This window comes from Somniosus microcephalus, chromosome 7 (assembly GCF_052327205.1).
Source record: "Somniosus microcephalus isolate GS21.2 chromosome 7, FLI_Smic_1.0, whole genome shotgun sequence".
Taxonomy (NCBI): Eukaryota; Metazoa; Chordata; class Chondrichthyes; order Squaliformes; family Somniosidae; genus Somniosus; species Somniosus microcephalus.
The window spans coordinates 74,025,345-74,270,451 of NC_140993.1; the positions used below are offsets into that span (position 1 = coordinate 74,025,345).

The following is a 245,107-nucleotide window of genomic DNA, read 5'->3' on the forward strand; positions in this document are numbered from 1 at the left end:
TTTTCCTAGGGGCACACCAATATGACATAGAGTACAAAGGAACAAAACAGCATGGGAATGCTGATGGGTTATCGCGCCTACCATTGCCAACGGTGGAAGAGGCGCCTACAGTGGACCCAGTGGAGATATTCCACTCGATCATAGTGGAATGTCTACCGGTGACAAATTCTACCATTGAAAAGGAAACGCGAAATGACCCGACTCTCTCACGAGTCTACGATTTAACGGTGAAGGGATGGCCAGCACATGGCGAACCACTGTTGCCAGCATTCTCACAAAGAAGAGAACAGCTGTCAGTGTGCCGAGGAACCTTGATGTGTGGATCCAGAGTGGTGATTCCACCCAAACTCAAGGATAGAGTGCTAAAGGAGCTTCATGAGGGGCATCTGGGTGGAGTGAAAATGAAGAACTTAGCCAGAGCGTTTGTGTGGTGGCCAGGTATCGATGGAGACATCGAAGAAATGACCAAGAGCTGTCTAGGATGCCAGAAGGTCCAAAACGCCCCACCACAAGCCCCTCTACATCCATGGGAGTGGCCCTCATCTCCATGGCAAAGGGTACATATCAACTTTGCTGGTCCATTTATGGACTCAATGTCCTTAATCGTGGTGGATGCACACTCCAAGTGGCCGGAGGTAATAAAGATGTCCTCCACCACCACGGAAAAAACCATCACAGTATTAAGGACCATATTCACCAGGAATGGGCTGCCTGAACAGATCTGTTCTGATAATGGACCGCAATTTGTATCCGAAGAATTCAGGAAGTTCTTACAAAACAATGGGGTTAAGCACTACACGTCCGCCCCATACCATCCCGCCACCAATGGATTGGCTGAAAGGTTTGTCCAGACCTTCAAGAAGGCCATAAAGGCCATGGGTAATGAAGACATAAATCTACAACATAAGGTAGATAACTTCTTGTTTGCGTACAGGAATGCAACACATGTGGTTACAAACCAAACCCCCGCCATGATGTTTTTCAATAGAAGACTAAGATGCCGGCTGGATTTGGTCAAGCCAAACGTCAGAAGGGACGTAGAGAACCGGCAATTTCAAAGCATGAATGAAAGGCCAACTAGAACCTTCCAGATAGGTCAACCAGTTTTGGCCCAGGACTACCGTACCGAGAAATGGCAGCCTGGAACTATTTGCACACGACTAGGACCGCTGATGTATACCGTGGACATTAGAGAAAGCATAATAAGGCGCCATGCTGACCAGATCATAGAGTCATCCGAAAAGGGACAACGGACACCACAACTCTATACGCCTAATGATGAAGCAGAAATGCCCATAGTATCTACCTCCGATCCGGTGATACTGGAATCAGATGAACCCGACACTAGCATTGAAGCTGAATCAACCTTGCCAAAAGAACCTACTACACCACCGAGGCGTTATCCGGACCGAGTCAGGAAGCCTCCAGAGAGACTGAATTTGTAATTGATTAACTTCAGCAAATGTGTATATTATTGTTCTTGTAAAAATGTTATTTAATGATTACTTAAAATGTTATGTACTATTTATCTTAAAGGGGAGGAATTGTAGTGTATGTACCTTTAAGAGGAACTATGTTTTTGAAGCCCCTGTATACTGTAGTACCAGTAGTGACCACTCGGGTATATAAGCCTGTGTAGCGTCTTGTGTTGTTAGTTCACCTCCAGACTTTGTTCAGTAAACACTTGTTAAATCAACTCCTGCATTCCGTGTCTCCCTTAACACACGGATCTAACAGTCTGTCCAGGGCTTGTCCGAGGCAGTGGAGCGGTCGGCACCTGCCTTGTCCGAAGCAATGGGAAGAACTGTCCAGGGCTTCTCCGAAGCACTGGCAGCTGGCACACAGGTCCTCACTGTGGCCACGCAGTCATTGCTGGGCTCCTCCACACCCAGATTGAGGCAACGCGATCTCTCACTGCAGCCACCCTCTCTGCATCAGTTAGGATCACCCCGGGCCCTTCCAGTCCCATACAAGGCCAGGAATCAGTGGAGCATGCGATTGTGGCGGATGAGCCGAGCCGCTCCCCTCAGATAGCCAGTGTGTCATCCGACCATGGTGCAGGTGTCCTCTCTCGGCAGGAGACCATTGCACATGCCAGCGCTGGTACATCGGCAGTGCAGCTGCCACCACCTGCAGGGCACAATGCTTCCAGCCATGGTCACATCAAGCATCCTGCGTCCGCACCCTCCAAGCCCAGAGGTCGGCCAGGCCGTCCCTCAGGGGCTTCTGCGCTTCCAGACAGTCAGCAGGCGTCCCCCAGCCTTGAGCCCGCCACTGGGGTCCAATTACGTAGGAGCAGGAGGGAGGGAAGGGGCCGGGCGCGAAAGAGAAGTCGTTCTCCCTCAAGGGGCCAGTTGTAGAGGGAGGTGCTGAGATGTTTCTTTGTCCAAATTCAAGGACACCCTCACCTGTTGTTATATTTGCAGAAGGTTTGTTGAGTTTTGCGGCTTTGCCGAAGAGTTCACAGTTATTTTGTTACTTATGGTTTCTGTTGACATTACGTTGTTTTGCTGTAATGAAAGACTTTTGTGACAATAAACAGAAGTTTCAATGTGGCATGGTGCACGTAACTACTTTCAGTGATGCTGGCATTCAGAGGCCGTCAAACATCCAAAGTGCGCAGGAGTTAAGACTCTCATCATTCCGCCAGAGGGGTCTCAAAAGTAGTCGTGATGAGCCTCTGACGTATGGCCCTTCCACTTTCAGGATCCCTTCCATCTTCCTCCTCCTCCTCCTCCTCCTCCGCCTGCTCTTCCTCCTCCTCCTCCTCCTCATCCTCCTCCTCCTCCGCCTGCTCTGATGGTCGTTGAGGGACAGGTGCAATTGGCTGGGTGCGTCGAATCACCAAGTTGTGGAGCATGCAGCAGACGACGACGATGTGTCCCACTTGCTGCGGCGAGTACTGCAGGGATCCCCCCGAATGTTCCAGACATAGGAAACGCTTTTTGAGAACACCAATAGTGTGCTGTTCACTGTGCCTGGTCGCCTGATGGCCGCTGCTGATCAGCTCTTCTGCTGGGGTGTCGGCCACACGGAGTGTTGTCATCAGCCATGGGCAGAGAGGATAGCCCTTGTCCCCAGTAAGTCAGCCTCGTGTTAGAGCCAGCCCCTCAAAAAGTTTACAAACTGAGGTCCACCGCAGGATAAAGGCATCGTGGCTGCACCCTGGGAAATGCGCGGTGACTGCCATGATGATTTGGCGCTGGTCACAGACCAGCTGCACGTTGAGGGAGTGGAACCCCTTGCGGTTGCGGAAGTCCTAACGATGCTGGCATGGCGCCATCAAAGCCATGTGTGTGCTGTCAGTCGCCCCCTGCACCATGGGGAAGTCCGCAATAGAAGCGATACCCTGCGCGCGCTCCGCCTGCTTGTGCAGGGTCAGAGGGAAGGTCATGAATTGACGCCTTCGCCTATAAAGGGCATCTGTAACTTGCCGGATGCAACAGTGGACTGCAACCTGAGCGATAGTTGCAAGGTCCCCAATGGCTGACTGAAAGGATCTGTTGGCATAAAAATTGAAGCAACCAGTCAGTTTAGCGATCACGAACAGAGAGGTTCTGCACCGTTCACGCGGCTGCAGATCCTGACCAAGCAGGTGGCACAGATCAGTCACAATGTCCCTCCAGAATCGGAGCCTTCGCAAACACTGCTCCTCTGACATGTCAACATAAGAACATAAGAACATAAGAAATAGGAGCAGGAGTAGGCCAATCGGCCCCTCGAGCCTGCTCCGCCATTCAATAAGATCATGGCTGATCTGATCCTAACCGCCAATCCACTATCACAGAACCATCTCCTGAATCTAACAGAATTAGACACACGAAATAAGAGCAGGATCAGGCTACACGGTCTCTGGGCCCGCTCCGCTACCCACAGGGCCATGACCGATCCGAACCTAGACTCATGTCCAAATTCCTGCCCGCTCCCCGTAACCCTTAATTCCCTTTACTTCTAGGAAACTGTCTATTTCTGTTTTAAATTTATGTAATGATGTAGCTTCTACAGCTTTTTGGGGCAGCATATTCCATGGACCTACCGCCCTCTGAGTGAAGTAGTTCCTCCTCATCTCAGTTTTGAAAGAGCAGCCCCTTATTCTAAGACTATGCCCCCTAGTTCTAGTTTCACCCATCATCGGGAACATCTTCCCCGCATCCACCCGATCCAATCCCTTCACAATCTTATATGTTTCAATAAGATCGCCTCTCATTCTTCTGAACTCCAATGAGTAGAGTCCCAATCTACTCAACCTCTCCTCATATGTCCATCCCCTCATCCCCGGGATTAACCGAGTGAACCTTCTTTGTACTGACTCGAGAGCAAGTATGTCCTTTCTTAAGTATGGACACCAAAACTGTACGCAGTATTCCAGGTGCGGTCTCACCAATACCTTGTACAACTGAAGCAATACCTCCCTACCTTTATATTCTATCCCCCTAGCAATGAAAGCCAACATTCCATTGGCCTTCTTAATCACTTGCTGCACCTGCATACTAACCTTTTGAGTTTCGTGCACCAGGACCCCCAGATCCCTTTGTACTTCAGTACTTTCCAGTTTCTTGCCATTAAGATAATAACTTGCTCTACGATTTTTCCTGCCAAAGTGCATAACCTCACACTTTCCAGTATTGTATTCCATCTGCCAAATCTCTGCCCACTTACTTAGCCTGTCTATGTCCCCTTGCAGGTTTTTTATGTCCTCCTCACTCACTACTTTCCCTCCCATCTTAGTATCATCTGCAAACTTTGATATGTTACACTCAGTCCCCTCCTCCAAATCATTAATATAGATTGTAAAGAGTTGGGGACCCAGCACTGACCCCTGCGGAACACCACTAGTTACTGATTGCCAGTCTGAGAATGAACCATTTATCCCAACTCTCTGCCTTCTGTTAGATAGCCAATCCTCTATCCATGCCAGAATATTACCCCCAATCCTGTGATTTTTTTTATCTTAAGCAATAATCTTTTGTGTGGCACCTTGTCAAATGCCTTTTGGAAGTCTAAATACACTACGTCCACTGGTTCCCCTTTATCCACCCTATACGTTACTTCCTCAAAGAACTCCAGCAAATTTGTCAAACATGACTTCCCCTTCATAAAACCATGCTGACTTTGTCCTATTAAATTATGATTATCCAAATGTCCTGTTACTGTCTCCTTAATAATGGACTCCAAAATTTTACCTACCACAGATGTTAGGCTAACCGGTCTATAGATTCCAGCCTTCTGTCTACTGCCCTTTTTAAATAAGGGTGTTACATTAGCAGTTTTCCAGTCTGCCGGGACCTTTGCCGAGTCCAGGGAGTTTTGGAAAATTATTACCAATGCATCCACAATCCCTACCGCCACTTCCCCCAAGACCCTAGGATGTAAGCCATCAGGTCCAGGTGATTTATTCGCCTTGAGTCCCATTATTTTACCGAGTACCACTTCCTTAGTGATTTTGATCGTGTTTAGCTCCTCCCTCCCTTTAGCCCCCTGTTTGTCCAGTGTTGGGATATTCTTAGTGTCTTCTACTGTAAAGACTGATATAAAATATTCATTCAGCGTTTTTGCCATCTCCATATTTCCCACCATTAATTTCCCGGTTTCATCCTCTAAGGGACCAACATTTACTTTAGCCACCCTTTTACTTTTTATATAACTATACAAACTCTTACTATCTGTTTTTATATTTTTTGCTAATTTACTTTCATAATCTATCTTCCCTTTCTTAATCAATCTTTTTGTTATTTTTTGCTGTCTTTTAAAGTTTTCCCAATCCTCTATCCTCCCACTAGATTTGGCTACCTTATATGCCCTTGTTTTTAGTCGAATACTATCCTTAATTTCTTTACTTAGCCACGGATGGCTGTCTTTTCTTTTGCACCCTTTTCTTCTCAGTGGAATATATATTTTTTGGAAGTTGTAAAATAACTCCTTAAATGTACACCACTGATCATGTATCGTCTTACCCTTTAATCTATTTTCCCAATCCACTCTACTCAATTCCGCTCTCATACCTTCATCGTCTCCTTTATTCAAGCTTAGCATGCTTGTTTGAGATCCAACCTCCCCACCCTCTAATTGAATATGGAATTCAACCATGTTATGGTCACTCATTCCAAGGGGATCCTTTACTAGGACATTTTTAATTAATCCTGTCTCATTGCACAGGACCAGATCTAAGGTTGCTTGCCCCCTGGTCGGTTCAGTTACATACTGCTCAAAAAACCCATCCCTAATACATTCAATGAACTCATCCTCAAGGCAGCCCTGCCCAATTTGATTTGTCCAATTAATATGATAGTTAAAATCCCCCATAATTATAGATGTTCCCTTATTACAAGCCTCAACTATTTCCTGATTGATACTCCGTCCAACAGAGTTGCCACTGTTCGGAGGCCTATAGACTACGCCCACTAGTGTTTTTTTCCCCTTATTATTCCTTACCTCCACCCAAACTGTTTCATTATCCTGATCTTTTGACCCAATATAATTTCTCTGTATTACAGTGATTCCTTCCTTTATTAACATAGCCACCCCACCTCCCCTTCCTTCCTGCCTGTCCTTCCTGATCGTTAAATAACCTGGTATGTTTAATTCCCAGGCATTGTCACCCTGCAGCCATGTGTCTGTAATGGCCACAAGATCATACCCATATGTAGTTATTTGTGCCATTAACTCATCTATTTTGTTACGAATGCTACGTGCATTCAGATAGAGAACTTTCAAAGATGTTTTGTGACACTTAGTTCCTGCTTTTGCCCTTTTTATTACTTTACCTTTTATTCCATACCTTCTGCCCCTTCCTGACATGCTCTGGTTTTTAATTTCCCCACTGCTACCTAAGTCTATTACCTTCTCTGTTGTCATTTTTATTATTTGCTCTCCAGGAACCTCCCCCCCACTAGTTAGTTTAAAGCCCTCTCTACAGCCCTAGTTATATGATCCGCCAGGACTCTAGTCCCAGCAGTGGCCAAGTGAAGCCCGTCCCAACGGAACAGCTCCCTCCTGCCCCAGTACTGGTGCCAGTGTCCCAGGAAGCAAAACCCATTTCTCCCACACCAGTCTTTGAGCCACGCATTTAACTCTCTAATTTTATTTGTCCTAGCCAAATTCGCTTGTGGCTCAGGTAATAATCCAGAGATTATTACCCTTGTGGTTCTGCTTTTTAATTTGGCCCCTAGCTGCTCAAACTCCCTCAGCAGAACCTCCTTCCTTGTCCTATCTATGTCATTGGTACCAACATGGACCACGACAACTGGATCCTCCCCCTCCCACTCCAAGTTTCTCTCCAGTCCAGAGGAGATGTCCTTAACCCTGGCACCGGGCAGGCAACACAGCCTTCGGGACTCTCGCTCTCGGCTGCAAAGAACTCTATCTATCCCCCTAACGATACTATCCCCTACCACTACAACATTTCTTTTAACTCCCCCCACTTGAATGGCCCCCCACTCCACGGTGCTGTGGCCAGGTTGCTCATCCTCCCCGCAGTCCCTGTTCCCATCCTCACATGGAGTAAGAGCCTCGAACCTGTTGGACAAGTGCAAGGGCTGCGGCTCCTCCAACACTACCTCCTGGATCCCCGTACCTGCCTCACTTCGAGTCACACCATCCTGACCCTGGCCACGGACTACATCTGAATTAATTAACCTAATTGGTGTGAATATCTCGTGATACACAGAGTCCAGGTAACTCTCCCCCTCCCTGATGTGTCTCAGTGTTTGAAGCTCGGACTCCAGCTCTTCAACACGGAGCCGGAATTCCTCGAGCAGCCAACACTTACTGCAAATGTGATCACCGTGAGCATCAATGGTGTCCACCAGCTCCCACATATTGCAGCAGCAACACATCACCTGATCTCCCATTCTATGTAATTAATTAAATTAATTAATATTATTCTTAAATACCCTCTGCCCCGATTCTAGATGGTGAATATCACACCTTAGAAACTATAAACCAAAGAGGTTTAAGCTTAAAAAGGGAGAAATACTTACCAACCAATCACTTACCCGCTTTCTGGTGACGTCACACTTGGATTACTTTTTACCTCTCTCCTTCCCTCCGAGTTCCCAGACTGGAGATTGGTACACCTTACCTGGGTCTCAGGAGCCTTTATACAGCCGCTCAGCCCGCGAGGCTTGACACCTGCTGCCTAAAGACCCTCGCAGCATCCCGTCGGATTGGCCGACGTCCATTGCCCCTCCTCCTTCTGGCCAATCCCGGCCCTCTCTCCCGCCGTCTCTCTGCCCCTTCACAGTGTTGGGCCATGAGGCCGTCGCCCTCCAAAGCAGCTCCCATTCCGATGCCAGTTGGTCAAAAGGCTTTTAGGTGTAGTGCTGCAAGTGCTTCGGACAGGTTTGAAGGTCTCAAGTACTCTAAAGCTAAATTCCCAAAACACTGCTCCACAGTAACTCGCCAACTCTCTCCAGCAACGATCGCAATGAGCAGGCCAAGTGGCTGAAGCTTCTGCACTAGAGCTGTCCCCTCTAAATAGCGCCCCCCTACTCCGAGAAGGGCCTGCTAGCCCTCCCTCGAACTGTCACTAATAGCGCTAGGCGTTAAGGCTCCGGGCGCCACCCAATATGCGCTCAGGCGCTCCTAAAAGGCGTTGCACACTGAAATGACGTCATGATCTGCTTGCGCTCGCGAGCGCGCGCAAACGCTTAGCGCAGGCGTTAAATGTATAGTCAATATCTGAGTTGTCGCTATCTTCATAGCGACCACCCCAACATAGGGTATCGCGCCAATTCTAGGTCTCTTTAGGCGCTCAGCGCCGGCGCTACCAAACGAATTTCTAGGCCATAGAACTTTATGGCACAGAAGGAGGCCATTCAACCCATCGGCCTAGAAATTGGGTATAGCCCTGCTTGAGGCGTTAGAACTGGCGATGCGCAAAGTTTATAGCCAGACGGAACTTATCGCCGCCTGCCGCGATATTGGGTTGCATCGCCCCCAAAGGGGATTGAGGCGCTAAATCAGCCGTTGCACGGTGCTCTTAAGGCGCAAAAGGTCAGGCGCTACTCAATATCGATGCAGACGGGCACAGCGCAGGTGAACTCAATTGCAGGAAAGCACGAGACCTCCAGGCGCCGGCCGGCTCTTAAAGGGGTGGGTCAGTCAGTCTCAGCTTCAACACCCAATGCCCTGTAGGCCTCAGATTCGGCGCTCGCCCTTGTCTGGTGGTACAAACTTGTTCATCATGGAGAAGGTTAGACAGAGAGCAGAGCGCTTCAGCACTGAGGCTCTGGACCACTTGGTGGCTGCAGTTGAACACCGTCGAGAGGTCCAGTATCCGGATAATGGCAAGAGGCCGAATCAGAAGGCTTACCGACGATCTTGGAGGGAGGTTGCTGTGAGGGTCAACTCCAGCAGCATGGCGACCAGGACCCCTGTTCAGTGCAGGAAGAAATTCAACGACCTCACATGGATCGTTAGGGTGAGTGATGGTTTACCAAACTTGTGCTTCCCCGCATCTGCAGCTGACTTCGGCCACCCTGTTGCCATGATGCCCCAAAGACCATCTGTCAGCAAGCACCCATGGCCCTTTCTGGCCACACACATGGACAGAGGTCTCAAGGCCTCATGTAAGGGCTCTTGCACCATGGGGGGCATGCGATGATGTCTCAAGGGCTCTTGCACCATGGGGGGCATGCGATGAGGTCTCAAGGCATCATGTTACAGAACTTCCCCTTATTTCCCCTGCAGTCCAAGCTGGCGATGATTCGGAAGGAGCAGCGTCGAACCGGTGGTGGACCTCCACAAGTGGTCACTCTCACGGATCTGGAGGAGAGAGTGCACCAGATACTTGGAGGATGTCTGTCTGGTCCTGTGACCACTGCATCTGGCGACCCCATTACCAACAGCGAGGGTAAGACTCTCAGCTTTTTCACCTGTTGCCTTCCACTTGGTCCCCCCACCAGCATGCATCCTCAGTGTGCAGCCATGTCAGAGCCTTGCCGCAATCTGGCATGCCATTCAGCAAAGCTGTCCTTTTGCTAAAGCCACTCTTCCACCTCCCACTTTCAGATAAAGCAGCACCAACTCGGGCTCAACGTGCTGAAGCTGCCAGTGCCAGTGCCACCGGAGGCGAGGACCAGGAGGAATCCGGACCAGCCGTTGCAGAATCCGGGGAGCTGACACATCTACAGACTGGGGATAGTAGTCCCCTGGAGGGGAGGGGGGGGCGGCTCTGAGGATGAACCAGTTGCCGGACCAAGCGGCATGCAGCCACGCACGGGGGATAGGCAAGTGCGGCCACCGTCTCCCCGCAGGGCAAGGCAGGTCATTATGACTGCTGCACAGAGTGCAGATGAGGTCCGTTGCCTGGCTGAGATGAGCAAACAGGCCCGGCTCAGACACACGGAGCTGATGGCTGCAGTGGAGAAGTTGCCTGAGTCAATAGATTCATTGGCTAGGAGTATGTTGGACTTCGGGGCAACAATGGAGAGGACTCTGCAGGGCTTTGGGGCAACAATGGAGAGGACTCTCCAGGTGTTCGGGGAAACAATGGACAGGTCTATCCATGGCTTCGGGGCAACAATGGACAGGACTATCCAGGGCTTCTGCCCAACAATGGAGAGGACTGTCCACGGCTTTGAGTCGGCTATGGAAAGGACTGTTCAGGGCTTCGGACAATCCCTGGAAAGGTCTGTGCAGGGCTTGTCCGAGGCAGTGGAGCGGTCGGCACCTGGCTTGTCCGAGGCTATGGGAAGAACTGTCCAGGCCTTCTCCGAAGCACTGGCAACTGGCACACAGGTCCTCACTGTTGCCACGCAGTCACTTGCTGGGCTCCTCCACAGCCAGATTGACGCAACGCGATCTCTCACTGCAGCCACCCTCTCTGCATCAGACAGGATCACCCCGGGCCCTTCCACTCCCGTACAAGGCCAGGAATCAGTGGAGCATGCGATTGTGGCGGATGAGCCGAGCCGCTCCCCTCAGATAGCCAGTGTGTCATCCGACCATGGTGCAGGTGTCCTCTCTCGGCAGGAGACCATTGCACATGCCAGCGCTGGGACGCCTGCATTGCAGCTGCCACCACCTGCAGGCCACACTGCTTCCAGCCATGGTCACAGCAAGCATCCTGCGTCCGCACCCTCCAAGCCCAGAGGTCGGCCAGGCCGTCCCTCAGGGGCTTCTGCGCTTCCAGACAGTCAGGAGGCGTCCCCCAGCCTTGAGCCCGCCACTGGGGTCCAATTACGGAGGAGCAGCAGGGAGGGAAGGGGCCGGGCGCGAAAGAGAAGTCGTTCTCCCTCAAGGGGCCAGTTGTAGAGGGAGGTGCTGACACGTTTGTTTGTCCAAATTCAAGGACACCCTCACCTGCTGTGATATTTGCAGAAGGTTGGTTGAGTTTTGCGGCTTTGCCGAACAGTTCACAGTTTTTTTTAAAGTTATGGTTTCTGCTGACATGACGTTGTTTAGCTGTAATGAAAGCCTTTTGTGCCAATAAACAGAAGTTTCAATGTGGCATGGTGCATGTGACTACTTTCAGTGATGCTGGCATTCAGAGGCCCTCAAACATCCAAAGTGCGCATGAGTTAAGACTCTCATCATTCTGCCACAGGGGTGTCGACAGGAGTCCAGAGGAGCCTCTGACGTATGGACCTTCCACTTTCAGCAGCCCTTCCATCTTCCTCCTCCTCCTCCTCCTCCTCCGCCTGCTCTTCCTCCTCCTCCTCCTCCTCCTCATACTCCTCCTCCTCCGCCTGCTTGTGCAGGGTTCGAGGGAAGGTTATGAATTGACGCGTTCGCCTATAAAGGGCATCTGTCACTTGCCGGATGCAACAGTGGACTGCAGCCTGAGTGGCAGTCGCATTGTCCCCAATGGCTGACTGAAAGGATCCGTTGGCATAAAAATGGAGGCCATCAGTCAGTTTAGCCATCACGGACAGAGAGGTTCTGCAGCGTTCACGCGGCTGCAGATCCTGACCAAGCAGGTGGCACAGATCAGTAACAATGTCCCTCCAGATTCAGAGCCTTTCCAAACACTGCTCCTCCGACATGTCAAGGCTTGTCACCTGCTGCCTGAAGACCCTCGCAGCATCCCGTCAGATTGGCCGACCTCCATTGCCCCTCCTCCTTCTGGCCAATCCTGGCCCTCTCTCCCGCCATCTCTCTGCCCCTTCACAGTGTTGGGCGATGAGGCCATGGCCCTCCAAACAAGCTCCCATTCCGATGCCAGTTGGTCAAAAGGCTTTTAGGTGTAGTGCTGCAAGTGCTTCGGACAGGGTTGAAGGTCCCAAGTACTGTAAAGCTTAATTCCCAGAACTCCGCTCCACATTAGCTCGCCAACTCTCTGTAGCAGCGATCGCAATGAGCAGTCCAAGTGGCGGAAGATTCTGCACTAGAGCTGTCCCCTTTAAATAGCGCCCCCCTACTCCGAGAAGGGCCTGTTAGCCCTCCCTCGAATTGTCACTAATAGCGCTGGGCGCTAAGGCTCCGGGCGCCACCCAATATGCGCTCAGGCGCTCCTAAAAGGCGTTGCACACTGAAATGACGTCATGAGCCGCTTGCACGCGCGGGCGCGCGCAAACACTTTGCGCAGGCGCTAAATGTATAGTCAATATCTGAGTTGGCGATATCTTCATAGCGTCCGCCCCAACATAGGGCTTTGCCCCAATTCTAGGTCTCTTTAGGCGCTCAGCGCCGGCGCTACCAACCCAATTTCTAGGCCATCGTGTCTGTGCCGGCTGAAAAAGAGCTATCCAGCCTAATTCCACATTCCAGCTTTTGGTCCGTAACCTTGTAGGTTACAGCAATCCAAGTACTTTCTAAATGTGATGAGCGTTTCTGCCTCTACCATCCTAGCTCCCTAAAATCTGCCTGCAGTGCCTCATTCCTCTTTCTACCTATGTCATTTGTAGAAAGAGGGACTTAATGTGTTGGGACATTGGGCTCATGACTGGCAAACGATATATAACTTGGATAACTGCAGTGTTGTGCATGTGGGCAGGACAAATGCTCAATGTTCATACAGCCTTCAGGGAAAAGCATTAAAGAAGGTGGAGATAAAAAGAGATTTGGGTATTCTAGCCCATACATTTTTTTATTCGTTCCTGGGAAGTGGGCATCACTGGCAAGGCCAGCATTTATTGCCCATCACTAATTGCCCTTGTGAAGGTGGTGGTCAGCCAATATCTTGAACCACTGCAGTCCTTGTGGTGAAAGTACTCCCACAGTGCTGTTAGGGAGGGAGTTCCAGGATTTTGACCCAGCGACGATGAAGGAACAGCAATATATTTCCAAGTCAGGATAATGTGTAACTTGGAGGTGTAACTTGGAGGGGAACTTGCAGCTGATGGTTTTCCCAAGCTCCTGCTGCCATTGTCTTTCTAGGTAGAAGAGGTCATGGGTTTGGGAGGTGCTGCCGAAGGTGCCTTGGTGAGTTGCTGCAGTGCATCTTGCAGATGGTGCACATTGCAGTCACGGTACGCCGGTGATGGAGGGAGTGAATGTTTAAGGTGGTGGATGGGGTGCCAATCAAGTGGGCTGCTTTGTCCTAGATGGTGCCAAGCTTCTTGAGTGTTGTTGGAGCTGCACTCATCCAGGCAAGTGGAGAGTATTCTATCACACTCCTGACTTGTGCCTTGTAGATAGTGGAAAGGCTTTGGGGAGTCAGGAGGTGAGACACTCACCACAGAATACCCAGCCTCTGACATGCTCGTGTAGCCACAGTACTTATGTGACTGGTCCAGTTAAGTTTCTGGTCAATGCTGACCACCAGGATGTTGATGATGGGGGATTCGGCGATGGTAATGCCATTGAATGTCAAGGGGCGGTGGTTAGACTCACTTGTTGGAGATGGCGATTGCCTGGCACTTGTGTGCCGTGAATGTTACTTGCCACTTATCAGCCCAAGCCTGACTGTCATCCAGGTCTTGCTGCAGTCGGGCATGGACTGCTTCATTATCTGAGGAGTTGCGAATGGAACTGAACACTGTGCAATCATCAGCAAACATCCCCACTTCTGACCTTATGGTGTAGGGAAGGTCATTGATGAAGCAGCTGAAGATGGTTATGCCTAGGACACTGCCCTGAGTAACTACTGCAGCAAAGTCCTGGGGCTGAGATGATTGATCTCCAACCACTACAACCATCTTCCTTTGTGCTAGGTATGACTCCAGCCAATGGAGCGTTTTCCCCCGATTCCCATTGATTTCAATTTTACTAGGGTCCCTTGATGCCACACTTGGCCATATGCTGCCTTGATGTCAAGGTTAGTCACTCTCACCTCACCTCTGTAATTCAACTCCTTTGTCCATCTTTGGACCACGGCTGTAATGAGGTCTGGAGCCGAGTGGTCCTGGCGGAACCCAAACTGAGCATCGGTGAGCAGGATATTGGTGAGTAAGTGCCGTTTGATGGCATTGTCAACGACACCTTCCATCACTTTGCTGATAATTGAGAGTAGACTGATGGGGTGTATGTGGTCAGATTGGATTTGTCTTGCTTTTGTGGACAGGTCATACCTGGGCAATTTTCCACAATGTCGGGTAGATGCTAGTGTTATAGCTGTACTGGAAAAGTTTGGCTAGAGGCACGGGCAGTTCTGGAGCACAAGTCTTCAGCACGACAGCCAGGATGTTGTCAGGACTCATAGCCTTTTCTGTATCCAGTGCGCTCAGCCTTTTCTTGATATCACGTGGAGTGAATCGAATTGGCTAAAGACTAGCTTCTGTGATGGTGGGAATCTCAGGAGGATGCCGAGATGGACCATCCACTCGGCACTTCTGGCTAAAGATAGTTGCAAACGCTTCAGCCTTGTCTTTTGCACTCATGTGCTGGGCTCCATCATCATTGAGGATGGGGATATTCATGGTGCTGCCTCCTCCCTGTAAGATTCTCAAAATTCACAGATCCCCCAAAACTTGGAGAAAAACCCTAAAGAAAAGGACTTTGGACTCTTTTCTAACCACTTCAGGGTGATAAAATGTATTGGGCCTAACAGAGGGAGATTCAAGGTCAAAAACCAAGATTTGGTATTTTAAAAAGGCATGCTTGGGCTTGTAAAGGAAAAGGCTGCAACAGGAGATGGGATCAACCTCTGTAATAGACAGTTTGAGTATTGGAGTTAATCAAACTGTCTGGGGAACTGTCTAACATCACTCAGCCCCTATCAGACAATTTTCATTCTAACAATAGATCCACGGAAGAGCAGTCCCCACCCAAATTACAGGACCCATCCAAAACATGCAAAAAAACAAATCACCTCACCCAACTCCATAGAAATCTCAGGCCCATCAGGAAACTCGGAACCTGAGCACAATGACTACAATCAAGTAAGAGCTCAACAGCTCATGGAACCATCCTGAAACCGCTTCACACATTCATAAACAAGTTACTATTAACGAGCCCGCCAAAATCTTACAATAAACCGGGACTGATTTGGCGTGCAGATTAGGAGGCCCCAATAGTATAATTGAAGGCCTGTTTTCTCAAGAAGACAGTTCAGCAGTTACACAGTTACAACAAGTTCTCTACAAGCCCGACAGTTCTCGTCAGTTCTCAGGAGTTCATCGAGTTCGAAGTTCACAGTTCTGGAAGCAGGTCAACACACAAGAAGAAACCACAGCAACAGTTCCAGTGACCATCAGACACCTCGCGGCTTACGAAACAACCAACTGAATATTAACACCAACCAACCAGGTAATATTGGGCCACCGCGACCAAAGAAAACCAACTCGGGAGAAAACCGAAGATTCGCAAGTTTTCCACTCTGCAATCTATTCCTGACTTACCCCTGGGTAAGATTTTTACTTAAAAGGACTCTAAACCCTATCTCTAACAGAAGAAAAGTGGGTACTCACCCGATAAATCCAATACGCACCCTACCGCATCAGCGGACTCGCGAAGACTGACGAGACACGCAGTCGAAGTCCTCAACCACGTCCTGGGTACGGCAGGCACCAACCAACACATCCAGTGAACCCCGAAACCGCGAACCAGCTCAACTGTCAAGGATTCATTTGGTGAGCATTATCCCTGGTCCTCCAGAGCCCAACTTAGCTAGTAAAGTGGGATTGGGAGGGGTGAGGTATTTTTTCTACTGTAATTTCCCTCGTGTGTATCGAAGTGTTCCCCATTTTATTAGAGTGTTAAGATTGTTGTGTTATATTTTCTCTCTTGAATAAAGATCAAAGTTTCTTGCACCAAAACCAGTTGTCTACTGCACTTTTGTCACAACCCCCAAATAAGTCCATGGTCTAGAACCAAGGGAGTGGGAGCGATTTGAACCGCTCATAAGTCAGAGGTGAAGCTGACACACACCACCACCCCCTACATCCCGTTAGTTGTTTAATTCTCCACCACCGTTCACAACTGGATGTGGCAGGACTGCAGAGCTTTGATCTGATCTGTTGATTGTGGGATCACTTAGCCCTGTCTATAGCATGCTGCTTCTTCTGTTTAGCATGCATATAGTCCTGTGTTTCAGCTTCCCCAGGTTGGCATCTCATTTTTAGGTATGCCTGGTTCTGCTCCTGCCATGCTCTTCTGCACTCCTCATTGAACCAGGTTTGGTCCCCTTGCTTGATGGTAATGGTAGAATGAGGGATATGCCGGGCCATGAAGTTACAGATTGTGGTGGAATATAATTTTGCTGCTGCTGCTGATGGCCCACAGTGTCTCATGGATGCTCAGCTTTGAGCTGCTAGATCTGTTCTGAATCTATTCCATTTAGCATGGTGGTAGTGCCACACAACCAAATGGAGGGTGTCCTCAGTGTGAAGATGGGATTTTGTCTCCACAAGGACCGTGCGAGGGTCACTGCTACCAGTGCTGTCATGGACAGATGCATGTGCAACAGGTAGATTGGTGAAGATGAAGTCAAGTAGGATTTTCCCCTCATGTTGGTTCTCTCACCACCTGCCGCAGGCCCAGTCTGGTAGCTACGTCTTTCAGGACTCAGCCAGCTCGGTCAGTAGTGGTGCTACCAAGCCACTCTTCGTGATGGACATTGAAGTCCCCCACCCAGAGTACATTCTGTGCCCTTGCTTCCCTCAGTGCTTCTTCCAAGTGGTGTTGAACATGGAGGAGTACTGATTCATCAGCTGAGGGAGGGCGGTAAGTGGTAATCAGCAGGAGGTTTCCTTGCGCATGCTTGACCTGAAGCCATGAGACTTCATGGGGTTCAGAGTCAATGTTGAGGACTCCCAGGGCCACTCCCTCCCTCCACTGTGCCGCCACATCTGGTGGGTCTGTCCTGCTGGTGGGTCAGGACATACCCAGGGATGGTGATGGAGGAATCTGGGACATTGGCTGAAAAGTATGATTCTGTGAGTATGACTATATCAGGCTGTTGCATGACTAGTCTGTGGGACAGCTCTCCCAATTTTGGCACAAGTCCCCAGATGTTAGTGAGGAGGAATTTGCAGGGTCGACTGGGTCAAAAAGGTACATGAGCAATGCTGTGAAGCAAAAGCTATAGCCAATAGGGTGTCAGGGTGTATCCATTGGACAATTCATTATAAGACAGAGGGGGAAAAATTCGGTTGCTTTGCGCCTCCCGTTAGCGCCCTAAGAGAGCACTAATGGGGCGCAAAGCAACTAGTGCCTGGGCACAACGATGTTTGCGCCGCTTGCAAAATTGACCAGACATTTTGCGGCGGTGCTAAACTTTACCGCCACGATCTACTGCGCCTGCAGATCGTGACGTCAGTCGAGCATGCAATGCCCCGGTAGCGACCCAGACTGGATATTGAGTGGTGCCCCCTGTCTTTCCACCTGCCGCTAGCAATGACAGGTTGAAGGGAATGTTTTGTAGTCGGGAAGGGACTGGGGGAGCGCTATTTAAAGGCAACCACTTCCTGCATTTTTTTGTCAGCAACATTTTTGCACCACGCATTCTGAGAGAGAGAGAGAGACTTCTGGAGAGATTCAACGCTGTGTGAAGGAGTTTTGGGTACTGAGCAGCACTTTGCAGGTTCATTTTGATTTGACCTTCCTTGCATCGATTTAGAAGAGACTATGGGAGCTGCACTCTGAGCTCTTTCCCTGGGCCTCTCCATTGTTCTTTCCAGCAGAATTGATGTACAGGTCTCTCCAAGCCAAGATTCAAGGCTGCAATGAGCAGGGTGTAGATGGAGAGCAAGATCGACCCTCCCCTTTAAGCACTGGCTGGTGCCAGTGTGTCTGTGTTCCATTGTTGACTGACATCACATGAGCTTTGCCAGCGCTCTAAGGTAGCATCTCGCTCCTCAGCGTTAGCGCCTTAAGAGAGGTGTGCAGCGCCTGATTTAGCGCTCCAATCATCTCCAGGGGCGATAGAAGCCAAGTTTGCAGTCGGAGGTGATAATTAGCGCCAGGCGCTAAACTTTGCGCCCGGCCGATAATTGCGCCCCAAATGGGGCGATACCGAATTTCTCCCCCAAAGCATACTATTTTGTCCTTGTATAAATCTCCAGGGCTTGATAATCTACATCCTAGGGTACTTAAGGAAGTGGCCCTAGAAAATGCATTGCTGGTCATCTTCCAAAAGTCGATAGACTCTGGAACAGTTCCCATGGATTGGAGGTGTAAGATTCGAAATTTTCAGCAATAATCACGCAAGAAAACCGGATAAAATAAGACTGTTTATTGACCAAAGTAAGCTTGCACAGAAAAACCTTTGATAAAAGGGCATACAAAATGGCCGCCGGGCCCCGTGATCAGTTTTCTGGACCATTTTATTTCTGTTACTGCAAGCCAGACAGGCTTGTGGATTGAAGACAGTAAGCCCGCGAAAGCCAGTATCTGGGAACCGAAACTCAGGGAAATAGCATACATATTCAATGGATTCTAAGTACAGGATGGGGCCCATCAAGATATGGGCGGACAATGCAAAAACACTTATACCCATTTATTGTACAAAGGAGAAACCGTTTAACAGCCATCAAGGAAAATCTCCGGACCGATCAATATGCGAACCGAGTCGCGATGACAATGTAAAAGACATTAAAAGACATTATCGGCCAGGAAGGCCAGTTAAGTTATCACCGGCTCCCGTTACAAGACAAAGCGCCCCTGCAGAGATTTCTGCCCGCCAAAATTAATACAAAGACAGGACTATGATTTGGCGGGAGAAAAGACTGTCCCAAAAGAGTATAACTATGGATTGAAAGTCCATCAAAGACACTCAGGCAGAGCTTCTTCTACAAGGAACATTCGGAGAAAACACGATCGACGTTATCGGAGTGATCGACGGAACGAACGGACGAACGAAGGACGGACGGTGCCAGGATCGGCGCCTCTTCCACCTCGGTAGACTCGGAATCGATGAAGATGCTTCGTCTTTTTAAAGACGCTTCGGACAGACAATTTCGGTGAAAAGACAACGTGGTCGGTGTTCAGCCAGACAAAGCTCGGCCACGACGAGAAGACGACGAGGGTGGCCCGGGTACTGGGGTCTGGAGATCATCGACGACCCAGGCCGAAGGAGAAGAAACCCTCTGGAAAGCCACCGAGCCAGGCGGGAACGAGAAAGGTCCTCGGCATACCATTCGGCCAGAGACCTTCAGATTCTCCCATTTGCATCCAGTTCTTCAACAGCTTTTAGCTGATCCAACCATGACGAGCGCTCATCGAGGCTGTATCTACTGCCCCATCGCCTGAGAGAAAAACAGACTGTGCCAGAAGTTTCCAAATCCACGTGACGACGGAAAGCGGTGCCAAAAGGCTGCGAACCCCCTTTTTCGCGATTTTGAGAGTGGTGAGCATGATCCCAAGTTCCCCAGGTCGAAACTTAGTTTAGGTATAGGGGAGGGAGTTAAGGGTAATCGTAATGTGTTTTCCCTTTTACGATGTGCCGTGTGTTCCCCATTTCCATAGAGTCAAGTTCATAAATTTGTGCATGATTGTCGTTACTTTAATCTGTGCCTATGACATGTATTTTGTAATGCTTCAAACTGTTTAAAAATAAAAGCATCCATTTCGTGCTATTCAACCTGGTCTATTGAGTCCTTTCTCTGCACTACTGTTCTCTGCATCTAAGTCCAAGGTCTAGAACCATAGGGGGAGTGGGTCAAACCACTCAAGGGTAATTATTGCATGAAGCCTGGCAGGAGACCAGAACGAGCAAGAGAAACCCCCTACAGAAATGGCGACCGCGGCAGGACCTTGGCAGCAGGAAAGTAGTGTGTTAAATCAAGGTCTGAATAAACGAAATGTGATGGATGAAAGAATAGCAGATTATGTTTTTGGAAAAGTCAACCTCACAAAACAATGGATATCTGACCTATTAAGGGACAGGCGCCCGCTAGACGCAGCCATCAAGTGGACAGCGGGTAAAGAGCATAAGAAATCCGTAGAAAAGGCGGTCTGGCTGATGTGCTACAAGATGCAAGTCCAGCTTTTGGACCAGGTCGTTGCAGCACAGACAGCCCAGATCAAAGGGTTGCTTACAGACGTAGAGGAAAAAGTTGCGGGAGGTCAAAAACTGATTGAATCGCTTAACGCGCTGAATCAGGAACGCCACTCCACAACTCGCTGCCACGAAACCTGGGTAGAGTATTTAAAATGTCAGGTCATTGAGGCCAAGGCCAGTGAAGGTAGAATGAGAGACAGGTGTTTCCGTCTAGCTAAGCAAATAGAGGCCCAAGAGGAAAAACTTCTGGGAGCCAGGGCAGCCTATAAGATGGCCATGGAGGATAGGTCTGAGAACACCGATCATAGCGCTTGCCACCGGGAGCTAGAGGACCTAAGAACGGCCCTAGCCAAGGCAAACGGATTGGTGTGTCTCATAAACCCACCAGCAAGCCAGCTACTGTTGGCCAAGGAATCCAAAAGACCGACTCCACAAGAGATATTCGGGAACCAACCCCCGAACCCTCTGCGCCTCCTGCTTATGATGAGTCTTGGACTCCGGGGAAGGAGACGGAGACGGTAGAGGAAGAGATTCCGGAGGTAGAGCAACACCAGGTAGTAGAGTCAGGGCCGGCGCCGATGTGTCCAACCAGACACCGGAGGCTCGGTCCGAATGAAGACAATGGCGATGACGGACCCCTTGAGAGTCAGATCATAATGCCCCATAGCGCACGACAGCTAAGGGAAATGATAAGTCACATCCCAAAACTCTCCGAGTCAGGAGATCCCTCCGTGCATTTCAGGGACGTGGAGCAGACCGCAGCAGTCAATGACTGCGACGGGGTTGAACAGTCTAAAATGCTGCTGTTCTCCCTGGACAGCTCGCTCCTCCAGTGTCTCCCTGACGAGAGCAAGAGAGGGCACAGGGACTATGAGTTGCTACAGGATGAGATCCTGGAGATTATAGGAGGGGGGGACGGAACTCCGTTCCTCCGTTTAGAAAAGACAGTGCAGCTAGAGGGAGAACCCCCACGGGTTTTCGCCGGAAGGTTGTGGCCCGTGTATCGGCGCAGCTGCCCGGGAGGACCGGAACGGAACGCGCTAAATAATGAACAAAGGGCTCATTGGCTTCGGTGCCTGGTAGCAGGTTGCTTGCCAGTAGTGAGGGAGCAGGCCAAAGCATGGTCTGACCCCACTAACGCCCGCTCCACGGAGGAACTAGTACTTGATCAGCTCACGATCAGTTACAGGAACAACAAGGGTAAGAAAACGCCTGTTGTAAAAGGAAAGGTGCATGAGGTGAGGCCCGCAGCTTCTGCTAAAAAGGAATGGCATCAGGAGGGAAATCGCCCTCCCCAAGCCAACAGCAGTTGTTACGGGTGTGGGAAGGAGGGTCATTGGCGCAAGGACTGTAGGAATCCATGGAAGGATAAGAGAGAGAGAGCGTTCGCCGCAGCCCAAGCCCGAGCCCAAGCCCAAGTCCTAGCCCACGGCCAGATCATTGTCCCAACACCCGTCCAAGCCCAAGCCCAGACCGCTGCCCCAGCACCAGTCCAGAACCCAACCGTAGCCCCTGCCCCAACCACAGGGGGTGGTGCGGTTGTGGATCCCGCAGCGATCGAGTCAGTCTTGGAGACTATGCGGTCTCTGATGACCTGGCAGGGGAAGGTAGCGGTCACCAACAGCCCTATCGCTCCCGAGACCCCAACCGAAACACCTAAATGACTGACACCTGCGCAGCCCGTCTACTTGTGTCCGCTCCGCTATGACGCCTGGAGAAGACCTGTGGTGGAGATGGAGGTGGAAAGACAAAAGGGTAGTTACCTGTTGGATACGGGAGCTTCGTGTACCGTGATCCACACGGATAAACCTTTTGCCTCACCTCTGTCCGCCCAGGCTCCATACTTAGTAGCGGGCTTCACAGGCAAAGAACAGGCTGGCGCGTACTCCCTCCCACTCTCCATTCAGTTGGGAGCACTCCACACCACATGGACGGGCATCCTATTGAAGTGGAGTGAGGGGGGTGGAAAAGGCATCCTCGGGGCTGATTTCTTGGTGGAACACGGGATCCTCGTGGACCTGAGAAATCACTGTCTCTGGGGAGCCGAGAGCGGTTTAGGTAAGGTAGTCGTAATCCCAGGGAAGGAAGAAAAGGGGGCCCTGTGCACCATGAAGCCGTCAGGAGGTTACGATCTCGAGCTCATGGTAGCGAACGTCCCAACGGACTTGCAGGCGTGCGTGTCGGAAAATCTGACCGCGTTTGCCACCCACAAGCACGACTGTGGGAGAGTCATTGGGTTTGAAGTCAGCGTAGACGGGGACCCCATGATCCGACCCCAAAAGCAGTATAATTTCCCCAAGGAGGCAGAACCCGACATGGAGACGGCAATATCTTCATTGGTGCAGCAGGGCGTATTGAGAACAATAGCCACTCACGTGAACTCCCCATTATGGCCGGTAAAGAAGCCGGACAATTCGTGGAGAGCCACGGTGGACCACAGAGTCCTCAATAGTAACATCCCAGCCTGTGCGCCCACGGTAGCAGCAGTTGCAGACCTAATAGGGAGTATTCCAGCATCGGCGACCACGTTCACGGTGCTGGACATCTCGAACGGTTTCTGGTCCATTCCGCTGCGGCGGGAGGATCAGTACAAGTTTGCCTTTACTTTCAAAGGGCAACAGTACACTTGGAACTGCTTACCACAGGGTTTTCACAACAGCCCCATCAATGCATGGCGGGGAGTTTAAAAGAGTTTAGCCAGCCCAACCAGATAGTACAGTATGTGGACGACCTACTCCTGTTCACGGACACAAGGGAGGAGCACGGCCTACTATTAGCCGAATTGTTGGGACTGTTAGAAAGGAAGGGTTTCAAAGTAAACCCGAAGAAAGCCCAGATCGGCCAGCAGGAAGTCAAATTCCTGGGTCTGGCCATCCGCGCTGGGGAAAGAGCCACAGATAAGGCCAGAAGGGAATCAATACAAGATCTGCCGATCCCCAACACAGTAACGGGTGTAAGGTCCTTTTTGGGATTGACCGGGTACTGCAGAGATTTCATCGAGGACTATGCTGCCACGGCAGCCCCGCTACTTCGACTCTTACACAAGGGACTCGAGTGGTCTTGGGATGAGGGGTGCCAGGCAGCATTCGAGAAGTTGAAAAGAGATCTGCAGACCGCGCCAGCCCTAGGGGCCATAGATGGGGGAGAGGAGTTCTTCCTGGAGGTAGCCGCTAGTGGGGACAGCCTGAGCGCAGTGTTGCTCCAGGAGCGGCACGGCAAGCTGAGACCAGTAGTTTATTCCTCCAGGGTGCTCACGGATGTAGAGAGGAGTTTCTCCAATTGCGAACGGCATCTCCTGGCCACGCATTGGGCTGTGAACAGATCAGTGATCTTCACAGGAACCTCTCCCATCACGCTCCTCACCCATCACACCCCCACAAAGATGCTTCTGGATGGAAGGATTAAGGATGGGACCGTAAGCAGCGCTCGGATTGCGCGCTGGACCCTCCTCCTTTCCCAGATGGATCTCAAAGTTAAAGGCCTTTGCGCGCCAAGGCTCGCAGCCAACGTGGCATATCCCGGAACAGCCCATCGGTGTTCCGTAGAGGGGGTATGGGAGGTCATCATAGGTTTACGGGCCGGGATACACTACACAGGCCGCGAAATCTACGTAGACAGTTCAAGCACTGTATCTGCTGGCGAACGACTCACAGGGTGTGGAGTTTATGACCCTGCGGCAAACATTGCCCTGGCGATTAAGCTCCCCAGCACTATGAGCGCACAGCAGGCTGAACTGTCCGCGGTGGCGTACGTGGTTACCCACCCCGAGATTTTCCCAACCCCATACACGATTTGCTCAGACAGCATGTTCACATGCAATTCGTGTACAGAGTACCTCGCCATCTGGTCCTGACGCGGATATACCTCCGCGGACGGGCGGCCTTTAACAGTTAAGCCCTTGCTGGAGAGGATCCTGGCAGCTGTGGGCGAGGAAGGGGAGGTGTTCATCCATAAGGTGAAGGCTCATTCCACCACAGAACCCCGCAGTCAGGGCAACCAGCAGGCGGATGCGCTAGCCAGGGAGGGTGCCCGCAACGGCATTCTCTGGGACCCCTATGAACCCGGACCCGTGGCGGCGATTCAAGGCAGGGAGGGAATTCCAGGGAACACAGGGGTGACACTGCCCCCAGACCTAAAGACCGTCCAAACCCTGGATCCCGCCCTAAAAACAGTCCTAAAAGCCATCACAGAAGGCAAGCAGGTAGAGGGTCCGTACAGTACGGCAGCCCTCACAGTCAAAGAAGGCATGCTGTTCCGAGAGGAGCAGTGGGTTGTGCCGCAGCAGCACCGGAGGGAATTCCTGCAACTGGCCCACGAGGGTCCAGGAGCGGGACACCCCGGGCCTGAGGTCACCTGGCAACGGGTAGAGCAGGCGGGATGGTGGCCGGGACTTCGGGACGATGTCCGCGAATTCTGCACAAGCTGTCTTGTGTGCGCTGCAAACAACCCAGACCCCCACAAAAGGAAGGTGCCCATGGGGTACATCAGGAGGGTAGAGGGACCATGGCAGTCGATTCAGGTCGACTACATAGGGCCCCTGCCCGCCGCCCAGGGAGGCTATAAGTACTGCCTTGTCCTGGTAGATGTGTTCACCAAATGGGTAGAAGCTTTCCCGTGCAGAACAGCTATGGCACTGGGTACTGCTAAGATCTTGATTCGGGAAGTGTTCTCACGGTGGGGACTCCCCCGTTTTGTAGAGTCCGACCAAGGGAGTCAGTTCACCGGTCAAGTAATGCAGAACGCCCTCATGCTCTTGGGCATTGAGGGGAAGTGGCACGTAGCATACAATCCCCAGTCATCCGGGATTGTTGAACGCATGAATCGGACCCTCAAGGAAAAGCTGAGGAAAGAGACAATGGGCTCGCCCCAGAAATGGGCGGAGGTCCTGCCTTTAGTCCTCGTGGGGATCCGAGCCAGCCAGTCCAAAAGTACGGGGTATTCCCCGCACGAATTAATGACTGGAAGGATCATGCGAACCCCCACCCATGTACTAGCCCCGGTACTCACTGAGGGCCAGCTCCGAGAGGTGAAATGAGACAAATTCCTCCAAACCCTTTTGGAGCGCCTGAAACAGATTTATGGGCAGTCGGCTGGGAACATGGGAAGACAGCACCAGGGAAATAGACTGTTACTGGAACCTCGTAAGCAACAAGAGTGGATAGTCGGAGACCAGGTCATGGTCCGAAACTACGCCAGGGTAGGGAGTTTTGAACCATTGTACATGGGGCCTTACAGCATTGTGGACAAGGCCAGCCCCATGGTTTATGCAGCGAAGGTGCCCCGACGTACCAAATGGTTTCACATTAACCAGTGTAAACTGTTTAAACCGGGTGCACAAGGGCCATCAAAGGGGACCAGGTCTGAGAACAAAGATCCTCAGCCGGTAACAGAGTCACAGACCACACAGGCTGGAACAGTAGCCTGCGTGAAGGGAGAGGCCATCCCATTGGAGTGGGAGGTCTCCCCTTTTGAATGGGATTCGGACGCGGAAGAGCCCGAACAGCTCGACCTCGCCTTAGACCCAATCACGGAGGAGGAAGAGTCAGAGGACGACAATCCCGCCCTCGACTCAAGCTTGGGAGAGGTAGGGAATGGGGGCGGAGACTCACTACCTGTAGGGACAGGTGAGGTGGAGTCGGAAGCCACAAATCCCAACCCCGGGGGGGTGGAGCCTGAGGGAGGGGAGCTGGAGCCGGCAGCTGTGGAGGAACCACAGGCTGTGACGGTGAAAGTCCCGACCCCCGGTCCATCAGCCCCGGGAGCCCAACCGAAAGCAGCCCCTCGTAGGTCGGCTCGAGCGCCCCAGCCCAGAAAGTTTTGGCCAGATTCTCCCCATTTTTCCCAGCCACGGTTTAGAGCAGCCCCAGGAAGGCATGGTTCCCGTTCAACAGCGACAGGCTGCGGGGGATCAAAGCCGAGGGCCAGTGCAGCCCCACCGCAGGGTGTGGCGCGCGACAGCCCTCACAGGGATTAGGCAAGCCGCCCCGCGGAGGGCGGCGCTGTACATAAGTTAAGTTAGGTAATTATGGTGATAGTTTTAGGAATATGTAGTATACGGTGTTAAGCAATGTTAAGAGTACAATTTTGAAGTCTGCCCGGTATGTGTGTTTGTTTGGGAGCGGGGTCCAGGAAACCGCGCGTCCATTTAATTAGGCCAGCACCTATTGGGAGCCCGGCTACATCATTTTATTGGTTACAGAAACCTGGGATATGATGAAAAAGATTCTCATCGTGTTCGTGGCGATCGGGTGCGGGTGGGCCTACCGAGGCCGCACCAAGGACGTCATCATCTTCGGGTGCTCCGGGGACACGGCCCCCATCGCAACGGATGGGACAGGGGAGCGAGAGGTTGAGGAAACTGCCACCTACTTCCACCAAGGGAGATGGCCAGGTTGGCTGGGAACGAATTCCACGGAATACTCCAGCAATTTCGGTTTTGCCTACCAAGAGACTTCGTTAACGTGCCCTCGAGTGAGGATCCTTGCACCCAGAGTCAGCGTTACCGTGGGAAAGAGGATCTGTCTGGTGTGTAATGGGAACGTACCACTAAGGCGATGGTGGTGGCTGCGAAAGCTGGGAAAGGACATGAGAAACTCTACGGTCGAGTGGGAGCGACTGGGTAATAATACTCATCGGACGATTACGGGGACTCACGGACAATTACGTGTGTGTTGGGACAAATGGTGGGAACCAGATGAAGGAATATATGTCTGTATGTGGGGCTCGAGACACGTTTGCCCCAAGGGCGTATCCATCTTCTTCCAGAGGCAGTGGCAGGATGAAGGAAAGGGGATGAGATGGGATGTCAGCACTCGAGCGTGCGGAGCCCCATACTCCCCTATTCCGGTAAACGCCACCGAACTCATCACCCGCCCACGCAAGCCTCTGCCCACGCTTCCGGTAGCACTAGCCCAGAAAAAAGGGTGCCCAACCACCACCAAGGGACCCGGGAACGGTTTAGTATTGGTACCCACCGGTCAGGTGCTGTACCAAGGGGTACACTACGCGGTGGCCTCAGTGATTTTAAATCTCACTGAGGTACGATTGCCGGAGTGGTGTCCCAAAGAAACGGAACAATTATACCAGGTCCTGTTAACCCGAATGTTTAGACAGTTTTACGAATTTGACTTTGCCAACATCGACAAAGACAAATTATACACCACACCACCAGAAGTTTTGGATCGAGTCGGGAGGCAAAGAAGGGGTACAGTAAATGACATATTCACTGCTTTTAATACCGGGACATCTGTCGTCAACACTCTAGATAACGTGGAGCTGCAGACACAGATCAACGGTTTAAAAGCCCAGTTAAGAAACATACTGACGGACGAAAATAAGGTAGTGGGTTCTGAGTTACATGAGGATCAGGCCATGACACTACACTTTAAGGAAATAATAGCTGAGCTGGAGAAACACGCGAGAACGGTAAATGCGCTCATTGAGGATTGGAATGCATCCGATCAAGCTGCGCAAAACGAGGCCTGTGTGCTATATGGGGCGTGGTTACTGGGCGAGGGCCGCAGTAATCTTGAGGATTTAAAACAGGGTTTGGTCCCGTCCTGGATCAGCAACAAGCACTTGCAAGCGCTCCACCCTTTTGAGAATGCATTAAGCCCGTGCCAGCTCAGACTAGCTGCAGAAGCGTACCCAGTCCCAGTGGACTGCGGACGTTCAAATCATACTATCATGGGAATAGTGGTAAGAATGCCGGTGTTGGGTCCCGCAGCAAAGCCCGCCCCGGTATACAGGGTAGAGAACATTGGAGTCATTCAGGGGGGCGCACACATTCGTTACGCAGTGGTCCCGCCTTACGTCATCAGATGGGAGCGTACGATGACAGGCACCGACCTCTCGGGATGTCGGAGCCGGGGAGCACACATCATCCTGTGTCCCCAGCACTTGAATGCCTTTTTGAAACCACAGTGTGGGTTCAGAACCGCTAGCGCGAAGCTGATAAATTGCACCATGGAGGCAATGGCAGAGGACCATGTGCCCCCGCAGGTAGCATATATCGGGGGTGGAACATACTGCGTCACCACTGCAGCGCCTCACTACCGCTACGGACAACACGAGTGGTGTTCGATCAGTGATAGCAGTTTCTGTTTCAAACCCAGGGCCGAGGTTCAAGTGGCACAACAACGAATTGTCCCCACTCCTGCACCCTCCACCGTTCACCTCACGGTCAAAGGAAATTTCACGGACTTGCAACGATTCGTCACGCATTTTGGTTATGTCATTCCCCCTCTTCCCGAACACCTCATTAAGATTTTAAAAGCCGTTATAGTTTCACAGAAACATTTTTACACACTGGAGCAGAAGAGTTTAGAGATAGGAAAAGACATATTGGACATAACCATCCCAACATGGTGGGACTTGTTCACTAACATAGAGGTCCCGGCCTGGATTAGAATAGCATCCCACATCCTAGTAGTGTGTCAGGTTTTAATTGCGATATTTTTGCTTTTCGTGCATTACAAAAGAGGCAAACGCCTCCAGAGGCACGAGAACACAGGAGAATGGAGAGAACGCTATGTGCGAATGGGGGAAGAAGACACCCCACTTTAAGCTGCTAGTATTGAAGGTTAAGCGTCCCTCCATTTTTAGATTTTGGCCATTTGCGTGTTTTGTTTCTGGTTTTAAGGATATGAATATTATTATGTTATTAGTCGTTCTTAAGTTTTTTTGGATTAATAAAAGGTGTATGCAGGTGGTGCAAGGGGGCATCAACCCCTGTACATCTGACAGATGAATGTGTTATAGTTTAAGAAATGCTGCCTTTGATTGTCCAAATGTGCAAAAGGTAATTTTTCGTTTTTTTCGGAAATGGGAACTGCATGTGTCGTGAGGGTCATAGATAGTTAAGTGCCAGGAATGTTTGGATGTGGGGAATCAGGGAAAATTTGTTCACCAAGGATTATTGATACTTTAAGCAAGCTATCAGTATCACGGGGGGCCTGTAAGATTCGAAATTTTCAGCAATAATCACGCAAGAAAACCGGATAAAATAAGACTGTTTATTGACCAAAGTAAGCTTGCACAGAAAAACCTTTGATAAAAGGGCATACAAAATGGCCGCCGGGCCCCGTGATCAGTTTTCTGGACCATTTTATTTCTGTTACTGCAAGCCAGACAGGCTTGTGGATTGAAGACAGTAAGCCCGCGAAAGCCAGTATCTGGGAACCGAAACTCAGGGAAACAGCATACATATTCAATGGATTCTAAGTACAGGATGGGGCCCATCAAGATATGGGCGGACAATGCAAAAACACTTATACCCATTTATTGTACAAAGGAGAAACCGTTTAACAGCCATCAAGGAAAATCTCCGGACCGATCAATATGCGAACCGAGTCGCGATGACAATGTAAAAGACATTAAAAGACATTATCGGCCAGGAAGGCCAGTTAAGTTATCACCGGCTCCCGTTACAAGACAAAGCGCCCCTGCAGAGATTTCTGCCCGCCAAAATTAATACAAAGACAGGACTATGATTTGGCGGGAGATAAGACTGTCCCAAAAGAGTATAACTATGGATTGAAAGTCCATCAAAGAAACTCAGGCAGAGCTTCTTCTACAAGGAACATTCGGAGAAAACACGATCGACGTTATCGGAGTGATCGACGGGACGAACGGACGAACGAAGGACGGACGGTGCCAGGATCAGCGCCTCTTCCACCTTGGTAGACTCGGAATCGATGAAGACGCTTCGTCTTTTTAAAGACACTTCGGACGGACAATTTCGGTGAAAAGACAACGTGGTCGGTGTTCAGCCAGACAAAGCTCGGCCACGACGAGAAGACGACGAGGGTGGCCCGGGTACTGGGGTCGGGAGATCATCGACGACCCAGGCCGAAGGAGAAGAAACCCTCTGGAAAGCCACCGAGCCAGGCGGGAGCGAGAAAGGTCCTCGGCATACCATTCGGCCAGAGACCTTCAGATTCTCCCATTTGCATCCAGTTCTTCAACAGCTTTTAGCTGATCCAACCATGACGAGCGCCAATCGAGGCTGTATCTACTGCCCCATCGCCTGAGAGAAAAACAGACTGCGCCAGAAGTTTCCAAATCCACGTGACGACGGAAAGCGGTGCCAAAAGGCTGCGAACCCCCTTTTTCGCGATTTTGAGAGTGGTGAGCATGATTCCCAAGTTCCCCAGGTTGAAACTTAGTTTAGGTATAGGGGAGGGAGTTAAGGGTAATCGTAATGTATTTTCCCTTTTACGATGTGCCGTGTGTTCCCCATTTCCATAGAGTCAAGTTCATAAATTTGTGCATGATTGTAGTTACTTTAATCTGTGCCTATGACATGTATTTTGTAATGCTTCAAACTGTTTAAAAATAAAAGCATCCATTTCATGCTATTCAACCTGGTCTATTGAGTCCTTTCTCTGCACTACTGTTCTCTGCATCTAAGTCCAAGGTCTAGAACCGTAGGGGGAGTGAGTCGAACCACTCAAGGGTAATTATTGCACGAAGCCTGGCAGGAGACCAGAACGAGCAAGAGAAACCCCCTACAGAGGATAGCTAATGTTACCCCACTATTCAAAAAAGGTGGTAGAGAGAAAACGGGGAATTATAGACCGGTAAGCCTGACATTGGTAGTGGGGAAAATGCTAGAATCCATTATAAAAGATGTAATAGCAGAGCACTTGGAAAACAGTGACAGGATGGGACAAAGTCAATATGGATTTACAAAAGGTAAATCGTGCTTGACTAATCTACTGGAATTTTTTGAGGATGCAACTGGTAGAATAAATAAGGGAGAACCAGTAGATGTGGTGTATTTGGACTTTCAGAAGGCTTTCGATAAGGTCCCGCATAAGAGATTAGCGTGTAAAGTCAAGGCACATGGGATTGGGGGCAAGGTACTGACTTGGATAAAGAACTGGTTGGCAGACAGTAAGCAAAGAGTTGGAATAAATGGGTCTTTTTCCGAGTGGCAGGCAGTGACTAGTGGGATACCACAGGGATCGGTCCTAGGACCCCAGCTATTCACAATATATATATAAATGATCTAGACGAGGGAACTAGATGTAATATCTCCAAGTTTGCAGACGACACAAAGCTGGGTGGGCGTGTGTGCTGTGTGGAGGATGCCGAGAAACTCCAGTACGATTTGGACAGGTTGGGTGATTGGGCAGCAGCATGGCAGATGCAGTATAATGTGGATAAATGTGAGGTTATCCACTTTGGTGGCAAAAACAGGAAGGCAGATTATTATCTGAATGGCAATAGATTGGGAGAAGGGGAAGTGCAATGAGACCTGGGTGTCCCTGTGCACCAGTCGCTGAAGGTAAGCATGCAGGTGCAGCAGGCAGTTAAGAAGGCAAATGGTATGTTGGCCTTCGTAGCGAGAGGGTTCGAGTACAAGAACAAGGATGTCTTGCTGCAGTTGTACAGGGCCTTGGTGAGACCACACCTTGAGTATTGTGTGCAGTTTTGGTCGCCTTATCTAAGGATGTTCTTGCCATGGAGGGAGTGCAGCGAAGATTCACCAGACTGATACCTGGGATGGCAGGAATGACGTATGAGGAGAGGTTGGTATTATGTCCGTGTATGATTGAGACACGGACAGCAGGAGTTGAACAAAACAAGTCTTTACTGAAAGGAGTCAATCGGGAAACTGAAACTACAGAGGCTTACTAGCGCCTTTTATACAGGGGTGATCACTGCCGGTACTGCAGTCTGGGACCAGTTATTTTCTTAAAGGTACACACACAACAATTCCTCCCCTTTTAGATAAACAGTACATAACATTCATTTAACAACTAAATGATAACTAATTACAATCACAATTACGGTTGCTTGATACATTGGTTAAGTTTAAGCAATTATAAGTTCAGTCTTTGAGGAGGCTTCCTGATTCTGTCTGGATAACGCCTCTTTGGGGTATCAGGTTCCTCTGGCAAGGTTGAGTCGGGATCAATGTCGCTGTTTGGTTCATCTGCTTCCAATATCACCAATTCTGCGGTAGCTGCAATTGGTACGTCGATTTCATTGCCAGGTGTATCAGATCGTGGTGTGGAGTTGACGTTTTCCAGTGACTCTAGAATCTGGTCAGCATGGCATCTTACAGTGCTCTCTCCAATGTCCACGGTATACATGAGATGTCCTTGCCGTGTACAAATCGTTCCTGGCTGCCATTTCTCAGTGCGGTAGTCCCGGGCCAAAACTGGTTGACCTATCTTAAAACTCCTGGTCGGCCTTTCATTCATATTCTGAAACTGCCTGTTCTCCACATCTCTTCGGACGTTTAGCTTAACCAAACCCAAGCAGCATCGTAGTCTTCGATTGAAGAACATCATGGCTGGAGTTTGGTTGGTAACCGCATGTGTCGCATTCCGGTAGGCAAACAAGAAGTTGTCCACCTTGTGTTGTAGGGGTATATCTTCATTACACATTGCCTCGATAGCCTTCTTGAATGTTTGAACAAACCTCTCGGCCAATGCATTAGTGGCTGGATGATATGGGGCAGATGTGTAATGCTTAACACCATTGTTCTTTAAGAACCTCCGGAACTCTTCAGACACAAACTGTGGTCCATTGTCAGAGCAAATCTGTTCAGGCAGCCCATTCCTGGCGAATATGGTTCGTAAAACTGTGATAGTTTTTTCCGTGGTGGTTGAGGACATTTTTATTACCTCTGGCCACTTTGAATGTGCATCCACCTCAATTAAAAACATCGAGTCCATGAAGGGACCAGCAAAATCAATGTGCACCCTTTGCCATGGAGATGAGGGCCATTCCCATGGATGTAGAGGAGCTTGTGGTGGGGCGTTTTGGACCTTCTGGCATCCTGCACAGCTCTTGGTCATCTCTTCGATTTCTCTATCGATTCCCGACCACCGCACAAACGCTCTGGCTAAGTTCTTCATTTTTACCCCACCCAGATGACCCTCATGAAGCTCATTGAACACTCTATCCGTCAATTTAGGTGGAATTACTACTCTGGATCCACACATCAAGGTTCCTCTGCACACTGACAGCTGTTCTCTTCTCGGCGAGAATGCTGGCAGCAGTGGTTCGCCATGTGCTGGCCATACCTTCACCGTTAAATCATAGACCCGTGATAGTGTCGGGTCATTCCGTGTTTCTTTTTCTATGTTTGCATTCGTCACAGGGAGACATTCGACTATGGTCGAGTGGAATAACTCCATTGGATCCACTGCAAGGTCTTCTTCCACCGTCGGCAACGGTAGGCGTGACAATCCATCAGCATTCCCATGCTGTTTAGTTCCTTTGTACTCGATGTCATATTGGTGTGCCCCTAGGAAAAGGGACCACCTCTGCAGCCGTTGCAGTCATTATCGGTACGCCCTTCTGAGGGTTGAAAATGGAGACAAGAGGTTGATGATGGGTTAGTAGAGTAAATTTTTGACCGTGCAGGTAGTGATTGAACTTCTTCACCCCCCACACTAGGCTGAGGGCCTCTCTGTCAATCTGGGCGTAGTAACGCTCGGCAGAAGTTAACGAGCTTGACGCAAAAGCTATCGGCCTCTCTGAACCATCAAGGAATTTATGTGACAGTACCGCCCCAATGCCGTAGGGAGACGCATCACACGCCAGTCTGATCGGCAGTGCTGGGTTGTAGTGAGCCAATACTTCTCTTGAAGTGATTAAGTCCTTACTCTTCTGAAAGGCCCGCTTACAGTCATTGCTCCATTTCCATGCTACTCCAGTTCATAGCAGGGCATTCAGTGGGTGCAGGATTGTCGGCAAATTCGACAAAAACTTATGGTAGTAATTCACCAATCCGAGGAATGACCTCAGTTTCGACACATTTTCAGGCGCTGGGGCCTTAACAACCGCTTCAATTTTGTCAGGGGACTTATGTAACCCCTCTTCATCAATCACGTGGCCACAATACGATAACTGTTTTTTTTAAAACTCGCACTTGGGGCGGTTGGCTCGTAGCCCATGTTCCCGTAGTCTAGTGAGCACCTGTTCTAGGTTGTTAAGGTGTTCACTGTCATCTTCACCTGTCACAAGGATGTCGTCCAAGTAACACTGAGTCCCCGGAATCCCTTGCAGGACTTGTTCCATCGCTCTTTGCCATATCGCCGGAGCCGATGCTACTCCGAATACCAACCGATGATACTGGTAAAGACCTTTGTGAGTGTTTATCGTGAGATACTTCCTAGAGGATTCTTCAATCTCCATCTGCAAATATGCTTGTGCTAGGTCAATTTTTGTAAAACGCTTCCCTCCAGACAGTGAGGCGAAGATGTCTTCTATCCTTGGAAGAGAATATTGTACTGTGTGAAGGACTGGGTACACCGTCACCTTGAAATCCCCACAGATGCGAACCTTCCTTGGCTCCTCAGACTTATTGCTTAACGTTTTCTTCATGACAGGAACGATGGGTGTCGCCCACTCGCTCCAGTCGACCTTAGACAACACGCCTGCCTTCTCCAGATTCTCCAGCTCTGCCTCGACAGCTGGGCGAATTGCATGTGGTACCGGTCTTGCTTTGAAAAACTTGGGAATTGCATTCTCTTCTATTTTTATCGAGGCGGTTACGCCTTTAAGAGTGCCCAGTTCTTGTTGAAATACCTCTTTGGCGTTAGCTAAGATTGTTGACAATCGTCCAGGAGTGACGTCTTCATCTTTTTTACCGTCCACCGTCATTGCATGAATGGAGTGCCAATCTAAGCTTATCTTCCTGATCCATTCACGTCCCAATAACGGTGGTCCACCATCTTGCAGAATGTAGAGATACAGTTTCCGTATTTTCTTGCCGTTGTATTCGACAGGCACCCTTATTTTTCCTCTGGGGTATACTATTTGCCCCGTATACATCGTCAAGACGATGGAGGTCTCTCTCAAGGGTATGTGTGAGAATAGCCGCTCGTAGTCTCGCCGATTCATGACGGTTAGCGCTGATCCTGTATCCAATTCCATTTTAACTTGGGACCCTGCTATCGTGAGGGTGACCCAAATGGTTCGGTGATCCTCTTTTGCGATTACATTGTGAAGTTTGAGGCAGCTTAGTCTCCTGTTCCCGGATTCACTATCGCTCATCTGGTCATCGGGACTACTGTCCGTCATTTTTGTACTTTCTTGTACGGTTCCTTAGTAGCCTTTTTGTTGTCGCTGGTCTTCTTCCCAGACCTGCAAACTCGTGCAATGTGTCCCATCTTTCCGCATTGCCTGCATATTTTGTCCTTGGACCAGCAGTCCTTCTGGTCATGATTAGTTCTGCCGCAGCGATAACATTTTGCAAATCCCCGTGTCATTTTGTGGGTGCCGTATTCCTGTGGCTTTTGTTGAATTTCCGCAGCTCCCCTGGCTGCGGCTTCGTATGATACTGCCACGCTGAAAGCCTTATCTAGCGTCAGCTCTTTTTCTGAGAGTACCTTCTTCCGTGTTCCTTCACTCAGGAGTCCACAGACAAATTTGTCCCGTAGGGTATCTGCCAGTCCTGCTCCGAACTGGCAGTGCTTTGATAACTTGCATAGTTCCGTAAGGTACTCAACATTGCTCTCATCTTTATGCTGAGTTCTCCTGTGGAATTTAAATCTTTCGGCTATCAACAGCGGTGCAGGGTTTAGGTGTTCCTGTAGGACAGCAACAATTTCGTTAACACTCTTCGCCTTCGGTTTGGCTGGAGTAATCAGGTCCCGCAATAGGCCGTACGTTCTAGCGCCCATTAAGTTTAGCAATACCGATGCCTTTTTATCATCGGCTATTTCGTTTGCCTCGCAATATACCTCGACTCTTTCCACATACGTGGTCCAGTCCTCTATTGTATTATCAAAGGCAGTGATACAGCCAGTCTTCGGCATCTTGAAAATCTAAAATGGCGCCTCCCGCGCTTTGCCTTCTTCCCCGATTTAACAAAATGGCGCCTCCTGCGCTTTGCCTTCTTCCCCGCTGTTGCTAGTGCTGCTTTCCGCGGTTTCCATTGCAACCTGCAGCTCCTCGCGGTTTCCTGTGCGTTTAATATTTCTTTTTTTTATTATTTCCCCGTCGTGGAACAACCCTGTGGGACTCTTGCCTCCCTCTTCACGGGTCTATAAGCAGCCCGGCTTCGTAGCACCGGCCGCGCCCTGTGTGCTCCACCCTCTCTCTCTCCTCTTCCCGACAACGCTGCTCGGCCCCGTTGCAAACCACCCGCTCGAGTTCGCGACCGCCACAGCCCAGGAAGGATCAGTGTACTACCTGCCACCAGCCCGATTAGCTGAAGCACCGTTGACAGGAACCAGGCCCCGCTTTCGACAGCTTCTCCAGCAATCTTCAACTCCGCTAACACAGGGGCGGATGCCCACGGTCGATGCCCATTTCTACTGCTTCTTTCTTCCTTCTGGCCTCGACCTCTGCTCACTTCGCTGCAGGAATGGATCCCAGGAGGTGGTGCAGACTGTAGGTAAGTTCGTATCTGCTCGTCGCCAGTATTATGTCCGTGTATGATTGAGACACAGACAGCAGGAGTTGAACAAAACAAGTCTTTACTGAAAGGAGTCAATCGGGAAACTGAAACTACAGAGGCTTACTAGCGCCTTTTATACAGGGGTGGTCACTGCCGGTACTGCAGTCTGAGACCAGTTATTCTCTTAAAGGTACATACACAACAGTTGGGTCGATTGGGCTTATACTCACTGGAGTTTAGAAGAATGAGAGGGGATCCCATTGAAACTTATAAAATTCTAACAGGACTGGACAGACTGGGTGCAGGAAGGATGTTCCTGATGGCCTGTGAGTCCAGAACCAGGGTTCACAATCTAAGGATAAGGGGTAAGCCATTTAGGACAGAGATGAGGAGGAATTTCTTCACCCAGCGAGTGGTGAACCTGTGGAATTCTCTACCACAGAAGACAGTTGAGACCAATTCATTAAATATATTCAAGAAGGAGTTGGATATATTTCTTAAGGCTAAAGTGATCAAGGGATATGGGGAAAAGGCAGGGACAGGGTACTGAATTTGGATGATCAGCCATGATCTCATTGAATGGCAGAGCAGGCTCGAGGGGCCGAATGGCCTACTCCTGCTCCTATCTTCTATGTTTCTATGTAAGACCTTGGTCAGGCCAACTTGGAATGATGTTTCCAGTTTTGTTCTCACATGGCGGGTGGTACTGAGGCTTTGGAAATGATACAGTTTTGGTCTCCTTACCTAAGGAAGGATATACTTGCCATAGAGGGAATACAACGAAGGTTCACCAGACTGGTTCCTGGGATGGGGGGATTGTCATATAAGGAGAGATTGAATAGACTAGGCCTATATTCTCTAGAGTTTAGAAGAATGAGAGGTGATCTCATTGAAACATACAAAATTCTTACAAGGCTTGACAGGGTAGATGCAGGGAGGATGTTTCCCCTGGCTGGGGAGTCTAGAACCAGGGGTCACAGTCTCAGAATAAGGGGTCGACCATTTAGGACTGAGATGAGGAGATAGTTCTTCACTCAGAGGGTGGTGAATCTTTGGAATTCTCTACCCCAGAGGGCTATGGAGGCTCAGTCGTTGAGTATATTCAAGACAGAGATCGATAGATTTCTGAATATTAAGGGAATCAAGGGATATGGGGATAGTGTAGGAAAGGTGAGATGAGGTAGAAGATCAGCCATGATCTTATTGAATGGTGGAGCAGGCTCGAAGGGCTAAATGGCCTACTCCTGCTCCTATTCCTTATGTTCTTATGGTGCAGAAGAGGGCCACTAGACTAATTCCCAATTTAAAGCATCTTAGTTATCAAGATAGGCTCAAAGAGTTGGGACTCTGCAGTTTTAGAGAATAGTAGACTTAGAGGTGATCTGATTGAAGTTTACAAGATAATGAAGGGAATAGATTGTGTCCTAATTAAATGGGTCACAAATTTAAGTTGTATCGGCCAGATCTAGGTTCGATGTCAGGAGATGGTTCTTTTCCCAGAGATTAGTGGACCTCTGGTACAGGCTGCCGACTTGTGGGATGGATGCTGAGTTGCTGAATTCCTTCAATCGAGAGTTGGACCTATTTCTTGCTGGAGAGGAGATCACCTCTACTTTGTAGGTACTGCAGGAAATTCAGGGCCAGAATGATCTCCTGGACTAGTGTCGATCGCCTAGATGTGTCGGAGAGGAATTTCCCAGATTTTTTTCCCCAAATTGGCCTGGATTTTTTTTATGTGTTTTAGCCTCTCCCAGGAGATCACGTGGTTTTGGGTGGGGTGGAGTGTATATATTATGATACACAAGGTATCACAATTGTGTGGGACAGTTTGATGGACCAGAGGTCTTTACCTGTGCATCATTGTTCGTATGTTTGTAAGAATGGAATCTGTGTCTTTATCTTTGTCGTGTTTTGAGTTAGCATTGTAAGGAGCAAATAATTAAATTCTGTACTGGAAAATATGCAGGATCGCCACTACATCAGGATACCTACAAGTGGCAGCTTGGCTCAGTTAGTAGCACTTTCACCTCTGCGACAAACACTCATGGGTTCAGGCCCACCAATGAACCTGAGCACATAATCTAGACTGACACTTCAGTACAGTACTAAGGGTACTACACTATCAGAGGTGCGGTCTTTTGGATGAGACATTAAACTGAGGTGCCAAGTCACAGTTCTGGAGGACGTAAAAGATTGTTATTTGAAGAGGAATTCTCCTGATATCCTAGTCATCATTCTTCCTTTGTGCAGCCCCACTGAAAACAGAATATTTATGTCATGCATCTGCTGGTTGTGGGACATTGCTCTACACAAATTGCCTGTTATATTTCCCTGCATAACAGCAGTAATGAATTGGCTGCTTTGGGGCATCCTGAGGGCCCAAAAAAATCCAAGTTCTTTCTTATATCAATTATGACAATCCAGACAATAGAAAATATTGTACTGTTAAACCAGTTTATAAGGGATAAATGACTGTCCTAGATTTATTCAGAAATAAAATGATACACAAAAGCAAAAACAACTTAGAATCATAGAATGGTTACAGCACAGAAGGAGGCCATTCGGCCCATCTGTAATGTATATACCTTTAAGGGGGGAACTATCTTTTACAGCTCATGTATACTGCAGTACCGGCAGTGACCACACCTGTATATAGCACTGAGTAGTAATCTGTACAGATCAGTTCCCATGTGAGTCACGTTGAGTAAACACCTGTTGTACCGTTCTCCTGCAGTCTGTGTCTTATTATACACAGACACAACATTGGCGACAAGGCAAGTTCGAACCTACCTGCAACTCTGCATCACCTCCCGGGGATTCGTTCCTGGAGATCAGAGGATTGGAGGTCAAGGCCAGAGACTCGGGCGTCAACCACGGGCAACCACCCAGTCATCCAGCAGAGACTCGAGAATTGCGGGGGAGGCTGTTGAGAGCCAGGCTTGGCTTTCCAGTCAAGGTGGTCCAGCAAAACGGGCTGGCAACAGGTAGTGCACAGACCCTTCCCGGACAGCGGCAGGCTAGAGCCTGACTGAGCGACACAGCAAAGGGCCGAGCAGTGTCAACGGGGGAGAGAGAGAGAGAGAGAGGGCAGAGCGCACAGGGTGCAGCCGGTGTTCAGGGGCCGAGCAGCGTCGAAGAGAGGGAGAGAGAGAGACGTGCAGAAACCCGCGAGGCGCCGCCATTGCCACAAGGACTGCCAAGAGTGGCATTGGCAGCAGCGCAGGAGAAGCGCGCGAAACCTGGCGTTGGCAGCAGCGGGGGAGGAAGGAAAGCGCGGGAGATGCCATTTTAAGCCATTGGTAGATGCCATTTTAAAGCACACCCAAAATGCCGAAGAGTGGCAGTATCACCGCATTTGACAATGAAGTCAAAAATTGGACTACATATGTCGAACGAATAGAGGTATACTGCAAGGCAAATGAGGTGTCAGATGACAAGAAAGCGTCGGTATTGTTAAATTTAATGGGTGCAAAGACGTATGGTTTATTACGAAATCTAGTAACCCCAACGAAGCCAATGGAAAAGAGTTTTGAAGACATAGTAACAATACTACAGGAACATTTAAACACCACACCGCTGCTGATAGCAGAAAGATTCAAGTTTCACAAACGGAACCAGCATAAGGATGAAAGCAATGCTGATTATTTAACAGAACTGCGCAAACTATCGAAACACTGCCAGTTTGGAACGGGACTGGCAGATACCTTAAGGGACAAGTTTGTGTGTGGGCTTCAAAGTGAAGGAACCCAGAAACGGCTTTTATCTGAAAAGGACCTTACGCTGGAAAAGGCTTTCAGCATTGCGGTATCATATGAAGCAGCAGCACGGGGCGCTGCAGAGATACAACAGAGACCGCAAGATTATGGCACAAACGAAATGTCATATAGAACGGAGAAGTGCTATCGCTGCGGCAGAACAACACACAACCAGAATGATTGCTGGTTCAAAGACAAAGTGTGCAGACAGTGTGGAAAAGTAGGACACATAGCACGAGTCTGCAGGTCGGGAAAGAAAACCAGCAATAAGAAACCTACCAAAGAAAAGTACAAGAAGGTACATAAGATGACGGAGAATAGTTCAGACGAACAAAAGAGTGATAACGACTCTGACAGCAGGGAACTGAGTTGTCTGAAACTACATAATGTGATCACAACGGAGGATCACCGAACCATTTGGATCACTCTCAAGATAGCAGGAGTCCAGGTAAAGATGGAATTGGACACAGGATCAGCCCTAACAGTCATAAACCGACGGGACTATGAGCGGCTATTCTCACACATACCCTTGAGATACAAAAATTATTTTGAAGACGTACACGGGGCAAAAAGTCTACCCCAAAGGAAAAATAAGGGTGACCGTTATATATAACGGTAAGGAAACACCAAAACTAGACCTGTATGTATTGCAAGATGGAGGACCACCATTACTGGGACGTGAATGGATCCGGAAAATACAACTGGATTGGCATTCCATACAGGCACTGACTGTGGCTGACAAAAAGGATGACAACGTCACACCTGGGCGACTGTCAAAGATCCTAACTCACGCAAAAGAAGTGTTCCAGCAAGGACTCGGAACACTAAAAGGCATGACAGCGACGATTAAAATTGAAGAAAACGCAACCCCAAATTTTTTTTAAGGCCACACCGGTACCTTATGCAATCCGCCCAGCCGTCGAAGCAGAGCTGGAGAGTCTGGAACATTCAGGTGTACTGTCCAAGGTAGACTGGAGCGAGTGCGCTACACCCATCGTCCCTGTGATGAAAAAGTCGTTGAGCAGCACGCCTGGGGAACCAAGGAAGGTTCGCATCTGTGGGGACTTTAAGGTAACAGTGAACCCGCTCCTTCACACCGCATAATATCCACTTCCGCGGATTGAAGATATTTTCGCCTCGCTATCTGGAGGGAAACGCTTCACTAAGATTGATCTGGCCCAGGCGTATCTGCAAATGGAGGTAGAAGAAGCATCAAAAAAATACCTCACAATCAACACCCATAAAGGTCTCTACCAATAGAACCGGCTGGTATTCGGGGTAGCATCAACTCCGGCTATTTGGCAGAGGGCAATGGAACAAATCCTGCAAGGGATCCCAGGGACCCAGTGTTATTTGGACGACATCCTGGTCACGGGCGAAAATGACAGTGATCACCTTGCCAACCTGGAGCAGGTGCTCACGAGATTGCAGGAATATGGGCTCCGAGCTAACCGCCCCAAATGCGACATTTTTAGAAAACAGATCTCGTATTGTGACCACGTTATCGATAAAGAGGGGTTACATAAGTCCCCAGTGAAGATTGAGGCAGTAGTCAAGGCTCCAGCACCGGAAAATGTGTCACAACTGAGGTCGTTCTTCGGGCTGGTAAACTGCTACCATAAGTTCTTGCCAAATTTGTCTACAATACTACACCCACTGAACACCCTACTGCAAACTGGGGTGCCATGGAAGTGGAGTGACGAATGTAGACGAGCTTTCCAGAAGAGCAAAACACTAATCACATCGAAAGAGGAATTGGCCCATTACAACCCGGCATTACCAATTCGGTTGGCAGGTGATGCGTCACATACATACATAGAAGATAGGAGCAGGAGTAGGCCATTCGGCCCTTCGAGCCTGCTCCGCCATTCAATGAGATCATGGCTGATCATCCAAATTCAGTACCCGGTCCCTGCCTTCTCCCCATATCCCTTGATCTCTTTAGCCTTAAGAAATATATCCAACTCTTTCTTGAATATACTTAATGAACTGGCCTCCACTGCCCTCTGTGGCAGAGAATTCCACAGGTTCACCACTCTCTGGGTGAAGAAATTCCTCCTCATTTCAGTCCTAAATGGCTTACCCCTTATCCTTAGACTATGACCCCTGGTTCTGGACTCCCCGGCCATCAGAAACATCCTTCCTGCATCTAGTCTGTCCAGGCCTGACAGAATTTTATAGGTTTCAATGAGATCCCCTCTCAATCTTCTAAACTCCAGTGAGTATAAGCCCAATCGACACAATCTCTCCTCATACGCCATTCCTGCCATCCCAGGTATCAGCCTGGTGAATCTTCGCTGCACTCCTTCCATGGCAAGAACGTCCTTCCTCAGATAAGGCGACCAAAACTGCACACAATACTCAAGGTGTGGTCTCACCAAGGCCCTGTACAACTGCAGCAAGACATCCTTGTTCTTGTACTTGAACCCTCTCGCTATGAAGGCCAACATACCATTTGCCTTCTTACCCGCCTGCTGCACCTGCATGCTTACCTTCAGCGACTGGTGTACAAGAACGCCCAGGTCTCTTTGCACTTCCCCTTCTCCCAATCTATTACCATTCGAATAATAATCTGCCTTCCTGTTTTTGCCACCAAAGTGGATAACCTCACATTTATCCACATTATAGTGCATTTGCCATGTTTCTGCCCAATCACCCAACCAGTCCAAATCGTGCTGGAGTTTCACAACATCCTCCTCACAGCATACCCTCCCCCCCAGCTTTGTGTCGTCTGCAAATTTGGAGATATTACATCCAATTCCCTCGTCCAGATCAATAATATATATTGTGAACAGCTGGGGTCCTAGGACCGATCCTTGCGGTACCCCACTAGTCACTGCCTGCCACTTGGAAAACGACCCGTTTATTCCAACTCTTTGCTTTCTGTCCGCCAACCAGTTCTCTATCCAAGTCAATACCTTGCCCCCAATCCCATGTGCCTTAATTTTGCACGCTAATCTCTTATGCGGGACCTTATCGAAAGCCTTCTGAAAGTCCAAATACATCACATCCACTGGTTCTCCCTTATCTATTTTACCAGTTACATCCTCAAAAAATTCCAGTAGATTAGTCAAGCATGATTTACCTTTTGTAAATCCATGTTGACTTTGTCCGATCCAGTCACTGCTTTCCAAGTGCTCTGCTATTACATCTTTTATAATGGACGCTAGCATTTTCCCCACTACCGATGTCAAGCTTACCGGTCTATAATTCCCCGCCTTTTCTCTACCACCTTTTTTGAATAGTGGGGTAACATTAGCTACCCACCAATCCATGGGTACCATTCCAGAGTCTATCGAGTTCTGGAAGATGACCAGCAATGCATCTACTATTTCTGGGGCCACTTCCTTAAGTACCCTGGGATGTAGATTATCAGGCCCTGGGGATTTATCGGCCTTCAGTCCCATCAATTTTCCTAACACCACTTCCCTACAAATACTGATTTCTTTCAGTTCCACCCTTTCATCAGACCCTATGTTCCCCGGCATCTCTGGGAGGTTATTTGTGTCCTCCTTTGTGAAGACAGAACCAAAATATGTATTTAGTTGGTATACCATTTCTTTGTTCCCCATTATAAATTCCCCCGATTCTGACTGCAAGGGACCTACACTTGACTTCACCAATCTTATTCTCTTCACATATCTATAAAAGCTTTTACAGTCAGTTTTTATGTTCTCTGCAAGCTTACTCTCATATTCTATTTTCCCTTTCTTAATTAATCCCTTTGTCCTCCTTTGTTGAATCCTAAACTGCTCCCAATCCTCAGGATTATTGCTTTTTCTGGCCAATTTATATGCCCTCTCCTTGGACCTTATGCTATCCCTAATTTCCCTTGTTAGCCACGGTTGGGTCACCTTTTTTGTTTTATTTTTATGCCAAACTGGGATGAACAAATTCTGTAGTTCATCCATTCGGTCTTTGAATGTTTGCCATCGCCTATCCACCGTCAACCCTTTGAGTGCCATTCCCCAATCAATCCTACCCAACTCACTCCTCAGACCATCATAGTTTCCTTTATTTAAATTGAGGACCCTAGTCTCCGAGTCAACTACTTCATTCTCCATCTTAATGAAGAATTCGATCATATTATGATCGCTCCGACCCAAGGGGCCTCTTACAACAAGATTGCTAATTAATCCTTTCTCGTTACATAATACCCAGTCTAAGATGGCCTGATCTCTGGTTGGTTCCTCGACATATTGGTCCAGGAAACCATCCCGTAAACACTCCAGGAATTCCTCCTCCACAGTATTGTTACTAATTTGGTTAGCCCAATCTATATGTAGATTAAAGTCACCCATGATGACTGCTGTGCCCTTATTGCACGCTTCTTTAATTTCTCTTTTAATGCCATCCCCAACCTCCGCCTTACTGTTTGGAGGTCTATAAACCACTCCCACTAACGTTTTTTTCCCCTTAGTATTTCTCAATTCTACCCATACAGATTCCACCTCATCAGAGCTAATATCCTTCATTACAATTGTGTTAATCCCTTCTTTAACCAGTAATGCTACCCCACCTCCCTTTCCTTTTTGCCTATCTTTCCTGAAAATCGAATACCCCTGGATGTTGAGTTCCCAGTCCTGGCCTTCCTTGAGCCATGTTTCCGTAATCCCAACCAAATCGTATTTGTTTACTTCTATTTGCGCAGCCAATTCATCCACCTTATTACAAATGCTCCTCGCATTAAGACACAAAGCCTTCAGGCTTGTATTTTTAACGCACTTAGACCTATTAGAATTATTATTTACACCCTACGGCATTGGAGCGGTGCTGTCGCACAAATTCTCAGACGGCTCAGAGAGGCCAATAGCCTTTGCGTCACGATCACTAACCTCAGCCGAGCATAACTACGCCCAGATTGACAGGGAGGCCCTCAGCCTAGTGTGGGGAGTGAAAAAGTTCAATCACTATCTGCACGGGCAGAAATTCACCTTGCTGACTGATCACCAGCCTCTTGTCTCCATTTTTAATCCGAAGAAGGGTGTTCCGGTGATGACTGCGCAACGACTACAAAGATGGTCACTTTTTCTAGGGGCGTACCACTATGAGATTGAATATAAGGGCACGAAACAGCATGGAAATGCTGATGGGCTACCACGCCTGCCACTGCCTACTGTGGAGGGAGCACCAGCAGTGGATCCTGTCGAAATATTCCATTCGACTATAGTTGAATACCTACCGGTAACTAACGCTTGTATCGAAAAGGAAACCCGAAATGACCAGACACTGTCTCGGGTATATGATTTGATGGTGAAGGGATGGCCAGCACATGGCGACTCACTGTTGCCAGCATTCTCGACAAGGAGAGAACATAAGAATATAACAAGTAGGAGCAGGAGTAGGCCATACGGCCCCTCGGGCCTGCTCCGCCATTCAATAGGATCATGGCTGATCCGAATCTAGACTCACGTCTACTTCCCTGCCGTCTCCCCGTAACCCCTAATTCCCTGATCTGCTAGGAAACTGTCTATCTCCATTTTAAATTTATTTAATGTTGCAGCTTCCACAGCTCTCTGGGGTAGCAAATTCCATAGATTTACTACCCTGAGTGAAGAAGTTTCTCCTCATCTCAGTTTTGAAAGGGCAGCCCCTTATTCTTAGATTATGCCCCCTAGTTCTAGTCTCACCCATCAGTGGAAACATCCTCCCCGCATCCACCCGATCAAGCCCTCTCACAATCTTATATGTTTCGATAAGATCGCCTCTCATTCTCCTGAACTCCAATGAGTAGATGCCTAACCTACTCAACCTTTCCTCATACGTCAACCCCCTCATCTCCGGAATCAACCGAGTGAACCTTCTCTGAACCGCCTCGAGAGCAAGTGTATCTTTTCTTAAATATGGAAACCAAAACTGCACGCAGTATTCCAGGTGTGGCCTCACCAATACCCTGTATAACTGCAGCAAGACTTCTGTGTTTTTAAACTCCATCCCCCTTGCAATCAAAGCCAAGATTCCATTGGCCTTCCTGATCACCTGCTGCACCTGCATACTAACTTGTTGTGTTTCATGCACCAGGACCCCCAGATCCCTTTGTACTGTAGCACTTTGCAGTTTCTCTCCATTTAGATAATAACTTGCTCTTTGATTTTTTCTGCCAAAGTGCATAACCTCACACTTTCCAACATTATATTGCATCTGCCAAATCTCTGCCCACTCACTTAGCCTGTCTATGTCCTTTTGCAGATTTTTTATGTCCTCCTCACTCATTGCTTTCCCTCCCATCTTTGTATCATCGGCAAACTTGGATATGTTACACTCGATCCCTTCCTCCAAATCGTTAATATAGATTGTAAAGAGTTGGGGTCCCAGCACTGACCCCTGCGGAACACCACTTGTTACTGATTGCCAGCCCGAGAATGAACCATTTATCCCAACTCTTTGTTTTCTGTTAGATAGCCAATCTTCCACCCATGCCAGTATATTACCCACAATCCTGTGATTTCTTATCTTGATCAGTAATCTTTTGTGTGGAACCTTGTTAAATGCCTTTTGGAAGTCCAAATACACTACATCCACTGGTTCCCCTTTATCCACCCTGTATGTTACATCCTCAAAGAATTCGAGCAAATTTGTCAAACATGACTTCCCCTTCATAAAACCATGCTGACTCTGTCCTATTAAATTATGTTTATCCAAATGCTCCGTTACTGTTTCCTTAATAATGGACTCCAACATTTTGCCAACCACAGATGTTAGGCTAACTGGTCTATAGTTTCCAGCTTTTTGTCTACTTCCCTTCTTAAATAAGGGTGTTACATTAGCAGTTTTCCAATCTGCCGGGACCTTTCCTGAGTCCAGGGAGTTCTGGAAAATAATCACCAATGCATCCACAATCCCTACCGCCACTTCTCTCAAGACCCTAGGATGTAGGCCATCAGGTCCGGGGGATTTATCCGCCTTAAGTCCCATTATTTTACTGAGTACCATCTCCTTAGTGATTTTAATCGTCCTTTGCTCCTCCCCCCCCCCCCCCCATTGCCCCCTGTTTGTCCAGTGTTGGGATATTTTTAGTGTCCTCTACTGTAAAGACTGATACAAAATATTTGTTCAGCGTCTTTGCCATCTCCATGTTCCCCACCACTAGTTTCCCGGTCCCATCCTCTAAGGGACCAACGTTCACTTTAGCCACCCTTTTTCTTTTTATATAGCTGTAGAAACTCTTGCTATCTGTTTTTATATTTTTTGCTAGTTTACTTTCATAATCTATCTTCCCTTTCTTAATTAATCTTTTAGTTATTGTTTGCTGGCTTTTAAATGCTTCCCAATCTTCTATCCTCCCACTAGATTTGGCTACTTTATATGCCCTTGTTTTCAGTCGGATACTATCCTTTATTGCTTTACTAAGCCATGGATGGCTGTCTTTTCTTTTACTCCCCTTTTTCCTCAGTGGAATATATTTATCTTGAAAGATGTGAAATATCTCCTTGAATGTAGACCACTGCTCTTATACCGTCTTACACTTTAATCTGTTTTCCCAGTCCACTTTAGTCAATTCTACTCTCATACCTTCATAGTCTCCTTTATTTAAGCTCAGTACGCTGGTTTGAGATCCAACTCTGTCACCCTCAAACTGAATTTGGAATTCAACCATATTATGGTCACTCATTCCAAGGGGATCCTTTACTAGGACATTTTTTATTAATCCTGTTTCATTACACAGGACCAGATCTAAGATTGCCTGCCCCCTGGTTGGTTCAGTTACATACTGTGGTGTATGTGCCTTTAAGAGCCCCAGGTGTGCTGTAATGCCGGTAATTGCCACTCGGGCTATATAAGCCTGTATATTGTGTATATCCGTTAGAACCTCCCCCCCCCCCCAGACTTTGCTTAGTAAATACCTATGAACCAACTCCTGTCTTCAGTGTCTTTATCAACACACGGACACTACAGTGGCGATGAAGTGGAAACGGACTTACCTGCAATTCGGCAGCACCTCAAGGACATCAATTCCTCAGGCGTCCAGAAGACTCAAGGAAGTGAGAGAAGCTGTGGTTTCACCAGCTGGTGGCAGGTACTGCGCTAATCCTTCCTGGGCGTCAGGCTGGGGCTCCAGCGGCTGGCTCTACAGCTGAGACAGGCAGCGAAATCGGAGGCAAGCAATAACGGACTGGGAGGGAGCACTTGGGAGATGGCCGGCGCGGCAAGCAGGTCAGCGTTCAGACCTCCGGCGGGAACGAGTCTCCAACAGTAAATTTTAAAAAAGAGAACAGAAACCGCAGTAAACAGCGTTGTTATCGGGAGCAGCGGCGGGGAAGCGCCATATCTTTTCTGAAATGCATAAATCTGGTAATATTGATGCTTTTGATAGCGAAATAGAGGATTGGACCACATACGTGGAAAGAGTAGAGGTATATTGCACTGCAAATGGAATAGAAGATGAAAAAAAAGCTTCGGTACTTCTGAACTTAATGGGCGCAAAGACATACGGGCTGTTACGAAATTTAATCACTCCAGCCAAACTAAAGGACAAGAATTTTAAAGAAATTGTTGTTACCCTGCAGGAGCACTTAAACCCAACACCGCTGCTGATAGCGGAACGATTCAAGTTCTTCAAGAGAAATCAACACAAGAATGAAAGTAACGCTGATTACCTAACCGAATTAAGAAAGCTATCAAAGTACTGCCAATTCGGGGCAGGACTATCAGATTCTCTTCGAGACAAATTCGTTTGCGGTCTCTTAAGTGAAGGAACACAAAAAAGACTGCTTTCTGAAAAAGATTTAACATTGAACAAAGCTTTCAGTATGGCTGTATCATACGAAGCAGCAGCAAAAGGAGCTGCAGAGATACAACAAAAGACACAGGACTTCGGCACCCATGAAATGACAGGGTTTCTCGAAAGATGTTATCGCTGCGGCAGATCCACCCATAACCAGAGGGACTGCTGGTTCAAGGACAAAGCATGCAGGCAATGCGGAAAGATTGGACACATTGCACGGGTATGCCGATCTGGACAAAATAAATCCACTGACAGAAAAAAAAAATCAATAAAGAAAAGTACAGGAAGGTACAAATGATGACGGACAGTAGCTCCGAAGACCAGAAGAGCGATAGCGACTTCGAAAACAAGAGACTAAGCTGTCTCAAATTACATAATGTACTTGCCAAAGATGATTACCAAACCATTTGGGTTACCCTCACAATAGCAGGGTCCCCAGTTAAAATGGAGCTAGATACAGGATCAGCTCTAACCGTAATAAATCGACGGGATTACGAGAGGCTATTTTCGCATATACCTCTAAAAGACACATCCATTATCTTAAAAACATATACGGGGCAGAAAGTATACCCCAAAGGAAAAATAAGGGTGCCTGTTGTATACAACAGCAAAGAAATACAAAAGTTGTATTTATACATTCTACAAGATGGTGGTCCACCGTTGTTGGGACGTGAATGGATCAGGAAGATACGTTTAGACTGGCACTCCATTCAGGCACTGACGGTGACCAGTAAGGAAAAAAACAATGATGACATCATACCTGAACGATTAAAAGACATCTTGGCCAACGCCAAAGTGTTTCAAGAGAAACTAGGAACCTTGAAAGGCATCACCGCCTCAATAAAAGTGGAAGATGCAGCAATTCCCAAATTTTTAAGGCAAGACCGGTGCCATACGCAATACATCCAGCAGTCGAGGCAGAGCTGGAGAATTTGGAAAAAGCAGGCGTATTATCCAAAATAGATTGGAGCGAATGGGCAACACCCATCGCTCCAGTCATGAAAAAAGCATTGAATAAAGATAAATCTGAAGAACAGAGAAAAATTCGCATCTGTGGTGACTTCAAGGTGACTGTAAACCCGATCCTTCACACAGCACAGTATCCTCTTCCGAGGATAGAAGATATTTTCACCTCACTATCCGGAGGGAAACGTTTCACCAAAATTGACTTGGCACAGGCATATCTACAGATGAAGGTTGAGGAGGCCTCTAAAAAGTATCTGACGATAAACACACACAAAGGCCTGTACCAGTACAATCGACTGTTTTTTGGAGTAGCATCAGCTCCAGCTATCTGGCAAAGAGCTATGGAGCAAGTCCTGCAAGGGATTCCGGGAACTCAATGCTACCTGGACGACATCCTTATAACAGGAGAAAATGACAACGAGCACCTTGCCAATTTGGAGCAGGTGCTCACTAGGCTGAAAGAACGGGGCCTACGAGCGAATCGCCCCAAGTGCGAATTTTTCCAAAATCAGATATCATATTGTGGCCACATAATTAATAATGAAGGGTTGCATAAGTCACCTGAAAAAATTGAAGCGGTTATAAAAGCCCCAGCACCTGAAAATGTTTCACAATTAAGGTCCTTCCTGGGATTAATAAATTACTATCATAAATTTTTACCGAACTTATCAACTCTTCTACACCCTCTTAATGAACTTCTACAAACAGGAGTGATTTGGAAATGGAACGAAGACTGTAAACGTGCCTTCCATAAATGCAAAGACTTAATCACATCCGAAGAAGTTTTGGCTCATTACAACCCATCACTGCCAATCAGACTGGCATGCAATGCATCCCCTTACGGCATAGAATCACAGAATCACAGAAACCCCACAGTGCAGATAGAGGCCATTTCGGCCCATCGAGCCTGCACCGACACATATCCCACCCGATCCCCGTAACCCCTACACCAACACATATCCCACCCTATCCCCGTAACCCCACGTATTTAATCCCCCTAACACCAAGGGTCAATTTATCATAGCCAATCAACCTAACCCGCACATCTTTGGACTGTGGGAGGAAACCAGAGCACCCGGAGAAAACCCACGCAAACACGGGGAGAATGTGCAAACTCCACACAGACAGTCACCCGAGACCGGATTCGAACCCGGGTCCCTGGCGCTGTGAGGCAACAGTGCTAACCACTATGCCACCGTGCTGATAATAGGAGCAGTATTATCCCATAAATTCCCTGATGGCTCAGAACGGCCGATAGCTTTTGCGTCACGCTCATTAAACTCAGCTGAGCGTAACTATGCCCAAATCGACAGGGAAGCACTCAGCCTGGTATGGGGAGTGAAGAACTTCAACCATTACCTACACGGACAAAAATTTACCCTGTTGACTGAACATCAACCCCTCATCTCCATATTCAACCCTAAAAAAGGTGTTCCCATTATGACAGCGCAAAGGCTACAGAGGTGGTCCCTTTTTCTAGGGGCACACCAATACAACATAGAATACAAAGGGTCAAAACAGCATGGGAATGCTGATGGTTTATCGCACCTACCGTTGCCAACGGTTGGAGAGGCACCTACAGTAGACCCAGTAGAGATGTTCCACTCTACCATAGTGGAATGTCTACCAGTTACAAATTCTGCCATTGAAAAGGAGACGAGAAATGACCCGACTCTCTCACGGGTCTACGATTTAACAGTGAAGAGATGGCCAGCACATGGCGAACCACTGTTGCCAGCATTCTCGCAAAGAGGAGAACAGCTGTCAGTGTGCCGAGGAACCTTGATGTGTGGATCCAGAGTGGTGATTCCACCCAAACTCCAGGATAAAGTGCTAAAGGAGCTTCACGAGGGGCATCTGGGTGGAGTGAAAATGAAGAACCTAGCTAGGGCGTTTGTATGGTGGCCAGGTATCGATGGAGACATCGAAGAAATGACCAAGAGCTGCCTAGGATGCCAGAAGGTCCAAAACGCTCCACCACCAGCCCCTCTACATCCATGGGAGTGGCCCTCATCTCCCTGGCAAAGGGTGCACATCGACTTTGCTGGTCCATTTATGGACTCAATGTTCTTAATCGCGGTTGATGCACACTCCAAGTGGCCGGAGGTAATAAAGATGTCCTCCACCACCACGGAAAAAACCATCACAGTATTAAGGACCATATTTGCCAGGAATGGGCTGCCGGAACAGATATGTTCTGATAATGGACCGCAATTTGTGTCCGAAGAATTCAGAAAGTTCTTAAAAAACAATAGGGTAAAGCACTACACGTCCGCCCCATACCATCCCGCCACCAATGGATTGGCTGAAAGGTTTGCCCAGACCTTCAAGAAGGCCATAAAGGCCATGGGTAATGAAGACATAAAACTTCAGCACAAGGTGGATAACTTCTTATTCGCATACAGGAATGCAACACATATGGTTACCAACCAAACTCCCGCCATGATGTTCTTCAATAGAAACCTAAGATGCCGGCTGGATTTGGTCAAGCCCAACATCAGAAGGGACGTGGAGAACTGGCAGTTTCAAGGCATGAATGAAAGGCCAACTAGAACCTTCCAGATAGGTCAACATGTTTTGGCCCGGGACTACCGTACTGAGAAATGGCAGCCTGGAACTATCTGCACACGACTAGGACCACTGATGTATACCGTGGACATCGGAGAAAGCATAATAAGGCGCCATGCTGACCAAATCATAAAGTCATCCGAAAAGGGACAACCTACACCACAACTCTATACATCTAACGATGAAGTAGAGATACCCATATCTACCTCCGATCCGGTGATACTGGAACCCGATGAACCTGACACTGGCATTCAAGCCAAATCAGCCTTGCCAGAAGAACCTACTACACCACCAGAAACTACTACACCCCCGAGGCGTTATCCGGACCGAGTCAGGAAGCCTCCTGAGAGACTAACTTATAATTAATTAACTACAGCAATATATATTATTTTGCTTATAACTTGTAATTAATAATTACTTAAAATATGATGTACTGGTTAGCTAAAAGGGGAGGAATTGTGGTGTATGTGCCTTTAAGAGCCCCAGGTGTGCTGTAATGCCAGTAATTGCCACTCGGGCTATATAAGCCTGTATATTGTGTATATCCGTTAGAACCCACCCCCCAGACTTTGCTCTTTGCTTAGTAAATACCTATGAACCAACTCCTGTCTTCAGTGTCTTTATCAACACACGGACACTACACATACTGCTCAAGGAACCCATCCCTAATACACTCTATGAACTCTTCCTCAAGGCTGCCATGCCCAATTTGATTAGTCCAGTCAATATGAAAGTTAAAATCCCCCATGATTATAGCTGTTCCCTTATTACAAGCCCCAACTATTTCCTGATTTATACTCCGACCAACAGAGTTGCAACTGTTAGGAGGCCTATAGACTACGCCCACTAGTGACTTTTTCCCCTTCTTATTCCTTATCTCCACCCAAACTATTTCACTATCCTGATCCTTTGACCCAATATCATTTCTGACTATTGCAGTGATTCCATCCTTGATTAACATAGCAACCCCACCTCCCCTTTCCTTCCTGTCTATCCTTCCTAATTGTCAAATACCCTTGTATGTTTAGTTCCCAGTCATGATTATCTTGCAGCCATGTTTCCGTAATGGCCACCAGATCATACCCATGTGTAGTTATTTGTACCGTCAACTCGTCAATTTTGTTACGAATGCTGCGTGCATTCAGATAAAGAACTTTCAAATATGTTTTCTGACAATTTATTCCTGCTTTTACCCCTTTTACTACTTTACCTTTATCATTATACATTCTGTCCCTTCCTGACACGCTCTAGTTCTTAATTCCCCCACTGCTACCTTGCTCTATTGCCTTCTCCGCTGTCATTTTTATTTTTCACTCTCTTAAAAACTCCCCCCCACTAATTAGTTTAAAGCCCTCTCTACAGCCCTAGTTATTCGATTCGCCAGGACTCTAGTCCCAACACTGGCCAAGTGAAGTCCGTCCCAACGGAACAGCTCTCTCCTGTCCCAGTACTGATGCCAGTGTCCCAGGAAGCAAAACCCATTTCTCCCACAACAGGCTTTGAGCCACGCATTTAACTCTCTAATTTTATTTACCCTAGCCAAATTTGCACGTGGCTCAGGTAGTAATCCAGAGATTATTACCCTTGTGGTTCTGCTTTTTAATTTGGCCCCTAGCTGCTCAAACTCCCTCAGCAGAACCTCCTTCCTTGTCCTATCTATGTCGTTGGTACCAACATGGACCACGACAGCTGTCAGTGTGCCGGGGGACCTTGATGTGTGGACCCCGAGTGGTAATTCCACCCAAGTTAAGGGATAGAGTGCTCAATGAGCTTCATGAGGGTCATCTGGGAGGGGTAAAAATGAAAAGCCTAGCCAGGGCTTATGTGTGGTGGCCGGGAATCGATAAACAAATCGAGGACCTGAACAAGAGCTGCTCAGGATGCCAGAAAGTCCAAAATGCATCACCACAGGCCCCTCTGCACCCATGGGAGTGGCCCTCATCTCCATGGCAATGGGTGTATATTGATTTTGCTGGTCCATTCATGGACTCAATGTTTTTAATAGCCGTGGATGTGCACTCGAAATGGCCTGAGGTCATCAAAATGTCCTCCACCACCACGGAGAAAACTATTGCAGTCCTACAGACCATTTTTGCCAGGAATGGCTTGCCAGAACAGATTTGCTCCGACAACGGACCACAGTTTGTGTCCGAAGAGTTCCGGAGGTTCTTGAAAAAGAATGGGGTAAGGCATTACACATCTGCCCCGTATCATCCAGCCACAAATGGATTGGCTGAGAGGTTCGTACAAACCTTTAAGAAGGCAATAAAGGCTATGTACAATGACAACATTCCGCTGCAGCACAAGGTGGACAATTTCCTGTTCGCCTACCAGAATGCGACACATGCAGTCACCAACCAGGCCCCAGCCATGATGTTCTTTAACCAAAGGTTAAGATCTCGCCTGGATTTGCTCAGACCAAACGTACGAAGAGATGTTAAGAGTAAGCAATTCCAGCACATCCATGAGAAGCCAACAAGGAGCTTCAATGTAGGGCAACCAGTCTTGGCCCGCAACTACCGAACAGAGAAATGGCAGCCAGGAACGATATGCACACGGCAGGGCCCACTAATGTACACAGTGGACGTTGGGGAGAGCATCGTGAGACACCATGCTGACCAGATCCTAGAGTCACAGGAACAAGTCAACCCCGTGCCTCGCCCATACGTACCTGGTGATGAACCCGACGTACAGGTCACATCTACCCCAGGAACAGTAGCATTGGAAGCTGATGAACCAACCGACGACAGGGGGCCAGAATCGCCTCCGCACCTAGAGCAAGACACTCGGGAAAAGCGCTATCCAGAAAGGATCAGGAAGCTTCCCCAAAGACTGAATATATAAATAGACTATTTTCAGCTAATGTTGCATGTTAAAAGTGTTAATTGTAATTAGTTTGATATTTAATTGTTAAATGAGTGTTATGGTACGGTTAATCTAAAAGGGGAGGAATTGTAATGTATATACCTTTAAGGGGGGAACTATCTTTTACAGCTCATGTATACTGCAGTACCGGCAGTGACCACACCTGTATATAGCCCTGAGTAGTAATCTGTACAGATCAGTTCCCGTGTGAGCCACGTTGAGTAAACATCTGTTGTACCGTTCTCCTGCAGTCTGTGTCTTATTATACACAGACACACCATCGAGCCCGTGCCAGCTCTCTGCAAGAGCATTTCAGCTAGTCCCACTCCCCTGCCTTTTCCTTGTAGCCCTGCAATTTTTTTTCCTTCAGTTACTTATCCAATTCCCTTTTGAAAGCCACGATTGAATCTGCCTCCACCACCCTCTCAGCCAATGTATTCCCTCATGTCGCCTTTGGTTCTTCTGCCAATCACCTTAAATCTGTGTCCTCTGGTTCTCGACCCTTCCACCAATGGGAACAGTTTCTCTCTATCTACTTTGTCTTGACCCCTCATGATTTTGAACACCTCAATCAGATATCCTCTCAATCTTCTCTGCTCTAAGGAGAACAACCCCAGCTTCTCCAGTCTATTCACGTAACTGAAGTCCCTCATCCCTGGAACCATTTTTATAAATCTTTTCTGCACCCTCTCTGTGGCCTTCATATCCGTCCTAAAGTGCGGTACCCAGAATTGGACACAATACTCCAGTTGAAGTTGAACCAGTGTTTTATAAAGGTTCATCACAACTTCTTTGCTTTTGTACTCTATGCCTCTATTTATTAAGCCCAGGATTCCGTAGGCTTTTTTAACCACTTTCTCAACCTGCCCTGCCACCTTCAATGATGTGTGCACATATACCCCCAGGTCTCTCTGTTCCTGCACCCCCTTTAGAATTGTAGCCTTTAGTTTATATTGCCTCTCCTTTTTCTTCCTACCAAAATGTATCACTTTGCACTTTTCTGCATTAAATTTCATCTGCCACTGTGAAGGAATAAGCAATATACCTATTCAGAAAAACACACCATCCTATGAACAGAATTCTGACTTTATTAAAACATGACGAACTGGGCTTGAAAATCTGGAAGCCTCAACAATCTAAAGCTGTGAACAGCATACAGGCTTTTGAGATAAGTTGTTGACACTGAATCAATAGCCTTAATGAAAGCCTGAAGCCTGAAGCCTTGACAAGAACACAATACCATACCCTGTTAAAATGTCTTATACCAACACTTTGGAAAGAAATCACAGAAATTAAAGAAACATATGTTTTCGTAAAAATAACATCAAGTGAAACACAGAGACACAAGTCTGTAATACAACTAACTGAGGTAACTAAGAAGACAATGGTGCAACCAGCTGAGGTGTTCTAAATGCAAAAGATACAAACAGAAGACCTTTGTACGAATGACATCAAATAGATAGATCAGCTCCACACTGTTTTTTATGATAAGCTTTGAACACCTAAAGGTAGAGATACAATTCTTAATGCTACAAGGTGATCTAACAGTAAGAATAGCAGGGGTCAACAGAAAAATGACTAGAGATAATTAGCTTACATCAGCAGAAAACTTCAAAGGATATACCACTGAGAAAGGGTATAAAAATTGGACTTTCAAATGGGAAGACAGATTTGCTTGAAGGGGCAAAGCGATTCTCAGGCTTCAGAGGCAAGCTCTGTAAGTCTTCAACTCTTTGTATCTTGGGGATCAAGATATTGTATTTGATTTTGGTGGATATCCTGGAATAAGACTAAGAAATGTAAAAATGTAACGAAGTTAAGATTTGAGAATAAGGATCTCTGATAATAAGAATTGTAAGCTTTTATATTTGGAACTATTAATGTTGCGACTGAATCACCTACTGTAATTACATGTCGGTTCTTTAATAAATCTATATATTTATAGAATTGTCTCACATAGTACTTCTGTATCAAACTCGCAAACTCAATCTCTGTACGCTCTTTGGTGAGGAGTTGCAGAATTCTGGCGGAGTTTTCTGGACCCTCATAATATCCAGACGGTTACAGTCTAGCTAAATTTATTTAAAGTGCTATCTGGAGGACGGTAACATCTTCAGGTTGTTCTTTTCCTTTAGGGAGAGATAGTCTGGACCTTTAGACCCAATTAAGCGTCTTTAGGATTCGGCTACCTCTAACTTTAGTTGAAAGTGAACGTCTGGGGAATATGCCTGGCTAGGACTAGTAATAATCCTTTCACCACATGTCCACCCATTCCACCAGCCTCTATCAGCATTTAACATCGTAAAACATCCCAAGGAACTTCACAACAGTATAATCAGACAAAACAAATTGGCACCAAGCCAAAGAAGGAGATAGGACAGGTCAAAAAGCTCGATGAGAAAGGTAGCTTTTCAGCAGTGTCATAAACGTTGGGAGGCTAGGGGTGGGAATTTCAGAGCTTAGGGCCTAAACAGATGAAGGCTGTCATAAATCTCATCATCGAGAAACTATCTATGAAATAACACTGGACGGCCAGCTGGTGGCACCGTCCAAGGAGTATAAATACTCGGGCGTTGGCCCCAGCTTGCCAGGGACATTTGTAAAGACAAGGAGCTAGTGGATACAACTAGACTTCCATGTTCAGAAATAAGTTGATTAAAGCCTTGCTTTATGCTCAAACCAAGTGCGTAGTGAGTTTTATTACGTCAAAGGCACTGCCAAAATTCATCAGTAAAATATTAAGCAACATTACAGGAATTGGTCCACAAAGAGTTAGTATATATACCCTTTTTAAAAAGTTGCCTTTTTTTAAGTTTCTTGAAATGTTAACCCAATCAGTTGTGCCTTCTCTTTCCTTCATACAGTTTTGAAATCCTTGCCAGGACTAAAGACTAGCATCTATAATGGATACATTTATTCCATGGACTCTCTTTAAGCTAATGCATTTTTTTTGAAGTGTTAACAGTCTTCACATCTTGGTAGACAATGATGTTTTCACACATGGCCACAATTGGAAATGGCATACATGTCAGTCACAGCTACATCCATTAACATTTTAAACTTGCTGCCCAGCAAAGACTTTTATCTTAATTGGTTCCTGACGAAAATAATTTCCCTTTCTCACAGGCTTGCTGTCTACCATTTTGTACATAGTAAAGTGAGCAACCTCCCTCTATGTAGTCTCAGGTCAGGTATAACAGTTAGATACACAGTAAAGCTCCTTTGACTCTGCCACAGTAAAGTACCAACCCCAACCTCAGAAAACACATCCTGTGGCGTATCTGAATGAGATTATCAATTTTGTGCTGAGTTAGAAATAGCTTTGTTCTGTGGACTCAGTGACCAGAGACTAGATTGAGATTACACAAACTCATTACATATAGAATTCAATCAGACAATGGAGACTTTCATCCAATCACTATGGATTCAAACCGAATTCCCAGAGGTGAGAGGCTTGGTCCTAACTTTATTATATCACCAGCTCCCCTATTCATGTAAAAGAACATGGCCTAGAAATTGGGTTGTGGGTTCGCCAGGGCTGTAGCGCCAGAAATTTTGCGCCAGCGTTAATGCGGCAGCGCCCGACGAATATTCGGTTGCGCCGGGCCCAGACGGCGGCGGGCGCTAAAGGAGGGTTTTAGCGCCTCAAAACGGGCGTTCAATTGGGTTTTCCGGCGCTAATCCCCCGCTGCGGCACCCGATGCGCTGCGGCAGGCTGGGGAACTGCAGGCCTCCTCCTTCTGTTAAGGAGGAGCTGCCTGCAGCCGACAACTGACCGGCGGATTCCCCCGACATCTGAGCCCGGCACCTCGGGGAAGTGCCGGGCTCGCAGCACACACACATCAGGGCCGCGGGGGGGCTGATGCAGGAGTCCGGGAAGGGAGGTGCGGGCAGGCGGCCGCCGGGAACGCGGCCGGCCGCCGCTCCACCTTTATGCGCGGCGCAAAGGCGTGTAAGAACTCTTTCCACAATCGTTGGTTGCGCCTGCCACGGGCGAGGCGGGCGCAACTGAATTTGGGCTTGGGGCCGGGTTACCACGGCAACCGGGACGCTGCGCACACAGATGACGTCATCGGTGCCGGCGCAGCGCTACCGGCTAACGCCAATGGTAAGGCCCAAGTCAATTTCAGAAACGGCTATAATTCCAGCGCAATGCCCTCCAGCGCCGCTAATTGGGCGCTAACCCCACTCAATTTCTAGGCCCATATCTTGGAAATCCACAGCTACCAGCTAATCACCCAGACATACTGCTTATATAGCGGATGTGTTTTCTGAAGTTAGGACTGAAGAATATTATTGTAACAGGGATCAACAGAGGTTGATCAACAGAGGTTAACTGCATTGCACCTGGCCTGGGACTGGAAAATGTTCCACTCTTCAGCACTTATATCCTTCGACTTGATGAGTATAAAACTCACAAGAGTCACTTTCACAGAAGCATATGGTCCATCCCACAAAGCCACCGGAGGCTCAATGGGTAATTATAACTTTATCACTGGGTGAAAAACAGGCCATAGCGAATTGACCACCCGCTTTAGACCCTATCCAATTTTCTTTTCAATCTTAGACATGTTGAATCTCAAAAGTCTCAAGTCCTCCAAAGGTATTGCAATCAGCAACCAGTTCTTCTATAGTGGGCCCTAACTAACAGGACCAACTTGTGGAAAGTCCTTGTTTAAACGATGGGTCCCGCAGGCAAAATTTTATAGAAATGTGTATAAAATACTGAAACACTTATAGAACATGGATCATGGTGAAATATACATTGCTCCAACAGAGTTCTTGTTCCTTAATCACTCCTTTGATGTGAGATAGTCTATGACTAAAACGACTGTAGGTTTGCAAGCATTCAAAAATATTGGATTAAAAAAATTACAAATTCTACCAAGGATGTAGTGAATGTAGCTACACAATATATTAATGTTAAAGTACAATAAAAACATACTTTTCCAGTCATATTTATCAGATTTTTGAAGTAGAAAGGCTTGTGTTGTCACCCCTGTTTCCACTGCCTTCTGTCCCTCTTTATACCTATTTTCAAACCCATTTCATATTTAGATTGAACATGTTCAGCATTTTGTCTGTTGATTCTCCTGGTGCAACTGTTACAGTCTCTGGGACAGTCCCATGTGGCTCTCCCGTGGGGCCAGCTTTTCTTAACACTTACATTGTTGGTCGGTGCAGGTAATTCAAAGTCTTCCTGTGCTGGCATTTTTCATGAGAATTTTCAGTTCATACATTGTGATACTGAAACAAGCCCTATTAAAACAATAAAGCCACTCAAATATCAGGAGAGGTTTATAAATGTAATATTAATCCAATGCAAACAACCATAATTAATATTCTTTTAAATGCAAGTGTTAAAACACTACTGCTCACTCCACCTTTTCAATTTTACATTTTCTGATATATATTCCTTAAGTTTTTTTATAAAAAAAGAAATAAATACAATTTTCCTGCTGAGCCACTTAGGTAATACTTTTCATTTTGGAGGATTCATTCTTAATATATTCATAATGGATTAATATGTGACACAGAACAGATGTTACACATATTGTGCTACGCAAAGTGGGGAAAAAAATGATCAATATTAATTTATGATGTCTCCACATACATCAACAGATATGGTGTAATTTTTCATTGTAAATTATGAGATTTTACCATATTGGTTGTAGTATGTTGGCATAAAAACATAGGAACAGGAGTAGGCCATTCAGCCTCTCGAGTCTGTTCTGCCATCCAATGAGATTGTGGCGGATCTGGGACCTAACTCCATATACCCGCCATTGGCCCATATCCTTTAATACCTTTGGTTAACAAAAATCTATCAATCTCCGATTTAAAATTAACAATTGATCTAGCATTACTTGCCGTTTGCGGAAAAGAGTTCCAAACTTCAACCACCCTTTGTGTGTAGAAGTGCTTCCTAATTTCACTCCTGAAAGGTCTGGCTCGAACTTTTAGACTATGCCCCTAGTCCTAGAATCCCCAACCAGCGGAAATAGTTTCTCTCTATCTACCCTATCTGTTCCCCTTAATATCCTGAAAACTTCGATCAGATCACCACTTAACCTTCTAAATTCCAGGGAATACAACCCTAATTTGTGTAATCTCTCCTCGTAACTTAACCCTTGAAGTCTGGGTATCATTCTGGTAAACCTACGCTGCACTCCCTCCAAGGCCAATATATCCTTCCTAAGGTGCGGTTTAACCAGGGCTTTGCATAGCTGCAGCATAATTTCTATCCCCTTGTATTATAGTCTTCTAGATATAAAGGCCAGTATTCCATTAGCCTTTTTAATTATTTTCTGTACCTGTTCCTGACATTTTAATGATCTATGAACCTGAATCCCCAAATCTCTTTGGACATCCACTGTTTTTAGCTTTTCACCATTTAGAAAGTAACCTGTTCTATCCTTTTTGGGTCCAAAGTGAATGCCCTCACATTTGCCTACAATGAAATGCATTTGCCACAGTTTTGCCCATACACTTAATCTATCAATATCCCTTTGTAATTTTATGCTTTCATCTACACTGCCTACAATGCTGCCTATCTTTGTGTCATCGGCAAATTTGGATAGATGACTTTCTATTTGGATATATGGCTGGGAACTCAACATCCAGGGGTATTCAATATTCAGGAAAGATAGGCAAAAAGGAAAAGGAGGTGGGGTAGCATTGCTGGTTAAAGAGGGGATTAACACAATTGTAAGGAAGGATATTAGCTCTGATGATGTGGAATCTGTATGGGTAGAACTGAGAAATAGCAAGGGGCAGAAAACGTTAGTGGGAGTGGTATATAGACCTCCAAACAGTAAGGCGGAGGTCAGGGATGGCATTAAAAGGGAAATTAGAGAAGCATGCAATAAGGGCACAGCAGTTATCATGGGTGACTTTAATCTACATATAGTTTGGGCTAACCAAATTAGTAACAATACTGTGAAGGAGGAATTCCTGGAGTGTATACAGGATGGTTTCCTGGACCAATATGTCGAGGAACCAACTAGAGATCAGGCCATCTTAGACTGGGTATTATGTAATGAGAAAGGATTAATTAGCAATCTTGTTGTGCCAGGCCCCTTGGGTCGGAGTGATCATAATATGATAGAATTCTTCATTAAGATGGAGAATTCTTCATTAAGATGGAGAGTGAAGTAGTTGACTCAGAAACTAGGGTCCTGAATTTAAATAAAGGAAACTACGATGGTGTGAGGTGCGAGTTGGGTAGGATTGATTGGGGAATGTCACTCAAAGGGTTGACGGTGGATAGGCAACGGCAAACATTCAAAGATCGCATGGATGAACTACAGAATTTGTTCATCCCAGATTACAATGGGGAACAAAGAAATGGAAGAACAATTAAATACATACTTTGGTTCTGTCTTCACAAAGGAGGACACAAATAACCTCCCAGAGATGTCGGGGAACATAGGGTCTAATGAAAGGGAGGACCTGATAGAAATCAGTATTTGTAGGGAAATGGTGTTAGAGAAATTGATGGAATTGAAGGCCGATAAATCCCCAGGGTCTGATAATCTGCATCCTAGGGTACTTAAAGAAGTGGCCCTAGAAATAGTAGATGCATTGCTGGTCATCTTCCAAAATTCGATAGGCTCTGGAATAGTACCCATGGATTGGCGGGGAGCTAATGTTACCCCACTGTTCAAAAAAGGTGTGTTACATAGTTATGTTGGGACTACATTGTACAAGTGTACTAACACTCAAATCAAGTGTAGCAGCACTATGATGCTGGGAAAGTAGTACGCAGGTGCCGCACAGGACTAGAAAATATCACCCCGCACCATGCGGCAGGCAGCCATTACAACACAAATAAAACAGTAGTTATAATTACAAACTACCGAGTCCAGAGTCATCTTTACAAAGCACTACAAGCGCTAGAAGACATAACATGGTGGCAGCGGTATAAGTGAGTAAAACTTACGCAAATAAAAACGATATCAGATTGAAGAAAGAAATTTAAAAGTAAACTCTGCAGCGTTGTAACCGCGAATCGTACGGGCAGCTAAAATGGCGTCGTCCAATGCACTGACCACAAATATGCTCCCCATCATGAACTGGGAAGCCGACGATATCGTGGAAGCTTTCCAGAAATTTAAGCAAAAATGCGAGCTTACATTTAAAAGTTTCCTGAAAGGCTCCTCCAACGAGGAAAAAGTCAGCTACATTCTACTGTGGGCGGGAGAAAAAGGCTTAGATCTCTATAACAGCTGGAGTTTATCCGAAGAGGATAAAACAAACCCTACGGAGATTTATGAAAAGTTCAGTAACCATCTCGAGCCTAAATCAAACCACCGCATACACAGGTATAAATTCCAAAGCTTAAGACAGGAACCTGGTGAAACGGCTGACAATTTCCTGACGAGATTAAAAAACGAAGCCAGCAAATGCAAGTTTACGGAACTAGAAGAAAGGCTGGTAGACCAATTAATATGGGGATCAGCACATACAGAAGTGCAAAAAGAACTAATAGGAAAAGAAAAGCTCAGAATATCAGAAGCCATAGATACAGTGAGGGCTCACGAAGCCACAAAACAACAGATGAAAACGCTGAATTCTCATACGGCTGACGTGCGGACAACTCCCGAACCGGATCACAGAGTAGATGCAGTGCGCGAAAAGCACAGCACACAAAAACAAGTATATGACAGCGGGAAGAATACGTGTAGAAACTGCGGAAGACAACACGACTACGCAGACAGAAGAAAATGCCCAGCGTATGGAACAAGCTGCAACACGTATGTTAAAGCAAACCACTGGCAAAAGATGTGCAGAGCTAAAAGAGAGGGGCTACACACCAAAAGCAGAGGTGGACAGCAGAACCAACAAAAGAAAAACAAAATCCATACCATGGGTGAGCAAGATGATGAAGACTGCGGGTACGACAAAGCTCTGAACATTGAAACCATAAAGGTTCTCTTACACGAAACGTCCAGAGCGGAAAGCACCCCAAAGAAAGAATGGCACACTATCATCCAGATTAAAAAGAGGATCGAAGGACAGCCCACAACCGTCAATCTAAAAGTAAAGTTGGACACAGGAGCTCAGAGGAACATCCTTCCACTGAGGCTATACCAGAGGATCTTCCCCAAAAACTTGGGCGAAGATAGATACCTGAAAAGAGGATGTTTAAAAGCAAACAACGTCATGCTGACAGCGTATGGGGGGAGCGAGATCAGACAACTCGGAACAACCTATATAAAAGGAACACACAAAAGCAGAAACATCAACTGCATGTTCTATGTGACCAACTCCGAGGGACCGGCGATCCTGGGGTTAAACAGCTGCGAGAAGCTGGGGTTAATCTCGGTAAACCACGAACTAACAAAAACATCACTGAAAGTCGACAGCAACACCCCACTGGAGAATTGTCCACAAATCATGGACACAAAACATTTGATGGACATGTATCCAGAATGTTTTGATGACACTGTAGGATGCTTCGGGGAGTTCAAGTACCATATAACAACAGATCCAGAGGTAAAACCCGTCACCCACGCTCCAAGAAAAATACCCATCGAGCTAAAAGAAAAATTATACACCGAACTAAAAGAAATGGAAGAGAAAGAAATAATCGCAAAGGTCACTGAACCCACAGACTGGGTAAACTCGATTGTGGTACGGGAAAAGCTGAACGGGCGGCTCAGAATCTGTCTGGACCCCAAAGACTTAAACCAGGCAATAAAGCGGGACCACTACCCCACACCAACATTAGAAGAAATCACACCAGCACTGGCAGGAGCCAAAGTCTTCTCCAAACTGGATGCCAGAAACGGCTACTGGAACGTAAAACTGGATGAAGAATCAACTAACCTGATGACTTTTAAAACACCATTGGGGCATTATAAATTCCTGCGGCTGCCATTCGGGTTGAAAGTCAGCCAAGACATCTTCCAACAAAAGATCGATGAAACATACAAAGGCTGTGAAGGAGCCATTGGAATCGCTGATGACATCCAAGTTTACGGATCAAATGAAAGAGACCACAACGTGCACTTGCACAAGGCCATGGAGCGCACCAGAACGGCTGGCATCAAGCTGAACGGTGAGAAGTGCATCGTTAAAAGTACGAAATGCAAATTTTTTGGCATGATCTACACAATGGAGGGTGTCAAGCCTAATCCCGAAAAGGTCGAGGCGATAGCAGAGATGAAACCTCCGAACGACAAGAAGGAGCTGAGAAGCTACCTCGGCTTGGTCCAGTATATGAGCACTTTCATCCCGAACATGTCAGACTACACAGCGAACCTAAGAGAATTACTAAAAGAAGACACCGAATACCAATGGTCAGAATCCCATGAGAGGAACTTCAAACACCTAAAGGAATTATTATGTAAAGAAACCAGCCTGTCTTATTATGATAGAAAAAAACCTGTCACCCTACAGGTAGATGCCTCTAGCAGGGGGCTAGGGGCAGCCCTTGTGCAGGAAGGAAAACCAATAGCTTTCGCATTGAAGGCATTGACATCAGCAGAGACAAGATACGCAAACATCGAAAGAGAGCTATTGGCAGTAGTATACGGATGCGAAAAGTTCCACACCTACTTATACGAAAGAAAATTCGAGGTAGAGAGTGACCATCATCCACTCGAACAAATTTACAAGAAAAACCTAAGCAAGGCCCCAGCAAGACTGCAAAAGTTACTGTTAAGACTCCAAAGTTACGACTTCGAATTAAAATACCGGCCAGGGAAAGAAATGGCACTGACAGATGCATTGTCTCGATTGTCACCACACGAAAAACACGAGATGAAGGGCCTGACAGTAAAAATACACCACCTCATAAATGTTACTCCCACAAAGCTTAGCCAAATTCAAGAGGAGACTGGTAAAGAAGAGGAGTTGCTACTACTCATGCAACAGGTAATACAGGGGTGGCCGGAGAAGATCCAGCAGGTCCAAAACCAAATCCGACAGTACTGGACAATCAGAGACGACATCTCGGTAGAGGACGGTGTTCTCCTTGCTAGCTCAAGAATCATAATACCAAAAACGATGCAAACGGAACTTCTCCGCTTAATACACCAAGGCCATATGGGGATGGAGAAATGTAAACTAAGAGCCAGATCAGCGGTGTACTGGATAGGCATGTACAAAAGCACAGAACAAATGGTCTCCACATGCTGCATATGCCAGAAATACCGAAACACACAGCAGAAGGAGGAGATGATTCAAATGGAAGTACCCCTGAGACCATGGCACACGGTCGGAACAGATCTGTTCCTGTGCAACCAGGAGTGGTACATCATAGTAGCAGACTACTACTCAAAATTTCCTTTTGTCAGAAGGATAAACAACATGAGAGCCACAACAATCACAAAAATTGCGAAAAACTTATTCGCAGAATAGGGCATCCCAGAGAAGGTCATCTGCGACAATGGGACACAATTCACCTCCAGCGAATTCAGAGCACTGGCTGGAAAATACGGATTTAAAATAATTACCTCATCCCCACATTACCCAAGGGGACACGGATTTATTGAAAGACAGATTCAAACAGTCAAAAGAGCTCTCATTAAAAGCAAGGAGATGGGAGAAGACCAAGACCTCGCCCTTTTGGCAATCAGATCGACACCTTTGAGAGCAGACTCGAAATCACCAGCAGAACTACTAAACGGTAGAAAATACAAAACAACTCTACCAGCAAAGGTATATCCTCTCCAGGACCAAGAGGACGTTCGGCAGAAGCTGATGGAAACACAAGCTACGGGGAGCACACACTATAACAAGCATGCAAAACCACTACCGGAGCTGCTAAATGGGCAATCAGTGCATATACAAGATCCGTTGTTGAGAACATGGAGTCCAGCCAAAGTTATTAGAAAAGCTGATACTCCAAGATCTTACTTGGTAGAGACAGAACCTGGAAACCAATATAGGCGAAACAGGATCCATATCAGACCCTCACCTGAAGCTGTCAAACAGCGGACAACATTAACAGCAGTTAGGGTACCAGACACGGAAAACAATATAACGCCAGAAACAAACACCTCAAATACAGCAACTGCAAACATGCACTCTCCAGAGCCAAACACAACAGCACCGGCAACAAGAAAAGAACACACCAAAACACCGCAGAAAGGAATAGTTACAGCCAAGTCCACAAGATGGAGGAGTAACATACAACCACCTGAGCGGTATCGCAAATAATTATAAAGACAATTATAATTCGCACAGAACAGTAAAACAACATGGACAAATATCTATATATAAATTGAGCAAAGAAAGCTCACGTTCTGTATTTTGTTAACGGTATTTAACTGGAAACATTGTAAAATAGAAAATTGATGTAATTAGTTTTGTTCGGAAAGAGGGATGTTACATAGTTATGTTGGGACTACATTGTACAAGTGTACTAACACTCAAATCAAGTGTAGCAGCACTACGATGCTGGGAAAGTAGTGCGCAGGCGCCGCACTGGTCTAGAAAATATCACCCCGCACCATGCGGCAGGCAGCCATTACAACACAAATACAACAGTAGTTATAATTACAAACTACTGAGTCCAGAGTCGTCTTTACAAAGCACTACGAGCGCTAGAAGACATAACAAGGTGGTAGAGAGAAAACGGGGAATTACAGACCAGTAAGCCTGACATCGGTAGTGGGGAAAATGCTAGAGTCCATTATAAAAGATGTAATAGCAGAGCACTTGGAAAACAGTGAACGGATCAGAAAAAGTCAACATGGATTTACAAAACATAAATTGTGCTTGACTAATCTACTGGAATTTTTTGAGGATGTAACTGGTCGAATAGATAAGGGAGAACCAGTGGATGTGGTGTATTTGGACTTTCAAAAGGCTTTCGATAAGGTCCCGCATAAGAGATTAGCGTGTAAAGTTAAGGCACATGGGATTGGGGGCAAGCTACTGACTTGGATAAAGAACTGGTTGGCAGACAGAAAGCAAAGAGTTGGAATAAACGGCTCTTTTTCCAAGTGGCAGGCAATGTCTAGTGGGGTACCGCAGAGATTGGTCTTTGGACCCCAGCTATTCACAATATATATTAATGATCTGGACGAGGGAACTAGATGTAATATCTCCAAGTTTGCAGATGACACAAAGCTGGGTGGGCGTGTGTATTGTGAGGATGATGCCGAGAAACTCCAGTATGATTTGGACAGGTTGGGTGATTGGGCAGAAGCATGGCAAATGCAATATAACGTGGATAAATGCGAGGTTATCCACTTTGGTGTCAAAAACAAGGCGGCAGATTATTATCTGAATGGCAATAGATTGGGAGAAGGGGAAGTGCAACGAGACCTGGGCGTCCTTGTGCACCAGTCACTGAAGGTAAGCATGCAGGTGCAGCAGGCGGTTAAGAAGGCAAATGGTATGCTGGCCTTTGTAGTGAGAGGGTTTGAGTACAGGAACAAGGATGTCTTGCTGCAGTTGTGCAGGGCCTTGGTGAGACCACATTTTGAGTATTGTGTGCAGTTTTGGTCGCCTTATCTGAGGAAGGATGTTCTTGCCATGGAAGGAGTGCAGCGAAGATTCACCAGACTGTTACCTGGGATGGCAGGAATGACGTATGGGGAGAGATTGGGTCAATTGGTCTTGTACTCACTGGAGTTTAGAAGAATGAGAGGGGATCTCACTGAAACTTATAAAATTCTGACAGGACTAGATGCAGGAAGGATGTTCCAGATGGTTGGGGAGTCCAGAACCAGGGGTCACAGCCTAAAGATAAGGGGTAAGCCATTTAGGACAGAGATGAGGAGGAATTTCTTCACCCAGAGAGTGGTGAACCTGTGGAATTCTCTACCACAGAAGGCAGTAGAGGCCAGTTCATTAAATATATTCAAGAAGGAGTTGGATATATTTCTTAAGGCTAAAGGGATCAAGGGGTATGGGGAGAAAGCAGGGACAGGGTACTGAATTCGGATGATCGCATTGAATGGCGGAGCAGGCTCGAGGGGCCGAATGGCCTACTCCTATCTTCTATGTTTCTATGCCATCATCTAAGTCGTTAATAAATACTGTGAATAGTTGAGGCCCCAACACAGATCCCTGCGGGACACTGCTAGTCACATCCTGCAAATTAGAGTACCTGCCCATTATCCCTACTCTCTGTCTCCTGCCGCTCAGCCAATTTCCTAACCAGGTCAATAATTTGCCTTCAATTCCATTGGCTTCTACCTTATTTAACAGTCTCTTGGGACGTTATCAAGTGCCTCCTGGAAATCAATATAAATAACATTCATAGACATCCCCCTGTCCACTACTTTAATGATCTCCTCAAAAAAATCAATCAGGGTTGTCAGGCATGACCTACCTTTCACAAATCCATGCGGGCTCTCACTGATCAGCTGAAAATGAGGTGTTCAGTCACCCTATCCTTAATTATAGTGGGCGATTTTCCCATTGGAGACGGGTTGGAGGCGGGTTTTGGTTTGGGCGGGTGCCGAACCCGCCTCCACTGTCAGGTGGGAAAAAGTTGCGAATTTCCCCTAATTGGCCAGTTAATTTCAGACGTGTGGGTTCCCCAGGGCCAATTAGTCTTTTGGGACTGAAACTCGCCTCTGCTGACATCATTTCTCCAGCTTCATTTAAGGGCTGCTTGCTGCCTTGGCTCATTCCACTGGTTTTTGGTTGATGCTGCACCACCTCCAAACTTTCATCACAGAGAAGAATGGCCAGCTCCAAGGCAAGGGCCTCCCCAAAGTTCTCGGATGAGGCGCTGGGTATCCTGGTTGAGGGGGCGAGAGCTAACAGGGAGGTGCTCTTCCCCTCATCTGGGAGGAAGAGGCCTCCCAAAGAAACCAAGGCTGTGTGGGTCCAGCTGGCAAGGGATATCACCTCCAGATCTGTGTGCAGCAGGACATAGCTGCAGTGCCGTAAAAGGTTCAATGACCTTGTAAGATCAGGCAAAGTGAGTATACCATCAGCTTGACCCTTCTTCTGCTCCCCTTCTCTCATCACCAGCACTCTGCATTGTCAACCTCCTCCTACACATCCCACTTTACCCTTACAACCCTTGCACCTTTCACCATCCCTCTCACTCTATGAACCCAATCACTTCACTATTCGACTATGCTGCCCTCACACTCCCTTTCAATGTTAAGCAATGACAACGACTAACAACACACAGGGAGGGCCCTTGGATATGAAACCTCACTCCATCTTTGTCTCCTTCTAAGCATCTATGCTCTGGACTCTCTACACTCGCTCCATCATTCTCACTCCAACTCCACTTGTCTCCCTCACTGCAGGAAAAGGGAGCCCACAATAGAAGGGAAAGGGCAAAAACAGGAGGAGGGCCAGCTTCCCTCGCCCTTCTCACCCAGGTTGAAGAGGTGGCCCTGAACATCGCCGGCATGGAGGTGGAAGTGGGGGACGAACAGAGGGGCGACACAGACCAAGCTGGTGACAGAATAGTTTAGATTTCCAGCATCCGCAGTATTTTGCTATTGCACTGGTGGCAGAATAGTTTTGCATCTCTCTGTTACACTGCTTGAGTGGCTGAAATGGCTGCTGGTATACATTAATAGAAAGCCACTTGATCATCTGCACTATTGCAAGTGCATGCCACACTTCCGTGAAATGTCTAACCTATGCCTTTACACCCCCACAGGAGTCCCCCTCCCCAACTGTCGATGAGGAAGAGGCTGAGCCGGAAGACTCCTCAGAGGAACCTGCAACCTCTGAGGATGCAGCGTCAGCAGATGTAAGCGCACCCAGTACCAGCGTAGATACGTACACCTCAGTGGGACCCTCGCGACATAGAATAATTTTGTCACCATGTGTATCGCAGCTCACAGGTGAGCATCAGCAGGTGGTGGAGACAGGGACAGCAGTAGAGAATCCTTGTTGGAGGTCGCAGGACTCTCCTAGCTCTGCTCTGCTGCATGTGGACCCTGTGCCTCCAGGTCCATCCAGGAGAGTGGTGCTGGAACTCCAGGTGCAGGTGTCGCTGGCAGGGACACTGCGAGTGTGGAGAGGATGAAGGAGTCCAATTCAAACATGAGCAGTGCCTTTGTGGAGGCAATGGCACATGAACGCACCACCATGGAAAGGATGGCAACCTCAGTGAAAAGGATGGCTACCTCTGTAGTAACGATGGTTACCTCTCTGGAAAGGGTGTCTATGGTAGAGGAGAGGATGGCTACGGCCATGGAGGACCTAAGTCGCCAGAGTCTGGAAAACATGGTAAATGTTCAGAATAGACTGACATCTCTGGAGGAGCGATGGGCAGCTATTGAGCAGACAAACTAGAGCTTCATGGAAGTCCTTTTGAGTAGGACTGCCAGTGCAGATACAGGTCCCCATGGCTCCCCTGATGTGCAGCAAGGTGCTCTCAAGCCACTTGCAAGCGCTGAGGTGGACCTGACCCATGAGAGGGAAGTTGGTGGCAGAGAACAAGGATGTGAGGGCTCCTCTACAAGCACTCACACTTCCCTGCCATTGCGTAGCCCTCGGTCAGAGCCCCACCAGAGTCCGCACTCAACTGAGATGGGCGTCTCAGCCCCTGCACTGCCGCAGGATGAGCAGATGTTTAATGAGCCCTCACAGGCTCGGAAACCCAGAGGATGCCCGCCAAAGGCGTCGAAGCAGAAGCAGCATGAAAGTGAGCAATGGGCCTTCACTTCTGCTGAAGCCACAGGGGGAGCACTATGTAGAATCACGCGTAAGAGAAAAATAAATCACATGCAAAATCTCCTTCTTGTGGTTACACACCAGCTGTACGTTGAGGGAGTGGAAGCCCTTGCGGTTGACAAAGATAGCTGGGTTGTGATGGGGTGCCCTAAGGGCCACACAGGGTCCTGAATCTAAATAAAGGAAACTACAATGGTATGAGGCGCGAGTTGGCTAGGATGGATTGGGGAATGTTACTTAAAGTGTTGACGGTGGATAGACAATGGCAAACATTTAAAGATCGCATGGATGAACTACAGAATTTGTTCATCCCTGTCTGGCATAAAAATAAAATTAAAAAGGTGGCTCAACTGTGGCTAACAAGGGAAATTAGGGATAGCGTAAGATCCAAGGAGAGGACATATAAATTGGCCAGAAAAAGCAGCCAACCTGAGGATTGGGAGCAGTTTAGGATTCAGCAAAGGAGGACAAAGGGATTAATAAAGTGGGGGAAAATAGAGTATGAGAGTAAGCTTTCAGGGAACATAAAAACTGACTGTAAAAGCTTCTATAGATATGTGAAGAGAAAAAAGATTGTTGAAGTCAAGCGTAGGTCCCTTGCAGTCAATCAGGGGAATTTATAATGGGGAACAAGGAAATGGCAGACCAATTAAATACATACTTTGGTTCTGTCTTCACAAAGGAGGACACAAATAACCTCCCAGAGATGTCGGGAAACACAGGGTCTAATGAGAGGGAGGAACGGAATGAAATCAGTATTTGTAGGGAAATGGTGTTAGGGAAATTGATGAGATTGAAGGCCGATAAATCCCCAGGGCCTGATAATCTACATCCTAAGGTACTTAAGGAAGTAGCTCTAGAAATAGTAGATGCATTGCTGGTCATCTTCCAAAATTCTGCAGACTCTGGAACAGTTCCCATGGATTGTAGCTAATGTAACCCCACTATTTAAAAAAGGTGGTAGAGAAAAAATGGGGAATTATAGACCAGTAAGCCTGAGATCAGTAGTGGGGAAAATGCTAGAGTCCATTATAAAAGATGTAATAGCAGAGCACTTGGAAAATGGTGACAGGATCAGACAAAGTCAACATGGATTTACAAAAGGTAAATCATGCTTGACGCATCTACTGGAATTTTTTGAGGGTGTAACTGGTAGAACAGATAAGGGAGAACCAGTGGATGTGGTGTATTTGGACTTTCAGAAGGCTTTCGATAAGGTCCCGCATAAGAGATTAGCGTGTAAAGTTAAAGCACATGGGATTGGGGGTAAGGTACTGACTTGAATAGAGAACTGGTTGGCAGACAGGAACAAAAGAGTTGGAATAAACGGGTCTTTTTCTGAATGACAGGCAGTGACTAGTGGGGTACCGCATGGATTGGTGCTCGGATCCCAGCTATTCACAATATATATTAATGATCTGGACGAGGGAACTAGATATAATATCTCCCAGTTTGCAGACGACACAAACCTGGGTGGGCGTGTGTGCTGTGAGGAGGATGCAGAGAAACTCCAGTATGATTTGGACAGGTTGGGTGATTGGGCAGATGCATGTCAGATACAGTATAACATGGATAAATGTGAGGTTATCCACTTTGGTGGCAAAAACAGGAATGCAGATTATTATCTGAAAGGCAATAGATTGGGAAAAGGGGAAGTGCAACGAGACCTGGGTGTCCTTGTGCACCAGTCGCTGAAGGTAAGCATGCAGGTGCAGCAGGCGGTTAAGAAGGCAAATGGTATGTTGGCCATCATAGCGAGAGGATTCGAGTACAGGAGCAAGGATGTCTTGCTGCAGTTGTACAGGGCCTTGGTGAGACCACACCTTGAGTATTGTGTGCAGTTTTGGTCACCTTATCTGAGGAAGGATGTTCTTGCCATGGAGGGAGTGCAGCGAAGATTCACCAGACTGATACCTGGGATGGTAGGAATGACTTATGAAGAGTGATTGGGTCGATTAGGCTTATATTCGCTAGAGTTTAGAAGAATGAAAGGGAATCTCATTGAAACATATAAAATTCTAACAGGACTAGACAGACTAGATGCTGGAAGGATGTTCCCAATGGCGGGGGAGTCCAGAACCAGGGGTCACATCTAAGGATAAGTGGTAAGCCATTTAGGACTGAGATGAGGAGGAATTTCTTCACCCAGAGAGTGGTGAACCTGTGGAATTATTTACCACAGACGGCAGTTGAGGCCAATTCATTAAATATATTCAAGAAGGAGTTGGATATATTTCTTAAGGCTAAAGGGATCAAGGGATATGGGGAGAAAGCAGGGGCAGGGTATTGAATTTGGATGATCAGCCATGATCTCATTGAATGGCAGCGCAGGCTCGAGGGGCCGAATGGCCTACTCCTGCTCCTATCTTCCATGTTTCTATGTTTCTATGTGTGCCGTCTATGACGCCCTGAACCATTGGCAAGCCTGCCATATTTGCAAAGCCAACCAAATGCTCGGTTACACTTGCTTGATCACAGAATCACAGAAACCCCACAGTGCAGATAGAGGCCACCTCGGCCCATCGAGCCTGCACCGACACATATCCTACCCGATCCCTGTAACCCCTACACCAACACATATCCCACCCTATCCCCCTAACGGTCAATTTATCATAGCCAATCAACCTAACCCGCACATCTTTGGACTGTGGGAGGAAACCGGAGCACCCGGAGTAAAACCCACGCAAACACGGGGAGAATGTGCAAACTCCACACAGACAGTCACCCGAGGCCGGATTCTAACCCGGGTCCCTGGCTCTGTGAGGCAACAGTGCTAACCACTATGCCACCGTGCTGCCCTTGAGAAGCGGATGTAATTGTGCGCCTTTGCGAAAAGGGCATCGGTAGCCTGCGTGATGCAACTGGGAGATGCCGCTGATGATCCCTGGAAGGAGCCCGAGGCTAAAAAAGTTGAGTGCGGTGGTGACTTTGACAGCCACTGGTAAGGGGTGTCCACCCACTCCTCTGGGATCCAGGTTTGTGCAGCAGTGCGCAGATGTCTCTGACAACCTCTCGTGAAACTCTCAGCCTCCTTTGGCGCAGCTGTTCAGTTATGTTGAGGTAGCTCATCCTCTGTCTGTAAACTCAGAGGGGGGTTTCTCCTGCGGCAACGTGCTTCTATGCGCTGACGCCTTCTGGCCTATGCACCATCAGGTGGGTGAGTAGGAGGTTGGCGCTCCTGCTGCTGAGCTGCTGAGCTGCCTGGTTCTGCTGCTGCCGTGGCTGCTCCTCATCCAAATCTGAGGTCCATGATGAAAGGAAATAAATGGTTCCCATGCTGCTGGCAGATACCTTCATTGGGGAAGTGCTCAGTTAAAGCAGGGAGAGGGTCTTCCAAGGTGGTCCCACAGTTGAGAGATAGAAGCTGCAGCACCTCTGACTTCGGTAGGCCTGCTAAAAGTGCTGAAAGACCTGTGCAACAAAAGTTCTGCCACCTGCAACTGATCCCTGTTGAAATCTTCATTTTATGGTGGAGCTACAGCTGTGAGGAGGCCACCCACTTGTCAACCTGCCAGGATTAGCTGGCATGGTTTAGGAGGGCCGTGCAACATGCTGAAATTGTGGTAAAATAACAAAGTCCTGGCAAAATAGGATTACAGAGGCCCTTAACCACTTGTTAAGGGTCTTAACTACCTCTCCCGACTGATGGAGATGGGACCGAATCGTACCCATGATACCCGCCTCCGGCAAAATTGCAGAGGCGGGTTCCGAAACCGCCCTCACTATTTGCGATTTTCCCAACTGTCCCGCCTCCAAACCCGCCTCCTTGGGGCTGGAAAATCGCCCCCATAGACGCTAACAATTTCCTGACAACAGATGTTAGGCTAACTGGTCTATCATTCCCTGGTTTCCTCCTCACCATTCTAAAATAGCAGAGTGACTTGCACAATTTTCCAATCTAAAGGAACGGTTCCTGAAATCGAGAGAACTTCAGAAGAATATAGTTAAGGCATCTGCAATGTGTTCACCTACTTCCTTTAAAAGCCTGGGATAGAAGCCAGCTGGTCCTGGGGATTTGTCACTCTTTAGTGCTATTATTTTCTTCGTTACGGTTATTTTACTTACATTAATTTTATTGCGTCCCTGTCCCTGATTCAATATTAGTTTCCTTGGGATTTCTGGCATGCTATCCTCTTCCTCTACTGTAAATTGGCATTGTTAAAGTTGGGTCTGACTACAATTCACAGCACATCATTTTAGTATATGGAATATGCAGTTTGATTTCAGTAAATTTTATATGACTTCCAATATTTTGGCTCATTTGGGTTTATCCGCCCATCAGTGCAACACATTTATTATCATGTTAAATCTACATCAAAATTTGTGAATTGTCTGCTATCACTCAGAGCAGCCTTAACACCTGTACTGCCACTTTCTGCATCATGTGGGTGCAGAAATTAAGAGTGTGGACATGGGTCCTGTTAGGTCCGTGTAATAATAAGAAAAGGACTGCAGAGAACGGTACAACAGGTGTTTACTTAACGTGGTTCAAACTGCAACTGAAACAACAGATTACTACTCAGCGTTATATACAGGTGTGGTCACTGCCGGTACTATAGTATACATGAGCTGTAAAAAGTAGTTCTCCCCTTAAAAGGTACATACATTACAATTCCTCCCCTTTTAGATTAACAGTACCATGACACTCATTTAACAATTAAATATCAAACTAATTACAATTAACACTTTTAACATGCAACATTAGCTGAAAATAGTCTATTTATATATTCAGTCTTTGGGGAGGCCTCCTGATCCTTTCTGGATAGCGCCTTTCCCGAGTGTCTTGCTCTTGGTGCGGAGGCGATTCTGGCCCCCTGTCGTCAGTTGGTTCATCAGCTTCCAATTCTACTGTTTCTGGGGTAGATGCTACCTGTACATCGGGTTCATCACCAGGTACGTATGGGCGAAGCATGGGGGTTGACTCGTTCCTGTGACTCTAGGATCTGGTCAGCATGGCGCCTCACGATGCTCTCCCCAACATCCACTGTGTACATTAGTGGCCCCTGCCGTGTGCATATCGTTCCTGGTTGCCATTTCTCTGTTCGGTAGTCGCGGGCCAAGACTGGTTGCCCTACATTGAAGCTCCTTGTCGGCTTCTCATGGATGTGCTGGAATTGCTTATTCTCAACATCTCTTCGTACATTTGGTCTGAGCAAATCCAGACGATATCTCAACCTTCGGTTAAAGAACATCATGGCTGGGGCCTGGTTGGTGACTGCATGTGTCGCATTTCTGTAGGCTAACAGGAAATTGTCCACCTTATGCTGCAGTGGAATGTCATCATCACACATGGCCTTTACTGCTTTTTTAAAGGTTTGTACGAACCTCTCAGCCAATCCATTTGTGGCTGGATGATACGGGGCTGATGTGTAATGCCTTACCCCATTCCTTTTCATAAATCTTTGAAACACTTCGGACACAAACTGTGGTCCGTTATCAGAGCAAATCTGCTCTGGCAAGCCGTTCCTGGCAAAAATGGTCCGTAGGACTGCAATAGTTTTCTCCGTGGTGGTGGAGGACATTTTGATCACCTCAGGCCATTTCGAGTGCACATCCACGGCTATTAAAAACATTGAGTCCATGAATGGACCAGCAAAATCAATATGCACCCTTTGCCATGGAGATGAGGGCCATTCCCATGGGTGTAGAGGGGCATGTGGTGGTGCATTTTGGACCTTCTGGCATCCTGAGCAGCTTTTTGTCAGGTCCTCGATTTGCTGATCGCTCCCCGGCCACCACAAATAAGCCCTAGCAAGGCTTTTCATTTTCACCCCTCCCAGATGACCTTCGTGAAACTCATTGAGCACTCTCTCCCTTAACTTGGGTGGAATTACCACTCGGGATCCACACATCAAGGTCCCCTGGCATACTGACAGCTGTTCTCTTCTGGATGAGAATGCTGGCAACAGTGAGTCGCCATGTGCTGGCCATCCCTTCACCGTCAAATCATATACCCGAGACAGTGTCGGGTCATTTCGGGTCTCCTCTATACCAGCGTTAGTTACTGGCAAGCATTCAATTATAGTCGAATGAAATATTTCGACAGGATCCACTGCTGGTGCTTCCTCCGCAGTAGGCAGTGGCAGGCGTGATAGCCCATCAGCGTTTCCATGCTGTTTCATGCCCTTATACTCGACTTCATATTGGTGCGCCCCTAGAAAAAGGGACCATCTTTGTAGCCGTTGCGCAGTCATCACCGGAACGCCCTTCTTTGGCTTAAAGATGGAGACAAGTGGTTGGCGGTCAGTCAGCAAGGTGAACTTCTGCCCGTGCAGATAGTGATTGAACTTTTTCACTCCCCACACTAGGCTGAGGGCCTCCCTGTCAATCTGGGTGTAGTTACACTCGGCTGAGGTTAGTGACCGAGACGCAAAGGCTACTGGCCTCTCCGAGCCGTCCGGGAATTTGTGCGACAGCACCGCTCCAATGCCATAGGGTGATGCATCACACGCCAACCGAATTGGTAGTGCTGGGTTGAAATGAGCCAACACCTCTTTTGATGTGATCAATGCGTTGCTCTTCTGGAAAGCTCGTTTACATTCGTCACTCCACTTCCATGGCACCCCCGTTTGCAGTAGAGTGTTCAGTGGGTGTAGTACGGTAGACAAATTCGGCAAGAACTTATGGTAGTAGTTCACCAGCCCGAGGAACGACCTCAGTTGTGACACATTTTCTGGTGCTGGAGCCTTGACTACTGCCTCAATCTTTTCAGGGGACTTATGTAACCCCTCTTTATCAATAACATGGCCACAATACGAGATCTGCTTCTGGAAAAACTCGCATTTGTGGCGATTAGCTCGGAGCCCTTATTCCTTCAATCTAGTGAGCACCTGCTCCAGGTTGGTAAGGTGATCATTGTCATTTTCGCCCGTGACCAGGATGTCGTCCAAATAACACTGGGTCCCTGGAATCCCTTGCAGGACCTGTTCCATTGCCCTTTGCCAAATAGCCGGAGCTGATGCTACCCGAACACCAGCCGGTTGTATTGGTAGAGACCTTTATGAGTGTTGATCGTAAGGTACTGTTTCGAGGCTTCTTCTACCTCCATTTGCAGGTACACCTGGGCCAGATCAATCTTAGTGAAGCGTTTCCCTCCAGATAGTGAGGCGAAAATATCTTCAATCCGCGGAAGCGGATGTTGTACAGTGTGAAGGACTGGGTTCACTGTCACCTTAAAGTCCCCACAGATGCGAACCTTCTTTGGTTCCCCAGGCGTATTACTCAACGACCTCTTCATTACAGGAACGATGGGTGTAGCCCACCGCTCCAGTCCACTTTGGACAGTACTCCTGAACGTTCCAAACCTTCCAGCTCTGCTTCGACGGCTGGGCGGATCACATAAGGTACTGGTCTGACCTTAAAAAACTTTGGGCTTGCATTTTCCTCTATTTTAATCATCGCTGTTATGCCTTTTAGTGTTCCGAGTCCCTGCTGGAACACTTCTTGTGCGTCAGTTAGCATTTTTGACAGTCGTCCAGGTGTGATGTCATCATCCTTTTTGGCATCTACAGTCAGTGCTTGTGTGGAATGCCAATCTAGCTGTATCTTCCGGATCCATTCACGTCCTAGTAGTGGTGGTCCTCCATCTGGCAATACATATAGGTCCATTTTTGGTGTTTCCTTGCCGTTATATATAATGTTCACCCTTATTTTTCCTTTGGGGTAGACTTTTTGCCCCGTGTACGTCTTCAAGACAATCTTTGTATCTCTCAAGGGTATATGTGAGAATAGCCGCTTGTAGTCCCTTCGGTTTATGACTGTTAGGGCTGATCCGGTGTCCAATTCCATTTTCACTTGGACTCCTGCTATCTTGAGCATGACCCAGATAGTTTGGTGATCCTCCGTTTTGATCGCATTATGTAGTTTCAGACAACCCAGCTCCTTGCTTCCGGAGTCTGTATCACTCTTCTGTTCATCTGAACTACTCTCCGTCACCTTATGTACCTTCTTGTACTTCTCCTGTGGAGATTTCTTGCTGCTGGTTTTCTTTCCCGACCTGCAGACTCTTGCTATGTGTCCTACTTTTCCACACTGTCTGCACACTTTGTCCTTGAACCAGCAATCATTATGGTCGTGTGTTGTTCTTCCGCAGCGATAGCACTTCACTGTTCCGTATGACATTTCATTTGTGCCATATTCTTGCGGTCTCTGTTGTGTCTGTGCAGCACCCCATGCTGCTGCTTCGTGTGATACTGCAATGCTGAAAGCCTTGTCCAGCGTAAGATCCTTTTCTGATAGAAGCCGTTTCTGGGTTCCTTCACTTTGAAGCCCACACACAAACTTATCCCTTAAAGTATCTGATAGTCCCGTTCCAAACTGGCAGTGTTTCAATAGCTTGTGCAGTTCCGTTAAATACTCAGCATTACTTTCATCTTTATGCTGGTTCCTTTTGTGAAACTTAAATCTTTCTGCTATCAGCAGCAGTGTGGGGTTTAAGTGGTCCTGTAGGATTGACACTATGTTTTCAAAATCCTTTTCTACTGGCTTCTCTGGGGTTACTAGGTTTCGTAGTAAGCCATACATTTTTTGCACCCATTGAATTCAACAATACCAGCGCTTTCTTGTCATCTGGCACTTCATTCGCCTTGCAGTATACTTCTATGCGTTCGACATATGTCGTCCAATCTTCGACTTCATTGTCGAACGCTGTGATACTGCCACTCTTCGGCATTTTTGGGTGTGGTTAGACTGGCTTAAAATGGCATCTCCCGCGCTTTCCTTTCTTCCCCGCTGCGGCTTAAAATGGCGTCTCCTGCACTGCTGCCAACGCCGCTCTGGGCGGTCCTCGTGGCAAATGGCGACGCCCTGTGGGTTTCACGCACTGCTCCTGCGCTGCTGCCAATGCCGCTCTCTGCGGTCCTCGTGGCAATGGCAGTGCCTCACGTTTTCCTGCGCGCCTCTCTCCCCCGTTGACGCTGCTCGGCCCTTGACCACCGGCTGCGCTCTGCTCTCTCTTGCCTTTCTCCCCCGTTGACGCCGCCCGGTCCTGAACACCGGCTGTGCCCTGTGCACTCTGCCCTCTCTCTCTCCCCCGTCGACGCTGCTCGGCCTTTTTCTGTGCCGCTCGGTCGGGCTCTAGCCCGTCGCTGTCCGGGAAGTGTCTGCGCAGTACCTGTTGACAGCCCGTTTCGCTGGACCACCGTGACTGGAAAGCCAAGCCTGGCTCTCGACAGCCTCCCCTGCGATGCTCAAATCTCCGCTGGATGACTGGGTGGTTGCCCGTGGTCGACGCCCGTGCTTCTGGACTCGACCTTTTTCCACTGTTCTCCAGGAGCGAATCCCTGGGAGATGATGCAGAGTTGCAGGTAGGTTCGAACTTGCTCGTCGCCACTGTTACGTCCGTGTAATAAGAAGAAAAGGACTGCAGAGAACGGTACAACAGGTGTTTACTCAACGTGGTTCAAACTGCAACTGAAACAACAGATTACTGCTCAGCGTTATATACAGGTGTGGTCACTGCCGGTACTACAGTATACATGAGCTGTAGAAAGTAGTTCCCCCCTTAAAAGGTACATACATTACAGGTCCTTATATGTTTTAGTCCTCATTTCCCTGAATCAATCTCTTGGTCCTTTTTTGCTGAACTCTAAACTGCTCCCAATCCTCAGGCTTGCTACTTTTTCTGGCAACTTTATATGACTCCTCTTTGGATCTAATACGATCCTTAATTTCTTTTGTTAGCCATGTTTGGGCCGCTTTTCCTTTTGTGTTTTTGCACCAGAAAGGAATGTATAACTGTTGCAATTCATGCATTCGTTCCTTAAATGTTAGCCATTGCCTATCCACCATCATGCCTTTTAATAAAGCTCCCCAATCTATCATAGCCAACTCACTCCTCATACCTTCGTAGTTTCCTTTGTTTAGATTTAGGACCCTAATTTCAGATTGGACTTCTTCACTTTCCATCTTAATGAAGAATTCTATCATGTTATGGTCACTCTTCCCTAAAGGACCCTGCACAACAAGATTATTAATTAACCCCTTCTCATTACACAATACCCAATCTAGGACAACCTGTTCCCTAGTTGGCTCCTCAACGTACTGGTCTAAAAAAACATCTCGTACACACTTCTGGAATTCATCCTCCACAGTATTATTGCTAATTTGGTTTGGCCAGTCTATATGTAGATTCAAGTCACCCATGATTACTGTAGTACCCTTGTTACATGCATCTCTAATTTCCGGTTTGATGCCATCCCCTGCATTATCACTACTGTTTGGAGGCCTATAGACAACTCCCACCAATGTTTTCTGCCCTTTGATGCTTCTTAGCTCCACCCAGACTGATTCTACATCTTGATTTTCTGAGCTAATATCCTTTCTCACTATTGCTCTGATTTCATCCTTTACTGACAATGCCACCCCACCTCCTTTTTGCTTTTTGCCTGTCCATCCTAAATATCGAATATCCTTGGATATTCAGCTCCCATCCTTGGTCACCCTGCAGCCATGTCTCTGTAATCACAATTATATTGTATCCATTTACATCTAATTGCGCTGTTAATTCATCCACCTTATTACGAATGCTTCATGCATTCAGATACAGTGCCTTTAGATTTGTCTTAACATTTTTTCTACTATGGCCCGATTTTTGTCACCAGACCTGCTTCCTCTAATTGGCTGGGAAACTCGCTGGGCGGGCTTAAGAAGCCCAAGCAGGGGAAATTCATTTCGGAGGCTGGGATGGAGACAGCACTGGGGTCGGGACCTGCCACCAACTTGCCGAGGTTCGTAAAATCTAGCCCATAATGAGCATGCGCTTCCTGCCCACCAAATTGAAGGCTGATTAGTGCCCAAAAAAATGGGCACGGCCCGAATGGATTTCTAGGCCACGAGTCCTTTGTTGCACCTTTTCCAGTGCCATGATGTACTTCTTGTAATGTGGTTAGCAGAACAGCACCCGATGCTGCAGACAGAGATGAACCAATGCCCTACATAGGCCCACTGGTGCATCCTGTTATTTGCTCTATTCTATGCACTACACAACTCAAGGTCCTATTTTGCTTTATTTGCTGCTGCCACACATCATGCAGATGGTCTCAATGATCTGTGAACTGATATCCTCAAAACCTTTCTTGTGTTGTAACCTACACACTAACACCATTTAGTTTATAGTTCCAATGTTTAGCCTGCATCACTAGCCTGATTATTTTTTCCTTGCTGACATTACATTTCTCAGCTCAATTCCCTATTCTACCTCGTTCCCATTATACCTGATCAGCCTGCTGTTGATTGTTTGAAACTTCTCTCCATCTTGCTGTCATCAGCAAATTTTGATCAAGTCATATTGTGTTCAAGTGCTGTGTTCTTGTTTTGGGTTTGTTTTTCCCCAAATCATTAATCTACAAAATGATGAGCAAAGATCCGAGCACCGATCCCGGGGTAACACAATTAATCATTTTCCACCAATCTGACACAGCTCCACGCACCACCACCCTGTCTCCTTTGATACAGACAATTGCTTTTGTATCAGAATGAATATCAGATTTCATACTTTTTACATTTGGTTAAGATATTTCAAAATCATGTAGTAATGTCGGACTGAGCGCATAAATAGCACAATGTCCGTAGTACTCAATAGATGGGGATAGGTACATTATTTGTTTGATTTGACCTATTTGTTTAGTAGTGATTGCCTGGAGTTAAACAAAGAAAACAAATTCCTTTTCAAGTTCTTTCTCAACATTTGCCTAGGCTTGGGTAATAACCAAACTGACTGGTGTTCAAATCTAGTAAATATTTCAAATCCTAGAAGTCTGTTGTATGACAACCTGATTATTTCTCAACAAACAACTACCATTTACTGTGTATTCCCTTGCCTTCCTAGCTCTCACCAAATGCATTACCTCACACTTCTCCAGATTGAATTTCATTTGCCACTTTAGCTATGAGGAAAGATTAGATAGGCTAGGGTTGTTTTCTTTGGAGCAGAGGGCTGAGGGGAGACTTAATTGAGGTGTATAAAATTATGAGCGGCCGAGATAGAGGATAGGAAGGACCTATTTCCCTTTATAGGTCAATAACCAGAGGGCACAGATTTAAAGTAATTGGTAGAAGGATTAGAGGGAAGTTGAGAGCAGAACTTTCACCTAGAGGGTGGTAGGGGTCTGGAACTCACTGCCTGAAAGGGTAGTAGAGGCAAAAACCCTCATTGCATTTAAAAAGTACTTGGATATGCATTTGAAGTGCTGTAGCCTACCAGGCTGCAGCCCAAGAGCTGGAAAGTGGTATTAGGCAGGATAGCTCTTTGTCGGCCGGCATAGACATGATGGGCTGAATGGCCTCTTCCTGTGCCGTAAATTGCTATGATACTATAATTTTTATGCTCAATCTGGAAAGCAGTGACAGGATCGGACAAAGTCAACATGGATTTACAAAAGGTAAATCATGCTTGACTAATCAACTGGAATTTTTTGAGGATGTAACTGGTAAAATAGATAAGGGAGAACCAGTGGATGTGGTGTATTTAGACTTTCAGAAGGCTTTCGATAAGGTCCCACATAAGAGATTAGCGTGCAAAATTAAGGCACATGGGATTGGGGGCAAGGTATTGACTTGGATAGAGAACTGGTTGGCGGACAGAAAGCAAAGAGTTGGAATAAACGGGTCGTTTTCCGAGTGGCAGGCAGTGACTAGTAGGGTACCGCAAGGATCGGTCTTAGGACCCCAGCTGTTCACAATATATATTAATGATCTGGACGAGGGAATTGGATGTAATATCTCCAAATTTGCAGACGAAACAAAGCTGGGTGGGAGGGTATGCTGTGAGGAGGATGTCGTGAAACTCCAGTACGATTTGGACAGGTTGGGTGATTGGACAGAAACATGGCAAATGCACTCTAATGTGGATAAATGTGAGGTTATCCACTTTGGTGGCAAAAACAGGAAGGCAGATTATTATTTGAATGGCAATAGATTGGGAGAAGGGGAAGTGCAAAGAGACCTGGGTGTTCTTGTGCACCAGTCGTTGAAGGTGAGCATGCAGGTGCAGCAGGCGGTCAAGAAGGCAAATGGTATGTTGGCCTTCGTACCAAGAGGGTTCGAGTACAGGAACAAGGATGTCTTGCTACAGTTGTATAGGGCCTTGGTGAGACCGCACCTTGAATATTGTGTGCAGTTTTGGTCGCCTTACCTGAGAAAGGATGTTCTTGCCATGGAAGGAGTGCAGCGAAAATTCACCAGGCTGATACTTGGGATGGCAGGAATGACGTATGAGGAGAGATTGTGTCGATTGGGCTTATACTCACTGGAGTTTAGAAGATGGAGAGGGGATCTCATCGAAACCTATAAAATTCTGTCAGGCCTGGACAGACTAGATGCAGGGAGGATGTTTCTGATGGCCGGGGAGTCCAGAACCAGGGGTCATAGTCTAAGGATAAGGGGTAAGCCATTTAGGACTGAAATGAGGAGGAATTTCTTCACCCAGAGAGTGGTGAACCTGTGGCATTCTCTGCCACAGAGGGCGGTGGAGGCCAGTTCATTAAATATATTCAAGAAAGAGTTGGATATATTTCTTAAGGCTAAAGGGATCAAGGGATATGGGGAGAAGGCAGGGACAGGGTACTGAATTTGGATGATCAGCCATGATCTCATTGAATGGCGGAGCAGGCTCAAAGGGCCAAATGGCCTACTCCTGCTCCTATCTTCTATGTTTCTATGTTTACTGATTGGAAATGCCAGCAATGGGGTACCATCACATCTTCACATATGTCAGCCTATTGATCATAGTCAATATTTTCATTTATGTTGGAATAATAAACCAGAATACATTGAGAACTCTTTAAAAACGTGTATGTTCACTCCCTTCAAGTAAACTGCAAGTCACCAACTCAGGATTTTTAAGTACCCTTTTGTCCCAAGGCACCAAGTTACAACATACATTGGATTGAGAGAAGTCACACAAACAAGAGCCGTGATGGGTTTACATCTTTTAATTCAGGTTTGTATATCAAACCTCACTACATAAAGATGTTATTTGAGGATAGCCAGTTCCTTTATCTGTTCTAATTGTTTTCTTCAGAGTGTATCATTTTTCGGTACAATCCTTAATATTTCTGTACAAAGAACCTTGGGCCTAGAAATTCAGTGGTTTGGGTGAAAAAATGGCGGCTGCCATTTTCGGATAGCTGGCACCACTGCCGATGTCAGCGGTCGCAAGGGATGTGTAGATGATGCAGATGCGAGTGTGCACTGCTCACCTGATGCCCGATCTGCAAGCTTGGCATTTGCTGCTCAACTTACCAGTGTGCCTTAAGTGCGACGATTTGAGCAAGCATTGAGAAGCAAGAAGGAGGCTCCAGCAGCGATATTTAAAGGGATCATCAGCCACTACTTGCACCTGACATGTTTGTTCAGTTTGACTGGCTCTGCGCTACTTTCTGCAACTCCAGCAGCTTTATTAACTTCTTTCAAGATTCCAAGGTGACAGGGAGTGTTGTTGCAAGTGGAGAACGCCTTCATTATTATTTAAAGGCTTCTGTTCACAACACTTGCTTACAGTCATGGAGGCTCTACTGGCAGTTCCCTTCATGCTCGACTATCTTAGGGAAAGGGAACGGAGGCAGAAAAGAAGATGAGGGAGGAAGAGGAGGGCTCTCAAAAGGAGGCCTTACCCACTTAGTGTCTTCTGAGAACATTTCTCTTATATTCGCTTAAGCAAGGAGTGGTGTATTAGGAGGCTACGCTTCACCAAGGAGGTGATCACAGAACTCTACCACCTCCTGCAACCAGACCTGCGGCCTGAGACCTTGGCGGACACTGTGGCCCTCAATCTCTTCACCAGTGGATCATTCCAGTCTGCACTCGGAGACATAGCTAACATCTCCAAGTTCCCCATCCTTCACTGCATCCAGGAAGTCACTGAGGCTCTCTACACCAGGAGAAGGGAGGGACTATGTTGTTTTATCTCTGAGCAGAGAGAAGCAAGACAAGTGCGCATATGGCTTTGCTAGGATAGAAGGCTTCCCCATGGTGCAGGGAGCCATCAACTGCACACACGTGGCTTTACAGGCACCGTATAACAATCCTGAGATCTCCGTAACCGTAAGACTACCACTCACTTAATGTGCAGTTGGTGTGCGACCACACCCAGCGCTTCCTGATGGTCAATGCCTGCTATCCTGGCAGCAGCAATGATGCCTTCATCCTGCATCAGTCCGGTGTGCCAGCAATCTTCCAGTCACCACATCAAACCCGAGATGGCTGCTCAGAGACAAGGGCTATCTGCTTTACACCTGGCTGATGACTCCCCTCCGCAACCCCATCACTTGTGCCCGGCCCTTATATAATGGAGAGTCATACTTCCACCAGGAACATCTTTGAGCAGACAATCGGGCTACTGAAGCAAAGGTTCATCTACCTTGACCACTCAGGAGGAGCCTGTCAGTACACAGCAGTGTGGGTGTGCCTTGACCGCTCGGGAGGAGCCTGCCAGTACATGGTGGTGTGGGTGTGCTATGACCGCTCGGGAGGAGCCCGCCAGTACACGGCGGTGCGGGTGTCCCATTTTGAGGTGATCTGCTGCATGCTTCACAACTTGGCCATCATGAGAGCGCAGCCATTGCCACCAGGGATTGCGGGACCACATGAGGAGGAGGAGGAGGAGCAAGGAGGCAGGCTACCAATCCGCCTTCCCGACAGGCTGTCCGTGAACTCATCAGACTCCTGATTCCAATGAATGAAACCCCAGATCCCTGTTGCTCACCACATCCCCATCATACCATTCCTCTGTCACGGAATATCACAGCGTCCTCCTGGGCACAAAGCTGAAATGAGAGCCACCAAAAAAGATTCCAAACAAAGTTAATAAGTTTATCAAAAATCAATTGACACATATTTACACTTACGATATCAACTAATCAACTTTGTGCAATCCCTTAGTGCCTGTTGTTCGGGTGCCCTTTCCTGTCCTAGTGCTCCTACGAAGTCACGGAGTGCAGATCGGAACAGAGTGTTAAGCTGCGAGTTTGTGAGTGAGGGAGTTCAGGGAGGTAGGTGTTCCTTTCTTTTTCTATCTTTGTCAGCTTCTAGGAGAGCAGGAACTAAAAAGCTGCACAAGAGGGGACAGAGAACCAGCGGGAGTTCGGCTCTGTGACACCCTCCAACCGCATCTGGGGAAAATAAAAGTGCGGTTTAAACAGAGTGCTGTGAGTTGGGAATTGGTTCTTGCTTTACACCAAGGAAAGAATCTGAGAGCGGGAGCAGTCAAACAACAACAACGGCAAAACCGCTAAAGTGACATCATAACCAGGGAAGGAGCGGATTGGTAAATAGGACCTGGTATTTCTATAGTCCAGTCATTAAAGTAAAAGTAAGGTCTCTAGCTTAGAGTAAGTAGTGTTTAAAGGGAAGTAAGGTACCTAGTGTATTTAATATTCTTTAATTTAAAGGAAGTAAAGGGAGTAAATTAAGGGTAGGACTTGGCATGGAAGCTCAGCAGTGTGGAGTGCTCCTCCTGTGCTATGTGGGAAGTCAGGGCCACTTTTGGTGTCCAGGGCGAACACATGTGCAGGAAGTGTCTCCAGCTGCAGCTACTCGAAATCCATGTTTTGGAGCTGGAGCTGCGGCTGGAGTCACTGTGGAGCATCCGCGAAGCTGAGGTCTTCGTGGATAGCATGTTTAACAAGGTGGTCACACCGCAGGTAAAGAGTGCACAGGCAGACAGGAAATGGGTGACCACCAGACAGAGTAAAAGAACTAGGAAGGTAGTGCAGGAGTCCCCTGGGTCCATCTCCCTCTCCAACAGATTTTCCGTTTTGGATACTGATGGGGGAGATGGTTTCTCAGGGGAATGTAGCAAGAGCCAGGTCCATGGCACTACAAGTGGCTCAGCTGCACAGGAGGGGAGGAAAAAGAGTGGGAGAGCAATAGTGATAGGGGATTCTATCGTAAGAGGAACAGATAGACGTTTCTGTGGCCGCAGATGTGACTCCAGGATGATATGCTGCCTCCCTGGTGCCAGGGTCAAGGATGTCACTGAACGGCTGCAGGGCATTCTGAAGGGGGAGAGCGAACAGTCAGAGGTCGTGGTTCACATTGGTACCAACGACATGGGTAGAAAGAGGGATGAGGTCCTGCAACAAGAATTTAGGGAGCAAGGTAGCAGATTAAAAAGCAGGACCTCAAAGGTTGTAATCTCTGGATTACTTCAGGTGCCACATGCTAGTGAGTATAGGAATAGGAGGATAGAGCAGATGAAAGCGTGGCTAAAGAGTTGGTGCAGGAGGGAGGGCTTTAGTTTCCTGGATCACTGGGTCTGCTTCTGGGGAAGGTGGGACCTGTAGAAGCTGGACGGGTTGCACCTGAACCAAAATGGGACCAACATCCTTGCAGGGAGGTTTGCTAGTACTGTTGAGCGGGGGGGTGGGGGGGGGGGTGGTGGTTTAAACTAACAGTGTAGGATTCGCAACATTGAACTTTATATTATAAAGGGTCAAATGGCAGAAGAGGCCATGATTTTTAAAGGCTGTTTTAAAAGAAGCCCAGAAAAAGGGGCATACAAAATGGCCACCATACCACGTCACCGGCTTATTGGGACATTTTAAAATGGTTCCTGCGAATCCTCAGACAGCTTTGTGGATTCAACCCACAGTAAGTTCTGGAAGCCGTTTCTGAGAGAACGAAACCAGACCCCCACATATACATATGGATTAGATGCAGATCCAGTCAAGATCGCCCTGGAGACAGAGGCCATCTAAATGTTGACCCAGACAAAAGGGGACAATTTCATATTCATGAGAACAGCACCAAGGACTAGATAATGAGATCAGCAGGACATTAAAAACAATGAAGGTCATTCCAGACCAGAGATGGGCCTTTACCGGCCATCTAAAACATTTTAAAATATAATAACTACCCCGCTGTGCTCCCAGCCCGCCAAAAGTTAAACAAAGACTAACCTGATTTTGGGCGGGAAGTGGAGGCTCCGGAAGGAAAAGTATAATTGAAGGAGTTGGAGTTGTACAGTTACAGAGTTGCAGTGGAACAAGAGTTGAGCAGTTGCAGAGACAGTTGGAGTGAAGTCACAGTTGCAGTCGTCGGACAGGCGAGTCGCTGGAGAATAGCTGGGTAAAGAGGAGCTGGTTTGGGAGAAGATCAGCGAACTCCTCTCCAGCATCGGAGGAAGACGAAGAAGACTAAGTCACCATCAAGAAGACCGCTCGAGCCAGCGTCCTGCCCCGGGGTCACACATCGGGAGATCATCGACCAACCCCGGGCTGTTGACGAAGACGAGAGGCCTTCTCCCAACTCGGGAGAAGAGACAAAAACAAGCTGAAGAAACGATGGGAGCAAACCCAAGGCTACTCTGACCAGATCGAGCCGACGATCCCTGACCCCGCCGACAGCCAGAACCAGCCGGTGTCCAGCCGCCCCCGACCCCCACCTCAGGAGAGAGGTGTGGCGCAACTCGCTGGGGCTCCACGATCCACGTGGAGACGGAACGCCTGAAAGGATCAAACGCAGACTGGTTCAAAGCCTTGCACTTCCTAGTTGGATTGGTGAGCATGTTTCTGGCCCTTCACAATCAGATCTAGATAGGTTTAAGGGGGTGGATTTAAGGGTACAATTAACATGAGTTGTTGTCCCTCGATATTCCATGTGTTTCCTTATTTCATGATGATTTTTGTAGAGTATAAGATGCCTGTATTTGCCTTAGTTAGTATTGTGTCGTTATGATTTGTTTGTGTTTTTCCCTCCCATGTACTCTCTTATCTGCTTGCATTTGATTTAATTTTCCATATGCAATAACATTTCATTTTGTTTCATCAAACTTGGTCTACAAGAGTTTTTCTCTATATTGTAGTTCCTGCCCCAAAGTCCAGAGTATAGAATCTAAGGGGCGAGTGGGTCGAACCACTCAAGGTTTTACTGTGCAAGAGAAAGAGGCCTCTAGAGAGAGAAACCTCTGTGATCTAAAACCCCTTACAGAAAATGGCGACTGTGGCAGGACTCTGGCAGCAGGATTGCAATGTAGTAGATCCAAGTTTGAATGGTCGAAATGCAATGGATGAGAGGATAGCAGATTATATCTTTGGCAAGGTAAATCTCACTAAGCAGTGGATTTCCGATCTCTTACTGGATGGGCGTCCGGTGGACGCAGCCATCAGGTGGACAGAGACCAAAGAGCATAAGAAGTCAGTGGAGAAGGCAGTGTGGCTGATGTGTTACAAGAAGCAGGTCCAGATCTTGGACCGGGTCGTTGCAGCACAGACAGCCAAGATCACAACCCAGGCAGCAGAGATAGAGGAAAAGGCCATGGGTGGGGAAAAACTCATCACAGCGCTTCACGCGCTGAATCAGGAATGCCAAGTGGTAGCTAGTCAACATCAGGCTAGGATAGTGTACCTGGAGTGCCAGGTTACAGAGGCAAAGATTAATGAAACGAGGATACGGGAGAAAAACGCCCACCTCGCACAACAGCTAAGAGCGCAGGAGGAGAGAGTAGTGAGGTTAGGGCAGCTTACAAGCTACCCCTCGAGCACGTGTTTGAGAGCACAAACCACGACCCTGCCAAAAGACAATAGAGGACCTAAGAACGGCCCTGGTAAAGGCAAAAGGCATGGTGTGTCTCGTCAGCCCGAAAGCTAGTCACATGGACTTTTTAAAGGAATCAAAACAGCCGATTCCAGCTGAGGTAATTGTGGTACCAGTAACCGAGCCCTCAGCACCACCGAGCTATAGTGAGACTTGGCCGGAAAAGGAGATAGCCAAGTTGGAGTGTGAGGAAGAACCACTGGTAGCAAAGCCGTGACCGGCACCAATGTGTCCCGCTCGGCACCAGAGGTTCGGTCCCAACGCTGCCGATGGCGGTATCGGACCCCACCAGAACCAGCTCGTGGTGCCCTACGCTGGCCCGCAATTAAGGTCCATGGTGAGCCACCTCGCACGACTCACCGTAAAGGGAGATCCCTCGATTTATTTCAGGGAGACAGAGGAAACAGCAGCCAATAATGACTGTGATGAACAGGAACAGGTGAAACTGTTGCTTTTCTCCCTGGATTGCACAATCCTTCAGTGCCTCTCAGATGAGAGTAAGAGGGGATGGAAAGGGTATACGGATCTCAGGGAGGAAGTTTTAGAAGTAATGGGAGTGGACGATGGTAGTCCATTCGACCGTGTGGAAGGGACGGTGCAGCTATCTGGAGAACCCCCACGGGTTTTCGCACAAAGGCTGTGGCCAGTGTATCGACGCAGCTGTCCGGGTATGCCTGAACGGGCTGCAATGAGCGACGAACAGTGGGTTCATTGGCTCCGTTGCTTGGTTACCAACAGCTTGCCAGAGATACGGGCCCTAGCCAGGTCGTGCTTTGATCCCCAAGGTCCCGGTGTCACGGAGGAGACGGTACACAGTCAGCTAAATGTTGCGTACAAGAATTGTAGAGGTCAGGAAACACCTCCCCAGAAGGGAAAGGTGCATGAGGCAAAACCCGCAGCCCCAAGCAAGAAGGAGTGGCGTCAGGAGGGGAATCGCCCTGTCCAAGCCAAGCTCAATTGCTACGGGTGTGGGAAGGATGGACATTGGCGCAAGGACTGTAGAAACCCGTGGAAGGATAATAAAGGGAAATTTCCCGCAGCCCAAGCCCAAGCCCAAGCCCAGACCGCCGCCCCAGCACCAGCCCAAACCCAAGCCGTAGCTCCTGCCCCAGCACAAGGAGCTGGTGCAGTTATGGATCCCGCTGCGATTGAATCAATCATACAGACAATGCGGTCTCTGATGATTTCGCAGGGGAAGATAGCCGTGACCACTGGTCTTGTCGCTCCCGAAACCCCGACCGCTGTGCCCAAATGACTAGAGCCAGCGCAGCCTGTCGACCTGTGTCCCCCAGAAAGACACGCACAGGAAGAGACATCCTGTAAAATGGAGGAATACCTGCGGTGCCAGGTTGGGGAGGCTAAGTTAGTTGAGCAGGCTTTAAGGGAGGAGAACGCTAGGTTAACAGCGAGGGCTGGCAGTTTAGAGGGTCAGCTAAGGGCTTGTAAATGGTTTCACATCAATCAGTGCAAACTGTTTAAGCCGGGTGCAAGAGTACCAGCAACCGAAGCCAGGTCCGAGGGTAAAGATCCTCAGCCTGAGGCGCGCGATGAGTCACAAACCACACAAGCTGGCGTTGTAGCCTGCTTGGAAGGAGAAGCTGTCCCGCCCACCTGGGGGGAGGTTTCCCTGAAGACCTGGGACTCGGACGAGCCCGAACAACAAGGTCCCGCCCTCGACGCGATTCTGGAGGAGGTGGAGTCAGAGGACGGAGGTCCCGCCCTCGACTCGAGCATGGGGGAGGTAGAAATTGGGGGCAGAGATCCTCCACCTGTAGGGACAGGTGAGGAGGAGCCGTCTGCCACAGACCCAAATCCCGAAGGGGCGGAGCCTGAGGGGAGGGAGCCGAAGCCCACAGTCGTGATAGAGCTACGGACTGAGAGAGCTAAAGTCCCACCCGAAGGTCCACTCGCCAAGGGAGCCTGCCCGAATCCCAAAGGGGCGGAGCCTGAGGGAAGGGAGCCGAAGCCCAGTCATGGAAGAGCCACGGACTGTGAGAGCTAAGGTCCCACCTGAAGGTCCACTCGCTAAGGGAGCCACGCCCAAAGTACCTTTTCGCAGGTCGACTCGAATGCCTCAGCCAGTAAAACCTTGGCCCGAGTCCGCCGCTCCCAGTAAACGCCGACTTGAGAAATCCTTGACAAAACGCAGTCCCCGATTAACAGCAAAAGGCTGCGGGGAACCCAAGCCACAGGTCACTGCAGCCCCGCCACAGGGCGCGGCGAGCTGCAGTCCAATCAGGGATTAGGCAAGCCGCCCGGGGACGGGCGGCGCTGTACATAAGTTTAAGTTTAAGGTGTGTAAATATTAAAATGATTAGAGTTTAAGTAGTTTTAAATCTGCCCAGTGTGTGTGTATTTTTGGATCGAGGTCGAAAGACCCGATCATGCCGTCACCTAAGCCAGAATCTCTCGGGAGCCTGGCTATATTGTGTGATTTGTTGCAGGAACCAGGAGAAAGATGAGAGGGATCCTCGTCGCGTTCGTGCTGATCGGATGGAGCTGGGCCTATCGGGGCCGCACTAAGGACTCCACCATTTACGGGTGCTCTGGCAACAGAGGGCCCATCGCGATTGATGGAACCGGCCCACGGGACGCTGAAGAGACTGCCACATACCTCCATGAAGGAAGATGGCCAGGCTGGCTGGGGTCGAACTCTACTGAATACTCCAGCCAGACGGGGTTTGCGTACAGAGAAACGTCTCTGATGTGCCCCAGGGTGCGGATCATTGCACCCAGGATCAGCATCACCGTGGGAAAGAAGATTTGTTTGAACTGACTGGGACATGTACCTTTGGATCGTTGGTGGTGGCTGCGCAAGTTGAGCAGCACCATGAAGAACTGCACTGTGGAGTGGGAGAGACTGGGTAACAACACCCATTGGACTATTACGGGAACTCATGGGGGGTTGAGTGTCTGTTGGGACAAATGGTGGGAACCAGATGAGGGGATCTACATCTGTATGTGGGGTTCAGAACGCGCTTGCCCCACAGGCGTCTCCATCTTTTTCCAAAGACAGTGGCAGGATGTTGGACAGGGAATGAGGTGGGACATCAGCACATGGGCGTGCGGAGTCCCATACTCTCAGATCCCAGTAAACGCCACTGAGCTCATCACCCGACCCCGCAAGCCCCTGCCCACAGTTCCGGTAGCAAAAACCCTCAAGGAAGGGTGCCCCACCACAACAAAGGGACCCAGGAACGGATTGGTATTGGTACCCACAGGTCAGGTGCTGTACCAAGGGGAGCACTACGCGGTGGCTTCGGTGATTTTAAACCTCACCGAGGTACGATTGCCAGAGTGGTGCCCCAGGGAAAAGGAGCAATTACACCAGGTCCTGTTAACAAACATGTTTAAACAGTTTTACGAATTCAACTTTGCCGATGTCGACAGAGCCGAATTGTACACCACACCACATGAGGTCTTGGAAAGAGTAGGGAGACAAAGAAAGGGTGCAGTAAATGATATTTTCACAGCTTTTAATACAGGAAATTCCGTCATCAACACACTGGATGATGTGGAGCTGCAAACCCAGATCAATGGTTTAAAAACACAGTTAAGAAATATACTGACTGATGAGAATAAGGTAGTGGGTTCTGAGTTACATGAGGACCAGGCCATGACACTACATTTAAAAGAGATAATAGCTGAGCTGGAGAAACACGCCAAAATGGTAAATGCTCTCATCAGGGAGGATCGGAATGCGTCCGATCAGGCTGCGCAGAACGAAGCTTGTGTGCTATACAGGGCGTGGTTACTGGGCGAGGGCCGCAGTAATCTGGAGGATTTAAAGCAAGGTTTAATCCCCTCCTGGATCAGCAACAAACACCTCGCAGCCCTCCACCCTTTTGAGAATACATTGAGTCCGTGCCAGCTCAGACTAACTTCAGAGGCCTACCCAGTCCCAGTGGACTGTGGACGGTCTAATCACACCATTATGGGTATAGTGGTAAGAATGCCCGGTATACAGGGTGGAGAACATTGGAGTCATTCAGGGGGGGTGCGCACATTCGCTACACAGGGGTCCCACCTTACGTCATTCGATGGGAGCATGCAATGACGGGTACCGACCTCATGGGGTGCCGGAGCCAGGGAGCACACATCATCCTGTGTCCCCAGCACTTGAATGCCCATTCAAAACCACAGTGCGGGTTCAGAACTGCTGGCGCAAAGCCTATAAATTGCACCATGGAGGCAATGGCACAAGGCCATATGCCCCCGCAGGTGGCATATATAGGAGGTGGGACATACTGTGTCACCACTGCAGCGCCCCACTACCAACATGGACAGCACGGCCAGTGTCCGGTTAGTGACAGCAGCTTTTGTTTCAAGCCCAGGGCAGAAGTTCAAGTGGCCCAAGAGCGAATTGTCCCCATCCCTGAACCTTCCCCTGTTCACATCACTGTTAAAGAGAATTTCACCGATCTGCAACGATTCATTGCACATTTTGGGTATATCATTCCCCCTCTCCCTGAAAACCTCAACAAGATATTAAAAGCCATTGTTGTTTCACAGAAACACTTCTACACACTGGAGCAGAAAACTTTAGAGATAGGGGCAGACATATTGGACATAGTGACCCCACCGTGGTGGGACCTGTTCACTAATATAGAAGTCCCTTCTTGGATTAGGATAGCCTCCCACATTCTTGTAGTGTGCCAGGTTGTCATTGTAGTTTATTTACTGTTTGTACACTGTAAAAAGGTCAAACATTCGCAAAAGTATGAGAATAGAGGGGAATGGAGGGAGCATTATGTGCGGGTAGAAGAGACACCCCTTTTGATTTTTGCTGCTTTGTTTAAAGATAAAACTTTCCCTCCCTCCTCTGTATTATTTTTGATATGTATTCATGTGCATTTTGATTTTTTGTGTGTGTGTATTTTATTTTCTTATTGCATTTGAATTAGATGTGTTGTTATTATTAAAAGGGTAATGTCTATGCACTAGGTGATGTAGGGGTATAAGGACCCCCTCCATGCCTGGAAGTAAGTTGTCAGGTTTTAACTCCAAGGTATTGCCATCTATAGATGCTTAATGTACACTAGGTTTTTCTGAAATGGGAAATGCATGTGTCGTGGGGTCGTAGATAGGTAAATACTGGGGATGGTTAGATTGTGGAAAGTCAGAAAATTTTGCTCACCCAGAATTATGATACTTCAAGCAAGTTACAGTATCATCAGGGGGGAGTGTAGGATTCGCAAAATTGAACTTTGGATTATAAAGGGTCAAATGGCAGAAGAGGCCATGATTTTTAAAGGCCGTTTTAAAAGAAGCCCAGAAAAAGGAGCATACAAAATGGCCGCCATACCACGTCACCGGCTTATTGGGACATTTTAAAATGGTTCCTGCGACTCCTCAGACAGCTTTGTGGATTCAACCCACAGTAAGTTCTGGAAGCCGTTTGAGAGAACGAAACCAGACCCCCACATATACATATGGATTAGATGCAGATCCAGTCAAGATCGCCCTGGAGACAGAGGCCATCTAAATGTTGACCCAGACAAAAGGGGACAATTTCATATTCATGAGAACAGCACCAAGGACTAGATAACAAGATCAGCAGGACATTAAAAACAATGAAGGTCATTCCAGAGCAGAGATGGGCCTTTACCGGCCATCTAAAACATTTTAAAATATAATAACTACCCCGCTGTGCTCCCAGCCCGCCAAAAGTTAAACAAAGACTAACCTGATTTTGGGCGGGAAGTGGAGGCTCCGGAAGGAAAAGTATAATTGAAGGAGTTGGAGTTGTACAGTTACGGAGTTGCAGTGGAACAAGAGTTGAGTAGTTGCGGAGACAGTTGGAGTGAAGTCACAGTTGCAGTCGTCGGACAGGCGAGTCGCTGGAGAATAGCTGGGTAAAGAGGAGCTGGTTTGGGAGCAGATCAGCGAACTCCTCTCCAGCATCGGAGGAAGACGAAGAAGACTAAGCCGCCATCAAGAAGACCGCTCAAGCCGGCGTCCCGCCCCGGGGTCACACATCGGGAGATCATCGACCAACCCTGGGCTGTTGACGAAGACGAGAGGCCTTCTCCCAACTTGGGAGAAGAGACAAAAACAAGCTGAAGAAACGATGGGAGCCAACCCAAGGCTCCTCTGACCGGGGTCGAGCCGACGATCCCCGACCCCGCCGACAGCCAGAACCAGCCGGTGTCCAGCCGCCCTCGACCCCCACCTCAGGAGAGAGGTGTGGCGCAGCTCGCTGGGGCTCCACGATCCACGTGGAGACGGAACGCCTGAAAGGATCAAACGCAGACTGGTTAAAAACCTTGCACTTCCTAGTTGGATTGGTGAGCATGTTTCTGACCCTTCACAATCAGATCTAGATAGGTTTAAGGGGGTGGATTTAAGGGTACAATTAACATGAGTTGTTGTCCCTCGATATTCCATGTGTTTCCTTATTTCATGATGATTTTTGTAGAGTATAAGATGCCTGTATTTGCCTTAGTTAGTATTGTGTCGTTATGATTTGTTTGTGTTTTTCCCTCCCATGTACTCTCTTATCTGCTTGCATTTGATTTAATTTTCCATATGCAATAACATTTCATTTTGTTTCATCGAACTTGGTCTACAAGAGTTTTTCTCTACATTGTAGTTCCTGCCCCAAAGTCCAGAGTATAGAATCTAAGGGGCGAGTGGGTCAAACCACTCAAGGTTTTACTGTGCAAGAAAGAGGCCTCTAGAGAGAGAAACCTCTGCGATCTAAAACCCCTTACAACTTGGCAGGGGGATGGGATACGGAGTGGAGCTATAGTAGGGGGTGATGCACAGCCAAATATAGAGGAAAAAACAAAACAAGTCAGCCTGGAAGGCAGAGCAAATATGTAATGGCACAAGGGAGTATCCATGGTGTGGAGATGCCACTGTTGGACTGGGGTGGACAAATGTAAGAAGTTACACACCAGGTTATAGTCCAACAGTTTTATTGGAAATCACAAGCTTTCGGAGCGCTGCTCCTTCGTCAGGTGAAGTGGAGAGATGCATAAAGACACAGCTTATATAGTCAGAGAAGAATGCCAGATGATTACAGGTAATCTTTCTAACTGCCATTTATCACACCTCGGCAGAGAAATAATCACAGCAAACAAAGGTGTGAATGGTGTCCAAACAGGTCAGTCAGGAAAACATTACATCAAAGAACAATGAGGTGGGGTCACAAGGGGTCAAATGTTGCAGATGCTGGGGTCTGTATGAAAAAAAAAGACAAAAAAACATTTTTTTGCTGGAAATCACAGCAGGTCCGGCCGCATCTGTGTAGAGAGAACAAGCCAATGACGACTCGAGTCTGGATGACCCTACGTCAGGTGGGTTTACATGTAGCATGACATGAACTCAAGATCCCGGTTGAGGCCGTCCTCATGAGTGCGGAACTTGGCTATCAATTTCTGCTTGACGGTTTTGCGTTGTCGTGTGTCTCAAAGGCCGCCTTGGAGAATGCTTACCCGAAGATCGGAGGCTGAATGTCCTTGACTGCTGAAGTGTTCCCTGACTGGGAGGGAACACTCCTGACTGGCGATTGTTGCGCGGTGTCCGTTCTTCCGTTGTTGCAGTGTCTGCATGGTCTCGCCGATGTACCATGCTCCGGTATGCTACATGTATCCCCACCTGACGTTGGGTCATCCAGACTCGAGTCGTCGTTGGCTTGTTCTCTCTACACAGATGCGGCCGGACCTGCTGTGATTTCCAGCAAAAAAAAAGTTTTTTTGTCTGTTTTTTGTTTTTTTATACAGACCCCAGCATCTGCAACATTTGACCCCTTGTGACCCCACCTCATTGTTCTTTGATGTAATGGTTCTGTCTTCACAAAGGAGGACACAAATAATCTCCCAGAGATGTCGAGGAACATAGGGTCTAATGAGAGGGAGGAACTGAATGAAATCAGTATTTGTAGGGAAATGGTGTTAGGGAAATTGACGGGATTGAGGGCCGATAAATCCCCAGGGCCTGATAATCTACATCCTAGGGTACTTAAGGAAGTGGCCTTAGAAATAGTAGATGCATTGCTGGTCATCTTCCAAAATTTGATAAGACTCAAGCAACCCTCCAATCCATGGGAAATGTGCCAATGTAACCCCACTGATGTGCCTTCAATAACCACAAAACTAGAAGTTATAGACTTAAACAAGTTGGCTTTTAATCACTAAGATCAGAGCTAACATCTCAACACGCCGACTGGTTCACAGGAATGAGTCATACAGATCCTGGGATCTTTATGTAAGAGAAGTCAGGGGCGGAGCCAAGAGCCAAGACCTGGAACCTTCCAGGTCAGTCAGGAAAGAGGAAGTGAATCTATACACAGTGTGGGGGAGGGTAATATACATGAGTGCAAAACGAATACAGGAAATACAGGATCAAGACAAACAGATTTCATTACATTCACCCCTTCTTTAGATTTAGTCCATCGGGGTGACGTTTCTTAAAAGTTGGTATAAGTGAGTCTGTCAGGAGGTTTTGCGGTTCTCAGTGATCAGCGCAAAGCCGGTTGGGGTGCCTCCAGGGGAGTGGATTCTGGTTCCTCCGCTGTCCGGGCCTCCACAGTGTCTTCCAGGTTATCTGCAGTGTCCTCCAGGTTAAAGTTGGGTATTGATACCTCTGGGCGTCCTGTCTCTTTGTAGTATAGGTCTTCCTCGGGTAGTCTCTCATCATTCTCTCCGCTCCCCGAGGGAGCGAGGTCTTTTATGGAAACAGTGTCCTCTCGCCCATCAGAGTATTTGATATAGGCGTACTGAGGGTTTGCATGGAGGAGCTGTACCTTTTCCACAAGGGGGTCCATTTTATGGCCTCTCACGTGCTTCCGCAATAGTACTGTCCCCGGAGACGTCAGCCACGTGGGTAGAGATATGCCCGAGGTGGATTTCCGGGGGAAAACGAACATCTTTTCGTGAGGGGTAGCATTAGTGGCTGTCCATAACAGAGACCTTATGGAGTGGAGCACGTCTGGGAGGACTTCCTACCAGCGGGAGGTCGGAAGGCCTTTTGACTTTAAGGCTAACGTGACAGCCTTCCAAACAGTAGCATTCTCCCTTTCCACTTGCCCATTACCCCGGGGGTTGTAGCTATTGGTTCTGCTAGTGGCTATCCCCTTTGAGAGCAAGAACTGGCGCAGTTCGTCACTCATGAATGACGTCCCCCTATCGCTGTGTATGTAGTTCGGCATGCCAAACATGCAGAATAGATTACAGAGACACTTGATGACCGTGGCACTGGTCATGTCTGGGCAGGGAATGGCGAAGGGGAAGCGGGAATATTCATCGATGATATTGAGGAAGTATACGTTACGGTCGGCAGAGGGAAGGGGTCCCTTGAAGTCCAGACTTAGGTGCTCGAATGGCTGTGTGGCTTTGATAAGGTGTGCACGGTCAGGCCTGTAGAAACGAGGCTTGCATTCCGCACAGATGCGGCAGGCTCTGGTCATTGCCCTGACCTCCTCGATGGAGTGGGGCAGATTGCAGGACTTTATAAAATGGTATAGTCGGGTGACCCCTGGGTGACAGAGGTCGTTGTGGAGACCCTGTAATTTGTCCGTATGAATGCTGGCACACATTCCCCGTGATAGGACGTCTGGGGGTTCATTAAGGGCTCCCGGCCTGTACTTAATATCATAGTCGAACGTGGATAGTTCGATCCTCCACCTGAGTATTTTGTCATTCTTGATTTTCCCCCTTTGTTTGTTATTAAACATGAAAGCCACCGACCACTGGTCGGTGAGCAGGGTGAAACGTTTGCCGGCTAGGTAGTGTCTCCAGTGCCGCACTGCCTCCACTATAGCCTGTGCCTCCTTCTCGACAGAAGAGTGCCTGATTTCAGGTCCCTGAAGGGTTCGGGAGAAGAAGGCCACAGGTCTCCCAGCCTGATTGAGGGTCGCAGCTAAGGCAAAGTCTGACGCATCGCTTTCGACTTGAAAGGGAATGCTTTCGTCCACTGCACACACTGCAGCTCTTTCAATGTCCTGTTTGATACTGGTGAAAGCCTCCCGAGCTTCAGCTGATAGTGGGAAGGACGTCGATTTAATGAGGGGTCGGGCCTTATCAGAGTAATTGGGCACCCATTGGGCATAATACGAAAAAAATCCCAGGCACCTTTTTAAAGCTTTGGGATTGTGTGGCAGGGGCAGTTCCTTTAGGGGGCGTAATCGGTCAGGGTCCGGTCCAATTACCCCATCTTCCACCACACAGCCGAGGATACAGAGACGGGTTGTGTTGAAGACACATTTGTCTTCGTTGTAGGTTAGATTCAGCTTTAGGGCAGTTTTTTAAAATCTCGCAAGATTTCGATCATGGTCTTGCTGGTTGTGCCCGCAGATAGTAACATTGTCCAGATAGGGGTAGGTAGCTTGTAGTTTATTCTCATCAACCATGCGGTCCATCTCACGTTGGAAGACCGAGACCCCATTTGTTACCCCGAAGGGTACTCTGAGAAAATGGTAGAGGCGGCCGTTCGCCTCAAAGGCGGTCCTCTGTTCTAATGGGGAGCTGGTGATATGCGGATTTGAGGTCGATAGTCGAGAAGACTCGGTATTGCGCAATCTGGTTGACCATTTCTGATATGCGGGGTAAAGGGTAGGCGTCCAGCTGGGTATAAATATTAACAGTCTGGCTGTAGTCAATTACCATCCGTTTCTTTTCGCTATTTTTAACTATGACTACTTGGGCACGCCACAGACTGGTACTGCATTCAATAATGCCTTTCCGCAGGAGTCTGTCCACTTCCGCCTTGATAAAGTGTCTGTCTTCCAGACTGTACCGTCTACTTTTGGTCGCTATGGGCCTACAGTTCGGGGCGAGATTAGCGAATAAAGAGGGCGGGCTGATTTTTAAGGTTGATAGGCCACAGACTGCGAGTGGCGGCTGGGACCCGCCATATGCTAGCGTGACACTTTCGTGGTGGCACTGGAAGTCCAGGCCCAAGATTACATTAACACAGAGTTCCGGCATCACGAGGAGTTTAAAATCCTTGTAGTCCGTGCCTTTTACAGTCAGTGTTACCACACAGTAGCCCAAAATGTCCGCAGTGTGGGGCTTAGCAGCCATAGCAATTCTGCTCCGTGTAGGGGTTACCGTTAATGAGTGCCGCCGTACCAGGCTAGGGTGGATAAAACTCTCGGTACTCCCACAGTCAATTAAACATTTCGTTAAATTCCTGTTTACCTGTATGTTCATCATGGATTTTGTCAACGGGTGTGGCCTGGATTGATCCACCGTGATCGAAGCCACTGTTGGGCCCTGGGCGGCCATTGAGTTGGGAAAAGATGGTGGATCCCAAGGTGGCGGCCCGCACAGCACGCATGAGGCGGTGACAGAGTTGGAAATCGGATTCCCCCTGCAGACTTTGCTAAAATGCCCCTTTTTCTTACATTTGAAGCATGTAGCATCCTTCGCTGGGCATCGTTGTCTGGGGTGCTTGGCCTGGCCGCAGAAGTAGCATTTCGGGCCTCGAGACATTGCCGCTGTAGTAGGACTCCTGGGTGAACTTGTGTGTGGGGACTCTGGCGGCGTAGAGCTGGTCTGAGACCTGGATGGGGAAGATGGCTGATTCCAAGATGGCGGCCCGCTCTGCGCGCATGAGGCGGTGAGGGGCGCATGGCCGGAAGAATAAGAGTCAGAGTTTTTCTGGGCCACGTTCAGCGATCGCGCAGTGGCCACTGCCTTTTTTAAGTCCAGGACCTCCTTCTCCAGCAATCTTTGCCGGATATAATTCGATTTGAGGCCCGTGATGAAGGAATCGCAGACCAATTCATCAGAGTACACGTTGGCCATTACGGCCTTGCAGTTACAGTCCCGGACCAAGTCCTTTAGGCCCTGTAAGAAATCGTCCATTGATTCCTCAGGTCGCTGCCTGCGTGTAGCCAGATGTCTGGCGTACACTTCATTTACCGGCCTCTGGTATTGGGCCTTCAGGATAGTGATGGCCTCCGTGTAAGAGGTGGCGTCCCGGATGAACGAATAAATCCGATGACTAACGCGAGTAGTCAGTAGACTCAGTTTATCTACCTCGCTGGCGGAAGAGGCCCCCGTGAAGAGTTCGAAGCATTTGAGCCAGTGTCCAAATTGATTTGATGCTTCAGCAGAATGTGGATCCAAGTCCAGACGCTCTGGTTTTAGGAGTCGATCCATCCTAGTATTGTTTAGTGATTAAAATTGATGTGCCTTCAATAACCACAAAACTAGAAGTTATAGACTTAAACAAGTTGGCTTTTAATCACTAAGATCAGAGCTAACATCTCAACACGCCGACTGGTTCACAGGAATGAGTCATACAGATCCTGGGATCTTTATGTAAGAGAAGTCAGGGGCGGAGCCAAGAGCCAAGACCTGGAACCTTCCAGGTCAGTCAGGAAAGAGGAAGTGATACTATACACAGTGTGGGGGAGGGTAATATACATGAGTGCAAAACGAATACAGGAAATACAGGATCAAGACAAACAGATTTCATTACACCCACTATATAAAAAAGGTGGTAGAGAGAAAATGGGGAATTATAGACCAGTAAGCCTGACATCGGTAGTGGGGAAAATGCTAGAGTCCATTATAAAAGATGTAACAGCAGAGCACTTGGAAAACAGTGACAGGATTGGACAAAGTCAACATGGATTTACAAAAGGTAAATCATGCTTGACTAATCTACTGGAATTTTTTTGAGGATGTAACTGGTAGAATAGATAAGGGAAAACCAGTGGATGTGCTGTATTTGGACTTTCAGAAGGCTTTCGATAAGGTCCCGCATAAGAGATTAGCGTGTAAAGTTAAAGCACATGGGATTGGGGGTAAGGTGCTGACTTGGATAGAGAACTAGTTGGCAGACAGGAAGCAGAGAGTTGGAATAAATGGGTCTTTTTCCAAATGGCAGGCAGTGACTAGTGGGGTACCGCAGGAATCGATGCTAGGACCCCAGCTATTCACAATATATATTAATGATCTAGATGAGGGAACTTCATGTAATATCTCCAAGTTTGCGGACGACACAAAGCTGGGTGGGCATGTGTGCTGTGAGGAGGATGCCGAGAAACTCCAGTAGGATTTGGACAGGTTGGGTGATTGGGCAGATGCACGGCCGATGCAGTATAATGTGGATAAATGTGAGGTTATCCACTTTGGTGGCAAAAACAGGAAGGCAGATTATCTGAAAGGCAATAGATTGGGAAAAGGGGAAGTGCAATGAGACCTGGGTGTCCTTGTGCACCAGTCGCTGAAGGTAAGCATGCAGGTGCAGCAGGCGGTTAAGAAGGCAAATGGTATGTTGGCCTTCATAGCGAGAGGATTCGAGTACAGGAGCAAGGATGTCTTGCTGCAGTTGTACAGGGCCTTGGTGAGACCACACCTTCAGTATTGTGTGCAGTTTTGATCACCTTATCTGAGGAAGGATGTTCTTGCCATGGAGGGAGTGCAGCAAAGATTCATCAGACTGATACCTGGGATAGCAGGAATGATGTAGGAGGAGAGATTGGGTCGATTGGGCTTATATTCGCTGGAGTTTAGAAGAATGAGAGGGGATCTCATTGAAACTTATACAATTCTAACAGGATTAGACAGACTAGATGTAGGATGTTCCCAATGGCAGGGGAGTCCAGAACCAGGGGTCATAGTCTAAGGATAAGGGGTAAGCCATTTAGGACAGAGATGAGGAGGAATTTCTTCACCCAGAGAGTGGTGAACCTGTGGAATTCTCTACCACAGAAGGCAGTTGAGGCCAATTCATTAAATATATTCAAGAAGGAGTTAGATATATTTCTTAAGGCTAAAGGGATCAAGGGATATGGGGAGAAAGCAGGGACAGGGTACTGAATTTTGCATGATCAGCCATGATCGCATTAAATGGCGGAACAGGCTCGAGGGGCCGAATGGCCTACTCCTGCTCCTATCTTCTATGTTTCTATAAGAGCAGGGAGGTTATGATGGAGCTGTACAAAATGCTAGTTAGGCCACAGCTGGAATACTGTGTGCAGTTCTGGTCACGACTATAGGAAGGATGTGATTGCATTGGAGAGGGTGCAGAGGTGATTCACCAGGATGTTACCTGGGATGGAGCGTTTCAGCTATGAAGAGAGACTGGACAGGCTGGGGCTGTTTTCCTCAGAGCAGAGAAGGCTGAGGGGAGACCTGATTGAGGTGTACAAAATGATGAGGGGCATAGATAGGGTAGCTAGAAAGGAACTTTTCCCATTAGTAGAGGGGTCAATAACCAGGGGTCATAGTTTCAAGGTAAGGGGCAGGAGGAAAGTACTGAAGTACAAAGGGATCTGGGGGTCCTGGTGCACGAAACTCAAAAGGTTAGTATGCAGGTGCAGCAAGTGATTAAGAAGGCCAATGGAATGTTATAAGAACATAAGAACATAAGAAATAGGAGCAGGAGTAGGCCAATCGGCCCCTCGAGCCTGCTCCACCATTCAATAAGATCATGGCTGATCTGATCCTAACCTCAAATCTTCTATCACTCTGCATCCACCCGAACCCATGTGATCTCCCGGGAGAGGCGAAAAACCAGATAAAGACCCAATGGCCAATTTGGGAGAAAAAAATCTGGGAAATTCCTCTCCGACCCATCTAGGCGATCGAAATTCTTCCAGGAGATCACTCTGTCCCTATATTTTCTACAGTACTTACCTTCTGTAAAGGCGATCTCCACCCCAGCCAGGAACAGGAATAAAACCATCTCCTGAAATCTAACAGAATTAGAACACAGTAGGAGCAGAACAAGGCTACACGGCCCCTGGGCCCGCTCCACTACCCACAGGGCCATGACCATTCCGAACCCAGACTCATGTCCAATTTCCTGCCCGCTCCCCGTAACCCTTTATTCCCTTTACTTCTAGGAAACTATCTATTTCTGTTTTAAATTTATTTAATGATGTAGCTTCCACAGCTTTCTGGGGCAGCAAATTCCACAAACCTACCACCCTCTGAGTGAAGAAGTTTCTCCTCATCTCAGTTTTGAATGAGCAGCCCCTTATTTTAAGATTATGCCCCCTAGTTCTAGTTTCACCCATCATTGGGAACATCCTCACCGCATCCACCCGATCAAGCCCCTTCACAATCTTATATGTTTCAATAAGATCGCCTCTCATTCTTCTGAACTCCAATGAGTAGAGTCCCAATCTACTCAACCTCTCCTCATATGACCACCCCCTCATCCCCGGGATTAACCGAGTGAACCTTCTTTGTACTGACTCGAGAGCAAGTATGTCTTTTCTTAAGTATGGACACCAAAACTGTATGCAGTATTCCAGGTGCGGCCTCACCAATACCTTGTACAACTGCAGCAATACCTCCCTGTTTTTATATTCCAACCCCCTAGCAATAAAAGCCAACATTCCATTGGCCTTCTTAATCACTTGCTGCACCTGCATACTAACTTTTTGAGTTTCGTGCACCAGGACCCCCAGATCCCTTTGTACTACAGTACTTTCCAGTTTCTTGCCATTAAGATAATAACTTGCTCTATGATTTTTCCTGCCAAAGTGCATAACCTCACACTTTCCAGTATTGTATTCCATCTGCCAAATCTCTGCCCACTTACTTAGCCTGTCTATGTCCCTTTGCAGGTTTTTTATGTCCTCCTCACTCACTACTTTCCCTCCCATCTTTGTATCATCTGCAAACTTTGATATGTTGGCTTTCATTGCTAGGGGGATAGAATATAAAAATAGGGAGGTATTGCTTCAGTTGTACAAGGTATTGGTGAGACCGCACCTGGAATACTGCGTACAGTTTTGGTGTCCATACTTAAGAAAGGACATACTTGCTCTCGAGTCAGTACAAAGAAGGTTCACTCGGTTAATCCCGGGGATGAGCATATGAGGAGAGGTTGAGTAGATTGGGACTCTACTCATTGGAGTTCAGAAGAATGAGAGGCAATCTTATTGAAACATAAAAGATTGTGAAGGGGTTGGATCGGGTGGAAGCGGGGAAGATGTTCCCGATGATGGGTGAAACTAGAACTAAGGGGCATAGTCTTAGAATAAGGGGCTGCTCTTTCAAAACTGAGATGAGGAGGAACTACTTCACTCAGAGGGCGGTAGGTCCATGGAATATGCTGCCCCAAAAAGCTGTAGAAGCTACATCATTACATAAATTTAAAACAGAAATAGAGAGTTTCCTAGAAGTAAAGGGAATTAAGGGTTACGGGGAGCGGGCAGGAATTTGGACATGAGTCTAGGTTCGGATCGGTCATGGCCCTGTGGGTAGCGGAGCGGGCCCAGGGGCCGTGTAGCCTGATCCTGCTCCTATTTCGTGTGTCTAATTCTGTTAGATTCAGGAGATGGTTCTGTGATAGTGGATTGGCGGTTATGATCAGATCAGCCATGATCTTATTGAATGGCGGAGCAGGCTCGAGGGGCCGATTGGCCTACTCCTGCTCCTATTTCTTATGTTATGTTCTTATGTTTAGAGGTGATTTGAGGAAAAAGTTTTTCACACAGAGGGTGGTTGGAATCTGGAACTCAGTGCCTGAAAGGGAACCCTTACAACATTCAAGAAGCATTTAGATGAGCACTTGAAACGCCATAGCATACAAGGCTACGGACGAAGTGCTGGAAAATGGGATTAGAATAGACAGGGCTTGATGGGCGGCGTAGACACGATGGGCTAAAGGGCCTCTTTCTGTGCTGTATCTCTATGAAGTGCTCCCCCAGTGACTGCAACATGGCTGGTGGAAGGCTGCTGAGTTTCCATGGGGAGACTTCAGATGGCCTTGCAGGACAACCTCAAGCAGCTCTGACCCAAGGAGGCCCGGCTGTAGGCTGCACCACCTTGGCACAGGCAGCAGCAGTCGGTGTTGGCTGGCTGACAGACAGCAGCAAGGGCAATGGCGGAGTAGCACTGGTGGGAATGTAGTCAACCTGAGAGAGGAGAGCAGGGTCCTGCACCACTGACCCATTGCCACTCCTCCATCCTAACAATCTGTTGGAGCACAGATTGCTGGGTGGCTATGACACCCTGCAAGCCCTGGTCGACACTGGTAAACCCAACTACGATGGCAGCAGTCTGAGCTTGGGTAGCATGAAGCCGAGACTTCATGAGAGCGGATTGCACTTCCACTGCAGCACTAAGATGTTGGGTCGCTTCTGCCTATACTGTAATAGCAGCTGCGACGTCGCCCATTCACTCACAGCTTCATGTCTGGGTTGACATGGTCTCTTCGGGAGTCCTTCCATCATTTACAGTCTGGAAATCCTGGGCTCCAAGCTCCACGCAGAGCCCCATGGAGTGTTGCAGGCTACCTTTCCCCTCGGCCTTGCTGCAGCCCACTCGTATCCAGTGCCTCACCTTGTGCAGATCCCACTTCTACACTAGCTTCCGACCACATATCTGCAGCATAACTAAGAACGCCTATTTCCACCTCCGTAACATTACCCGTCTCTGCCCTTGCCTCAGCTCATCTGCTGCTGAAATCCTCATCCTTGCCCGTTACCTCTAGACTTGACTATTCCAATGCACTCCTGGCTGGCCTCCCACATTCTACCCTACGCAAACTTGAGGTCATCCAAAACTATGCTGCCCAAGTCCTAACTTGCACCAAGCCCCATTCACCCATCACCCCTGTGCTCGCTGACCTACATTAGCTCCCAGTTAAGCAACGCCACGATTTAAAAATTCTCATCCTTGTTTTCAAATTCCTCCAGGGCCTCGCCCTTCCCCATCTCTATAATTTCCTCCAACCCCCCACGAGATATCGGTGCTCCTCTAATTCTGCCCTCGAGCATCCCTGATTATAATCGCTCAACCATTGGTGGCCGTGCCTTGTTGCCTAGGCTCTAAGCTCTGGAATTCCCTGCCTAACCCTCTCCACCTCGCTACCTCTCTTTCCTCCTTTAAGATGCTCCTTAAAACCTACCTCTTTGACCAAGCTTTTGGTCACCTACCCAAATTCCTCATGTGGTTCAGTATCAAATTTTTTGTCTTTTAATACTCCTGTTACTGAGCATGAATTTTGCGTGCTACCTAGACCATTTTGACCTAGCGCAGCTTAACATCGTTGGACAAAACAGTACCCATTTCATGGCCATATCCAATTGCTAGGCCTTGGAGGTTTTCCATCTTGATATCAGGAATGAAAACATGAGGTTTTCCAAGTCACCACCATTTTCCAATTTGCAAAGCATAATCTCGGTTGCCTGCTCTCTGAGTTGAAGTGTCTTAATGATCTGCTTGCACATCTTTTTATATTGTAATTGCTTCAGTTCAGAGATTGAGGAAGATGGTAAACGTGCTCTCAACATCCACCAGCCCACCAACCAGTACTTCATTGTCAGCGCCTCAGAGAACTGTAGCATCTGCTTCATCATTTTTCTTTTTTTTTTTTTTTGCAGTATACTTCGGACGTGGGGCAGGAGCAGCAATCATATTGACATCTGTTACGCTTACTGAACAAACAGACAACACCATCAGGTCGAGTGATATCAAAACAGAATGGACTCATCCAGCAGCATTCTCAGGCATGCTAACTCTAACCGGTGTCTCAAAATCTTAGTATCAGCTAATAACTCAGCACAAATACTCCCAGAAAAAGAGTACCCAAGACCAGTTAGTCAGTCATCATCTCTTTAGATCACCTGGAAGGCTTGTTCACCTGGAAGGCTTGTTGGTCAATAAGCTATGAGCTTGCCTGGAATCACCAGTGTCAGCTAGACATATAAGGCTCCAATGGTCATTTGGGAGGTTTATGTGATGGTGGACAGCATTCTACAAGCCAGCTAATTGCAGAAACTTTAGTAGCAAGAGTTGAGATCCAAGAGATTGCCACTGACAAAAAATGTCAAGCTGTGATTCTGCAAAACAACAAATTCAACTTTAATCTTGTACAACAATGAAGTGCTGTTTATTAGTCACGACAGAAAGAAATTCACCAAGGACTGATCTGGGGCCATAACCTTTGCCCAGTACAGGAAGTAAGAGAATCAGGAGACTGTGCAAAGCTATTAAATTGTTCCCGAGACTTTTCCCTGTTGGTCTCATGCAACAGTGGACTGCAGCCTGAGTGGTAGTCGCATTGTCCCCAATGGCTGACTGAAAGGATCCGTTGGCATAAAAATGGAGGCCATCAGTCAGTTTAGCCATCACGGACAGAGAGGTTCTGCAGCGTTCACGCGGCTGCAGATCCTGACCAAGCAGGTGGCACAGATCAGTAACAATGTCCCTCCAGATTCGGAGCCTTTCCAAACACTGCTCCCCCGACATGTCAAGGCTTGTCACCTGCTGCCTGAAGACCCTCGCAGCATCCCATCGGATTGGCCGACCTCCATTGCCCCTCCTCCTTCTGGCCAATCCCGGCCCTCTCTCCTGCCGTCTCTCTGCCCCTTCACAGTGTTGGGCGATGAGGCCATGGCCCTCCAAACAAGCTCCCATTCCAATGCCAGTTGGTCAAAAGGCTTTTAGGTGTAGTGCTGCAAGTGCTTCGGACAGGGTTGAAGGTCCCAAGTACTGTAAAGCTTAATTCCCATAACTCCGCTCCATATATGCTCGCCAACTCTCTGTAGCAGCGATCGCAATGAGCAGTCCAAGTGGCAGAAGATTCTGCACTAGAGCTGTCCCCTTTAAATAGCGCCCCCCTACTCCGAGAAGGGCCTGTTAGCCCTCCCTTGAACTGTCACTAATAGTGCTGGGCGCTAAGGCTCCGGGCGCCACCCAATATGCGCTCAGGCGCTCCTAAAAGGCGTTGCACACTGAAATGACGTCATGAGCTGCTTGCACTCGCGGACGCGCGCAAACACTTTGCGCAGGCACTAAATGTATAGTCAATATCTGAGTTGGCGCTATCTTCATAGCGTCCGCCCCAACATAGGGCTTCGCCCCAATTCTAGGTCTCTTTAGGCGCTCAGCGCCGGCGCTACCAACCCAATTTCTAGGCCATAGATTTTTAAAGCATGGGCTGCCATTCAGCCAATCTCACCTGCACCAACTCTCCAAAAGAACTATCCACTTAGTCCCATTTATTGCCCTTTCCCTCATACACTTTAATTTTTCCTTTGCAAATATTTATCCATGTACCTTTGAAAAGTTGTTAGTCTCTGGTACGTTATTCCAGTCTCATTCATATTTCTCAACATTCTGATAAGTCAAGACTTACAACTCAGAACACAATTGTTTTTGAAAAAGCAGCCTTTACTTATAACAGAGTTGCTCTCTTCCTTATAAACCATTAGCTATATATTCAATGGTGAGAATGCGGAACTCGCTATCGTAGGGAGTAGAGGTGAATAGTATAGATGCATTTAAGGAGAAGCTAGATAAGCATATGAGAGAGAGAAGAGAATTGAAGGTTATGCTAACAGAGTTAGATGAAGGAGGATGGCAAAAGGCTCAAGTGGAGCATAAATGCCGGCATGGACTGGTTGGGCCGAATGACCGGTTTCTGTGCTGTATATTCTATGTAACTACGTATAGGACACGCTTTGCATCAACTGCTAATGTTGCAATAGCATACTATTTAAAGTTTCAAACCGCAACTAAGTTTACATCAGTCTAAAACTAGGTATTTTATGCATGCCTGTAATTATTGCTAAGTGTTCAAGGACAATCAACTAGAAACCCAAAGTTTTTTTTTTTTTTAATAAAAGAAACTTAAATAGTGATCATTCTTTCTATGCATTTTTAATTCTTACTCCCCCCACCCATTTAATGTTATCTGGAAAGTCACTCCAGGCAAGCAACTTACTCCTGGGTCACTCCCAATATCAACCAGCTGTTCGGAAGAAGAAAGTAGAGCCATGGTTAACTGTATTTTCTGCTCACTACGAGAAGTGCCTTATCTTCTGACATCACGTCTTGAGAAATGAGAACTCATCATGTGGGGACCAGGTTCTTCTCCAGTCTGTGTGATTACTTATTGGCGTACCAATTTACTGTACCATCGATTGCTTGGGTATCTCTTATTCCCAGTACAAACAGAGAGCTTTTCATTTCGCCAGTGATTACTTTGTCCTACGATGATGCTGTGAGCATTCCCCAGAATACTTATTCAGGCAATTAATGTATTGTGAAAGACTTAACCCTATTATAAATATTATCTGTTTGGAATGATTTACTCAGAACCTTTACGAATCGTAATTGAGAAAAATGAACAGGCAACTGAAAAATGTTCTCACCACAAAATAATAAGCAGTATAGGAGAATGAACAGTAATTAATAACATAAGAATTAGGAGCAGGAGTAGGCCATACAGCCCCTCGGCCATTCAATATAGCTGATCTTTGACCTCAACTCCATCTTCCTGCCCTATCCCCATACCCCTCGATTCCTCTAGAGTCCAAAATTCTATCTATCTCAGCCCTGAAAATACTCAACGACTGAGCATCCACAACACTTGGGAGCAGAGAATTCCAAAGAGTCACAGCCCTCTGAGTGAAGAAATTCTTCCTCATCTCAGTCTTAAAAGGCCGGCCCCTTATCCTGGACTCTCCAGCCAGGGGAATCAATCTCAGCAATTATCCTGTCAACCCCCCTCGGAATCTTATATGTTTCAATGAGATCACCGCTCATTCTTCTAAACTCCAGAGAGTATAGGCCCAATCTACTCAGTCTCTCATTAGGACAACTCTCTCACCCCAGGAATCAATCTAGTGAACCTTCGTTGCACCGCCTTTAAGACAAGTATATCCTTCCTTAAAGGAGACCAAAACTTTACAGAGTACTCCAGGTGTGGTCTCACCAAAGCCATGTGCAATTTAGCAAGACTTTTACACTCTTGCACTCCAACCCTCTAGCAATAAAGGCCAACATGCCATTTGCCATCCATCCTAATTGCTTGCTGTACCTGCATGCGAACAGTGTTTCTTGTACTAGGAAACCTAAATCTCTCTGAACACCAACATTTAATAGTTTCTCACCATTTAAAAAATTCTGTTTTTGTATTCTTCCTACCAAAGTGAATAACCTCATTTCCCCACATTATACTCCATCTGCCACCTTATTGCCCACTCACTTAACCTGACTATATCCCTTTGCATCCTCCTTACATCTTACTTTTCCACCTAGCTTTGTATTGTCAGGATATATTGCACTCGGTCCCTTCATCGAAGTCATTAATATAGATTGTAAATAGCTGAGGCCCAAGCACTGATCCTTGCGGCACCCCAATAGTTACAGCCTGCCAATCTGAAAATGACCTGTTTATCCCTACTCTGTTTTCTATCTGTTAACTAATCCTCTATCCATGCTAATACATGACCCCCAGCCCCATGAGCCCTCATCTTGCTTAACAACCTTTTATGTGGCACCTTATCAAGTGCCTTTCGGAAATCCAAATATACTACATCCACTGGTTCCCCTTTATCTACCCTGCTAGTTACAGCCTCAAAAGACTAATACATTTGCCAAACACTATTTCCCTTTCATAAAACCATGTTGACTCTGCCTAATCATATTACGATTTTTAAGTACCCTGTTACCACTTCCTTAATAATGGATTCCCGCATTTTATCAACAACCGAGGTCAGGCTAACTGGCCTGTAGTTCCCCTTTTTCTCTCACTCCTTTCTTGAACAGCGGGGTTACATTTGCTACCTTCCAATCTGCTGGGACCTTTCCTGAATCCAAGGAACTTTGGAAGATCACAACCAATACATCCACTATCTCCGCAGCTACCTCTTTTAGAATCCTAGGATGTAGGCCATCAGGTCCAGGGGATGTCGGCTTTTAGCCCCATTAGTTTTTCTCTACTGATATGTATTACTTTAAGTTCCTCGCTCTCATTAGCCCCTTGGTACCCCACTATTTTTGGTATGCTTTGTGTGCCTTCTACTGTGAAGTCAGATACAAAATATATGTTTGAAGCCTCTGCCATTTCCTTGTTCCTGTGGTAAACCACTTTTATCGTTCACTATCGTTACACTATAGTTATCACTGTTGTATTGCATGTTTAATAACAAGCTGAGGGGCAAAATCAAGAATGACAAGATCTTGAGGTGGAGAATCGAGCTATCCACCTACGATTATATCTTGTACCGGCCAGGTAAGCTGAACGAACCCCCTGATGCTCTCTCACGAATTACATGCGCCAGCGCGCATATTGATAGACTTCAGACCCTCCACAACGACCTCTGCCACCCCGGGGTCACCAGACTTTACCATTTCATTAAGGCCCGCAACCTGACCTACTCCATCGAGGAGGTCAGGACCATGACCAGGAACTGCCAGACCTGCGCCGAGTGCAAACCGCACTTCTATAGGCCGGACAGAGCAAGCCTGATCAAGGCCACCCGCCCCTTCGAGCGCCTGAGCATCGACTTTAAGGGGCCTCTACCGTCATCTGACCGCAATGTGTACTTCCTCAACATCGTTGATGAGTACTCCCGTTTCCCTTTTGCCTTCCCCTGCCCAGACATGACCAGTACCACGGTCATCAAGTGCCTGAACGACCTCTTCGCCTTGTTCGGGTTCCCGAACTATATACATAGTGACCGGGGCTCCTCCTTCATGAGCGAGGAACTCCGTCAGTTCCTACTAGCGAGAGGTATTGCAGCAAGTAGGACCACCAGCTACAACCCCCGAGGGAACGGCCAGGTGGAAAGAGAGAACGCGACGGTATGGAAGGCCGTCCTCTTAGCCTTAAAGTCTAAGGGCCTCCCAACCTCCCGCTGGCAGGAAGTCCTCCCGACAGCGCTGCACTCCATCCGGTCACTACTTTGCACTGCCGTTAACGCCACCCCCCATGAACGAATGTTTGTCTTCCCCAGGAAGTCGACTACGGGAACCACTCTACCAACCTGGCTGACCTCTCCGGGGCCCGTCTTGCTGCGAAAGCACGTGAGGGCCCATAAAACGGACCCCCTGGTCGAGAGGGTGAACCTCCTGCACGCCAACCCCCAGTACGCCTACGTGGCTTACCCAGACGGGCGGGAGGACACTGTCTCCTTACGAGACCTCGCACCCTCGGGCACTCCGGAGACACCACCTTTACACCCCCCCCCCACCACCCCCCCAATTCCAGCCCAGGTAGACGGCATGCCGGAACCCCACGAGCCTTCGCCGACCACGCAGACACCAGCATTAACACCGGATAATGCAGCACCGCCGCTGCGACGATCGGAGAGGCTTACGAGGCCTCCGGACAGACTGACATACCAGAACTGGTAGTACACTTCACCCCGCCGGACTCAAATCTAAACAAGGGGTGAATGTGGTAAACCACTTTTATCGTTCACTATCGTTACACTATAGTTATCACTGTTGTATTGTTCTCACTGTTGTATCACTATACGAGGTCGCCTCTTGTCGCGCTGTTATACCTGGGCTGACCACCTCCGACTCCGCCCATGGCTCCACCTACCTGCCCAGGTATAAAGGTAGTCGACTGGCTGGTATTCCTCCTTGTTGGACCCGATCACCCACGAGGGTGGGCTCTGTTATTTAGTCAATAAAAACCTTTAGTTACGTTCCTAACTCGTCGCTTTTTATTGAACGAATTGATAGGTATATCAGTTCCCCAATGTAATCTCTCAGCCTCTAAGGGACCAACGCTTACTTTTGTTACTCTCTTCCTATTTACATACTTGTAGAAGCTCTTACAATCTGTTTTTATATTTCTTGCTAGTTTACTCTCAATCTATTTTGTCCCTTATCATCAATTTTTTGGTCATCCTTTGCTGGTTTCTAAAGCTCTCCCAATCCTTAGACTTGCTACTATTTTTTGCAACATTATAAGCCTCTTCTTTTAATCTAATACTATCCTTAACTTCTTTAGCTAGCCACGGATGGATCACTTTTCCCCTGGAGTTTTTATTTCTCATTGGAATGTAATAAAAGAACGTGATTTAGATATCTTTTGTAAAAATGCATTTTTTTCTTGGGATAACTCTAGGTAACCAATGTACTTGCTACAGGGTACCTGTTCAAAACACCAATATATTGGTTAGTGTTTCTAGAAGAGAAAAGGTGAAAGAGAAAAGGTGAAAAAAGAGACTATACCTATCAATAAAGCTGTGGACACTCACGCCAAAATCCACATACATAGTCTTACAAACATCTTGCTATACCTGAAAGAGTTACAAAGAAAAGCACATACTTTGGAAATATAACTCTGCAGTCATTTCAGATAGGTTAATTATTCCCCTATTGAACTTCATTAGATACATACAGAAAAAAAGATTATGTAATAATGTATATAGATCTACAGAGAATGAGAGGAGTTGGATGTTTGACAGGTCTATGCAAGTAAATTACAATTTTTTTTTGATTGAAGGTAAGAATGCAGTAATACACCTCATTAAGAGTTTTATTTGGTCCCTGACAAGACTGTAAAGGAGTACCCGGAGGCTTATAAATTGTGCATCCATACCGATCTAAGTTTGTTAACACATAGGGGGGAAAATTCGGTTGCTTGCGCCACCCATTAGCGCCTAAAGAGGTCGAGAAGTGGGGCGCTAATCAACTAGCGCCCGGGCGCAGCGAACCCTGCACCTCTTCCCAAATTGAGCGGACATTTAGCGCCGGCGCTAAACCATTACGCCCGCTCACCGGCGCACGCAGATCATGACGTCATTTCAGTGTGCAACGCCCTTGGGGTGCCCCGGACCGGAAATTCAGTGGCGCCCCCCTCCGTTCCGCCTGGCGCTAACAAGGACAGGTTACCTTGAACGTTTCCTAGTCGCTGTCGGGCTGGGGCCGCTATTTAAAGGGGACTCTTGCTGGATCATTAGTGGCAGCCATTTTTGGACCACACCTTCTATAAGAGAGAGAGAGCGAGAGAGAGAGAGAAAGAGAGAGAGAGAGAGAGAGAGAGAGAGAGAGATTTGCTCAGAGACAAACGGAGAGCCATTTCTGCAGTGAGCCAGCGCTGGCTGAGGAACTTTAGACTTCTGAACATTACTTTGCAGTTGGTAAGCTTCTCAACCGGCATAACTTTCAGTGCGCACTTACTATGGGTGCTGCATTGGATGGGAATGTCGTCCTTCTCAATCATATTGACAGGGCACAGAGACACAGGGAGAGTGTGGCAGGCATGGCCAAACGGAGGAGGGCCTACAGACGTCGGCACACGAGACCTTACGCTGCCAGGGTTTTCCGCCAACAGTTTTCGTATATCAACATGTCAGAGGAGCAGTGTTTCCGAAGGCTGCGCTTCAGAAAGGAGGTGGTCACTGGGCTCTGCCACCTGCTTCAGCCAGATCTGCAGGACAGCTCTGTCGGTGGCTGTGAAGATCACTGTGGCTCTAAACTTCTATGCCAGCAGCTCCTTTCAGGCCGCTACTGGGGACATTGCCAACATCTCAGTTCGCGGTGCATTGCTGCATCTGTCAAGTGACTAATGCCCTCTAAAAGGAGACAGCAGTACATCACCTTCCCAATGACCCCGGACAAGCAGCGAGAGCGCGTAGAGGGTTTCGCAAGGATAGCGGGCTTCCCCATGGTGCAGGGCGCCATTGACTGCACGCATGTGGCTTTGCGGGCGCCTCTAGAGAATGCGGAGGATTTCCGCAACCGAAAGGGGTTCCATTCTTTGAATGTGCAGCTGGTCTGTGACCACCGACAGCTGATATTCGCTGTCAATGCCTACTTTCCAGGCAGCAGCCATGACGCCTTCATCCTACGCCAGACTTCTGTGGCAGACCTTTTCGAAGCCCCGGCTCACCCAGGAGGCTGGCTTCTCGGGGACAAGGGCTATCCTGTGCCCCTGGCTGATGACCCCGCTCCGTTCGCCCAGCACCCCTGCTGAAGAACGTTACAATGAGAGCCATCAAGCGACCAGGAACATCATTGAGCACACAATCGGCGTGCTGAAGCAACAGTTCCGCTGTCTGGACCATTCCGGGGTAGCCCTTCAGTACTCACCTGAGCGAGTCTCCCACTTCGTGGTTGTGTGTTGCATGCTGCATAACCTGGCAATCCTCAGGACCCAGCCAATGCCACCAGGCATTGAAGCACCAGCAGAGGAGAAGGAGGAGGAGGAGGAGCACCAAGATGGGAGGGAGGCACAAACGGCAAGGGCCGTCCATCAGAGGCTTATAGCAAGTCGCTTCTTGGCCCCTCTGAGGGAATGCTTTCTGCCATTCAAAGAACATGAATGGAACCGTTCTGCTACCCCTAAGCCGGTCAAGGCAACAATTAGTGCAAAGAACAGACATGGACAGTGAATAAATAAACTTCTTTATTTAACAAAATGTGTATCCTTCCCGCATGACAAAGCGATGGAAACAAACAGCTAAACAAACAGACTGCCACATAACTGTCTCTCACACCCTGGAGACAATGTCCAAAACATAACCAACATTCAGACCAGGATCCTCGGCCTTGAATGAAAGAAATAACTTAATTTAGCAGGACCTCCTACTTTTTGCCCCTCGATGGTGTTCTGCTTCCCTTGCGGAATTGCCCCCTTCCCGCCCTGCAGCTCCTCCGCAATGGGACCCCAGTGGCTGCAGCAAGGCTGGGGGAGGGCTGCTGACTGTCCGAAACTGAGACCGCAGATGCCCTTGAGGTACGGCCTGGACCAGCTCTGGGCCTGGAGGGCCCGGCTGTTGACTGCTTCAACTCCGCATGGGCGGAAGCAGTCTGTCCTACAGGTGGTGGCAGCTGCAGTGGAGAAGTGCCAGTGATGGCATCAGGAATGCTGTCATCTTGAGCGGACAGCAGCTCCCTGGTCGGCCGACACACTGGCACTCTTGACGGGGCAGCACGCGCAGCAATCGGCTGGTGCAGATTGCTGGCCTGCTGTGGCGCGGCGAGGGCCCCGGGGAATCCTGCCTGATCCAGCGAGGGTGGCAACAATCAGTGCTCGCGTGGCCTCAATCTGCGTCTGCATGAGACCAGCCACTGACTGCGTGGCAGCACTCAGCACTTGCGTGGCAGGTGCCAGTGCTTCGCCGAAGTCCTGGAGAATCCTCGCCAGTGCTGCGCCGAAGTCCTGCACACTCGCTTGTGCTGCGCCGAAGTCCTGGACACTCCTTGCCAGTGTCTCAATGGAGTCGGGCATCCTTGCCACTGCAGCCATGAGCTCAGCGTGCCTCAGCACCTCATCTGCGCTCTGTGCAGCAGCACTCGCGGCCCGACTCGCCCTCCGGGGAGACGGCCCCAGAGCTTCCCTACTCCTCTCGCGTTGCTGCAGGCCGCTGGGTCCTGGAGCTGCATCCTCCTCAGACCATTCCCCCCCGCTCCCCTCCAGGGAAGGCATCTCCCCAGTCTGGACATGGGCTGGCTCGCCCGCCTGAGGGTGGAACGGATGGTCCGGCTTCCTCCTCCTCGTCGCCTCCAGAGTCACTCGCACTGGCAGCTTGAGGGCCCACCTCCTGAGCTGGTGATGCAGCATCTGAAAGCAGGGAGGTTCAAGAGTGGCTTTAGCGAAATGACATGGTGGCAGCAAGGGATGCATGAGTGCTGCAATGCTGAGTTGGCTCGAGAGTGAAAAGTATGTTGGTGTGGGAAACAAGTGGAAGGAGAGGGTTAAAAAGGTGATGATTTTACCCTTGCTGTCCACAATGGGGTCGGCATCTCCAGAGGCGACGGGGCCAATCATCCGGCTTGCCACAATCTGGTGGACTCGCTCCTCCAGGTCTGTAAGGGTCTGCAAGTGAGGCCGGCCTCCTCCGGTCCGATGCTGGTGCCTTCTATTATTGGTCAGCAAGAGAAAGGATGGGGTGTGATGAAACCTGCAGCCCTGATCTGGCATGACATGCTTCCCATGGTCCAGGAGCCCTTACATTATGCACAGAGCTGAATGTGCATGTGTGTTTCCAGAAAGGGCCATGGGTGCTGGATGACAGCTGGCCATTGGGGCTTTGCACACCCTCTGGCCATAAAGTGAGGTCCAGATGGAGGGATGCAGATGATTCTGAAAAAGGCACTCACCCGGACGACCCGAGTGAGGTCGTTGAACTTCTTCCTGCATTGCACAGGAGTCCTGGGAACCATGCTGCTGGAGGTGACTCTGTTGGAAACCTCCCTCCAAGCTCTGCGATAGTCGCCATGTTGAGGCCTCCTGCCATTCTCTGGGTAGAGCACAGATCGCCTGCGTTCCACCGTGCCAACCAGAGCATCCAATGCCCCCTTGCTGAAGCGCTGCGCTCTCACCCTGGCCCTCTCCATATTGATGCGGTTGTCGACGCCACAGGTAGGTTACCACCGAGTTTGAGGCCTATGAGGCGCAGGGTGCGGCTGCAGATGATAATCGATCCACCCCTTTAAGAGCTGGCCGGCGCCAGCGTGTCTGGCTGAAATCGATAATTGACAGCACCTGCGCAGCACCCGCCTGCGGAGAAATTGCGTCGCGCCGCCGGGTTAGCACCTTAAGACTGTCGTGCAGCGCCTGATTTAGCGCCGCAATCACCTGCAGGGGCACAGCTACCCAATATCGCTTGAGGTGGCGATAAATTGCGCCTGGCGCTAAACTTTGCGCATCGCCAATACTAGTGCCCCAAACAGGGCGATACCGAATTTCTCCCCCATAGTTTCCTAAAAGACACATGAATGAAGGCAATGGTAATTCATTAGTGGGCCACATAATTTATTCAGTAGTTTATGTTCCCCATCTTCCAAATTAAAACGTGTCTGTTAAACTGTAAAAACCATAGCACTTAAATTAACTGAGCTTACAAAAGACCATACATTTGCGGATATCAACCTCGAAAAATCTGCAAGACAGCAGTAAAGGAACCAGAGAATTGTAGGCACTTAATAGGCTTATGAAAACCTGTACCTGTTGATTTTAAGAGGTCTGGTCCAAAATCTTCATTTCCTACCAAATTTAAAAAGAAATTAATACAAAAAAAAATAAAATTAACATACATCTGTGGCTGTATAAATCTACTGCAGCTTAAGTCACTAGTCTTTGGGTCTGCTCAGGTTTATCATTATTTTATATCAGATCTTATGTACAGGAGATCTGCGAATACACATGGGCACAACTTTACAGAATGTAGCTAAAAATAAATTTTGCACTCCATTTTCAGGTATTCAATTACTAGATGCTTAAAGAAATCAAGCACAGTGTAAATTAAACATAGTGACACTACCATTCTATACAAAGTAGAGATCCATGTTTACATAGCTCCCATAGCAGAAATTACATTTACACATAGTATCTGAATTATTTGAAGACAAATTGCACCATGAAAACTATAGAAAGGCATTTTAACATATCTGAAAAAGATAAATTAATGAAAATTTTACTTGTAAGATCAATTTTATATGCATTATGACTAAATTATAGAACTCTGATAGAAAATTTAAGAAAACAGAACAAGTATATCTCATACTTTCATTCTGTCTGCAGGTGCAGTTAACATTTTTTCTTCCTCGAATTCGGTAAACAATGGATACTAAGCCACTGTTCACTGTCACAATCTTAAGCATCAAGACTAGATCAAATGGCATGTTTCTGTTTAAAAAAAAAAAAATACAGGAAAATGTTTTAAATACAACAGGGTTCATTATAAGAGAGCCTGGATGGCTTTTTCATTAAGAAAAGGTCTTCATTATCTCTATGCAAAAAGCTTTAATTAATATAGTTCAGTGATCTCGCAACTAGAGATACTTTGAAGGTTTATGCATAAAATTCCTTGGTTGGTGCCTTTTGATAGGCTGCAGTGGATGGTTTTCGTTCACCAAGGTCGTAGCTGCCTTCATCCTTCTTCCTCATGCGGTACACCAACAGTAAGATAAGGAAAATGGCGAACAAAAAGCCAATGACTCCTCCAGCAATAACAGCTACAAGACAGATATTAGAATAGTGAGATAAATGCCTACAGAAATATTCAGACATAATTAAACATTGCCATATCATTTATTAACATTGAATACAGTTGGAAATCTACATAACTTTGTTGCGGAGAACACACAATTGAAAACAACTACCTTACAGAGGGTTAACATTTTGTTGGCACAATTTCAGTACTTGAGTTGCAAGTAACTATTAAATTATGAGCAAACGTATTCAAATTTGTAATGGAAATTTGACAGGATTTCTGCTGGAGGTATCCAGTTTACTTCCAGGTGAATGTTGCTGTGAATTCTTGGGGAGCTACGATCATTGGCTCCTCACCATCAGCTATGCTTCCAGGATTTTTCACTGGAAGTGATAGGGACCATACAATATGACTGCACAGACATCCAACACATTTACTATCATTTGTGTCCTATCAGTACCCATGCTTGTTACAGCAATGTGGGGGAAATTGTGGCAGGTGCCCAGCCATTCTCCTCCACCTGCCTAAATTGTGCAAAACATTCTGATCCAGAAAATCAGCCAGGGTCAGGGGCGAGCAGAGCTCCTGGCCATTGTGTTTACAGTTCTGGGTCAAAAGTGGGTTAAAGGTACAGAGACTATTTTCAATTAGAATCCTGACCAAAGAGACAACTGTTCCAATGAACTGCCCCATCTGAAACCATAAGCTACTTTAAAGTGAAAAAGGCATCATGCTTTGAAGGCCTGTATCCCAGAATGCGAAAGGGAAACAGCAGAGGCTCTGACCACATTGGCCCGGAATTTGCGGTAGATAATGATGGCAAGCAGTCAGCGTTCGTCGTCATTATCTCGCTGAAACGGACCACAACTTCAGGATTTAGCACGTGTATCTAAACACGGAAATCCTGAAGTTGGGGTCAGTCATACACTGCTCTGACACAGGCTGCACTGTGAACCACCCCCCCAGCTTCCGCCGCCATAGCTGGCAATCAGTGAAACTGACAAAAACTTTGGGGTCGATTTTCCCGAAGCTGTCGGGAAGAAGGCGGGACTACAACTTTCGGGTTTCAGTCCCGCCTACATCCAGCCAATCCATGCGATTTTCCCTTGATTGACCTTGTTGAGCCCGCCCAGCGGGCTCAGCAGGCCAAGGGCCACCCGGCAACAGGTGACGTCACTGATACGCTTATCAATTAATCCATAAAAAGCGATGAATTAGGATAGTAATGAAAAGGTTTTTATTAACTAAAGAACAGAGCATGCCTCTCGTGGATGACTGGTTCCAAGAAGGAAGTGGGTTGCCGAGCAGCCACCTTTATACCAGGTCATGTAGGCGGAGCCATGGGTGGAGCCAGCTGAGGCATGCATTGGTACACAGTGAGTAGCAAGAGGTAACAATGTGTAATAATGATAACAGTAGTAAACAACAGTGAAAACGATAACAGTGGTTTACCACAGTCACAGACTGCAATTTCATCTGTCAAGAGTTTTTGACAGATGAAATATCTGTGTTTCACAGCCGTTTCAAGCTGTGAAACACTAACAGTCTGAGTTCTGACACGAGTCCTTCTGCACAGACTCCATTAGAACTCACATCGGCACTCAAAGCTGAAGGCTGTCACTTTTCACAGATCGCAGCCTTTCAGCTTTAAGCGCCGGCTGAGTGATGGGCTCCTGACGGCTACAGGAAGAAAGGCTGTGAAGGTAAGTACAGGTAAGTAAAAGTTCTTTACACACTTTAGACACACCAAACACACTTACCTTTGCACTCATGCACCCATCACTCACCTGAACACCGACATCGCGACCCCTCCAACTCCTTCAACCCGACGGCCCACCTGCTCTAACCTGGCGTGGTTTGGAGCCATCGGGAAACCCACATGAAACCCCTCAAAATAGGGATTAGGCTAAAAACTGCCTGTTAACAGGCAGTTAATTGGCACTAATCCCTTCCCGCCTGGGGTCGGCGGGTCCCAGTGCGGGGCGGGTACCCGCTGCCTCTGAAAGTTGCATGGAGCAGGGTTTTGGGCGGGATGGTGTCGGGACCCCAGAAATCGGGATTTCCCCCCGCCTACACGCCTGAAACCCCGCCTGACCGCTCCACAAAAATCGACCCCTTGGTCTTTTCCACGGTAATATCACGGTTAAATACCACATTAAATTTTAAGCCATGTTGGCATAGGTGTAACTGTCATTTTAAGAGACTGGTAAACAAATGTTCTGGCTCTGAAAAACTAATTTTTATATTTGTAGGTGTGAAATTTCTCCATTATGATAAAAATGACCATTTTTTTAAATCTTAAAAATTTAAAGTTAGTTCATGATATTTCAGCTTCTACCTTATCCCCATGAGAGAGAGTACCAATTTTTAATTCGCTCTAACATTAAAAAAAAAGTCCAGATAAAAGCAGCTTCTCATTTCCTGGTTTCTTGTCTGTGAGAATTCTGCAATGTGATTGGCTGCTTAGACAGCTTGCTAACGTCACAGCAGCATCGCACTAGGAATTTCCATTACACAGCGCTGAAATCAATTGAACGTCAAAAGATGCAACCTTCTCGCCACAGAGATCGCAAGATCACTGTGGGTAGCTTTCTTTGGGGCCAGCGGCAAGCGCCTTTGCTTCGCCGCTGACCGCAAATTACATGCCAATGTTTCAAACATTCTTGGATATGAAAGTTGGGCCAGAGGACTGGCAAGTGGCCAATGTAACATCTCTGTTCAAAAAGGGTAAACCAGGTAACCATAGACTAGTAAGATTAACATTGATTGTGGGTAAGCTTCTAGATGCTATAATACGGATAAAATTAATACTCACTTAGATAAATATTTACAACAGTGTAAACTATAAAAGAAAGCATACACACACACATCACTGCTCTATCAAATTGATTGGTTTACAAATTATAAAAATGGTTTCTAAAATATTGATTTTTTTACTCAAATGTATAACCCATAAGTATCCTTCAACACGATGCAGTAAGTAAACTCATGGTGTTCTATGATTCAGTTACGGAAGCGTGAGCAAAACACAGAAAGTTGCCATTTACCTGCAAGCACTTCTGTTCTCTGGAAAAGGCTTTCCGAATGTTTTTGTGCAGACACATCATTATCAGTATTGATTGTTGGCTTTTCAATAACAAAGTCATCTATTTTCTTTGGTTCCTCTTTAACTGGGGTGTCTACAGTTGTCTGCATGGAAAAAGGCATTGAAAGAGACCATGTAAATTCCAAAACAGAGTTTAAAACACACACATCAATTTTGGATGGACTACAAAATTTGCTTGTTCAAAAGCTCCTTTGCAACAGGTAATCCGCAGAGTGAGGCACTACAATATGGTATGGAAAAAGACGGGGGGGCGAGCTCATTACAAATACATTTACAGCAGTACATGACCACAGTATAGTGACAATAAAATAAAGAAAATTGACAACTTCTGACAAAAAAGGTACCGTATAAAATACATTACAAATCTGAAAACATGTCTTTAAAATAAGTTGTATTTACTTGCCTCTGTTCGGACAGGCTTTCTGGCCATTTTTTTCTGTGTAGTTGGTTCTACTCCCATAGTTACTGATCTTGTTGCATCACCAGTTGGTTTGATGACTGGGTGCATTTGTGCAGGATTTAAGGTGACCATTTGTACCTCTGTTTCAAAATTCCCTGTGGAAGAGAAAATTCATGTCAATACACATCCAAAAAAATCTGTTCATACTGCATCATAAGTAAAGAGTTACATATGAAAACTAGCTGGTGAGCCCGGCGTTGCCGGGGCTGTTTTGGGGCAGGCGGTTTAAATCGAGTGCCAGGCTTTGGGGCCCTGTCTGTGTCCCTTTTAAAGTAGTTAACTGAACATCAGAACATTCAATGATCACATTGCAAGTGTCTTTCCTTTGGCATGGACATCTTTAGACCACATACACGAAAAAATATTGTTCCGATGTCAGTGGTGCTAAGTATGCATTAATGTGTAGTAATTTTGTTTGTTCGCTCTAACAAAGTGAGTGTTCACTTCTTTCTTCCCAGCAACAGTGCCAATTGGGCTGCTGGTTTGTGATATTTAATAGCATTATACAGCTTAGATCATTGCCTTCCTCTAATTACAGGATCAGATCGCCGGCTTGTATTGTGCCTGCTGGTCATCTGCCTCATTTTTTGTGGTTCGATGTAAAATTTCTGTCTTATAACACTCCTGTGAAGCATCTTGGCACATTTTACTACATTAAAAGGTGCCATTATAAACACAAGTTGTTGATGTTGTATAATAGTCCATGTGAATCAGCGGGTGCTGTGTGTTTACCCACAGAACCAGCATGAACTTGTCTTTCAAGAAGCAAATCAACTGACTTGTGGCAAATGACTATTTTTTGTTTTTTTAATGGAAAAGATAAATATGATGGCTGAATAGGGCTGGTGTTAGTTAATAGTGGCAGAAGGAATGAAGTGTTATTTACAGTGACCCGAAAACAGACCAAAAAACAACAGTGGAAAAGCTGAAACAAATACATAGAACGGCAAGGAGTGCGCAGATAACCCTAGGCTGCCCTGACGGGAATGTGATCGACAAGCTACCACCATCCCATGTGAGTGTCTAGGTTCAAACAGAGTAAATGCTTTTCAATTAATTGTACAATTTAATGATTCCATTTATTTCATAAATTGAAACAATTATTTTAACAAAAGATTTCAGAAGTGACTTTTTTTTTAAATGTCCATCCATTTACACAGCTGACACTGCCTACTTTGCTTAGTTACATACGTGGGGTAAACCTTTGTGAAATAGACTATGGGATTTTTTATAATAAAAGGAAAGCATTCATGGGATGTGGGCGTCGCTGGCAAGGCCAGCATTTATTGCCCATCCCTAATTGACTGAGAAGGTGGTGGTGAGCTGCCTTCTTGGCAACTGAGCCATTTCAGAGGGCAGTTAAGAGTCAACCACATTGCTGTGGGTCTGGAGTCACATGTAGGCCAGACCAGGTAAGGAGATTAGTGAACCAGATGGGTTTTTAACAGCAGTTTCATGGTTATTATTACTGTTACTAGCTTTTCATTCCAGATTTATTTAATTAACTGAATTAAAATTTCCCAGCTGCTGTGGTGGTATTAGAAATTAGTCCAGGCTTCTGGATTACTAGTCCAGTAACATAACCATTATGCTACCATTCCCTCTACCGTTTTCCTACTCTCACACAGGTGATAAACTTGGGAGACCGGTCAGTCAGTCCATGATCAGAAATGATTGCAATATTTGTTAATTGAGGCTGAATAGCTGACCTTTGTAGAATCAGAACAAGCACCTTCACTTCACAGCTGTCCATTTCTACATTGTGGGGTAGGGTGTATGAGCCACCAGCCAATGTATGACTGACCCACACGGTTTATTTCCCCCCTCTAGTTCTCAAACACGTCTTGACCTAAATTTTCACCTCAAGCCACTAAAGCGCAAGCTAAAAATAAAATTGGTATCTGCTGATTTGACACACCAAGCTGTGAATTTACAAACAGGTCATTAAAATCAGGCCCCCAAAATATTTCAGTCAGCTTTTCTAAACTCCTTGGTGACTTTCTGTGGGGGTTCTCTTGCTCATAATTTCGAAGACCCACGAGAACCCTGGAAAAAACAGCATAAGCACAATCTGCGTTGTTTTCACAGTGTTTATGCAGCTACTTATGCCAAAATTATAGCAGATGAGCGGGAGAACCCTCGCAACAATTCACCCTCAAAGACCCGAGATTGTATACAATTAAATACCTAAATCAGTCCTGGTCTATTTAAAGGGTTAAATGGTTGACCATGTATTAAAGTAACAGCGCACACATACACTATCAATCCAAATATGGAGAGAGCTCGGAACATTGCTATCCCAAGACCAACAAGAATCAAGTTAGGAGTACACGGTAACAATGCAAAAAAATCCACACAAAAGTTCTCCCACTAGTGTGTTGCTAAACAGAGCTAGCTGGAAAAAAAATCAGTTATATGGAAAATAGACATAAATAATTCATTTTGTAAAATCCAGCACTAGTACAAAAAATGCTTGCATTCTTGGGGTATAAATTGAACTTGTGCTTTTAGTCCTTGTGTGCCAGCTCGAAGCGTGCATTCTGTGGGAAATTTTGGCACGCCATGCAGATTTAAAGGTTAGATCTCATACATCCTCAATGTTGTCATCCTGCTCATTTCTGTAATGAAGCCTGTCTGAAGAGAAAACCCACAAGCTTTTAATTCAGAAGTCACAATTCAGTTCATCATCGAATCTTACAGCACAGAAAGAGGCCATTCGGCCCATTGTGCCTGTGCCATCTCTTTGAAAGAGCTATCCAAATACTGTAGTCCCACTCCCTGCTATTTCCCCATAGCCCTCAAAATTTCTCCTTTTCAAGTATATATCCAATTCACTTTTGGAAACATAGAAGATAGGGGCAGGAGTAGGGGTAGGCCATTCGGCCCTTCGAGCCTGTTCCGCCATTCAATGACATCATGGCTGATCATCCAAATTCAGTACCCTGTCCCTGCCTTCTCCCCATATCCCTTGATCCCTTTAGCCTTAAGAAATATATCCAACTCTTTCTTGAATATATTTATTGAACTGGCCTCCACCACCCTCTGTGGCAGAGAATTCCACAGGTTCACCACTCTCTGGGTGAAGAAATTCCTCCTCATTTCAGTCCTAAATGGCTTACCCCTTATCCTTAGACTATGACCCCTGGTTCTGGACTCCCCGGCCATCAGAAACATCCTTTCTGCATCTAGTCTGTCCAGACCTGACAGAATTTTATAGGTTTCGATGAGATCCCCTCTCAATCTTCTAAACTCCAGTGAGTATAAGCCCAATTGACAATCTCTCCTCGTACGTCAATCCTGCCATCCCAGGTGAGGATATAGAATGCAAAATATGGTAACGACTCGCTTCGCATATCCAAGGACCCTGTCAATCTAAAATGGAGGATCCTGTCAACATAAAATGGTGGTGAAATCGACATCGCTGAGTCACTTGCATATTGTAAGAAATGATCATGTTAACTCAAGAAACTGTGAAGGCAGCAGGAAGTAAAATAAAAGAAGCTAAACTGATCTGTGGCTGCTAATATGGCTGGCACCCACGATGTCACACCTTGCTGGTGGAAACAGTGTAGGGCGGAGTGCAGAGGTTAATACAGACAATAGGCGATCAGAAAACACATTACCATGATTGCAAACGCATTACCATAATGATTAGGTGATCATGAAACCATTACCAGGATATTTACTTAACTATAAACCAGTGAAATGTGACTTCTTTGTTTCATACTGCCAGGCCAGGAAATCAAATTAAATGTATACGTGTACAGCTCGGGATTGGTGCAGACTGTACGATGTGTTAATGTCTTCTCAAATGCAAGTATAATAATGTGGCACACTGTATGAAAGATTGCTTGCTCTGGTTTAACCTGTCGGACTCTTCTGGAGTCAGGACTGTGCTGTATCAGAGTAAGTCTCCCGGGATGACGGAATAAAAACTGTTGAACTCAACCAGTATTCGACTCAGTGTTTGTACTGAACCAGATTGAGGACCAAAAGAATCCGTTTCAACACAGGTATCAGCCTGGTGAATCTTCGCTGCACTCCCTCCATGGCAAGAACGTCCTTCCTCAGGTAAGGTGACCAAAACTGCACACAATACTCAAGGTGCGGTCTCACCAAGGCCTTGTACAACTGCAGCAAGACATCCTTCTTCCTGTACTCGAACCCTCTTGCTACGAAGGCCAACGTACCATTTGCCTTCTTAACCGCCTGCTGCACCTGCATGCTTACCTTCAGCGACTGGTGCACAAGAACACCCAGGTCTCTTTGCACTTCCCCTTCTCCCAATCTATTGCCATTCAAATAATAATCTGCCTTCCTGTTTTTGCCACCAAAGTGGATAACCTCACATTTATCCACATTATAGTGCATTTGCCATGTTTCTACCCAATCACCCAACCTGTCCAAATCGTACTGGAGTTTCATGACATCCTCCTCACAGCATACCCTCCCACCCAGCTTTGTCATCTGCAAATTTGGAGACATTACATCCAATTCCCTCGTCCAGATCAATATATATTGTGAACAGCTGGGGTCCTAGGACCGATCCTTGCGGTACCCCACTAGTCACTGCCTGCCACTCGGAAAACGACCCGTTTATTCCAACTCTTTGCTTTCTGTCCGCCAACCAGTTCTCTATCCAAGTCAATACCTTGCCCCCAGTCCCATGTGCCTTAATTTTGCACGCTCTCTTATGCGGGACCTTATCGAAAGCCTTCTGAAAGTCCAAATACACCACATCCACTGGTTCTCCCTTATTTACCAGTTACATCCTCAAAAAATTCCAGTAGATTAGTCAAGCATGATTTACCTTTTGTAAATCCATGTTGACTTTGTCTGATCCTGTCACTGCTTTCCAAGTGCTCTGCTATTACATCTTTTATAATGGACTCTAGCATTTTCCCCACTACTGATCTCAGGCTTACCGGTCTATAATTCCCTGCTTTTTCTCTGCCACCTTTTTTGAATAGTGGGGCAACATTAGCTACCCTCCAATCCATGGGTACCGTTCCAGAGTCTATCGAGTTCTGGAAGATGACCAGCAATGCATCTACTATTTCTAGGGCCACTTACTTAAGTACCCTGGGATGTAGATTATCAGGCCCTGGGGATTTATCGACCTTCAGTCCCATCAATTTTCCTAACACCATTTCCCTACAAATACCGATTTCTTTCAGTTCCACCCTTTCATCAGACCCTATGTTCCGCGGTATTTCTGGGAGGTTATTTGTGTCCTCCTTTGTGAAGACAGAACCAAAATATGTATTTAGTTGGTCTGCCATTTCTTTGCTCCCCATTATAAATTGCCCTGATTCTGACTGGAAGGGACAGACGCTTGACTTCACCAATCTTTTTCTCTTCACATATCTATAAAAGCTTTTACAGTCAGTTTTTATGTTCCCTGCAAGCTTACTCTCATATTCTATTTCCCCTTTCTTAATTAATCCCTTTGTCCTCCTTTGTTGAATCCTAAACTGCTCCCAATCCTCAGGATTATTGCTTTTTCTGGCCAATTTGTATGTCCTCTCCTTGGATCTTATGCTATCCCTAATTTCCCTTGTTAACCACGGTTGAGTCACCTTTTTTGTTTTATTTTTATGCCAAACTGGGATGAACAACTTCTGTAGTTCATCCATTCGGTCTTTGAATGTTTGCCATTGCCTATCCACCGTCAACCCTTTGAGTGCCATTCCCCAATCAATCCTACCCAACTCACTCCTCAGACCATCGTAGTTTCCTTTATTTAAATTGAGGACCCTAGTTTCTGAGTCAACTACTTCATTCTCCATCTTAATGAAGAATTCGATCATATTATGATCGCTCCGACCCAAGGGGCCTCTTACAACAAGATTGCTAATTAATCCTTTCTCGTTACATAATACCCAGTCTAAGATGGCCTGATCTCTGGTTGGTTCCTCGACATATTGGTCCAGGAAACCATCCCGTAAACACTCCAGGAATTCCTCCTCCACAGTATTGTTACTAATTTGGTTAGCCCAATCTATATGTAGATTAAAGTCACCCATGATGACTGCTGTGCCCTTATTGCACGCTTCTTTAATTTCCCTTTTAATGCCATCCCCAACCTCCGCCATACTGTTTGGACAAATGTAAGAAGTCACACAACACCAGGTTATAGTCCAACAGCTTTATTTGAAATCACAAGCTTTCGGAGCGCTGCTCCTTCTTCAGGTGAAGTGCAGAAATGCATAAAGACACAACTTATATAGTCAGAGAATCATGTCAGATGTTTACAGGTAACCTTTCCAACTGCCATTTATCACACCTCGGCAGAGAGATAATCACAGCAGTCAAAGGTGTGAATGGTGTCCAAACAGGTCAGTCAGGGAAACATTACATCAAAGAACAATGTGGTGGGGTCACAAGGGGTCAAATATTGCAGATGCTGGGGTCTGTATGAAAAACAAAAAAAGGCAAAAAACATTTTTTTTGGCTGGAAATCACAGCAGGTCCGGCCGCATGATTCTCTGACTATATAAGTTGTGTCTTTATGCATTTCTCCACTTCACCTGAAGAAGGAGCAGCGCTCCGAAAGCTTGTGATTTCAAATAAAGCTGTTGGACTATAACCTGGTGTTGTGTGACTTCTTACATTTGTCCACCCCAGTCCAACTCCGGCATCTCCACACCATTACTGTTGGGAGGTCTATATACCACTCCCACTAACGTTTTTTTCCCCTTAGTATTTCTCAATTCTACCCATACAGATTCCACATCATCAGAGCTAATATCCTTCATTACAATTGTGTTAATCCCTTCTTTAACCAGTAATGCTACTCCTCCTCCTTTTCCTTTTTGCCTATCTTTCCTGAATATCGAATACCCCTGGATGTTGAGTTCCCAGTCTTGGCCATCCTTGAGCCACGTTTCCGTAATCCCAACCAAATCATATTTGTTTACCTCTATTTGCGCAGCCAATTCATCCACCTTATTACAAATGCTCCTCGCATTAAGACACAAAGCCTTCAGACTTGTTTTTTTAACGCTCTTAGACCTATTAGAATTACTATTTACTGTGGCCACGTTTGATTTAAACCATTGATTTCTCTGACTGCCGCTTTTGTTTTACTATTGAATCTGCTTTCACCACTTTTTCAGGTAGTGCATTCCAGATCACAACTCTATATGTTGAAAAATATTCTCCTCATTCCTCCTGGATTTTGTGACAATTATCTTAAATCTGTGTCCTCTGATTACCGACCCTCCTGCCAGTGGAAGTGGTTTCTCCCCATCTACTCGATCAAATCCCCTCATCATTTAATACCTCTGAAATCCCCTCATCATTTAGCACCTCTATCAAATCTCCCATTAACCTGAAGACAAAAGCAAAATACTGCAGATGCTGGAAATCTGAGAGAGAGAAAATGTTGGAAATACTCTCTGCTCTAAGGAGAACAATCCCTGCTTCTCTATTTTCTCCACAGAATTGAAGTCCCTCATCCCTGGTACCATTCTGGGACATATCTTCTGCACCCTCCCCAAGGCCTTCACATCCTTCCTGAAGTGTGGTGCCCAGAATTAGACTCTAGCTGAGGTCTAACCAGTGTTTTATAAAAGATTACCATTCCTTCCTTGTATTTGTACTCTATGCTTCTATTTATAAAGTCCAGGATCCCATATGCTTTTTTAACCACCTTATCAACTTGTCCTACCACCTTTAAAGATTTATGTATGTGAACCCCCAGGTCTCCGTGTTCTTGCACCCCCTTTAAATTGTACCATTTTATTTATATTGCCTCACCTCGTGGGAACATAAACATGCCAATATTGAAAGAAAACAAAACATCTGATTAGCAAAAATGCTTCATCAGGTCTCAAGAAAACTGTATATGCTTTTAAGTCACTGACGCGACACTTTTTTGCAGAATATTTACAGACTTGCAGAGATTTCCCGCGAAACTCACAGATCCAATGTCCATTTCAGGGTATAACTTACTTGCGCTTTAAACTCATGGAAAATCTCACTCCTCAGCACGCGAGATCAGTACACAGAGGGTCTTCAGCCTACTCTCAGTGTGAGGAGGAATCAGTGATCTGATAGAGTACCTGTTAAACCACCGCTCCCAATTCTAGCCAATGCTGCTCCACGCACACCAAGATCAACTCCCTGGATGGCAGTGGTCCAATCCTCTGCTGAAGGAGAGGCTGTGGTGGAATTATATAAAGGCAGGGGAGAACTAAGCTAGTATGAGGTTCGGACTGGGAGGGGAGCCCTGAGCTCTCAACTCATACTGAATGAATGTGCCCTCTCACTTGGGATCTCTGATCCCACAAAGTGAAGGGGGACTCTGCTCTTACACAGGGATGAGGGGGGGGGCGGCTTCTCTGCCATGACAGTGTGGTGTCTCCCATCACACAGAGCGGGGCATCCTTGCCCTCACACGTAGGGTCACTGACCTTGCACTGTTTCTTAACCTACTTCCATTCCATTTTTAAAAGGAATTCAGGGAAGTATGTCCAAATAAACAGCATTATGTTGCAAGGAAAGCCACTCCTTTGCCTCCAAAAATGCTTAAAATCCAGGAGTTGCTGGGGAATTTACTCCCTGGATCCCCCAGCGGGGCCCTAGGGCCAACTCACTGATTTCAATACTTAAAAGGTTGACATTTTGATACCATCCAGCCTGCCCACTTCCGGAAACAAATCCGATTCTAGGGGAGAGGGTTAAAAAGAGAGAGCAATTCACTATTGAAGGTTGGTAAAAATCCAAGAGTTTGGAGTTGGTGGGAATGAAACATCAATCATTCTCAGAAATATATAAATGGAACTGAATATTTTAAAGCATAGGCATTTTCTAAGTGCCCAGTATGTGAAAGGGATGGAGAGGTGGAATAAGGTGACCTATGTGGTACTTTTAAGAAGTTATTGAGGTGCCAAATTAAACTGCATGGACAGAAGCATAATATTCTAACTTAAGTGAGCAGACGGAGGTGGTGGTGGGACGAGGGAGAAGACGGTGTCAGGTCGACTGCATTTTGTAATTTCATAGTGAAGTCCCAAGTTGGAAATTTTCTCTAGTGTCAGATTAATCACCAACAGCAAATACATTATATCATTTATCTTCAAAATGTCAGACATGCTGTGAAGTGTTCATTTACTACCATTGCTTAACCCAAGATTTAATTCGATGAACTGTTGTTTCGAAGAAAAAAGTTGCGTAATGGACTGCAACGACCTGAAAACACATTTTTAATTTTACCACAAAAATAATATTGGTGCATTTGCAAAGATTTAGAGGAAAGATGGCCTTAACCGATACTTACTGTCTTCATGTTACCTTGGTTTGAAAGGGTTTTATCTGCAGAAAAACACTCTCTAGATAGCTTTTGCAAGTCAAATATTTACTGAATCAGTGCATTTCTCCTATTATTTGATGAATTCTTAACCACTGGTCCATCTAATAAAATGAACAATTTTAGCACTGTCAAACCTAGTCACAAGATATGGATCAGAAACGAGGGCCTCTATTAACCCGCACCCCCCACGATTGTTGGGAGGTGGTAAGGGGGTGGGGGGCGCAGCCTTAAAACGAAGCCAACCTGGCACGTACTTGCCTGCTGCCATTTTTATTAACATATTTAAAATCAGGCTTTTACAGTGCAATTGGGAGCCTGATTTAAATTTAACTGCAACCAGCCGGGTTTCCTGTGGCCTGGGAAAACCGGCAGTAAAATGGAGGCAAGAGTGTCCCCCACCCCCTCAAGGAAGCCTTCGGTTACCCTTCTGCTGATCGCGGCCTCTCTCTAGCCCCTGCCGTAATCAACGACCACCCCCACCCCAAGCCCTTATTTGTAGCCTGTTCCCCACCCAATTGAATTTGTCCAACTGTTGGGCCGGAAACGGAAAATATCTTGAGGTGTGAGTAATAGTTTAATACTCGAAATTCTTAAAACCCACAGACAAATCCAGCTATGTGGTTTATGCATTTCCTTATCAGAGTTTCTCACTGAAGCCTTTTGACATACTGACATTTCTTTACAAAAAAAATGCCTCTGCAAAACTGTTGGAATTAGAATGTTGCAAACAGCTTTTAATTTTGCAGTCATTTACTGGAGCATAAAATACTGTTGTAAAAATAAAATCTAACGTTGCATATCAGAAGAGTCAATTTTCATCATTCATGGTTTAGTGATGGTTGAATTTCAGTGTCAGACAGAGGAGAGAGTTTGGTTGGCTAGCGTGAGATTTTCCTGAATTACCCCTGAACTTGGCAAGATAAAAACAGAAGGCAAAGTGTCAGCTTACCTGAGCCTGATCCAGAATTATCATAATCGTCGTCGTCAACTGGCCAATTTCCAGACTCAATGGGCTCACTATTCTCAACAGGCTGTTCAAGATAGAATTCCTCAGGCCATGGCATTTTTGTCGCGGAGACAGACTGCCTCTACAAAACAAACAGAAAAAAATGGATTTTTAAAAAATGGAACCCTTTAAGCATTTGATATTCTTTGCACAATATGACAAATTGGACGATGAATGCCACGTCAAGAAGAAAATTCTGTGGTAGCTTATTGCTAATCAATTATGAAATCAAATGTTACTTCGTGAAAAAGCAAACCTTCCAGAATTTTCCTAGGAAATGGCCTTTGTGTATAGTCTTTATTTAAAAAAAAGCGTCATTATTTTTCAAAACCATAATAATTGCACATTATTGTACCGCAAGAGATTTTTAACATGCTGCAGGAGTTTATGTATTTTTAGCAGATCAAAATTTGCCATGAGTTATGTGTGTGGAAATCACTTATGAAAAAGGTGAAAAATCTAATGAAGTTTAATTTATTGGAGATTACAAGTCAATATTTATGGGCACAAACAGGAAGCCCAATCATCTAATGTTCTATTAATTGAAAGCAAGGAGGAGGTCCTTTAAGTACCAGTCATTGAATGCTCTTGTTGAAAGTTTACAGATTAGACAAGTGGACAATCCTACTCCATCCAATTTTAGAAAGGAACCACAGAATGATGAGGCAGTTTGTCTAGTTTAGCAAAGTCTTAAATTAAATTTCAAGGCACACCTCTTCTTACAGGTGTACAAAACAGCCTGTGTAAACTTTCTACATATGTTTTTTTACAAATTGTTTATGAAATTTATAATCTGGTGAAGCACAAGTTACTGAAGTGGCAATTAGATGCACTCATGTGGGGTACTGACCAAAATCAGCCTGCAACTATCCATTATGCATCAAATATGGAGTTGGTGCAGTTAATATCCACCAAGGACCATATGAACTCTGCTGCAGATGTCCTGCACTAACATTTCAAATATTTCCATTAATTCTAAACACTTTATTGAGTTACTTCCAAATCAATGCAGTAACCAATCAAGTAACAGGGTCTCAAGTCGCGTGCTGCTGTTATTATTGCATTGAGCTGGTCAGAGGTGATCAGGAAGCAGATATTCTTTGCAGAATCCCCTCTTCAACAACATCATCATAAGGGGGGGGATGCTCTTTCATCCCCTAAACACTGATAGTCTTGAAGAGCAAACTCAGGCTGGTCCTGAACAGCAATGTGACACAGAAACAAAGTAGAATGAAAATTCATAGCTTGTAACAGTACAAAAACTAATGTAGCCTCTGCAGTGATTATCCAAAACACTATACCAAATCCATTTAAATCCGTTTAAAATGCACTTTTCTCTGGCAATTGAAGATTAAAAGGCAGTCCAATGTTTTTATGCTGTTGCTATTCTACCTATGACCTACAGGAGTAATAACATGTCGGGGGATGATTGTTGCTCATTCTGAGAAACGACTGCACCGTGGGACATTTGGTTAGATCAATGCAAGTTACTGCTGTTGTTGCCCCGCTTTGACTGAAGCGGAGCACTGGAAGGCAGCAAACACAACTTCATTGTTGACAACTTTGGGGCTCTGCTTCAGAGTTAATACTTTTCTCGGTCTCCAACTTTTTCCAGGAGGTAGCAGTTCAGGATTCCAATATTCAACTTTTAATTTCTAAAAACGGTACCAATACTCAGGAGACTTTTCACCCGAATCTAAAACACACTAATATGCAGATATCAACTACAGGCAATTACAGTCTACTTTACAGAATATGAACATTTTCCATGGCACTATTTGAAGGGCAGGGGAGCGTTCCTGGTGTCCTGGCCAACATTGATCCCTCAAACCACAGCACTAAGAACAGGTTTTCTGGTCATCGTCTTCATTGCGGTTTGTGGGACCTTGCCGCCTGTAAATTTTCCTACATTACAACAGTGATTACACTTCAAATGTACTTCATTGGCAGTGAAGGGCTTTGGAACAGTTTGAGGTTCTGAAAAGCGTTACACATATGCAAGCTTTCTTTTTGTGGAGTGGGGGGGGGGGGGGGGAATAATTTGAATTAGCTGGCAGTGGAAATAAGCCATGTTTAAGAGTTTCACTGTACATTACAGGAACACTCAGAAAAAAATCATAAAACACCATAAAACAGCAATTTTTAAAATGTACTGTACAAGCTGCCCAAAGCAAAGTAGTTATTCCGCAAAATAATCAGTGGTTTTGGTTTGCTTCCTGCCGACAGCACATTTGTCCTGAAAGCTTCGTCTCGATTTGGTGCAGATAAAAGCTCCATCGGGACCTCTGGCTGAGCGGTCAGCAATCACACACAATTCAATGTCACGGCCATGGTGGGAACTGGTTCCTCGACCACCATCTGCTTGTTGGTTCCACCCGCTTGGGCCTTTTGTTCACTCTCACCAGCCTTCGGCACAGCATCAACAATTCCCATGTTGGTCAGTAATTTGGACATCAGGACTTCTCAAGACCAACAATGGATGCCAAAAGCCTGGCCTACCAGCGGTCAGAGAGTGCGCATGTGTTCAGAGGCTCGTGGCTTCAGAGTTGGGCATCAGTACCCGTAAGGAATCCTCAACACGGTCAGATGCAACTGCTGTTTCTGCTGGCGGGATGAATTTACAATGCCAAATGCACCCAAGCAGAACAATAGCTTTCATCTACAGAAAATGTTCAGGGTGCGAAGCTTGATAATAAGTGAGTTACAGTCAGAAAGAAAGTTGTTGGCAATGGATTCTGCTTTCAGTTAGAAACATAGGAGCAGGAGTAGGCCATTCGGCCCTTCGAGCCTGCCCCGCCATTCAATATGATCATGGCTGATCCTCTATCTCAATACCCTGTACCATATTCCCGCTCTCTCCCCATACCCCTCGATGCCTTTTGTGTCTAGAAATCTATATCTCCTTCTTAAATATATTCAGTGACTTGGCCTCCGCAGCCTTCTGTGGTAGGGAATTCCACAGGTTCACCACCCTGAGTGAAGAAATTTCTCCTCATCTCAGTCCTAAATGACCTACCCCATATCCTGAGACTGTGACCCCTCGCTCTAGAGCCCCCAGCCAGGGGAAACATCCTCCCTGCATCCAGTCTGTCTAGCCCTGTCAGAATTTTATACGTTTCAATGAGATCCCCTCTCATTCTTCTAAACTCTAGTGAAAACAGGCCTAGTCAACCCAATCTCTCCTCATACGACAGTCCTGGCATCGCAGGAATCAGCCTGGTGAACCTTCGCTGCACTCCCTCTATGGCAAGTATATCCTTTCTTGGGTAAGGAGACCAAAACTGCACACAGTACTCCAGGTGTGGTCTCACCAAGGCCCTGTATAACTGTAGTAAGACATCCTTGCTCCTGTACTCAAATCCTCTTGCAATGAAGGCCAACATACCATTTACCTTCCTAACTGCTTGCCATTAAGAGAATATGTGGACTGCCCGCAACCACTTTTCCCCAGAGAGTATTATTTGCACTGCTGCTTCAAAGCATCAATCACACCAGCAACCAATGGCTGCATCATGCTTGGTGGTAAAAATATTAGCTCCGCTGCATTTAAATTCAGGCACTTTACATGGGCCCCAGAGTAACGATCAAGATGACTTTTCTACCTTCCATTGCCAAACTTTAGTCAGTGGTGCAGTTGTGTCTCAGAAAGAGCATCAGTCATCTCCGTCATTTGATTACTCCTGTAGGTCACAGGCAGAATAGCAACGCCATGAAAACATTGGGGGACAGTCTTTCAAACTCCCAGTCGCCAGCAACTTTCTTTTCCCCTGAGCCATTCAGGTTTCCAAAAATTTTCAGAATCAAGCTGGCTACAAAATTAAAATACAGGTATCTATATAAAATATATCTTAGTATACAATAACATCTAGAAAGGTGATTACTAGGTGAAATGCAGGTTTTTTAATATTCTGGGCTCTGAATATTAAAGTTAAAACTACAAACTGTAGTTCTGTACAACTAAGTGACATTAAGACTAACTATACTGCAGAGTATAACCCTCAGTTGAAGTCAAAGCCAGCTGCAGGTCACACTGTGGCAAGTAACAAAAGAACATGGTGCGGGATTGCACTGATGCCCGAGCAGAGCTCTGCTCAGCTCATTTTTAATTCAGCAACAGCTTGCATTTTTAGAGCGTCTTTCACTTATTAAAACATCCCAAGGTGCGTAGGGGTGGGGGTTCTCCTGCCAAAATTATGGCAGTCAAGAAGAACTAGACGAATGGGAGAATCCACACAGATATTCACCTCCTTAATGTCAGCAGAGTGCGAGACTGAGCATCAGCTTGCTCACAAAGATTGAAATATGAGCTTTAAAACATCCCTAGGAGGTCCAGTGGACCACCTTGGAACTTTAAGCTGCTGCTTTCCATCTGGCTGGGATTACACTGCAACTGATGAAGAGTCAAACTGGTGTAAGGTGATTTCCTGGGAGATGATCTTGTTAACTCGCACTTCCCAGTTTCAGTGAGTTAAGATTGCTGACTTGACTCCACTTGTACTGCCAGTTTTGCATTAACACAAAAACGGCAGCATAATTGTCATAGAATCACAGAATGATACAGCACAGAAGACAATCGTTTTGGCTTATCGTGCCTGTGCTGGCTCTTTGGAAGAGCTATCCAATCCGTCCCACACCCCTGCTCTTTCCTCATAGTCCTGAAATTTTTGCCCTCACATCAAGTATTTATCCAATTATGAAAATTACTACAGAATCTGCTTCCAGCACCCTTTCTGGCAGTGCATTCCAGCTCACAACTCACCGCATAAAGTGTTTTTTCCTCATGTCGCCTCTGGTTCTTTTGCCAATTAACTTAAATCTGTGTCCTCTGGTAATCGACCCTTCTGCCACTGGAAACAGTTTCTCCTTAGTTACTCTATCAAAACCCTTCATTATTTTGAACAACTCTATCAAATCTCCTCTTAACCTTCTCTGTTCTAAGGAGAACAATCCCAACTTCTCCAGTCTCTCCACATATGAAGTCCCTCATCCCTGGTACCATTCTAGTAAATCTGTGCTGTGCCCTCTCTAAGGCCTTGACATCCTTCCTAAAAAAAGTGTGGTGCCCAGAATTGGACACAATACTCCAGCTGGTGTCTAACCAGTGTTTTATAAAGGCTTAACATAACTTCCTTGCTTTTGTACTCTATGCCTCTATTTATAAAGCCAAGGATCCCGTATGCTTTTTTAACAGCCTTCTCAATTTGTCCTGCCACCTTCAAAGACTTGTGTACATAAACCCTTTTGGGTCCTTAAAACAAAGAGAAAAGAAACTGTCGGTTAGTCCCATGGCAAAAGCTTTCATTGCCCACTTTACAGGTGGGCGGAGAGTATAATATTTTCAGGCTGCGTAGACTAAACAAAACAGAAAACTTTAATTAACAAAAGGTCCCTCAATTGTTTAGTATATACCTAAAGATCAATTAAATCCATTGACATGACAAGTATATTTCTAAAATCAAAGTTTTGTTCAACATATACAAGTGTGTTGTCAAGCTGTAAATATTGAATAGGAACAAATTTACTGCATGATTGTAGTCCTGCCAATTTGCCCTTCACACAGCTGGGAGCTGCTCCTTCACATCAAGGACACCTGTCTGCTATTGGCTCCACTGTAAATACCAGAGATTGACATCTGCTCCTGGACAACAATCAAAGGCCATACACAAGCCAACAATAGTTTAGCATTGGCCCAGTATAGGTAGTAAACCATTTATTCCATATAATGGAGTATGTGATCAAGTACACCTGCTTTCTGTAACTGCAGCAATTACTGTACCGAGGAAACTTGTGGTTTAGAAACAGCAATTCTATCTTTTAAAAAAAAGTTACTTTAAAAAGACCCTTCTATCCTGTTTTGACGAATCGGGATGAATGATTACAGCTGCCTGGACTACCCCCTTGGCATGCAAGTCAGTAACTCTGCAGCTAATAGTGTTTTCACTGCCTCAATGCCCCTCTCCTCTGGCATTTATTATTGCTGCTGCTTCACGTGGTCACATTTCATAGCAAAATCCCTGGGAACCTATTTGGAACTGAAGCTTGCCCCTGTAGAAGCTGTTTTTAATACCAATTGTGCTCTTCAGCCTCATCAAAATCAGTTGTAATCCATGTAGGGCTATGCAAGTACTGCCACATTCATTGGTCTAGTTTGAGTTGATTGCATAATCATTCTCACAAATAACCCCGAATCTTACCTATTTGATGAGAACTACTCAAAAAGTGTCCTTTATCGGCATCTTTTAATCTCAATATTCAACAAAGCCATATTTAATGTTGCAATCCAATACAAGTACAGTATGTACCGTCTGTTAAAAATACAATTTTTTTTGAGATATGCTTTGACCTAAACTACAATTTTTTTACACTTGCCATTTTTGTTCTAACTTAAATGTTGCCAAGAACAAAAGTTCTAACTGGACTTAGGTACAAGATTCTTCGTCCTTCGCTAAATTAGACAACTCTCAGTCTACGAAGTCTTCACTGTTTTTCATACAAGTAAAAGGACCCGAGTTACCTTTGCCTGGACAATTCAACGATGCTAAGCAATGAATGCTTGTATAAGGAGCACTGAATTAGCTGTTGCCCAGCCTCCAAGGCAAAGGGTAGAAAGCTTCCTTCAGTAGAGCACGAGGCCAGTATCGTGAAGCCTGTACCCTATTCCCTTCCAGATGGATATATAAGATGGCCAAATTACATAATTTGGTACTGCATCAAGACTAAAACACTGGAAAGATGCACTTCTTGATATGAAGAGAGGCAGCAGCACATAGATGCTAAATGTAATCAGGCCCATCAATGTTCAGGTAAAACAGGTCTTAATGCTCAGATAAAACATAAGTCAGCAAGGAAGCCTGATAATTCCTTGAAGGCCAAAACCCAAGTAACTAATTACGATGGCAACGTAATTAGATTCTACTCCTCACGAGAGGTTTCATCACGGAAATCTCAACAGGGTCGGCCTTACCTATTGATGATTTGAAAATGCAGTAGCTCAGATGAGATAATTTTAATCCTCGAGACATTAGTTCTGTTCATGTCAACATGAAGAAACAGGATGAGCAGGGAAAAAAAAGCACCTGGTGTTGTGAGAATCTTTCCATCTCTGATCTCGTCTAATTTGTCAAGTTTGTTCTACTTGCCTTTTGTGAGTGTAACGCAGCACAAGGTGCCAATTAATTATCTCCAGTGACTGGGAAGGCATTCCTACAGCTTACACAAACATTAAACCAAGACTTGGAATTAGCTAAAGACCCGGTGCAGGAATTGAAAACATCAAAGTGCCTGAAGTACTATCAAAAATCGCAGATGTGACACCACTTTTTTTTTTAATGGAAGTGAAATGTCTAGCAGAAGATTAAACGGTGTTGCTGGTAAGATTTTGTTCACAAAATAAATTTCCGGTTTTCAGGACATAACACAAAAAGTCATAAGATGGATGGACAGAAGCAAGATGCTACCAACAGCCACAAGAAGAATTTCAAACCTGGAGTTACAGATATACATAGGTCTTCAGTGTATTACTGACTTGGACAGCTTATCTGTCCTGGCGTACTACTTTTCCAAGGGCCCGAGAAAATGGCTGTATTAGCTTTCATGAGGACTTTAGTAAGCAAGCAATAACCCATACATACAGGCAGAACATCCAGCATCAAAACATACAGTAAGAGAGATCTGACCATCAGCTTCTATTTTCACAATTTTACATCTACCACAATCAGAGCCAGCCATGCGGGGTAAAGCATGGAGAAGGAAGTGGCTCACCTGCAACAGTGCTTCATACTCTGCATTTCTAAAGAATGTGGTTTGCTACAGTGAAAAGAGGAAACTTGATTTTTTAACTCCAGCTTTGAACACTTTTAACTGAAGTTTTACAAAAAATCTATAAACAGGTGGTAAAAGAAACTCATTTTGATAATGTTTAACAAGTAGCAATAATAAGCAGCAATATCAAGAATACTCGCAGTATTAATGATGCAAATTGTTTTGTTAAATTGCACCACTTTTTTTAAAAAGTGTATATTAAACTGAACATTAATAAGCTGGAGCAGCGATGGGGGGTTTGTATGGGTTGGAGGGGATACTTACATGACGCGAAGGGGAGAAGGGATGCAAAGGTGCGGGACAGTGCTGATAAGACTGGGTAAGGAAGTTGGAGCAGCAAGTGGAAGAGAGGAGGGAGAAGTGGATAAACAGAGGGGCCAGACGGTAACAGCAAAAATGCTTCTTGGTTCTTCATGCCCACCCTTGCAACCAGCAAAGTGGAGATGGGAGGGGTGTGTGGGGAGTGGAGAATGAATTAAATAGAAAAAAAGAGGAAACAGGTGAATGCAGGATATCTGGGGGGTGGGGAAAGAGAAGGGGGGGGGTTTGGGACGAGGGACAAACAAACAAAGAGAGACGACGACAACAAATTGTATTTATATAGCGCCTTTAACGTAGTAAAACGTCCCAAGGCGCTTCACAAGAGTATTTTATGACAAAAAAATTTGGCACCGATCCACATGAGAAATTAGGGCAGGTGACCAAAAGCTTGGTCAAAGAGGTCGTTTTTAAGGAGCGTCTTAAAGGAGGAAAGAGAGGTAGCGAGGCGGAGAGGTTTAGGCAGGGAATTCCAGAGCTTAGTGCCTAGGCAACAGAAGGCACGGCCACCAAAGGTTGAGCGATTATAATCAGGGATGCTCAAGAGGGCAGAATTAGGAGGAGCGCTGAAATCTCGGGGGGTTGTGGGGGCTGAAGGGGATTACAGAGATAATGAGGGGCAAGGCCATGGAGGGATTTGAAAACAAGAATGAGAATTTTGAAATCGAGGAGCTGCTTAACCGGGAGCCAAGGTAGGTCAGTGAGCACAGAGGTGCTGGGCGAACGGGGCTTGGTGCGAGTTAGGACACAGGCAGTCGAGTTTTGGATGATCTCAAGTTTACATAGGGTGGAATGTGGGAGGCCAGCCAGGAGTGCGTTGGAATAGTCAAGTCTAGAGGTAACAAAGGCATGGATGAGGGTTTCAGCAGCGGATGAGCTGAGGCAAGGGCGGAGGCAGGCGATGTTAGAGTTGTAAGTAGGCGGTCTTTGTTATGCTGCGGATATGTGGTTGGAAGCTCAGTTCGGGGTCAAATATGACACCAAGGTTGCGAACAGTCTGGTTCAGCCTCAGACAGATGTTAGGGAGGGGGATGGAGTCAGTGGCAAGGGAACGGAGTTTGTGACGGGGACCGAAAACAATGGCTTCGATCTTCCCAATATTTAATTGGAGAAAATTTTTGCTCATCCAGAACTATATGTCGGACAAGCAGTCTGAGAATTTAGACACCGTGGAGGGGTCGAGAGAAGAGGTAGTGAGGTAGAGCTGGGTGTCGTCAGCGTACATGTGGAAACTGACGCTGTGTTTTCAGATGATGTTGCCAAGGGGCAACATGTAGATGAGAAATAGGAGAAGGCCAAGGATAGATCCTCGGGGGACACCAGAGGTAACGATGCGGTAGCAGGAAGAGAAGCCGTTGCAGGTGATTCTCTGGTTACGATTAAGTGATAAGAATGGAACTAGGCAAGGGCAGTCCCACCCAGCTGGACGACGGTGGAGAGGCGTTGGAGAAGGATGGAGTGGTCAACTGTGTCAAAGGATGCAGACAAGTCAAGAAGGATGAGGAGGGATAGTTTACCTTTGTCACAGTCACAAAGGATGCAACAAGTTCAAGGACTTGAGAGGAAAGGGAGGTTGGAGATATGGTGGTAGTTTGCAAGGGATCAAGGGTTGTTTTTTTTCCAGAGGGGTGATGATGACAAATTTGAGGGAGAGGGGGACAGTGCCAGAGGAGAGAGAACAGTTAACAATATCAGCTAACATGGGAGCCAGAAAAGGAAGTTGGGTGGTCAGCAGTTTGGTGGGACTAGGGTCGAGGGAGCAGCAGGTGGGTTTCATGAACAAGATGAGCGCAGAGGGGTCATGGGGAGATCAGAGAGAAACTGGAGAAAGCTGAGAGTTCAAGGCTAGGGCAGGGGGGAACCTTAGAGGAAGTTTGGCCCAGTGGGCTAGGGGAAAGAAAGGAAATGGCAGAGACAGCTGAACGGATGGTCTCAATCTTAGAGACAAAGAAGTTCATAAGCTCCTCACACTTGTTATCGTAGGTGAGGGTGGAGGAGACAGGGGAGGGGGGGTTTAAGAAGACAGTTAGCAGTAGAGAATAGGAGCCGGGGTTTATCTTTGCATTCCAGAATGATTCTGGAATAGTGAGCAATTTTGGCAGATGAGAGCGGGGCTCAATAATGCTTTATGTGGTCCAGCCAGATCTGGCGGTGAACGGCTAAACCAGTTGTCCGCCATATCCATTCGAGTCTGCGTCCCTTGGACTTAAGGGAGCGAAGATGAGAGCTGTACCAGGGGGAACGGCCAGGGTGAGAGAAGGAAAGAGGAGACAGAATAACATGAAAAAAGCTAATGGCAGGTAAGAGAAACACCACATCCTCAGACTGCCGTGTGCAATGCTAAAAGGAAATCCACTAGTGTGTATATGTAGTATATCTCACACATACATGTGCATTCACATACATACCTATTAAAACATGACCAGTTCAATGCTTATAAAGTCTTAATGGCCAAAAGTAAGTTATTATGCCACTCTGCTCTTGCAAACATAGAAGATAGGAGCAGGAGCAGGCCATTCGGCCCCTCGAGCCTGCTCCGCCATTCAATGTGATCATGGCTGATCATACAAATTCAGTACCCTGTCCCTGCTTTCTCCCCATATCCCCTGATCCCTTTAGCCTTAAGAAATATATCCAACTCCTTCTTGATGGGGATGGGGAGGTTTAAAACACAAGTGGTAGAAAGCTCTTTGTTGCCAATTGCTTTTTTAATTAATATACAAGTCTACCCTCATTGGTTATTTTACATCCCACAAATACTTAAAGCGTTTATATTTTAATAAAAGATTGGTTTCATAAATTTGCCCTCGATGGTTATTTAGAACACAGGAAGGCCTTGAGAAATTGTATCGAGCGGCCAGTGAGCACGTCACAGATTTTACATTGTTTAATGCATGTTCCATCAACTCTGATTGTGATTAACTTGGCATTGGAACCGAGGTGCACAAAAAGGACAGGATCCCAAATGATAATACCATTCAGAAGACAGTCATGGACAGAGGAAACAGCATTTGAAACCTTGGCACTTGTATTCAATATAAACTTTTTGGATCAATACACAAGCATGGCTGTGGAATGTACAGAATTCAGGCACAAGAGACATGTTTCTGCACTCTTCCAACAGAGGGGGTACAATAGATACTACATCGAGCTAGATTTCTCATTCCATTTAAAGAAGCCAAATTTATGCATTAGGCACTTTTTTTTTTTTTTTTGCAACCTCTTAATGTAGTTTTTCTCTGCTCAGAGATTGAGTTTTCCATCAAACTGGCACATTACCGTGGAACCAAGCACAGATCAAGCATTGGATGTTGGAAGGACAATCAGCAAACAACTGCTGCACAACTTTTGGAGGCTGGGTGTCATTAAATCATGTAATCTCCTGGAAGAGACAAAAAAGATTTGAAAAAGCCACAGCTCTCCAAGCTTATCATAATAAATAAGGGTTTTTAAGCTAGGGACCATTCTCGTAGACCTCCTTTGAGCCACTTCCAGGGCTTCTATAATATCCACCATGTGCGGGAACCAAAACTGAAGAGAAGATGACCAAGAGTTTAGTGCTTAAGCACGATCTCCATGCTTGTGTCTGGACGGAACATAAAAGTTGCTGTAGCTACATCCAAGCATTCTGCAACAACCCAAATGGTCCACACACATCAGCACCAGAGTGTCCCACAGCCCTTGCTTGTGGAACTTCATCTAAGCATGCAGCAGTTCAAACAGTTAAATCAGCTGTTAACCCAGGGCAGCTTGAACATGCTTTAGGCTACAGGAAATAGTTGACTTGCATGATTTTAGCAAAGTAAAATTTCCAAGCCATTCTCTGCCCCCAGCTTGGTCACATTTGAGAGATATTAGTCAGTTGTGGCAGCATGCTCGTCTCAGAGTTCGAAAGTTGTGGGTTCAAGCCCACCTCCAGTGACTTGAGCACATAATCTAGATTAGCACTTCAGTGTAGCACTGCTGGAGGTGCAGACTTTCAGCTGAGACGTTAAACCTAGTCTACCCTCTCGGGTGGATGTAAAAGATCCCACGGCATTATTCAAAGAGGAGTTGTAGAGTTCTCCTGGCCAACATTTAAATCGCTCAACCCAAAAAAATTATCTGGTTATTTATCTCATTGCTGTTTGTGGGACTATGCTATGCACAAATTTGCTGCTGCATTTGCCTACGTTTCAAACGTACTATATAAATGCAAATTCTTCTTTCATTGCTGTATCCATTTCTGGCTACACCCAGTTATACCGATATACAAAAGAATTAGCGGAGGCTACCATGGGTATTATTAAAAGAAACAACAGCACTATTTCTCCGTCCTGACATCACGTCATTTGACATTCTGGACAGTCGCCAAATTATATACAACTATGAAAGAGCCATTTATTCCTCAGCACTGTTTTAATATGCTGTCATTTGTAAGTTATTGTGAGGAATACCCACTCAACTCTCCTTGCAACACATAAATAACCAGCTTTTAAAACAAAATGCAGCATACTGTATCACTTAAGAGTTCAGAACATTCCCAAGCCATATTTTTGCCAGAAACAATAGCTGCCATGTACAAACATACTAAAAAAAGCTGTGGGGTGTAAAGTTGGAGGTTACAGAGCTGGGGAGCGACAAGGCCTGGCAAAATTTAGACACAAACAATTTTTCCTAACCGAATTGTTTAGCTCTCTTCAGATTTGGAGAATTAGTCATCAGCAAAATCTGCCGTTGTATTCCAAATATAAAAATGGTACATTTATGGGAGAGATGTACAATTTTTGGTTTAAGCTATTAATTGTGTATAGTGATCGAGACGAGAGGAAAGTCTAAGATTTGAAAAGCAAAAATAGTAACACCTAGAAGAGCTGGCATGCTGGTGCAGAGGGTCCAGTTGAATAGGATTATCCATGGGTTGTACACAGAACAGAATCGAGGGCAAAGAGCAGAGCTTAGATCTGTCTCTCACACACACTCTAATCTTTATATGCATCATACAAAATATTAGTACAGGTAGTTAAAAAAAAATTAAGTGGGCTTCTTTTATTGGGCTACATACAAGTACAGGAAACTTTCATTTAACCAGAGGTTAAATGTCCGGAAAGCTCTATCTACCGGCAAAATTCAGGAGCCGTTTCCTATAAGTTTTTTTTTAACTTCTCGTTGCTTTTTTTTTTCCCCCCCAGGTCAGGCTCTGCAAGGTCTAGCTGAAGCTGTTGCTTAGCTACAGAGACGCTTTTAAGCTGCAGCCGACTGTTTTGAAGCTGTTGCTAAGCAACAGGGTTTGTTGATTCACACGGAGCTGAAAAGCTCCATATGTTTTAACATTAGCGCTGGTTTATACGGCAGTTTTGATGGGACGGCACCAACTCGGTCCCGTCAGTGCCGGATACCAGAAAGTTTCCTGGTATAAGTAACCTTGTTAGTTAGGCTCTCTCGCTCCAATACATGTTCGGTTTATCATAACCACAGTTTTAATAGTTTAGTTATTCCAGAAGGAAGGTAAAACTGACTTAGTCAACACTTTGTTGTTAGTGCCAATAGATCATTCCCTCCCCATGAAGTAAACAAGTGTGTTATAAGTTATAAATCAGTTTCAATATACTGTTCATTGTTTGCCCTTTACCAGAAACTGCACAGGACATCCCATCCATACTCAAAAGCCTGAGTGGCATTCAATTTTTTACACCAACAGCTTTACTCTGCAATAGAAGAATTTTAGATGTGCATATATCCAATCATTGTTGTTATTCACATCAAGCATAGAGTGAAGCTGTTCTTTAAGAAACTAAGCTTTCAGAATAGCTTATGAAAAAAAGAGGACCTCCCACCCCCTCACTGAGCTACATGTATTAGCCGCTGTATAACTGTAAGCGAGAGTGGTCTGCAGAGTGTCTTAAACTGAGTGCTTCTAAACAGTGTTAAAGTTGGGAATTGAGAGTGGGAATTTGGAGCAGAAGGGGAAGGAGGTGCTGCTTTTTGCCTCCAATACTTGTAATGCTTGGTGTTACAGGTAAATATTTAATTTCATCTACCTATAACTTCAACTAATTAGTTAAAAAACTATACTACAAGCTAAGTTAATTAAATAAATAAAATAAGGTTATATAGGGTGGCGTGCTGCAACTGCAGCATGTGGGAGTTTGTGGAGAGAATCGCGATCCCGGATGATCACGTCTGCAGTAAGTGTCTGCATCTCGAGGAATTTCAGCTGAGTCTGCGCCTCGGACATCAGGGAGGGGAGAGTTACCTGGACATTTTGATCCAGGAGGGTAGGTTAGGTAGTGGTACAGGTCTGGTTAGTGGTCAGGGACAGGAGGGTGTGACTGCGACTCAGGCAGGTAAGGGGACCCCAGGTGCAGTGCTAGTGGAGCCTCGGCCTTCGCCCTTATCCAGCAGGTATGAGGTTCTTGCTGCCGGTGTGGATGAGGGCAGAGTCTGCAGGGTGGATGAGCAAAATGATCACGGCACCGTGGTACAGGAGCCAATTCAAGTGGGGGGAATGAAAAGGAATGTTGTAGTCGTAGAGGCCAGTATAGTCAGGGGGATAGATACTGTTCTCTGCAGCACTGACTGGGAGTTCCGAAGGCCGTGTTGCCTTCCCGGTCAGTGTCAGGGTTAAGGATATCTCCTCGTGGCTGGAGAAGAATTTGGAGTGGGAGGGGGAGGATGCAGTTGTCATGGTCCATGTAGGAACCAACTACATAGGTAGAACTAGGAATGAGGTTCTGCTGAGAGAGTTTGAGGAGCATGGGTCCAACAGAACCTCAAAGGTAATAATCTCTGGATTGTTACCTGAGCCATGTGCAAATTGGCATAGGGACAAACAGATCAGAGAGAGTTAAATGCATGGCTCAGAGTGGTGTGGGAGGAACAGGTTTTGATTCATGAGGCACTGGCACCAGTACTGGGAAAAGAGGGAGCTGTTCCGTTGGGACGAGCTCCGCTTAAACCGGGCTGAGACCAGTGTACTGGTGAATCGAATAACTAGGGCTGTAGATAGGACTTTAAACTAAAAAAGGAGGGTGGGTGGGGGAGGTCAGGTAAGGGGAAATTTAGAAATCGAAAGAGAAAAGCCAAGGCAATGGAGCAGTGTAGCGATTTGGGTAACGATAAGCAGAGTGTGACAGGAATGGACAGAGTTTAACGGTAATACAGGAAACTCTTTTTTATCCGGCACAGACGGGACCGGCGTGGTGCCGGTTTATCAAAAAGTCCGGATTACAGAGAGTTATAGTTAAAAGATACGAGAGCTCGTACACAGCAACAAATCCAAGCTTCCCTGTTGCTTAGCAACAGCTGCAAGAAGCCCGACCACAGACCAAGCGTCCCTGTTGCTTAGCAACAAGTGCAGGAACCTCCGATTACACAACCAAGAATCGAGAAACAGCCACTAATATGAAGAAAAACGTAACTGAACCTACTCCTGAATTTTGCCGGTTAACCGAGATTTCCAGTTGTTTGGGTGCTGGTAAATCGAGAGTTTCCTGTAGTGCATCAGCGAATAAGGTGAAAGCAGGGAATAATGGTAAAAAAAGTTAAAATTAAAGGCTCTTTATGTGAATGCACGAAGCATTCATAACAAGATAGACGAATTAGTGGCACAAGTAGAGATAAATGGCTTTGATCCAATAGCCATTAGAGACGTGGTTGCAAGGTGACCAAGGTTGGAACTAAATATTCCAGAGTACTCGATGTTTAGAAAAGGCAGACAGAATGGAAGGGGGCGTAGCCCTGATAATAAAAGGACATAAGAACAGTAGTGAGAAAGGATCGTGGCTTGGAAAAATCAGGAAGTAGAATCAGTATGGGTGGAGATAAGAAATAACAAGGGGCAGAAAACACTCGTGAGAATAGTTTATCGGCCCCCAAACGGTAGCTCTACTGTTGGACAGAGTATTAATCAACAAATAATAGGAGCTTATAACAAAGGTAATACAATAATCGTGGGCTACTTTAATCTTCATATAGACTAGGCAAATCAAATTGGCAAAAGGTAGTCTGGAGGATGAGTTCATGGAATTTATTCGAGACACTGTCCTAGAACAATATGTCATGGAACTAACCAGGGAACAGGCCATTTTAGATCTTGTATTGTGTAATGAGACAGAGTTAATTAGTAATCTCATAGTAAAAGGATCCTCAGGGGAAGAATGATCATAATGGAATTTTACATTGAGTTTGAGAGTGAAATACTTAAATACAAAACGAGGGACTTAAACTTAAATAAAGCCAATACATAGGTATGAGGGACAAGTTGGCTAAAGTAGATTGGGAAATTAGATTAAAATGTATGACAGTAGATAAGCAGTGGCAAACATTTGAAGAGATATTCCAAAATTTTCAACGAATATAGATTCCATTGAGAAATAAAAATTCCACAGGAAAAGTGATCCATCCATGGCTAACGAAAGAAGTTAAGGATAGTATTAGATTAAAAAAGAGGCTTATAATGTTGCAAAGAATAGTACAGTAGTAAGCTTTAGATACCAGCAAAGGATGACCAAAAATTGATTTAAAAAGGGAGAAAATAGAATACAAGAGTAAACTAGCAAGAAATATAAAAACAGATTGCAAGAGCTTCTACAAGTATGTCAAAATTAAGAGTAGCAAAAGTAAGTGTTGGTCCCTTAGAGGCGGAGACAGGAGAAATTATATAAAGGAAATGGCAGAGACTTTAAACAAATATTCTGTATCTGTCTTCACAGTAGAAGACACAAAAAGCATAGCAAAAATAGTTTGGAACCGTGGAGCTAATAAGAGTGAGGAACTTAAAAGTAATTACAGGAAACATTTTTTTTTTAATGAGGCACCAATGGGACCGGATTACAGAGAGGTATACTTACCAAGGTACGAGAGCCCCATACACAGCCACAGGTGCAGGAACCCCAGTTATATGGCCACAGGCCCAGGAACCCCAGTTACACGGCCACGAATATATAGTAAAACTTACCTGAACCTACTCCTGAACTTTGACGGTTAAGTGAGGTTTCTGGATATTTAGGTGCCAGTTAAAAGAGTTTCTCCTGTAATATCAGTAGAGAAAAAGTACTTGAGAAACCAATGGGATTAAAAGCCAACAAATCCCCTAGAACTCATGGTCTACATCCTAGAGCTCTAAAAGAGGTGACTGCAGAGATAGTGGATGCATTGGTTGCGATCTTCTAAAATTCCCTAGATTCTAGAACGGACCCAGTGGATTGGAAGATAGCAAATGTAGCCCCACCATCCAAGAAAGAAAGGACAGAGAAAACAGGAAACTACAGGCCAATTAGCCTGACATCAGTTGCTGGGAAAATTAAGGAAGTGGTAACAGATTACTTAGAAAATCGTAATATGATTAAGCAGAGTCAACATGGTTTTATGAAAGGGAAATCGTGTGTGATGAAATATTCCATTCATCACTGCCTGTGACTGTGGTTGGTTTCAGGTTTCCCCTCACCATTGTATTGCCTGTGACTGTGGTTGGTTTCAGGTTTCTCCTCACCATTGTATTGCATATTGGAATGTATGGAATGTGTTGTGTGTAGGGCTCCGCCCATACCTGGCCTCTATGTAAGCCAGCTCAGTCTGGCCTCATATCCAGTACTGCAGAGCTCCAGATGGAAGATACCTCTCTCCACTGCGTGTTATCTTCTAAGTTAATAAAAGCCTTGTTTTGTTCCGCTAACATCGAGTCTCGGGATTATTGAGGCACATCAATTTTATTAACTTATTTTTCAACACAATGGATCAACTCCTGAAACCCGAACGTTTGGATTTGGATCAGCATGCTCCGGACGCATCAGCACGCTTTGGACACTGGTTTATGTGTATGGAATTCTTCCTGGACAATTCCGCAGCCGTCAAAGACGCTACGGACGCTGCGAGTATGAAACTCGGAATTCTGCGGAATTGGGTAAGCCACCGGGTTTACCCCCTCATCCAAGACGCCGACACGTACCTGGCCGCCTGCGACATCTTAAAGGCGCATTACCAGCAGCCTACGAATGAGGTGTATGCTAGGCATCTGCTCGCCACTCGCGCACAGCGACCTGGGGAATCGGTGGAGGAGTTCCTAGGCACCCTGAAAATGCTTGGCAAAGACTGCAAGTGCCGAGGTGTAAAAGCCGCAGTGTACACCGACGAGCTTGTTCGCGATGCCTTTATCACAGGCCTCAGCTCCACTTACATCCGGCAAAGACTGCTGGAAAAAATGGGATTGGACCTGAAACAGGCTGCGGACACCGCGCGATCCCTGGATGTGGCCCAGAGAAACTCGGACGCCTACTCTTCAGCCCGCGCCGTCCACGCCGCCACGTGTGCACCAAGGGCGCCGCCATCTTGGAAGGCATCTTCCCCGCCCGGCAGCCCGTCACCGTCGGGGCCCCGCTCTCCCCCCAGAAGCCCTACAACAGCCGCGACGCGTCGGGGACCCAACTGCTACTTCTGCGGGCAGCCAAAGCACACCAGAAACCTGTGCCCGGCGAAAGGCACCACCTGCTTTAAGTGCGGTAAGAAGGGGCACTTCGGGAAGGTGTGCAGAGGGAACCCCGCCGGAAAACCAAAACCCGCCACCGCCGCGTGTGCGCCGTGGGAGCGGCCATCTTGGACGCCATCTTGCCCGACCTCGTGGGGTCCGCCATCTTGTGAGCAGACAGCGTGGACGCCATCTTGTCTCGATCAGGGCCCTACAGTGGCATCGGTCACAGTGGACCAGACCAGGCCCCACCCGCTATCCAAATCAATGGTGGACATCGAGGTAAACGGGTGCCAGGTTAAATGTTTAATTGACAGCGGAAGCACGGAGAGTTTTATCCACCCTGAACTGGCACAACAACTCTCCCTAAAGGTGGTCCCTACTCGGGGTACCATCTCTATGGCTGATAAAACCCAGACATCGACCATTCTGGGTTACTGCACGGTACAATTGTCCATTAACGGGACTGTATACGATAATTTTAAAGTATTAATCATGAAGAATCTATGCGCGAGCGTGATCTTGGGCCTGGATTTCCAGTGCAACCACCAAAGCATCACGCTCAAGTACGGTGGGTCCCAGCCGCCCCTCACTGTGCGGCCTGGCTACCCTGAAGGTAAAGCCGCCTTCGCTATTCGCGAACCTTACCCCTAACTGCCGGCCAATAGCGACCAAAAGCAGGAGGTACAGCTGGGAGGACAGGCGGTTTATCGCGACCTGGTAGACAGGCTCCTGAAAGAGCGCATTATTGAATGCAGCAATAGCCCGTGGCGCGCCCAAGTGGTGGTGGTAAGGGGTAGCGAGAAGAAACGGATGGTGATCGACTATAGCCAAACGATCAACAGGTACACCCAACTAGACGCCTACCCGCTACCCCGCATATCAGAAATGGTGAACCAAATCGCCCAATACCGGGTGTTCTCCACCATCGACCTCAAGTCAGCGTACCACCAGCTCCCTATCAGACCAGAGGACCGCCCGTACACCGCCTTCGAGGCGAACGGACGCCTCTACCAATTCCTCAGAGTCCCCTTTGGGGTGACGAATGGGGTCTCGGTCTTCCAGAGGGAGATGGATCGCATGGTCGATGACCACCACTTGCAGGCAACCTTCCCCTACCTTGACAACGTCACCATCTGCGGTCACAACCAGCAGGATCACGACTCGAACCTCGAGAGGTTCCTGAAAACCGCACAAAAACTCAACCTCACCTACAACGAGGACAAGTGCGTTTTCAACACCACGCGCCTCTGCATACTAGGCAGCGTGGTGGAGAATGGGGAAATCGGACCAGACCCCGACCGATTGCGCCCCCTACGGGAGCTGCCCCTGCCCAACACTCCCAAAGCCCTGAAAAGGTGCCTGGGGTTATTTTCTTATTATTCCCAATGGGTCCCCAACTACTCCGACAAAGCCCGCCCCCTCTTGAAAGCATCCTCTTTTCCGCTCTCTGCTGAGGCCCACGCCGCCTTCAAAAGCATTAAGCAGGATATTGAGCGGGCCACGCTACAGGCAGTGGACGAGAACACTCCATTTCAAGTGGAAAGTGATGCGTCTGACTTTGCCTTAGCGGCCACCCTCAACCAGGCGGGGCGGCCCGTAGCTTTCTTCTCGAGGACCCTCCAAGGGCCCGAGATCAGACACTCCTCCGTGGAAAAGGAGGCCCAAGCCATCGTGGAGGCAGTGCGCCACTGGCGCCACTACCTAGCCGGCAAACGCTTCACCCTACTTACCGACCAGCGGTCGGTAGCGTTTATGTTCAATAATAAACAGAGGGGGAAGATCAAAAATGATAAGATTCTTAGGTGGCGGATCGAGCTCTCCACCTTCGAGTATGACATCATTTACCGGCCAGGGGCCCTTAACGAATCCCCAGATGCCCTCTCACGAGGGATATGTGCCAGCGCCACCGGGGATCGGCTACAGACCCTCCACAACGACCTCTGCCACCCAGGGGTCACGCGGCTGTTCCACTTCATAAAGTCCCGCAACTTACCCTACTCGATTGAGGAAGTTCGGTCCCTGACCAGGATCTGTCGCACTTGCGCTGAGTGCAAGCCTCGGTTCTACCGCCCAGATAGAGCCCACTTAATCAAAGCTACACGGCCCTTTGAGCGGCTCAGCTTAGATTTCAAGGGCCCCCTCCCGTCCGTCGACCGCAATGTTTACTTCCTGAACATTGTGGACGAATACTCCCGGTTCCCATTCGCCTTCCCCTGCCCAGACATGACCAGCACCACGGTCATTAAATGCCTCAACAGCCTGTTCTGCCTGTTCGGTATGCCGAGCTACATCCACACGGATAGGGGGGCGTCCTTCATGAGTGAAGAGCTACGCCAGTACATGCTGTCCAGGGGTATCGCCACGAGCCGTACCACCAGCTACGACCCCCGGGGTAACGGTCAAGTGGAGCGAGAGAACGGGACAGTATGGAAAGCAGTCACTCTAGCTCTAAGGACCAAGGGCCTCCCTATCTCCCGCTGGCAGGAAGTCCTCTCAGATGTGCTCCATTCGATACGGTCGCTATTGTGTACTGCCACTAATTCCACGCCTCATGAACGAATGTTTAGCTTTCCCCGGAAATCCACCTCAGGCGTATCCATGCCGTCATGGCTCTCCACCCCAGCTCCGGTATTCGTGCGAAGGCATGTGAGGGGCCATAAGACGGACCCTCTCGTGGAGCCAGTGCACCTACTCCACGCCAACCCCCAATACGCGTATGACCGGCACGCCGACGGAAGGGAGGACACCGTGTCAATAAAAGACGTCGCCCCAGCCGGTAACGACAACAACCACGGCAATAGCAGCAACAACGACCACAGCAACCCTTACCCACCCACTACTCTTTCATCACCCCCGGAAGAACATCGACCAACGGCACCCCCACCAACTACCCCTTCAACAGCCCTGGCGGCACCCCCGGCAGAGACCCAGGAGGCCACCGGGGACACCCAGCCGACACCCGCGACAGCACAACAGCCACGTCGGTCGCAGAGGACTACCAAACCCCCGAACAGACTAAATCTATAGAAGGGGTGAATGTGATGAAATATTCCATTCATCACTGCCTGTGACTGTGGTTGGTTTCAGGTTTCCCCTCACCATTGTATTGCCTGTGACTGTGGTTGGTTTCAGGTTTCTCCTCACCATTGTATTGTATATTGGAATGTATGGAATGTGTTGTGTGTAGGGCTCCGCCCATACCTGGCCTCTATGTAAACCAGCTCAGTCTGGCCTCCTATCCAGTACTGCAGAGCTCCAGATGGAAGATACCTCTCTCCACTGCGTGTTATCTTCTAAGTTAATAAAAGCCTTGTTTTGTTCCGCTAACATCGAGTCTCGGGATTATTGAGGCACATCATCGTGTTTAATAAAATTGAGGTTTTTGGATGATGTAACCAGCAGGGTAGATAAAGGGGAACCAGTGGCTGGAGCATATTCGGATTTCCAAAAGGCATTCGATAAGGTGGCACATAAAAGGCTGCTACACAAGATAAGGGCTCATGGGATTGGGGGGAATACATCAGCATGGATGGATAGAGAATTGATTGACAGACAGAAAAGAGAGAGTAGAGATAAATGGAACATTTTCCAGTTGGCAGGCTGCAACTAGTGGTGTGCTGCAAGGAGCAGTGCTTGGGCCTCAGCTATTTGTAATCTATATTAAATGACCAAGATGAAGGGACTAAGAGCAATGTATCCAAATTTGCTGATGATACAAAGCCAGGTGAGAAAGTAAGCTGTGAGGACACAAAGAGCCTGCAAAGGGATATGGACAAGTTAAGTGAGTGGGCAATAATGTGGGGAAATGTGAGGTGATTCACTTTGGTGGAAGAATAGAAAAACAGAATATTTTTTAAATGCTGGTGTGGAGAGATTTAGCTGTCCTTGTACAGGACACAGGGCGTTAGCATGCAGGTACAGCAAGCAATTATGAAGGCAAATGGCATGTTGGCCTTTATTGCAACGGGGTTGGAGTACAAAAGTAAGGAAGTCTTACTACAATTGTACAGGGCTTTGGTGAGAACACACCTGGAGTGCTGTGCACAGTTTTGTTCTCTTTATCTGAGGAAGGACATACTTGCCTTGGAGGCGATGCAACAAAGGTTCACTAGATTAATCCCTGGGATGGGAGGGTTGTCCTATGAGGAGAGATTGAGTAGATTGAAGTGAAGTGATTATGGTAAGTATTTATCTTATTTATTTATTTATTTATTTATTTTACTCGTATGATGTTCAGAGTTGGTTTTCCCGGAGGCAACGTCACTGGCGCTGGCTGCCTCAAGGCAAACCAAAGTTGCAGCAGCGACCAAAAGCAGGCGTTAGGCCATTTAACTAGTCTTAACGCCTGCTTCAGACATGGGTAAAGCACACCTCTGGTTTGTCTTTTACCAAGATGGCGTCCTGCGCACTTCCTGTCGATGTTAAGCTAACTAGTATATAGTTCCCTCTCGCTTTTTGAAGATTGGCAAACAGCAAATGTAATTCCTATCATCTGGCATTATTCCTTAGACTACTGAATTTTTATATATGATACTGGTATCCCTCCCTAATTTCTTGAGTATCTGTGGGTGCAATTCATCTGGGCCCGAGGTTTTGTCCTCAAGTTTGGCTAGTACAAGAAACTCTCGTTTAAAACGGCACCTAAATATCCGGGATTCTCTATTAACCGGCAAAATTCATACTCCGAAAACAACACATCAATAACCGGAAATGTTGCCGAGTCAGAGTCTCCCGCAGTGGCCGAGTTAGTCAGTGGGGGTAGTTCTCCAAACTGCCACTACTCAGCTTCTTGGCGCTGTCGGAAGTCCGAACACCTCAATAACAGGAGTCTGACTCTCCCGCGCTGCCGGGAGTACCCAATTACTGTATATACTGCACATTTCTTGATTTTTTAAATTTTTGTTTGTTAAAAATAGCCTCGGTAGATAACCCTCACCGTCATCCGGAATTTTTAATCAACCGGCACCATCCCGGTCCTGTCGGTGTTGGATACCAAAGAGTTTCCCGTATATCCTTTCTTTCCACCTTATATGTTGTAATATTCGTCCCAACTTCTACTGTTGTCATTTCCTCTTTGGATACGTTGCCTCAGTTTTCACTGAAAAGAATACCATTCAGCATCATCTCCTGAGAGTTTATGTTACTCATCCTGTAGTGGCCCTATCCTATCTCTCCTTGTTTATATGTGTCCATTGGATACTTTACTATTTCTTTTAATATTCTTTGATGTTGTCATTTCATATTTCTTCTTTGCCTTCTTAATTGTCTTTTTAACTTCTTTCCTAAGCTCATAATATTTCCTTTGCCTCCCTCCCTTTATTGTTTATGTATTCAATATATGCCTTTCCGTTAGATTCAATTTTATCCTCGCCTCTTTAGTTATCCATGGAATCTTAGTCTTGGCTAATTTGTTCTTATTTTTTAGTAGAATATATTTCTCCTGAGCACCATTGGTCTCTGCTTTAAATATCGCTCACTGTTGTTCTACTTCTTTATCTTAATATTTTAACTCCATCGTCATTCACTCACAGTTGGCTTCCCCCCCCAATCAATTACTTTGGTCTTTGTACTATTATCTTAAACCTTATTATATTACGATCATTGCTCCCTGGGCGTTCTCCCACACCTACTTCTCTTATCTGCTCCGGTTCATTTCCCATTACTAAATCTAGCAGTACTTCCACTCTAGTTGGGCATCTTACAGATACAAATCTTCAACCAACAGCATACAATAGATTGCAATTGGTGATATGTAAACCCTCAGCTGACTAGGAGATGGGCCTCGATTCAGAGGATAATTGAAACATCGCACACAAAAAGATACGAAATGAACAAAGGGGCTGAAACTGTTTTTTGGCGGTAGCACAAAACGGGCAATAGTGAATCGGAAACACGTTTAACACTCTGCCCGATTTTCTTTTCCACTGAACACCTGCGTTACCACCAAAGACCATTTTCACCCTCAAAGTGTGTTCACTCAGTATTGCAACTCTTCTGGATACTAATAGCATGCAACGGTCAACATTTATTTTCCATTCATAAGTCTGTAACTGTATAACTGCTTCTGTTTATTATTGTCTACCAGACATCTACAAGCAATGCTGAAACTATTACAAGAAAACTTGGCTCCCCCAATGGTTCACTAAGCCGTAACCACAACTGCCTGCCAGTTGTTAAGCTATGCCACGCACATATTGGCAATGCAAGGTGTAAGCCAACGATCATGATACACAAACTCAAAATCGAACTACTATCCACTTCTGGTTTTCTTGCTTAAAAAAGTGAATAATTCAGTAATTTGAATTAAACTGGAGTAATTTAACATTGGAGGTTTTGTCAGCACAATTCAAATTCAAATTATCCAGACTTATCTAGAGTAGAAAACTCCAAATCAAAAATTAGCTTGTAACAACCGTTAAGACTCATTTGGAAGCATTAACCCTAATGAATTTACTGTGGTGCCTGGTGCTGGCTACACAAATACCCAAACATTTGATGGAAGTAATGCCAAAACCATCAAAGCCCCTCCCCCTGCTAAATCAGGTTGCAATTCTATACAGTACCACTGTAGAGCAGCAACAAATGTATGGATATCCTTATTCACAAAAACATCTGACTGTGGCTTCATTTAATAATCTGCATTCTAACAAAAGAAAATTAACAAATGTTGAAGGCACTAATTCATTGCAGGAAGATAAGTCAGTAAAATATTGCAGTAATTTGCTTGTAATTAAACAAACATCTGCCGAAACAAAAAGTAGTGGTGCAGATAGTTAATAAAGTCACGAATGCAAACTGCTATAGCGTAGCCATTAAAATACAGGAATGAGCTAGTCTGTTCAATTCATACATCCAATAAAACACAAGTTAAAGTACCCCTTGGTAGAGTATTCTCAAAACAGCAAGGATATTGCTGGCCTTAGAGTGTGTTGTTTGTGGTCATATCTGGAACTAGTGTTCTAGAAATCAGATCTAAGGATTTTAGACCATATGCTTAAGTACATTTTCAAGATTGTTGCCAGAGCCAAAAATCAGAGTTGAATTCCAAACTGAACCACCGACACGGAAGTTCAGCTGCACAATCATGTGGCAAGCCAGTATATGCAGCTCATCAAATCTGTAAAGTCAGTGGGCAGCTGACCCACAGAGGCCAGAAAAATCCCAATTTTGATTCCCAGTTGGTACCGAGTCAGCAGAGATCTCAGTCCAGGATGAAAATAAGGGGGTGTATTTCATCGGGGCATCTCCTTCTCGACCACTGTAACTTTGGCAGAAGTCCCAATAACACACAAAGCGGGGCTTCTGCTGAACCTACAGTGGAGCGGAAGAAGCTCTATGGAAATTCATCTCCAAGCATGTTGGCCTCAATACCCCTGGAAATAGGAGCGGGAAAAAAATTGCAATCCTGTGACCCCCTGCTGCAAAGTGAGCTCGGCAGGTGAGAAGAAGTTCAAGTGCATTGCTTCTCCTCGCCATGCACCTGAATACAGGAAACTTTGGTTTATCCAGAGGTTGTATGCTTGGAAGCCTCAATCTAACAGCAGAAATCAGCAGCCGTTTTGGTTAGGTTTTTTTTCTTCTCCTAGCATTTTTTTTATAAAAACAGTCAGGCTCTGGAAAGCGTCTCTGTAGCTTAGCAACAGCTTCAGAGACGCTTCAAAGGTACGGGCCGAGTGTTTACAAGCTGTTGCTAAGCAACAGTGTTTGTTGTCAGATACGGAGATGAAAACCTCCTATCCTTCAACATTAGCGCTGGTCTATCCAGAAGTTTTGATAGATCGGCAGCAGCTCGGCCCCGTCAGTGCCGGATATCAGAACTTTTCCTGTAGCCTGGTGACATTCACATCTAGGCTCACACAGGAAGCAAGGCCACCTTGTGCGTTACAGGAAGGTAGCTGTGGAACATAACCCAGCAAGAGAGTCAGTGCCTTCAGGAGAAACAGAGAAAGGAACAGTACACTTCTGTAAGAGACACAAAAAATATATAGTGCTGTGCACTGCTCTGAGATTCCTAAAGTTATATGATTCAGAGCGACAAACATGCTGTGCAGTCAAAACAACGATGCAAGACCAACCATAAATCTCAATGGACCATTAGCCAATGTCAAACATTACAACTTTGGAATAAACAGGATAAAATCTGACTGTAGAATTTAAACTTCCGCACAATACAATTTACTTTGAAGTATTTGTTAAGAGCATGTGTACTCTGCGTTTAACTTCAACCAGTTTTAGAAGTTTTAGAAGAAAATTCAGGTCCCCAGTGGATAAATGTGGCACCAAGCATTGAGCCACAACAGAGCGGAAGGACCAGTCCTGAGAAAGATGATTTCTGCTTTGGCAGTGGTGAGGAAAAACAAACAATCTAAATCTGGTATCAAACCAATAGGGCAACAGCATTAATACATTGAAACTACATTACAAGCTGTAATTCTAATAAATGATAAAGCAAACACCTACAATTTGTGATTACAAGGAAAACATTTTCTCTGCTAAAAATAGGTTTCAGGCAAAACAGACATTCAACAACCCATTAGCAGCAAGTGAACAGTGAACCATAGAAAGAAGGGCAGACATAGAGGCATGTAAATGTTATTTTAAACTAATGCATTATAAAAAGCTCAGTTTTTGATCTCAAATTTTTTTACTTCAAAACATGTTTTTGTTCCACTCGGCCTGTAGGGTGTTAGCTGGTGTGTTAATGCAGTGTGTGGAAAAGGGATCCAAAAAATCAATTGGTTTCAAAACAAACTGTACAGACCAACATTTTACATTTTCTAGGCAGGCGCCACATTCCAAGCCCTGCAGCTTCACAACAGATCGCTTGTACTCATGTTTCACGTGGTCCATTCAGAACAGGACAGGATTAAACTGGACAGGAAATGTCTCCTCTGTTTCTTCCTGCTTCAGATCCCAAACATCAAAACAAAGCTGGTCCCAAGATTCTTCAACTATGCATTAATTAAACTGAGATATATAGAACTTTGTGCTAATATTTAACCATACAGGAAGTTTGAGACATAAAAATGATCCTATACAGGGACAGAACACAGATCTTTCCTTCCTCTCCCCTCCAATATATTACATTCCCCTTCAGCCTCTCTCGCTCCACAGGGTTCTTTTACACATGATACCTTCTCGCAGTGCTTGGGGAGTTTTGAGTAGGTTTGCAACAATTGCAACGTGCACAGTCCCAAATATTTTTAATAGCTTGAACCAAATGGTCCTAATAAAAAGGCAAAATTATTTCTCAAATTTAAACAACTCTCCTCTGCCCCATCAACTGTTGTGACATTGATACTTTGGTCAGTTTGTTCTACAGCTGCCTTGCTGCTGCTGGTAACACCCTTCATCTGCACCAGATCCCAAACGAACAGGCAAAATTATTTCTCAAATTTAAACATCTCTCCTCTGTTCAATCAACTGCATTGGCGTTGATACTGTACCTTGGTCAGTTTGTTCCGCAGCTGCCTTGCTGCCACTGTCAATAGCCTCATCTGCACTACATCCCAAGCAAACAATCTCCCACACCAATTGATTCCCTGGTATATTAACCATATCCTATGTACTCCTAGTCCCACGACTGAGTGGAAGACTGGCTTAATTGTCCATCAGCAGATCTCGCTTGACCGCCTCAAGTAGTATGGCTAGTCCCTCTCTGGGACCAAATCCTATTATATCCTGGACAGACACAACTCAAATTTATAAAATGAAAACAAAACTTGTTTTTATAGAACACCTTTCACGTCCTCAGAACATCCAAGTGCTTTGTAATGATGAATTATTTTTGAAGTGCTATCCTTCTTAGGCAGTCCCTCAGAACCGAGGATGACTTGCTTCCACATTAAAAATGAGTTCTCAGGTGACTGATGAGTCCAATGCGGGACCTACAGTCTCTGTCACAGGTGGGGCAGACGGTGGTTGAAGGGGCGGGTGGGTGGGGTGCTTCCGCTTGCTCCCGGCGAAGAGACTCGATGTGTTTGGCGCCTTCTAGGAGGCTTGTCCTCCACTTTGTGCGGTCTTGAGCCAGGGATTCCCAGGTGTCGATGGGGATGTTACACTTTTTCAAGGAGGCTTTGAGGGTGTCCTTGAAGCGTTTCCTCTGCCCACCTGGGGCTCTCTTGCCGTGTCGGAGCTCCGAGTAGAGCGCTTGTTTTGGGAGTCTCTTATCGGGCATGCGGACAATGTGACCCGTCCATCGGAGTTGATTGAGCGTGGTCAAAGCCATCACTGTTGTGTAAGCCAACATAGCTGCAAATTGGCACGTAGCAATGTCCCACAAACAGCAATGAGATAAATGATCAGAATGTGTTTTTGTGGTGTTGAGTGAAGGATAAATGCTGGCCAGAACACCATAAAAACACACCTGCTCTTTGAATGTTGCTATGTGATTATTTACATCAACCCAAACAAGGTCTTTGTTTAAAAATGGCACCTCCAATAGTGCAGCACCACTGCACTAAAACATTAGTCTAGATTATGTGCTCAAGTCCTGGAATGGGGCTTGGACCCACAATCTGCTGACTCAAGAGGCAAAAGTGCTACCAATTGTGTCTAGAACAACCCAAAAATCCTCCTCCATCATAAACTACCTACAACCTCCCTCCAGCATGCCCCTTGCCCTGACTTTAGATGCCCAACATGACAAGTTTATGAATTTTTGTTTCTAAAACTGGAAGCCATCCGCTTAAGCTGCCTTTTCCTCTCTTCACTTATCTCCCATGCCCCTCATTCCTCCCACCCCTCCACATAAATTAGCACTCACCGCCCCATACACTGCAGCATCTCTCTCATCTCACTCCCACCTCTCAAAAATCATCTCCTTCATGAAGCCCTTCAGTTGTTCAGCTAAACTTCCTTTTCTTGGCACCAAACTTGCTACCAACTTCTCTCTAGCCTCTGGCATTGTTTCCCATTCTTTCACAGCAATGTACAATACACTGCTCTTCACTATTATTTTTAACACCATCTCCAACCTATCCTTGCTCTGAGAGATCCTTCAATGCATTGTTGCTACCAAGCTGTACTCTCGCCTCTTTCATCATTCTGGCTCAATTCTTTCCAGACCAGTTTCTGACTAAGCCACAGCAGCAAGATCACCCGGTGCTGCTGTGACCATGGATTTCTTCTCTCCTTGATCTCTCTGCTACCTTCAAATCGGAGCAATTTCCCGCAATATCCGCTCCAGAGTACTCTTACTCTCTGCTCCTTTGGAGATTGATCATTCAGTGGATATGCCCATAATCTCCGAAATTCTATCCCAGAAATCAATTCCCCCGCAATTCCTGATTTTTCTGTTGGGTGTCTGTTAGATCCGTGATTCTGAGGGTATGCTGTTTTTCAATAACCACACGGATGCTGGAACTTAACAATAAAACAGGTATTTACTGGAGGAGGGTAGTCTCAAGACTGGGGCTACAGAGGTATGCGCAAAGCTTATATACAGGTGTGGTCACTGCCGGTACTACAGTATACAGGAGCTGTAAAAGTAGTTCTGTCTTAAAGGCACATACACTACAATTCCTCCCCTTTTAGATTAGTAGTACCCCTAATATTCAAATAACAATTAACACTTTAACATGTACATTAAACAACAATAGTCCATTTATAGATTCAGTCTTTGGGGCGGCTTCCTGACCCTTTTGGGATAGCGCCTTTCCTGAGGTTCTTGTTCTTGGTGCAGAGGCGATTCTGACCCCTTTTCATCAGGTTCCACCGCTACTGGTTCTGAGGTAGATGCTACCTGTATGTCGGGTTCATCCCCAGGTACTCGAGACATGGGGTTGACGCGTTCCTGTGACGCTAAGATCTGATCGACGTGGCGTCTCACAATGTTCTCCCCGACATCCACTGTGTACATTAATGGCCCCTGCCTTTTGCATATCGTTCCAGGTTGCCATTTCTCTGTTCGATAGTCACAGGCCAAGACTGGTTGTCCTACATTGAAGCTCCTTGTTGGCTTCTCATTGATGTGCTGGAATTGTTTGTCCTCAACATTTCTTCGCACATTTGGTCTGAGCAAGTCCAGACGAGATCTCAACCTTCGGTTAAAGAACATCATGGCCGGGGTCTGGTTGGTAACTGCATGTGTCGCGTTTCGGTAGGCTAATAAGAAATTGTCCATCTTATGCTGTAGTGGAATGTCATCGTCGCACATGGCCTTTATCGCCTTCTTAAAGGTTTGTACGAACCTCTCAGCCAATCCATTTGTGGCTGGATGATACGGGGCGGAGGTGTAATGCCTTGCCTCATTCCTTCTCATAAATTTTTTAAACTCTTCGGACACAAACTGTGGTCCAGTATCAGAGCAAATCTGCTCTGGCAAACCGTTTCTGGCAAATACGGTCCGTAGGACTGCAATCGTTTTCTCTGTAGTGGTTGAAGACATTTTTATCACCTCAGGCCACTTTGAATGAGCATCCACTGCTATTAAGAACATTGAGTCCATGAATGGACCAGCGAAATCAATATGCACCCATTGCCATGGAGAGGAGGGCCACTCCCATGGGCGTAGAGGGGCATGTGGTGGTGCATTTTGGACCTTCTGGCATCCTAAGCAGCTCTTAGTTAGGTCTTCGATTTGTTGATCGATTCCCGGCCACCACACATAAGCCCTAGCAAGGCTTTTCATTTTCACTCCCCCCAGATGACCTTCATGTAGCTCATTTAGCACTCTCTCCCTTAACTTGGGTGGAATCACCACTCTGGATCCACACATCACTGTCCCCTGGCATACTGACAGCGGTTCTCTTCTGGATGAGAATGCTGGCAACAGTGAGTCGCCATGTGTTGGCCATCCCCTCACCGTCAAATCATATACCCGAGACAGCGTCGGATCATTGCGGGTCTCCTTCTCTATATCCGCATTCGTTACTGGCAATCGTTCAATTATTGACGAATAAAATATCTCGATAGGGTCCACTGCTGGTGCTTCCTCCACAGTAGGCAGTGGCAGGCGCGATAGCCCATCAGCGTTCCCATGCTGATTCGTGCCTTTATATTCTATTTCGTATTGATTCGCCCCTAGAAGCAGGGACCATCTTTGTAACCGTTGTGCAGTCGTCACTGGAACGCCCTTCTTAGGATTAAAGATGGAGACAAGTGGTTGGTGGTCAATCAGCAAGGTGAACTTCTGCCCATGCAGATAGTGGTTGAATTTTTTTACTCCCCATACTAGGCTGAGGGCCTCCCTGTCAATCTGGGCGTAGTTGCGCTCGGCTGAGGTTAGCGACCGAGACGCAAAGGCTACTGGCCTCTCCAACCCGTCTGGGAATTTGTGCGACAGCACCGCTCCAATACCATAGGGGGTTGCATCACATGCCAAACGAATTGGTAGTGCTGGGTTGAAATGGGCCAACACCTCTTTTGATGTGATCAATTCTTCACACTTCTGGACAGCCCGTCTACGTTCGTCATCCCACTTCCATGGTACCCCTGTTTGCAGTAGGGTGTAATACCGTGGACAAATTTGGTAAGAACTTATGGTAGTAGTTTAACAGCCCGCGGAACGACCTCAGTTGTGACACATTTTCTGGTGCTGGAGCCTTGACTACTGCCTCAATCTTTTCAGGGGACTTATGTAACCCCTCTTCATCAAGGTCGTGGCCACAATACGAGATCTGTTTCTGGAAAAACTCGCACTTGTGGCGATTAGCTCGTAGCCCATACTCCTTTAATCTGGTGAGCACCTTCTCCAAGTTGGCGAGGTGATCACTGTCATTTTCGCCCGTGACCAAAATGTCATCCAAATAACACTGGGTCCCTGGAATCCCTTGCAGAACCTGATCCATCGCCCTTTGCCAGATAGCCGGAGCCGAGGCTACTCCGAACACCAGCCGGTTGTATTGATAGAGACCTTTATGAGTGTTAATCGTAAGGTATTGTTTCGAAGCTCCATTTGCCTTCTACCTCCATTTGCAAGTACGCCTGGGCTAGATGAATTTTGGTGAAGCATTTACCACCAGATAGCGAGGCGAAAATATCCTCAATTCGTGGAAGCGGATATTGCACCGTGTGAAGGACTGGGTTCACTGTCACCTTAAAATCCCCACAGATGCGGACCTTCTTTGGTTCCCCAGGCGCATTACTCAACGACCTCTTCATTACAGGAACGATGGGTGTAGCCCACTCGCTCCAGTCCACTTTGGACAGTACTCCTGAACGTTCCAACCCTTCCAACTCTGCTTCGACAGCTGGTCTGATCGCATAAGGCACTGGTCTGGCCTTCAGAAACTTTGGGCTTGCATTTTCCTCTATTTTAATCGTTACTGTTATGCCTTTTAGTGTTCCTAGTCCCTCCTGGAACACTTCTTGTGCGTCAGTTAGCATTTTTGACAGTCGTCCAGGTGTGACGTCGTCATCCTTTTTGGCCTCCACCTTCAGTGCCTGTATGGAATGCCAATCGAATTGTATCTTCCGGATCCATTCACGTCCTAGCAGTGGTGGTCCTCCATCTGGCAATACATATATATCCATTTTAGGTATTTCCTGGCCTTTATATGTCACTTTCACCCTTATTTTTCCTTTGGGGTAGACTTTTTGCCCCGTATACGTCTTCAAGACAATCTCTGTAACTTTCAAGGGTATATGTGAAAATAGCCGCTTGTAGTCCCTTTGGTTTATGACTGTTAGGGCTGATCCTGTGTCCAATTCCATTTTCACTTGGACTCCATCTATCTTGAGTGCAACCCAGATAGTCTGGTGATCCTCCATTTCGGTTACCTTATGTAGTTTCAGACAACCCAGCTCCTTGCTTCCGGAGTCTGTGTCACTTTTCTGTTCGTCTGAACCACTGTCCATCACCTGGTGTACCTTTTTGTACTTCTCCTGTGGAGATTTCTTACTGTTGGTTTTCTTCCCAGACCTGCAGACTCTTGCTATGTGTCCTGCTTTCCCACACTGTCTGCACACTTAGTCCTTGAACCAACAATCTTTCTGGTCATGTGTTGTTCTGCCGCAGCGATAGCACTTCCATGTTCCATAGGACATTTCATTGGTGCCATATTCTTGCGGTCTCCGTTGTATCTCTGCAGCGCCCCTTGCGGCTGCTTCGTGTGATACTACCATACTGAAAGCTTTGTCCAGCGTAAGATCCTTTTCTGATGGAACCCAGAAACGGTTTCTTTCACTTTGTAGCCCACACACAAACTTGTCCCTTAACGTATCTGCTAGTCCCGCTCCAAACTGGCAGTGTTTCGACAGCTTGCGCAGTTCCGTTAGGTACTCAGCATTGCTTTCATCTTTGTATTGGTTCCTTTTATGGAACTTAAATCGTTCTGCTATCAGCAGCGGTGTGGGGTTTAAGTGGTCCTGTAGAATTTCTACTATGCTTTCGAAGTTCTTGTTCACCGGCTTCTCTGGGGTTATTAGATTTCGCAGTAACCCATAAGTTTTTGCACCCATGGAATTTAACAAAACCAGTGCTTTATTAGCATCTGGCACTTCATTCGCCCTGCAGTACACCTCAATAAGTTCCACATATGTCGCCCAATCTTCGACTTCATTGTCAAACAGAGATACTGCCACTCTTCGGCATCCCTGGGTGTGATTTAACTGTCAAAAATGGCGTTTCCCGCGCTTCCCCTTCTCCGCTGGCACAAAATGGCGTCTCCCGCGCTTTCCTTCCTTCCCGCACTCGCCCTTCTCTGCTGCGGCTTCTAAAAATGGCGTCTCCTGCGCTCTTCCTTCTTCTCCGCGGCTCAATGGCGTCTCCCGTGCTCTCCATTCTTCTCCCCGCGGACCCTATTCAGCCCGTGAGCCCTGGCTGTGCTCTGCGCGTTCTTCTTTTTATTTTATTTTTTTCTCGACGCCGCTCGGTCTTGAACCCGGCTGTTTCTTTACCCTCTCTCCGGTTTGTTTGTTTTTTTTTTTCCTCGACGCCGCTCGGTTTTCAACCCCCGGCTGCGCCCTGTGCGCTTCACCCTCTGTCTTACCCAGTCGACGCTGCTCGGCTTTCTCTTCGCCATCGGTCGGCTCCAGCCGCCGCTGCCCGGGAAGGGTCTGCGCTGGACCTGTCGTCAGTCTTTTGCTGATCGTCCTGGCTGGGGAACCAAGCACGGCTCTCCACAGCCTCCCCTGCGATGTTCACTCTCTGCCTGACGACTGGGCGGTTGCTCGTGGTCGACGCCCGTGTTCCTGGCCTCGACTTTTTTTTTGTTGCAGGTAGATTCGAATCGACACTCGTCGCCACTGTTAGATCCGTGATTCTGAGGGTATGCTGTTTTTCAATAACCACACGGATGCTGTAACTTAACAATAAAATAGGTATTTACTGGAGGAGGGTAGTCTCAAGACTGGGGGTACAGAGGCATGCGCAAAGCTTATATACAGGTGTGGTCACTGCCGGTACTACAGTATACAGGAGCTGTAAAAGTAGTTCTGTCTTAAAGGCACATACACTACAGTGTCCACCCCTTCCTTTTTGTGTGAGAAACGCTAGATAAGTGCAAGTTGTAATTTTGCAATGTCAGCTATTCAAACGTGACTCCAAGAACTTGAGGGGTGGGGGGGGGGGGGGGGGGGGAAAAAGTAAAATGATATTGGCTTCAGAGACATTCAAAGGAGGCCAGGAGCAATAGGAAAGAGAAAAGGGTGGGGGTGTTCGGATCATAAAATAAACAGACGCGTTCCCACGTCGTCATATTTACCAAGCACAAGTTGTCTTATTCAATCCCACTGCTCCATGACTCCTCCTCACATATATGATATGATTCAATCTCACAGCTGTATGCATTCCTCAGCCAGTAGGTCACCCTTTTCCATCCTTCACACATACGTGCAAGCTTATACACAACTATTTCAGACAATTTACAAACCCAGAAAGACGATGCCCTCAGCTTATCTCAAGACCAGTTTGCCGTAACCCAGCATATGCAAAACACAAAAAACTTTGCATCAGCAGATTGCTACAAGTCCGCAGCCAACTCTGCATGGCTCATTAACTATCCCCTGGTGATACTTGGTGAATGTTAACTTCCGATCTCTAACAGTACTTCCTCAAAAAGGAAGTTTCAGGAAGGAATTAAAAAGGTTCTGGGACTCCAAAAATAGCAATTGAAAAAGAAATCAGAACAAGTATTAAGACCAACTGTTCAGGGCTCTCCCTAGTGACTGATCCCTGAAAAAAAAACTCAGCCTTATTTTCAAACCTCATGTTGGCTTCACTACCTTGCTCTTTTTAACGATCAAACTGTTGTTTTTCACACTTCTCTTCTCCCACCCCCAACTTGGGCAAATAACACGCATAAGCCATTCAAACCTTCACTGCTCGCAGACACAGCTTTACCAACAGACACCAAGTCTGACCTGGTGAAATGCAGAACAAATGTCGGACATTTCACAGCCTCACATTAATCTCTTTGGTTGATTGTTGCTGTAGAAGTGCTACTGGGGCAGTGCCCTCTACACAGGACAAGAAATAAATAGATTACGCAAATTCCAGAGAGACAGGGAGGGAAAGCATTTACAGAGTAGGTTGCAAGTTATTTAACAAAAAAAACTGAAATGTTAAAAATATAAAGACATGCAAATAGTTCTGGCAAGTAAAAGTATCACTTGTGGTGTAAGGTCAGTTTGCTCTTGTGCTAATCTATGCGTTCATTTTTAAAAATGACAATCAGGGAATATTACCGCAAGCAGCAAATAATGCAGTAACTTGTGGAGGCAATCCTGTAACAAACAACCCAAGGTAATTTTCAGTCAGAGACAAAGAGATTTCACATTTGTCGTTGGGATGTCATTCTTCAGTCTGGCTGTGAAAAAGTTTACGGTCAGTATAATGATCTTGTCCCAAACATCAGGGAAAGTCCCAGACAGGCTGGCAAAGCCAAGAAATGATTTCGCTGCGCATCTGCGAGACTGCACATATGTTTGGAGCAACTGCATATGTGCAGGATTCCATTGCTGCCAAATCCACCCAGGGCGATGGAGGCACGACAGAACCTAGCACACACCACTGAACTGCTTCAGTTTGATTAAAATGCAAGAGAAAAGTCACCGAGTTTAGCAGTTACTGTTCACAGACAATCATAATAAGCTTCTCCCACTGCTGATTCAGAACCATAAAGCTGACTTTCAAAACCACTTACGTAGACAATATTCAGGATTCAACAGATAACTTACTGTGGTTTTACGCCAGCTTTTGTTCTGGTTACCATTCACAGTCTAATCTAATCTTGGACTATTTTGTTACATTGCTCTTCTTAGACCAAGATTTTTATTTTATGCTCAGGAGAGTGGAAGAGCCTTTTACAATGATGTTAGTTTTGCCCACTGCAGCAATGTATTTTATTACCTAAATTTAAAAAAAATTAGTACATTTCAGAAAGTAAAATCAAGAGGACAGTAAAATGGGATTTCTGTTTACTTTACAAAATATATTGTAGAGAAAACAGATAACTGAAGCAATCACTATGTGCCAAGTCTAACCATCAACAATATTTCCTTTAACGACTGCAGCCTCATCTTCAGCCAAAGGATAAATATGAGAGTTAAAGCTAACCTAGCTCCATCAAAATATTTATAGCAGAACTCTGAAATGGTCTAAATATCTACTGCAGATGTCTTGAAACCCAACGGACCAAGAGATATACATTACAGAAATAAGTCACCATGCCAATTTCATTGCACATATAAACAGTGTGTTTGGAGGCAAAACATTGAATGAGGTAATGTTTCCTAGTATTAGAGCAAGATTTTTACTGTTGGCTTTGTCATTCACTATTACCTAGTGCTTCTGGGTTTTAAGATGTTTTCACCATCAACCAGCTCTTCTAGAGGTTTTAGATCCTAAAACTGAACACTTGCTGACTTTTGAAAAAAATTACACAAGCAAAAGATTACATGAAACCCTCACTCTCAAAAGTTGTAACAAGAACTGCTTCACTGAAAATTTATTCCACCCCATGGTGAATCTCACATTGGGGAGGAATTTTAACCTAAAAAAGGGATGGGAAAGAAGTGTTGAAAACCTGCCTCCAACCCGCCCACTTCTGGTTTTAACGGAGGCGGGCTGGGGACAGGCGGCCAATCCGTTGCCAGAAGGCGGGCCGTCTATTTAAATATTATAATATAAGGCTGGAAGCCTCTGCTTTAACTTCCATTTGGTATTTAAATTTAGCTGGTCGGGTTTTGCATGACTCGTGAAACCCGCCAGCCAATGCAGGGCGAGGACTGCTGGATTCAGGAGCTAAGTGCTTTACACTAACCTCCTGGATCCAGGGTCCCTGCCTAACCCATCCCCACGATCGGAGACCCCTCCAGGAGGCCGCCAATCCACTCATGAAACATAGAACATAGAAGATAGGAGCAGGAGTAGGCCATTCGGCCCCTCGAACCTGCTCCGCCATTCAATGAGATCATGGCTGATCATCCAAATTCAGTACCCTGTCCCTGCCTTCTCCCCATATCCCTTGATCCCTTTAGCCTTAAGAAATATATCCAACTCTTTCTTGAATATATTTAATGAAGTGGCCTCAACTGCCTTCTGTGGTAGAGAATTACACAGGTTCACCACTCTCTGGGTGAAGAAATTCCTCCTCATCTCTGTCCTAAATGGCTTACCCCTTATCTTTAGACTGTGACCACTGGTTCTGGACTCCCCCGCCATTGGGAACATCCTTCCTGCATCTAGTCTGTCCAGTCATGTTAGAATTTTATAAGTTTCAATGAGATCCCCTCTCATTCTTCTAAACTCCAGCAAGTATAAGCCCAATCGACCCAATCTCACCTCATACATCATTCCTGCCATCCCAGGCATCAGTCTGGTGAATCTTCGCTGCACACCCTCCATGGCAAGAACATCCTTCCTCAGATAAGGCGACCAAAACTGCACACAATACTCAAGGTGTGGTCTCACCAAGGCCCTGTACAACTGCAGCAAGACATCCTTGTTCTTGTACTTGAACCCTCTCGCTATGAAGGCCAACATACCATTTGCCTTCTTAACCGCCTGCTGCACCTGCATGCTTACCTTCAGCGATTGGTGCACAAGGACACCCAGGTCTCGTTGCACTTCCCCTTCTCCCAATCTATTGCCGTTTAGATAATAATCTGCCTTCCTGTTTTTGCCACCAAAGTGGATAACTTCGCATTTATCCACATTATACTGCATCTGCCCAATCACCCAACCTGTCCAAATCATACTGGAGTTTCTCGGCATCCTCCTCACAGCACATGCCCACCCAGCTTTGTGTCGTCTGCAAACTTGGAGACATTACATCTAGTTCCCTCGTCTAGATCATTAATATATATTGTGAATAGCTGGGGTCCTAGGACCGATCCCTGCGGTACCCCACTAGTCACTGCCTGCCACTCGGAAAATGACCCGTTTATTCCAACTCTTTGCTTCCTGTCTGTCAACCAGTTCTCTATCCAAGTCAATACCTTGCCCCCAATCCCATGTACCTTAACTTTACACGCTAATCTCTTATGCGGGACCTTATCGAAAGCCTTCTGAAAGTCCAAATGCACCACATCCACTGGTTCTCCCTTATCTATTCTACCAGTTACATCTTCAAGCCTCCCACCCCCAACCCTGTGCGCCTCCAGGCCCATGATCTCGGCCCCCCTACCCCCCCTCCCAAACTGTTTCTCCAGGCCAATCTTTTAGCGATCCTCCCGCACCTCGTCCAGGCTGATCCCACGCCCCCCCCACCCACCCCCAACCCCGCTCCTCCAGCTGAGCACGGCCCTCACGCGATCCTTGCCTCCCCATCTGCTCCTCCAGGCCGATACCCGATCCCCGATCTTTCCACGACCACTGCTCCCCCCCCACCCCAGCACCTCCAGCCAACCCCGAACTTTTCGCAATCCCCCTCTGCTCCTTCAGGCCGCCAATCTTTTCAGACCACCACCCCGGCCGATCCCAATCGTTTCGCAATCACCCCACTCCTCCAGGGTGCCGATCTTTTATCGATCACCACCCCTGCACCTCCAGCCAACCCCGAACTTTTCGCAATCCCCCTCTGCTCCTCCAGGTCGCCCCTGCCCGACCCCAACCCCAAGCGATCCCTCCCTCCTTCCTCTGTGCAGCCTAGTGCAACAGGCCTATCCGCCTGGAGCCTATCAGTCGGGCTGGCTGTGGGTGGGATACAGAGGTTTTCCATTCAAATCAAATGGGAAGGAAGGAGGGGTCAAGCGCAGGATATAACACCTGAAAATTGGACCCCAGCTCCTATTTATTTTTGCCCAGAAATCAGGCATGATAGAAACTAGGTTCTTCCCCACTGTGTGAAAGAAATCATTCTGCAGTCAAGATTCAGTCTACTCTTTAACATGCTGAATTTGTCCATTTATCAAATTTCAGGGAGTTCTCCCACGGCCCTAAATCAGAAAAGCTGGAAAAGTTAGCGCCAGATGCTACCCTCTTCCAGCCTCTCTGAAATTTCTATTTTTTGCTCCAAGAGGGAAGTGGAGCACTAAATCAAGCACTCCACTTCCTTCCACCGGGGAGCAGGGGGTGCCGCGCGATCAGCCCAGCACACAAGCAGTGAGCCGGGCTGACCGATGGATCCCGCGTCCGGTGGCGTAAAAAGAGGGTTTTTTTTTTTTTAAATCTGTCTTTTTTTCCCCCCAGGGTGGCCGGCCACCTCACCTTTAACTTCCACCTCGCTAGCATCTGACTGCCCTGCTCGCATCCCCTGCAGCAGTCGCTGCCATAGTCCGGCACTGCTGCAGGGAGCGAAGGGAAATTTGTGCGCCGGGGCATTATGCCTGGAGATGACGTCATGATCTCCGGGCGCATGAGATCGGGGCCCAACCTGCTAGTGCCGCCGCTAACCTCCCGTGGAATTTGGCGGGAGGTGTGGCCAGCGCCATGCCCGGGCGTAAAGGCATTTGTGCTTCATTAGCACCCCCCACGAGAGGCGCAAAGGAGGGGAATTTCTCCCCCCTAGTGTCTTGGCTAACGTTTATCCCTCGATTAACACCACAAAAAGCAGATTAACAAGACATATATCTAATTGTTGAGAGTCCTTGCAAATTGACTACCATGTATGTGCACAAAGGAACTGTGACTAAGCTTCAAAAAATATGATTCCGGGGTTTTCTGGTGCTTTGAGACATCCCGTGGACAGGAGAGGTGCTAAATAAATGCAAATTCTCTCTTTCCTTCAAGTATTACTGTGATTACTTGTCCTACTTTTTATATTGTAGGCACAGTGTCATAGGCGACACTGTATATACAATGTTGAAAAATGCAGAGAAATACCCAGCTGAACAGATTATTACTTAGAACTGAAACAAAAGAACGTAAAATCTTACAGGGGGGGAAAGAACATAATTGTTAGGTTTACACTCAAAAGACTGTAAATGGCCTCGTTTTAACAGGATTTTTAGGAAGGATGTGTGCACCTGCATTGGTGGAAATGCAATGACAAAGACTGTGGGGAACTGTACAACCAGGAATTTGTTTTAATTCCCTCTTTTCGCACTGTTCCAGGCATCTGCTAAAACTGTTGGATATCCATTGGCTGGGAGGGTAACTCATCTCATGGTGCATCAATTCACCGTACTCGTGCTTTGCAGCATGTTTAATTTCAACTGCAACTCTCGGGACATAATCAGCTTGTCATTGATAGTGGTAACTTAATGGCATCATGACACTTTCGGATTGAGAGAGCAGTAGTGAATGTGATGGGCCACAACCCAAAATAGACTAAACCAATAATAATGGGCCAGATATTCACACCTGTAGGGATCTGTACGCGCTGTGTACCCACCCATAGGGACATCGAAATGCCGGTTTCAGGCATGCACAGCGCATGCGCTGAAAACCAGCATTTCCGATCCATCAAGAATGGTCTTGACAGATCCTCTGGCTGCCCTGGAGAAGGGCCTCTGCGGGCGCATAGTTCCGCTTTTTGGAGGCCCTCCACCCGCAGAAAACCCTTACAATTCTTACGCCTGGTAAAAGCAGGCATAAGGCCTGCTTTTACCAGGAGAAGAGTAGAAAAAAGTTTTTAAAAAGTTTTCACTGATTTATCATTTTAAAATACTTTTTTTTTAAGTTTATTTTTAGCTCCGTAAAATACTTTAATTATTTTTTTCAAAAAATGTCATTTTTGTTTAAAATACTTAATTTATTGTAATTTCAAGTCATTTTAAAAATGTGATTAAAAAAAAAATTATTTAAAGTTTTACTATGTTTTTTCATTGATCTCCATTCATATATTTGACAGATAACAGGAAACGCTGGAAAAACTCAGCAGGCCAGGCAGCATCGGTGGAGAGAGAAACAGAGTTAACGTTTCAGGTCGATGACCTTGCGTCAGAACTGGAAAAAAAGCAGGAAATGGAAAGCAAGTTTAGGGGGCTGGAAAAAGGGGGAGGGGGATGAAAGAACAAACGGGAAGGTCAGTGATGGGATAGAAAGCAGGAGAGATTAAGAGACATTAAGAGATATTCAAGGCAAGGGGAGGTGGAAATGGGACAGGTGAAGGAACAAAGGATGGCTCTAGATGGGGTGTGAATTGTGCTGGTAGAATGAAGGACAGCTGAAGGGAGGGGAGAAAAAACAACAAGTGTGGATAAAAAAAATGTGCGATAGGGGCCGGGATTATGATCTGAAATTGTTGAACTCTATGTTTGAGTCCAGAGGGCTGTAGAGTGCCTAACCGAAAGATGAGGTGCTGTTCCTCGAGCTTACACTGAGCTTCCGTGGAACAATGCAAGAGGCCGAGAACGGTGAGGTCTGAGTGGGAATGGGGCGGTGAATTAAAGTGGCAGGCAACCGGGAGCTCGGGGTCCCCCTTACGGACTGAACGGAGGTGTTCCGCAAAGCGGTCTCCCAATCTGCGTCTTCCTATCAAATGTATGAAGGGAGATTCCCTTCTGTGATTGGCTCCCCATCGCCCACATGATCCCAGGGACGCTGTGAACTACATGCGCCTCTGGGATACGTGGGCCCTGCACATTTGGAGTTTGGTGAGGCCCAGCATCAGAACTATGTGCGTGTCCCAGGAGCCCTCGGGTAAGGGCGCAGATTTTTCCAGACCGCAGGCCTCCGCCCGTGGGAGGCCTACGATTGGAAAATACGGGCCATTTACTCTTAAACAAAAGCAGGAAAGTGAGTTTGATTGTAAGGAAAAAAACGCTGACTATCTGCTTAAGCAAGGGACTGAACATTAAAACAAAAAGGCCATGAACCAATACTCAGACACTGGCCCTGTGTTGCTAGGATTGTGGATAGGTCATTTGTAGAATTCAAGTAGTGATGGCTGATTAAAGTTTTGCTTGGTCAAGAAGAAATGTCACAGGCTTAATGGGTTGAATAGCTTTCTTCAATTCCACATTTTAGTCTATTTGTGCACTCTTGGTAATAAAGATCATCATAAAAAAGTTCCTTTAAAAAAAGAGACCGACATAATACAAATTATTCACTACCTGCCACTATCCCAAATTCCTGGGGGGGGGGGGGGGGGCGTTAAAAAAAGGGTTAGAGAAAAAATGTCTTTGTTGAGCTAAAATGTTTTTATTCTAATTTCCTGACATTTGGTTAGCAAGATACGAGTGCTTTAGCAATTTGAAGGTCAAGAAAGAAAAATAACCAACTTTGACCTAGTGCCTTATCAGACCTCCTGGAGTGTCAGTTTGGCTCAGTGGTAGCATCCTCACCTAAAGCATAAGGTTGTCGGTTCAAGCCCCACTCTCGGACTTGAACACACAGGCCCAGAATTTGCAGTCCTGGTGACAGCAAACTGGCAGCGTTCGCCGTCATTTCGCCTTTGAAACTGACCGCAACTTCGAGATCCAGCGCCAGTTCGCCGTCACCACAACCACAAATTCTGGGCCAACCAGGCAGCCTAATGCGGAAATCCGGAAGTTGCGGTCTGTCATTCACTGCTCCTCCAAAGGCTGTGCTGTGGGTCCCCTCCAACAGACCCGGCAATCAGTGAAATCTCTCAAATCATGGGAACGGATGAAAACTTTGGCTCTTCCGCAGTAAGTACGTTGCTAAATTCCCCACTAAAAGTTAGACCCAAAGGAATTAGGTGTAACTGGGGTTTTAACAGTGTATTGACTGCTAAACAAAGGTTATGGCCCTGAAAAACTAACTTTAGTTTTGTGCAGTGTCAAACGTATCCATTTTAATAAAAATTCAAATCAAGGAACTTTTTAAAAAAAAAAAAAAAAAAAAAAAATTTTTTATTTTTACTAAAGTTTGTTCATCTTTATTTCAGGTTTGCCTTTTCTCATGAGAGCCCCAATCTTTGTTTTGCTCTAACATTTTTTTAAAAAGTTAGAATTTTAAGAGCTCACTCACTTCCTTGTTCACTGAGAGAATTTTGCATTTTGATTGGCTGCTTAGACAGCTTGTTGACGTCACAGCAGCTCACGCTATGGAATTCCCACTAATCTACGTTGATTTGAATTATGCGTCGGAAAACCCGAACTTCGACATGGAGGTCGTGAAATCTTTGTGCGACACTTACTTCGGGCCAACGGCAAAGCCACTGACTGCAAATTCTGGGCCGTTATCCAGGCAGAGGGGTTAAATCAAAGCCCCCGGGGAATTCTCAGTCTACTGGCCAACATTCAGCCTCAATCAACACCACCAAAAAGCAGATTAACTGGTCATTAACTTCCATTTGTTGTATGCAAGACATTGTAAGCAAAAGTGCTAATTTACACAAACATGTGACTACGTTTCATAAAAATAATCCATCAGCCATGAGGCACTTTGCGATGTCCTGAGGATGTGATATGCATTATGCAAGTGCAAATTCTATCAGGATATCCCAAAGTGCTTTATAATTAATTGCTTTGAAGCACAGTCACTGTTGTTATATAGGCAAACATGCAGCCATTTTGTATGAAATGAAGTCCCACAAACTAGCATTAATATTAATGGCTCGAAAATGTGTTTTTTGGTGGTGTTGGTTGAGGGAGGAATATTGGCCAGGACACTGGGACAACTTCCTACTGTTTTTCAAATAGTGCCATGGGATTATTAATGTTCACTTGAACCACTGGTTAGACAGATGGATCTTGGTTTAACAAGTCAAACCTTGGGTCAGCACCTCCGACAATGCAGCACCTTCTGTCAAGCCTAGTCTTGGAGTGGGGCTTGAACCTACGATCTTTTGACTCACGATGCGAGATTGCCAAGTATTTTAAGCAGAAACAAAAAGCATGAAAATGAATCAAATGCAGTGCAGAGGTATGTAAACATCTCCTGTTTAGCACAGCTAGACTTCTACTAATCAGGTATGATTACCTTTATTTTGATATTGATCCACTTTAATTGTGGAAAGTGTTTTCAGCATTACACTGTATGTAACAGTACATGTGTCTGGGATTTAGCTTGTAAATTCCCTCCTCCAGGCTTTGCACCACAAAATCTTCCAGTTGGCAGTGAGGTCGGTTGCATCATACATTCAAGGATTCCAAACATATGTTGCTTAAACAGTAACCCCTGGTTTGGTGAAAGATGATGTGGAAGTTTATAAGCTTGTACAGTAATACTAAATTTCCTATGATTAGATCCATGACTTGATCAGAGACTGTGTGGGCTCCTATCTGAATGATTAATTTTCCCATTCAAGACAAAGTTATTGACAACATTCCAACAGTGAAGTTTAGCTCTCTAGTCCTTCCTATTACAGTTACGGGCATTTAAGCAACTTCAACAATATTTTATTTCACATTTAGTTTACAAAGTCCGAGTGTATAGATTCTATGGTAGACTTAGCCAAAATGGCACTATGTACCAACTCTGTTAAATTGAGAGCTTGTTACATACAAAAGTTTATATTTGAAGTTTATTGCAAGTTCAGGTCAGACAAATTTTCTTTTTTGGATCCAAGTGTCTGAAGATTACTGGTGATTAAGATTTGAAATTCAATATATTGCGAGGTTCTATTTTTTAGGAATTTTCTTTTATCATTTGCTCTCAGGATATGGATGCTGGAAAGGCCACATTTATTGACTATTAGAAATGAAAAGCTCAGTTGATAACCAGCTTTTAAAAAACATACCAGAACCAAAGTTCTCAGGATAACACAATTTTTTGTGGACAGCGGGAAACCTGAAGTTCTGGGGTGTCTGATCCCTGATGACCCCGGGGTTGAGACACGATGCCCAGGAAGGGGGCGGGGTGCGGATCTGCAACCCCGGGGCCAAGCAGTGATCCTGGGGAAGGTCCAATCCGCAACCCCGGGGCCGAGTACTGATCCTGGAGAGGGTCCGATCTGCAACCCCGGGGCCGAGTAGTGAGCCTGGGGAGGGTCCGATCTGCAACCCCAGGGCCGAGTACTGATCCTGGAGAGGGTCCAATCTGCAACCCCGGGGCCAAGTAGTGATCCTGGGGAGGGTCCAATCCGCAACCCCAGGGCCGAGTAGTGAGCCTGGGGTGGGTCCAATCCGCAACCCCGGGGCCAAGTACTGATCCTGGGGAGGGTCCGATCCGCAACCCCGGGGCTGAGTACTGATCCTGGGGAGGGTCCGATCCGCAACCCCGGGGCCGAGTACTGATCCTGGGGAGGGTCCGATCCGCAACCCTGGGGTTGAGTACTGATCCTGGGGAGGGTCCAATCTGCAACCCCGGGGTTGAGTAGTGATCCTGGGGAGGGTCCAATCCGCAACCCCGGGGTTGAGTAGTGATCCTGGGGAGGGTCAGATCCGCAACCCCGGGGTTGAGTACTGATCCTGGGGAGGGTCCGATCCGCAACCCCGGGGTTGAGTACTGATCCTGGGGAGGGTCCGATCCGCAACCCCGGGTTGAGTACTGATCCTGGGGAGGATCCGATCCACAACCCCAGGGCAGAGTACTGATCCTGGGGAGGGTCCAATTTGCAACCCCGGGGCTGAGTAGCAATCGGGTGGGGGGGTTAGGGAAAGAGGGGTCCAATCCCCGCCCCCAGGAGGGGTGGGCTGCTGGTGGGGGAGCTTGGAGGGCCGGGGGGAGGAAACACTCCTGCTCCTCCTGGCCCACAAAGATTGCTTCCCGAGGCTGTGCTCGCCTCATTGCACCTGGGATTCCCGGCCGCCTGCTGTTAAACCCGCACAGCAAGTTAAAGCCGAGGCTTCAGGCCTCAATATTTAAAATGCTAACCCACCCCCCTGGAATAAAAAGGTGAACATGGGCAGGTTTTAGATTTTTCCAACTTTCACTTCCACCCCATCCCTCCGCCGCCCGCCTCCAGCCCACCTGTTTTTTCCTGTGAAAATTCCCCCCCTACGTGTCAGAATATCTCAGATCACATTAAGAACATATTTCATGTTTGCACTCATGTTAATGACTCGTTATGAAGTAAAATGCACTTCAGAAAATGCAACCTCAGGAGATGTAAAATGGTGCTGCAATACAAAAAACAGAGCACCTTTAGGACAGTAATGGATATACCTTAAAACATTGAAGCAGGGCAATGAAGGCCAAAGGATAGGATGTGGTGTCAACATTTCCCATTCAATTTGCTAGGTTAACAATCATGATGAGATTGCTTTAAATCTCAAAAAAAGATCCGTTTTTTTTGAAGAAGCAACCAACATCAACTGATCTTGTATACAAAGCAGCACCCCTTTTAATGCTACACAAACTTGAGTAACACCTCAAGCTGTGTTTTCCAGAATTTCCAATAGAACATTGCACCTTAAGGGATTTTGTAATCTTGGTTGAAAATTAAAAAAATATATATTTTGTATCAACAACACTTAGACAAATAAATATTGTGGACTATACTTACCAATCAACACATCATCACATCCTGCAATCCAGCCCTTCAACCAGTGAACAATAGTGAGTAAAATCTCAGCAGAATGCACAGTCACCAATGTTTCAGGAATTCAGGAATGTACCCATTCCTGCATGCTGTGCAATTAACTTCCTTCCACTTGAGGATTACGAGTCCCAGCTGTACATGCCCTGGTTGGCCTTTTTGTGTGAAAATTGTGTGCAAATTCCAATGAGATGAAACAACCCTGATTGTGTTTACGATCACCAGTCCTGCTCTGGGGCGAAGGAATTTGTGAAGCAGTCAAATGGGCCAAAGTAGTTAACCTTCAACTCCTGGAACTGTGGCTGGATAGATGCCGTGTTTGAATCTTGCATCAATTTTATACTGCAAGAAAAGTACCATTACTAATATCAGAAATATTACACAGTACTGCAATGTACCCGAGTAGTTATTTTGTCGATTATAAACCAGACTCATCTTTTGTCAGCAACAATGTTTGCTTTGCAGTTTGTAAACTGCATGCCCATTAAAAAACTTGGTGCTGTTTTCTGTATCAATTAGATTTAAAGTTTCTAAATACAGTAAAACCTTTTGCCTTCAATAAAATATACTTAGTGAAGTTAACACAAGCTAACCGGTCAATTTGAATAACTATTCAAATATTCTTGAGGTTGAGGAATTAAGCTCTACCTGGGGGAATATTCCTTAATAACAACAGTGCACTGTTAAGGTGAGCAATTAACTGCTAGAAGCATCATTCAGAGATGTTAAATCTTACTTGGCAGACAACAGATCCCAAGTCACTGATCAATGTGTAGTAAAACAAAGGTATGAGAAACAGTTCAATGCCCATCAGCTACATAACTAAAACACAGCAAAATAAAAAAGGAAAAACTATAAATTTTGAAAACCTGAAACAAACACAGAAGATGCTGGAAATACACAAGAGGTCAGCCAGTATCTGTAAAAGAGTAGTCACATTATTGCATTTTGGCTGTGTACCTTTATGAAGGATACACACTTAAAACATCAAAGGATCAGTTCTGGGACCACTGTTGATCACAATTTAGACTTTGGAATCAAAAAACACAATTTCTAAATTTGCAGACGACATCAAATTGGGAGGGTTAGTCAACACCGAGGAGGACTGCAACAAAATACAAGACGACATTAATAAACTTGCAAAATTGGCATATAATTGGTAAGTGAATTTCAATATAGATTAAGTATTACATTTTGGTAAGTAAAATAAAGAGACTTCACATAGTACTTGGAAAATAAGAATCTAAATGGGGTAGAGGAGCAAAAGGGATCTCAGAATACAAATACATAAATCACTAAGTTGTGATGCAGGTGAATAAGGCCATAACAAAAGCAAACTAAGCACTAGGGTTTATTTCTAGAGGGATAGAATTGAAAAGTAGAGAAATTATACTAAACTTGTATCGATCCTTGGTTAGACTACACGGAGTACTGTGTACAACTCTAGTCGTCATATTATAAAAAGGATATAGAGGCACTGGAGAGGGTTCAGAGAAGATTTACAAGGAGGATACCAGAACGGCGAGGTTATATCTATCATGAAAGGATGAACAACCGGGGTCTCTTTTCTCTTGAAAAGAGAAAGCTGAGGGGTGACCTAATAGAGGCCTTGGCCTTCAAAATTATGAAAGGTTTTGATAGAGTAGACACAGCGAGAGTACTTCCACTTGTGGGGAAGAGCAAAACTAGAGGCCATCAATATAATAGTCACCAAGAAATCCAATAGGGAATTCAGAAGAAACTTCTTCACCTAGTGGTAAAAATGTGGCACTCACTACCACAGGGCATAGTTGAGGCGAATAGTATAGATGCATTTAAGGGAAAGCTAGATGAGCATATGAGGGAGAAGGGAATAGAGGGTTATGCTGACAAGAGTTAGGTGAGGAAGGATGGGAAGAGGCTCGAGTGGAGCATAAATGCCGGCATGGACTGGTTGTGCCGAATAGCCTGTTTCTGTGTTGTATATTCTATGTAATCATAAACTGTCTTTTCTCTTTACAGATACTGACTGACTGTTGCGCATCTCCAGCATCTTTTGTTTTTAAATGAAGAAACACAAACCAATTCTTGATTTGATTTTAACACCATAAAATATTACTAACCTACCAGTGAATTGATAAACCTCTGCATTTCTTAGCCCAAGTGAAAAAAGAGGATTAACCAATTCAGATTGAGTAGTGCCCTACTTTTGAAAATCCATTCAAATTCATCTAATCTTGAGTTATTCCTTTCAGATTTCAAAATATGCAGACACCAGCATATGGAGATATTCAAAGAATTTTCCTGTACATTTGGTGTAAAAACACTGTTGACCTCAGTTTTGTCACAAATACAAATACTGGTGGAGCCTCTTTATGGACGGTGAGAAGGAGTGGTAATATAATCCAAGTACGCGCTGACTAGAGCCACAAAACCAAAGAAATAGGGGTATGAGATTGGGGACCGTGGATATGGGACAAAGGGGCATTGGATAGGGGACAGTGGGTACAGCGCAGGGCCAAGGGGAAAGAGCAGGGTGTGGGAATAATTGGATAGCTCTTTCAATGAACTGACACAAGCATGATGGGCCCAATTGCCACTTTCTGTGCTGTATAATTCTATCAAAGAAAACATAATACCTAGACAGATTTTAAATTCTATGGTTTGCAAGGGTTTCCTTAATACAGTGGTCAATATAAATAAAAATGTGTTTGTTTGCATAGGACAGGTGCTGTATCATGTCCTTCACTTGAAAAAGTTGATAATACTTCACTAAATAATCATCCTCAAATCTTTCAATCATAATGCTATGTATATAAAAAAAAAACTTAAATGATGCCACAGAGGGAAAGAAAATGCTCAGAGCAATTCTCCCATCAAGTATTTTCACAATTTCATTTCAGGAGTAAACAAATGTTTCAATAAACGTAATCCCCAAAATAATGTTTGAATTGTTCGCTCTTGCACTTCAATTTACCCAGATGAAAATGATAATGGGTAACTTAACAAAACTGCAATTTAAAACATTTCTGATCCATTCTAAAAGGATGAAACTAACCATGAAATGGCTGGCTTCCTGCTAAGCTAAAATTTCTCAAGTCCGGGCACAGAAGCAGAAACCTTCTTTCAAACCTAAGCTTCTAGTACCCCATTCACTCACTGCTTACTGAAAGTAACAGCTTCTGGTGGGAGCAGTGGCCGTGGATTTGGGACTGAAATTCAGCAAGAGTTCTTTTGCAACAACTGCAAGAAGAAATCAGTTTTTAAACACTCCTTTATGTGCAGTCCAGTATAATAAGCCTGGTGGTTGTGCAATTGATGCATGTAAACAGAAATTGTCAAAATAAATCAGCACCAAAATTCCCATCCACTTAAAATGAGCATAAGCAGAGAGGGTTCCAATACTAGTTCAAAATGTTCATTCAGATTCCCACTGAAGTCCTATCAGCAACTGAATTTGAACACTTCGGAGGAAAAATAAATATTTGAAGAGTACCTAAAAGAACTCTGCACATTTTCCTTTAATGTAGGCCTTTCTGGATTTGCTCTTCATTTAGTTAAAACCTTTAGTGCAGCTTTATTGATGGCAGGGAAGAAAAAAAAGCTATGCTTTTGCAATTTTGTTAAAGGTTAAATATTTTCTAGCCGCTAAGTGGGCCAAATGACTGAACATCCTGCCCTAGGTGGACCTTTCTAAGCTAAACAAATGCACAGCAGGGAGAGAACATAAAGTCAGGTGCCTCAAGAACATAGGAACAGGAGTATGCCATTTAGCCCCTCGAACCTGTTCTGCCATTCAATGAGATCATGACTGATCTGTGACCTAACTCCATATACCCGCCTTTGGCCCATATCCCTTAATACCTTTGGATAACAAAAATCTACTAATCCCAGATTTAAAATTAACTGACTTAGCATCAACTGCCGTTTGCGGAAGAGAGTTCCAAACTTCTACCACCCTTTGTGTGTAGAAAGATTTCCTAACTTCACTCCTGAAAGGACTGGATCTAATTTGTAGGCTATATCCCCTAGTCCTAGAATCCCCAACCAGCAAAAATAGCTTCTTTTTTTTATAAACACTTCCCTGTTGCTAGCGCTGCAAAATAAAAGTATGTCAAAGCAAAATCTAGCCTTTCAGCCTATTTCAAAACAAAGTGGATTCTCTCTCAAACCACCTACTGTACTGTAAAATGTACTGAATGCAGCTGTGTTTTGTACTGGCCGCTGTACGGTTATGTAAGCCCACTCAACGACACAGCATCAAAATTCTAGTGAGCAACAAAGATAAAATTGCAGTGAACTATGTGAATTTTCAATTGTTGCCCCTTCTTCCTCTGGGAAATGGAGGGGGAAATAAAGCTGCAGGGATCCCTTCCTAAATCCCTCAAAACAAGCTGCCAAGATCAGTACAGGAGCAAATTTGGATTTCCATTTTCACCTCTTCTTCCCACCACCCTTCCCAATTTCCTTCCTTCTCCTGAAGAAGCCATCTCATTCCAGGTTATAGTTCCACAAATGCCACCCCAGAGTGTTTTGCCTGTGTGGCCATCCTTCATTTGTGAACCTCGATGGTGAGTCAACAGATTGTTCAACTAGGGTCCATCAGAGCAGCGCTTATTGCATGGATGTGCATCTTGCAGCATGGGCCACTAAACAGCACTGCAGTTGGATTCATAGATCCCCATTTCTCTAGCCAAGAGGTACTGAGGCCAAGTGTAGCATCACCATTGTTGCCGGAGCCAAGACTAGCTAATTCAGCACAGGTCAGGGATTGAACTTCAGAAGATTTTAACAACTGCTGCTGTACTAGAAGACATTAATGTCACTATCTACAAAATGTTCTAGGTCAAGGCTACGTGCTATTAAATCCCACCTTAACATTGATTAAAGCCCATTCAAAAATATCATTGTATGCAAGTTGCAATGCCTGTAAAATCTCATCATGGCAAGTAGCAAATGCAATGCACAAATCACACGTGAACACAACAAAACTCTCTTATTAAGATCGATCAGTTTTCACATCATCAGACCTTTGTCAGGGAACTTTTAAGATGTTCCAAACTATCACTGTGGAACTTTAATTCCCACTTCACTGCACAGCCCAAGAATACCAATCTCTTCTAGTAGCAAGCTCAAAAAGGTTAATTTAAATTGTTATTTGTATTGTATTTAATCTGCATCACCACACTTAGGGCATAGTTGTACCACAATTTAGGCAGTTTTGATTGGTCAATTTTCACTATTCAGCATGGAAACCCCCTCGATTGTGGCAGATAATAAGAGGCGCCACTGTATTTTGAATGCAGTTTTCTGGCAAAAGAGAAAACGAGGCAGAAAAGAAAGTGAAGAACATTCTAGTTTGCGTGTGATGAGGTCACAATGTTTAATACTTTCTCAATGTTTTCTCAGTTATGGATATAATGTTAAGTTAAAGCAGACACAGTTGCAATCAGTGTTGGGCCAGGAGATACAGCTCCCACCATACTAGTGTGAAAATGAACAGTATGTTGAGAGATAAGATTAATGCTGAATAAAAGCTTTTAGGAGGTACTGATTAGAATATCACCCTTGCCACCCTTCCCCCTCCCAAGAGAAAACACAGAGCTCTTCTATAGGAAGGAGGATCAATTGGAACACTAGCATCAAAAACACAAAAATCCCAAGTTAATTTGCAGGCAGGGAAGAGATGAGGCAAGAGGCAAGACTTTGATTCATTCACATTTCTAGGGATTGTCAATTGAGGCACATTATTTACTTGAAAGTCTTCCTAACAATAAGAGAAACAAAACTGGCTGCCTACAGTTACTGAAGTGGCAGTGTCCAAATAGAAGCACGACAAACAATAAACATCCCTGCAATGTACACAAATACCAACATTAAAAAGGGGAGGGGAATACTCAAATACTGTAATGGATGTTTACTTCCCCAAACTTTAGTACCATTGCAGCCGAGAGTGGATCTCAATTCAAAAGATCCAAGGTTTGCACGGGTCGGTTTTCTAAATCCGAAGCCTGAATTCACATACATTGGTAGTATTGTACTACGGCTAGATTTTTCATCCATTCATAGTTGATCTAGTATTTTAGAATTGGCTCCGCCTGGATTGTCTTTATAGTTATATCGAGAGAGAGGAAACAATCAGGAAATCTTTGTTCCTCACTAAGGAGCATTGTCTCTACACATTTGGCACTGAAACTCAAGATACAAGGTCACATAACCAGTGCTCTTCAGTGCAATGTGGTTGTGCTAATATCGTAAACCCAGATTGGAAACTAGTTTCTATACAAAACAGTAGATACGGATAATTCCAAAAATAAATAAAAAATAATTTCTTCTAGCCCAACAGGGAAAATCTATCACCTGTAATCCCTAAAAATGTTCTGTATGAAACATCCTGAACTAAATTTGCAAAAGATTAAACTTCCATCTAAAACAGGATCATAGTAAATAAACAAACTAGTCCAGACACACATGACATTCGCTGAACACTTAAAACATTGTCCTGAACAGTAACATTAAGTATTTAATAAAATACATCCCTCCATGGCCCCAGACCCCCCCCAAATTCAATTTTCCAAATGGCATGCCACCATTTAAGGGGTATTTGTCAGTCTGTGATCAGTGGGAAGTCGGAGCTCCTTTGTGCTAAATCCAAGAATAATAATGTCCTGAAAAAAATCAATGGCAGACTGAATCCAGAACCAAACAGGGAAAGAGACACACAAGAAACTAAAATTAGTACCCAATTTAAACAAAGTTTAACCACACTATAGAACACACCAAGCATTTATAACTTTACTATGGATTACTTGCGACACTGCACACAGGAAGTTGAATCCTGTATCATGTTGTATTGCTATTTTCCTGAAAGAAATGATATGATCACTGCTTAAAGCTATTAACAGGACACACAGATGAAAAAGTAACAGGTAAAGAGCAGAGCTATTATTACTAAACGGGTTACTGATTTTGTGTACGATGTTATACAATCTCAGCAGAAGTCAAACCAAACAAAAGTAGCACCAACTACGCAAGTTACCGATGAACATTTCACGACAGCATATCCACATCAGCGAAAGCAGCAATCAGCTGTATTTGTCCCAATAATCATACCAGCATATACTATTGCAAATCATAAAATAATCTTGATCTTATTGTCACCAGTCTTTGCCACCCCAGCTCTTGCTCAATTACCAATGCTTTTGCTCGCGGTCAGTGCCTGGAAGTTGTTCTGCAGGGACTAGATTCCCAGATCACTGGCATTTACTGCCATTTTATTGCACAGCAGCCTTCCACATTGGCATTTTGGGGTAAGGGGTTTTCAGAGGCAAAGCTTTTTCTGGACTCTTGGGTGGTGGAAGAATGTGTCCATGCAGTGAGTGTCTAGGGTCATACACCTGTTTCTGTCTGTTTTTTTTACTGAAGGTATCCCGCCTCACTGATGGGTGGTGCAATCCCCTCGAGGCAGTATAGCGAGTGTGGGAGTCGCTTTCAAAGCCCCTGCGATGATCCTACTGGATTGATCGAGTTCAGTATCAAGTTAGTGTGCATGGTTACAGTGCGACCATGCGGAGGCACAGAATTCTGCCAATAAGTAACACAGGGCAAGACTGGTTGCTCCGAGTGTTGGGGTCAGCTCCCCATTTTGTGTTGGCCAGTTGCTAAAGTACACAGCATCTGGAGTTTACTTCCTTTACAATTTCTTGATATGCTCTTTGAATGTCAACGTTGGGTCTAATGTGACCCCAAGGTACTGGATACTCAGTGCTCGACGATTGTACCATCACACATTATCTGGAGCTTTTTCTTGGTCCAACGGTATTTCAAGTGGAAGGCGCACACTTGTCTCGCAAGAGTTGGCATTCAGGGACCATGTGCAATAGTATTCTGCAGACAATGGTTAATGTAGTTACATTACATTTCTGCAATTGTTAACCCTTTCAGTAAGTTGTGCATTAAAAATACTGCAGAGAAGATTACACTTCATTGTGTGCAGAATTTCTCCAGCTGTGTGAATCATCATGTCTATAAAAGATGAGTCTCCTCAGTAATCCATCACAGGCTCAACTTCTGCACGGACATGCTGGCCTGTGTTTTTGATTGTGCCAACTGGTGATTACCCCATTTATTTTAATGGGCAGGAAAATCAGCAGCTGGCGAGTGCACAGTGAAAACACCGGCCAGAAAGATTCAGTCATACTGCCACTGGGACACCAGAATGGAGTGTCTTTTTCCCGTTCAAGTTACTATAGCAGAAATACTATTGTGTATTCCTAGGCTGTCTGAAATGAGCTCCCTCCACCTCTCACCTCAAAAGGCATTAAAACAAACAAGCTGAAATATGGCACCAGGAAGGGATAAGTGACTAACAAAATAAAATGCACACTCTTAAGAACCAGGCACTTTAATTATCAATACTAATTCGGAGTTGCTTTTACAATTAAAAAACTCAATCAGAACAATACACAGAAGTACATCTAGCTGCCAGGCATGATTACATACAAATACAGGCCAGCATATTCCCACATTAGAAGATATCAAAAAAAAAATCTCCCTATTAAGTCGAGAGCAGACCTAGCAAATCTTTGCAAGGAGAGCCAAAACAATCTGGAATAGAAGGGCAAAACATTCAACATCTGAGGACACTGTGCTATTAATACGCTTCATTTAACTTGAAGCAATGCCTCATTTATATATCTCGTTCATCTATTCAGTTAATACAAGATGATGAAAAATGGTCCTTCACTTAACAAGAATGTGTGCTATTTGTAGAGTTCTTTGATAAACATAGGTATTAATGTTTCTGCTTACCAGAATCTCAACATTTAAAAATATCATGGAAAAAAGCAGCACCACTATATCTGATGATACTTTGCACTGTTGCAGAAATCCAGGTTTGTCAAATGTCGGAGAGACTATTTAATCTTGTGCTTGTCTGAAGGTTTGTTAAATGATAGAATGTAAAAAAAGGCTCAAATATTTCACTAGAGGTTTTGAGAATCTATTACTGTGGCTATGTTAAAAAATTAGGTTTCGAATACATGATGTATAATTGGAAAAATTTCTCTTATATGCAAGTATCACAACTATTAAAGAAATGTACAGCTAGTTAGTCACTATCCTTAAAGAAAAAAAAAGAGCAATAACCTCCATCAAAAGAAACTAGTTATGAATATAATATACAGCTCTGGATTTGTGTGTCAATTCCAGTCACATGTAAAACAGCAAGTAGAAGTATTAAAGGATAAAGAGCTAAAAGGCTCTTGTGTCAAGCGAGTTTCTTCAGCAATGCTATCCTACTTAACAGAGTGCTCGTCATAAAGTTAGAAACCCAATTTTGTATATGTCTCACCAGATCTCAGCACATGCATACTTCCATTTATCATGGCCTGTTCTCAACATCCTGACACCCCCTCCCTTTTCCCATCTGGACTCTTATTTTTGTTGCCACTTTAAGACATGATGCTGGAAAAACTTCCCACAATGTTCTACAATTTTTCCATCCAGCCAGAGTGTCTGGAAGTGTTCCACTCAATTACACTAAAACAAATAGCATATGTTATCACAAGTGGTGTTGAAATTTCCCAGACTAAATGTCTTTTTCACAGTGCAATGCTTCAAAAGGCAACATTTTAGGAGTCACTGCTAAAGAATCTGGAAAACTGCCCAAAAAGATCAAATTACATTTGGGAATATCTGCTAGAAAAAAAAACTTAGCAGCATCAATTTTTGGGTTGTCTTCAGGTAATGAGATTTTTTGTAAACTGGTTTGCCTGGATGAGTGCAGCTCCAACACTCAAGAAGCTCGACACCATCCAGGACAAAGCAACCCACTTGGTTGGCATCCCATCCACCACCTTAAACATTCACTCCCTCCACCACCGGCACACCGTGGTTGCAGTGTGTACCATCTACAAGGTGCACTGCAGCAACTCACCAAGGCTTCAACAGCACCTCCCAAACCCACAACCTCTACCACCTAGAAAGACAAGAGCAGCAGGCGTATGGGAACACCTCAAAGTTCCCCTCCAAGTCACACACCATCCTGTGAACAAATTAAAAAAAGGTATGTCCCAATCATAGTCAGGGAAGTAGGGGGAGGTTTGAAGCCAACACAAAAGACACACTCACAGAGTTGCTAGGTCAGGAGATTTTATATCAATTTGAGCCGATTCCAAACAAAATCCTCAGATGCGTAGGGACAACGAACTACCAGTTCCCTTAAGTCTGTTACTTGGATTGCCAAATTATTTAAAAAGTGCTACAGATGCTGGAAATCTGAAACAAAGAAAAGGCTGGTTGATCAGCAATTGTGCAGAAAATCCTGAATGACCTCGTGTGTGTTCCCCGATTTTATAAATAAATATATATAAAAAAATATATATATTTTTAAAAACAGATGCATTTGTAGATTTAAATTCATATAATTCTTAGACACTTACAACACAGGAGGAGACCATTCGGCCCATCATGCCTGTGCTGGCTCTTTGAAAGAGCAGTTGTGTTTAGTCCCACATCCCTGCATTTTGTCCGTAACCCTGCAAGTTCCTCAACTTCAAGTACCTGCCCAACTCCTGGGGAGTCGAGAACCAGGGGTTACAGTCTCAGAATCAGGGGTCAGCCATTTAGGACTGAGGTGAGGAGTCATGTCTTCACTCAGAGGGTGGTGAATCTTTGGAATTCTCTACCCCAGAGGGCTGTGGCGGCTCAGTCGTTGAGTATATTCAAGACAGATCGATAGATTTTTGGATATTAAGGGAATCGAGGGATATGGGGATAGTGCAGGAAAATGGAGATGAGGTAGACGATCAGCCATGATCTTATTGAATGGCGGAGCAGGCTCAAAGGACCAAATGGCCTACTCCTGCTCCTATTTCTTATGTTCTTAAAGTTATTTATGGACTCAGCATCCACCACTTTTTCAGGTGCAGCGTTCCAGATCCAGACAACTCAAATAATTTCTCATCTCCCCTCTTGATCTTTTGCCAATGATTTTGAATCTATGACCCCTGGTTATTGACCCACTCGCCAGAGGGAATAATTTTTCTCTTATCTACTTTATCAAAACCTCTCATCATTTTGAAAACCTCTATTAGATCACCTCTTAACCTTCTCTGTTCCAAGGAAAACAGTTCTAAATTTTCCAACCTCTCCTCATAACTGAAGTCCCTCATCCCTGGTAACCCTACTCTGTACCCTTTCTAAGGCCTTTACATCTTTCCTGAAGGGTGGTGCCCAGAATTGTCCACAATACTCCAGCTGAGGCCTAACCAGTGATTTAGAAAGTTCTAGCATGAGCTCTTTGCTTTTATATTCTATTCCTCTATTTATAAACCCAAGTAACCCATAGGCTTTTTTAACCACCTTATCAGCTTGCCCTGTCACCTTTAAGGATGTGTGTATATGGACACCAAGGTCTCTGCTCATCTACACTTTTCAAAATCGTGCCATTCAGTATACTGCCTTTCCATATTAGTCCTCCCAAAGTGCATCACTTCGCACTTCTCCGCATTGAACTCCATCTGCCATGCTTCTGTCCATTTCACCATCCTGTCTATGTCATGCTGAAGCCTAGAAGTATCCACTACTTTTCGAAGTTTCATATCATCTGCATAGTTTATAATGCTGCTCCCTACACCAGAGTCTAGGTAGTTTATAAAAATCGCAAAGAGTAATGGACCCAAAACGGAGCCTTGGGCAACAGCACAGCAAAACACCACCCAGTCTGTAAAACATACAACCACCACATTTTGCTTTCGGTTACTGAGCCAATTTCATATCCATACCATACCACCACTTCCCCTTAATTCCATGGGCTTCCATCTTCTTAATAAGCCTCCCGAGCGGACTGTTGTGGACGCACACGCACACACACGCACACACACCCACACCCACACCCTTCTCTGTTACCTCAAAGAATTCAATCAAGTTAGTCAGACAAGATTTGCCTTTAATAAATCCATCCTGGCTCTGCTTGATTAACCAATGCCTTTCCAAATGAAAGTTTATTTTGTCCTGGATACTGGTTTCCAATAACCTCCCCACCACTGATATTAGGCTGACTGGCCTGTAGTTTCCTGGTTTATCACTCTCCTCTTTCTTGAATAGTGGTATAACATTAGCAACCCCCAGTCCCCCGGTACTACTTCTGCATGAGGATTGAAAGATTGTGCCCAATGCCTCTGCTATTTCTACCATTGCATCTTTCAGCAACCTAGGATACATTCCATCTAGACCAAGTTACTGACCAACTTTTAGTAATCCTAATCTTCTTAGTACATCTTCTTTATCTGTTACTAACATGTCCATAACTTCCCGCTTCTCTTTCAGTGTAACCTTCACATCATCCACTTCCTGGGCAAAGTACTCATTTAATACTTTAGCCACGTCCTCAGCCTCTACATGAAGATTTCCCTTTGGGTCCTTAATGGGCCCCAACTTTTTCCCTTTATATGTTTATAAAAAGTTTTAGGGTTCAATTTAATGTCGCCTGCTAATCTTTTCTCGTAACCTCTCTTTGCCTCCATATTAACTTTTTCCAGTTCCCTCTTGTACTTTCCATAACCTTCCTGGTTATTCAGCACATTAGCTTTGGATGCTCTACCTTTTCCCTTCAAAGGAATATGCCTAGTTTGTATCTCTTCCCTGAATTCTCCATTCTAATTCTTAATGCAACTTAATAGTCAAAACATAAAATGCTGGAAATATTAGTCAGGTCAGGCAGCATCAGTGGAGTGAGAAACAGAGTTAACGTTTCAGATCGCTGACCTTTTGTCAGAACTGGAAGAAGTTAGAGATCTAACAGTTTTTAAGCAAGTACAGAGGCAGGGATGGGGGGAATGGGAGGAAAGAACAAAAAGGAAGGTCCGTGATAGGGTGGAAGGCAGGAGAGATTAAATGACAAAAGGGATGATGGTGCGAGGCAAAAGGAGATGGTAATGGGACAAGAAACAAAAAGATGAGTCTAGAGGAGGTGTAAAAAGCAACAACAGAACCAAAACCAGCAACTGCGGTCTGAAAAAGGGTGCAGTGGTTATGATCTGAAATTGTTGAACTCAATGTTGAGTCCGGAAGGTTGCAATTTACAGGCTTCCGAAAACTGCTGCAGTGTTTGAATGGATCATGTACAAGCACCTCGAGAATAAATCAGATCTTCCAGATGCTGAGCTTTACAAAAAAATACTGGAGGACAGGGAAGGGCTAAAATAGTCAGTGCAAATTTTAGCACCATTCAGAAAAAGTTGCACTTCAGTGCGATTGGATAAGGCGTACGTCAATCTAAATGAGAATATCTGTTCAAGCTCCAAAAAGGTTTTAAAAACAAAATCCATCCCCTCAAGCTATAAAATATCTACACTGATGAAAGCACTATCCAGACCACAGGCCCAGGGCAAATTAGTCCATTGGTTCAACAACTGTTCCATCTTATCTTCAACATAAAGCAACTGAATTCTCATCCCTTGAAGGTCTATTATAAAGAAGCCACTGATCTGAATCTCTTTTTTCTTTAAAAAGAAGCAAAGATAGCCACACTGTAATCTAAACTTAGTGACAGCATGAAAAACAGACACCCAGCTTCAGGCAACAGCAACAGGTGAGGGTGGGTGGGTGGGAGAGGGGGGTAGGGGTAGGGAAGAGACACAGTCTCGCATTACAGAATTAGACTGGTGTGTAAAAGATTTCATGTTATTGCCTCGAGCTTAAAACATTCCACAAATAGGGATTCCCTTACTTAAAAGGATCTTTAACAAAAACTCCTTGTAGTACTTTGACAATGGAATAGAAAAACAGAAACAATTCACAAAACCAACTTATTCTTGCATCTGCTGATTGTGCCAAGCACTCATCCCAAAAACCTTTTCCCACAGCAGTAATTGAGATCGCTAAAAATACAGCCTATGATCCACTTTAGATTAGATACTGTTCGCTTTCTACATTTCAATTTGATAGATAGTCTTGTAATCAAAACAGACAATGTTTTTGGTCCATCTTAAGTTAAGCAAGAAAGTTTGCCTCCATTACAAATGGCATCAATTTGTCTTCAAAGAATGGTTTACTGCAAATGCTGAGTCTAAGCTCTTTTAGATCTGACACACGGTGATCAATCAACAAACCTTAAAAGAATGTGCTTGCAGGAAGCTATTTGCATTCCCACACCACATTTTACTGCTGTTCTAAGATATCTTAGTAGTATCCTTTGAAAAGCTTGCTCACACACACACACACACTTATTAAATCGTAATACTGTAGTTGGTTAATAAACAGCATGTTTTTAAGCATTCCACAGAAAAATATATCAAGCAACCGGCAATGACACTTTAGTCTGCAAGAAAACTCTATGCAAGGCCAAAGAGGTTTTATTTTAAATCCACCTTAGCATTACCATAATTTGTCTTTTAAACCATAAAGCCACTTACGGTTCAAATTAACCGGGGGCGGGGGGAGGTGATGATCGCTTCAAAATTACAAGATAGGTAGAAAGACTGGGGCAGAGTTATTTTATCACACTTCCTCATTAATCTACTCTTGGCAACACAGCTACTTTATCGAAGCACTAGGATGTTGATGACTCAAAACTTTGTGGGAGTTCCACTGTTATCGCACTGCAAGTTCCACTGTTATCGCACTGTAACTCTGTCGTTTTGGGGAATTTCCAATATGCCTTGTAAGGGGCAGAACCGCCGCTCAGCTCTTACAAGGCAAATGTCGTGGGGTGGGGAGAAAGTGGCACAGAACTAGGAGATGCTGGAAGTCCCCACTTCCCTGGCTCTTTTGGGGCCTGGAGTATCTCTGGAGCTCTGAATGCTGAGTGAATTGAAGTGAACAGACGTCCAGCTGGACGAAACTGGGTCCCACCGATGGGGTCCAGAGCAGGGAAGCGGCCTGGCCCCCCAATCCAACTTTCTACCCCCCAATTAGACCTTCCCCGTCTTCCCCCCCCCCCACCCAAAAAAAAAGCGGGCATGTTTCACACAGGAGGGTGAAGGGGACACGGCAGGGGTCTGGTCAACCTCTAATTACAGGCCGCGGGATTTTCCAGCAGCATGAGGCAGGTGGACATGGCAGATGCGTCCAGTGACACTTGCACCCGCCTGCTCCATGCAAATTAAGTGCCCTCCCACTGCAGCAGGTAATGAAGAATTTCAGGGCCAACATCATTAACAGCCTCAATTCAAAAATACTATCAAAATAATTGCTAACAATAATGCGGTCATGCCGACTACACCTGATTTATAATACTGTAGTGTATATTTAAGTATTCACCCCGTTGCCCCTTTCTGCTGTTCCATGTGCAGGAGGGCAAGTGGCCAACCAAAATATAGCAGCATGAGTGGCTCGAGCATTGACCAAGCTTTAAGGTATCCCTGCTAATATCTCCTCCTTTGGTTTAGTGTAAATTATTGTCTGATTACACTACAATGGAGCACCTTGGGACGTTTTCCTATGTATAAGGTGCTACATATGCCAGTTGTGGTTGTTGAGCACTCCCATTCCATTGCACTGATAGTAATGCAGCAGATTGACTTCCACTTAATAGCACAGCACCACTTGTTTACAAGTGAAAAATCTGGGGGAGAAAGGAGCAGAGACTTTAATCTGAAGTTGTGTGTACTGCAGTTAGAATTTTTTCTTTCTTTCCCCGTCTCCAATCATGCAAGCTTCTCATTGCGATGCAAGCTGTTTCAGTACTGGTCTATTACTGTCCTAGAAGCTGAGTGGGTGAGCCAGATCCCCGTATTTACACTGTTAAATTAGTTTTCCATAACCTGATGGCAGACTCTTGGACTCTGTTACTGGTGTCAGCGAGTCTGCTGCTGGACTACGGAAAATGGACTTAACAGCGTAAACACTGGGAGCTGGCTCACGGATGCCTGGCTCTCCGAATCCAAATGAAAAGACTAGTATAAAAGCTGCTGCAGTCTGACCCACTGTGGGGGGTTGGGGGTCAAAGTATAACTGCCACACTGCCCAGTGTAGCACTAAGCCATACAGACCAGGGGACACTGGGTTCAATTTCTAACCAATATCAAGTTATCTGGAGCCAGCTGAAGCAACAACAATGTGCATTTATATAGCGCCTTTAATGTAGTAAAACGTCTCAAGGCGCTTCACAGGAGCGCAATCAGACAAAAGTTGACACCGCGCCACAAGAGATATTAGGACAGGTCACCAAAAGCTTGACCAATTGGTAGGTTAGATAACAGCCTTAGTGTGGTAGGCAGGGTGGAGAAAGACAGCATTTGGTATGGATTGGGAAGGGGGGGGGCAGGGGGAAGAGTCATAATTTCCATTTCCGATCATTATCCACTAACTAACCCCTATTGACGAATGTAGATATCAGGTGACAGGGACTGGCTAAGGACAGGATCAGGCTTCACTGCAATGTCCTCCATGGTTTAAGAACATAGGCTCACACATGAACAATTGCCACTTGTGCAAAGAACCAGAGTGCTACTGGTGCCCATGTAACTGTATCCCAAAAGGAAAGAGTGGCTTCAGGAGCAAGGGGGACAAAGATTGACAAGCAAGAGAGAAACAGGAGTGATTTGAAGAGTAAAAAGGACCTTCATTTTTCAATGTCGCCATTATTTACAGTGGTAGGGAAGTAAAATACAAGCTATGCTTGGCCCTCTTGCTAGGTTTTATACTCAGCTTTTCAGGGTGGGGGAGGAAAAAGAGGGACTTTCAAACTATTGTATAATAAATGGGAGCCGTCTTCATTTCACTTCTGTTTACTTTTCTAAACTGGATGTCAAATGGCCAAACTTTGAGGTCTGCATAGTTATAAATCAACCATGCAGTAATTAGATTAACAAATTATTGTGGTATGAGAAAGAAACCGTTACTTTGCCATCTTTCTAAGATTAGATCATCAAAAAATAATTGTTGTGGAAATAAACTTGCTCTCCGTTCTTCAGTACCATTCTCCAAACAAAAATTAACTCCAATCTTAATTCTAGTCAGTCTTAATATTAAAAACAAAATTATCCCAGCTGTATTAATTTCAACGGTTTGTAAAGTAATTTAATATTTTGACGTTTGAAATACTGTCGGATGTCTGGTATTCAACCAGTTTCTGGGCACTGGAACCAGCGAACAAGAGGCAGATGACAGCAGTATGGTTTGCCTCTCTGATTCTGCCCTTCCCCAGGGAAGCACACTGCTTCTTCATAGTCACTTCTCAGACCGTCCTGATAACATTATTTGTTTGGGAGGGGAGAGGAGAAAAAAGAGGGAGAGAGAAAAAGGGGCAGGGGGAGAAAAGAAACAAAGCAAAAGGGAGAAAGAAAAAAACAGATGTGTGAAGACACATCCTATCTTAGCACTTTGATGCAATCAAACTATCACAAGGAATTAAACTTTAGCTAAAATAACCTACAATGAAATTAAATGCTTTGGGCTTACCATTTTTAGGAGGATGTTATGGCCTTTTATATAAAAATACAAATTGTGAATAGGTCCTTGACTTAATCAACAGGAGAACCACCCTCTCCCCTTGCAGGAATGTAGTTGTGTGTGACTTGTGGTAGACAATGTCTAGCGCCTATCGGCCTGTGTAGTCATCAGTGCACCCATCCAAAAAGCAGCATTTTCTCCCTTAAATTCTTGATGCGGTCATCCTTGAGTAGGAGGGTCACAGTACTAGTTGAAGAATCTTGCACAATATGAAATGCATTTTTTTTATTTTTTACATATACAGGTAGACTATCCTTTATCCGCACTTCTGAAAACCGAAAACCGTAAGTTTTTTTGTGGAGCGTAAGTCGTGCGCACGACATAACCCGAGTGGCGCCAAACATGACCTGACGCGGCCGATGCTTTTCTGACCTGATTTGCGGGCCAGCTTAGCATAGGAGTCAGCCGATATCCGGCTTTCCCACAACTGGCGGCAGCAGTCGAGCCCCAGACCCCCGCTAAGTCAAGGAATTCAGATACGGAGCAGGGGGAGCTGTAAACAGACTGTGAGCGGCAGCACAGAGAAGCAGGAAGGGGAATGAAACAGTCGCAAGAGGTAGCCTGAACTTTTAAAATTTATATTAAATACAAATACTAATTACCAAATTAATTTAATGTTCAGAGTTTCCCAGTCTGAAATAATACCTTCTGAAATCCGAAAACTGAAACACAGCTGGTCCCAAGGTTTTCGGATAAGGGATAGTCAACCAGTACTTACGTTCACCAAAAATTACATTATGAATTTCTATTTAATAGATTATCAATGCAATTAAAGCAACAAAAAAAATGCTCAGAAAGCTGGTCAAATCCACAGGAACAGCACAATAAAAGCCTTCTTCAAACAAAGGTCAAAAGGTAAACTGTAAGCAAGTTCCACCTTCAGTTATATTCTACATTCTGTGTATCCTTCATTACTATACGAAAGTATACACAGACATGCATCAAGATATATAAACTGGAACTCCCTCCCTTAACAGCACTGTGGGAGTACCTTCACCACACAGACTGCAGTGGTTCAAGGTGGCGGCTCACCGCCACCTTCTCAAGGGCAACTAAGGAAGGGCAATAAATGCTGACCTTGCCAGTCGCCCACATCCCAGGAATGAATTAAAAAAAGAACTTGCATCCTCTCTCATCTTCAGGATGTCCCAAGATACTTCACCGCCAATTATTATTTTTGATGCATAGTTACTGCTGTAATGTAAGGAAATGCATTAGCCAATTTGCACACAGCAAGGTTCCATATACAGCAAAGTGATATTGACCAGATACATTTTTTTTAATGATATTGGTTGATTAATATTGGCCGAGCAATAAATATTAGCCAAGACACCAGGGAGAACTCCCCTGCTCCTCTTCGAAACAGTGCCGAGAGATCTTTTACGTCTACCAAAGAGGGAAGATGAGGCCTTGGTTTAATGTCTCATCCAGAAAGACAGTACCTCTGATAGTGTGGCGTTACCACATTGGGGAAACACTGTGTGCATGTAGATAAACCTGTATAATCCCCTTTTAACTGCTGTATTCCCCTCCCCCCGCAAGACAGTTGCAAGTTGAGAGGAATAAGGCACGTTCAGACTTGCCTGCTGCTGAGAGAAGGAAAACCAATCAGGTTCCAGCAGGTGACCAATCCGTGAGTCATCACAGGTTTGCGGGCTTCACGAATTCAGTACTGTATTGTGAGAGTTGGAGTAAAGACCTATTTCTTGTAGCTCGCTGTGTTGCCTATTTCTTTACGCGGGAGACCGTAGTCCCCCACATTGGTGACCCCGAATGTCGGCGGCCGAAGCCCCCGACTCACGCAGCCCTACAGAGGCCAGCAACGACCCGATGGCAACCAGCAGCAGCCTGATGTCGGCCGGCGCCGCGTCCTTGAAGCTCCCCACCTTCTGGGAACACCAAGCACCAGCTTGGTTCGCGCACTCGGAGGCCCAATTCACCCTTCGCAGGGTTCAAGACGATGGAGAAAGGTACCTCCACGTAGTCTCAGCACTAGCAAGCTCTACCGCCGAAGTTCTCGACCTACTGGGGAATCCACCACAGACCAGCAAGTACTCAACCATTAAGGGCCGCTTGCTGCAGGCTTACGGCCTGTCCAAGGAGGAGAGGGCCCGCAGGCCTCTCTCACTACCAGGCCTCGGCGATTCTACCCCGACCCAGTTGATGAGCCGGATGCTTGTGCTCCTGGGCTCTGAACCGCAGTGCTTTTTGTTTCGGGCCCTTTTCCTTAGCCTGCTTCCTCAGCAGGTACAGACTGCCCTCGTGGGGTCCCCGATCACGGACTGCGTAGAACTGGCAGCCGCCGCGGACAAAGTTTTCGCCGTCGCTCAACTCGGCTGTGCAGCCACGAGGCTCCCCGACACCACCGAGCGCGCGCCGCCACGCCAGGCCGCAGAACTATGCTACTACCACGCGCGTTTCGGCCACAAGGCCCAACGCTGCAGAGCACCCTGCTCTTTCGATCAAACCAAGATGGCCGCCCGGCCCAACGCACCAGCCTCGCGCCGCCGCCTAGGCCCGCTCGACCGCACCCCCGCCGCCACGATGGCCATCGGCACCGCAGGTAAATTGCTGTACATAACCGACTCTTTCAGGGCGCAGATTCCTTTGCGACACCGGAGCCCAATGCAGCATAATTCCTGCCTCCCAGCTCAACATCCAGGCAGGCCGCAGCGGCCCACCCCTCGCAGCGGCAAATGGCGCAGCCATCGCTACTTTTGGAAAGCGACGGGCCGAGGCTTGTTTCAATGGCCAGCGATTTACGTGGGATTCCGTGACGACCTCGGTGGCACATCCTTTGCTGGGCGCCGATTTTCTTTGCGCCCACGGACTCCTGGTCGACGTCCGTGACAGGCGCCTGATCGACGCAGCAACTTTCGCTTCACTGGCCTGCCAGCAGAACAACAGCCCGGCCCTCATCGGGTCCTGCTCCGCCCCGGCGCATGACTACTACGCCCGCCTACTCGCAGATTTCCCCGAGGCTCACACAACCGACCTTCTCAGCCGCGGCAGCCAAGCATGGGGTCGAGCACCACATCGCCACTACGGGACCACCAGTGTTCGCTCGAGCCAGACGCCTGGACCCAGCCAAGATGGCGGTGGCCAAGGAAGAATTTGCCATGATGGAAAAACTGGGCATCATCCGCCGCTCGAACAGCCCTTGGTCGTCCCCCCTTCACATTGTGCCCAAGCCGGGCAGTGGCTGGCGCCCCTGCGGCGACTACAGACAGCTCAACGACGCCACCACGCCCGATAGATACCCCATTCCGCACATCCAAGCCTTCTCGGCACACCTAGCAGGAAAGTCCGTCTTTTCCAAGGTCGACCTGATTCGCGGCTACCAGCAGGTTCCCGTCCACCACGCAGATGTCCAGAAGGCAGCGGTCATCACCCTCTTCGGACTGTTCGAGTTCCTGCGCATGCCCTTCAGGCTTAAGAACGCCGCACAGGCCTTCCAACGGCTCATGGACTCCGTCCTATGGGACCTGAGCTTCCTGTTCCGTCTATCTGGACGATATCCTCGTGGCCAGTACCAGCAAGGCCGAGCACATCGCGCATTTGCGCTCCCTTTTCCAGCGCCTCAGCCAACACGGGCTAATCGTCAACCCGGCCAAATGCCAGTTCGGAGCAGCCCAAATTGACTTTCTCGGCCACAGAATCTCACCAAGGGGAGCCATTCCCCTACCTTCCAAGGTGCAGGCGGTGGCGGACTTTCCCCAGCCCACCTCGGTTAAGGCGCTGCAGGAATTTTGGGGGAATGGTCAATTTCTATCACCGGTTCGTGCCCAAGGCCGCCGCACTCATGCGCCCCCTCTACGAAGCCACCAGGGGCAAAACGGGCAACGAGCAACTCACCTGGTCCAGCGAGATGGCGACAGCCTTCCACCAGACCAAAAGCGCCTTGGCCAACGCCACACTACTGGCCCAACCCATCCCGGGCGCCAAGACCGCCCTTACCACGGACGCCTCGGATTACGCCGTCCAGCAACAGTGGGTCGAAGGCGCGTGGCAGCCACTGGCATTTTTCAGCCGACAGCTGCGCAAGAACGAGCAGGCCAACAGCACGTTCAACAGAGCGCTTCTGGCCCTGTTCCTGGCAATCCGACACTACCGTTTCCTTCTGGAAGGCCGGCCGTTCACCGCATTCGTGGACCACAAGCCACTCACTTTCGCCATGGCCAAAGTAACCGAACCCTGGTCTGCGCGCCAACAGCGCCAACTCAACTTCATCTCGGAGTTCACCACGGACATCCGCCACGTCGCCGGCAAGGACAATTTGGTGGCCGACTGCCTCTCAAGACCCTCGTCCACGCAGTGCACCTGGGCGTCGATTATGCCAGCATGGCGAGAGACCAGGCTGCCGACGCGGAGATCCAGGCCCTCAGGACGTCAACTACCAGCCTCACCCTGGCCGACATCCACTTCCACGCAGCCGGCACAACCCTCCTGTGCGACGTCTCAGTCCCCTTGCCTAGGCCGGTCGTTCCATCTGCCTGGCGCAAGCGAGTTTTCGACATCATCCACGGCCTTTCACATCCAGGGATGCGTGCGTCTCAGAAACTTATGTCCGCCAAGTTTGTCTGGCCTGGACTCCACAAGGATGAGAGAGACTGGACCAACACATGCGTGCCGTGTCAGCGCGCTAAGATCCAGCAGCACACCAAGGCGCCATTGGAGTGTTTCCCGGTGCCCGAGAGGCGTTTCGACCACGTCCACGTCGATCTGGTAGGCCCCTTGCCGCCGTCGCACGGTTTTACACACCTGCTCACGATCGTCGACTGCACCACCAGATGGCCCGAGGTGGTTCCCCTCGCCTCCACCACCACGACCGACGTCGCGCGAGCATTCGTCTCGACATGGGTGGCTCGGTTCGGCGTGCCGACCGACATATCCTCGGACAGAGGCCCCCAGTTCACCTCCCACTTGTGGAATGCCATCATCGCCGGCCTCGGCACCAAGTTGCACAGGACAACAGCCTACCACCCACAGGCCAACGGGCTCTGCGAGCGCTTTCATCGTTCTTTGAAAGCCTCCCTCCGCGCCAGCCTGGCCGACACCAGCTGGATCGACAAACTACCCTGGGTTCTCTTGGGATTGCGTACCGCGCCCAAAGAGGACCTCCGCGCCTCTGCGGCCGAGATGGTCTACGGCCAACTGCTCAGAGTACCAGGCGACTTCCTCCCCGACAACGGAGCCGTGGTCGGCCGCCAGACAGCTTTCCCTGCACCAGGACGCGGCCCAGCAATTCCGTCCAGTGCCCACTTCGTAACACGGCCCGCAGCCGTCCTACGTGCCTCGAGACTTACGACATGCGGAGTTCGTCTTCGTGCGCCGGGACGCGCACAGAGGCCCGCTGCAGGCACCATACACCGGCCCCTTCCCAGTATTGGAGACGGGGGACAAAGCTTTTCTTATCGATGTCGGCGGGAAGCCGGACCTTATTTCAGTAGACCGCCTCAAACCAGCGCACCTGGACCTCAGCTTCCCGTTTCGGCCGGCTCTTCCCCCATGGTGGGGCAGACCTCCCGCGTTGGCGGCGGCCCCACAAGAGGACCAAGACACGCCAGAACCTTACTTCCCAGCCGCCGCCCCACCTTCGCCAGCAGCCCGTCCAGCCAGCCCACCGGCAGACCAGCCGACGAACCAACCGGCCAACCTCCCAGACAGCCCTCCTCACACGCCAGATGGCTACTACAGCCGCTTGGTCAAACCTCCGCAGAGACTGACTTTTACAGTTAACGAGGATTCTGGGGGGGCGTTGGGGAAACACTGTGTGCATGTAGATAAACCTGTATAATCCCCTTTTAACTGCTGTATTCCCCTCCCCCCGCAAGACAGTTGCAAGCTGAGAGGAATAAGGCACGTTCAGACTTGCCTGCTGCTGAGAGAAGGAAAACCAATCAGGTTCCAGCAGGTGACTAATCCGTGAGTCATCACAGGTTTGCGGGCTTCACGAATTCAGTACTGTATTGAGAGAGTTGGAGTAAAGACCTATTTCTTGTAGCTCGCTGTGTTGCCTATTTCTTTACGCGGGAGACTGTAGTCCCCCACAATAGCACATCACTCCCTCAGGTGTCAGCTTGGACTTTGCGCGCAAGTCACTGGAGTGGGACTTGAACTCATGACCTTCTGAAGTGCTAACACTCAGCCAAAGCTGGCATTTATCAGGCCGTTTTGGAAGGAAGATACCAACAGTTTTACATCCCCCATTGAATCATACAAAGATTTATTCTGCTTTGTGAAAATAACAAATAGCCATTACATGCATCTATGAATGCAGTGGAATGGCATGGGCTCCAACAGAACACTGCTCTCTCAGCACGCCAACTTACCAGCAACAGCACACTTACAATAATGAGTTACTCATTTGTTTTGTCCTTTTCCCTCACACAGCCTGCAAATCACAATGGCCCATCAGCTCTGTGGATGAAGTTAAAGGCTGACTGTAGAACCGAGGTTCTAGGAACCTTCATCAATTGTTTGAGCTGGGTCTTTGCACATACCATTGATCTCGGTTTAGCTCCAACTTTAGGAACTCCCTTTCCATTATTTTATTTACCCGACCTAAAGTTTTTGCTATATTGGATAGATTCTTTTTCTTTTCCCAAAATTTCCACTGCTCCTATCCAGTCTGACATCTAGTTCAGAGAGTGTTCATGTGGCCTTTTCCCAGGCTACTGCCATGTAATGATCATCGGGAAATGGCATCAAACACCATCAGGCATAATTTCTCTCCTTAGAATTAGATGCAATTTCATTGCCACAGTGTGCTAAAGAGTTTACATGCACCGGATAGTTCCTATCTTACGGATACTAATCCTTACATAAACACACACACTTCAGAATTTACAGTATCCCTTTCTGGGGAAGTGCCATTGCAGGTGTGACGAACTACTGTCACACACACACTCAGTAGAGTAAGCTCACTCAGGAATCCTTATTTTATACCAAGAATACAAGTTAAATTCAACTTTTCAGCCAGAGCAAAAAAAAAATCATCTTTCTCTGCAAACAAGTAACCTGAAATGTTTACTCTTACAATTCTCTTCAGCTGCATTGTCCCTATTTTCTGGAGCTCTCCCTGAACATTTCTGCCTCAGTGCTTTTAAACATTTTCTGAAAACATATATATTAGACCATGACTTTGGTCACCTCTCCTAACCCTCCATTTCCACTCGGAGTTTGTTTTGCTTCTCTGTAAAGCACCTTGGAATATGTGTCTGTGTTAAAGGTGTTATACAAAAGCAAGTTTGCAGTTTGATAGCTCAAAAGGAGTCTGTACACGCTTTTATGATGCAATCTGAACAGGTTGACAGTGAACACAACTCGTCCTCTCTTACCTATTCCTCATTCAACCTACTCTAACCTGGACTCTAGGTTATCCTTTCCTGCTCCAATCTACTGGTTTTGAAAACCCAAGCTTGGTCTCACCTGATCACTACTTCATTAATTGTGTCATCTTCGGTCTCAGTGGTGTTTTGCACTGTGAGCCTTGGTATCTCAATTTAAAAGGAAACCTGAATCTCCAATATTAAGGAAGGATACAAGAGTTTTCAATATTCATGAGGCAGCGTAGAGATTAGGTACTAAGCTACAATATAACAGTACCTACACTTTAAAGTACTTCATTGGCTATAAAGCGCTTTGGGATTTGAGGTTGTAACAGGCGCTATATAAATTCACAATTCAAATCGCTTTATTGGCATGATAAGTTACATCTTATGTTGCCAAAGCATCAAAATACATTTATGGTTTAGCACATAAACGCAGTTCTATTCATAGTGTATAAACAGGTATATCCCTGAGTGTATAAATATACATTCGCATTGTTTATATATATTCTTTTCTTAGTTTACTGGTTGTCCCTCTGTTCATGGCAAGCTGTAACATAGTGTGCCGCCAGTGTTACACAGCTTCTCTCCTCTCCCAGTAGGAATGGGAGTTTTTGGTTGTCATTCAGATTTCTGAAATCAGGGCATATTTGTGAGTGTTCTTTCTTTCAACTGAACAAATAAAGTAATAGGCAAATCTCTTTTCCTGAATACAAGCTTCCAAACTAGGCTGGAGTTGGAGACAGGGTAGTCACTCTTTCTAAAGTCATCATGATCCAGCTAATATGGTCATGTCTCATGACAGCAAAGCACTCCACCTCATGAGAAAACCAGCAGGGCTCTGTCTGCTTCAGCAAGAATGGGCTTCCTGTTTGTTTTGGCACCAGTGCACTTTGAGAAGCCCTTTTTGAACCTTCTACATCAAAACAGTCTTATTATTCAATGCACTTTTTGTAGCACGAGAGAATTAAAAGAAAAAAGTAGAAGAAGTTAATATAAGGTCACTTGCACATCTGTAAGCTATTTTCTACAACCATTGATCAACACGGACTAGGAAGTGTGTGACTGCATCAGTGCAATTTTCCCACAATTATAGTAGGTCACTAAAGACCAATTTTTAAAAATAAATTTTCCAATCCCAAAAAAGGTCGCTAATTGAGTACGGCCAAGGAACTGACAAAATATTTAAGGATTTCCAAGTGTTTCCTTCTGTTGGGGTTGGGGGCAGGAGGGAAGGGGGATAAAGAATTTATTCTCAACAGTAAGATCATGAACAACAATTTACTTCAATAGGTAAAAGTCTGTTCAGGGAATACATATCACAGTGCAGGTGTACCCTTTTCATAAGAACAAGAACATAAGAAGTAGCAGCAGGAGTAGGCCATACGGCCCCTCGGGCCTGCTCCGCCATTCAATAGGATCATGGCTGATCCTAATCTAGACTCACGTCCACTTCCCTGCCCTCTCCCCATAACCCCCAATTCCCTTATCTGCTAGGAAACTGTCTATCTCCATTTTAAATTTATTTCATGTTGCAGCTTCCGCAGCTCTCTGGGGTAGCAAATTCCATAGATTTACTACCCACTGAGTGAAGAAGTTTCTCCTCATCAGTTTTGAAAGGGCAGCCCCTTATTCTTAGATTATGCCCCCTAGTTCTAGTCTCACCCATCAGTGGAAACATCCTCACCGCATCCACCCGATCAAGCCCCCTCACAATCTTATATGTTTCGATAAGATCGCCTCTCATTCTTCTGAACTCCAATGAGTAAAGTCCCAACCTACTCAACCTTTCCTCATACGTCAACCCCCTCATCTCCGGAATCAACACCCCTCATCTCCGGAATCAACCGAGTGAGCCTTCTCTGAACCGCCTCGAGAGCAAGTATATCTTTTCTTAAATATGGAAACCAAAACTGCACGCAGTATTCCAGGTGTGGCCTCACCAATACCCTGTATAACTGCAGCAAGACCTCCCTGTTTTTATACTCCATCCCCCTTGCAATAAAAGCCAAGATTCCATTGGCCTTCCTGATCACCTGCATACTAACCTTCTATGTTTCATGCTCCAGGACCCCCAGATCCCTTTGTACTGTAGCACTTTGCAGTTTCTCTCCATTTAGATAATAACTTGCTCTTTGATTTTTTCCTGCCAAAGTGCATAACCTCACACTTTCCAACATTATATTGCATCTGCCAAATCTCTGCCCACTCACTTAGCCTGTCTATGTCCTTTTGCAGGTTTTTTATGTCCTCCTCACTCACTGCTTTCCCTCCCATCTTTGTATCGTCAGCAAACTTGTTTATGTTGCATTCGGTCCCTTCCTCCAAATCGTTAATATAGATTATAAATAGTTGGGGTCCCCCACCCAAACGCTTACCTCCCAGCTAAATTAGTTTCCAGAAGCAGAATTATCTCTTATAAACTGAAATCCAGGTTTATACAAGTGCTGACAGGCATTGATTATGTAGATGTTGGACGCATTTACACTGCACCCAGTTCGGGATCCAGCCAGGCAGCAAGTACACGGCTCAGCTCGCTTCTTGTCCTGTCCAGTAGACAACTCTGCTCATGTCTGAATGCATGAATGTACAGAGCTCTCTCAAAACAGTTCAAAATGTAAATGTTTAGAAAGTATGGAGGAATCCCCGTACTCTATATATTTAAATGGTCAGGTAGGTCCAACACCATGCTGGATACTTCACATCAAAATAAGTTTGACATCTCACAGGGGGTTCACTCTATGCAACATCAAAAACCAAGGCGATGTGAAACTCTTTCCTCCAAGGAGCCTCACTCCATTTAGGTCAGAATCAGGTTGGACTCCGATTATGGATTTACACTACAAATTTAGTGCTGTTTGCAATCAAAATCAATTCACACAGAAACTAAACTTATGGTGTAAATTCACACTTAAAACAGACTATTTAATTTGGATTGTGAACACAGAACTGAAAGATGCAAGTACAGTGCTAACAAGAACTCAAGCAAGAGTGGCATTCAAAAAAAAAAAATTGTTCTTCTCCCAAAAACCACAGTGGTGGACTTAAGGGAACAGATTTTACAGAAAAGCAGTGACCACGAAACTGCCAGATTGTCATAAAAATCCAACTGGGTTAACTAATGATCTTGAGGGAAGGAAATCTGCTGTCTTTATCCAGTCTGTCCTATAGGTGATTCCAGTCCCACACCAAGTGGTTGACCCTGAAGTGGCCGAGCAAGCCACACAGTTGCATCAACAACGACTGCAGTGATTCAAGAAGAAAGCCAACCAGCACCTTCTCAGGGTAACTAGGGTCAGGCACTATATTAATGCCTTGCCAGCAACGTTCGTATCCAGAGAATAAAAAAACAAATGCAGCGCAGCTAAAATTAATTTCAGTTATTAAAAATAAATCCAACTGGATTAATTTTCCTCCACCAATTGCAGAGAAAAAACAGAAAACTTTGTTGTACAATAAAACAGAAAACATTTCTGCCTTATGAACCCTCAGCTCAGGTCACCGAGACAAAATTAATGGATTACTATACTGTATTTTTAGGGCTTCAAATAGGCAGGGTAATTGCTACTTAAAAACTGGCTTCACTCAATAGTATCTGCAAAGGAAGCTCATTGTTTCTGCAGTAAGGATGACCAACTGGATAATCAGACCATCCCAGTGGGAACTATTGGTCTTGGATGGATACTCTTCGTTGTGAATACCTCTATCCAGAAACACGGCAAAATTTGCTTAATGACGATTACGAAATGTTAATGGCCTGGAACTTGCAGTCCTAATGACGGCGAACTGGCAGCGTTCGCTGTCATTCCGCTTTTACGCTGTTAAATACCCCATTAAAAGTTAGACCCTTTTGTATTAGGTGTAACTGGAGTTTTAACAGTGTATTAACTGCTAAACAAAGGTTATGCCCTGAAAAACTCAATTTAATTTTGTGTAGAGTCAAATTTATCCATTTTAATAAAAATTAAAATTAAGAAACTAATGCCTAAAAATTCGGTTGCTTTGCATCATCGCCGTGCGCAGTGCCCCGCTCGCGATCTTAGATAGCACCCCCTGACTTACCGCTGGACGCTATCCGACGGGGTCAGGGAGGCCTACCTGCGGCTCGGGCGGCCATTTTTCTTGCTGGCCACCTGCCAGCACCTGCCCCCCTCTGCAGCCCCCCCCCCCCCCCCCCCCCCCCCCAAAGAGTGCCAGCTAGGCCCCAGGTCGTGCTGCGCTGGGCCCCTCCCCTTTAATAAGGGAAGGCCTGCAGTACCACAGCGCAGCGATATTCACTCGCAGCGCCCCAAGAGGAGGCACCCCACCTCCCTCTTGGGGCACGACTGGTGAATTTTGGCCGCGGGGGCGCTAATTTTTTCAGGGCGCTATGCGAAGTTAGCGCCCCAAAGGGGGCACAACTCAATTTTTCCCCCTAAGTTTGTTCATCTTTATTTCAGGTTTGCCTTTTCCCCATGTGAGAGCCCCATCTTTGTTTTGCTCTCTAACATTTTTTAAAGTTAAAAACTTTAGGAGCTTAATGGTTCGCTGTCTGAAAATTCTGCATTTTGATTGGCTGCTTAGACAGCATGTTGACGTCACAGCAGCTCTTCACCAAGAATCCCCATTAACTTCCATGGATTTCAACTACACATTGGAAAACCGGAAATTCTCGATACCAAGATCACGAGATCTTTCGGGGCCAGTGGCGAACGCCTTTGCTTCACCGCTGACCGCAAATTCCGGGCCATAATGTTTGGATTAAGAAACCAGGGGATAGTCAGCCAGTGGCTCAGTAGGTAGCACTTTTGCCTGAGTCAGAAGGTTGTGGGTTCAAGTCCCACTCCAGGACTTGAGGACAAAAATCTAGGCTGACACTCCAGTGCAGTGATGAGGGAGTGCTGCACTGTTGGAGGAGCCTTCTTTTGGATGAGACGTTAAACCAAGGCCCCATCTGCCCTCTCAGGTAGACGTAAAAAGATCCCATGGCACTATTTTCAAGAGCAGGGGAGTTATACCCAGTGTCCTGACCAAGATTTACCCCCTCAACCAACATCACTAAAACAGATTATCTGGTCATTATCACACTGCTGTTTGTGGGAGCTTGCTGCGCGCAAATTGGCTGCTGCGTTTCCTACATTACAACAGTGACTATACTTCAAAAAGTACTTCATTGGCTGTGAAGCGTTTTGGGACGTTCGGTGGTCATGAAAGGCGCTATATAAATGCAAGCCTTTCTTTTAGTCATATTCAATTACTCTGATGGCTGAAACATTCAAGGGAGACGTTTGCACAAAGACAGTAATAGCCTGTCTAATACCTTTCCCCACAAGGTGCGAGATCAGTTGTGCTCTCAGACTGCCTGTGGACTTCAAAGGCATGGTGTTAACTTCAAAGGTGCCCATAGCATAAAACACAGAGGTCTGGTTACTTAGCTTTAGTTGTATTTAGAGATCTGAACTCCGAATCAGAAATTCACGTCATGCACGTACAACTGGACTATGAAAGTCAATGGGGAAATTTTAATGGGGAAGGCGGATTGGGAGCAGGGGTGGAGGAGTTTGTCTCCGAGGTGGTCAGTAAACCCAGGAGAACTGGTTTCCTGCAGGCCCTGCCGAATTTAAACGGCAGGGCCTGATTTGAATGGGAAGCCTCTGTTTCCCACCTGCAGCCAGCCAGATCGAGGGGCTGGCTGGCTCTGGGCAGGTAAGCCGGCAGCAATAGGCCGCACAGAGGGGGGGGGGAAGGAAGGATCGCATGGGAGCCGGTATGATGATGATTGGGGGGCGTTGGGAAGAAGGGTCTGAAGGGATTGGGGGCTGGAGGAGCAGCACGGGGAGGGCTGGCTCCGATCGTTGGGGGTGGGTTAGGCAGGGACCCTGGATTCAGGAGGCAAGTGTAAAGCCACCCCCTCCTGGCAGCAGATTGCATCCCCGCCCCGTCGCTGTTAAACCAGAAGTGGGCAGGTTGAAGTCAGGATTCCGATTTTTAACACTAACTACCCACACTTCCCAACCCATTGGTTTTTAGGTTAAAATTCCCCCCCCCCCCCCCAAAAGGTCTGGTCACTTATCAACCTATTCACAATCGGGCATTTTAATCCTTCAATCTTTATTGTTTTAAACACTGTACTATTCGTGTCTTGCTGAGTATTAATTCCATTAGCAAGTAAGTCTATTAGTTTTACTCTGTTTTGATCTGGCAATGTAGTGTTCTCAACCTTTCACAGAGAGTAAGGAGAATGTGATGAGCATGTTCCAGGGCCTCCAGTAGCTGATCTAGTAACAGGATAATTATTAATCCTTGACACGCCATCTCAGATATATATATAGCATATATAAGGGTGCAAGATTTGGTTTATAGGAGACTGTTTATGGAGATTATCTTTATAGGCCAAACCAGGTAAAGATAGCAGGATTCCTTCCCTCAAGTGTTGGGAGAAAGCCTAAACAGTAACAATCTCTGCCTCCAACTACAGTAACCCATAAATGGATGGACAAAAACTTGTTCAAAGGGTTCAAAAACATCAAGCAAATACTTCAGCCCCCCCTCAAGACTTGCTCAGAAGATTGCACAAGAACACTTACTGTACCAGGAACACAGTAAGTAGAAGTGTTTGCAAGAAAAATATAGAACCAGAAGCACATGAATTTTCTTTAGTTAGCAGTGCCTCTCCAGCAATGATGCTATTGGGATTGTAACTTAACCTCTAAAATAATATTGGATTTCAGCTATCCAAACTTTCTCCCCTCCCCAAGGGTCCACATGCCACATCTTTCTAGGATCTTACTTTGATCTTATGTGGAGGTTGGATCTTAATCTCTTTCAACTGCCTTTATCTGTACAGGACTGTTTCTTTAGTGATTTATCTTTGATATGTGCTTTTTCCTAGTTTTGAGCAAGCCAGAAACACACTAAAAAGTGGTCTGTGAACTGTGGGGTTCCTAATTACAATGTGGTTATTTGACAGCTCCCCAAATAAATACTGCATTCCTTTATCATCTTATCTTTCAAATTTCATTCTTAAGCATATAACTTTCAAACAGAGCTGGACAGAACGGTAATCTAAAAAGGTGGAAGGCTATTTCACATATCCGTTAATTTTCTAGGGGGTGAGAAAAGAGATCCTAATGTCACTAGTCGATTTTCTATTTATGTGTTCCAGCTCTGAAGTATTAGATTAAGTGAAAATAACTAATTTAAATGAATATATTAAAATTGGTACATGGATGGTACTCCCACAGTGCGGTTAGGTAGAGTTCCAGGATTTTGATCCAGCAATGATGAAGGATCGGCGATATATTTCTAAGTCAGGATGGTGTGTGACTTGGAGGGGAACTTGGAGGTGGTGGTGTTTACATGCGCCTGCTGCCCTGGTCCTTCTAGGTGGTAGAGGTCGCGGGTTTGGGAGGTGCTGCCGAAGAAGTCTCGGTGAGTTGCTGCAGTGCATCTTGTAGATGGTACACACTGCAGCCACGGTACGCCGGTGGTGGAGGGAGTGAATGTTTAAGGTGGTGGATGGGGTGCCAATCAAGCGGGCTGCTTTGTCCTGGATGGTGTTGAGCTTCTTGAGTGTTGTTGGAGCTGCACTCATCCAGGCAAGTGGAGAGTATTCCATCACACTCCTTATTTGTGCCTTGGAAAAGCTTTGGGGAGTCAGGAGGTGAGACATTCACCACAGAATACCTAGCCTCTGACCTGCTTTTGTAGCCACAGTATTTATGTGGCTGGTCCAGTTCAGCTTCTGGTCAATGGTGACCGCCCAGGATGTTGGTGGTGGGGGATTCGGCGATGGTAATGCCGTTGCATGCCAAGGGGCGGTGACTAGACTCTCGCTTGTTGGAGAGAGTCATTGCCTGGCACTTCTGTGGCGTGAATGTTACCTGCCACTTATCAGCCCAAGCCTGAACGTCATCCAGGTCTTGTTGCATGCGGGCATGGATTGCTTCATTAACTGAGGAGTTGTGAATGGCGCTGAACACTGTAGTCATCAGCGAACATCCCCATTTTTGACTTTATGTTGGAGGGAAGGTACATTGATGTACCTCACCGCGTCGGCGGGAATCCTGAGCAACAGAGCGGGGTATAAAAGTCCCCAGAGACCAGGTAAGGCCTCACAGCGTCGGCGGGAATCCTGAGCGGCAGAGCGGGGTATAAAAGTCCCCAGAGACCAGGTAAGGCCTCACAGCGTCGGCGGGAAACCTGAGCGGCAGAGCGGGGTATAAAAGTCCCCAGAGACCAGGTAAGGCCTCACAGCGTTGGCGGGAAACCTGAGCGGCAGAGCGGGGTATAAAAGTCCCCAGAGACCAGGTAAGGCGTACCAGTCTCTGAACTCGGAGGGAAGGAGAGAGGTAAAAAGTTATCCAAGTGTGACGTCACCAGAAAGCGGGTAAGTGATTGGTTGGCGAGTATTTCTCCCTTTTAAGCTAAAATCTCTTTGGTTTATAGTTTCTAAGGTGTGATATACACCATCTAGAATCGGGGCAGAGGATATTTAAGAATAATATTAATTAATTTAAATAATTACATAGAATGGGAGATCAGGCGATGTGTTGCTGCTGCAATATGTGGGAGCTGGTGAACACCATTGATGCTCACGGTGATCACATTTGCAGTAAGTGTTGGCTGCTCGAGGAACTCCGGCTCCGTGTTGAAGAGCTGGAGACCGAGCTTCAAACACTGAGACACATCAGGGAGGGGGAGAGTTACCTGGACTCTGTGTATCACGAGGTAGTCACACCAATTAGATTAATTAATTCAGATGTAGTCCGTGGCCAGGGTCAGGATGGTGTGACTAGAAGTGAGGCAGGTACGGGGATCCAGGAGGTAGTGTTGGAGGAGCCGCAGCCCTTGCTCTTGTCCAACAGGTTTGAGGCTCTTACTCCCTGTGGGGACAGGAGCAGGGACTGCAGGGAGGATGAGCAACCTGGCCACAGCACCGTGGAGCAGGGGGCCATTCAAGTGGGGGGAGTTAAAAGAAATGTTGTAGTGGTAGGGGATAGTATCGTTAGGTGGATAGATAGAGTTCTTTGCAGCCGAGAGCGAGAGTCCCGAAGGCTGTGTTGCCTGCCCGGTGCCAGGGTTAAGGACATCTCCTCTGGACTGGAGAGAAACTTGGAGTGGGAGGGGGAGGATCCAGTTGTCGTGGTCCATGTTGGTACCAATGACATAGATAGGACAAGGAAGGAGGTTCTGCTGAGGGAGTTTGAGCAGCTAGGGACCAAATTAAAAAGCAGAACCACAAGGGTAATAATCTCTGGATTATTACCTGAGCCACGAGCGAATTTGGCTAGGACAAATAAAATTAGAGAGTTAAATGCGTGGCTCAAAGACTGGTGTGGGAGAAATGGGTTTTGCTTCCTGGGACACTGGCACCAGTACTGGGGCAGGAGGGAGCTGTTCCATTGGGACGGGCTTCACTTGGCCAGTGCTGGGACTAGAGTCCTGGTGGATCATATAACTAGGGCTGTAGGGAGGGCTTTAAACTAACTAGTGGGGGGGGGAGGTTCCTAGAGAGCAAATAATAAAAATGACAACAGAGAAGGTAATAGACTTAGGTAGCAGTGGGGAAATTAAAAACCAGAGCGTGTCAGGAAGGGGCAGAAGGTATGGAGTAAAAGGTAAAGTAATAAAAAGGGCAAAAGCAGGAACTAAGTGTCACAAAACATCTTTGAAAGTTCTCTATCTGAATGCATGTAGCATTCGTAACAAAATAGATGAGTTAATGGCACAAATAACTACATATGGGTATGATCTTGTGGCCATTACAGAAACATGGCTGCAGGGTGACAATGCCTGGGAATTAAACATACCAGGTTATTTAACAATCAGGAAGGACAGGCAGGAAGGAAGGGGAGGTGGGGTGGCTATGTTAATAAAGGAAGGAATCACTGTAATACAGAGAAATGATATTGGGTCAAAAGATCAGGATAATGAAACAGTTTGGGTGGAGGTAAGGAATAATAAGGGGAAAAAAACACTAGTGGGCGTAGTCTATATGCCTCCGAACAGTGGCAACTCTGTTGGACGGAGTATCAATCAGGAAATAGTTGAGGCTTGTAATAAGGGAACATCTATAATTATGGGGGATTTCAACTATCATATTAATTGGACAAATCAAATTGGGCAGAGCAGCCTTGAGGATGAGTTCATTGAGTGTATTAGGGATGGGTTTCTTGAGCAGTATGTAACTGAACTGACCAGGGGGCAAGCAACCTTAGATCTGGTCCTGTGTAACGAGACGGGATTAATTAAAAATGTCCTAGTAAAGGATCCCCTTGGAATGAGTGACCATAACATGGTTGAATTCCATATTCAATTAGAGGGTGAGAAGGTTGGATCTCAAACAAGCGTGCTAAGCTTGAATAAAGGAGACTATGCAGGTATGAGAGCGGAATTGAGTAGAGTGGATTGGGAAAATAGATTAAAGGGTAAGACGATACATGATCAGTGGTGTACATGCAAGGAGTTATTTTACAACTTCCAAAAAAAATATATTCCACTGAGAAGAAAAGGGTGTAAAAGACAGCCATCCGTGGCTAAGTAAAGAAATTAAGGATAGTATTCGACTAAAAACAAGGGCATATAAGGTAGCCAAATCTAGTGGGAGGATAGGGGATTGGGAAAACTTTAAAAGACAGCAAAAAATAACAAAAAGATTGATTAAGAAAGGGAAGATAGATTATGAAAGTAAATTAGCAAAAAATATAAAAACAGATAGTAAGAGTTTGTATAGTTATATAAAAAGAAAAAGGGTAGCTAAAGTAAATGTTGGTCCCTTAGAGGATGAGACCGGGAAATTAATGGTGGGAAATATGGAGATGGCAAAAACACTGAATGAATATTTCACATCAGTCTTTACAGTAGAAGACACTAAGAATATCCCAACACTGGACAAACAGGGGGCGGGAGGAGCTAAACACGATCAAAATCACTAAGAAAGTGGTACTCGGTAAAATAATGGGACTCAAGGCGGATAAATCACCTGGACCTGATGGCTTACATCCTAGGGTCTTGAGGGGAGTGGCGGTAGGGATTGTGGATGCATTGGTAATAATTTTCCAAAACTCCCTGGACTCGGCAAAGGTCCCGGCAGACTGGAAAACTGCTAATGTAACACCCTTATTTAAAAAGGGCAGTAGACAGAAGGCTGGAAACTATAGGCCGGTTAGCCTAACATCTGTGGTAGGTAAAATTTTGGAGTCCATTATTAAGGAGACAGTAACAGGACATTTGGATAATCATAATTTAATAGGACAAAGTCAGCATGGTTTTAGGAAGGGGAAGTCATGTTTGACAAATTTGCTGGAGTTCTTTGAGGAAGTAACGTATAGGGTGGATAAAGGGGAACCAGTGGACGTAGTGTATTTAGACTTCCAAAAGGCATTTGACAAGGTGCCACACAAAAGATTATTGCTTAAGATAAAAAAAATCACAGGATTGGGGGTAATATTCTGGCATGGATAGAGGATTGGCTATCTAACAGAAGGCAGAGAGTTGGAATAAATGGTTCATTCTCAGACTGGCAATCAGTAACTAGTGGTGTTCCACAGGGGTCAGTGCTGGGTCCCCAACTCTTTACAATCTATATTAACCATTTAGAGGAGGGGACCGAGTGTAACATATCAAAGTTTGCAGATGATACTAAGATGGGAGGGAAAGTAGTGAGTGAGGAGGACATAAAAAACCTGCAAGGGGACATAGACAGGCTAAGTAAGTGGGCAGGCTAAGTAAGTGGGCAGAGATTTGGCAGATGGAATACAATACTGGAAAGTGTGAGGTTATGCACTTTGGCAGGAAAAATCGTAGAGCAAGTTATTATCTTAATGGCAAGAAACTGGAAAGTACTGAAGTACAAAGGGATCTGGGGGTCCTGGTGCACGAAACTCAAAAGGTTAGTATGCAGGTGCAGCAAGTGATTAAGAAGGCCAATGGAATGTTGGCTTTCATTGCTAGGGGGATAGAATATAAAAATAGGGAGGTATTGCTTCAGTTGTACAAGGTATTGGTGAGGCCGCACCTGGAATACTGCATAGAGTTCTGGTGTCCATACTTAAGAAAAGACATACTTGCTCTCGAGTCAGTACAAAGAAGGTTCACTCGGTTAATCCCGGGGATGAGGGGATGGACATATGAGGAGAGGTTGAGTAGATTGGGACTCTACTCATTGGAGTTCAGAAGAATGAGAGGCGATCTTATTGAAACATATAAGATTGTGAAGGGGTTGGATCGGGTGGATGCGGGGAAGATGTTCCCGATGATGGGTGAAACTAGAACTAGGGGGCATAGTCTTAGAATAAGGGGCTGCTCTTTCAAAACTGAGATGAGGAGGAACTACGTCACTCAGAGGGTGGTAGCTCCATGGAATGTGCTGCCCCAAAAAGCTGTAGAAGCTACATCATTACATAAATTTAAAACAGAAATAGACAGTTTCCTAGAAGTAAAGGGAATTAAGGGTTACGGGGAGCGGGCAGGAATTTGGACATGAGTCTAGGTTCGGATCGGTCATCGCCCTGTGGGTAGCGGAGCGGGCCCAGGGGCCGTGTAGCCTGATCCTGCTCCTATTTCGTGTGTCTAATTCTGTTAAGATTCAGGAGATGGTTCTGTGATAGTGGATTGGCGGTTAGGATCAGATCAGCCATGATCTTATTGAATGGCGGAGCAGGCTCAAGGGGCCGATTGGCCTACTCCTGCTCCTATTTCTTATGTTCTTATGTTCTTATGAAGATGGTTGGGTGTCAGACACTGCCCTGAGGAACTCCTGCAGCGATGTCCTGGGGCTGAGATGATTGACCTTCAACCACAACCATTTTCCTTTGTGCTAGGTATGACTCCAGCCAGTGGAGTTTCCCCCCACCCCCCCAATTCCCATTGACTTCAGTTTTACTGTGCTAGGGCTCCTTGAAGCCACACTTGGTTAAATGCTGCCTTGATGTCAAGGGCAGTCACTCTCACCTCACCTCTGGAATTCAGCTCCTTTGTCCATGTTTGGAGCACATGTGTTTCATTGAAGGCTACCCATTACTCCTTTGGTGGCGTTGTGATTGGTATTTTCAATGCCAACGGTAGTGACACAAAACAGCTGCTATTTTAGTTAAAGGACCATCCAAAGCAAAACGTACCCTTAAAGCCACCCATCCTACAAACTGGAGAGGACGACAAAAGAACTTGGTAAGTAAATTCTACATTACACACAAAATCAAGAAATTGGGAAGTAATATTAGACCAGACAAGCACATACACATACACACGAAAAGAAAAGCAGCCGAACATGCATTCGGTCATCGTCCACTCCGTCACATACATCAAAGCCCCAAATCCACAACTGGCAGGAACGGAAGAATCAAAGATAATTTAGCTTTGTGGGGCAAAAGAATTATGCCCACTAATCTCAAATTCAAAAAGCCTCTCCAGAACAACCCCCCATGGTGAATGAAATAACCCAAACAGCACCCTACCTTGCCCAACTGCAAGATACCTCCGTCTCCCCGTTCCCACTGAAAGAAGTGTTGGCTCCATCTCTCCCTCAACCCAGTCACTTTCCCTTCCCCTCACTTTGTCCCTGCTCCCTCGCATCCTCACCTTTTCTTCCTGCTTCTTTACCATGTGCAACATCACAGAAGATCAACTAGTGCTAATAAAAATCTTGCTAATCTCTCATAAGGTCAAAGTTTAAAATCTTAGAATGATCCATGTTGATCTTCTCTGAATTCTCTATGGGAACGGTAGCATAATGGTTATGTTACTGGACTAGTAATCTAGAGGCCTTGAGTAATGATCCGGAAATGTTCAGTTAATTAAATAAATCTGGAATAAAAAGCTAGTATCAGTAATGGTGACCATGAAACGATCGGATTGTCGTAAAAGCCCATCTGGTTCAATAATGCCCTTTAGGGAAGGAAATCTGCCGTCCTTACCTGGTCTGCCCTATGTGACTCCAGACCCACAGCAATGTGGTTGATTCTTAACCGCCCTCTGACATGGGCTAGCAAGCCACTCAGTTGTAAAAAACCGCTACAAAAAACAGTAAGAATAAAACTGGAAGGACCACCCAGCATCGACCTCGGCACTGGCTACGGACACGACAACGGCACACCCAGCCCAATCGACCCTGCAAAGTCCTCCTCAACAACATCTGGAGACTTGTGCCAAAATTGGGAGAGCTATCCCACAGACTAATCAAGAAATAGCCTAGACATACTCAATCATACCTTCCAGCCAATGTCCAAACGCTTCCATCACCATCCCTGGGTATGTCCTGTCCCACCAGCAGAACAGACCCACCAGGGGTGGTGGTACAGTGGTATGCAGTTGGGAAGGAGTGGCCCTGGCAGTCCTCAACATTGACTCCAGACCCCATGAAGTCTCATGGCTTCAGGTCAAGCATGGACAAGGAAACCTCCTGCTGATTACCACCTATCACTCTCCTTCATCTGATGAATCAGCACTCCATGTTGAACATCACTTGGAAGAAGCACAGAGTAGGAAGGGCACAGAATGTACTCTGGGTGGGGATCTTCAATGTCCATCACCAAGAGTGGCTCGGTAGCACCACTACTGACCGAGCTGGCCAAGTCCTGAAGACAGGTGGCGAGAGAACCAACACGAGGGGAAAAACCTACTTGACCTCGTCCTCACCAATCTACCTGTCGCAGATGCATCTGTCCATGACAGCATTGGTAGCTTGTGGAGACTAAATTCAGTCTTCACACGGAGGACACCCTCCATTGTGTTATGTGGCACTACCACCGTGCCAAATGGGATAGATTCAGAACAGATTAGCAGCTCAAAACTGGGCATCCATGAGGCGCTGTGGGCCATCAGCAGCAGCAGAATTGTATACCACCACAATCTGTAACCTCATGGCCCAGCATATCCCTCACTCTACCTTGACCATCAAGCCAGGGGGCCAACCCTGATTCAATAAGCAGTGTAGAATAGCGTGCCAGGAGAACCTAAAAATGAGGTGCCAACCTGGGGAAGCTGCAACACAGGACTACGTGCATGTTAAAGACAGCTAAGCGCTCCCACAATCAACAGATCAGATCAAAGTGCTGCAGTTCTGCCACATCCAGTTGTGAATGGTGGTGGACCATTCACAACTGAACGGGAGGAGGAGCCTCCATGAATATCCCCATCCTCAATGATAGTGGAGCCCAGCACGAGTGCAAAAGACAAGGCTGAAATGTTTGCAACCATCTTCAGTCGGAAGTGCCGAGCGGATGATCCATCTCGGACTCCTCCTGAGGTCCCCATCATCACAGAAGCCAGTCTTCAGCCAATTCGATTCACCCCATGGGATATCAAGAAATGGCTGAGTGCACTTGATACAACAAAGGCTGTGGGCCCAGACAAAATCCCGGCTGTCGTGCTGAAGACTTGTGCTCCAGAACTAGCCACGCCTCTAGCCAAGCTGTTCCAGTACAGTTATAACACTGATATCTGTCAGACAATGCGGAAAAGTGCCCACGTATGTCCTGTCCACAAAATGCAGGACAAATCAAATCCGGCCAATTACCGCTCCACTCTCAATCATCAGCAAAGTGATGGAAGGGGTCATCGACAGTGCTATCAAGCAGCACTTACTCACCAATAACTTACTCACTGATGCTCAGTTTGGGTTCTGCCAGGACCACTCGGCTCCAGACCTCATTACAGCCTTGGTCCAAACATGGACAAAAAGAGCTGAATTCCAGAGGCGAGGTGAGAGTGACTGCCCTTGACATCAAGGCAGCATTTGACCGAGTGTGGTATCAAGGAGCCCTAGTAAAACTGAAGTCAATGGGAATCGGGGGGGAAACTCTCCACTGGCTGGAGTCATACCTAGCACAAAGGAAGATGGTTGCGGTGGTTGGAGGTCAATCATCTCAGCCCCAGGACATCGCTGCAGGAGTTCCAGGCCCAACCATCTACAGCTGCTTCATCAATGACATTCCTTCAATCATAAGGTCAGAATTGAGGATGTTTGCTGATGACTGCAGAGTGTTCAGTGCCATTCGCAACTCCTCAAATAATGAAGCAGTCCATGCCCGCAAGACTTGGACGACATTCAGGCTTGCGCTGATAAAGGGCAGGTAGCATTCGTACCATGCAAGTGCCAGGCAATAACTATCTCTAACAAGCGAGAGTCTAACCACCACCCCTTGACATTCAATGGCATTAACATCGCCAAATCCCCCACCATCGATATCCTGGGGGGTCACCACTGACCAGAAACGTAACTGGACCAGCCACAAATACTGTGGCTACAAGAGCAAGTCAGAGGCTGGGTATTCTGCAGCAAGTGTCTCACCTCCTGACTCCCCAAAGCCTTTCCACCATCTACAAGGCACAAGTCAGGAGTGTGATGGAATACTCTCCACTTGCCTGGATGAGTGCAGCTCCAACAACACTCAAGAAGCTCAACACCATCCAGGACAAAGCAGCCCGCTTGATTGGCACCCCATCCACCACCTTAAACATTCACTCCCTCCACCACCGGCGTACCGTGGCTGCAGTGTGTACCATCTACAAGATGCACTGCAGCAACTCACCAAGGTGGGGCATCCAAAACAGCTCAATGCAGTCCAATTATAGTTTACTGAAGCTAACTACTTATAAACCCAGGCCAAAGATGTACAAAATGCTGATCCATGTGACCAAGTTAACTGTGTGGTTGGGCCCTGGAATAATGTTTATTCCATGGCAATTTTACTACTTCAAACACGGCACAATGGGAGGATCCATAAGAACTTCATTACCTTGCTTCTTGATAGATAATTAAAGAGCTCCAATTTTAAATATATCTTCCATGAAAAGTAATAAGGCTGTCCCATACTTCGAGACCAACTAAATGAGATTCAGATCTCTTTTTCTACATCGGCCCAGAAATTCGGATCGGGGGCTTCCCACGGGTGCAAGCCCCCGCCCTGCACTTAGCTTGCGCGCCGACCGTTGAGCTGTGGGCCCCTGTGGAATTCCGATCCTGGGCCTGCTCCAGTTGCCAGCGCGCAGTGCTTGCGTAGCCTAGGGGCGCAGTTAGTTCGATGCGTCCCCTGGGATCACGTGGGCCATGGAGAGCCAATCGGAGCAGGGAATGCTTCATTCATAAGATTGACAGGAAGAGCTGTCAAAACTTATAAATACTACAGCCCCAAAACACCACTAAATCTTCAAATAATTTTTTTTTTTTTTTTTTTAAATCACATTTTTTAAATAAACTATAAATTACATGAAATAACCATTTTAAACAATAATTTAAATTTTTGAAAAAAATAATTTTACTTTCTAACAGGGCTAAAAATAAACTTACCTTGCTTTAAAGTATTTAAAAATAATAAACCTGTGGAAAAAATGTTTTAATTTTAATTAATTCACCACTTACCTACATGTCTAACTTCTGGAGACTTACCCTCCCGAGAAAACCTGCAAAAAAAAACGAAGTTCGATGCACTGCAGCACGGTGGCATAGTGGTTAGCACTGTTGCCTCACAGCGCCAGGAAACTGGGTTCAAATCCGGCCTCAGGTGACTGTGCAAACTCCACACAGACAGTCACCCCGTGTTTGCGTGGGTTTCCGCCGGGTGCTCCGGTTTCCTCCCACAGTCCAAAGATGTGCGGGTTAGGTTGATTGGCCATGATAAAAAAATTGTCCCTTAGTGTTAGGGGGGATTAAATACGCGGGGTTACGGGGATAAGGCTTGGGTGGGATGGCTGTCGGTGTAGGGACCGGGTGCTAGGGTTTGGATGATCAGTCATGATCTCGTTGAATGGCGGAGTAGGCTCGAAGGGCCGAATGGCCTACTCCTATCTTCTATGTTTCTATGATGCGTAGCCTCTCCCGCGCACGCATTCGACCTCTGAACCCCTTCGTTCAGGGGATCGGAAGCGCCAGTTTCCCGCGCATGCAGGAAACCGGCACTCCCATTGGGCTTACGGGCGAGTACCACGTGCGTACTCACCCGTGGAGACCCGAATTTCTGGGCCATCAACTCTCACTACTCATCCAATCAACCCTAGACATTAAAAGGAGACATGGCTCAATTGAAGACACATGACCAAAATATTTTTGATTTGCAAAAATCTCTATTTGATCAGGGTCACATTCTTACAAGTTTGTATTTAGCAACACAGTCTTTGGGAAGTCCAAAAAATGGTTAATATTCTGGCTAAATGGTATCAGTCAGAGAGCACATCCAATTTTTGTTTAGGTTCAGATTCCATGCATCTTTCCCAGGTGGGAGGAGCAAGGAGGAAAACATCATCTGTGCCCCACCAGTGCCTCTGTTGATGGGAATGAGATCAGAGTTGACTCTCTTCTGGCCTCCTCTCCAAGAATAAGCATCTCTGTTCTCCCTGGTGCCTTCCCAGAGGGTTCTCACTGAAATCACGAAGTCCATGTTCAAACAGAAGTTTTGCTATGCCAGGCTATTTTATGCAGACGTTCATTCATTGTTGATTTGGGGGGGGGGAATACCCAACAAAGAGCCAAGGTAAAAACAAAATTAGTGCACCAACTTAAGGTTCTATACATTAAAAACATACCTGTAAATAAAAGTTAGATTTACCAGTTATTAATTGATCATTTATCCATGTACACAAATGTTAGGCATAAACCAGTTGCTCAGTCAAGTGGGCAATAGTTAAAACATGGAGGCCCTGAAGAGTCGACTGAAAACAAAGCAAGGTATTTTAGAAACATAAAATTCTACAACGTGTCATATATAATTAAAAATGTTGCTAAAATGCAATTACCCAATACGTTTCTGCAATCTAGAGAAAGGATGACGATCATAAAACCACACGCCTGTAATTTAATGAACATTACAAAAGAAAATAGCTTCCCCATAGGATATGGTGGATTTATCCGACATGTAGCAGAGCCATATAGAGCAGAGGTCCCAGCTTCAGTTCGTCAGTGCTAAATTTTTCTCAATGAATCCACTTAATCAAAATTCTGGGAGGAAAAAAAATGTTTTACAGCTAATAAAGGAAATTACTTGAACAACAAACTTTCTTTATGGTAAAGATTTCTGATGCAGTAATCTTCTAAGCCATCTCAAACTTAAGAGGAAAAAAAAAGTGGAGGTCAACACATTATAAGCACACTGTTCTGCACTAATTCAGTCAATATAGTCAGAGGACAAGCAAGTTCCCTCTCAAATTATGCTACCTGTGTATTAAACGACAGCTCATCCTCTTAACTATTTTTCCATTAATTCAGGAGGTCTCCCGAGCTCGGCTCTCTCCCCCACTCATTTCCTGTCAATTACCTCTTTAATTCACCATCCAACCCTGCTTTGCTGATTGTTATGCTCTACATTCATCAACATCCTTCAGATCACACAACCTCCAGTCCTCCAACTGACGGGACCAACACCACATCTCAATCTCCTACATGCTCTTCAATGGGATACTCAAAATTCTATTTTTCAATTCTTCAAAAACAACAGGTCTCTCAAGTCTGAACAACAGCTACCATCCATTAACTTTAATGATACCACCCCAAGCCTGCCTATTGACATTTTTGGCTTCACAATTTGAGCTAAAATGGAGCTCCTACATTTCCTTAATCGCAAACATTGCCTCTAGAAACCTGGGTTTCTGATGTGTGATACTTCAACAATTTTTCTCTCTCTATTAACCCAGAGTCTGTCCTAGAATTTGAACACTGTTTCCATATCTAGGAAGGTTCTTCCAACACTTCCCTCCAGTTTCAAATATGCCACTCCACGTTATCTTCCTTACCATCTTTAAATCATGACTCATTGTAGTTTTCTACTGACGCATTAATGTTGCAAACAATTTAAATCTAATTTTCTACAGTTAGACATTTTGTGTGTGAACCACAAGCATTAAAAAAAACTTCCACAAATTGCAGTACTCAAGTGTTAGCAATGTTACTGATTCTTTGCAAAGGTCCTTAAAACTGGAAAGCCTTACCTCCTTCAGTCTTAATTAATTCAGCCATCAGACTTTAAACACTCAATGTTGATGTCAACTAATCAATATTTATTGATGCATCTAGTCTGCGTTTGTAGCATTTAACATTCTTCAAAACTCACCAAAAAAAGTTGCTATATTCCACTGCAGAGGTAACAGAGCATCTGGCACCAATTGAGAATAGTCAGGTGAGAATAACTGCCCTCGATATCAATGTAGAATTTGATCCAGTATGGCAACAAGGCACTTTACCAAAATGGAGGTCAATGGGAACACCCTCCAGTGGCTGGAGTCATACCTGACACAAAGGAAGATGTGGTTGTTGGAAGTTAGGTCATTGCAGCCCCAGGGCAGCACTGCAGGAGTTCCTCAGGGAAGCATGCTCACCCCAACATCTTCAGCTGCTTCAATAGAAACATAGAAGATAGGAGCAGCAGTAGGCCATTCGGCCCCTCGAGCCTGCTCCGCCATTCAATGCGATCATGGCTGATCATCTAAGTTCAGTTCCCGGTCCCTGCTTTCTCCCTATACCCCTTGATCCCTTTAGCCTTAAGAAATATATCCAACTCCTTCTTGAATATATTTAATGTATTGGCCTCTACTGCCTTCTGTGGTAGAGAATTCCACAGGTTCACCACTCTCTGGGTGAAGAAATTCCTCCTCATTTCTGTCCTAAAAAGGCCTACCCCTTATCCTTAGACTGTGACACCTGGTTCTGGACCCCGACCATTGGGAACATCCTCCCTGCATCTAGTCTGTCCAGTCCTGCCAGAATTTTATAAGTTTCAATGAGATCCCCTCGCATTCTTCTAAACTCCAGCGAGTACAAGCCCAATCAACCCAATCTCTACTCATACATCATTCCTGCCATCCCAGGTATCAGCCTGGTGAATCTTCACTGAACTCCTTCCATAGCAAGAATATCCTTCCTCAGATAAAGCGACCAAAACTGCACACAATACTCAAGGTGTGGTCTCACCAAGGCCCTGTACAACTGCAGCAAGACATCCTTGTTCCTGTACTCAAACCCTCTCACTACGAAGGCCAACATACCATTGGCCTTCTTAACCGCCTGCTGCACCTGCATGCTTACCTTCAGCGACTGGTGCACAAGGACACCCAGGTCTCGTTGCACTTCCCCTTCTCCCAATCTATTGCCATTCAGATAATAATCTGCCTTCCGGTTTTTGCCACCAAAGTGGATAACCTCACATTTATTCACGTTATATTGCATCTGCCATGCTTCTGCCCAATTACCCAACCTGTCCAAATCATCCTGGAGTTTCTCGGCATCCTCCTCACAGCACACACACCCACCCAGCTTTGTGTCATCTGCAAATTTGGAGATATTACATCTAGTTCCCTTGTCTAGATCATTATTAATATATATATTGTGAATAGCTGGGGTCCAAGGACCGATCCATGCGGTACCCCACTAGTCACTGCCTGCCACTCGGAAAAAGACACGTTTATTCCAACTCTTTGCTTTCTATCTACCAACCAGTTCTCTATCCAAGTCAATACCTTGCCCCCAATCCCATGTGCCTTAACTTTACACACTAATCTCTTATGCGGGACCTTATCGAAAGCCTTCTGAAAGTCCAAATACACCACATCCACTGGTTCTCCCTTATCTATTTTACTAGTTACATCCTCAAAAAATTCCAGTAGATTAGTCAAGCACGATTTACCTTTTGTAAATCCACGTTGACTTTGTCCGATCCTTTTACTGTTTTCCAAGTGCTCTGCTATTACATCTTTTATAATGGACTCTAGCATTTTCCACACTACTGATGTCAGGCTGTAATTCCCCGTTTTCTCTCTACCACCTTTTTTGAAGAGTGGGGTAACATTAGCTACCCTCCAATCCATGGGTACTGTTCCAGATTCCATCGAATGTTGGAAGATGATCAGCAATGCTTCTACTATTTCTAGGGCCACTTCCTTAAGTACCCTAGGATGTAGATGATCAGGCCCTGGGGATTTATCAGCCTTCGATCCCATCAATTTCCCTAACAATACTGATTTCTTTCAGTTCCTCCCTTTCATCAGACCCTATGTTCCCCGACATTTCTGGGAGGTTATTTGTGTCCTCCTTTGTGAAGACAGAACCAAAATATGTATTTAATTGGTCTGCCATTTCTTTGTTCCCCATTATAAATTCCCCTGATTCTGACTGCAAGGGACCTACGCTTGACTTTACCAATCTTTTTCTCTTCACATATCTATAAAAGCTTTTACAGTCAGTTTTTATGTTCCCTGAAAGCTTACTCTCATTCTATTTTCCCTTTCTTAATTAATCCCTTTGTCTTCCTTTGTTGAATCCTAAACTGTTCCCAATCCTCTGGGATTATTGCTTTTTCTGGCCAATTTATATGTCCTCTCCTTGGATCTTATGCTATCCCTAATTTCCCTTGTTAGCCACGGTTGAGTCACCTTTTTTGTTTTATTTTTATGCCAAACTAGGATGAACAAATTCTGTAGCTCATCCATGCGGTCTTTGAATGTTTGCCATTGCCTATCCACCATCAATCCTTTGAGTGACATTCCCCAATCAATCCTACCCAACTTGCACCTCAAACCATCGGAGTTTCCTTTATTTAAATTCAGGACCCTAGTCTCTGAGTCAACTACAGGTAGACTATCCTTTATCCGAAAACCTCGGGACCAGCCGAGTTTCGGATAAAGGAGAATTTCGGATTTCGGAAGGTGGGTCGGCGGGGGTCCGCGGGGGGGGGGGGGGGGGGGTCGGCGGGGGGTCGTGCGCACGACTTACGCTGACGCTCAGCGTAAGTCAGTCGGGGTCGGCGGGGGTCGGGGCTGGCGGGGTCGGCGGTTGTCGGGGCCGGCGGGGTCCGCGGTTGTCGGGGCCCGCGGGGGGGGGGGGGGGGTCGGCGGTTGTCGGGGTCGGCGGTTGTCGAGGCTGGCGGGGTCGGCGGTTGTCGGGGCCGGCGGGGTCCGCGGGGGGGGGTCGGCGGTTGTTGGGGCTGGCGGGGTCGGCGGGGGGTCGTGCGCACAACTTACCCTTTATCCGAACTTCCGAAACCGGAACCCTCTAAAAACCGAAGGTTTTTTCGTTCGTACGCACGACTTACGCTGAACGAAAAAACCTTCGGTTTTTTAGAGGGTTTCGGTTTTCGGAAGTCCGGATAAAGGGTAGTCTACCTGTACTTCATTCTCCATCTTAATGAAGAATTCGATCATATTATAATCGCTCCGACCCAAGGGGCCTCGTACAACAAGATTGCTAATTAATCCTTTCTCGTTACATAATACCCAGTCTAAGATGGCCTGATCTCTGGTTGGTTCCTCGACATATTGGTCCAGGAAACCATCCCGTAAACACTCCAGGAATTCCTCCTCCACAGTATTACCACCAATTTGGTTAGCCCAATCTACATGTAGATTAAAGTCACCCATGATGACTGCTGTGCCCTTATTGCACGCTTCTCTAATTTCCCTTTTAATGCCATCCCCAACCTCCGCATTACTGTTTGGAGGTCTATATACCACTCGGACTGTTTTCTGCCCCTTGGTATTTCTCAGTTCTACCCATACAGATTCCACATCATCAGAGCTAATATCCTTCCTTACAATTGTGTTAATCCCTTCTTTAACCAGCAATGCTACCCCACCTCCCTTTCCTTTTTGCCTATCTTTCCTGAATATTGAATACCTCTGGATGTTGAGTTCCCAGCCTTGGCCACCCTGGAGCCATGTTTCCATAATCCCAATCAAATCATATTCGTTTACCTCTATTTGCGCAGCTAATTCATCCACCTTATTACGAATGCTCCTCGCATTAAGAATGATCTTCTGTCAGTCATAAGGTCAGGTGTCGGGCTGTTAGATGACGATTCCAGTATTCAGCTCTATCCAGCATTCCTCCGTTAATGAAGCGGACAGTGTCAGAGCACAGCAGGACCTGAATAACATCCAGGCTAACCAGCTGATAGGTAACATTTGCACCACATCATTGCCAGGTAATGACCATCTTGAACAAGAAACTGGCTAACCATCTCCCCTTGACCTTCAATGGCACCACTGTCAGCATCAACATCTTGCATGCAACTACTGACCAGAACTTGAACTGGACCAGTCATAGCAACACCATGGCTACAAGAGCAGGGCAGGGTACTCTAGTACTACAAGTGGCTCACCTTCTGTCACGTCAAAGTCCATCTACCATCTACAAAGCTTGAATCAGCAACAATGGAATATTCACCACTTGCCTGGGTGGGTATAACCGCAACAACACGCAAGGAACTCACCACCACCTAGGACAGAGCAGTTTGTTTGATTTGCACCTGTCACTAGGCTCAATATTCACCCCTCCATCACCAACTTACTGTGGCTGTAGTATGTACGATCTACAGAATGTATTTCAGCAACTCACCAAGGTTATTGTGACAGCACCACTCAATTGCTATCACCAAGAAGAACAGATGCAGCAATGTCATTGGAACACCAACACCTCCAAATTTCCTTAAAGTCTTAAGACGCATATTACAACAGTGTAATTCCCACATTACAACAGTGACTACACTCAAAGTATTTCATTGGCTATAAAGCGCTTTGAGACGTCCGGTGGTCATGAAAGGCGCTATATAAATGCAAGGCTTTCTTTCATATTGCCATTCCTTCATAGTCGCAAGGTCAATAGCCTAGAATTTCCTACCTAACACCATGATGGGAGCACCTTCAGGACAAAAACTGCAGTGGTTTAAGGAGAAGGCCCACCAGCACTTTTCTCAGAACTAGAGATGGGCAATAAATGCAGCCTTGCCTGTAAAGGAAATAGCCATATTCCAAGAGATACACCATCCTATGAACAGATTTCTGATAATACATGACATACTGGGTTTAAAAATCTAAAAGCCTCAATGACACAGGCTGCAAACAGAACACAGGCTTCGGAGATAAGATGAAGTGTTAACACAAAAGTTGTAAACACCACACAAGCTTTTGACATGTGAATTGATTGTTAATACGAAGACAATGGCCCTATTGAAACAGCAGGCTGGCGGTTCCTCTATGTCTGAACATTGGAACCAACACAATAGCTATGCCCAAGTAAAGTGTTAAATACTAACACTTCGAACAGAAACTTAGAATATTAAAAAACCATGTGCCTTTGTAAAAGTAACATCAAATAAGGCAGGAAACACACTTATATATACAGCCAATTGAAGTAACTAAGAAATGCAACAAACACCCTGGTTAGGAGTCACGACGTCTGCTTTAAAACAGCAGAGGCGATTTAGAAATTGAATGAAAGACCTTCGATAAAAATGGCATCAAAGAGATACATCGGTCATAACCATTTTTTGATAAAATTTGAGCACCTAAAAAGGTAGAGACATAATTATGCATGCAGCAGCTAAATTGACAGCAAGATAGAAAAAAGTCAACAGAAAGAATGACTAGAAATAATTAGCTTACATCAACAGAAAACTTCAAAGGACAAACCACTAAAAAAGGTATAAAAATAGAGCTTTTCAGATGGAAAGTCAGAAGTCGCTGGAAAGGGCAAGCGATTTTCAACTTCAGAGGCAGTCTCTAAGTTTTTAATTCTTTGAGTCTCAGGGATCAAAAAGGTACTTTTATTTGATTTTGGTGGATATTCTGGATTAAGAATAATAGAAAATGTAAAAATGTACGAAGTTAAGATTTGAGAATAAGGATCTCGGAGAATAAGAAATGTAAGCTATTTGTGTTTTGAACTGTTACAGTTGCGATTGACTCAACAGCTGTTAACTATATGTCAGCTCTTAAATAAATCTATATATTTTTATAATTGTCTCAAGTAGTATTTCTGTATCAAACTCGCGAACTCAATTTCTGTACACTCTTTTGTAAGGAGTTGCAGAATTCTGGGGGGTTTTCTAGATCCTCAATATCCGGAAGGTTACAGTCTAGTTAAACTTATTAGAAGTGCTATCTGGAGGACGGTAACATCTTCAAGTCATTCCTTTCCTTTAGGGATAGTCTGGAACTTTAGACCCATTTAAGCATCTTATAGAATTTGGCTATCTCTAACTTTAGTTGAAGGTGAGCGTCTGGGGAATACGCCTGATCCGGGGTAGCCCGAAAAGGGCTAGGACTAGTAATTATCCCTTCATGTCCACATCCCAAAAACAAATAAAAAACCATGTTTCCTCCATCTCTGTCTTCCTGTGTATGTTTTACTTGCACTTTCAATTCTAAATTCTGTTGCACGGACGATCTGAATCTACAGCAAGATTAGTTTCTACTTGAGTTGCCTAACCTTTGTTTAAAAAAAAAAAAAATCAATCAATCAACTGTGGCTATAACACGAATTATTGTTATTTCATGTTTGTCATTCCATGTGTCAGAGGCACTGATCAGTTGCTTCATCTATTGAAATATGCGCTTTGGTCATTAAGTGTTGTTTATACCAGAAAATTATTTCCTTCACATCGTTTCACGTCCACAAATAGCTTTGTTTCATCGCAGTCATCAGAGGTGGTTGTGAAATATTTGGTGGATGTTATCATTCAAATAGAATAGTACAAAAATAATTTACTCATAATTGGAGAAGACAAATCACAGGGACCAGACACTGACATCCAAGGACATTGTATGTAGCTAAGGAAGACAGCAGTAGCTCAGACTATAATCTTCTAAAATTCTATGAGAAGGAAATTTGTCCCCGATAGCCAGAGGGTGGCAAATTTACACTTCTGTTCAAAAAAAAAGTACAGCTTTAAACCACAAAATTATACACAAGTTAGTCTTACTTCAGTAGTTGCTAAACTACCAGATGACATGGCTAAGCACTTGGAGGAACAAGTTATTCAAAGCTAGTCAGCACATATTTTCAAAGGGCAGATCATGCTTGACCAGCTTTATAGAATTTCTGAACAACAGAGGACAGATAAAGGGAAATCAATGCATGTGGTTTATATGGATTTTCAAAAAGAATTTGATAATGTTCCAAACAAGAGACTTATGGCTAAGGTAACAGTTCATGGAATTAAGGGGAATGTGACCACATGGAGATAGATAGTTGGAGGGCAGACAGAAAAGGGTGGGGATAAAAGGACATTTTTCATGCTGCAAAAACTTGGCAAGTGGTGTTCCAAAGGGTCTGTGTTGAGGCCACTCTTACTATATACACACACAACAAATCTACTCTTAGAAAGTCACCAAATGGGGTGCAAGGCAAATTGTGATGAGGACTGTGAAAGCCTGCCGGAGGACAAATGTAGGTTGGCAGGATGGGCAGGTGTGTAGCATATGCACCTCAAAATAGAAAAATAAAGTAAAACATTTTGGAAGAATATGGGATTTTTTTTTATAAATGGAAATGGAGGCAGTGCAACTAGATAAGGCCATAAAAAAGTCAAACAGAATGCTTGGGGGAATTTTAACCCCCAAAAAAGAGTTGGGGTCGGGTGGGAGGTTACAGTACTAAAAATGTAAACCCTGACCCCAACCCACCCACTCCCAGGTTTAACAGAGGCGGGACGGGGCGGCCAGGAAGTGGGTTGGCACTTTAAATATTATAATGATGCTGGAAACCTCGGATTTAACCTGCCGTGCAGGTTTAAACTGTGGCTGGAATTCCAGGTCTCGGGATTCCCAGCAGCTGCAGCGAGGAGAGGACAGCCTAGGGGAGCAATTCTTGTGGGCCGAGAGGAGCAGGAGCGCTTCCTCCTGCACCCCCCACCATTAGCCCCCTGCTGCCTGGGGATCAGACCCCCCCAGGATCAGGGCTCGCACCTACCTGTGGTTACAGCCTCTTGTCCAACGTTCCCCGCCCAACTGGAAACCAGACTGTCAATCAAGTCAACATCTGGGCAGGGAACCTGACCGTGATGTCACACACACGCTGTGTTAAAACCTCACAGCGTGGGGGGAAACCCGGACTTCTAGGTTTCTCGCGCTCTACCGAGCCCCCGCTCCAAGCGGGTCAAAAACTTCTAGTCCTTGTGTCTAATTACATATAATACAAAATCAAGGATAATGTTGAACTTGTACAGAACCTTAGTTGGGCTACAGCTGGGTGCATTATGTACCATTTTGGGCACATCATTACAGGAAGGATATGGTGGAACAGCAGTAGGCCATTCAGCCCCTTGAGCCTTGTGTGCCATTCAATTAGATTATAGCTGACTTGTACCTCAAATCCATTTACCTGCTTTTGTTCCATATCACTAGATACCCTGACCCAACAAAAATCTACTAGTCTCAGTATTGAAAATTTCAACTGATCCAACATCCACAGCTTTTTGATGGAGCAAGATCTAGATTTCCACTACCCTTTGTGTGAAAAAGTGCTTCTCGATTTCATTCCTAAATGGCCAAACTCTTATTTTAAGATTATGCCCTCTTGTTCTGGATTTTCCTACTGGAGGAAATAATTTCTCTGTATCTACCTTATCAAATCCCTTTATTAGAATCACCCTTCAACTTTCTAAACTTGAGGCCAGGTTACGTAAACTTGGCTTATAATTTAACCCTTTAAGCTCTGGTATCCTTTTGGTGAATCTGCACTACACCCCTTCCAAAGCCAATATAGAATCCCTTAGGTTCAGTGCCCAAAGCTGAACGCAGTAGTCCAGATGGTGTCTGACCAAGACTCTGGTCAATTGAAGCAACACTTTGTCATCTTTGAATTGCAACCGCCTCGAGATAAAGGCCAACATTCCATTAGCCTTTTTGATTATTTTTTGTACCTGTGCACGAGATTTTAGTGGTAAAAGCAATGGAACTAAGTTGCAGTATATATTCACTGGGATGTTATCAGGGATGAGGAATTAGAGTTATAAAAAAGAGAGATTGGAGAAGTTAGGGTGCTTTACACTGGAACTGCTAAGGTTGCAGGGTGGCCCAAGAGTTCCCATTTGTTGGCGATGATAAATGAGGGGGTAAAATTTAAGATACTCACTAAAAGAATGAGAGAGGTTACAAAGTTCTTTACACAGAGGGGTCAGAATGTGAAATGCTCTGCCACAAACTCTTTAAGAAGCAGAGTTCATAAGAACTTTCAAAAATGGAATTAAATAAAGGTTTCAAGAGAGAACATTTATTTCCATTGGTAGTAAATCTGTAATAAAAAAGCATACATTTATCAAAAGAGTGAAATGGAGAAATTCGAAGATTTTAATCATGTAGAAGTTTTTTAGAACAGGAACAGAAGCCACAAAAAGTTTTAAAAGGGAAGTGAAGAAAAGGGTCTAAATGTATCAATAGCTCCTTCAGAAAACCAATACAGACACGATGGGCTAAATTATTTCCTTATGTGCTGCAAAATTCTATGATTCTGGTTACTTGAAAGAGGGGGAAAGGTTGTCGGATGTCCAGGCCGATGCAGACTGGCCCGTTTCTGTGCTGTAACTTCTATGATTCGCATTCACTCATCAACTCTACTGGTGTACTGCATTATGGGTCTTCACCCCTTAACTTTGCTTTCTCAATAAAACAAAAATGCAGGCAAATAACCATCGTGGAAAAAACACCAAAATTAAGCAGAAAAAAGAGGAAGGGAATCTGAAAATTGCAGTTTTAAATGTTACATGTACAATATGACATTCTGAACAAGCATGAATACACAGCAGATTTAACGTAATTATTAAAACAATGCAGGTTCCATAACCTTTATCTCCTGGGTAAATTTATGAAATGCTCAGTGGATCTTTTAAGAATTCACATCATCAGTTTCAAGCATCTGCTATCAAGATATTTGCAATTTACTCCCTCCCCCCGCCCCCAAAAAGACAGATCATCTCATACAAAATTCCCCAAGAAATACTTGAATTCCCTGTACGCATATTTATTGTGGGCAGTCAGGCATCTGACATACACATAAACCCATCACCACGTTTTAAGACTCTCCAAATCAAGCTGCCGATAAACCTACACTCACTGTAAAGTTTATATTTGCCCAATATGAGTGCACACATTCTCCCTGAAGGAAGATATCCCACATACCCAAGTCCAGAAAGCCTAGACACAGACTGGTAGAGCGGAGTCTTGGGGCCAGTGCTGCGGAGGTTAATTAGCTAAAACCAGTCAGCTTACTAGATACCGTTTGTCCAGTTAGGCCTACCTTGAGACACTGGCTTGCATGGATATCTGGATCCAAGTGGGAAAAATCCTGCTCCCCACTACACCGTTCCAGGTTCCATTAGTGCGTCGACTAGTTGATTAGTGCCTTGGAGTACTGAGGACCTGCTTAGTTCAGGTACAAGACTACCGAGTCTGCCACAAAGGGCTAACTGGATTTCAAGCTACCACTGCCAAGTGTGTCACCCTGGAGCCACCTAGACCCCAAGGACCTCACTTACCTTTCACTCCCAGATAGTCACTAGGTGGCCAGACAACTGGCAAAGTGCAGAAGTGAACTATTGCTATGTAACAACAGGCATGAAAAGCTCCTCACAAGTGGCATATGACCAACACAAGATGTGCGTGTCCATTAGCACCATCCTCCGGACCCCAGCATGGACATATATCACATCCCATCAAATGGCGGGTCCACCAGTTGCAAGTGTAGAGCTTTATCAGCAACTGCTTGCCTCTTTGCAACCCAATGATGGTAGGCACCATGACCTGGATATATGAGCACTGTTCTCATATCTGGTCGCCTGGTGATGTATTCCAGCAGCTGTCATCTCAAGTGTCAGAAGATCTTCATCAGCTACATGCTGGACATCTGCTTTCAGTGTGGTGGAATGACCCACACAGCTTGCATCATGCCAGTCACCTTGATACGCTGGATGTCCAATTCCAATGCCCTGTAACAGGCTTACTTATCACCAACTGCTTAATCCAAGTATTCAAGATGAGGACCTTCGAAAAAGAAGTGTGCCTGCTGTGAGACTGACTTCCCACCTTCATGTTGTAATTATACAAATTTTGTTCTTCTTCGAAAACTAAATTGAATTATTGACTCAGCCGAAGTATTAATGACTTAGATAAACTTTCCACCCAAGTTTTTTTTTACAACAATGCTCAAACGTACACACTGCAGGATGCAAAAAAGCAGCCACAACGAGCCTGTTAATGGCAAGAAATTTTACTCAATTCTATTAAGATTCTGCTGAAAAGTGTAGCAAAAACATAATATTAAAATGCTGTAAGATAAGAGTGCTAACCCCACCCCAGAACTTGAGTGTAAAAATCTAGGCTGACACTTCAGTGCAGTGCTGAAAGAGCGCTGCACTGTCAGAGGTGACGTCTTTCAGATGAGACGTTAAACCGAGGCCCCGACTGCTCTCTCAGGTGGACTTTAAAAAACGCATGGCACTATTTCGAAGAGCAGGGTAATTATCCCCGGTGCCTTGGCCAACATTCATCCCTCAACCAACATCACGAAAGCAGATTATCTGGTCATTATTACGTTGCTGTTTGTGGGAACTTGCTGTGCGCAAATTGGCTGCTGCGTTTCCTACATTACAACAGTGACTGCACTTCAAAAAGTCCTTTGTTGGCTGCAAAGTGCTTTGGGATGTCCGGTAGTCGTGAAAGGGCACTATATAAATGCAAGTCTTTCTTTCTAACAGTATTCAACACAGGCTCTGTCTGACCTTGTTACCAGACCTACTTTAAGAGAGGGAGAGAGAAATAAACGACTTGCAATTTGAACAATTTCTGGTGGTCACTGACATTTATTAGAATTTAATTTACAAAGAGAGAATTTTTTTCTGTTTTTACTGCTTTATATTAAACAGACTGTAGTGTTCAACTGTGGAATACATTTACAAGTCAGAACATATAAACATACTTATTTTATATGAAATAAAAAAAGAGGCAAGTGCAGCTTTAAACTATTTTTATAATTTTACATTTCCTGAGAATATTTATCTTAAAAATACCATTTATCAAATGAGGCAAGTAAATTTCCTGAGGTGCAAAGTGTAATTAAAAATTCTTATGCAATTGCCGACAAGAAAATTATTTTGAGAAGCAAAATTATATATTCAAAGAAAATTGTGTGTGCAAACATGGGTTAGACTTTATACTGTACTCAGTTACAGGAATTTTGCTGCAAGTCATCTAGTTTTCATAACAAGGAAATTACTGGGGATATTAATAGTTTACCTACAGGGGGCCATTTTCAAAGAAGTACACAATATGTTTGAGAAATTTATCTCAGTTATATAAAACTGGATGGATGAATAACTAGGTACAATACTGTACTTATTCAGCAGAGGTAACCTACAGTATTCTCTTCCCAACCAATTTCAATTTAGATTAAAAAATTACCATAAAATTATGGTGCACACAATTTCATTTAATTGAGCAAATTAGAATAATTTATACTAAAAAAGTGTACTGGGCTTTTAAGAGGGTTTTTGGAATATAGTTCCTGGAACAGCTGGCTGCACAGGTTACACTTAGTAGCCGCCAGACTGGCTGTTAGATAGTCACACTGCGACAGATTCACGCTTTGGCAAACTACGAATAGATTTTTTTAAGCCACAAAGACAAAAAAGTTGTGTCACTAAAAAGTGTATGTGTATATACAAATATCACTGATCATTTATTTTTCCAGTGTAGATTCAGGACAGAAATACTTTCAGAGCTTAATTTCAATCTATATTAATTGTATTTATTCCATTTACTTGATCGGTTTTGTAGTGAATTCCTGCAATGACAATTTTTCTTTCATTCAGTGAGCTTTAAATTATATAAAAAGCCAAACGCATAACTGGACAATAATATCCTATATAATGCAGAGAACTAGTGGCGCAACAACTAGATTGCAGCAAGCTAACTTTTGTGGTATTGTACATTACAGTAATCATGTATTTTACCAAAAAACGGTGAATATGGTAGCGCTAGTCGCTAGAAATTCTCAGACGCCACCTAAAGGATTTGCACAGTTATTTCAACAAAATATTCCACCTGCACTTTCACACGCACAGAAACTTTCTGCCGAACTTGTCCCTTTTCATCTCTCCTTACTTCCGGAGCTTAATATATGGTTCGTTCCTCAAACAGGTCAGCTTGTGTCTTGATCCTTTCACACAGCGACAGGAGGAATTAATTTACTGCAATCTCCTTTCCACAGCCTCAGGCGAAACTACTTTTCCCCTCCGTTCTATTGGGGGGATTAAAGAATGTAACATTCCCGCATATGTAAAGTGCATTTCTCAAGAGCGCTTTGCAACACACGCCACGGTATTAGGACCGATCCTGTGTTTGGATCGAATTCACCCAGCCTTACAGCAATCTGAAACAAGGTGGAAAAAAAACCTTCCCAATGTATCCCTATACAATCTCTTATAAGAAACTGGAAATAATCCACAATGCAGACACAAAAACTATTTAGGCTTAGTTTACATTCAATTGTATATATAATTTTTACACAGATATTGAACGTTTATTTTCTTTAAAATGACCACTCATAACTTTAAGACCCTTGCATGAAAGAATCGAAACATCGGGAAAGAAAAATCGTACTCTTAACTGCACCACAAGTCAAAATGCGTTAACAGTATCACAAACTAGATTGCGTGCCTCGTCTGATCCTACAAATTTCTCCCGATTCACATTTGGAAGTTCCATTACTCGCCCCCGGAGCAAAGCGGACTAAACAGCAAACGACCATCTTCTCACGTTTTACCCGCTGCCCGGACTCACCAGTTCTCCGTTTACCAGTGTGCAGAGTCCTAAAGTAAGGAATATCCAGAGGTTCGTCATCCTGCTGCCGCCGCTCTCCAGAGGGCTCGGACTCCGACTCCGGCTCCGGCTTCAGCAGCTCGCGCGCGTTGGTCTGTGGAACGTCCCGGGGTTCACGCCGCGTTCGCTTCGCAAAGCCTGGCTGCTCCTGGCGGACCGGCAGTCCCGCTGCACGCTCCGCAACCTCACTCCCCGCAAACACCACTTGTTCTTCTTCAAAAGAATATTCTTCCGCGGACTTTTTCCTCACGCGCTTGTCTTGAATTTCTCTTCCTCTGATTAAATGTAATTCAAATTATATATATTATATATATATTAAAATAAACGGGTTTTCTTTTGTTGAAAGAAAATAATCGATGCAATTGAACGCAAAAGGAGCTTCCTTCTCAAGAGAGTATCACACTTCTTACCTAACCCTCCTGCAATAACCTCTAAATGCGTCGGCTGTGCGATTTAAGTGGGAAAAAAGCCGCTCATGGGATGCGTGCGCAGCTCTGCTCCAGGGGTGTGGGCGAGCAGCTTGATTTGATTGACATGACCAATAGAGAAGCTCTGCTCTTTTGGTTAGAACCAATTAACTGTAAATTAAATAGAACTTTAAATAAAACTTATCAAATCAAATTAAAATTACATTACATTGCACTCCAGTCCCCGCGGCGCCCACCGGTCTCAGAAGGCCTCAAGCGTGCCGGCAGACACCGCGTGCTCCATCTCCAGGGCCACCTGGGTGCGAACATAGCCGCGGAAGAGAGGCAGGCAATTGGGCCGAACGACCCCCTCGAACGCCCGCTGCCTGGACCTATTAATAGCCACCTTGGCCAGGCCCAGGAGCAGTCCTACAAGGAGGTCCTCCGACCTGCCCGCTCCCCTCCGCACCGGATGACCGAAGATCAGGAGCGTGGGACTGAAGTGCAGCCAAAAATCAAGGCGCAGCCCCTTCAAGTAATGGAACAGGGGCTGCAACCTCTGACATTCTATATAAACATGGAACACGGACTCCTCTAGGTCGCAAAAAAGGCAGGCGGCCTGAGAGTCCGTAAACCTACTTAACATTTTATTGCACGGGACCGCTCCATGTAACACCCTCCAGGCCAAGTCCCCAATAGAAAAGGGGAGGACTCCCGCATAGAGAGCCCTCCACTGGGGGCCTCTGCCTCCGCCGGACAACAAGATGGCACGCCAAGGCGGTCGGCAGGCGAAGATGACAAAGTGGAGAGTATGCAGGAGCAGCCCATACAGGAAACCCCTCTGAGCAGAGCTAAAGGGCACGGAGGGTATTTCCCCGAGATGGCTCAAGTTGTGAGGCGCTGGTTCCCAAGAGGGGTTTCGGGGCCGCGCGCCGATGAGGAATTCCGTCCAAATGGGGGTCAGTTCGGACGGGATCGCCCCACATGCTTGAGCCTCCTCGATACACCTAGTGGAGTCAGGGCCCAGTGCCGCTTTCAGCGACTCGATGGCTTTGGCTGCAAGCCGGACGTTGGTGGAGGACAGGCGCTGCGCCAGCTCCTCCGGCACCATCCAACCCGCTCCTCCGCATGATGAAGCTCTGCAGTGCCGCCCTGCATAGAGGTAAAAGCAGATTTAAATGGCTATCCAGCCCATTACACAATATGTGTGTAAAATAGATACTGGGCCAGAGAGGTTGTGCAGCAGTAATTATGACATAGTAGGCTGTTAAAAATCCAGTTACACCTCATTCAACAAGGCTTAACTTTTTCTGGGGTTTTTACAGCGAGCTCAGAGCATAAAAAAAGGAAGTTCATGTCAATTCAGTGATTTGTAAGATTCCATCAGTGAGGATTTCAACAGTGCACCTTGTGGAGGAACGGGCAATCACTGACAACACTTCTGGATTTCTGTGTTTAACTCCGTATGTGGTAACGCCAGAAGTTGTCAGTGAACGCTGACAGTTTCACCGTCATTACAACTGCAAATTCCAGGCCAATGTATACTGTTTTATATGCTAGTTTTTAGATCATGCACACAGCTGCCCACAATTCAGCAACATTGGGCAAATCAAACCTGCATCTCTTAACGCAGTGGCATTGCTCATTAGTGTTCCAGATATATTGGCCCAACATTTGCGATCGGATGCCTCCGACCTGTAAAATATCTATGCATTTACCTGGTGGCCCGGGAGGTATGGAGGCTTACGATCCTGGGCCTCTCCGGGTATGTGCGGGCAGAGGCCCACGATTCTCAGGGGCACACGCGGTTCGCAAGTGCCCCTGGGATCATGTGGGCCGGCCCAACCAATAAAAGAAGGGAATCCCCATTCATAATTATGGGAGTTCCGTACAGAATCCCCGTAAGTATGAATGGGGATCACTTAAAAAATACACAAACACATGAAATAATTTTTTTTTTAATTACATATTTAAAATTAATTAAAATGCCATTTAATTAAATATTTTAAACTAAAATTAAATTTTTGGAGAAAAAAATTATGGGCTAGATTTTCAGTTGCTTGCGCCAGCAGTTAGCGCCTTAAGAGAAGTGATTTTCGGGCGCTATGCGTGTAGCGCCCGGGCGCAGCGCAGTTTGCGCCCCGCCCCAAATTAAGTTGCCCGTTAGCGCCGGCGCAAAGTTTAGCGGCCGCCCGGATGCGCACGCAGAAAATGACGTCACATCCTCGTGCAACGCCCTTTGGCCGCCCCGAATCCAAACTTCAGTCGGACCGCCCCATTGTGCGGCTGGCGTCCAGAGCGTTTGTAAAATGGAACGCAACACACCCTGGGGAGCGCAAATTAAAGGGCACTCCTCCTGCACTATAAATGGCAGTCTGCATGTGTTGTGTGGAAGGATGCAGTGTGTTGTTCTGAATGGCGTATTTATGTTTCCAGACACCACCACCACCACCACCACCCCTCCTCCTCCTCCTCCTCCTCCTCCTCCTCCTCCTCCTCCTCTTCCTCTTCCTCTTCCTCTTCCTCCTTCTCCATCATCATCTTTTCCCCCCAGACTCTGCCTTTGAAAAAAACACATGCACCCTTCCCCTTTAAGAGCTCACTGGCACCAGAGTGTCTGCCGTGCGCTGCGCCCGAGCTCGGGCGCTGCGCTCTGCACCGCCGGCTTAGCGCCTAAAGATAGTAGTGGAACGCCTCTTTTAGCGCTCCACCAACCTCTTAGGGCGAAGCCACTGAATTTCCGGCAACGGGGCGCTACTTTGGGGCGGGCGCTAACTTCGGGCGGGCGCTAAGGTTAGCGCCCCAAAACTGTCTATACTGAAAATCTAGCCCACAATGTTTTAACGGGGCTAAAAATAAACTTACCTTAT

At 46.0% G+C, this 245,107-nt stretch overlaps 1 protein-coding gene across 1 annotated transcript; it reads right to left on the bottom strand.

Annotated features, from left to right (window-relative positions):
* Positions 1–121,121: 121,121 nt before the first annotated feature.
* Positions 121,122–242,262, bottom strand: sdc2 (syndecan 2). Its single transcript, XM_085992600.1, has 5 exons — positions 241,792–242,262; positions 136,154–136,292; positions 125,832–125,983; positions 125,370–125,511; positions 121,122–122,344 (listed from the first exon to the last, which is right to left on the bottom strand). The coding sequence occupies exons 1-5, from the start codon at positions 241,849–241,851 to the stop codon at positions 122,181–122,183; spliced, it is 657 nt and encodes a 218-aa protein (XP_085848726.1). The 5' UTR covers positions 241,852–242,262; the 3' UTR covers positions 121,122–122,180.
* Between the last annotated feature and the right edge of the window lie 2,845 nt (positions 242,263–245,107).

Excerpts from the sequence above, each read along its gene's own strand:
- sdc2 (XM_085992600.1), bottom strand. The coding sequence starts at position 241,851 with ATGACGAACCTCTGGATATTCCTTACTTTAGGACTCTGCACACTGGTA. Across the intron at positions 125,512-125,831 it reads GAAAGCCTGTCCGAACAGAG|ACAACTGTAGACACCCCAGT; the intron begins GCAAGTAAATAC and ends TTTTCCATGCAG. Across the intron at positions 122,345-125,369 it reads GAGAACAGAAGTGCTTGCAG|CTGTTATTGCTGGAGGAGTC; the intron begins GTAAATGGCAAC and ends TCTGTCTTGTAG.